Source organism: Dermochelys coriacea, chromosome 10 (genome assembly GCF_009764565.3).
Source record: "Dermochelys coriacea isolate rDerCor1 chromosome 10, rDerCor1.pri.v4, whole genome shotgun sequence".
NCBI classification, from domain to species: domain Eukaryota; kingdom Metazoa; phylum Chordata; order Testudines; family Dermochelyidae; genus Dermochelys; species Dermochelys coriacea.
Genome location: NC_050077.1, coordinates 19,928,353 through 20,216,710, shown reverse-complemented (window position 1 = coordinate 20,216,710; position 288,358 = coordinate 19,928,353). Strand labels below are relative to the sequence as shown.

The following is a 288,358-nucleotide window of genomic DNA, read 5'->3' as shown; positions in this document are numbered from 1 at the left end:
CGTATCTGCTTATTTTCAGGCTTGTTCTAGCCTTCCTCCTGCCTTGGCCCACTCCAGGAATCCTGATTTTGACCCTTGATTCTGGCATGTGGCTTCTGACTCCAGCTCTGACCCTTGGTGCCAATTCCTGAGTTCTGCCTTTCCTTTGGCCTCTGACTCTGGTTCTAAGCCCTGGCTCTGATTCTTGGCTACTGACTCCTGCTCCAGTCACTTGGCATGACCACCCACAGCTCAGTCTCTGACACTTAATAAACCCTCAAGTATTTGCAGAGATGTGGCTTATCCTGTGCTATTCCTTTTCTTTCCTGATTTTTCTTCTAGCCCTCTATTAAACTAAAATGATACATTATACAGTAAATATCCCAATAAACAGGTCAATGCACAGTATTCATAAATTATTATGGATCACTTGATGATTACCTGTTCTGTTCATTCCCTCTGGGGCAGCTGGCATTGGCCACTGTCAGAAGAAAAGATACTGGGCTAGATGAACTTTTGGTCTGACCCAGTATGGCTGTTCTTATTACTGATCTGCTTCAAATCCATCATAGACAGTAACTTTGATATATTGGCATAGAATACCCAGCTGATTAGATCCAAGTGGCAAGCACTAAAAAACCTTTCATATTCTGAACAGAATGTTGTAAACAGTTGGACTCTTCAATTTCCATGTAATAAAAATCTGTGCTGTATTGTAGAGTAAGTGTTTATGTAAGTGCAAGAAAGAAGACCCCCTAAATCAGGAGTGAAAATTCATCTTGAACAGTAAAGAATCTGTCAGATGAAAATATACTGAGCTGGGAAAAGGACAAGATAAATAAGAAATTGCAGAAAATGTATAGGCAATTTGATCTGGGCAATAATATAGCAGTTATAATAATTGTAAAGCCAGTGACACTAGCAAAAGGACTGCTGGAGATGTACTTACAGCCACCACATACATCAGGGACATGGCAATATTTTATAGGTATAAGGCCATTTTCTGCCTTTGATGTATAATTTCCATTGACTGATGTAAGTTCTACCTATACATCACAGGGAACGTATTGGGACCCAGGCTTTTAAAATGGAGATTTACTGAGATCCAGATTGGAATGCCAGGTGAGAAAGTTGCTTGCCTTGCAACAGTTCCCTCAGGATAAAGCTGACTTTAAAGAATGGCATTTCTCTAGAGAAGATGGTGTCCAATGGCTCATTAACCTCATACTAAAAACTGTGTTACCATACAACTATATTAGACAATATTTATCTGAGCAACATTTTGAAATGGGACATGTTCCTGTGGTAGGTGCAGTGGCGAGGAAGTCCTCTCTGAGAGCTAGATTATGATATGGACTATATGCTTGTCCCAGGGAATAAGAAACCCTCTCATATCCTGCTGAAGGCTATTTGAACCATGGGTCTGGGAGACACTGGGTGCATAAGAGTAAGCAGGGGTTCTTACCTGCCAAATTCTTCCCTAGAACAGGTAGATGGGGAGTCGTAGCAAATGAGAAGAACCACGTCTCCACTCCTTACTTGCCAGTCAGGGTCACTGAGATAATGTGGGGTAGAAGGGTGAAGACAGTAATTTACTACTGGCCTATACAGTGTAAATTACCAACCTCCAATCCCTAGGAGCAAGCAGGGAGCATAAGTGTAACAAGGCCTCCTAGGGCTGCTCCTGGTGCTGGTGCCTGAAGTCAGAGTCTAGTCCTCAGTCACAAACAATTACAAGGCAATAAAGTGCACAAACCCAACCTGCAGTTGTCTATCAATACTGATGAAATCCACTACAGGATGATTTAGACTACACAATACTATCAGCAGCTTCTTAGTCACAAGCAAATGAATGCAACTCTTGGGATCTCTGAAACCAAAAGCAGTTCTTCATATTCAAGCTATCCATCCCCAATCATTTAAATGCCAAAACAATGCTGGGCAAGATGTGGTGCAAGGTGAAGATTTGTTCAGCCTATATGCTTCATATTAAACAAATTTTTTTTGGTCAGATATACACTATGGAGAAACAAAATACAGGAAGGATTCTCACTTTGCTTTTAAATACCAACACTACTAAGACACTGAAGGCAGTTTTTCCTGGTAATAATGGTGAACAGGAGACTCAGTGACATGAAAAATAAGTTGTTACATCTTTTCTAAAAGAAAGAAAGAAAGAAAGAAAAATGCTGATCTATTATGGTGGATATAGTAGAACAAATTAGGTAGCTTGGTTTCAGATTGGCATATAAAGTGGCCTGCATGAAGTTGCTTTCACACCTCATCTAAAGATCTAAACCATCTAAACCTGTGAAAAGTCCTGCTATTAGAGCATCTGACAACTACTAACCCTAGCAACAATTAATAGTTTCCAATAAGAGAATTGGTTTGATCAAGAAATAACAGTATGAGTCAGGTAATATCCCAGATACAGTCTTGCAGTTGACTTCAAAGGCACAAGATTGAGCCCTATAATTGGAATGTCAAAAAGTGTCCTTCTCTGAAGGTTTTTCGAACAAACCAACAAACCTTAGAGTTGCTGTAAGGTAATTCTCATTAATGGACACATTTCTGTGAATCCTTGTGCTGTCTGCAGATTTTCAACCACACAAAAAATCTGTGAATTTTTGACTTGACAGTAAGGCAAGCAGGTGTGAGGTTGTTAGTTGACTGATTACAAAAGGACTTAGTCACAGAATTTTCCTATATTTTGAACAGATGATTGGAGTAATGTTAAATTCAAGGTTGGTGATTGTGGCTCATTAAGCATTTGTTGCAATGGGGGCCCCAAACTGTTCTCTGATGTGTAAATACATGTATGTTAGCTTCTGTATTGCTGTGTGATTAACTTGTTGAGGAAATATTGTCTCTAAATAAAGACTGCATTGTCAGATGTACCCATTTGGGTGGATGTCAAGGGTACTTAGAGATACAGATCAAAGGCACTATATAAATAGGTAGCATTATAAAAAAAATAATGATTGTAATGGCAGCAAAATGACATAGAAATTATAACTAGAGTACTACAAAACAGCACCAAATCAGATACAGTCTTACAACTGATTCTTATTACAGATAATTAGCTACCATATTGCCCTTTAGTAATGAATCAGCTACTGGTATAGGCAAACACTCTCAGATCCAGATGGAGTAAAATGCAAGGAAACAAAGCATATTATTTTGAAGTGGGTGGATTGTCTTTCCATCTTCTAGATGGTTTCATTTGACAGGATGAATACTTTGATTCTCTACAGATGAGAGAGAATCTTGGAACCACTGCATTGCAATATAATATAATGTCTGGCTATGCAGAGTGCCACATGTAAGGACTAGATACTCAGCTGGTATACACTTCAGTGGAATGGTGCTCATTTTATCCCAGATGAAAATCTGGCCCCAAAATCCTGTGTAAAGTCTGCCCCCCTTCTGAGAAGCCATTAGGTAAGACATTTGGGGATTCTTCGAGACCTGAACTTCTTCCGTTTCCTGCGCAGAAGAGGCCATCTGGGACAAAACTCAATTTTTCATCATTGTTGACTTTAATCATAGACAGGGCCTCATCTACTTATCAATGCTGGATTTTGTCTCAGAATTCACCTTATACTGCAGAAGAGTGCTCCAGATGTTAAACTTTCATTTAAAAAATTATAACCCTAGCCCTTGTCATTGTAAATAAAACTTCCTAAATGTGACTCAACAGAGGATGATTCAGTGAAATCTGCCTGAGTCTGCAGATAGCACAAAACAATAGCTCTGACAGGTATGACTGCTCCATTCACTTCAGTTGGGTGCTAGCTCTGAAGACTAATGGTTACATTTTAATTATTAACTTTTTTATTAATGATAAAAAATATTGTTAATAGTGTAATTATTTTCTTACATTTTATCAGAATGTAAATTTACTATACTTGTAACTTATATTGCCTCAACTCTGCTTTTACGTCAACATTGCTAACTGTTTTGCAAATGATCATTTTGGCAGACATGTCCAACTAATGTTATCACGTTGTCCGAAACCACCTCCCAAGACTTCTTGGATGCTCAAGCCCCAACTATCCCCTACACAGTTACCAAAACCTCCAGCTTCACCCAGCGGACAACTTCTACAATGTTCGTTAGGTATTATCAGTACAAAAATCAGAGGAACACTGAACATTTAGGGGTAGTGTAAAATGAACTGAATTTAATAATAAAATAAAGAATGGTTGTTGGCCTGATTGTATTCCTGTACATATTTAATTTAATTTAAAATATCCAGTGTGTCAGTTTAGAGTTCTACAAGAACAAGGGGCCTTCCACCAAATTTAGGTGTCTAACTTGCTACCAAATACACAGGGCCTTGATCAATTGACAAGACTGAGGGAACAGTTAGTGAGAGATTAGCTCATTGTTAAGGATGTCAATACAAAATGGAATTAAGTCTTTTTTCCACAGAAATGCTGAAGGTTCTCAGACTAGGAATATCTTTTTCATGTAGAAAGAGTATAATGCTGAGGAGCAGCATAATTATATACTTAGGAAATTGGAACTGTTAAAAATTGACAAAATATTGAGCCAGGATTAATTACATCTCCGAATTTTCTCAGGGGAATAAACAAAACAAAGGAAAGAATTTGACAGATTTTTTGGGAGACAGTAAAAAGTCAAACAAGATCTTTAGATGCACCTTACTTTTATGGACATATCTTGACATTGATCTTTACATAGGGGACAATAGCAGGATATTGTCCATAATATATAAAGCTGGAGAAATTATTTAACTATTTAACTGAGTCAGCAAAGCACTTAAGCACATGCTAAAAACTCATCCCTAATCGGCAATCGAGGCCTATATCTCTCCAAGTAGAACTGGTTGAACCTTAGAAAGGCAAAAGTAGGGTCCATTTCAAATTAAATTTTTATACTAGTCTTATTTGTCACCTAGAATATTGCAATGGTCTGTATACCTAATGTATACCAGATACAAGGCAGTAAAAAATCTCATTTTGAACACTAGGCATGGAGATGCATCTTCTTATGTCAGCCTGGATAGAATGTGACCCATTGTGCACAATTCTAGTCACAACCATATAGAAAAGATATTCCAAGACAAGAGAAGTCAAATGAGTTAATATTTTACACTTTGAATCTGTCCTTGGTATTTCAGGAGAGATCTCACTGAGGATACTGCATATAGAATCCAGGAACAGAAGGAAATGGAGTGCTGCCAACAGGCCTTTTGCAATGGTAAATAATGCAAAAATAAAAGGGCAAGGATTGAAGATAAGGAAGAGAAACTATATTATAAGCAACTCAAAAATAATCTCTTTATATGAGAAATTGTTAAATATGGAGCAAAGAGGGCACTGTTTTTTGGAAAAGCATGCAAGCAATTGCACACATGGGTTAGCTTTATAATCTCTGCTGATCTAATTTTAAAATTTGGTCATGTTGTGGCTTGTAAGCTAGGCACTATTTTAAAGTGGAAATCTAAGGGCTTGTGCAGACTGCAAGTCTAACTGCCAGTTTTATGTTTGGAGTATGAATTACACAACATAGTGCTATAACTGTGCTGTCCCACCCTATTCAACAAACAGACAATTCTGTTTGAACATGGTTGCTTCTAACTGACAAGCAAGCATTTATGGTTTGGGAGGAGGTAATATGGCAAGTGTGGACTAGTTTCTAATGTTTTTTGTCAGTGAAGCCTCTTGATCACACTTATAATGAAACTCTGCTTTTGATTTAATTCTTTGAAGTTACGTACATGTGCTTATTAAATGTTGGATGATCAGAGCACTTAAAAAAATTGAAATAAATACATAAAAATAAATTATAATGGACTCCCAGCTGTGCAGAGCATAAGTGGGCTCTGCTGTGCTATTATTAAAAAACAAGTAGGACTATTTATTTTGTATTAAATAAGCAAAGTGACACCTTATTAGCTGATATTGAATGTTGATGCCAAACAAGATAGAGAGGCAGATCAAATATTGAATGAGAGAAAGAGGCTGAATAGGTCAGAACTAGTCATATTATTCGCACACTTTTTTCTCCAAATGAAGAATTAGTATTTAGTTCAACAAAATATCAAAACACTGTATTCTAAACTTGCTGTGTTTAGCATACAATAAATATTTGTTCAATTTGTCTATTCAAAGTGCATATGCTTTTCTCAGTTGCTAATTGCATTGTTAATATATCCCAGATTCCCTAATTTCCACTTTGATTACATAAGAAGTAGTTTACACTAACACTATGTAATTGCAGCTATTATTTTGACACACACTAGGGAAAAATATTTTTTATTCCCTTCAATTGCAACATAGTGATATTTACTCGGCATCCGAGAGCTATAACAGCACTATTTCAAATGATTCTAAATACCACTAGGAGATCATTTATCAAACTTAATTTGTTTCTTACTGATAGCAAAAGTAAGCTTAAATATGTGATAATTCCTTGTGATCATCCCGGGAATGTCTGCATTTCTCTGTGCAGGTCTAAAGATTGTAGGATTTCTGATCACTTGAATTATGAGATGCTGGATGTAATACATAGATGAAAGGGTCATTCTTGACCACCAGTCAAGCCTTTTCAAACTGTAAGTAGCTTCTGCAGCAGGACCAGGGACTTGAGAGAGCATATTTAAAGAGTACATGATGCCTTGCTCTGTTTGTGTGGCTCTGGGCGTGTTCTCTTGGCTCTTCCTAACTTCACCCTTTGTTGGTACAACTTCGGTTGCAGCCCAGGCCAGTGATTCCAGAATGTCATCACAAGTGGGAGAAAGAAGAGGTGTTTTAGCAGCCAGAAAAATCTTTCGTTTCACACTGGAGGCTGAATAACCTTATATTCTCCCCAGTATTCGACATACCAAAGCTTTGGAAGCTAAATGGCTTTGGGAACTTCAGTGCATATAATAGCAGTGCAACATGTTAGCTCTTTGCTCCACTACCAACTCCCTGTGTATTGTACTAGCAGCTTTACAGGCTATGATGTGTTTCTATTGCTGTGCTCTACTGGATAGAATGGCAGAACTAGTCATGTATGTGTAATCAAATGGATGACCTGTAGAGCTCTCATGCATTTCTAAGTAGCTAGCCTATAACCCTGATATAACCGTAAATAGCTGGCCTATTGAGCCCTGATACCACCCTGAATGCTTTATCAGAGCGCTACAATTGATAGAGATTCTCCAATAGTTTGTGTGCAGAGGCTGTCTTTCTGGTACAGAAGACTTTGAGCTCTCTCCCTATTGTTGACCATAAAGTACATGTGGCCACCCTGTATAACGATTGCAGTGCTGTCAGTAAACATGCAGTATATAAGGTTAGATACAGCCCCCAGCCCTGTTCCAGAGGAAAAGCTAGAGAAACATGTCCTATTTTGGTAATTTAAACTTTAACAGCAGAGACAGCTGCTGTTCTATCTTTAGCGTAAAGGAAGAGGTTTTGGTGACAATCAATAACCAGGAAGGGAGAAGATGCCCTGGGGCAGGAACGGAGGCTGAAATAGTTGCAAATCTTCCCTAAACTAATGACTTGAAATGAACTATAGATTTCTTCAAGGCAGAGGAATGGTTTGATAAGATATGTTTGTATGTGCCTAGCGCAATGGGGCCCTTGGCTTGATTGGGACTCTAGGTGCTACTGTAGTACAGAAAACATAATAACTAGTAGCAGGTAACATAACTTTACTTGTAAAGTAAACATCTGTATTGGATAATGGTTAAGATTGTAATAATAATTTTTGTAAATAGACATTTCTTTGCAACATTTCCCAGAGATAATCATGAAAGTGGGATAGGCCACTAAGCTGATGGTGGGGAATTTGGGTCTGATCCAAAGTCCATTGACTTTGAAGTCATTGACTTCAATGGGCTTTGGTTCAGGCCCTTTGTGTACTGATGCTATTCCTTGGAAAAACCTTGCCACCCCATTTAAGATCACATTAACACTGTGCACCTCAGGGACATCAGAAATAAAACATAATGCAGCTATTTGTAGTGTATTTAGCTATTATTCAGATTTCTTTGGTAATTCTAGCATAATACATTGCATAAATAAAGCTGTACTGATGCACCAAATTACATCATCTTTAGTCCTCTCAATGACAAATTTCTGCAGCAGCCTGGATTGGGAGTGAGTATTTGGGTGTCTTTCTTGCCAACATAGGCTAATTATTAGCCATTCCATTTTGCCACCCTATATGTTAAGTCCTAAAAATACCATAGCAGGAGAAAACTGAATGCATTTTCACAGAACAGAACAAGGTACAATATCTGGCTAGATGGCTATATTTGGTTCATGTTTCCAGGTGGCAAGTTAGTAAGCAATTAAATGAATCACCTGATCCTCTTTACATGTGTTTGTTATCCAGAGTATTATTTTGTACAATACCAATTAATTTTCCTGTATAATGTAGCTATTTTGGTTTTCACCAAGCATGTTGATTTTTAAGCTGCACCATCTGGTTCTCTTCTCATCTGCATTACCCTGTGTCTCCTGCTTGCTTCTGCTCTGGCTCATCAATATAACTGATCTTGAAAGTCCTGGCTTTAGTACATGAATCAGTCTTCAGAATATACTTGAAACCATATGTTCCATAAGCATTTAGGAAACTTTAGTAGCAAGTGTTGTTTTAAGTGTTTTACTGAATTATTGCGGGAGCTTGCAAAAGTGTTGATTTGCATTTGAAATGGAAACTCCAGACATTTATAAAAAGGAAAGATGCATTCCGATGAAGTGAGCTGTAGCTCATGAAAGCTTATGCTCAAATAAATTTGTTAGTCTCTAAGGTGCCACAAGTACTCCTTTTCTTTTTGCGAATACAGACTAACACGGCTGCTCCTCTGAAACCAGACATTTATGAAATTTTAACGAGGATTATCTTTTTATTATGGGATGGCTCAGGGATTGGAATAGGACATGAACCCTTACACCTCATATTGGTCAGTTTAAATCCAGTCCAGGTCAGTAGCAACCTAAAATCATTGCCATCTGAAGGACAAAAACTAGGTAGTCTGAGTGAAACAAGTTGGTTTTCTTGATCCCTTATGTAGTGGAGAAGTGTAGTCTATATTAGAGGAGCCACCATTAAAACTGGCATCAGTTGGCATCCTCTTTTGAGAGTCTCAGAGAGTGTGTTTATTGAATGAGCGTGGAGACTAAACTGAAGGTGGTGGATCCGCCAAATCAGAAGTGAAACAAAGTGGCAGATAGCGTGGCAGTCATGGTTCTGTTGATAAAGGTAGGATATGGTCTCCAAAGCTATCTGTCTGGCTCTTTTATCATCAGCAAATTCACAAGCAAGAGAAATTTGAAGGATGAAGAGGAAGAATGATGCTCTTAGAGAGACAGTATAGTCTCACAAGATATGGTACTGGACCTGTTACTGGTTCTACCAGTGATCTGCTGCATGGTCATAGGCAGGTCACTTCACTTCTGTGTGCCTCTTTTTCCCCTTCCAATCTTTGTCTTTCGAGTCTATGCTGGAAGTTGTTTGGGGCAGTTGTTTGTCTCTTACTATGTGTTTGTACAGCTCCTAGCACGATGGAGCTCTGACTGCAGGCCTCTAGGTACTATTGTATAGTAATAATAGCAACAATTTTGTGCTTGTGGCATAAGAGCAGGTGCCACAATATTAGGTTTTTGCATAGACCTTGTGACCTTGTTCCTGTGTGACCTTGGAGACATCAGTTTCTCTGTGCCTCAGTTTCCCGTGAAGATGTGGATAACAATTCCCTCATTATGCGGCGGTGAGAGGCTAAATCAATTCATGTTTGTAGAACACAGTGGGCTTCTCTGATGAACAATGCTGTAACAGTGTAATGTACTGAAATTATTCCCCATTTTGTCACTTTTTTCTTACAAATGTGCCTGAAAATGCCTATTATTTCAATTATACATTCTTCCATTTCTCATTCCATTACTTCAAGATTTTTCCAAAGTTTTATTTGCACGTTGAAAGACTTTGTATTGACTAAAAGTACACTTTCTTTTCTGTTGCTTTTCATTGCAGGTTGCTCATGTTCCTTTTAGGGCTGTTAAACTGGGGATGAAATGTCTTCATTAACTTAATATGCAGTTTTATTATACAGGTCTGCATTTAGATTGAAGCAAAATATGTGTAAATTGCTTTGGCTTTACCCTGAATTCCCTCTCATTATATGTAATATCTTGATGGTTTTATTTCTACATAGGAATTATTTTAATGTTAATGCCTCTTTGTTCATACAGAATTAATATTTCACTTCTTTCTTCTCCACTGACAATTATTCTGATGATTGCAGATAAGGCAAAATATTCTAGTGCTGTCATTTGCTATGACTAATCTCGGTGTTGTCTTCACTATTGCTCTATGGATCTTGGCTCATTACCAAAGGCTGAGCTTTGATTTCTCTAATAATATACGCTAAAAAGTAGTTGACTAACACACATGCACAATTGCAGTATCAACTCACATTTGCTTTAAATAGAAAGGAATGTTTCTCCTTCATGTTATGAAGATAGAGTTTTTTTGTGTGTGTTGCAGTCTGCCTAACCAGAGCCTTATGTATGAGGTTTGTTCATAATTCTAAGGGAATTAAATCAGAACAGTGTATGTATAGCTCACCAATGGGTCATATTAAGAGCTTTCCTCAGAGACTTAACATGTTGCTTTTTTTTTATAGCATTTTGCACTTAAGGAGCTCAGGGTGTTTTATAAACCTCACAACACTCTGTCAGGTAAAGTCATTAATATAGTCCTCCTTATTAAAAGTGGGGAAACTCAAACACAGATAAGTTGTTGACTTGCCCAAGTTTGTAGAAACAGAGTGAGGAACAGGATACAGAAATTTTGACTCCCAGTCCTGTGATCTCACCACTGGATCATGTTTCCCTGTGAGCTGCTAGTGGTTGTTCTACTGCCTCAGGATCTGCAGGACACATTGTGCTCTGACCATGCCCTTTCTAGTCCCTCCTGCTGCTGGCATGGCTTTAGAGTGCCCACGATTCTGGCATGGGGAAGGGCTGGAGTAGGTAGCATACTGTATGCTTTGTTGCCTTTACACCTAAGGATTCTCTTACATGAAGGAGTTTCCTGCTGCTCTGTTAAAGCAGTTCTCACAGTCACATTTGTTAAGAAGTTATGTTTGGAAAGCTGGAGATTCTGGGAAAATAATGTAGTGTCCTAAATTGCATAGCAATGAATATGGATTGCCTTATTTACATAAACTCACCACTATCAAATCCTTCAGTCTTCTGCTCTTCCCCTCTGTCACACCAATCATTTCCACTCTGGAGTTGTCCCTTATTCCCCTCCACCAATATGGCCCCCCCTCCTATCTCTCATATTCCCCACCTTCAGGTTTTCTCCCATCCCACTTCCCTAGCTCTGGTTTCAGAGTAGCAGCCGTGTTAGTCTGTATCCACAAAAAGAGAAGGAGTACTTGTGGCACCTTAGAGACTAACGAATTTATTTGAGCATAAGCTGTCGTGAGCTACAGCTCACTTCATCAGATGCATGCAGTGCAAAATACAGTGGAGAGATTTATATACACAGAGAACATGAAACAATGGGTGTTAACATACACACTGTAACATCTGTAACTGTAACTCGTTCACCTGCACATCTACCAATATGATATATGCCATCATGTGCCAGCAATACCCCTCTGCCATGTACATTGGCCAAACTGGACAGTCTCTACGTAAAACAAGAAATGGACAGAAATCAGACATCAAGAATGATAACATTCAAAAACCAGTCGGAGAACACTGCAATCTCTTTGGTCACTCGATTACAGGCCTAAAAGTGACAATTCTTCAACAAAAAAACCTTCAAAAACAGACTCTAATGAGAGACTGCTGAATTGGAATTAATTTGCAAATTGGATACAATTAACTTAGGCTTGAATAAAGATTGGGAGTGGATTTGTCATTACACAAAGTAAAACTATTTCCCCATGTTTATTCCCCCGCCCCCCAGCACTGTTCCTCAGACGTTCTTGTCAACTGCTGGAAATGGCCCACCTTGATTATCACTACAAAAGGTTTTTTCCCCCCTGCTCTCCTGCTGGTAATAGCTCCCCACTGTATTTTCCACTGCATGCATCCGATGAAGTGAGCTGTAGCTCATGAAAGCTTATGCTCAAATAAATTTGTTAGTCTCTAAGGTGCCACAAGTACTCCTTTTCTTTTTCTCTATCTCTGTCTCTCCTATTCAAATTTCCCAATTGCCCTCTGTCTGTATTTCTTCACTCCCATTCCTTCCTCTAGCTCTAGCTCCCCACAGAGCCCCCCACAAATGAACCCCCCCTTTCTCCTTTGAGCATGCTTACAACATGATCACCACTTTAGAGATATGACTAGAGCAGTGTGTTAAAGGCTGTAGGGCAGGGTCTGGGTTATGCATTGTTATGCAATAGAATACCAATTGAAATTGATTAAATGTTTTTGGATGTTTTTCTACATTTTCAGATAAATCAATTTCAATTACAACACAGAATGCAACGTGTACAGTGCTCACTTTATATTATTTTTGATTACAAATATTTGCACTGTAAAAATGATAAACAAAAGAAATAGTATTTTTCAGTTCACCCCATACAAGTATTGGAGTGCAATCTCTTTATCATCAAAGTGCAAGTTACAAAGGTAGATTTTTTTGTTACATAACTGCACTCAAAAACAAACCATTGCAAAACTTTAGAGCCTACAAGTCCACTCAGTCCTACTTCTTGTTCAGTCAATCGCGAAGACAAACAAGTTTGTTTATATTTACGGGAGATAATGCTGCCCACTTCTTACTTACAGTGTTACCAGAAAGTGAGAACAGGTATTCACATGGCACTGTTGTAGCTGGCATCGCAAGATATTTATGTACCAGATGCGCTAAAGATTCATATGCCTCTTCATGCTTCGGCCATTGTTCCAGAGGACATACTTCCATGCTGATGACACTTCTTAAAAAAAATAATGCATTAATTAAATTTGTGACTGAACTCCTTGGGGAAGAATTGTATGTCTCCAACTCTGTTTTACTTGCATTCTGCCATAAATTTCATGTTCTAGCAGTCTCGGATGATGACCCAAGCACATATTCATTTTAAGAACACTTTAACTGCAACTTTGACCAAATGCAAAGAAGATACCAATGTGAAATTTTTAAGATCACTACAATACTCGACCCAAGATTTAAGGATCGGAAGTGCCTTCCAAAATCTGAGAGGGACAAAGTGTGGAGCAAGACTCTGATGCGGAAACTACAGAACCCAAACCACCAAAAAAGAAAATCAACCTTCTTCTGGTGGCATCTGACTCAGATGGTGTAAATGAACATGTGTTAGTTCACACTGTTTTGGATGGTTACCAAGCAGAACCCATCATCAGCATGAACACATGTCCTCTGGAATTTTGGTTGAAGCATCAAGGGACATATAAATCTTTAGCACATCTGGCACGTAAATATCTTCCGATGCTGGCTACAACAGTGCCATGCAAATGCCTGTTCTCACTTTCAGGTGACATTGTAAACAAGAAGCAGGCAGCATTATCTTCTGCAAATGTAAACAAACTTGTTTGTCTTAGCGATTGGCTGAACAAGAAGTAGGAATGAGTGGACTTGTAGGCTAAAGTTTTACATTGTTTTATTTTTGAATGCAGGTTTTTTTTTTACATAATTCTACATTTGTAAGTTCAACTTTCATGATAAAGAGATTGCACTACAGAACTTGTATTAGGTGAGTTGAAAAATACTATTTCTTTTGTTTTTTACAGTGCAAATATTTGTAATAAAAATAAATATAAAGTGAGCACTGTACACTTTGTATTCTGTGTTGTCATTGAAATAAATATATTTGAAAATGTAGAAAACATCCACAAATATTTAAATAAATGGTATTCTATTATTGTTTAATAGCACGATTAATCACGATTAATTTTTTTAATCACTTGACAGCCCTAGTTATAAGGTAAAATTTAAGTGTTTGCTCTGAAACTGTAAACCACCACAGTCAGGAGAGAAGCATTACCAAGCGTGAAATTTGTTTGCCACAGCAAGGGTTATTTCCTGCCAAACAAAAGAAGGTCCAAAGATACCAGACGAACCATTGTGGAACATCAGAGGACAAAAAATTTTTTTGATTGCTCCCCCACACCCATGAAGAAGAGATGTGCATGGGGATTCATCCCATTAGCTTGAACTCTGGGGGAAGGAAATAAAAATCCCTTACAGGAAGAAACTGCATCTCTAAGCTGCTTGGACTTGGAGAGGGCAAGATTTCTAAGCATAAGCAAGGGATCCCCAGCTGTTTAGCCTGTTTTAGTTGTAGAGGACATATAGATCTTGCATATTACAGCAGCTTCTGTTACCTTTTTGAACTTAAGACTAACTCATTTGTATGTATATGTTTACCTGCTTTAACTTTGTAAATAACTTTCTTATATATTTTTCTTAGTTAATACATCTTTATTTGATTTATTATAGGATTGGCTACAAGTGTTGTATTTGGTGTAGGATCTAAGGTGCAATTGACCTGGCGTAAATGAGTGGTCCTTTGGGACTGGGAGTAACCTGAATATTGTTGTGATTTTTTGGTGTAAGGGACCATCTATCACAAAGGCAAACATGCCTGGGTGGCACGATAGACTGAAGTACCCCAGGAGACTGTCTGTGATTCCATGTTAAGGCTCTTAACTAGTGTTTGAGGAGCTCACACCTGATATTTGGTTGGTGAAATCTAAATATAGAACTCACAACTAATTTGGGGCTTGTGCCCTGCTTCTCAACAGTCTGCTGTGAGGTCAGTACTCACACTCCTGAGCTACTCCAGTCAGCTTGGCATGAATGTCTTTCTAAAGGAGATGATGTAGTTCAACGGGCTTGATACAGGTGAAATTTTTTGGTTTGTGATATGCAGTAGGTCAGACAGATTTTCACAATAGTTCCTTTTGGCCTTAAAATCTATGAGCTTATAAGGGGCACTAAAAAAATGGGGAAACTTAACAGGTTGGCACAATGCAAAGGGAACAAGAAGCCAAAGGTCTGACCCAAAATGTCTACTGGGCACACTGCTTTTTTTAATACTCACTTCCAGAATTGCTGAGATCACAGTGGGGTAGTTGGGCTGGGTCATAGCAAATACTGGGATAGTTATAGGTAGATATAAATAGTAGGTAAGAAGAAAATTACAATTCTTAAAGTAGAACATAACATTCACTTCCATTTACATGCTCTTGAAATCTGTTTTTAAAACCTTCTGTATTATTTGCACATTTGGCAGATTTATTGGCTTTAACTCTTTGTAGAATCAGGATGATTTCCTGCATCCTGTTTAAAGCATTTAGGAAATAAATTTGCATCAAAGCTATTTTTGATCCAGCCAGTTAAAATAACTCTGTAGTAATGGAATGCTACAAAAAGCAAAATGATGATTACTGATTCTTTGACCTAGCAATGAAATGTGGTTTTACAAAGAGCAAATATAGAGCCCTAAGCAGTTCTGGTGTAAGTTTGCCTGTTAAAGGATTCTGGTTAGTAAAAGCAAAAATTATAATTTGTTGGGTGACTCACAAGGCAAAAATAACCCAGCCAGTGCCAATGAACATGTTGGCCAGCTTAAAAGATTTTTAAAGTACAGTAATGATCCTTTGCCACACTTTCCATATTTTTTTTTAATAATAGGAATGCAATCCATTTTTCTTGTTTAAATCACCAGTGTTTCTGTTTCTTCCAAGACTTCTTTAGATTGATTACTGCTGTAACTTCCACTGGATACTATATGCAACTCTGCCCATTGGTCTTGTGGTAGCACAAAGTGGTACATATATTGGATTGAAGTTCAGAACTTTAGATTGGTCCCTTGATCCCAGATAGGCCAGGGCTGGAAAGGCTTTGCATTAGGCACTAAGGCCAGAATTTCCAGAAAGGTTGGATTTCAGCTCTCATTTAGGCACCAAAATAAGTGATTAGATTTTCAGAAAAGCTTTTTGGAAAATCTGGCCACAAGTTTCACAATGGAGAAACTTATAATGGAGAAGCATATAAATCATAGAAATAGGTCTTTTCCAGCTCCTATTAGGACATCTAGATCACACCCCTGCCTATGGAAGAGATTCTAACAATGTTCTAACTGAAAAAATCTTCACTTTGCAGAGGAAGCAAGTCATGTTCATAGTCTGCTCCCTTTCCTTTAGCCTGCCACCCATTAGAACTGCAAAGCTCCAGCCCCAGGGACCTTCATCAGAAGGACTTCTGTGGTGTCCGGGCGAAGCACGTTATAGAGGGATGATTCCCTCATGCACGTTTTTTGACCTGTTTTGCTGCCCTTTGCAGTATGTAGCAGAGGGAAGGATGGGTCTAAGTGTTTCTCCTTCACTTTGAATATCTGCATATCCGATTATTTTTACCCAGATGGATAACTGTTTTCTAAGATGAATCCCATTTTGTTGCCTCATGTCCAGATTTCTCACATCTCAAAATTCCTACGTATTATTTCTGTTATTTGTAAGGCCTCCATTTAATAGTATATATACTTTTCATTAATGTTCTGCGTACTCCACTGGTCACTAATAATAATATTCAGTCAGATGGGACCTAATACTGATACCACCTAGAAACCTCTCCTAAATGAAATACATCACCATCATCATCTATAATTTTATCCTTATTTAGGCCCTTTGTTTGTTTCCAGTCCATGAGACAGATTCAAGTCAATTTGGATTAATGTTGATAATAAGATTTTTAAATTCCAAATATATTGTATAACATTCCTTCACCTATCAGTTTTGTAGTTTTATTTAAAAAGCTATCAACTTTTGTTCTTTATAAATCGGTGCTTCTTTTGCTCATGGTTCTATTATCTTCTAGCCATTTAGTGATTTTACTTTCTTTTCATATTTGCTCCATTGTTTTACTAGGAACTGAAATTGCCAGTCTGTAGTTGCCAGGGTAACTCTTCTTTCCTTTTTTGAAGATTGATTCCATATTTGCTTTTTTTCAGTCCTCTGGTACTTTTCAATTCTCCTCGACTTTCCAAGAATAGGTATTGGTAAGTTAGCCAATACGGGAGCCATGTTGATTGGGGGTATTCTAAGGAAAACCACACCTAGATGTCTTCCTCTGTGTTAATAATAATGTCTATTTTTTATATAGCACTTTCCATCATTAGATCTCAAAGCACTTCACAATCTTCTTAATATATTTATCCTCACAACACCCTTGTGAGACAGGAAAGTATTTTTCCCCAATTTAACAAATGGGGAATGGAGAGGCCAAGTGACTTGCCCAAGGTCTCACAAGGCGGCTATGGCAAAACAGGGAATTGAACCCTTGTCCCAGGTCAGTGCCCTAACCACTAGATGCTCACTGTAATATGAGACCTTAAGAGCAGTTGGGTAGAGTAAAAAGGAAAACATAAGGAGATTGATGGTGCTTGAAGAGGGATAAAGCAACAGAGGGGACTGTAGCTTTATTCATATTCTAAGTCTTCTGTGTACAAAGTTATGTTCAGCTGCCTGGGTCTGGTGTTTATGGTGGTACTTTCATAATTTGTTTCCTTGTAATTGGTAGAGCTGCATTCTCCTAATTCAGATATGCAGCTAATGCTACAATTTCATTTTTTGTGTCCTGTACATGTGTTCAAATGTAGCTAGTGAGTTTGGGTGTCTCAGTTTTTGTTATTTAATCGGAGACTAAAGGGGCTTAATTTTCAGAGGCCAACTGCTCAGCACTGCCTGAAAACCAAGCCTCTTTAAGGTGCTTCCCAAAAACTGAAGCACCCCAAAATCATTAGTCACGTTTTAAAATATTGGCCAAGATAAATAAATGTGATAAAACATCAGCATAAGGTTTCCTGGAGGTCAGAGTCCTCCTTCCCAAACCAACTCTCTGTAGACTGATAGTACCTACTTCTACCAATAGCGAAGAGAGAACATGTCAATTACACAAAAATAATAATAAAAGGGGCCTGCCTGATCCTGCCACTTGCTGAACACTTCCTACAAAGTACTGTGTATCCTCCACTCCACCTGATTTCAATGGAAATCATGATTACTAGCATTTCACAAGAAGCATTCTGTGCTTCACAGGATTAGACCCTTAGCCTCTTATACACACTCTTTAGCACAATGTTCTCTTTAGCCTCTTCTCTGATGGGCCCTTTTCTCTGGGCTGTCCTTTTAACTGCCTGAACCATTTAAATAAATGGAGTACCAGGAAGAATCATAGGAATTAGAGATGAAAAATTCTTATTACTTCATTTTGTCCATATCTCTTCCAATGCAGGATTGTTCACAAGAGTGAATTTTTGTAGCTGGTAAGTTTTGTAGCAGTTTATATTGCTATATTTTAAAAGTCTGTAGTGATATAAAATAAGGCACAGCAGCTCTGACGGTACACTGGGTTACTGTAGGTTAGGCTTTCTTATGAGCACATGTCAAATTGTATTAGACATTTACGGGAATCCTTTTATTTTTAAATGATTCAAATAATTGAAACTACCCAGCAAAACAAGAAAGATCCAGTCTACCTAGCATCCAGCTAGTATGCTACCCACATTAATTACACCATGGCCTGGCACCTCTGTGATTAAGTTGTGCTAAGATTAGTTAGACCAGCCTCATTCATTTCCTGTCTTCCTTCACACACATAGATCAACTTGACATCATCTCAATGGCTGAAACAACAATGATGCCTGAGGAAATCGAATTGGAGATGGCAAAGATCCAGAGGCTTCGGGAAGTCTTAGTCAGAAGAGAATCAGAGCTCAGGTTTATGTAAGTACCAATTCTTCTGGGAAAATGCTAAGCAAAACTAATCAAAATAGGAGTTTAGGTTTTTTTTATCCATTTGACACTTAAAAAAAATGAAGAGTGCCCATTTTAGCTGAACATTTGCAAAATGCCACTGGGAAATGACTTTTGTAGTTGCAAAGGAAGTTAAAAAATTTTATTCAACATGTTTTACAGAATTTACAAAGAGGATCTATTGCTTACAAAGGGAAAATTGGCACAATGCTTTTGGCAGATCATGTTTTCACACCAGAGCTCATTCTGGTGTGAAATTCTACTCAAGTCTCATTGAAGTTAATGGAATCTGCACATGAACACACGAGGGAAGAATTTAGCACTACTCATATAGGGCCAGATACTCTGCTGGTGTAAATTAGTGATTACATTGCATTATGTTAGTGAATTTCAGTCCAGAGCAAATGTACAGCCATAGCTTACAACCTTTTAGAAATAATAGTTTGCTGACAGAGTCTTTGGAGTGATACTGCTAAAATAAACAAGAACAAGATTGGTTTTGTCACACCTGCTTCTAGGTAATCAAGTAAATACTTGGCTATCAGCTTCTATATAGATAGAGTCAGGTCAGGCAAAAGCCTTGCCAGGAACACCTGTATCTCCCTTGACATTTTCTATATCAAACAGTGCAAAGAGATTGAAATAAATTATCCTACTGAAAGAGTACAACAGTAGCTGGCTGTCTCTCATACTTTCCTACATTCTTTCTCTTCACTTGATCTATTGTTTCCTCATTTCCAGCTTGCCTTTTTCATTTCCCCAGTGCTCATCCTCATAGCTGTTCTCAATGCTCCTTTTCTCCTGTCAGGTGGCAGAGTCAGCAGATTAACATGGAGGAGCTGACAGTCAGACTGTTGAAAAGGGAACTTTGCCAAAACTGGCACCATCTACAGTGCTTTCCCAGTGTTCTCCATAATATGGATACACTCTGCTTAATACGGAGGAGCATGGAGCAGCTGTCCACCTGCTGAAGTAGGACAGCTTCTCTGAGCACATACAACCTGTGCTGCTCTTCATTGACTTTGGGATGCAATTCAAAATGTGGATGACGATTGATAACTTTTAAAGGCCTGAATGGTCTGGGATCTGCCTGTCTTGCAGGCTGCCCCTTGCTCTATTTCCCCCTACAGCAGATAAAAGCATCTAGAATACTCTTGCTATTGGTTCACAAGGTGAGACTCTAAGGCTGGCTACAGTGACTTCTCTCCGACAAGGGCCTCTAGCATTGGAAATTGCTTCCCTTCATAGTCCCTAAGAGCCCAATATCAGTGAACTGCTGTGACAAAGACTAGTAGACATGCTGCAACATGTGTCTATTTGGTTTATTTCTTCTGATTTTTACAAATCTTCTATTTTATTCCTGAAAATGAGAGAAATATTGCCAATGTTTCCAAAGCCAGATCAGCAGGGGTTCTTTACTGCCACTCATTATAGATAGCTCATGTAAGTTGTGGTGGGTTTTATTTTTATAACTCAAACCCTGCTCCCCCTGAAGCTAATGATACAACTTCCATTAACTTCAGTGGGTCCAGGGCTAAGCATTTTACAGCTGCTCAAGCCATACATGCTTTATAAATGAATCTATAAAAATAAAATAAAAGGTAGATACTGTCATTTATGGATGAGTTTATTACTTTCAGTTGTTTCCTGAAAGTAAAGGAATTGTTGATGTCCTGAGACCAATGTTCTGATATTTAAGGCATTTCAGTAGCTGCATTCTCTTGCCAGGACTTGGGTCTCTTTTGAAAGATTTGTATAGTCAGCTGTATGGCCTGAACATGGTGAAGGGCTGAATTGGTTCTGCCAGAGTTTGAACATGTGATCACTGAGAAACTATCTATGCCATGTCTAGTGCTCAGTCTACTACGTCTTCTCCAGCTTGGATGAGAACTTCAGTCTCTTATTAGTTCTGCTGCTGCTTTAGATTTTCAGTTAATGGCATGATCAAAGCAAGCCAAAGAGTATATGGTGATGGAACCCAGAGCGTGGAAGTGTGGAGGGAGTGGGACAGAGTTTAGTAAGTGTGATTGTATTCCTTATAATTAACCAAGATGCTAAAAGACTTTCTGGTATTGGAATATTGGCCCCTTTTTGAATTCATACGAGAGTGAAAACAAAATGATGCAGTTATTCCAGATCAACTAACTGATCTAGCCACAAGCAGACTGGTTATTTTTTTCCTGTTACTTCTTCCTTTAAGCATGACTTTCCTTCCCACTCTGTGATATTGCTCTTTTGTGTCCTGCAATGCCAACCAAGTCAATGAAGTCTCACATTTACTATGTATTACTGCCTCTGCTTAAGAAAAAAGAAAATAAATTAACTGGAACATAAGTGGGGCTGACTCAGACTCTGAATATGCTCTAAACCATTAGCACAGTGGTGGTGCCACTTCCCACCTTATAACCTTTAGCTTAGTCCTCTCACCTGGGATGCTGGAGACCTGGGTTCAATTTCCCCCTCTGTCAGAGGGTGAAGAAGGATTTGAACAGGGGCTCCCATTCTTAGGGGAGTGCGTTAATCACTAAGATATGGGATAATGTGATGTCCAGTGTCCTCCTCTCTTGTTTAGTCTCTCCTAAATTTGGATAAATAATTAAAGCTTCATTAGGCCAGAGAGACTAAGACTGAGAATATCTTAGTGGTTAGGGCACATATGTGGGAGGTGGGGAACCCAGCATCCAGTCTCCCTGCTCCAATGACTAATTATTTATACAAAGTGGAACAACTTCAACAGGAGAGATTAAGGGAGCCCCAAATCTGAATATCCCAGAACTCAGTGGTTAGAGCACTCACCTGACAGGAGTGGGAGACCCCTGTTCAAATCCCTTCTCTCCCTGGCTGAACTGGGGTCTCCCACAACCCAGGTAAGTGTTCTAACGAGGGGGCTAAAAGGTATAAGATGGCTCCTCCTCCAGCCAGACTTTGAACAGGTCCTGATCCAGTACGTGGTGTGACGGGGCAAGGCCAGATGGCTATAGAAAAGTAGTCTTATTGGGATCCGGGAAGTGGGCGGGCGAAGCCCGTCCACTGCTAAAGGATCCCCCCCAGCCTAAAAGGGGGACCCACAGGACCTAGATACCCAAAAAATTCCGGGGGACAACTAATGAAATAACAGGGACAGGAGTGCGGTCAAAGGGTCAAACAAAGGGAACCGGACAGGGCACCAAGCAGAGAACCCCGGACAGCACCCACTGCTCCTCAAAGGCGTCAAGGGAGTCAGAGGACGCTGCCCAGAGGAACTCTGCCTGGATACGTGAACGGACCGAGGATAGGAAATAGGCCCCACAGTCACAGGAGACTCCATCGGCCAACCTCCTCACTCTGGTTTTATAGATGGCCATTTTAGCTAGGGCCAGGAGGAGGTTGACCAGGAGATCCCGTGACTTTGTGGGGCCACGGATAGGGAGTGCATAAACGAGAAGGTGAGGGGAGAAGTGCAACCAAAAACGTAATAAAATATTGGTGAGGAGCCGAAATAGGGGCTGGATTCTGGCACACTCCAAGTATACATGTGCCAGGGTATCCCTCACGCCGCAAAAGGGGCAGGTGTTTAGGATTGAAGTGAACCGCGCCAAGTACACGCCTGTGCTCACGGCTCCGTGAAGGAGCCACCAACTGACATCCCCGGCGGGCCTTGGGACTAAGGTGGAATATAGGCTGGCCCACCGGGGCTTCTCACCCTCCAAAGGTGGCAGGAGGTCCCGCCATTTTGTATCGGGGCGGGACACGAGGGTGAGGGCGTGAAGGGTGTGGAGCACAAGCGTGTATAGATATTTTCTTGGCGCGGTTTGAAAGCAGACTGGCTGCATCTCATGCAGCCGGCTTCTAGTGAAGGGGTCGGTTGGGTCCACGGGGCAGGGGTCCAATTAAAAGGTTCAGCGGGCCTGGGGTAATGGGTGGGCGGGGCGTGCCCTCGTGCAGGACCCGGTCGAGATGAACCCGAGCAGCGGGCGGCAAAACAGCCTTCACCTCCTGAAATATGCGCCGGGGAGTACAAGATCTGGAAAGCCCCATGTGCTGAGCGAGCGTCAGGGGATCCAGCCAGTCTCCCCGGTCATAGTCCAGGAGGTCTCCGACTCTTGTGACCTCCGCCAGGATCAACCTCTGGCGCACCGAGCGGGACTCCGCCACCTGCACATGGAGCTGGGGGTTGTGTAGCAGGGGCTCCGCGAGGAGATCTGCCCCCTCGGTGGCCGCCACGGATCTGGTCGTTGAAAAGAGTTTCCAGGTCCAGAGGAGTTCCTGGTAGAAGACCAGCAGCCTGGAGAGGTCTTGCGGAAGACCTCTCGGATGGAGATAAAGGAGCTGCTGGTCATATCGGAGCCCTCGGAAGCGGCGCAAGAAGGTGTGCGCCAGTATGCTCCACGCCGGACTATCTGCACCATAAAGGAGCCTCTGCAGGGTCTGGAGGTGGAAGACATGGACCTGAGTAAGCAGACATTTTAGGCCCTGCCCTCTCTCCTCCAGAGGTAGATGAAGAACCCCTGCAGGGACCCAGTGCAGTCCTGACCAAAAGAACTCCAGAATCGATGTCCGGAGGTTGGCCAGGAAACCCGGGGCTGGGACCAGGGTGTTGAGCCGGTACCAGAGCATGGATAGGACTAGTTGATTAAGCACTAGCGCTCTCCCTCGAAGGGAGAGGCACCAGAGTAGTCCTGTCCATTTCCAGAGCCGCTCTTTCACCCCGCCCTCTAAATTCTGCCAGTTCTCCGGCGGAGAGGGATGCGTGGCAGAAAGGTAAATGCCGAGATAGAGCAGCGGACCCGTGCTCCACCGGATGGCCTGAAGCGCGGGTGGGAGGGAGCTCGCTTGCCGCCAGTCCCCTACCACCAAGCCAGAGCTCTTGATCCAGTTGACCCGCACGGAGGAGGCTGCCGAATAGATGGCCTGGCAAGCCTCCACCCGCACCAAGTCGCCCGGGTCCTGGACCACGAGGAGCACATCATCAGCGTATGCCGACAGGACCAGCCGCAGCTCCGGCTCCCGCAGCACCAACCCTGTCAACCTCCTGCGGAGGAGACAGAGAAAGGGCTCGATCGCCAGAGCGTACAGCTGGCCCGAGAGGAGGCACCCCTGCCGTACTCCTCGCCCGAAGCTGAACGGTTCGGTCAGGGTCCAGTTGAGCCTGACCAAACACTCTGCGGAGGCGTACAGCACCTGGAGAAAAAACTCACAAACCTGGGTCCGAAGCCAAACGCTTGCAGAGTGCTCAGGAGATACCCATGATCCACTTGTTGAACGCCTTCTCCTGATCTAAGGACAGGAGGGCGAACGACAGAGCATCCCTACACCCAAGTTCCAATAGGTCCCGGACCAGATATAGGTTGTCGAAGATGCTGTGGCCCGGGACAGTGTAGGTCTGGTCTGGGTGGACCACATCCGTCAGCACGGACCCTAGCCGCAGCGAGATGGCTTTTGCCATGACTTTGTAGTCCGTGCTGAGGAGCGAGATGGGACGCCAATTTCGTAAATCACGGAGGTCCCCCTTCTTCGGCAATAAGGCCAGCACGGTTCGCCTGCACGAAGAGGGAGGACCCCGCTCTGCAAAGATTCAGCCCAGACGGTGACTAGGTCTGGGCCGAGGACGTCCCAGAACACGCGGTAGAACTCCACGGTCAGCCCGTCCATGCCCAGAGATTTATTGGTGGGCGTGCGACGGAGGGCTTCCGAGAACTCGGCCAGAGTGAGAGGCAGCTCTAGCCGGTCTCGGTCGCCTGTGCTGACTGTTGGGAGCTCCTCCCAGAGCACTCTGCAAGCGTTAGGATCGGTCGGATCCAGGGACAAAAGGCTTGCGTAGAAGGCTCTCGCCCTCCCGCACATCTCCACCGGATCCGTGAGGGGGGTGCCATCTTCTGCCAGTACGCAGATGACATGTTTCTTAGCCCCCCTCTTTCTCTCCACGGCTTAGAAGAAGCGGGAGCCGTGATCCATCTCCTGAAGGAGATGGATGCGGGATCGAACAAAGGCACCCCGGGCCCGATGGTCCTCGAGGGTCCGGAGCTCCTCCCGCTTCTCCCAGCACGCTCCGCAGAGGGGTGGATCCTCGGGGCTGGCGGCCAGATGCCTCTCCAGCTCTAAGACCTCCCGTTCCAACTGCTCTATCACCGCATCCCTCCGTCGGCTGGCTCCCCGGGTGTAGTCACAGCAGAAGAGCCGGGCACACACCTTCCCTAGGTCCCACCACCGCCGCGCCGAGGGAAAGGCATGCCGCTGCCCTCGCCAGGCCAGCCAGAAGTCCCGGAAGGACGTCACGAAGCCCGCATCCTCCAGCAAGCTGTTGTTAAAATGCCAATAGGCTGGCCCCGGCCTCTCCGCGCAGAGGGAGGCTGTCACGTTGGCTATATGATGGTCAGAAAAAGGGGCCGGCCGGATGCTTGAGGAGTGGGCTCGTGAAAGATGAAAGAGTGATAAATAAATGCGGTCCAACCGGGAGTGGCGCGACCGATGGGCCTCCACCCGGACAAAGGTGAACGTGGAAGTGTCATCCGGGTGGTGGTTGCGCCAGACGTCCACCAGGGAGTGGTGTTCGACTATCTCCTGGAGGACGGCGACGGCGGCCGGGCTCTGCTCGGTCCCCGAGTGGTCCCGCTCCTCGAGGGTGATGTTAAAGTCCCCTCCCAGGACCAGGCACTCATGAGGATCAAAGGTGCCGAGGAATGCGGACGCCTGCTGATAGAATTGAAGCCGCTCCAGGCTCGCTGCTGGGGCATAGATGTTGATGAGGTTGACTACGAGCCCCTCCATGTGGACCTGGAGGTGCAGCAGGTGGCCCAGCTCAGCCTCGGCAACCCCCAGCACCTCGGGCCGTAGGTCGGGGGAGAACAGGGTCGCCACTCCAGCCGTACGAACTGTGAGATGACTAAAGTAGACCCTGTCCCCCCAATCCAGCCGCCAGCTGTCTTCGGCAGTCGGATCTGTATGGGTCTCCTGCAGGAAAACCACAGAGTACCTCCCCTCCCGAAGGAAGGAGAGCACCTGGGACCTGTGAAGACCCATCCTACAGCCGCGGGTGTTCAATGTTGTGATGGTAAAAGGTGCCATGAGGAGGGCTGAGGGGATCCTCAACGGCAGGGACGCTCGCGGCTCCCGGCAGGGACGCTCGCGGCTCCCGACGGGCCGCGCAGCAGTTAGTGACCCACCCCGTAGGTGAATAAGGAGTCACGGAAGAGGCGGACCTGCTGGTAGGCCGCGGTGCCCTGCCTCCCGGTCCTTTTACCCTCCCCCATGAGGGCTCTTGCGGCCCGGAGGATTTGATTAAAGTCCCCCCATCGCTGGAGAGCAAGCTGTACTTTGTTGCGGGAGCCACGGACGTCTTCTAAGAACTCCCGCAACTCCTCTCACAGCGCATGGGGGGCTGGGGTTACAGTCTGGTTATTCCCCGACGGGGCCCTTGGTACAGCCCCGTGGCCCACCGAGACGGGCAGACAGGGTGCGGACCCCCGACGGGGCTCCTGATGGGTTGAGCTGAATGTTGGGGCGATGGGGGCGGCAGAGGGAGGATAGCAGCCCCTGGTGAGTCGGGACGGGTAAACACAAAGGCCGCTCCCTGGGAGTCATCTGTTGGAAAAGAGAAGGAGACAGCCCCAGGGGTGGCAATAACATTTCGGGAGGTGGATGGGATAGGGGTAGGGGCAGGGTTAGAGGTGAGAGTCTGGGCGGGGAGAGGGCTCTCAGTGATGCCGGGCGCAAGCTCTATGCTGGATTTGGCAGCCACGGCATCAGTAGGTGGACTCTCTTCTGTAGGACCCTCTCCTGGGACGGAGGTCGAATGCTCCTCGCCAACGAGGGGTGCCCCTGGTGGCTCAGGTCCCGGCTGCATGGCACTGGCCGTCACCTCAACAGGCTCGGCGGCTCTCAGCGGGGTGCCCTCTGCAGCCGGTTTGATGGAGGAGTCCAGGGGCTCTTCGGAGGTGGGAGCAGAAGCAACGGTTAGGGGGAGGGAACATGGGGAAAGGGGGGCTGGAGTGAAGTTGCCCAGATCGAGGCCCGCTGGCATAGGGTCGTCCTCCCCCTGGGTAACCAGGGTCAGACCCAGGGCCTCGATCTCCTCGTATATGGAGGGGAAATCCTTTTCCGCCACCCCGGGATGCTCCCCATTGGCACCTGACGCGATGATTGCTTCGGGGCACACTGGAATTTCAGATGGCGCCTTGGGGGTCTTGGAGGGGAGGGACTCCCGTGGAGGGGAGATACTGCCTTCCAGTACTGCCACGTCAACCCAGCCGGCTCTGGTGGATGGAACACACCCTTGGGTAGAGCGGAAGGCTCGGCTTCGGTGCCCCCCTTCCTGGTCTTCAGGGGGGCCTCCGCGTCAGCTGGAAGAAGCGGAGCTCGAGCCTTCCGCTTGCCCCACTTCCCCTGGACTAAGGCCCAGCCCTCTATGGCATCATCCGGGGGCTGCTTAGCGGGGGTTGTGTCAGGGGGCAGAGGCGATGGCTCAGGGACTCGAGGGGATAATGGTGGGGCAGCACAAGGGAGGGAAGATTCCCCTTGGGGCGGGCCCTCTCCCATGCCCGACGGTGTCCCTGCTGCACCCTCCTCCACAGGCCCCGCCAGATTGCAAGCAGCCAGGGCGGGGCTCTCCCGCTCGTTTGGGCATAGTTGGGGAGGTGCCCCTTGGGCCTGAGCGGGAGCAATGGTGGACTGGGAAGGAGGAGGGGTGGTTTCAGGCGCCGGGCAGCAGGGGCGCCAGCGATGACGGGGCCAGTGCCCTGCCGGGGCTCGGGGTTCCCGGATGCCCCTCCTTGCCGGGCCAAGGGGCAGTTCCTCCGGACGTGCCCCATCGCCCGGCAGAGGTAGCACCGGGCCTCCCCCGTGGAGTAATGCACCCGGTAACGGGCCCCTTGGTAGGGGACTAGGAAGGACCCCTCCAGCACCTCTCAGTCACGCGCCGCTGGCGGCAGTTGAAGCTGCACTTGCCATCGGAACGAGAGGACGTGACGGAGGGCAGGGTCTTTGCAGCCCAACGGGAGAGGGCTGATGACAGAGATGGGCTTCCCCAAGGAAGAGAGGGTGGGTAACAGGGCGGCATTGGGGAGAAAGGGAGGGACGAGGTCAGGACCAGGTGGACACCCAGGTCCTATAGCGGCTCTAAAGGAACAAACACGCCCCCTACTGCCAGGCCCTTCTCCATCGTCTCCTGGGCAGCGGCCTCCGATGTTAAGAAGAAGACGACCTTGCCGTACATTTTGGAGGCCGCCACAATGGCCGTGGGCCCCACCACCCTTGCCAATGCCCACACATAGGTCTCCACATGGGGTGAGGTGGGCACCAGGAGGCAATGGACGCCGTGCTTCCTGGTCATGGTGGGAAAGGGGCCCCGGCCGCTATAGATGGTAGAAGAGGCAGTGGGCAGGAGAGATGACGTAGCAGCGGGGGGGGGGGGGCTGCCGCCACCTGGGCCTACGCCTTGGGGGCCGGGGGAGGGACACCCGCAGAGCTGGTGGAGGGAACAGCGGGGAGGGATGCCCCAGCCTGTGGTGGGGCCTGGTCATTGGGGGCAGCCCCTGCCATGGAAGGCCTGGTCTTTTTAGCGGGGCCCTTCCCGGTGGCTGGGGGGGCTCCCCCCAAATCTGAGGGGGTGAGAGACGTGGCAGCAGTGGAGGTCACCCCAGTACCCGTCGCTGCTGGTGCCCCAGCAGGGGCGATGGCAGATGGTTCGGCAGCGGAGGTAGAAGCTTGGGGGGGTGACGGAGGGGCAGGCGGGGGAGGGGCAGCTCGGGCTGCTGGAGGGACCCCACCCGTCTCATCCCCCGCCATCATGAGCAAGGAGAGAAGGGAAGACACCAGAAGGAGGAGGGGAGAGGGGAAGCAGGTCGACCACTCCTCCCCGCTAGGCTGCAGGCAGGGGAGGAGGGCGCCAAAAGGGGTGGGCTGGATGGGGGAAAATCAGGGGTTAGGGGTCAGTCACCAACACAAGGTGGAATTCCGGCTCCTCTTGGTGCACTAGGGGAGGGGGGGATACAACAACATTTGGGGTGCAGTGAAAAGGGTTGAAACTAAAATGGGGAGTTGCACAAGTGCATGGGAGTGGGCATGGGCACACGGAGCAAGAGGCTAAGCGGTCTGGAGGTAGAACAGGGAAACCAAGGGGCTAGCTTCAGAGGCTGGGGCAGGGCAAACAAACAAAGGCTGCAGAAGGAAATGGGCGGGGCAGGCAAACAAACTGAAGCTAGTAAGGGGGGCTGGGGCAAAAGGGGGGGCAAAGCTACAAGTGGCAAATGGGGCAGGTAGTAAAGGGCAAAGCTGGGGGTAGGCAGTCCGGGGGGGGCATATGCACCCACGTGCATTTGCACAAGTCTTTTTAGGCTGGCTGCTGCTTCTGGCCCAAAGGGTGGAAATAGGGCATGGCAAGCCAAGCAAGCAGCTGAGTCCAGAGGCAGGAGCTGAGGCAGATGGTATACAGCCAGTGGGGGTGGTGGAGGGGGCAGCAGTGGTGGTAGTAGTGGTGGGGGTGGGGGGGGACAGATAGATGGATCGGGGGGCAGCTCCACGCCACACCTCCTGTGTCTCTACAAACACAGTCAAAACCCCCACCACAAGAGCACAGTTTGAAATTACTCAGTCTTAGGTCCCCTCCACGGTGGTCTGTAGAGTCTATAGGTGCTGCCCCACTGGCAGATGATCCTCTTCTTCTCCTCCTCGGGCTTCAGCAGCTCCAGGCAGCGGCCTCTGCAGCAGCAGCAGCTCCAGGAGCTCCAGGTGGTGGTCCAGGCAGGCAGAATGGACCCCTCTCAGGTGGTGGTGCTGGTGGTGGTGGTGTCCACAACAGCAGTGGCTGGGGTCCCTCACTCCTCCTCTCTGGGGAGTGGGCTAGCAGCCCCCCCCCGGGGCTGCAGTTGCAGCAGTAGCAGCACCCAAGTGTGAGGGGTCCAGCAACCAGGTAGCAGAGAAGGGGGGGTGGGTGTCTGGCCCAGGCAGGGGAGCAGCTGGAGCAGCAGGTAGAGTGTAGGGCCTAGCAGTAGCAGGAGTAGCAGCTTCCCACCTTCCTCCAAGCTAGACGGCTATGGGAGAGCAGTCTTATTGGGATCCGGGAAGTGGGCGGGCGAAGCCCGTCCACTGCTAAAGGGTCCCCCCCAGCCTAAAAGGGGGACCCACAGGACCTAGATACCCAAAAAATTCCGGGGGACAACTAATAAAATAACAGGGACAGGAGTGCGGTCAAAGGGTCAAAAGAAGGGAACCGGACGGGGACACCGAGCAGAGAACCCCGGACAGAGCCCACTGCTCCTCAAAGGCGTCAAGGGAGTCAGAGGACGCCGCCCAGAGGAACTCTGCCCGGATACGTGAACGGACCGAGGATCGGAAATAGGCCCCACAGTCACAGGAGACTCCATCGGCCAACCTCCTCACTCTGGTTTTGTAGATGGCCATTTTAGCTAGGGCCAGGAGGAGGTTGACCAGGAGATCCCGGGACTTTGTGGGGCCACGGATAGGGAGTGCATAAATGAGAAGGTGAGGGGAGAAGTGCAACCAAAACGTAATAAGATATTGGTGAGGAGCCGGAATAGGGGCTGCAGCCTGGCACACTCCAGGTAGACATGTGCCAGGGTATCCCTCACGCCGCAAAGGGGCAGGTGTCTGGGATTGTGGTGAACCGCGCCAAGTAAACGCCCGTGCTCACGGCTCCGTGAAGGAGCCGCCAACTGACATCCCCGGCGGGCTTTGGGACTAAGATGGAATATAGGCTGCCCCACCGGGGCTCTGCACCCTCCAAAGGTGGCAGGAGGTCCCGCCATTTTGTATCGGGGCGGGACACAAGGGTGCGGGCGTGAAGGGTGTGGAGCACGAGCGTGTAGAGATGTTTTCTTGGCGCGGTTTGAAAACAGACCGGCTGCATCTCGTGCAGCCGGCTTCTAGTGAAGGGGTGAAGGGATCGGTTGGGTCCACGGGGGAGGGGTCCAATTAAAAGGTCCGGCGGGCCTGGGGTAGTGGGTGGGCGGGGCGTGCCCTCGTGCAGGACCCGGTCGAGATAAACCCGAGCAGCGGGCGGCAAAGCGGCCTTCACCTCCTGAAGTATGCATCGGGGAGTACAAGGTCTGGAAAGCCCCATGCGCTGAGCGAAGGTTAGGGGATCCAGCCAGTCTCCCCGGTCATAGTCCAGGAGGTCTCCGACTCTTGTGACCTCTGCCAGGATCAACCTCTGGCGCACCGAGCGGGACTCCGCCACCTGCACACGGAGCTGGGGGTTGTGTAGCAGGGGCTCCGCGAGGAGATCTGCCCCCTCGGTGGCCGCCACGGACTTGCTCGTTGTAAAGAGTTTCCAGGTCCGGAGGAGGTCCTGGTAGAAGACCGGCAGCCCGGAGAGGTCTCGCGGAAGACCTCTCGGATGGAGATAAAGGAGCTGCTGGTCGTATCGGAGCCCTCGGAAGCGGCGCAGGAAGGCGTGCGCCAGTATGCTCCACGCCGGACTATCTGCACCATAAAGGAGCCTCTGCAGGGTCTGGAGGCGGAAGACATGGACCTGAGTAAGCAGACATTTGAGGCCCTGCCCTCCCTCCTCCACAGGTAGATGGAGAACCCCTGCAGGGACCCAGTGCAGTCCTGACCAAAAGAACTCCAGAATCGATGTCCGCAGGTTGGTCAGGAAAGCCGGGGCCGGGACCAGGGTGTTGAGCCGGTACCAAAGCATGGACAGGACTAGTTGATTAAGCACTAACGCTCTGCCTCGAAGGGAGAGGCACCGGAGCAGTCCTGTCCATTTCCGGAGCCGCTCTATCACCCCGCCCTCTAAATTCTGCCAGTTCTCCGGCGGAGAGGGATGCGTGGCAGAAAGGTAAACGCCCAGATAGAGCAGCGGACCCGTGCTCCACCGGATGGCTTGAAGCGCGGGTGGGCGGGGGCTCGCCTGCCGCCAGTCCCCTACCACCAAGCCAGAGCTCTTGACCCAGTTGACCCGCGCAGAGGAGGCTGCTGAATAGATGGCCTGGCAAGCCTCCACTCGCACCAAGTCGCCCGGGTCCTGGACCATGAGGAGCACGTCATCAGCATACGCCGACAGGACCAGCCGCAGCTCCGGCTCCCTCAGCACCAACCCTGTCAACCTCCTTCGGAGGAGACAGACGAAGGGCTCGATCGCCAGAGCGCACAGCTGGCCTGAGAGGGGGCACCCCTGCCGTACTCCTCGCCCGAAGCTGACCGGTTCGGTCAGGGTCCAGTTGAGTCTTACCAGACACTCTGCGGAAGCGTACAGCACCCGGAGAAAGTTCACAAATCTGGGTCCGAAGCCAAATGCTTGCAGAGTGTTCAGGAGATACCCGTGATCCATCCTGTCGAACGCCTTCTCCTGATCTAAGGACAGGAGGGCGAACGACAGACCATCCCTACACCCAAGTTCCAATAGGTCCCGGACCAGATATAGGTTGTCGAAGATACTGCGGCCCGGGACGGTGTAGGTCTGGTCTGGGTGGACCACGTCCGCCAGCACGGACCCTAGCCTCAGGGAGATGGCTTTTGCCATGATTTTGTAGTCCGTGCTGAGGAGCGAGACGGGACGCCAATTTCGTAAATCGCGGAGGTCCCCCTTCTTCGGCAATAAGGCCAGCACGGCTCGCCTGCACGAAAGAGGGAGGACCCCGCTCTGCAAAGACTCGGCCCAGACGGTGACTAGGTCTGGGCCCAGGACGTCCCAGAACACGCGGTAGAACTCCACGGTCAGCCCGTCCATGCCCGGAGATTTATTGGTGGGCATGCGACGGAGGGCTTCCGAGAACTCGGCCAGAGTGAGAGGCAGCTCTAGCCGGTCTCGGTCGCCCAACTGACCGTCGGGAGCTCCTCCCACAGCACTCTGCAAGCGTTAGGATCGGTCGGCTCCAGGGGAGAAAAGGCTTGCGTAGAAGGCTCTCGCCCTCCCGCACATCTCCACCGGATCCGTGAGGGGGGTGCCATCCTCTGCCAGTAGGCAGATGATATGTTTCTTAGCCCCCCTCTTTTTCTCCAGGGCGTAGAAGAAGCGGGAGCCGCGATCCATCTCCCGAAGGAGACAGATGCGGGATTGAACAAAGGCACACCGGGCCCGATGGTCCTCGAGGGTCCGGAGCTCCTCCCGCTTCTCCCAGCATGCTCCGCAGAGGGGTGGATCCTCGGGGCTGGCGGCCAGATGCCTCTCCAGCTCTAAGACCTCCGGTTCCAACTGCCCTATCACCACATCCCTCCGTCGGCTGGCGCCCCGGGTGTAGTCTCGGTAGAAGAGCCGGGCACGCACCTTCCCTCGGTCCCACCACCGCCGCGCCAAGGGAAAGGCACACCGCTGCCCTTGCCAGGCCAGCCAGAACTCCCGGAAGGACGCCACGAAGCCCGCATCCTCCAGCAAGCTGTTGTTAAAATGCCAATAGGCTGGCCCCGGCCTCTTGGCGCAGAGGGAGGCTGTCACGGTGGCTATATGATGGTCAGAAAATGGGGCGGCCGGATGCTGGAGGAGTGGGCTCGTGTAAGATGAAAGCGTGATAAATAAATGCGGTCCAACCGGGAGTGGCGCGACCGATGGGCCTCCACCCGGACAAAGGTGAACGTGGAAGTGTCATCCGGGTGGTGGTCGCGCCAGACGTCCACCAGGGAGTGGTGTTCGACTATCTCCTGGAGGACGGCGCACGGCGGCCGGGCTCTGCTCGGTTCCCCGAGCGGGTCTCGCTCCTCGAGGGTGATGTTAAAGTCCCCTCCCAGGACCAGGCACTCATGAGGATCCAAGGTGCCGAGGAATGCGGATGCCTGCTGATAGAATTGCAGCCGCTCCAGGCTCGCTGCTGGGGCATAGATGTTGACTGAGGTTGACTACGAGCCCTCCATGTGGACCTGGAGGTGCAGCAAGGTGACCCAGCACAGCCTCGGCGACCCCCAGCACCTCGGGCCGTAGGTCGGGGGAGAACAGGGTCGCCACTCCACCCGTATGAACTGTGAGATGGCTAAAGTAGACCCTGTCCCCCCAATCCAGCCGCCAGCTGTCTTCGGCGGTCGGATCCGTATGGGTCTCCTGCAGGAAAACCACAGAGTACCTCCCCTCTCGAAGGAAGGAGAGCACCTGGGACCTGCGGAGACCCATCTTACAGCCACGGGTGTTCAATGTTGCGATGGTAAAGGGTGCCATGAGGAGGGGCTGGGGGGGATCCTCGCTGGCAGGGATGCTCGTGGCTCCCGGCGGGCCGCGTAGCAGTCCGTGACCCACCCCGTAGGTGAGTAAGGAGTCACGGAAGTGGCGGACCCGCTGGTAGGCCGCGGCGCCCTGTCTCCCGGTCCTTTTCCCCTCCCCCATGAGGGCCCTTGCGGCCCGGAGGATTTGATTAAAGTCCCCCCATCGCTGGAGGGCAAGCTGGACTTTGTTGCGGGAGCCACGGACGTCTTCTAGGAACTCCCGCAACTCCTCTCGCAGCGCATGGGGGGCTGGGGTTATGGTCTGGTTGCTTCCCGATGGGGGCCCTTGGTACAGCCCCCTGGCCCAGCGGGACGGGCAGACAGGGTGCGGACCCCCGACGGGGCTCTTGATGGGTTGACCTGAATGCTGGGGCGATAGGGGGCGGCGGAGGGAGGATAGCAGCCCCTGGTGGGTCGGGACGGGGAAACACAAAGGCCATTCCCTGGGAGTCATCTGTTGGAAAGGGGAAGGAGACTGTCCCAGGGGTGGCAATAATATCTCGGGAGGTGGGCGGGAGAAGGGCAGGGGCAGGGGTAGAGGTGAGAGTCTGGGTCGAGAGAGGGCTCTCACCGATGCCGGGCGCAAGCTGTCTGGTGGATTTGGCAGCCACGGCATCAGGAGGTGGACTTTCTTCTGTAGGGTCCTCTCCCGGAAAGGAGGTCGAATGTTCCTCACCAGCGAGGGATGCCCCTGGTGGCTCAGGTTCCAGCCGCGTGGCACTGGCCGTCGCCTCAACTGGCTCGGTGGCTCTCAGCAGGGTGCCTTCTGCAGCCGGGTTGATGGAGGAGTCCAGGGGCTCCTCGGAGGTGGGAGCAGAAGCAACGGTTAGGGGGAAGGAGTATGGGGAAAGGGGGGCTGGAAAGAAGTCGCCCAGATCGAGGCCCGCTGGCATAGGATCGTCCTCCCCCTGGGTGACCGGGGTCAGACCCAGGGCCTCGATCTCCTCATATATAGAGGGGAAATTATTTTCCGCTACCCCAGGATTCTCCCCGCCGGCACCTGACGCGATGATTACTTTGGGGCACACTGGGATTTCAGATGGTGCCTCGGGGGTTCTTGGAGGGGAGGGACTCCCGTGGAGGGGAGATACCGTCTTCCAGTGCTGCCACGTTTTCCCCAGCCGGCTCTGGTGGATGGAACACACCCGTGGGTACAGCGGAAGGCTCGGCATCGGTGCCCCCCTTCCTGGTCTTCCGGGGGGCCTCCGCGTCAGATGGAAGAGCGGAGCTCGAGCCTTCCGCTTGCCCCAGCTTCCCCTGGACTAGGCCCAGCCCTCCATGGCATCATCCGGGGGCTGGCTAGCAGGGGTTGTGTCAGGGGGCAGAGGCGATGGCTCAGGGACTCGAGGGGATAATGGTGGGGCAGCACAAGGGAGGGAAGATTCCCCTTGGGGCGGGCCCTCTCCCATGCCCGACGGTGTCCCTGCTGCACCCTCCTCCACAGGCCCCGCCAGATTGCAAGCAGCCAGGGCGGGGCTCTCCCGCTCGTTTGGGCATAGTTGGGGAGGTGCCCCTTGGGCCTGAGCGGGAGCAATGGTGGACTGGGAAGGAGGAGGGGTGGTTTCAGGCGCCGGGCAGCAGGGGCGCCAGCGATGACGGGGCCAGTGCCCTGCCGGGGCTCGGGGTTCCCGGATGCCCTCCTTGCCGGGCCAAGGGGGCAGTTCCTCCGGACGTGCCCCATCGCCCGGCAGAGGTAGCACCGGGCCTCCCCCGTGGAGTAATGCACCCGGTAACGGGCCCCTTGGTAGGGGACTAGGAAGGACCCCTCCAGCACCTCTCAGTCACGCGCCGCTGGCGGCAGTTGAAGCTGCACTTGCCATCGGAACGAGAGGACGTGACGGAGGGCAGGGTCTTTGCAGCCCAACGGGAGAGGGCTGATGACAGAGATGGGCTTCCCCAAGGAAGAGAGGGTGGGTAACAGGGCGGCATTGGGGAGAAAGGGAGGGACGAGGTCAGGACCAGGTGGACACCCAGGTCCTATAGCGGCTCTAAGGAACAAACACGCCCCCTACTGCCAGGCCCTTCTCCACCGTCTCCTGGGCAGCGGCCTCCGATGTTAAGAAGAAGACGACCTTGCCGTACATTTTGGAGGCCGCCACAATGGCCGTGGGCCCCACCACCCTTGCCAATGCCCACACATAGGTCTCCACATGGGGTGAGGTGGGCACCAGGAGGCAATGGACGCCGTGCTTCCTGGTCATGGTGGGAAAGGGGCCCCGGCCGCTATAGATGGTAGAAGAGGCAGTGGGCAGGAGAGATGACGTAGCAGCGGGGGGGGGGGGGGCTGCCGCCACCTGGGCCTACGCCTTGGGGGCCGGGGGAGGGACACCCGCAGAGCTGGTGGAGGGAACAGCGGGGAGGGAGGCCCCAGCCTGTGGTGGGGCCTGGTCATTGGGGGCAGCCCCTGCCATGGAAGGCCTGGTCTTTTTAGCGGGGCCCTTCCCGGTGGCTGGGGGGGCTCCCCCCAAATCTGAGGGGGTGAGAGACGTGGCAGCAGTGGAGGTCACCCCAGTACCCGTCGCTGCTGGTGCCCCAGCAGGGGCGATGGCAGATGGTTCGGCAGCGGAGGTAGAAGCTTGGGGGGGTGACGGAGGGGCAGGCGGGGGAGGGGCAGCTCGGGCTGCTGGAGGGACCCCACCCGTCTCATCCCCCGCCATCATGAGCAAGGAGAGAAGGGAAGACACCAGAAGGAGGAGGGGAGAGGGGAAGCAGGTCGACCACTCCTCCCCGCTAGGCTGCAGGCAGGGGAGGAGGGCGCCAAAAGGGGTGGGCTGGATGGGGGAAAATCAGGGGTTAGGGGTCAGTCACCAACACAAGGTGGAATTCCGGCTCCTCTTGGTGCACTAGGGGAGGGGGGGATACAACAACATTTGGGGTGCAGTGAAAAGGGTTGAAACTAAAATGGGGAGTTGCACAAGTGCATGGGAGTGGGCATGGGCACACGGAGCAAGAGGCTAAGCGGTCTGGAGGTAGAACAGGGAAACCAAGGGGCTAGCTTCAGAGGCTGGGGCAGGGCAAACAAACAAAGGCTGCAGAAGGAAATGGGCGGGGCAGGCAAACAAACTGAAGCTAGTAAGGGGGGCTGGGGCAAAAGGGGGGGCAAAGCTACAAGTGGCAAATGGGGCAGGTAGTAAAGGGCAAAGCTGGGGGTAGGCAGTCCGGGGGGGCATATGCACCCACGTGCATTTGCACAAGTCTTTTTAGGCTGGCTGCTGCTTCTGGCCCAAAGGGTGGAAATAGGGCATGGCAAGCCAAGCAAGCAGCTGAGTCCAGAGGCAGGAGCTGAGGCAGATGGTATACAGCCAGTGGGGGTGGTGGAGGGGGCAGCAGTGGTGGTAGTAGTGGTGGGGGTTGGGGGGGACAGATAGATGGATCGGGGGGCAGCTCCACGCCACACCTCCTGTGTCTCTACAAACACAGTCAAAACCCCCACCACAAGAGCACAGTTTGAAATTACTCAGTCTTAGGTCCCCTCCACGGTGGTCTGTAGAGTCTATAGGTGCTGCCCCACTGGCAGATGATCCTCTTCTTCTCCTCCTCGGGCTTCAGCAGCTCCAGGCAGCGGCCTCTGCAGCAGCAGCAGCTCCAGGAGCTCCAGGTGGTGGTCCAGGCAGGCAGAATGGACCCCTCTCAGGTGGTGGTGCTGGTGGTGGTGGTGTCCACAACAGCAGTGGCTGGGGTCCCTCACTCCTCCTCTCTGGGGAGTGGGCTAGCAGCCCCCCCCCGGGGCTGCAGTTGCAGCAGTAGCAGCACCCAAGTGTGAGGGGTCCAGCAACCAGGTAGCAGAGAAGGGGGGGTGGGTGTCTGGCCCAGGCAGGGGAGCAGCTGGAGCAGCAGGTAGAGTGTAGGGCCTAGCAGTAGCAGGAGTAGCAGCTTCCCACCTTCCTCCAAGCTAGACGGCTATGGGAGAGCAGTGGGAGGGAGAGAGAGATTCGCTCCAGGCTAAACAAATCCCTTGGACCAGGTTAAGTGAAATGGAAGCTGCTCCAGGTCAATTAAGACACCTGGGGCCAATTAAGAACTTTCCAGAAGGCAGGGAGAAGGCTAGGTTGATTGGGACACCTGAAGCCAATCAGGGGCTGGCTGAAACTAGTTAAAAGCTTCCCAGTCAGTCAGTCAGGTGGGGGTGCATGTCAGGAGCTGTGGGAGGAAGTTGCGCTGTTGGAGAGGCTGAGTAGTACACACCATATCAGGCACAAGGAAGGAGGCCCTGAGGGAAGGGTGAAGTGGCGCTTAAGGAAGTGAGGGCTGCTGTGGGGGAAGTAGCCTAGGGAATTGTACATGTCATGTTTCTAAAAGGTCAGCTACCATAGCTGATACTATTAGGGTCCCTGGGCTGGAGCCCGGAGTAGAGGGTGGGCCCGGGCTCCCCCCACCACCACCTTTGCCCCCTCATTAATCACTGAGACTGGGAGACAACAGAGACTGTGCAAGGAAGGATAACTTCTCCTCACCTCCCTCGCTGGCTTATGATGAAAATGGCTCAGTAGACTGTGACCCTTGTCTCTAGAGAAAGAAGGGTTACATGGAGGGTCACAGTGAGGCTCTGAGGCTAGCGAAATCCGCCAGGAAACGCGGGACCCACGGAGGCAAGGACAGAGCTTTGTCACAGTGGCCTCTGAGCACACTTACCAGATTGGGCCCTGCATGCAAGTGAGGTGGATGAATTCCTATCTTCCCCCACTTCGCGGGTCACTCTGGGGCTTAGGCAGAAGACAAGTATTCAGACGCATAGAGTAAGGCAGCAGAAATTTAGGTGCCAGGGAGCTTTAATTGCACAAACTTAGGCACTGAGTGTGTTTAGGGACCTTCAGGGTTAGGCAGTGGTTGAGAGAGTTTTGTGGGTCACAGGGGAGACTAAAATTGTGACTTAGGTGCCTAAGTACCTTTGTGGATCTGTGCCATGATGCCTAAAGTTAGGCATCTAAATAATTGGCCTGATTTTCAGCCCTATAGCTCCGACTGAAGTCAATAAGAGTTATGAGTCCTGCGTTGCTCTAAAAAGAACATTCAGACCACTTTGACGTGTTTAAATAATGATTTAACTAACTTCAGGCGCCAAAGTTTTAAAGTGCAGTTTTAAGTGTTTTGCTCAAGGTCACAGGGGAAGTCAGTGTCAAAGTCAGATTGAGGACTCAAATTCCTGTCCCCAAATCCTGTGCTCAGATCATTCCATTCTCCAAGAACCATTAAAGATAAGGGCAACCATGGACTGAATTTTAACCTTTAGGGCTTCTGCAATTTACAAGTAGGATTTTCAAAAGCACTCACTATAAGTCTAACTCTATAATATCTTTTCAAAGCCAATTGTAAAATTCCCATTTATTTCAAGGGACAGAGTGAGGTCATTGCTGGGTGATTTTGAAAATCCCAACTATACTTTTACAACTGTGATCTAAACCACCCATTTTCAGCAGTTTGTTTTGTTTTCATTTAACTACAGAATAGCATCCTCAGTTCTCTGAGAGGAACCTAGGGAGTTGGAACAACTTTATAGATTCTATTTTATTGTGATTTCAAAGTTCATATATCACAAATAGAAAAGGAGTACTTGTGGCACCTTAGAGACTAACAAATTTATTAGAGCATAAGCTTTCGTGAGCTACAGCTCATTTCATCGGATGCATTTCCGATGAAGTGAGCTGTAGCTCACGAAAGCTTATGCTCCAATAAATTTGTTAGTCTCTAAGGTGCCACCAGTACTCCTTTTCTTTTTGCGAATACAGACTAACACGGCTGCTACTCTGAAACCTGTGATATCACAAATAGTAATGGAAAGAAAAAGTCATAAAATGTACTGCTAGGTATCTATTAAGTAACAAACTAAATGAAAATGTCATTGCAGGTAACATTTTTACTGCAGAGAGTATATATATTTAGATGATTCAGATTAATTTTTCTTCCTTTAATTCAAAAATCTATAACAGGCCACTGTTTTCTGAAAGAATTACTTTTGCCAGATGCATCAATTTTACCACTATTGCATCACTACAGTTAGAAAGGTCTCTCCCTCTTTTAAACTTAGTTTAATTAGATAATTAAATACCAGGGACTATCATTTACACAGTTAAATGTAATTAGACACATTTTGTAATTTTGTTTTTAAAAAGCATCTTTAATGCTTTTATAATTTGATCCAAAGCTTTCAGAACCAGACTCCTGAGAGAATCAGCAGCAAATACGTTTAATCATAGAACGTTGACTTGGCTCTTGGCAAGCTTATGGTCACTGGAGATGAAGCAAATTAAAAGAGGCTTTTCCATTTCAGTATATAAAGCTTCTAAAATAAAACCCATCCCCAGAAACGTGCTGCTCAGTCCCATTCCACTTCACCAAAGGCTGCAAAAATGGACAGTTCCCAGTGGAATAATGGGGTTGGAGCAATTGTCTGCATTGGTTTTCTGTTAAAGTTCATCAGGTGTTATTCCAGGAATTTCCCCATTGCCTGATGGTCTCTGCCCACAAGCAGGGCAACAAATCTTAAGTGAAATTCATCTTTGCCTGTTGGGTAGATCTGGCTGATGGAGTTTCATAGGATATTGGGCCACATCTCCCATCAGATTGTCAGGGTTTAAAAAACAGTTAGTTCCACATGTAGGGTTATAATTGCACGTGTTCTTGAATCCTTGGGACACTGAGGACATCACACATGTGGCATGTCCCTTACTGCCATGGTACCTGCCTGTCTGCATTACTTACCCTGTCCTAATCTAATTCCCACCAGGAGCTCTGCTTCCATCTCCATTCTCATCCCCTCCCTGAAGCACATGAACCACCATCCTCTTTCTCAGCTAATCCATCAGGCATCAAAATGATTTTAGGGAGATGAGAGCTACAGGCTTCCTGCTCGCCTTTCAGCACCACCAGCACTGCCTCCCAGCTATTCCATGCTGCCAGCAATTCCTCATCCTGACCCCCAGTTTGAGAACCCCCTGCCCTAGTGTGCCTGTGGATCTGATGGAAGGATTTTAGCCTAGCTACTTATAACAAAAAACTACCCTTTGATGATGTATTTTAGGAGTTTTTAATCTCACTGCTTTTTCTACTCATATTGCAGTGTGAATAAAAATAGAGGACCAGATCCCCAGTTGGTGTAAATCAGAGTAGCTCCAGCTCCAATGAAGTCAGTGAAGGGGTACAGATTTACAGCAGATGAGAACCTAACCCATAGATTTCTAACTGAAATGATACAACTTTTCCTTGGGAGGTTACATTCTAACAAGCTCAGCAAAGGGTTAATGGAGCGATGATAATAAAATTCACTTATACTGGAGGCTTGAAATGGCTTAAGAATAATACAGTGCATTGCCTTTGATAGTCACAACCTTTACTGCAGCACATATTTTATCCAATGAAATATGTGCTGGCATGAACAAAGGACATTTAGTGAAGAGAATTTCTCCAGGTTAACGTAGTTTCTAGTAAAAAACAAACAAACAAAAAACAAAAAACCCACCAACCTAGTGAGGTCTGGCTGGGAAATTAGCATTTCCCAACTCTCTTGTCTGTGTATAAACCAGCAAGAGATTATCCACTGGTATGTGATTTCATGGATAATGAAATATTCCTTCAGGCAGTTCCTGTTTATGATCTATGCATCATCCATTTCCTACTTTGCATTTTCTCTTTTCCCCTCCACACAGCATGAGGTGCAGTTGAAAGAGACTATCCTGCCTTTATTATGGTTTAGAGACTGCTCTGCTTGCCTGGAAAGTTAAGGTGTATGAATCCAATAACTCTAGTTATTACAGTTGGTGCTGAAGTGCACCATGCTGAATATAAATTCTAGATTCTTCCCCACCTTGAACAAAATGACATGAATTACTAATGAATCTTGTAGGAAAACCTTCACTAAGGATAAAATGAAATGTGTTGCTTCTGTGTCACTAGGCAAATGCCAGCATGTTACATTACAGCATTCAGATTGTTAACACTCCAGTATTTAAATAGGACCTTTACTGAACAGGTCACCACCACTAGGAGCTTTGTAAAAGTCATCCCGATGAGGGGGCATGAGGAGGACAGTCTAGGCGGCTGATGAGATAAAAGCCATACACTTCATCATCATCATCATCCTCCTCCTCATTTTTTAAGGCTAAATTTTAAAGCACTTGATGGCGACTGAATATCTGACTTAAACTGTATTCAGCACTACACTTTAACTTCCCTGAAAGGGTATGTATGTGTTCTATATTAGATGTATATCCAAGTTGCAAAGTTCAGGTGAAGTCAGACCCCTCTCTAATACGTAGCATAGACATCTTCAAAGGGTTCTATTTTTCTGTGTACCATGTTAGGATTATGTCTGAAGAACAAATAGTTTCACACTAAGAGCAATTTTTTTTTCCAATCTTTTAAATTTGACATTTTGATGAAATTTTGGATTGAAAAAAAAAATGAGAACAATTTCAATGAAACTGAAGTAAATTTCCTGCCCATTTTTTTGACCAGTCATAGAACTGGTTGAAATTTTTGAATTTAAAAAAAATAGGATTGGACAGGATGCCTCTGAGAGCATTTGCTTTGTTAGTCTACCACCTCAGTGAATCTAGAACATCCTGAGGCATGGTGACAAACTTTTGAAAACTGTCCTGGTTTGATGTGTAGATTCAAGATGTCCAATGCTGCCTGCATCTCATTCTGAGAATAGCAAAGGGAGCTACATAACTGGTCGCTGCCATCAAACCCACGAGACCCAGTAAGACTATTACCTTCCAGGATGGGCAGTCTCAAATTTGCAAAACCACTTGCTCTATTTTTAGTAACCTGTCTTCTGAAAGAAAATCTTTCCCTGCTTCTGAGTCCAGTAAAGAACCTATAAAAAGGAATTCTCTGAGGTGGCCAGATAGTTGATTTTTTTTTTTTGACACTGAGTTGCAGACCCAGATCTGAAAAGATCAAGATTGTAAACATGTGGGGAGTAACACAACCTCATGTGAAATAGCTTTAAGCAACCAATAATCCAAATATGGATAAACTACCTTGTTTTCTAAGATGTGTTGCTACTACAGAAAGGCAATTTGAAAAGGCCTTTTGTGCAATTGACAGGCTGAACAGGTGCACCTTGTACTGGAAACGGTGCCCACCACCATGAAATGCAGGTATTTTCAATACTGTGTGAAATAGAGATATGAAAATAAAATGTCCTTTAAATCAAGAGTGGTGAACCAATCCACAGTTGAAAGCAAGGAAATTATGGAGGCCAGGGTTAACATAGAAAGCCAGAACTTCTAGATATACCTGTTCAATTTTCCTAAATCTAAAATTGGATGAAGACTCGCATCTTTTTTCTGTGTCAGGCAGTGTGGGAGATGGAGACTATCAAATGTTCTAAGGAAGAATTTGTCAATGGAAGATATCAGAATTTGGCAGAACAAAGCTACCCCACGGGTCATGAGAAACGAAGAAACGAAGTAAACAAGATTATACAGGTTGGGAATTTGGCTACACTACAAAGCTAATAGCATGAGAAGCAACTTCTAGTTTCCAGCACAGCAGAATAATGAAACACTAAGATAAGAACATTGGATAATGAATTGTAAAAAGGATAAACAACTATCGTACATATATGACTGTATAATCAGAAATAAAATGCTTTTACCAGCAACTGTCTCAGTAGTGCTGCAAGCCAGCCTGCTAACAGCGACAAGGCAGTACCTTGAAAAGATTTTTGGGTACCACCTTGACAGCTCCTTTCTGTATAATATTGTAAGAAGGTTCCTTGAAAGGGGAAGGATAGGGAGAATTAAGAGGGGGCAGTTTTTCAAACTGACTGCCACAGCCCTTCTCTATAATCTCTAGTACCCATAAGTCCAAGGTTATTTGTTGATGAATTGGGCTAGCTTGTCCCAAATAAAAGAAGGGACGGATCCTGGCTGATTGGTCTGTGACTCTTGATCCTCACATCAAATCTGGTGTTCACAGAAGATGAAGAAGGGAGAGAAGGTTTTTTCATCTTAGGTCTCTGACAGATGCTTTTTATGCTGGGTCTGGAGTGAAGACTGAGATTGCTGATTACTCTGATTTGAAGAAAAATAAGTAGACAACTGAGGGCAATATTGCCCTGGTATTGAAAAGGAGTAGAAAGTCCCCTTCTGAGTGAGGGAATAGATATCCCTAGACCAAGCAATGGATCTAGTTTTCTTGAAATTTTTCCAACGGTTCATCAGTCTTATTGTTGCAAAGATCATCTCCTTTGAAAGGGAGATCTTTCTCCTTGATTCTAGTGTCCAGGGTCAAGGAAGAGGAATGGAGAGGAGATTGTCTCCGCAAGGTAACTGGATGCCAGTGCTCTGGTGGAAGAGTCTGAAGCATCAAATGATTTTCTGATAGCATGCTTTACCATATGCTGCTGTTCTATCAAAATAGCATTAGCCAGTCTTCTTTTATCTCCTGGCAAACCTTGGACAAATGAGCCATCCTTTCCCATAAGTGGAATTGATAACAGGCCATCATTGACTAGTGATTAGCCACTCCAATTCCCAGAGAAGAGGACAAGAAAACTTTTCTTACAAGTGTCACTTGTTCTCTACTCTCTATCAGCAGGAGTAGTGAGTTTGACTAGACCTAAACCTGTACTGGCAGCAGCCACCATTAGTGAATTTGCCCAGGCTGTGAATGAAAGAGCCATTCATGTAGACTCTAGTACTGTTTGTTTTCTTGGAAATAGGTTGACAGGTAGCAGGAATTGACCAAAACAGTCTTGGCAGACTGCAACATCCTGTTCATGGAGGTAGTCACAAGAATGTCAAGTACTGGATGGGAGACTTCCTCCAGAGCCACCAAAGACAAATTTAATGTGGGTACCATGCAATCAACAAGGTCATGCAGTTGCAAAGCATTCTCAAAACAAGAAGCAAAAGTTACACCCACATGCTCATCAGGGAACAAATGGGAATGAAAGTTAGTATCCATTTGTTCCTAGTCCAAAAGAGGAGGCGTCTCCTCATCCTCTCTTCAGAAAGTGTATCAGGTACAATCAACTGAGTTACAGATGGATCTGGAGGAACTGGATCTGAAGAGTGTTGAGCCACTGGATCTTTATTGGAAGACACTACACCTCTCCATGTATAAAGGAGGATGATCCAAAAGTTGTTGTGGTGGAACCCAACAGGGCCATGACAGCGGTGGAAGTTGTGGTGGAACTCAGACCAGGGCTGACAGTTTCTTCAGTAGCTGGGATCTGGAAATATCCTTTTGTTTCTCTTATAAGTGTAAGGGAAGAATCAGATTTCTTGATTCTTCCTCTAACCTCCTCCAAAGACAACCTCAGATCCGTTATGGATCCACTGGAGACAGTGATGGAACTGTAGAGTGAAAAGAAATAAAGGATGAAAAATATCTTTCTGAAGATCCCATAGGTGTCTCAGCACACCTGGAAGCAGCGAACAGTGGCTCTAAGACACCTTTCCACTTGCTCATTCCTGGATCAGGAATAAACCACAGGAAGTATAATCATGAAAAATCCGATGCTAACTCATTATTGACAAAATCTGAAAAGTATTTTTGTACAAAGAAACCAGTCTGCAGTTGAATTTTTTCATTCTGAAGCTAGAAAAGGCAGCAATAATTACTTTTACATACACATGTAAAACTAGACAAGCCATTTACAAACTCAAACTTTGCTTCCCTACAAAGGAAAAAAGGACACTAAACTATCTAAACTGCTACATGGCACAAGGAGCCACAACAGTAGTTCCCTTAATCCACCCAACAATATTGTTAATCTTTCCAGCTATACTCTTAGCCCAGCAGAAGTCTGTCCTGTCTTGGGGCCTCTCCTTTTGTCCCTCCAGACCCACAAACATGATACAGTTCTGTGGTGACCTAGAATTGTACTTTTGACATCTCTGACTCAAAGAATATTTCCAAACACACCTCTGAACATACTAACCCACAGAATCCTTCCTACCAACACTACAAAAAGGATTCTGCGTGGACTCCTGAAGATCGAAACAGACAGACTGGACTTCTACACAGATTGCTTCTGCCGACATGCATGGGCTGAAATTGTGAAAAAGCAGCATCATTTGCCCCATAACCTCAGCCGTGCTGAACACAATGGCATCAACAGCCTCAGGAACAATTCTGACATCATAAATCAAAAAGGCTGACAAAGGAGATGCTGTTGTCATCATGAATAAGTTGGAATATGAACAAGAGGCTGCTAGGCAGCTCTCTAACTCCATATTCCACAGGCCATTATACTCTGATCCTGAGGATTACCAAAAGAAACTACACCATCTGCTCAAGAAACTCCCTGAAAAAGCACAAGAACAAATCCGCAGACACACCCCTAGAGCCCCACGTAGGGGTATTCTATGTGCTACTCAAGATCCATAAACCTGAGAATCCTGGATGCCCCATCATCTCAGGCATTGGCACCCTGCCAGCAGGACTGTCTGGTAATGTGGACTCTCTCCTCAGGCCCTTTGCTAACAGCACTCCTAGCTATCTTCGAGACACCACTGACTTTTGAGGAAACTACAATCCATCGGTGATCTTCCTGAAAACACCATCCTGGCCACTATGGATGTAGAAGTCCTCTACACCAACATTCCACACAAAGATAGACTACAAGCCATTAGGAACAGTATCCCCGATAATGTCATGGAAAACCTGGTGGCTGACCTTTGACTTTGTCTTCACCCACAACTATTTCACATTTGGGGACAATAAATACCTTCAAGTCAGCGGCACTGCTTTGGGTACCTGCATGGCCCCACAGTATGCCAACATTTTTATGTCTGACAACGCTTCCTTAGCTCTTGTCCCCTAACGCCCCAACTACTTGCGCTACATTGATGACATCTTCATCATCTGGAACCATGGAAAAGAAGCCCTTGTGGAATTCCATCATGATTTCAATAATTTCCATCCCACCATCAACCTTAGCCTAGACCAATCCACACAAGCGGTCCATTTTCTGGACACTACTGCTAATAAGTGACGGTCATATAAAAACCACCACCCTATACCGGAAACCTACTGACGGCTATACTTACCTACATGCCTTCAGCTTCCATCAAGGACACACCACACGATCCATTGTCTACAGCCAAGCTCTACGATATAACCGCATTTGCTCCAACCCCTCAGACAGAGACAAACACCTACAAGATCTCCATCAAGCATTCTTAAAACTACAGTACCCACCTGCTGAAGTGAAGAAACAGATTGACAGAGCCAGAAGAGTACCCAGAAGTCACCTACTACAGGACAGGCCCAACAAAGAAAATAACAGAACGCCACTAGCTGTCACCTTCAGCCCCCAACTAAAACCTCTTCAGTGCATCACAGATTTACAACCTATCCTGAAAGATGATCCCTCACTCTCCCAGATCTTGGGAGACAGACCAGTCCTCGCTTACAGACAGCCCTCCCAACCTGAAGTAAATAATCTCAGCAGCCACACAACACTACCCAGGAACCTATCCTTGCAACAAAGCCTGATGCCAACTCTGTCCACATATTTATTCAAGTGACACCATCATAGGACCTAATCACCTGCACATCTACTAATGTGATAATGCTATCATGTGCCCTCTGCCATGTACATTGGCCAAACCAGACAGTCTCTATGCAAAAGAATAAATGGACACAAATCTGACATCTTGAATCATAACATTCAAAAACTGGTAGGAGAACACTTCAACCTCTCTGGCCACTCACTAAAAGATTTAAGGGTGGCAATTTTGCAACAGAAAAGCTTCAAAAACAGACTCCAACGAGAAATTGCTGAGCTTGAATTAATATGCAAACTAGATACCATTAACTTGGGTTTGAACAGAGACTGGGAGTGGCTGGGCCATTACACATATTGAGTCTATTTCCACCATGTACAGTATCCTCACACCTTGTCAACTGTCTAAATGGGCCATCTTGATCATCACTACAAAAGTTATTTTTGCCTGCTGATAATAGCTCATCTTAACTACTTAGCCTCTCACAGTTTGTATGGCAACTTCCAACTTGTCTATCTTCTTACTGTATGTTCCATTCTATGCATTCAATAAAGTGGGCTGTTGCCCACGAAAGCTTATGCTCTTATAAATTTGTTAGTCTCTAAGGTGCCACAAGTACTCCTGTTCTTTATACACATGAAGTTTATTTTAAAATTTTAATTTGCTCACTATCAAATGCCTATTTTTTCTATTTCTTCTGGCTCATTGAATATGACTATTGGATGGCAAAGTGCCATGTACAGCAACATGCAGATCCCCAAGCTTTACACTGGGTAAGGGGCTTGAGGAAGGAAGAAGAGTCAGAATACATAAGAGGCATCAACCAGAGATATGGTAACAGTTTATTGACTATGTTTTGCTAAGCAGAATAAGGGCCAGGCAACTGATGCAGGATGACCTCTGATTATTATGCTAATTATAGCAAATTACCAATTCCTCCCTATTTGTTTTTTATACTCATCTGTTGTCTCTCATCCTACAATTAGACTGTAAACTCCCTCAGGCAGGGACTGTTTATTAAATGTGTATACAGGACTTAGCACAATGGGGCCCTGATATCTGATGAGGGCATCTAAACAGTAGCACTATGCAAATAATAAATAATATGACTAATAGCAAGAGAATTTATTTTGTACAGATTAGCACAATAGCTATTGCCTATGTTTTCCGATCATGGGTGTTTTCTCATACAGGGTAAATAATAATCTTCCATCTTTTATAATATTATAATCAGAGCCATGTTACTTACCAAGAGTTTCTTAAATGTTATGTCAGATCACAGACACCTGCAGCAGCACAGGAGCCAGCAAACAGAGCTGTAAACAGGGGAGTTTGTAAGGGGATTTTGGGGGGGAAGACTAAGAGCCAGGCAAAGGAACAGACAGGCTAGTGAAGGGTCTGTGGGATGGTCTGGCAGTGTTTGGTGCTCATTGGGGGTTTGTTTTGCTGTGGGTGGTGGTGTTTTGGTTTGATTTGTGTTTCCCCAGATTAACAGGACTTAGGGGAGAAGGCGATAGACACAGAGGCAGCAGTGGTAGTGACCCAAGTAGTGGAAGACACAATGAAGATGACTGGATGTAGAAGCTGTGGCATGTACATGATCCTGGAGGGGGTACCTGAAAAGAGTTTCAGCTGCATGAAGTGCTGCCTGATAGAGCTGATGGAAGAGAAGATCTGAGGACTGGAGATTCAGGTAGAAACTCTGGTCCAGTTTAAAAGGGTTTCAAGCAGATGATGGAGCAAAGACATGAGGAGGCTGAAGAGAAAAAGCTCAGGCTTGCAGATGGAAGCAGGACGTATCAAGGGAGACTATGCCAGGCTGCGGAAGACGCTTAAGTAAATTGAGGCTCAGGTGATCTTCAGTGGGATTCTGCCTGTTCCTAGAGAAGGGCAACAAAGGTGTGATAAGATTATGATTCTCAACAGATGGCTCAGGTACTGGGGCTATAAGGAGGCCTTTGGGATGTATGGCCACTGGGAAGCATTCTCTGTGGATGGACTTCACCTGAGTAAGGAGGGAAATAGACTTCTAGGATGGAGAATGGCATAACTGATCAAGAGAACTTTAACCTAAGAATCTGCGGGAGATGTCCAGGTAATCTCCATGCCAGATTTTAACATTGAGATAGAAAAAAAGGATACAGCCATGAGTAGGAGAATGGACCTAAGGAGGAAGGGTAGCCTACATACCAGTCTAACAGGCGATACTGGCAGTAGAATGTCTGTGCCTAATTGGGTAAAGAATGTGAGCAAGGCCAAACAGCAAAAATTAAGATGTTTGTATACTAATGCAAGGAGCCTAGGTAACAAAATGGAGGAATCAGAGTAGCAGCCGTGTTAGTCTGTATTCACAAAAAGAAAAAGGAGTACTTGTGGCACCTTAGAAACTAACATTTATTTGAGCATAAGCTTTCGTGAGCTACAGCTCACTTTATCGGATGCATTCAGTGGAAAATATAGTGGGGAGATTTTTCACACACACACACACACACACACACACACACAGTAAGGAGAGCGATCACTTAAGATGAGCTATTACCAGCAGAAGGGGGGGGGGGGGGAGGAGGAAAACCTTTTATGGTGATAATCAAGGTGAGCCATTTCCAGCAGTTGACAAGAATGTCTGAGGAACAGTGGGGGGGTGGTGTGGAGGGAAGAAACAACATGGGGAAATAATTTTATTTTGGGTAATGAACCCATCCACTCCCAGTCTCTATTCAAGCCTAAGTTAATTGTATCCAGTTTGCAAATTAATTCCAATTCAGCAGTCTCTCGTTGAAGTCTGTTTTTGAAGCTTTTTTTGTTGAAGGATAGCCACTCTCAGGTCTGTAATCGAGTGACCGGAGAGATTGAATATTATAATTCTTGACATCTGATTTGTGTCCATTTATTCATTTACGTAGAGACTGTCCAGTTTGACCAAGGCACATGATACCCACCTGCTGAAATTAAGAAACAGATTGACAGAGCCAGAAGAGTACCCAGAAGTCACCTACTACAGGATAGGCCCAACAAAGAAAATAACAGAATGCCACTAGCCATCACCTTCAGCTCCCAACTAAAGCCTCTCCAACTCATCATCAAGGATCTACAACCTATCCTGAAGGATGACCCATCACTCACAGATCTTGGGAGACAAGCCAGTCCTTGCTTACAGACAGCCCCCCCAACGTGAAGCTAATACTCACCAGCAACCACACACCACACAACGGAACCACTAACCCAGGAACCTATCCTTGCAACAAAGCCCATTGCTAACTCTGCCCACATATCTATTCAGGGGACACCATCAAAAGGTCTAATCACATCAGCCCACTATCAGAGGCTTGTTCACCTGCGCATCTACTAATGATATTATGCCATCATGTGCCAGCAATGCCCCTCTGCCATGTACATTGGCCAAACTGGACAGTCTCTACATAAATGAATAAATGGACACAAATCAGATGTCAAGAATTATAATATTCAAAAACCAGTCGGAGAACATTTCAATCTCTTTGGTCACTCGATCACAGACCTATGAGTGGCTATCCTTCAACAAAAAAAGCTTCAAAAACAGACTCCAATGAGAGACTGCTGAATTGGAATTAATTTGCAAACTGGATACAATTAACTTAGGCTTGAATAGAGACTGGGAGTGGATGGGTCATTACACAAAATAAAATTTCCCCATGTTATTTCTCCCTCCCACCCCGTTCTTCAGACGTTCTTGTTAACTGCTGGAAATGGCCCACCTTGATCATCACCATAAAAGGTTTTCCTCCTCCCCCCCACCCTGCTGGTAATAGCTCATCTTAAGTGATCACTTTCCTTACAGTGTGTATGATAAAACCCATTGTTTCATGGTGGGTGGGTGTGTGTGTGTGTGTGTGTGTGTGTGTGTGTGTGTGAGAAAAAAGTCTCCCCACTGCATTTTCCACCGAATGCATCCAATGAAGTGAGCTATAGCTCACAAAAGCTTATGCTCAAATAAAATGGAGAAACTAGAGCTACTGGTGCAGGAAGTGAAACGAGATATTATAGGGATAACAGAAACATGGTGGAATAGTAGTCATGACTGGAGTATGGGTATTGAAGGATATGTGCTGTTTAGGAAAGACAGAAATAAAGGCAAAGGTGGTGGAGTAGCATTGTATATCAATGAGGAAGATGTAAAAAGAAATAAGAAGCGATGCAATGGATAAGACAGAGTCCATCTGGGCAAAAATTACATTGGGGAAGAAAACTAGTAGAGCCTCCCCTACGATAGTGCTTGGGGTGTGCTATAGACCACCGGGATCTAATTTGGATATGGATAGAGTCCTTTTTAATGTTTTTAATAAAGTAAATACTAATGGAAACTGCGTGATCATGGGAGACTTTAACTTCCCAGATATAGACTGGAGGACCAGTGCTAGTAATAATAATAGGGCTCAGATTTTCCTAGATGCGATAGCTGATGGATTCCTTCATCAAGTAGTTGCTGAACCGACTAGAGGGGATGCCATTTTAGATTTGGTTTTGGTGAGTAGTGAGTACCTCATAGAAGAAATGGTGGTAGGCGACAACCTTGGTTTGAGCGATCATGAGCTAATTCAGTTTAAACTAAATGGAAGGGTAAACAAAAAGATCTGTGACTAGGGTTTTTGATTTCAAAAGGGCTGACTTCAAAAATTAAGGAAATTAGTTAGGGAAGTGGATTGGACTGAAGAATTTGTGGATCTAAAGGCGGAGGAGGCCTGGAATTACTTCAAGTCAAAGTTGCAGAAACTATCAGAAGCCTGCATCCCAAGAAAGGGGAAAAAATTCATAGGCAGGGGTTGTAGACCAAGCTGGATGAGCAAGCATCTTAGAGAGGTGATTAAGAAAAAGCAGAAAGCCTACAAGGAGTGGAAGATGGGAGGGATTAGCAAGGAAAGCTACCTTATTGAGGCCAGAACGTGTAGGAATTAAGTGAGAAAGGCCAAAAGCCATGTAGAGTTGGACCTTGCAAAGGGAATTAAAACCAGTAGGAAGAGGTTCTATAGCCATATAAATAAGAAGAAAACAAAGAAAGAAGAAGTGGGACCACTAAACACTGAGGATGGAGTGGAGGTTAAGAATAATCTAGGCATGGCCCAATATCTAAACAAATACTTTGCCTCAGTCTTTAATGAGGAGTTTAGGGATAATGGTAGGATGACAAATGGGAAGGAGAATATGGTGGTAGATATTGTCACATCTGAGGTAGAAGCCAAACTTGAACAGCTTAATGGGACTAAATCAGGGGGCCCAGATAATCTTCATCCAAGAATATTAACGGAACTGGCATATGAAATTGCAAGCCCATTAGCAAAAAATTTGAATGAATCCGTAAACTCAGGGCTTGTACCGTATGACTGGAGAATTGCTAACTTTTTCCTTTCTTAAAAATAGGAACAATAAGTGATCCAGGTAGTTACAGGCCTGTTAGTTTGACATCTGTAGTATGCAAGGTCTTGGAAAAAATTTTGAAGGAGAAAGTAGTTAAGGACATTGAGGTCAATGGTAATTGGGACAAAAATACAACATGGTTTTACAAAAGGTAAATAGTGTCAGACCAACCCGATCTCCTTCTTTGAAGTGGTAACAGATTTTTTAGACAAAGGAAACAGTGGATCTAATTTACCTCAATTTCAGTAAGGTATTTGATATGGTTCCACCTGGGGAATTGTTAGCTAAATTGGAAAAGATGAGGATCAATATGAAAATTGAAAGGTAGATAAGGAACTGGTTAAAGGAGAGACTACAGTGGGTCACACTGAAAGGTGACCTGTCAGGCTGGAAGGAGTTCCTCAGGGATTGGTTTTGTGACCAATCTTATTTAATCTTTTTATTACTGATCTTGGCCCAAAAAGTAGGAATGTGCTAATAAAAGTTTGTGGATGACACAAAGCTGGGAGGTATTGCCAATACAGAGAAGGACCGAGATATCATACAAGAAGATCTGGATGACCTTATAAACTGGAGTAATAGTAATAGGATGAAATTTAATAGTGCAAGGTCATGCATTTAGGGATTAACAATAGTGTGTAATAAACTGGGGACACATCACTTGGAAGTAACAGAGGAGGAGAAGGACCTCTGAGTATTGGTTGATCACAGGATGATTATAAGCCACCAATGTGATATGGGGGTGAAAAAAGCTAATGCGGTCTTGGGATGCACCAGGCGAGGTATTTCCAGTAGAGATAAGGAGGTGTTAGTACCGTTATACAAGGCACTGGTGAGACTTCATCTGGAATATTGTGTACAGTTCTAATCTCCAGTTTGAATTAATCTTTCTTAAACATTGGAACAGGTATAGAGAAGGGCTACTAGGATGATCCGAGGAATGGAAAACCTGTCTTATGAAAGGAGACTCAAAGAGCTTGGCTTGTTTAGCTCAACCAAAAGAAGGCTGAGGGGGAGATATGATTGCTCTCTATAAATATATCAGAGGGATAAATACCATGGAGGGAGAGGAATTATTTAAGCTCAGTACCAATGAGGACACAAGAACAAATGGATATAAACTGGCCATCCGGAATTTGAGACTTGAAATTAGACAAAGCTTTCTAGCCATCAGAGGAGTGAAGTTCTGGAACAGGCTTCCCAGGGAAGCAAAAGACATATCTGGCTTCAAGACCAAGCTTGATAAGTTTAGGGAAGCCTAATATTGGCAATTAATTGATCTTCAACTATTAGCGGTAGATATGGCCAATGGCCTGTGATGGTATGTTAGATGGGGTGGGATCTGAGTTACGAAAGAGAATTCTTTCCTGGGTGGCTGGCTGGTGAATCTTGCCCACATGCTCAAGGTTTAGCTGATCGCCATATTTGGGGTCGGGAAGGAATTTTCCTCCAGGGCAGATTGGCAGATGCCCTGGGGGGTTTTCCACCTTCCTCTGTAGCTTGGGGCATGGGACACTTGCTGGAGGATTCTCTGCACCTCAAAGTCTTTAAACCACAATTTGAGGACTTCAGTAGCTCAGACATAGGTTAGAGGTTTGTTACAGGAGTGGATGGGTGAGATTCTGTGGCCTGCGTTGTGCAGGTCAGACTAGACTATCATAATGGTCCCTTCTGACCTTAAAGTCTATGATTCTTTCTAAAGGAAGATTCTCTCTCTCTTCACAGAAGTCTAGAGTGAGGTGTATTATTTTTTATAAATATCATATGCATCTCAGATTACCAGCTTGATATTATCCTGCTGGACTGCATATCTAATTTGCATATGTTGTTACCCACACATGCACACAGACACCTGCTGCATCTACAAAACCCTGCATTTGTGTGGTTATGTGGCACCCATTTTTTGCAGTGACACACATTGATTCCACATTGGAAAATTTGGCTTCCAAAGGACTCAGTAAGGGGGAAATGAAAATTAAAATGATTAAGCAAGAAAAAGACTCCTTTTCTGTGAGTCTGCAGGACCCTTCTCCTGAAAGAGATGAAAGTCTTCCAAAGGGAGGGCAGCATCACAGTTTGAAAAACACAGGTGCAAACCAGCATATTTCTGTTGCTTTCTCTTCCATTTCATACACTAACAAGAAGGTAAATATCTCTTTCTAAGTTAGTGCTGGCCTGGTATTTCACTAGAATCTTATTTGGTCTGGTTTTCTGACAGCTCAGAATTCAGGTTCTAGCCTCAGCTCCTGAATTAGCTCTTGTTCCTACTGTCAAGCACTGATTTCCTGCTGGTCTCTTGAATTTATGGAGAAAAGACTTGAATTAAATGGATTTTTTACCTCTACACAGCCCCGATCAGAATTGCACTATTATTAATGATTATTTACAGAGTGCCATAAATATACTGTGGCAAAATACCTTGTTTGCCTCAGTAGGCTCAGTCCTTTTTAGCCTTGGAGACTGCAATTTGGGGCAAGGCTACTCCTCTCCTCAGTCAGTCCCTTGTGCATGTTTTCCTTCTCTTCTGGGGAACGACTGCAGCCTCCCTGGGAAGGTTTGGTATCTTGCTACAAACAGCTTCCCAGCTCCTCTCACTCCTCCCTTCCTTGCACCCAGGGGAGGGTTTAAAAAGGTCCCCAAGTAGTTGGAGTCAGCTGAACCTAATTGGTTCCCTAGCAACCCCTTTTCCAGCTGAACCTTATTGCTCCTGTGATTATCTCTCTTCAGTGGATAGGGAGGGGCCTTTTAATCCCCTGGAACTAATTACTACCCCCCTTTTGTAGCTGTTTGTCCTGGGTTTACGACAATACATAGAGCTTTACACAATATACAGTCTAATGCAGACAAGCCAAACATGCAAGCCACTTGTTACACTACTAGATGGATTCATGCCTCAGTTGATGGTTAGTCTCGGGGAAGCATGTTAACACCAACAGTTGCCTCAATAGGTTATGGGAGTTGTTGATTTTTTGGGAAGCACAGAAATCAATGGATTAATCAAAATAAAACATGTTAGAATTACCAGGAAGTATCTAAAATGTTTATGGCCCATCACAAGATTTGGATTGGGTTTGATTTTGATAAATAGCCAAAAATATGGATGTTCTTCCAAGCTTATCTAATCCCCCTGAACTCCCACTTCCCACAACTTTGTGATCCTCCCTCCCCAGTTCCCACATATTGTTTCTATCCCATAAGATCCCATGGCTCTCCCTCATTCCATCCCTAGTTCCCACAAAGCACTATCCATGTAACAAGAGTTAGCTTTTCTCTATCTGGTGGCAGGCCTTCTAATAGATGATGAGTCTCCTCTTCTATTCAGACAGACCACTCCTCCCAATATATCAGTATAATCTAGAGATCAACTGGTTGGCCCACTCCCCAACCCTGACATAGCAGGACCCAGAAATTCCAATACTGGGTCCCAGCGAGCATTAGGAGAACTGTTACTGTTACCGGAATGTGGGGAGGGGGTGCTCTATTAATGTGTACAGATAAATGGAGAAAGGAACAGTTCCTTGGATTGAGTAAAAATGAACAGGGCCCAATTCTCATGTATGTGAAAGCAGTGGTTTTCAATCTGTGGTCCACAGACTATCTGAGATTTTCAAAGGGGTCCGCACCTCCATTCAAAAAATTTTATCGGTCTGAAAATAAAAAAAGGTTGAAAACTACTACTCTAAAGCCTCTATAAATTATTCAGTTTGCGCACTGAATTTGTGATATGGTTATTATGAACTTATGGAATAGGAAGGGGAGCATTGCCTACTGGCTAGATCAAAGGACTGGGAATCAGAAGCTCTGGATTTTATCTCTGACTTGCCACTGCCTTGTTTCATCTCTTTGGGACAAAATTTAAGCCAAATTTTTAAAAACTGACCTTTAATTTTGGATGCTTCTGTTTTTGGGAACCAAACTGTAGACACCTTGGGAATCATCTTCAGAAGTATAGCAGACTTGCAGGTCCAGTTGAAGTCAATAGGAATACTCACAGATGAAAATGTTTACAGGATTAGGAGCTTATAATATATGATGCAGATACAATATTTTTGACAACAGAGTCATCCTCTTGCATAATTGATCTTCATATATGCCAATATTTAATAGCTTTAATATTCCTGTGTCATGGTATTTCAAGTACAGTGCACTGCTTCTGCTCACAAACACACAACAGATTTTAAAAAATGTTTTTTAAAAGGAAATAATTATAGGAAATAAGGAAATAATTCTATTCAACTTCCAAGAGGGTAATTGATTGAGATAGTACATTGGTAAATACAAAAATCATAAAATGGAGTCATTATTCTGTTTTGTTTTTTCATTACTAAATTAAATCTAAATTAAGAACCGTGACTTTGACAAAAGATCATCTGCAGCTGCTGGTACAAAATGATTGTTTAAATATATGGAGGGGTGAAAACAAATGGAGTAAAGTGCATCCATTGTTTGCAACAATATGAAGAGTAAGGAAGAATTATTATAATCAGTGTGCATAACAATTCTGGAAAGGAAATAGTATTGACAGGCCAATGCAAAATAGCACAGCTTCTTTATCAGATGTGTTTAATTAGATTTTACCATTGGATATAGCATTGACATAAATTAGTGGTTATCATTTGATGGATGATGCATTAATAGTTGGTTTCCTACAGGGGAAAAAAAGGGTTTTCATCAGTCTATAGATGTTCAGCATTTTATTTTTTTCTCCTTAAAAGAAAAACTGGTATTTCATAACTAAATGAAGGTTCAGTTGATAACTGGGACCCTGCACTCCTTCAATGGATGGATGATGCAGCATGAATACTTTACAAATGCATTATGATGAGTTATCACTGAAAAAGCAGTCAGCCAACTCCAGACCCTTCACAAAAGGATATTTTGTGATTTCATTCATCATTTGTGACTGCGTCTGTCAGTTTTTGATGTTATCCCAAACAACAGAGATTTTATCTGTTAATGGATGATAAATCCCATAACTGGCTTCTAAAGAAACCATCAACAGATAATTAAATGATTGAAGAGGTATTCATATAGTAGCGAAGGCTGATTAACTTTTCATTGAAATGATATCCATTCTACCAGGAAAGAAAAACCAGGTTCCTGAGATATTACTTTCTGTGCAGAGACAAAAGTATTAATTATCTGACAAAACTGATGGTCTGCGAAATTATTGATAAGAACTAAGGGTTCATCCAAAGTCCGCTGAAATCAATAGAGCTTTGCCACTGAAATCAGTGGTTTTAGGATTAGACCCATAGACAATAGCAACAGGCTGGTGAATTTCCTAAAAAAGTAAGAAAGGACCCCAAACTTGCTTGTAATCCCTGTGCCAGATTCTCAGCTGCTGTAAACTGGCATAGCTCCATTTGGAATATGGGTAAGACCAATGGCCCATCTAATCAAGTATCTTGTCTCTAATTGTGGCTAGTACAGGTTGCTTCAGATGAAGGCAGAATAAATGTTGTAGTAGGGAGTTATGGAATAACTTGCCAATAAGGAATGTATGTTCCTGGTTTCCATTAATTAAAGGTTGCCCTGAAGCATGGTTAATTGGTTATCCCTTATCTCTAGATATTCTTATTATCCAGATAAATGTTGAGTCCTTTCGTAATTCTTGCTATGCTTCTGGTTTCAATGATATCATATGGCAATGAGTTCCATAGGCTAATCATGTGCTATGTAAAAATGCATATCTTTATTACCAGTTTAAAATTTGTCACCTTTCAGTTTCATTGAAAGTTATCTTGTTTTTGTATTATGTAAAAGGGTGAGCAGAAGTTCCTAGTCTATCTTCTCTATGCAATTGAACTCAATGGAGCTATATCGATTTAAACACAGCTGAGAATCTGGCTTTCTGAATTGCACAGTACCCACCCCAGTCTCAAACAACGGGTGTTAGAGCATCCATTTTTGTTTTTTATTATCCTATGTTGTGGAAATTAAAAAGAAAAACACTGGTTCTGATTTAACAAACGAAACTGTAAAGCAAAACAAAAAAACCCTTATATTTCAAAAGATAAACTCTCATACTGAGCCCTGTGGATTAAGAAACAACCAGGAGACAAACTGTACACAAAAGTTAATGATTAACCAATCTAAGATCAATGACTTCTTCTTCTTTCCTTTGGTGCAAACATCTGAGCACATAGTTCTTTCTTTAACCTTTTTGTTTAATCATTTCCATATAATCCTCCTGAATCAAGGTTTAGTGCACAAATTAACCAACCATTAAGTATCATGCAGTACGTGGTAGATTTGGTCACCAATCAGTTCCTTATATTCAAAAGTAATGGAGGTTCAACATAAAACAACACAGAAGCTCCCAGATTATTTTTCTGGGCTGTTGCAAAAATCCACCCATAGTTTTTAAATTGAACTCCTTCACAAATCAATGCCTCTGTTTTTGATTTCTCACTGTTAATGCTCTGATGCTGTATGGAATCTGAGTGTTACTTTATGATATTGTTGATACCAGAATTATAAAATTTGACCAGATATGCCAATTAAGGTATCTGTGAAAATGTTATGATTTGCCAAGTATGATTATCTTGTTTATATGTTTGTGTCATCTTTGCATTGTGACTTATAGATACGCATGGTATATCTGTATTTCAAAATTTGTGCTGTGTTTCTGGGTGATACCCCCAGACAGATTGGCATTTGCACTGCATAGCCTGTTCAATGGCCCATCAAGGGTCATCAACTGTACAATGAGAATCCATTGAAAGGAGCCAGGGGATATACTTATGAGTCAGCAAGGCATGTAGGGGCATGCTGGTGGACAGAGAACTCTAAGGCTTTTCCGTGCCATGTGCTGTGAAGCTTGTGTTTGGGACACAGGAAGTACAAGCCACATGACAAAAGGAATATAAAAGACAGCTGCATCATCTCCATTTTGTTTTAGTTCATTCCTACTTCTTACCTCTGGAGTAACTTTTCTACAAACTGAAGCTCTGAACAAAGGACTGAATGACCCATCCAAGCTGTGGATGCGTTCCAGAGAGACTTTCAAGCCAGCAAACTCACCAGTGCTGTTAAGCACCTGATATATGGACTTTGAAGTCTCTGAATGTATCTGAGTGTTTTATCATTTAACTCCCTTCTTGTTCTTTTTTCTTTTACAATAAACCTTTAGTTTTAGTTACTAAAGGATTGGCTGGCAGCATGGTATTTTGGGTAAGATCCAAACTAAATTGACCTGGCAACATGGCTGGCTCTTTCAGGTCAGAAGAATATTTTTGTATAGTGAGCAGCATTTTTAAATAACTTCTCACTGTACTGGACCTATGTGCTGATTGGGAACCAGAGAATTGGAATGCAATAAAGAGGGCTGTGAGATTTGTTTTTTGGCTTCTTGATAACTAGTGTGCACAGTTCATGACTGGCTGGTGAGTTTAACCTCAGTGTTAATCACCAGTTTTTGGGAGAACCTGCTCTCCTTTTTGCAGCCTGCCCTGAGCTTGGCATTTTCAGTGAGGGCTACCTCAGGTATCCCGGTCACAATTTGAAGATGATTCACATGATTTGAAGATTAATCAGATAAATAAAGTTTGGGGCATTTGGATCTAAGGTTTAGGAGTAAACAGACTAATTTTGCTACTTTTGCCACCACTTGGTGCCTTAGGAACACAAAATTTTTCTTATAATGTACAGAAAAGCCACCTTAATAAAGTGTTACTGCCAGGAATATCCCTGATCCTGATTCCATTGAATCATAGAATTGTAGAAATGTAGTGCTGAAGAGACCTTGAGAGGTTATTTAGTCCATCCCCTTGTGCTGAGTAGGACTCAGGACTTGTCTGGACAAACAGCATACAGCAACCTGGAGTGTAAATCTACAGCGTACTAGAGTTTTACGCACTAAGTGGCTCTATGGATCCTGCTATCATGCACTAAAAGTTCTCTAGTGAACACCAATCTACTCTAATTTCAAAGTGGAGTAGATCAAAGCACAATAGGGTACTTTTAGTGTGGAGTGGCAGCATTCACATGGACAGCCAGTGTGCAGAACACTAGTGCACTGTAGATTTAAACCCCAGCTTGCCGTGCACTGTTTGCCTGGAGAAGCCCTCAAGTATACTTAGAACATCCCTGACAGATGTTTATCTAATCTTGTCTTAAAAACCTCCAGTGACAGGGATTCCAAAACCTCCCTTGGTAACTTATTCCAGTACTTAATGAGCCTTGTAGTTAGAAATTTTTTTCCTAATATCGAATCTAAATCTCCCTTGCTGCATATTAAGTTGATCACTTCTTGTCCTACCATCAGTGGACAGTGAGAATACCTGATCACCATCCTCTTTATAACAACTCTAACTTGAAGACTCTGATCAGGGCCCTACTCAGTCTTCTTTCTCAAGACTAAATATGCCCAGTTTTTTAACCCTTCCTCAGAGGTCATGTTTTCTAAATCTTTCATTTTTGTTGCTCTTTCCTGGACTCTCTCCAATTTGTCTACATCTTTCTTAAAGTATGTTGTTCAAAACTGAACACCATACTCCATCTGAGGCCTCACCAGTGCCAAGCAGAGTGGAACAATTACCTCTGGTGTCGTATATAAGACATTTCTATGAATACACCCCAGAATGATATTTGCCTTTGTTTATAATTGTATCACATTGTTCTCTCATGTTCAATCTGTGATCAGCTATAACCCCTAGATCCTTATCTGTGTACTACTTGCCAGTTTTCCCCATTTTGTATTTGTACATTTGAATTTTCTTTCCTCAGTACTTTGCACTTGTATTTACTGAATTTCATCCTGTAGATTTCAGACCAATTCTTCAATTTATCAAGGTCCTTTTGAATTCTAAACCTGTCCTCCAAATTGCTTTCAACCCCTCCCAGTTTGGTGTCATCTGTAAATTTTATAAGCATACTCTCCACTCCATTATCCAAGTCATTAATGAAATATTGAATAATACTGGACCCTGTCTGACAACGAACCATTGATAAGTACTCTTTGAGTACAGTTTTTCACCCAGTTTTGTACTCACTTTACAGTAATTTCATCTAAACCAAATTCCCCTAGTTTGCTTATGAGAATGTTTTACGGGACTGTGTCTAAAGTCTTATTAAAATCAAGATATATCACAACTACTGCTTCCCATCCACTAGGCCAGTAACCCTGTCCAAGAAGAAAATTAGAATGGTTTGGCAATATTTGTTCTTGTCAAATCTATGTCAGCTGTTACTTATTACCCTATGATCCTCTAGGTGCTTACAAATTGGCTGTTTAATAATTTGTTCCAGTATCTTTCCAGATATCAAAGTTAGATTTGACTGGTTAATAATTCCCTGAGTCCTCTTTGTTCCCATTTTCAAAGATAGGTGCTATGCTTGCTCTTTTCCAGTCCTCTGGAACTCACCTGTTTTCCATGAGTTCTCAAAAATAATTGCTAGTGGTTCTGAGATTGCTCTAGCTACTTCTGTAAGTACCCTAGTGTGAATTTCACCACTCCCTGCTGACTTGAATACATCTTACTTATCAAAATATTCTTTAACCCATTCTTTCCCTATTTTGGCTCATGTTCCTTCCCCCTTGTTAATATTAATTGTGTTATGCATCGGATCTCAATTAATCTTTTTAGTGAAGTATGAAGCCAAATAGGCATTAAACACCTCAGTAGGGTTGCCAACTTTCTACTTGCACAAAACCGAACACCCCTCCCCTGCTCCTCTCTGAGGCCCAGCACACTCCATCCCCCTCCCCTTTCTCTGTTGCTCACTCTCTCCCACTCTCACTCACTCGCTCATTTTCACCGGGCTGGCTCAGGGGGTTGGGGTGTGGGAGGGGGTGAGGGCTCTGGCTGGGGGTGCGGGTTCCAGGATGGGGCCAGAAATGAGAAGTTCAGGGTGAGGAAGCAGATGAGGGCTCCGGCTGGGGGTGTGGGCTCTGGGTGGGACCAGGGATGAGGGATTTGGGGTGCAAGAGGGGGCTCTGGGCTGGGGCAAGGGGTTGGTGTGTGGGAAGGGCTCTGGGCTGGGGGGTGCAGGTTCTAGGATGGGGCCAGAAATGAGAGCTTCAGGATGTGGGAGGGGGCTCCGGGCTGGGGCAGGGGATTGGGGTGTGTGGGGGGATGAGGGCTCCGAATGGGGGTGCAGGCTCTGGTGTGGGACCACGGATGAGGGATTTGGGGTGCAAGAGGAGGCTGCAGCTGGAGTGAGGGTATGCCACTGCTTCTGGGAGCCATGTGGAGCCACAGCAGACAGCCTTAGCCCCGCTGCGCCACCAACCAGACTTTTAATGGCCACCACCAGGGTCCCTTTTTGACTGGGCATTCCGGTTGAAAACCAGAGGCCTGGCAACCCTTCACCTCAGCCCTCTTGGTGTTGTCTGCTCTTATTAGCTCTCCTTCCCTGCTAAGTAGTGGGCCTACATCTGCCTTCATCTTTCTCTTGCTCTAGTGTAATTATAGTACCACTTCTTATTTCCTTCAATGTCTCTTGCTAGATATAATTCATTTTGTGCCTTAGTCTTTCTGATTTTTCTCTAAATGCATGTGCTATTCTGAAGTTGGCGGTAAAACTCCATGCCAGTCCTCAGAAAAGATTTCAGCCCAAGATAACAGAAATGCCACAGAGGACACAATTCAGGCAGCTTCAGTGGTGCTGAATTTATACTAGTTTGAATTTGTCTGAAATATATTAAATATGAAATGCAATGGCTGGGCTTTTCAAATACCCCTGCCTTCACGTCTGTCAAACATCTGTGATAATTGAATTACAATACTATTTCAAAGTACCAGTACAGTACTTTTCCCCCCAGGCTTCTTCAGGATTAGACAGTGCTTTTAACTAGAAGAGATAACCCCACTTGCTTTAATACTTGAAGTTAATCATAGGACTTTTGATTTGGAATCTGACCAGCCAGGCAGGGCTAGTCAGCAATCTGTTACATTAATTGCAGGCTCTGTGTGTTCCTGTCTGAGCGTCACCAGGTGTCAAGCTGAATAACAACATGATAAACACACACCATAATGACTCAGATAACATGTACTATATTCTCCTCTATTAAATGTTTTTTGGGAATTCATGGTTTTATAATTAGAAACTTCAGAACTCCAAGAGGGAATCTGTAATGTACTGACAGGGACAAAATTAAATAAAATAGGTCAGTCATATAACCTTTCCATATCAATACAAGAATCTCAATTAGCCTCAAGATTTAGTTAGAGATTTCATTCCCCAAAAATCTTTATTCAAGAAATCCCATTCCATGTTCCCTGTGTCTACTAATTGGCCTTAAATATAGACAACGCTAAGCTCTGCAATTCTCCTAGGCCAACCCTACCTCTCCCTCCATTCCTACTGATAGATGGGGAGAAATCATGCCACCAATCTCCCCATCATCAAAGATTTTGCAGCCAGACTGCTCCCCACTACTTCTGTGTGGATTTTTACTCCTAAATGTCCAGGTAGTTCTGCTATACTCCCTTTTTATTTCAATTATATGCTTCCTTTAGATCCCAGAAGTCTCCCTCACCAATGTCCCCTCTCTGAACTAGTGTTCAACTAATCACTTCTACTAATGATGTTTAGGGGCAAGACTACTATAAGCTCTTTCAGTAGATCCTCTGCTGATGCTAGTGTAATAATATCAGCTTATGGGTCTGCATCATCATCCATGGTGGGTTCTTCCATCTTCTAAGACTCTTATTGCAATGAGCAACTTTACTTCCCAGATAAGAATATGCCCCAGCAGAACTACAGAATGAAATAGCTGGCAAAACCAGTAAAAGGGCTGCTAAAGAGAGTGGACCCACAAAACCATCAAGTTGAAAATGTGGGTTTGCTTTTGATCTGCAAAAATGAATTCAAAAGGGCTTCAAGCAACATGAACCAATAAAGAGAGAATAAGAGAAGCTTAAGCACACTGCTACGGAGGCTCCAAGGAGACAATAGATCTATTTGGTAGCCTTCAAAGTCAGTCAATAAAATTAGCAGACACTTTCTAGATACGTTGAACTGCTAAACTTATGCCTAAATCATCGAAGAAAGTACCTGAAGGTTACTTATACAGTTCTGTTATTAACAGAAGGAAAATAAACAGGGAAGTCAGGGTTTCTGGCCACACAGAGCTTTTATGTGATAGTTTGATAAATGAGAGATAAAGTGGGTGAGGTAATATTTTTTATTGAACCAACTTCTGTTGATGAGAGAGACAAGTTTTTGAGCTACACAGAGCTCTTACTCAGATCTCGGAAAGATATTTAAAGTGTCACAGCTAAATAAAGATCAAACAGATGCCTTACCCAGACCTGAGAAACAGCTCCATGTAGCTCGAAAGCTTTTCTCTCTCACCAATAGAAGTTGGTCTAGTAAAAAATATTACCACACCCACCTTGCCTCTCCAATATCCTGAGACTGACAACAGGTCTACAATAACACTGCATAAATGCTTTGGGCCAGATTCTCAGCTGGTGCAAATCAGCTTAGCATTATTAAAGTTGGTGGAGTTATGTTGATTCATGCAAGCTGACAATATGGCTCTTCGATGTGTGGCTTTTAGTGTGAAACTGGCAGTTCAGTGTGTCTAGAGAATCCTGCTTACTTTTACTAATTTGCTTCTGTGATAATGAAAACATAGCACCACACGAAAGCTGGGTGTGATTACTGCAACTAGGATTGGGAAAGCCAAGTTGGGTACACCAAGAAACTCTTTTCCCCACCCCTCAACTCCACTCAAACTTGAACCAAAACTTTGCTGCAAACTGAAAGAGCTCAGTTAACTCTGCTTCCCTATTTCCCAATTTGCTGCATCCTTGAATTCTCAGAACCTAGCAAGGCCTGAGAGCAGAAATGGCCAAAGAAGCTGTTTTCATGGTAGAAAGAAGCAATGGAAATTACACAAGAAATCCTGTTCCTGCGGTTTCCCTGCCTGGTAATGCAGGTGGACAATTCAGATAACCATTGAATGAAAAAATGAATTAATATTGTGATAGCACTTTCTGACTGAGAATCAGAAAGCACTTTGCAAACATTAATTAATGTTTCAGAGTAGCAGCCGTGTTAGTCTGTATTCGCAAAAAAAGAAAAGGAGTACTTGTGGCACCTTAGAGACTAACAAATTTATTTGAGCATAAGCTTTCGTGAGCTACAGCTCACTTCATCCGATGCCACAAGTACTCCTTTTCTTTTTTTTATTAATTAATGTAGTTCTGTGAGTTAGGGACATATTATTATCCCCTTTTTTCAGATGAGGAAATTGTGGAACAGAGGTGGTAAGTGATTTGCCCAAGATCACATAGGAAGGCTGTGGCAGGCTGCGAATAAAACTCAGATTTGTGCCTTAACTACAAGATCTTCTTTTTTCTTAAACAATGGCTTGGTAGGGTGAAGTTTGTCACCAAGCCACTGAAATGGAACCTAATTCTGACTCTTAAGCACTACTTGGCAACATAACCACCGTTGCTCAGCAATGCTATTACCTGAAACTCTGAGATCCAAAACTTCTTAATATTTATTCCAATCTTTAAACAGTTTGCTCTTCACCCACCATTAATTATAATTAAAACTCTTTAGGACATTTTTCCCTTTAGATGATCATTACAGTTAAGGAAACAGTGGGAAACACAGAATCTGCTCAAGCTTTTATCATCTCCCCTCACCACCCAATGGAGCACAGTTCTGTATAACAGCTGGATCTTAAACTATAAGCACAGGCCTTTCTTACTCCTCTGGGAGAAACCTCACAAAAGGACTGTCAAATAATATTCAACTGTTCAACTAATGCTAAAGTAGAAAAAAATTTCAAGTACAGAATAAGCATGAATAATTTTTAAAGCTCTTTTAAGTTTTTTACAATCTTTTTGTTATCAGGAAAGTCCTCAGGCAGAATTCTACTCTCACATTTGCACAGTGGGTCTTAACTCCAGGATTCTGCACTTCCAGTAGCAGTGCTGCACAAGTATAGAGGCAGAACAAAGGAATCAAGATCTAGAATTGGATCAGGGAATAGAACTATGCTCTTCCTTGGCATAATATATTTAAAGTCAAAACATGAAAAATATTTCTTCTCTATTTCTTGTATTTCTTTACTCTTTTTTTAAAAATCATCTCTGACATCTATCTTCACCTTACACTGAGAACTGGTTAAACATGATTAAATGGAATTTCCCTTGTGGTCACTGCTTTCTGTCACTCAAGCACTGTGGAGAGCAGTGATGACTCAGGCTGTATATCAAACCAGTGGGAACTACTGCATTATGGCTCAGAGCATTCTTCTCCTAGTAAATGGATCATGGTAGGATGTATCAGTGGGCTGTGTCACTAGACCAGCTTATTGCAGGGCTCTTTAAAGCTGTAACATGTTTATAAAGTTATTTGTTCACATTTTTATTCATTATGTGCCATTTTATAGTCATGGGCAAAGATTGTCTGGTTTTAGCTTTTGAAGATATATTTTAAAATCACAAGAATGTTGATAATTCTTGCTATGCAGAATGCTATCTCTGACCATGTACAGGATTTATTGAAAGAAGCCATTAAATAACAGAAGAGGAATTATAAAAAGAGTGTCAGAAGTGCTTTAAAGTACATGCCCAGATTCATCCCTGGGGTAGCTCCACTGAAGTTACTTCAGGAATGAATTCCAAAGAGAAACACTTTATCATGCGTGTAACTCACATAGATAGCATTGCTGTGCCTAGAGCCTGTGCAGATATTTAAAGCTCAGCTCTTACAGAAACCAGACAAACTGTAATAGCTCTTCAGTTTACTGATGTCTTTACTGCAATGTATGGTGCACCAAAACTGAATGGTGCTTTAGGGGGACTGGATATCAGCCTGCAGATCAGGCTTCTTAGATAAGCTAAACAAAAACTTATATGTCTTTTCCTGTTCATCTGCCTTGTGACCTTGTGGATTTATTTGTAGGGCAATGTTACTTTTATACAAAAGCTGTAGTAATAATTAGGAGAATTAGAATGTCCTCTCAGCTGTCATGAGTGGAGGGAACTCTGCTCTGCAGAGCTGTTGGGGTGCAAAAAGGGACAATGCTTCCTCTCCTGTGTAGATTCCCCCCTCTCTGGTACACTGCAGATATTCTTCTTTCTGTCTTAGGTGTTTCGATCATTGCTGTATCCTAGCATTGACACACTGGAGCTGCATGAAGTTTATGGTACACTAGGTTTGGAGGTGGGGACCGGTCTCTCTTTTTCTCTTTCTCATTATGCCTTGCTGACTGTGTGGATTTTGAATGAGAAATCCATTGGGAGTTGGTGCTTTTGAAGCAGCATTAATTCCCACTGGGTTTTCCCTTTGGTGCTACTGCAGAGCTTGCAGTGGGGCTCTTTCCATGCAACTAGGCTGTTGGGAGAACAAGTGGAGAGAGACCAGAGCAGCTGCACATATTGAAAGGCCCTCCATGTGGTTGGCATTCCCTTCTCTTCCCAGGGGCCTGTGGGGTTGGGAGGTTGCACCCCCCAGTCTCTTCTGTAGGGCTTCTAACAGTTCCCCCCTTTGAGGGGACAATGACCTGATCCTGGCTCAGGATAAACTGATTTAGCCCTGGGGCTTCATGTTATCCTGCTTACTACACAGAGTCTGTCAGCTCTGTATTTACATCCAAACTTGTGAGTTCCCACATCCGTTTATTACACCATGTGTCTGAGGACTTAGCTCAGAGTTTACAAACAGGCACCCTGGATCTTCTTTAGCCATCTGAATACATTGGGCAGATTTTTGCTAGGCAGTATGTGGAGTAGATGAGTCACAAAGGTTGTTTCATACCGAAGAGAGGAAAGATATTAGAAGGAGCTTAGAAAGTCAGTGCAGATGGTAGGTTTAGCTTTTATCAGTCACCAAAACCCACCAGCTTGAGGAGCTGTGGCTCTGGAAAGGTCAAATTGCTCATGACATTTCAAATTCAGATGGTAACAGGGCTATTTCTGCCATGGAGAGTTATTTACTTATCTCTAAGGATCTATGAGGCAGGAATGACAAAATTCATGAATCAACAGAGATATGCTGGGAATATGTTATGTGAAGAAAGCAGGATCTGAACTGGTGGGGGGCCTTTGGCAGCCAAAGCTGTATGGGCGGCCCTAGGAGGCAGAAGTTGCAGAAGTGGTGATGGGGGCCATAACCTTCCCTCTATGGCTGGGGAAAGTACAAGAGGCCAGCACTGCCACTAAACTGAGCGATGCTGGCCAGAGAGGAGGTGTGGCCAGTAAGACCTGGGGATTAATTGATGGAGCACATCTTAGCAGGTTCTAACAACATTTGAAATCCCTTGAAAGAAACCATGAGGGTGAACAGCAATTAATATCACCCTCTGGGACTCCATTTTGGAGTGGAGGGGGTCAGACTGGCACAATGCAGAGTTGTGACCAGCGCCTCTCTGGCCCAGGTTTTCCAAATTGGGACCAGTTTATATGGTGGAAGAAGAATTTTTAAAAGAAAATATTATGGGCCAGATCCTCAGCTGGTATAAATTGACTGCACTGGAACTACACCACTTTACACCGGCTGAGGATCTGGCCTATAGACACGAGCCTGGAGGATGTGTTGCTTCCTGGCTGAGGTGCACAGGGGCATTTGGAACCGATGGGGAAAAAAGGAAGGAGGTCATAATGAAGATTATCCCACTGACACCATCTGCGAGGACAGAAACCAGAACTGAAAGGAATAGCCATTGCTCCCTTCTTACATAAGCAAAGGAGCAGGCAAGATGGAGATAAGCAAAGCAGCAATCAATATGTGATTAAGATCTTGCTTGTGACAGAAATGCCTACTTTCCCACTACTCACTTAATTCTATAGTTTGATTTTATTATCCTTTGCTCTCTCCCTGTCTGCTTTTCATATGAGCCCTCTACAGTTCTGGGCCTTCTATCACAAAGTCCCCTTGTAATTCCCTGTGCTATAATATCCTCTGTCACATTCAGAAGCCTTGACTAATAGGAATTGTGCAAAATGTAATAATAAGGATGGAGTGCATGGCAGAGATTCAGCAGAAATACAGCTGACTTGGAGAATCAACTCCTGGAACTGAAGTATGTGAAACAGGGAGTCTGTAGGTGGGTGCAGACAGAGCTAGCAACACTGATCTGGGAAAGGCACCTGAGCAGAACAGTGTATCTTAAAGGTTAACTTTTATATTCATTTTCTTCTTTGAAATGTGATTTGGAAACAGCAGCCCCAGAAACAGCCCTCAGCTGCAGTACATGAGCATAAGCACAATTCTGCTAATGAAGCTAAATCCGAATGTTAATCTAAAATGTAGTATTTTCTGGGAAGACTGCTAGATCACGATTGCTAGATCATCAACATTTGCATTGTGTTACTGCTTCTACTATGATTATGAACGCCTCCCTCTGAGGTGCTGTCAACCTAGGGTGACCAGATGTCCCGATTTTATAGGGACAGCCCCGATTTCGGGGGGCTTTTTCTTATATAGGCACCTATTTTCCCCTACACCGGATTTTTAACACTTGCCCTCTGGTCACTCTATATCAACTTCAATGGGAGCTGAGAATGCTCAGCACCTCACAGGATTGGGTCTTAGTTATGATGCATTATTCTCTACCTATTGTACTTATATGGCCTCCATTACTATACTATCTGAGCACCTCACAATCTTTATCTTCACACCACAAACACTATTATCCGCATTTTAACAGATAGGGAACTCTGGCACAGAGAGATCTTCCCAACATCACAGAAGAAGTCAATGGGAAAACAAAAAATTGAACAATGAGTTCAAGTCCTAAGTCCCAGGCTAGTAGTCTAACCACTGAACCAGTCTCTCTTTGATACTTGCACTCTCCCTTTTACCTAGTAATGCTAGCTGAACTGTAGCAATTGGGGATTGCCCTGCTTATTGCTGTAGCCCTTGACACAGTTCTACTGCTGATTTATTAAATATGCAGGTGCCCATTTTCAGAGGTAGGGTGAGCTGCAGAAAAGGAAAAAGCAGCTAATTTGACAATAAAAATATATAGATTAGATCTGCATGGTACAAAAAGCACTGATAGGAGAGGTCACCTGGTAGGGCATTATAATGGAGGTTATTTGTTCTGCAACACTGTTGAAAGGTGTCTGTGACTGATGGCAGTTTGGTACATAGGCTAAATATCCATACCTCAAGCAGATGCATGAATCCCCAAGCAAAGGGCTGCAGTACATGTTTCACAGGTGGTTTATCTGGACCTAAAAATACATGTAACAAATATGTATATTCCTGATGTGCTTTTTCTGTTTCTGCAGGATGGATGACATCCAGCTGTGCAAGGACATCATGAACCTTAAACAGGAGCTGCAGAATTTAGTAGCAATTCCAGGTAATTTCTATGCCAACCTGACAAAGTTCTTTGAAAAACAGAAACCCTTCTATGGGCCAGATACCTACAACTCCAAGCCAGGCACAATCCCTCTCACTGTCATTTCCATCCCTCTCCATATGTTTCCTGTACTTTGCTCTCTTTTCTAATGTCCTTAGTTTCTCTCAGGTTTTGTTTGGTCTTCCTTCTGCTCTCTGTTTTTCTGAAATTCTTTGCTGTATTTCATCTGTTCCTTCTGATGGCCAGGACTGTAAATATCACTCCAACAAGCTGCATTATTCCAAGATTCTTTCAGTCCCTTGAAAACCTTATGAGAACCACTGTTGACACACTATGTTGACATATTATGTGAGGGAGAGTGTGCTGAAAAATGGAAAATGTTGATAGATATGAACACCTGGGTGTGGTCTGATGAGAAATTAAACCTTGGGTATGGGTTTTTGTGTGTTTCCTAGAGATACTAATTAATTGTTGCTCCCTATAAGCCAAGCTATAACCTAAGAAAACAGCTGAAAGTATGGGGCTTTCCAGAGAGGGCTGAGGAAAAGGTCTAGTCCACGTTTACCTGAATCTTTAAGGGCCTGATCCTAAATTCTCAACAACGTCATTGCTCCAAGCATGTGTAGAATCCTCCTTAGGCGCAGTCCTGGAGTTCTTACTCAGTAAAAACTCCCACTGGAATCAATTGATAACTTTGTTTTAGTAAGGACTTAACTGGTTGGCCTCCTTGTTATTTTAGCTCAGCTACTCCTCCTGTTACTTTGCAAAATACTGAGCCACCATCTTATTCCAGAAAAGGAACCTAGGGCTTGACCCTACAAGCAATTACTTCTGTGATAAGCCCTCGGTATGCTCTGTTGACTCCAGTGTGTCTGTGACCAAAAGCAGAATTTGGCCTGTTCCCACTGATTTTACTGTAAACCCCATCTTATCAAATACATGCCAACCCTTCAATTCCTCACTGGATCCTGACTATACATTCTGTAAATCTGCAAAAAGAAAAGGAGTATTTGTGGCACCTTAGAGACTAACAAATTTATTTGAGCATAAGCTTTTGTGAGCTACACTTATGAAGTGAGCTGTACCTCATGAAAGCTTTTGTTCAAATAAATTTGTTAGTCTCTAAGGTACCACAAATACTCCTTTTCTTTTTGCGGATACAGACTAACACGGCTGCTACTCTGTATTCTGTGAATCTGTTAGTCAACGTAGTGTTGCTCAGCAGCTGAGAGTGGGGGTGGGGAGTATGTTATTTTTACCACCTTTTCAACAACCTTTATTCATTCTCTAATAAACTTTTTTTAAAGGATTGTGCAATTGCTGACATAAGCATGAGTGCAAAATCAATGCCACACTCACACAGAGCCAAAGAACCTGAAATACTCTTTGCCTATTCCTAGTCACTGATCTTTTACTTCACAATGAAATCTTTGCAGTGTTTACCTCTCTCTCCCCATGAATCTACTGTAGGCAGAGGTGATCTGGTTGCTGAGGGGGATGGCAAAGGCCAGAAAATGAGATTAGTTCCACTGCAGTACATGGGAACTATTAGAAGGGTGCGGGTTTACCAGAACATGGCTACTCTTCTTTTAATAAAGTAATGAAATGGCCTTGTATCATTCAGATGAACATAATTTTGTCTGGGGCAGAACTTTGGCGAAGAAGTTATAATTAGATATGAAATCTTCCTTGAGTCTTTCACAAGGAACAATACAGCCCACCTAGAATGGCTTAAATAAATATTAACAACCTCAGGGGGAGCTGAATCTCATGTTTGCATTTTCATTCAATCTTAAATAAAAACATAGTAATGATAATTAGGATTGTGTCCAGTGGATACTAGAACTCAATGAAGCAAACCGTTCCTATAATGACATGAGATATTTTAATAAGAATAATGTGTGCGTTGACTGAGATGTTTTCTTTACCATAGCAATTTGTCCTGTTAACCCCATGCTGTACTATTAATGCAGCAGATTTGCTTTCCCTTGGCAGGCTCTGGGATAAGGCATCAATGTATTCATGACCCTGTGAACACTGGATATAGATTCCACAGTAAGGTTCCCTAAGTAAGTTCTGCAGCATAGTGTAATGCCATGTTCCTGTGTGGGTCATCAGTAGAGGGGACTGAACATAAGACTTCTGCATCTAAATATATGAGTGTCTACTGCCAACACTAAAAGACTAATCTTTGTCAGCCAAGATTGTAGCAGGCTTCCATATGTGCACTAGACACCACTAGAAGGAGACCGAGTGCCACACTGAGTGAGGGCAGGTTACAACAGCCTTGTTGAATTCAGCAATGAGCTGGAAACTCTGAGGAAGGGTGAAATGCCTAGAAACACATTAAGAAAATTAGCCTTTTAATTTTTTAATCAAATTATATGCAACAGTATAAAATTGATACTGCAGTCAGAATAGTTTTAAATCAGCCTTGCACTCACTTTGTACAGGTGGAAATGACTTGGCAAGGTGCAAGGTCACAGAGAATCAGGGTTGAGAGGAAAAATCTTGCCCCCTTGTGTGCCTGCTGAAAGTGGAGTTGTCTGGAACTCAGTAGCCCATCTTGATTTACAGAGCATAATTGTAATCCTGAATGGGGGGTTCTGGCAGCACAAAATCTCCCCTAAGTGGAGAGAGAGGTTTCCTCCCCCTTTGAACTCAATCTCTTGGTCCCTTAGTGTCGGGGATATTTTGGAGTAGGAAAGGTGTGGCTGGCACACACACTGCAACTATCCTTGCTGATGTAATGCACACTGGTGGGGTGGTGGAGGTGTTACACAAGAGCTCTACTTAGAATACGATTGAGGTTGCTCTAAGTTTTATTAGACTGAAATGGTTCCCTGACTGTCCCCAGGATCATATGTGTGAGGGGAAGGAGAGGTAGCAGAAAGTCATTGTTGCCAAGTACATCCCCAGTCTGCCAAGCACTACTGTGGTACACCTGGGATTTTGGCCACTCAGGCAATGCTTATATGAGAGGTGGAGGAAGAGAAAGGTTTGCAGTGCCAGCAAAAAACAATTTTTTAAAATTGAGCTGGTTTGCTGAGGGACACACTTTAAACACTGTCTTACGAAAGCTGCTGCTCCCATTTTAAGCACCTAGGGCCTAAGCATAAGTTATTAAAAACTCTTAAATAGACTTCCAGAAAAACACTGATTCACAATTGTTGCTTATTTGTACAAACCTGCCTCATACAAGCCAATAAGTACAACAATGCCAGAAGTATGTACAGGGCCTATAGTACCTTTCGTCCTTATATTTTTCCACCTATCACTGTGAGAAAAACTTCACAGCTAGCAAACAAGGTAAAAGAAGAAAAAACCTTGCCAGAAATGAAACAGCAGGTCAGTCATAAAATAGGAAGCTGATCATATCTACATTTTCCGCTTTCGAGCCCGAGAGACAAATAGCAGCATTTCTCAGTGGGATAAGAAACTTTCCACATTTCATGTTTCTTCTTCTTTTTCTTCTTGACATTATCTCAGCTACTTTTGCGCCAAACAATTCCTCCAATTTTTTGCTAACACATGTATGGGATGAATAGTACCCAATGGAGAATAATTCAAGCAGAGCTTATTTTAAGGTAACCTTTGCAAAGGATTGTGAATGCTGCATGGATAACAAATAAGAATGACCTATTCTTACTTGTGTTCCTGTAGCCAAACCTCTCATTTAAAGTTCTGTTTACTTATACTTAGGATTACGTTTTCCTAGAAACACCCTCCCACAGCTTAAATTACAAAATATTAATTAAGTAAAGTTTAATAAACAGTAGTTCTTTCTTAGACCTTAGCACACTGTGAACAATGTACCACTCAGCAATCCTTTCTCAGAGTCATATTTGCATATTTATCTATTCAGCATTTATTTCCAGCAGTGCCAGCTGTTGGCAAATTCACTACAGAATATTTGAGTATTAAGAGCAGGCAATGGGATTAATAAATATAGGACTGTTGGCCTTTGCACAGAACTAAATGCTAGCGCTGGGATTTTCCCAGCCTAGAGAAACATGGACTAAAGCAATTGTCATGCTTTTCATGTATATTTTGACTGTGCTGTGTATGGGCCAGCTCCTGCTCCCATTGGTTTCTATGGACATAGTTGCATTGACTTAAATGGGAACAGGAGCAGGCTTTTAGTAAAAGGAGATAGCTGAATAAGGACTGTAGGACCCAGCCCTAACACTCAATCTGCATTTACTTGTCAGCAGATCCCCAAAAGGGTGGGGTGGGGGGGACAATCTGCATGTGAGCTTGCCCCCCACAGCCCTCTCCCCTTTCACATCTGGCCTTCCATAAGTGGATCCATGTGTTCTGATCCCACTGATGGCTCTTCACCTGGAGATAGAGAAGATGGTGGTGTTGTAACAACCGAAGCATAGCAGGCCTGCTCTAGTGATGAGTCCAAGTGACGAAAATGGATGGAAGCTTATGAATGGTTCAGTCATCTGTATTAACAAATGGTGATGAAAAAAGGTAACAAAAGTCCAACTGCGACTGTTACATAAGATTGTTTATAAAAAAATTAGTAAAAGTGAAAAACAGAAAGACTAAGTTAGTCTAACCAAAAGGCCTTTACTGATATAATTCAAAGACTGTGTTGAGACCATATCTGGTAAACAAGAAAAGTGTTGTATTGGAAGTTAATGGACTTTATGTGATATTTCAGAAGTTAGGTCTGATGGTGAACAAATAATGAGAGGATGGACTATTCTGCCCATTAACTCCCTTTTCAGAGCTCTTAAAAAGAGACTTTTGGGGCTGAGGACATGTGAACTGGCAGGAAATTCCTGGAGGAGGGAAAAGGCCTATAGGTCTCCATCTCACTCCCCTCCAGGGACTTGGTCTTTCACCTGTGGCCCCAGAAGGTTACCACATCATCTTCAAGTCCAGACCTTGGCATTTCCTCAGGGTCACATGGTCATCACCACTCCATAAACCAGAGACATGTGAGATCCTGATTATTTCCCCTTCACTTATGTGTTCCCCTTTCTTCCCCACTCTTTTCCGCCTATCTTCTCACTCTCTTGGCTTTCCATCTGATTTGATCTTGAGGTCAATTGTAGCACATGGCACCAGCATAATCAGATGAGACGCCCATCCAGCTCTAGCCAGCTCTGCCCAGCCTGAGATAGACCAGTAGGAGAGGGGCCAAGTCAACCAGATGACACCCCAGACTAGGAAATAAGATAGAGCTCAGAGCAGTGCTGTTGTGGCAGACTTGCCAGTCCAAAGCATCTGTCTGTGACTGACCTGCTGCTGGGAATTCTCCATCAACAAAAGCTGTATTTTCTCCACCTTTACTGTCCTGTTTCTTCTTCCCCTCCTGTCTGTTGGTCAAAAGCAGGAAAAATGACCATCCTTAACAATGCTGTTTAATGTTGGACACTGACAGAGTCAACACTGCTGACTCTTCGGGCCCATTTATTCCAAACTGATGTAACAGTGGCGTAGTGGCGGCTGCTCTGTACCTTCCATGATGGGAGAAGGAGGCTCATTGCAGCATGGTCCAGCAGTCGTCAGTTTTAAATATCCTCTCTTATTTCTGCTGCACATGTTAAGATTAAGCATTCATTGACATTATGCCCAAGTATTCCGCCATCCCATGCCCATTTTAGGTAACAATGAGGAATCTTTGAAGCACTGACAGAATTTGATGATAACATGCACACTTAATTTTTTGAGTAAAAAATATTATTTTCATAAAAAAATAAAAATACTTCTCGTGAAAAACCAAGTAGCCTTGTTGTGCATTACAAATTGTTTATTTCCTCTTTCACTGGCAAACCGTAATTTACAGTTCTCCAAGGAATAATGATTTTCCAGGCTCAGATTTACAGAATTTCATTATCTCTGAAAACCAACTTTCAAAATGCCTGTACCCCATTTTTTAAAGATGTGGATTTATTGCAGAAATTTCCAATGGGAAATGCAGCTGGAGCCCTTAGGCAAATCATTAAGCTGTAATAAACAACTCTTTTCAAATGTCTGGATTTTTTAGAAGTATTAGGAGCTCTTATTAATTTGGTCAATGAACAAGATATATTGAATGCATCACACTGTAGATGTATCCCAGGGACTTTCGATGTTTCTCTAAGCTCAGTTCCACAACTCCACGACTGAAAACAAAAATTCTTGATTTAATGTGAAGCTTTGTTTTCTGCTCATAAAAACTTTGAATTCTTTAAGGAAATATATTGGCTAGAATTAGCTTCTAGCTTTCCCATCACTGTTCCACTTGCTCAGTTTTAGCCTTAGGGAGTTTTGTCTTAACTATATTTGTTTTATACCTTTGAACTCTCTCTCTCCTAAGCCCTCATATTTACAAGAATTTTAGCATGTGACAGCCAAATCTATCCTTCAACAGAAACCATCATTTTCAGACAATCTAGTCATGATAAATTGGCTCTGTTTTTGTCTGATTAATTAGGACAATATTGATTACACTGACTTTGAAATTTGGGTAAAAAACAGTTTTATTTAGCTCCACTATAATGGAATAATTCTAGTGCCTGACTTTTATAAGAATTGATGTTTTGCTGCTGCTGTGTGTACCAAATTACAATGGGAGAGGCAGAGATGTCACATAGGTTGCTCCATCTTATCTGAGGCCTGATCACATTCCCATATTAAGTGAATGGGAGTTTTGCCATTATTCTAATAGAACTGTGCCCTTACTGAAAAATGATCTTCTTAAGGAGATTAGGAAAATAAACTCTAAATGGTGCCATGGATGGATTTCTAGATTGAAAATTTAGCAAAGGTTTTGAACTAATGAATGTTTTATTATAAATATCACAGTACAGCTATTGTGCTAGGCACTGTGCAAACATGCATCAAGAGACGGTCCCTGCCTTGAAGGGCTTACAATTTACATAGAAAAGACAAGTGGCAGGGGAAATAGAGATACAGTGGCTTGAGCTGGTCATGAATTTTCTATTGGAATGATTTTCCAACAGAAAATGGCCTTTTTGTAAGACTGAAATTTTTCATTTTGCCAAAAGATTTCAATTTTGCAGAAAATTTTATTTTCCATTAGGAAAATTGAAATGATGGCTCCTCATCTGTCCACCTGGAAGCTCTTGTCAATTTCACTTTCTGCCTCAGGAAAAGGCCCGGTGGAGAGCCTGGGAGCTCAGCCTCTGGCAGCTGTCTTGAAGGCTCTTGTCAATTTCTCTTTCTGCCTGCAGGGGGAAAGTGAAGTTACTAAGAGCCTTTCAGGGAGGTACCCAAAAAATTCCCCTGTAATTGTCCCCAAACGATATTTTTCTGGAAATCCCTTCCCATGAAAATTTTGCACTTGTAATTTTTCGTCCTGATTTGGGAAACATGGAAAAACATGTTTTTTAAAACATGAAGATTTTCACAGAGGGGGATTTCTGTTTTCTGGCGAGTCATAACAATGACTTATCTAACACCACATTGCAGCTCAGTGGCAGTGCTGGTAGCAGAACTCATACCTCCTGATACCCAATCCAGTGTCCTAGTGGCAGGACAGCTGATGAGCTGTGGCTGGAATAGGTGCTGGAGCAGGAGCAAGCACAGACCAAAGCCAGTCAGAAACAAGAGCAATCTGGAGCGGAAGCAGTCTGTCAGTATAAACAGGTAGCAGGGAGCATCCCCAACAAGGTAGCATCATTGGACTGCAGTGCCTTGCTTTCATTAGGAACCTATATACCTGCCTTGGGGTCACCTTTCTAGATCCTGGCTTATGGATTGGCTGGCCTTTAAGACTTGCCAATTATTATCTCAAATGAACACAAGAACATAATTTACTGATTAACTTTGTATATTTGCACTGAAAAAAATGTTTACCTTTCTTACTATATGCATTCACTCCTGACCCTCTCTGTAAAGAGTGGATTGTTTTTGCATTGGGTTTCAGGAGAAGCAAGGAAGAATTTTTACCAAATAATAAAATGTTGCAAATATTATGGCCTGGAAAACTATGACCCTGAATCATGCCCTGCTCTCACCTACTGTAAATCTGGACAAAGGCCATTGACTTTCTTTGATCAAGTGTTGTTAGAAATCTGAGTACGTAACCCTTGTCTTATTCTTTCTGTTTTTTATCAGAAAAAGAAAAAACAAAAATGCAGAAACAAAGAGAGGATGAATTGATTCAGAAGATCCATAAACTGGTGCAAAAAAGAGATTTTCTTGTAGATGATGCAGAAGTGGAGAGATTAAGGTAAGGACTGAAAGTGCCTGAATTTGTTTCAGAGACTTGGCAAGCCCATCACTGTAGTTAATTCACCTTCCTGAGAGGCAGAAGCAGAAGAATTCTTCCATCGACCTAGTGCTGTCTACACTGAGGGTTAGGTTGACTTAACTATGTTGCTCAGAAGTGTGGGTTTTCACACCCCTGGATGATGTAGCTGTGTTGACTTAACTTTTGAGTGTAGACCTGGCCTTAGATGGGGGAAGTAAACTTGGAAGAAAATTCTAACAAAAAATGATTTTCAAACATGTATAAATTGGCCTTTGCACATACATAGTGCTCATGTTATCATCATCAATTATTTATATTATTGTAATGCACAGAAGCTCCAACCAAAATTGACAAGTTATAAACATGGTAATAACAGTTTGAGACCCAAGGAGCTTAAAGTCTAAGTAGATCAGACAGGCAACGGGTGGGAAGGAAAAGAGAGGGGAAGAGATTTGCCCAAAATCAAACAGGAGATCAGCAGCTGAGCTGAGAATAGAGCCCTGACTCCTAGGCCTGGTTTAAGCTGAAAAGCTACATTGCTCAGGGTATGAAAAATCCATGCCTCCAAGTGACATAGTTAAGTCGACCCAACCCCTAGTGTAGACAGTGCTAAATCAACCTAGCTACTGCCTCTCAGGGAGGTGGATTACCTATGTCAACAGGAGAGTCTAGATAGTGTCTTCTCTGAAGCGCAATAGGAGTGCAGCTGCAGCTGTGCAACTGAAGCATTTCAACTGCTGATAAGCCCTTAGTTCTGTGTATGAAGCATAAAGCATCATTTGTAACCAGAGAATATAAAGGCCTCAAAAAAGCCATTCTGCTAGACTACTGAAAATACACACAATACAGTTGGAAATGCATTAGTGCTCTCTATTGCTCACTTGCAACCTTTATTGGTACTTCTACTTTAATGTATCTGTAGCTAATGAATCTGTTTTTCTACACTAAACTGAAATAATTCTTAATCAATATGTACTTTAATATCAAAAAAATGGAACAACAAAAATTCCATGAATGCTAAAGATTAGCAAAGCGACGTTAATTTCCTGAGGGCCTGATCCTGCCATCCTCACACAACCACAACACTAGTTGACTTCAATGAGAGTTCTGACAGCATGAGACAATAAAATCAAAATCTTCACTTAGATAGGCTTTTAAACAGAGAGCATTATAGCACATCATAATGTTCCTTTGCTATTTTTTCTAGAAGGAGCCTGGTTTAGTGGTTAGAAGATGGGAACTGGGATTATGGACCATTGGGTTTGGTTTTTAGTTTTGACACTGATTCGCTGTGTGATCTTATCAAGCCATTTAACTTCTTTATGCCTTGGTTTTCCTATTGGCATAGGCCCTGATTCATCAAAGCCTGTGCTTAACTGAAGTGCTTTGCTGAATGAGGGGCATAGTGGGACTAATACTTGCCTGTCTCTCAAGGTTAAGTAGTGAGCACTAGAATAAAATCCCAGCCACATTGAAGACAATGGGAGTTTTGCCACTGACTTCAATAGGGCCAGGATTTCTCTCTCAATTCATTAAGTTTCTAATGAGCTTTGAGATCTTTAGATGAAAAGTGCTAAATAAGTGCAAAGAAGCATTACTACTATTAATAAGATTCTTATGGCTCTTGCCTTAACTAAGAGAAACAGCCCCTTGTGTAATGTAGAAATCTCTGCTTTTTCTTCTACAACCTTTTTTTTTTCCCCCTCTTTTTGCACCAACAGAGAACAAGAGGAAGACAAGGAGATGGCTGAATTCCTTCGGATCAAGTTAAAACCCTTAGACAAAGTAACACGATCTCCTGCCAGTGAGTTTAACATTTAAAAACAAATGGGAAAGAAAAAAAATCTTTGAAAAACTCTGGCAAGGAAGGGGATAGATTTTCAAAGGTACAGAGGCAGCTAGACACCCAACTCCCACTGAAAGTCAATGAGAGGTGGGCTCTTGCTCCCACTTGTGTCTCTGAAAATCTCCCCAAAAATGCTTAGACCAAAATGGACTAATATAAAAATATAAAATCCCCCCCACCCAAAAAAAAAAAACCCAACAACACAAAATGCCAGCTTCTGTTTCTAGCCATTTTGGATGAGATTTTGAAAACCAACTAGCGAACTTGGATTTCCAATTCTCATCAACATTAAATCCAAATGTGCTAGGTGGCTTTGCAAATCTCAGTTTTAAACTGTTGCATATTTTAGTAATGTGTATGTGTGTGATCTTCCACAGCCTGTAGTTTGTGTCCTTACTTACCTCTCTTGATAGCAAAAAGAGCGTGTTTTTCAATCATGTTAGTTCAATCAATTTAGCTTAACATGATTTTAAAAAATCTGGTTAAAATGCAGATTAATGTGCTTGAATACATTTTATCTGGCTGCGTTTCCACCTACAAGGAGTCTAGAATTTTAACTACAGGGAGCACGATTTCCTGTGTGATAGTGACAGTAGTCTATATCTTAATGATGGTTAACTTGGCTTTTCAGTCACGTAAAGCCAACTTGCTTGAGCTAACACAATTGAAAGATCCACCCTTTTGTCTATCAAGGCAGGAACTACGAAGGTTGGCAGGTATCTTGAAAGGCTTATAGTAGTGTAGTAGGGATATGGGTGTAATATGCTACAGGTTTCTAGACAGGACTTTGGAACAACCAAAGAAGGGACTGTTATCAGAGAAGTCTTCCTGGGCTTTACGTAAAGCCCAGTGCATGCTGGAGCAGGATGTTCCGAGTTTAGAACCCAGTCCTACTTCCATTCAGGTCAATTGCAAAACTGGAGCACATCAGTGGATTAGTCCAAGGATAGATGAGTGAAGCCCTTTCCAGATTTACTTACCCCTTTGTTAAGAAACTCCCTAAAGCTGCATTTGTCTCATGTACTTCCCGGGATTAAACTTGTTTAATCTAACCCTGCTCTTTACTCTTACTACAGAGACAAGGTGGGTGCGGTAATATCTTTTATTGGACCAGCTTCTGTTGGCGAAAGAGACAAGCTTTCAAGCTACACAGGGCTCTTCGTCTGAACCTGATGAAGAGCCCTGTGTATCTTGAATGCTTGTCTCCTTCACCAACAGAAGTTGGTCCAATAAAAGATATTACCTCACCCACCTTGTCTCTACATGGATACAACACTGCAAACTTTAGTCTTACTGTCCGGTGTACACTACCTTTACCACCATATATCTGCTTATCTAGGGTATGTTTGCCTTTTGTTATATTTCCAGAGATGTATGTTAGTTTATCTTCTGCCATAAGCAATGGCTGATTTTCCTATTCTGCAGTAGTTGTCTTTACTCTCTTCATGATTTTCTGACAAGATTCTGACATATACTTGGAGAGTGACCATGACTTTAAACTTATCATATGGTTCTTTTAAGAAGGTGTGGATTACAACCCACATGTGTTAATGCTATTTGTTTTTTTCCCCCACACCTGGTTTCTATATTTGTAGCTGTCCAAAGTATATACATTTTCCCTACACTTGGATAGGTTTTGTTTCCCTACCTGCTGTCCATTAAATCCCTATAGGAAAAACACTTTTAATATGTTCTTAACTTTAAACCTATTCAAGTTCCATTGACTTAAATGCACATGCTTAAGTGCTTTGCTGAATTAAGGCCTTATTCAGTAGAATTATGTCAAAAGGGTGAACCTCCAATTTTTCCAGATAGCTGCATTCTTACTCTCTTAGATAAACTCAACCAGGGACCCATCAGTTCTATAGTTCATGTTTGTTTTAATCTTTACTTTCAATTAGGAAGAAAAGGTCCCCAAATCTTAACAGAGAGATGTCTGCAAAGGCCAACTGCCCACTATATCATGCTATACAGCATTTTTATCTTATTTTCATCAATAGGAAAAGATTATTTCTCTTTATTAATTGGATATTATGTAAAGAGGAACTGGAGTAAACTGTGAAGGTTTTGACTGTCTGAGTGTCTGACAAACCATATAAGTTGGGAACCATCATTGCCTATATAAACCACATAGGCAAGATATGAATGAGAGATTTAATTACTGAGAAGTCTGGCTATTTTAAAATGTACCATAGTTTCAATGGGAATACAATAAATCAGGTGATTTATTACAGCCAGCCACTGATGCTCTTCCTGAGTCCAACAAAAGGAAAGTGCTGTATATGAACATTCCAAATCCACAGACTCTCCCACTAGCCCAAGATTTATCCCTTCTCAGCATCCTGGCTTATTATACATTGGGAGATATAGAGGATAACATTGATCGATATTGTGACATTCAGGTCCATACAGAGAATTCAAAATACCATGATATTTATGGTAGTCAGTACATAGGTCTGATACATATCCACAGTACATGGGTCTGATACAAGAAGCTGACTTTGTGTGGAAGGGGACTGGCAATGGAATATAAAGCCTTTTTGCCTTTAGAGTTAATTTGAATTTGGCACAGGCAGTTAGTGGCTGAAAGCTAGTCCCATCTGATGACCATTTGTTGGACAAAGCAAAATGAGGTTCTCCACAAAACTTGTACTGGGCATCACAAAACCACTAGCACAACTGGTACCAAACTCATAACAAAGGTATCAGTCTCTGCGGGCTGAATGGATCAGGGAACTTAGTCAGTGGAGTTATACTCATTTACATCCACTGAGGAGTTGACCCTCCCACACTAATCTGTCTGGGGACCAAGGCACTTGGACAGAGCAGTGAGGGGAACTTACAGTAGGGTAATAAGTGGGCTGCAGCAGTGTAACAGAACACTTCAGTCTCCAGGGCTGCCAGATAGTATCCACTGATTCCTTGGACTCCTTCTCAGAGTAGTGGGTGTTGTCTGTGGTTCCCTGCTTGGTTTCCCTTTCTTGTTTCCCTTTCCTTGTTCCTACCTTCATTTTAACATATGTACCCTAAATCCCCCCTTTTCAGTTTGATGTCTGGATTCTCTCTCACCTAGTAGTGATGTCTGCTCTCTCACCTAAGTGCAGGCCTTCTGTTCCTTTGGTGGGTTCAGTCATCACATAGGCTGGTATCTTTCAACATCACTAAGAACATTGTTCAAAGAATGTAAAATAAACTCTGTCTAGAAGGTAGGCCTAGGTGTTACTGCAGGATACTGTGTACTGAAAGCAGAAGGAAATAGTTTGGTCTAACTCTAGGTTTTAATGGTGTCCTGTTCTGAATGTCACAGGTACCCCAGCAGAAAAGAAGGCAGAACCTCCTCCAAGCAAGCCTACCGTTGCCAAAGCAGGAATAGCTATTATTAAAGATTGTTGTGGGGCCACGCAATGCAACATCATGTAGCTCCAGTCTCTCTACCAAGTCTATCTGTCTTTTTTTCAAATGCTTTCATTGGATAAAACTGTAAGGTGAAGGGATTTTAAAGCATCCTGACAGTCGAATCAAGAAATACTGTAAACATTACAGTAATGTACTGAATGTACCAATGGTGAATCCTTCACTTTTGCATGGATCACTCAATGCGCATGCTTAAAATAAAGGAATATATATAGCAGCTGTCCAATGACCAGAACAGATAGGTAAAAATAGCTGAAAAGACAAATACAACTCTGGCAAAAGTGAATTAGAAAAGTGTATATTTTACCAAATAATGTTTAAAATAGCAGTTTTAAAAATTCAGCACTTTGTAGGATTTGTTATACACCTTTTTCCCTTGGCAAATTTCATTCAAACACATGCCACCGTCTGAATATAAAAATGTCCTGTCTTGGCTATTTTTCAAAATGAAACCTTAGAGTAGTGATACTGTATATAAGTGCAACCGATAGATGAAGCAAATTTAGTACTACCATTGTTGCACAAAATATTTATTGAACTAGTACGACATTTGACTACTTTGCTATTTAGTTTCATTTTCAATTCTTCACAGGGAACAGATAACAACAAAGATCCTGCTCATTGGCTTGTATTTTATTATGGCATTTCAGTGCCCCTGTGGTCAAATGTCCTTTGTCACTTTTAAATAACCCAATTCAAATAGAGATTACCTGTCCATTTGGATATTGGTTTCTGCTAAATTCGTAGCAGGCACAACTATAGTTTTTGGTGTAAATTCAAACACTGCATCATTTATTGGCTTGCAAGCCCTCCACCTTGCAGAGATGCAATAATACTGAGAGTGCAGCCAACTATTAAAACCACAACTAAATGTACTATGAGATTATGTATCACAGGCTAAATAGGTTGTTGTCCAGAAGGGGAGAAAAACATGAAGGCAGCAGGATCATTTAAACTTATGAAGCAGGGTGCTGAAAAGGGCGATTACTCAGATTCTTAATGGTCATGGGAAACATTAGCTGTCAAGTATTATAAAAAGACAATACATCCCCAAATTCTGTCTTCAAGATTAAAAATAATAAACATAAAAGGTGAAGTTTTCGGTACTAAAAATATAGCAGTACCTAAAAAAGTGGTTTTGAAACAAGGGAAAAACAATTAGGTCTGATACATCTATGTTTCACATTTCAATTGGTATGCAGATGAAACACATGTAAAATATAGTTGTCCCTTTACTAGCTGTCGGTAAGATGGTGCATCTGTGTGACTAGTATATCATATGTTTCGGTGAATGTTGTGATGGGTGTAAGTAGTTAAATGAAGATGTTCTGATGTGAAAACATTGTGCTTTAAAAAAAAAAAAAAAGATGGTGGAACGTGCCTAAAAGAAAAAAGTTTTTCAAGCTGAACAACCATTTCTTAATGCTGGATAAGCAGAACACTACATATAAACCCACAGGAAATAATAGTTACAGCAGGGGAAGCCAATAACAATATCAGCAAGTTATGTAACTAAAGGTTAAACATTTCTGAAAGAGTTGAAGCAGTGTCTAGTTCAGATTCAGGGATTAAACATTCAAAGTAGTATATATCATTATACAAAAACCAAACTGCCTGAGCTGTATTGATCCAATATGTAGCATTTGCATCTCTAAACAACCTGTTTCGCTGTCACAGACTCCTTTTAAGAACCATACTACAAGAAGAATAAAGAGCAGCAGAGGAGCTGGCATAAGAAACAAAGAACATATGTTACTGCAAAATGTTCCTTAGGGATCAGAAATAAGGGAGAAGAAAATATTAAAGTTTTCCTCAAGACACCAGCAGCACTTTAATATTTAATCAAAGTACTATATGGATGTGCATGTGTGCTGACATATAGCTTCACATTCACCTCTGGTGCTGTCAGAATTTGGTGTACCCAGATTTGGGTCAGGCTGGTTGCAGGGTCAGTATAAAATGTGCATCAAAGCAGGGAATTGTTTATAATCTGAATAAACTTTAAGGAAAATGCACAAGAAAAAAAAATCAACCAGATTGTGGACAATCAAATAACCCCCCTGAAGTTTCTGATACCTTCTCATTGCTTTGGACCAGTCCGTTATTCTCTATCACATGTAATGTCTTAACAGAAATATTGGATGGTTGTATATTATTAACAGGAGTGTGGAAGGATGTAGGTAGTGTTAGGAGTGGGACTTCCTCAGGAAGTGTCAATTTTAAGGTCTGAAAGAGGAATTAGATATTTAATACACCTCTTTGTGTATACTGGTGAATCAGGAAAGCTGGGTGTCCTGAATAATAGACTAATCACAAGGCTGCAGCTGATAGAGGGAGAGCGATGACTTTGAGATGGGGGGGTTAGTAGGAGTATTTAGACTTTCTGGTAGATGACTGGCCTTGGTCAAGACAGGAGAGACTGCTCAGGATTCACATCTAGGAAGGTCAGATTCTCTTGAGGGATGGGGAGAAATCAGCAGGATTTATAGATTCATAGATACTAAGGTCAGAAGGGACCATTCTGATCATCTAGTCCGACCTCCTGCACAGCGCAGGCCACAGAATCTCACCCACCCACTCCTATGAAAAACCCCACCCATGTCTGAGCCACTGAAGTCCCCAAATCATGGTTCAAAGACTTCAAGGAGCAGAGAAGCCTCCCTCAAGTCAACCACGCCCCATGCTACAGAGGAAGGCGAAAAACCTCCAGGGCCTTTCCAATCTGCCCTGGAGGAAAATTCCTTCCTGACCCCAAACATGGCAACCAGCCAAATTCTGAGCATATGGGCAAGATCCACCAGCCAGACACCCAGGAAAGAACCCTCTATAGCAACCCAGATCCCATCCATCCAATATCCCATCTCAGGGGATCTGGCCTATTTACCCTGAATATTTAAAGATCAATTACTTACCAAAATCCCATTATCCCATCATACCATCTCCTCCATAAACTTATCGAGTAGAATCTTAAAACCAGATAGATCTTTTGCCCCCACTGCTTCCCTTGGAAGGTTATTCCAAAACTTCACTCCTCTGATGGTTAAAAACCTTCGTCTGATTTCAAGTCTAAACTTCCTGGTGGCCAGTTTATACCCATTTGTTCTTGTGTCCACATTGGTGCTGAGCTTAAATAATTCCTCTCCCTCTCCTATATTTATCCCTCTGATATTTATAGAGAGCAATCATATCTCCCCTCAACCTTCTTTTACTTAGGCTAAACAAGCCAAGCTCCTTAAGTCTCCTTTCATAAGACAAGTTTTCCATTCCTCGGATCATCCTAGTAGCCCTTCTCTGTACCTGCTCCAGTTTGAATTCATCCTTTTTAAACATGAGAGACCAGAACTGCACACAGTATTCTAGGTGAGGTCTCACCAGTGCCTTGTATAACGGTACTAAAACCTCCTTATCCCTACTGGAAATGCCTCTCCTGATGCATCCCAAAACCGCATTAGCTTTTTTCACAGCCATATCACATTGGAAGCTCATAGTCATCCTATGATCAACCAATACTCCAAGGTCCTTCTCCTCTTCCGTTACTTCTAATTGATGCGTCCCCAACTTATAACTAAAATTCTTGTTATTAAACCCTAAATGCATAACCTTACACTTCTCACTATTAAATTTCATCCTATTACTATTACTCCAGTTTACAAGGTCATCCAGATCCTTCTGTATAATATCCCGATCCTTCTCTGAATTGGCAATACCTCCCAGCTTTGTATCATCTGCAAACTTTATTAGCACACTCCCACTTATTTTCCAGATGGACAGCAAATTCAATTAAAAGAGAGCCCCAAAACAGAACTTTGTGTGATTGGGCATTCATGATTGGAGTACATCTCCACAGTACAGTGGAAGTAGAACACCTTATCACAAATTAAAAAGAACAAGCACAGTGAAGAGAGCTAAGCATCTATGAACATGGTTGTAATCAGGCATTTGCAATTGGTGTCTTGAGGGAACAGAACTAAAGTATCAGTAATTAAAGTGATCCTTTCATTTTCAGAATTTACAGATCAGATCAGGTGGAAGGTCTGGTTTATCAGTGAAGTCTTAGTTTTATCTACTTTTTTATCACTTGGGTTGTGTAAGGCATAGAAGGTGAGTGACTTGTCCAGTGTTAATCAGTGGTTCATTTAGAAGTAGAATCAAGGATCCTGAGGGCTACAAGTCTTGCAATGAATTACTAGACTGTGCATAGTCAGATTTTCCACAGCCAACTCTGCTCCCCCCTAAAGTCAGTGGAGACTTCACCTTTGGACTCCAATCCAAGCAGACTTGGCACTGGATGCTTCTGCAAATACCACCCATTTTCTTTGAAAACTGGACTCATGCATATATATACACACACACATACACACACACACACACACACGTGTATATATTTCAAGTGAGGGTTCATAGCCATTTAGCTCCTCAAAGTTAGTAAGAGTCATGTGGCTAAAACCCATCACAGAATATCTTGGAAATGTACTTCTTTCCATGACTGCAGCTTTTTAAAAGATACTTAACTGAAATTTTCAAAAGCGATTAATGATTTTAGATGCCTCAGTTTTGGGGGGCCCAACTTGAGACATTTAACAGAGCCTGATTGGTTGGTAATTACTGAAAATCACGCCACTTAAGGTGTGCATCCAAAATCACTAGTCACTTCTGAAAACCATGGCCATTTACTACCATTTGTATCAAGTTAAATACCAATGCATCAGAAAATCATAGACGTTCGAGAGAGAAAAGACATGTTAGAACATCAAGTCTATATGTCAAGGGAAAATTGCTCCCTACAGCTACACTAAGTTACATTTTGTGAAGGATTTCACAGTCCCCAAACCCCCCTGAAAATGATGAAACTCTACAGCAAAGTAGAGATAAATGTGTTTCCAAATAAACTAAGATGTAGTGTTATCTAAAACATTTGTTACTTTTCTTCAAGCTACCAAGAGCAATGAGTTGTGAACTAGAGTAGGATGTACATGTCTTGTGCACAATCTCCTTCCAGAAAAGTTAGGTTAGCTTTGTGCAAAAAAAGAATAATTTTATAAATTCATATAGTTTGTGAAAGAAATCTGAAGGGCTCTATTCCAATGAAAAAATGCACAATCTCCCACAGATTACCCTCCATAGAAATAGAACTCAGTAAAAAGGAGCCACTTCCATGACTTTTCCCCTCAACTGATCACTGCAGAAGTATACTTTGCCATGTCCCAGAAAGATGCAGAAACCAAGAGACAATTCCCAGCCCTGTGTTTAACCTCAGTCATTTGCAAGATGAGGTGGAGAAGGGGACAAGGGAGGTAAAGCCCTCGGTGTCCAGTGGTATCATGCCAAGATTTATTTTTTATACAGTATATGACATTTGCCCAACAGCAAATCATTGGCTCTTCTTGAATCAGAAATAAAAGCCCTCCCTGGCCAGGATGGTTTAACAGCAGCCATGGGAAGAGGTAAAGTCCATCAGAGGCTGCAACACACTATACTGTCTACACTGGCTGGTGTTTTCAGGGAAGTACTTTACCAGTTCTACCTGCAGTCCAGTGCTGTGTGTTCTCATGATCTAGGTATATAGTGGTCCTAAAATGACATACCATGGTGGACCACAGATAACATATGGGGAAGGAGGGATGATGATGAGATCAAGCGGTATTGTTAAGAGGATCCTGCTTCCTCTACTATATTATCATCACCACCGTTTTTCCGACTGTAGGAATCACAGCAAAATGGTATGTGCTAATGAATTAAGAGTTTAGTTTATTTTACTTCCACGTTTGGAGTAATAGTGTTCCAGAGTTTGTTATCTTACAATAACTGATGTTATTATCAGATTAATTAAACTCATCTTAACTGAATTTATAGGAACAGGAGATCAGAAAGATGCAAAGATAAAGAGAGAGACATTTTTTCCCAAAATTATAATGAACCAATTCAATCCAATTCCAGAGAAACTCCTCCTACACAACTCTCCTTGTAGGCTGGAAGTGACAATAATATACTAAACCTATATACTAAACATATATTGGATATGTATGACACATATTAAATAGATTACACCATCCAAATGCTCTCCTTGGCTAATCCTACTAGGAGAACAAGACATTGTTAACTAGTAGCTACTGGTAACAGACACAGTTAATCCTTTCATAGGTGTCACCCTTAACAAAAGGGTATTAAATTTTTACACATGAATACTTTTAGACCATCATCCAAACCCACCCAATTACATCCTGAACATCAGTGTACGAAAAAGAGAAAAGTTATGGAATGGCTGTATCTTTTTGTGGTAAATGGAGCCCTATGTATTTTATTTGGTTGATGCTCATAAGTTTATATAAGATTGTCAAGATTTGTTCACACTTCATATTTTCCCAAATGGGCTTAAAAGCCTTTCTGCAATCAGTTAAATAGACAGAGTCAGTGAGATGGTTCTTTCCTCTGACCTATTTTCCCAATATGTTATCTGGTTTGACTCTGAGCCTTGCTGCTTGGAGCCAAATAAACAAATAAATAAATTTAACATTGTTTTGAATTAATAAGTGAACAACTGGGTTACTTGATAGGTTGAATTGAACTGAAAGGTGCTTTTTTCCCCTACAAATACATCTGTTTGTTTTGTACTAATTGCAGCTTTGTGTCCTGACTCTGCAACTGACCTGTGTGTGATATTCAATGGGAGTTTCATGTGTAGAGCAGCTACAGAATTAGGCATTAGGGAAGTGAGGCCCCAAAGGGAATGACTGTTTTTTAGCTACTCATTCTTTACTCTGTAATGGGTAATGTGGAATCATAACTCTAGATCCAAACACCTTGAGTTCTAGTGGAATTTAGATTAACCTCTGAAGTTCACAGATGGCTCTTTCCTGTATAGTTGGCCAAACCAAAACCCTGAATCAACAGCTCCTGAAATTTGAAGAAGTTAGCTTCTTAACCAGAATTCACTTCTGGGCCTCTTCTTTACAACAGACAGGGCTGAATCAAATCTCTGGATCTGAACACACCCAGATATCAGGGAAATTTAGATCTGGATTCCAACTATGTGGTTTAGACCCAACCCCAAAATTAGACTAACCAGAGAATGATTATTTATCACAGGTTAGAAATGTGTAACTTCTAAAAATGTCACAAACTTTGTTTAAGGGAAATATGGAGGTGAGTGTGTAAGTGTTGGGGTGTTTTGATATCCAATTAATGTGTATTTCTAAGCAGGACTCTAGTGAGTCTTACATCAAAACATGAATCCACATTACTGTTACTTATTAAGTAACAAAAATGAACAAACTGGACAATCTGTAGTCATCAGTAAGGAATATTCAGAGAAGTGTGAACAAACCAATTGTTCTATGTAATGTTGTCCACCTTCTGTAATGTACATGTCTCTCTCTATATCTAAATTACAGGTGAATTTTTTCTTGGTGCTCCTGCCTATGAAATAAATATTTGTCTGTGCTTGCAAGTCAGCTCTAACCTTTATATGACAACAAGAATGTTGTTATAAAAACAATTATGAACACAACAAGCTCTAAGTCATCTGTGAACAGTTCCTCATCTTTACCAACAACCAGCACATGCCTCGGGGTGATCAGTGATCATTTCCCATCTGTACATTGTGCACAAGCTGTCTTGTAGCTTACTTCCTTTGTCAGAAATCCCAGCTCAGCATTTGCACACAAACAATTTTGTGGATTTAAGGAACTCTGCTCCCACAAAATCTAATCCTGGTTCAGGAGCCTTTAATTGAAAGGAGATTGATCACTACATGAAACCAGGTACTTAAACAAGAAAGTATGCTTTATTGAGTCGGAGAGAGCACTATGGTGGCTAGCAAGGCACACTGTGTCAATCAAGCAATCCAAGAGCTGAATATACACCTGCTTCTTAAAAACATGGGGCCAGATTCTCAGCTGTTGTAAACTGACTGAGTTCCATTGACTTCAAAGAACTTACCCCAGTTTAACAGGAGCTGAAGATCTGGTTCTATGTTTTTAAAAGGAGACACTTGGACCTCAATGGACCTATGCCAACCTATAACATCTGAGATCTAGCCCATGTTTTCCTTGTGAATCATGCAGAGTCAGGAAATAAATAGGGGTGCTTTTGTCAGGTTTCACCCCAACAGTGAGGAAGGCTGCTGGAACATTGACTATTTTGGGAAAAAGAGATCTGGGCAAAACATTTATAATGAATGATTTGATTAATTTTACTTCCTCTTCTCTTTAAAAATTGCCTGCAAACAGATTGCTGCTTTCTCAAATGTATTCATTATGGCCAAATAATTCCTGGTCTGCAGGTTGTTCATGAGTTTGTTGTGAGAATATTGTGTGTTTGTTTTACAGTTGCACCAAGACCATAGCCTGCTCTAGACACTGTACAAACAGAGAGAAAGAGTCCCTGCCCCAAAGTGCTTAAAATCTAAATAGAGAAGATAGACAAAGCATGGGAGGTGAAACAGAAGCACAGAAAGGGGAAGTGACTTGCCCAGGCTCATTGACAGGAATAGAACCCAGGTCTCCTGCCTCCTAGTATACTGCTCGCTCCACTGTACCATGGTACTTCACCTCAAAGAATCACATTGTTTTTATTAGACATAAAATCTTTTGTAGGTTTCTCTTCCCTGATTGAACGAGAATTAGGTTTGCAGTATGAATTAATGTTCATGATTGCAAATTAAAACTATGCTCTCCATAAATATTGTGCAATAATCACTTACTGCTCACTTAATATTTGCTATTTCCATGAGGTTTCCTGCCTGTTTGCTAGAATATTCATGGAAAGTGCAGGGCATGAACACAACATGGAATAATTTAAAAATCCAAATAAATAGTCCCAGAATATCCTTTTTAGCAGCATTCACCCAGCTCTAGGTTAACCTAGATCTGCCACAGCAGTGAAGTTGCTGAGCTTTCCCAGTAATCAGAACTCCAACCTCTCAGACAGGGACTAAACATTCCAGCCCTCCTTTCATTCTCATTGAGCACTGCCACAATAAAACACTTAATTTCTCAGTCTGGCCTCATGATCGATTTGGAGAAGTAACTCTCAAATTAATTTAAAATATTTTACTATGAAGAGGACAATTAGGAGGGTGTTAGTTGGGTGTCCTCTCGGAAACTAAGTTCAAAGTGCATTTGGTCTGAAGTGGAAATGAGATACAATGCTTCAAAAGTCTGAAACAGACATTGCTGACCTAGATGTATCACCAAGCTTGTCATGTCCAGCAGTTATTGTTCAAGTGTGGCTCAGAACTGCAAGGTAATGATAGAGGCATTTGGGGACACCTACACAGCAGCTACCTGCAGCGATGAGCTGCCAAAATCTTAACAACCGGTTCCCTATAAAAAGTTCTGATTTAAGGGATGTGCCCCAGTATGTATTTTTTGTACCAACAGGGTTATCATATGTCCATATTTTCCCAAGAATTTAAAAATTTAAATTTTAAAATTTAAAAATTCCTCCCGGATGGCGATTTAAGAATCAAAAAGCCTGACCTGTCTGGGAAAATACGGATGTATGTTAACCCTGCCTAAAGTTCTTTTTTAAAAAGATGGGCCTGAACTAGAAATGAGCTCCGTTTCACATGGTGGGTCCCCGCCACTCCCTGGGGGTGTGCTAGGGTGATCAGATGTCCCGATTTTATAGAGGCAGTCCCGGTTTTGGGGTCTTTTTCTTATATAGGCTCCTATTACCCCCCACCCCCGTCCCGATTTTTCACACTTGCTGTCTGGTCACCCTAGGGTGTGCATATGTGTGGGTCCCAGCTGCTCCCTGCCCCCCTCATTGAAGCAGGTGTGCAGGGTTACTGGCCTGGGAACTGCAGGGCACCAGTGGACGTGGGGCCAGCTGCAGATGGGGGGGGTAGGGCTATCTGGAGGCAGGGGGTGGGGAGCTGGCTGGAGACAGGAGGGTGTGGGGTTGGCTGGAGGCAAGGGGTGCGGGGCTGGCTGCGGGCAAGGCAGGGGGTGGGGAGCTGGCTGGAGACAGGAGGTGAGGGGTTGGCTGGAGGCAAGGGGGTGTGGGGCTGGCTGGAGACAGGGCAGGGGCTGACTGGAGGTAGGGGCAGGGCGGGGGTGTGGCTGGGGCTGGTGAGGGCAGGGGGTGCGGGGGTGGCTGAAGACAGGGGCTGGCTGTGGGCACTCACGGGGAGCACCAGGGCAGCAGCGGGAGCCCCAGGGCCAGGGAAGCAGCAGCAGCAGCAACAGGGCTTGTGCCCAGGGCAGCACACACGGCTCCCGCAGTGCTGTGCAGCACCCCTGGCGGCCGGAGGAGGAATTACATCACTTCCCGGCTGGAGCCTATCGAAGCCTCAGCATCCCCTGCAGGGAAGTGGGTTAACAACCGGTTCTAAAACTGCTTCAAAATTTAACAACCAGTTCACGCGAACCGGCTCCAGCTCACCACTGGCTACCTGTGCTGGAGCAAACTTTGTAGAGTCTTTCTCTAACTTTGCTGTGACATGTACAGGTACCACTGAGGGCTAATATAAATCAGTCAGATAGGCTCATGAAACAGGGATCCCTTACCAGAAGCCCCAAAAGTACTTTGATCACCCTGGAAAGCCTCAAAGAAACACACGCACATTGGTTGTATTCACTTTGTATAATATCTTCTCTTTAAAGGCCTGTCTACAATGAGGACAGCACTGGTAGTTTGTTGGCAGAGGTAGTTTTATAACTGTTGCCTAGCCAGGCATAGCTGTTTAGAAGATGGTAAAGCAACATGCTTCTGCCAGTCTAAAGCATAAAAGCATGGGTATTCCCCTTCAATGGTCAGGCAAATCATACTTAAAACAGTTATCCTAGGGGGAGAGTTTAAAACGATGTTTAAGATCAGTTTCACTAATGTAATCTTGCCACTAAAGTAGGCAGTGCGAGTGCCTTGAATTGCTTTGTGCCATTATTAATGACATTTGTGTTCATTACCAGTACAGAACCACATAATCCCAACAGTTTTCCACCATTGGGCAAATCCTGGCCCCACCTCCGAGGCTGCTCCCAGCCACCAGAACTAGTGCAACTCCTCTGCATGAGGGCCAGGATGGAGGGAACTTGGACAATAGGGTCCCATACCCACGTGTGCTATGGAGCTGTGCTCACTCAGCAGAAACTTCATCCACCCTATGCTGAAGGTTTGGTGTGTATTTGTTTTTTAAATGGGTACTTTTTAATGGCTAATCTGTAACTATGTGGATGCATATGCCAACCCCTTCCCGATGTGGAGACTACTGCACTGTCCTGTGGCTGGACTGCTGCTCTGCCGCCTCGGGGAAGAGAATGTTGTCAGCTCTTAGGGAACTCCCCTGCACAAGGCTCTGATCCAAACAGAAAGACCCAAATTCTGCTCTCAGCAGCTCAAGACTGGAGTAAACCCATTGAAGTCAATTGAATTCACCTATAAAACTGGTGTGAGGGGAGAACTGGGCTCAAAGTGCGTATATGCAGCCTTGAAGACAACTCCAGGGAGACTCTGGTACTATCATTTCTATTACTTTCACCATTATTTCTTTTTCAGCTTTACTATTTGTGTTTGAGTTTTCTTGCTAGTGGGAGTTTTCTACAGGCACAATGCATTGGTTTGCTATACTTTGGTTTAACTAGCTAAGTTAAGCCACAGAGATGCCTTTGATGCTAGATGCTTATATAGTTTACTATCCGTAGAAATGGAAGAAACATGGAGTTGGAGGTTGCACACTAGTTGAGTCTGTGAACCTTATTTCTGCATAATTTTAACTCATTTCCTTCAAAGGGTGATTCACTTAAAAAAGAAAACAAGAAATGTTTTTCTAGCTAAAAAGGAAACGTATATTATGTATTATGGATAGAAGATCCCAGACACCTAAAGTAGATGGCAAAAGTGGGTGACCTACATAATGCACATGCGTACTCCCCCTGTATCATTCCTGCTGTCATTTCGACCCCACTCCCTTTACCACCTAGTTTTTCTATCTGATTTATTTATTCCTGCCTCTTTCCTTCTCTGTTCACTTCTTCCCCTTATCTCATCATCTGGGGTTGGGTCATGTGCCATCTTCATCTGTCCAAGGTCCACCTGCTTACCATCTTCTTTGATGCAATCTATCCATTGCTTCCTCAGGGTTTCTTTTCTACCACCCTCTGCTGTTATAGGAATGAAGAGAACCTGGTGAAAATAATGTGTGTGTCCAAAGCAGTGAAGTCATGCTTCCTGGATTTTGTCAGCCACAACATGAACTTTAACTTCCATCTTAATACCTTAATTTAGAAATCTGTCTCTTTGTGTAACTCCTTTTATAGAGCAAAAACATCTTATCTCAAACACCTGCTGACATTGAACCTGCCATCTCTTTACCACCTATGCTTTTGCACCATTGTTCTACACAGTTGGGCTTTCCGTTTCAGTGGCATATGCTTGTCAGACAACACTCGAGATATTATTCCACACTCTTACAGCATTTCCCAGTTTGGACTATATCTCACATTTAAGCTCACCATCTTCCGTAACCCAACCACCAAGGTTCTTAAACTTGTCAGCCTGGTTTAGCTGTACTCTATTAACCTCTATATATCTAATTTCCTTGTGGCACCTTTACTGACACACTCAGTCTCAGTCATGCTCATTTCATCCCAGGCATACTTAGCTGGTCATAGCACTGGTTTACTATTTCCTCTAGGACTTCTTTTGAGGAAGCCGTTATTGCTATGTTATCTGCATCATTAATCTGCGGTCTCTCACCTTTTCCCATTGGGATCTTCCTGTTGACATAGTCCATCAATATAATAAACAGCAGAGGACTGAGGGCTGGCCCCAGATGCAGTCCAACTTTCACTTCAAAAGGACTTGTCATTCTAAAACCATGTTCAGGTGATTGTTTTAGGTGATCTATATAATGCATTCACCATAGTTATTAAATCAGACACTCCATATTTCCTCAACATTGATACGAGCATCCTTCTCTCCACTTCATTATATGCTTTTTCTAAGTCTATTAAAGCTATCCTGTTAGTACTTTAGCCAATTCTCTGTCACTTGCCAAATTACAAGTCTACTAAACAGAAAGTGAACCCAATAATTACCAAGAGTGGAGTTTTCAAGACAACTTGTGTGTGAGTGACTTTAAATTAGACAAAGCCAATTTGCTCATCTTAATTATGGTATCAGGTTTATTTAAATTTCTTTACCACCACATACATTTTGACCTAGACTACTTGCTCGTGTCCCTTTAAGAATTTAGAAACAAAAATGCCAATCCTAGTCCAATATCAGCAGGTAAACAAAGCTGCCTTTATAAAATACTATAAATATAGAAGAAATATGCCCCACAAAATTAGACATAGTGGTTTGACTGGGGAGTTCTGGCCATGTGAGGAAAATAAAAGAGCTCATACTGCCAAGTATAAAAAGTAAGACTGTGGCTATAACATTATTTCCTATGGATAGCACATGACACCGCTAAATGATGAAGGTGCACAGTCCACTATGAACTTACTTATATTAAATAAAAGCAGGAACATTGGGAGATTATATATTGGATGCAAGTTGGTTCAGTATATTACAGCTCCCACAGGAATTCCAAAAAAGAACGTTCCTTCTGAAGCATAAGACAGCAACATCTACATCAGCGCAACCAAAGTGACAACGCTTGTTTTAGCAGAAACAGCAGACCAAGTTTTATTGTAATTTACAAATGCTCATTTTAAATCTCAACATATTAACAGAATGAAAGAGCTCATTTGAAGGGGCTGTGAAAATGATGGCAGTTTACTTGAGGTAAATTTCATACACATGGGGGTTTTTGTGTATATTTAATCCTTTATTGATTGTTAATGTATGCATGTGCAGACAAAGACCGTGATGGGCACGTTTAACAAGTCAACAAAAATGTATGTTGGCTGCAGAAGTCAATTTTTGGTCACAATCTTTATCCATTTCAATCTGTAGCCCTAATATGTTAATAAATAAACTATTAGTTGTGCTTCGATAGCATTTTCCATGCAAAGATTGCAAATAGCTACAGGTCTGATTCCAGGGCTGGATTACCCAATAGTCAGACTAAGCACGTGCTTAGGGCACCAGCAAAGTAGGGGGCACCAAAAAAAAAAAAGATTTTTTTTTTAAATTTGATATTTTAAAAAAAGCATCGAAGTAGTCATCATGGGAAAAATCAGAACCTTGTTAGACTTCCTTACACTCCACTACACACTCTTCCCCCATTTTTCTGTTCTCTTTTTATTACTTATCCCAACCTAAACCAGGGGGGGGCGTCCTACTAACGTAGATCAAAATAATGCGAGGAAATCAGATCCTGTCATGTATTGTGGCTCAGTTTGACCCATTTTTAGCAGGCGATATCTCAAAATATGGGAATGCTGGCAAAGGTAACCCATCATACTTATCCAAGACAATATGTGATGAACTCATTGGTCTAATGAGTGGCAAAGTTCATTCAGCTATCGTGGATGAAATAAGTACTGCTGGGTACTTCAGTTTATCTGTTGACTCTACACCTGATCTTTCACAAATTGCTCAATTGGATATTGTATTAAGATATGTGTCTCCCACAGATGGAAAACCAGTTGAACGATTTATAACATTCCTCAATTTGAAAAGCCACACTGGTGAAGAAATGGCAAATCACGTCCTGCATTATCTGTGCCAAGTTTGCAAAACAGATTTCTCAAAGTGTCAATCTTATGACAACGCTGGCAACATGTCAGGGTGTTATCAAGGAATGCAGAAGAAGCTTTTAGAACAGAACAAATATGCCATATTCATACCATGGGCTGCACACTCTCTCAATCTTGTTGGCTGCAGTGCTGTTGATTGTTGTCCGGTGGCAGTAAGTTTTTTCTCAACAGTCCAGTTACTTTATACATTTTTCTCTGCCTCAACACACCGATGGGTAGTTCTTAAAACATATTTGGGCAATGATCGTGTGTTGAAATCTCTTTCTAATACTCGCTGGAAGGCACATGCAGTGGCAACAAGTGCAATTCTGGAGTCTTATTCAAAGATTGTGGATGCATTAGAAAGTATAGCTGAAGACAAATCACAAAAGGGAGAAACTATATGAGAGGCAGAAAACATTGCAAACAAGATGCAAGAACTAGAGTTTGTATTCATGTTGACCATGTGGAATGAAATTTTACAAAATTTTATCACACAAGTCAAGCTCTCCAAGAAAAAGAATTGGATTTGAAAACATGTGCAGACCTCTATCAATCATTAGCAGACCACTTACACACTTTGAGGAATGATTTCAAAAGATTTGAAGAGATATCAAAAGATATCTTGCCTGATACTAACTACAAAGAAGCCCAGTCCCGCAAGCAAATCAGCAAAAAACAAGCAAATGATAGCAGTACAATAGAAACAGCATTGAATCCTGGAGACAAATTTCACATATCTATTTACTACGTTATAATTGATACACTTGAAGCTCATATGAAGAGAAGAGGTGAAGTCTACAAAGAAGCATCAAGTAGATTTTCTTTTCTAAATGATATGGACTTATCTGACTAACAATATTCACAAAAGTTAGTTGACTCAATCCCTGTTGACTTGAACATGAATCTCTGTGAAGAAGTACGGCAGTTCCACTGTTATGTGTGTGCAAAGTTTAATGAAACAGGAAAAATGAAATTCAGTCACATTGATCTTCATGACACAATCCTGAAAGACAGAATACAATGTGTATTTCCAAATGTAGAGATTGCACTACGTATTTTTCTAACATTGATAATTACTAACTGCTCTGCAGAACACTCTTTTTCTCAACTGAAAAGAATAAAAAACCCTCAGAGAACAACAGTGCGTCAGGACAGACTTGATTCACTTTCCCTATTGCGTATGGAAGTGGACACACTTCATCGAGTCAGCTTCGATGAATTTATCCAGAATTTTGCAATCAGAAAATCTAGAAAGAAGCTATTTTAATTTCAGCACACATGTAATTTTTTTGTCATTTCGAAAAATAAAATTTTATTTTACTTTCTAGTATTGTTTTTATTTTTAATTACATATGGGGGGGCTCCATAATCTTTTCAGTGCTTAGGGCCTCTGAAGGTCTTAATCCAGCCCTGCCTGATTCTACAAAAGTCAAAGGATATGCAATCTACAGTGATGATCTACCAGAACACACACACACACAATGCACGGGGAAACTGATGAATCAGTTGCCATCTGCATGAAGCACTTTACACATGGAGCTGGAAACTTTGTATATTAGTCCCATCAGTTCTCTTTTCCAGTCATCTTAGTCTGCAAACAACTTTGTGCTGAAGCATTTCTGTGCTTAGTCACATACTGCCCAATGGGGGAGAGTGTGAGAAAGTCTGCACTATGTGAATCTGTGAGATGTGTGGCAAAACCTAATTAAATAATTGCTGTCTTGTGGGAGGGGGTTCATTTTAGGGCTTTGGCTTCCTAGCTAAATTTAGCTTTAGCTAATTGAGGAGCAGCTTGCAAAACCTCAAGACAGCAGAGAGATGATTGTAGCTAATCCCAAATTCATTGTGAGTTAAAGACCTCATTCTACCTACATTGAAGACAAAACATTATGAATTCTTTTCTCTCTTTTTGCAGAAAACAGATCTCCTGACTGGATTCCTTTTTTGTATGCCATTTTAGTCCAAAAAGGCTGATTTGAAATTTCTATGCCTATAACATAGCATATGCTAATACTCTTTGAGAGCTATATGAACAGTCTGAAATGCCTCTGACTTTGTATTGTTCTAACCCCTGTGATACTGAACAAGGGACTAGTTCAATGTGGCATCATCAAAACAGATGACATATGCATCAAATGGCCACAAGAATACTGTGTGCAGATCTGGAAGCCCCATATCAAAAAATATATTTTTGAATTGGAAAAGGTACAGAGAAGAGCAGCTAAAATGATTAAGGATACGGAACAGTTTACCTCTGGAGGAGAGATTAAAAAGACTGGGGGATTTGATAGAGGTCTATAAAATCTTGACTGGTGTGGAGAAAGTGAAAAAGGAAATGTTATTTACTCCTTCACATAACACAAAAACTAGGGATCACCCAATGAAATTAAATAGGCAGCAGGTTTAAAACAACAAAAAAAAGGAAGTACTTCTTCACACAACGCACAGTCAAGCTGTGGAACTCTTTGCCAGGGGATGTTGTGAAGGCCAAAACCATAACTAGGTACATCTTCTTGCCAATAAAAAATTGTTCCCAAGAGCACATTTTCTAATGGTTTTGCCTAGTTGTATGATTTCCAAGTGATGGATCTTCAAAAGCCTAAGACCTCATTTTCAGGAAGTTTTTTTCTGATATTTAGCTTAATATTCCCTCTCACCTTAATTTTTACTACCCCTAATAAAACTGCCACATACCACACTGAAAACTTCCCTGTTCTTATTTGTAGATTTTTGTCCTCCCTTTAGTTATCTTAGCCCATGATTAGGGCTAAGCAAATATTTAACTTTTTGGTTTGGTGACCATACTGATTCCTTCCCTCTCCCCCAAAAAAACCAAACACCCCATTTGGTTTCAAACTGAAACAGAATTTTTTTGTTTTTCTAGATGAAATTAAAAATTGGGAAAAATTGTTTTGGGTTGAATTAAATGTTTTGCTAAACCTGAAATTGAGGGTTTTTTGTTTTGTTTTGTTGTATTACGTTTTCAGGTATTTTTATCTTTTAAAAATTTTGTAAACAAATCTGGCTAAATTTCTAAACAAAACATTATTTTGAAACAAAGTTGAAATGTTTCATTCTGAAAATGTTAAAAACAAATCATTTCTTCTTTTTAAATTTTTCTTCATTATTTTATTTGGCCAACATTATTTGCCCTGAAACTGCATTTTTTTAGCAAACATAGTATTCCAATGTACAATTTCACCCACCTCTACCCACAATACAGAAATAGATTTCTTCAATGTTTACTCATAAATCAATCTGACTAGCTTCCTGGGTTATTTTGTTGCTCTTCTCTGAATCCCTTCAGTTTATTAACAGGTACATTTTATCTCTATTTTACAGATAGGAACTAGATGCAGATATATTAAGCCACTTTCCCAAAGCCTATAGCAGTCAAATAACACAATAGAAGTCTTTAGCAGTGAGAAATATTGCACAAGTCTTGTGACTTCTAGCCCTAATGCTTAATTCTTGAAGTCCAGTATCCTAATCCTCACTTGGAGATCCTGGCCTAACTCACTCCTGGTCCTCTGTTTGAGATTAATATAAATTAAAGGTTCCTGTTAGTGCACTGCTACCACACTGAACTCCCACCAACATAAAATGACCTCTATGAAACACAATTGGTACAGCATATCTCCTACGTCAAACTTTTACAGCTTACCACTACTTTTAGCCAAGCCTACCAGAAGACTCAAGGAAGGCGAAGCACACCAGCAAGTTCTATTCTTTGCTCAAAGGGTAGAATCAAAGCTCTTCAAGAGATACAATGCAAAGTCCTAACATTATAACCTTAACATTCTTTTAGTGGCAATGAACAAACCACATCAAGAAAAGGGAAGGAAAAACTTTTTTGCCTGGAACTGCAATGGGTGCTTCTGACCCCAATGAAACTATCTAACCCCCAACGCCCAATGGGGAGCATCTGACACTGGCAGCCCTTAAACTGACCAGTCATAAGACAGATGCTGCTCTCACAAACCACCCATGCCAGTGGGTGATCCTCCAGAGAGGTGGCCTGAGTGGCTCGTCCAATAAATCAAAGTGTGCAACATTACTATAATACAATAGCATTTATAGTAAAGGAAACTGGCAATACATACACTTGGCACTATAGATACTGGTAAGACATCAGTCAAGAGCCACCCAAGTTCTAAAGCATTTCTCTCTACGGTACTTATATATCCGTATCACATTAACAACCGTGGTACATATGAAAAACCAACCATAAAATGATGAAAATGCATCTTCAGTCTTTCTGCCAGGTACTCTCAGCAGCAGAAGGACCAGGTTCCATTTTGTAGGGGTTCCTTCTGAAGAGTTAACACTGGCTCAGACCCCCACCCTGAAACCTGGGAAACTATATATACACACACCACCCTAGCCTAGGCACCCTTTATGGGCAATACTCCCCCATTCACAAGCACTGCGTCCAGGGGTTTAAAACAAAGAGAATGTACTGGGGGGCAGGGGCGTGTGTGGGGACAATAGCATAAACTTGGGAAAGCCAACAATTAATAAATTAACAGTGTCTATTAGATACGACTCCCCTGCCCAGGGCGTCCTAACAACAGTCCCAACCTCAATCTCCCTCTTGCAGTGGTGGGAGGCTAATGCATGCTAGATACTTCCCTCCTCCCCAGCTCCCCACTCACAGTTCACTGTCCAGGGCTACAGAAGTCCAAGGATTCTGGCAGGTCCAAGGATTTGGCAGCTGACTAGGATGCTCCAGAGGCTCCACCACCTAACCCGACTGAAGCGATATCAGCTTTGATTGCTGGGTAGGGAGGCCTGCAGCGGAGTCCCTCAGGTAGGCTGCTGCTCTCTGCAGATTCAGTCCAAGTCACCTCAGTGTTGTCACTGGTCTGAGTGCCGCCTCAGCTCAGCCCAGCCGCTTGCCTCAAATTCACTTCAGCTCAGCCCAGCCCGTTGCCTCAAATCTGCTTCAGCTCAGCCCATCGCCTCAGATCCACCATCAGCTCAGTCTGCTACCTCCAAGCTATCCACTGTCTTGAAGCTGCCTCTGTGCCAAGCCTTTAGCAAGGGATCAGAAGTAGAAAGGATTCGTAAAAAAGTCCTTGCCACCAAAAAGGCACTCTCCCAGCACAAGGCAGGAGCCCCTTTTCCTATTTCCCGCTCTCTCCTGGTAGCCCTGTCCAGGATTTTACCCAACTATATCTACCTGCAGTGGTAGCCAGGGAGACCCCTCACCCCAGGGACCTTTGGTGTAGTTCTCGTCCTGTCATTTCCAGTTGACAACAGCATTTATTGCCCCTCAAAGTCAAACACTTAGCTGTCCCTTAATCAAAATTCTCCTAACTGTCCCATAAGGCCTACCCCATGTGGTTATTTCCCCATGCCAACCAACAGATGCCAGCAGAAAGCGCCCTCCCCTCTGGAGCCTCGGTCCACATGGAGTTCTCAAGCAGCTCTAGGCCGCTCTTCTCCCTATTCACCAACAGGTGTCAATAGTGACCTCTCTACTGTCTAGGGCAGGAGTGGCCAACCTGAGCCTGAGAAGGAGACAGAATTTACCAATGTACATTGCCAAAGAGCCACAATAATACGTCAGCAGCCCCTCATCCGCTCTCCAGCCCCCAGCACCTCCTGCCTGCCAACAGCCCCCAACAATCAGCACCTAGTCCCCCCAGGCCCCACCCACTGCAATCATAGAATCATAGAATATCAGGGTTGGAAGGGACCTCAGGAGGTCATCTAGTCCAACCCCCTGCTCAAAGCAGGACCAATCCCCAATTTTTGCCCCAATCCCTAAATGGCCCCCTCCAGGATTGAACTCACAACCCTGGGTTTAGCAGGCCAATGCTCAAATCCTTGAGCTATGCTGTTTCACTTGCGCAGGAAGCTGGGGAGGGGGGGGGGCGGAGGAGCGTGGGTATTGCAGGCTCAGGGGAAGGGCAGGGCCTTGGGAGAAGGGGTGGAGTGGGGGGCAGGGCTTGAGGCAGAGCATGGGGTTGAGCAGTGAGCAACCCCAGCACATTGGAAAGTTAGCATCTATAACTTCAGCCCCAGAATCAGTGCCTAAGTAAGGAGCCGCATATTAACCTCTGAAGAGCCGCATTTGGCTCCAGAGCCACAGGTTGGACACCCTGGTCTAGGGCTTCAGGACACAGGGCTCACAGAGCATTAAATGATGCTCCAGTATTTGTCTAGGAATAATTAAAAGATTACTGTGAGAAAATATTAAGCTCAGGAATGACTGTGTGCAGATTTGTCAGTGTTTTAGGCAACAAGTCAAGTGCACTGTTCTATGTATTCATAAATACTGACCCTATGGTATGTTGGAAACTTTTTAATATGTGCAAATGACATTATCAAGTCAATCTGAGACCAGTTTTGAATAAAATCACCTGAATAAGAGGGTGAAGCCTGAACTCTGATTGTAAGGAGAGTTTTCAAGAGCATAAAGGGGAGTTAAGCACCTAGCTTGCCTTAAAAAAAAATTTCCCCCACACCCCCTCTCCGGAAGGACCTTTATAATCTAAGGGAAGAGTTGCTGGCAAGCACCAAAATAAATAAATAAATAAATAAATAAATAAAAAACCACCCACAAAACCCACACAGGACTATGCAAAGTATATTACAAATTCCACACACATGATTTAGGTTAAAATTTGTCTTATGAATTTAGCTCTGTGACTAACTTCAGGAGATAAGAAATCATTTGACCAGACCATGAGCATACAGTGTACAGAATTATCACCTACAGACTGATTATCAATCAAGTGGCAGTGACACCACCACATATAATTAAAAATGCATCCAAATCTTTTTTATGTGTTGCCATGGAGTATCCAAAATTATGTTTTGGTTAGTGTTGAGGGCAATATTTGGCCAGGCAAAGTGAAGTCTAACCCTCAACTTTATGGTATTTCTCTGCTTATCTATAATGCAATAACTTTTGAACACCATATCCAATCAATTCCAAAATGTCAAGGAATGTTCTAGGCATCAATGGACACAACCCTATTATTTTTTGTACAACTCTGAACACCAGATGCGCCCAAATCAGAGGAATATTATGGCTCCCTGACTTTCTGATGCTTCCAGAAGAGGAATCTCTCTGCCCTGCTGCTTACATGAAAGGCAGCAGCTTAACTTGTCATGGGGGAAATTTCTGTGACCTGGAATCTAGCAGAAAGAAGGACTTACAGGCAGGAACCAGGGACTTAGGGGAAGAAGGCAAAAAAAGAATAGGGGGTGGAGAGGGAGGAGATGAGGAACAGCAGAAACCAGAGGGATGGGAAAGTAGTGGTGGAGAAAGTAGCATGCTGAGAGGACAGTGGAGCTAGAAAAAGTAGGGAGCTGGGGAGAACATGGGAGCAATAGTGGTGGTAGAAGCATGACCCTGGGGGAAAGGCAGGGTGCTAATGCTAAGGGGAGCAGGAACCCAGGGAGCACATGGACTTAGTGATGAGGGGAAGCAGGGAGTAGAGGGGCTGAGGGGTGATGAAGAAAGCAAGGATGGTCTGGGGGAGGGGAGATAGGTAAGGGAAAGCAAGTACCCAGGTGGGAAAATGAAGACTGGGAGAGGGAATACAGAGACCCTTGCAAGAGGGACAGGAGGGAGTTGCAGGGGGGGGACCCTTGAATAAAGTGGCATGGGAGAGTCAGACAGGGATCTTGTGAGGGGAGGAAATGGAGGAATGCAATGAGCCCTTGGTGTGCATAATGCACTCAGCCTACAGAAGCAATGAAAGCATTAAACCCCTCCAGAGGGAGAAATTTCATGATCAGCTGTGTATTGTATATTGAGCATAAGATACTTACTTTCAGGTGTACATTTGTGATTTTTCATCCCGCTGTGCTTTGGTGTTCTTCATTTAGAAACCAGTTTTCACTCCCAAATTCTTCCCCAATACCTCTTTGCATTTTTACCCTTCCCCACAAATAATAGTCAAACCAGAACAAAAAGTTAAATGAAACCAAAGACTAAAACCTACTCCATATTACATCTTACACTCTTGTAAGATGTTGTCAAGGTTTCTTCCCCACTCTGAACTCTAGGGTACAGATGTGGGGACCTGCATGGAAAACCTCCTAAGCTTACTTTTACCAGCTTAGGTTAAAACTTCCCCAAGGTACAAACTATTTTTCCTTTTGCCCTTGGACTTCCACTGCCACCACCAAACGTCTGGGTTTATTTTTGAGAAAGCGTTGTTTGGAAATGTCTTTCCCCCCAAAATCCTCCTCAAAACCTTGCACTCCCCTTCCTGGGGAAGACTTGATAAAAATCCTCACCAATTTGCATAGGTGGCCACAGACCCAAACCCTTGGATCTTAAGAACAATGAAAAAAAGCATTCAATTTCTTACAAGAAGAATTTTAATATAAGAAAAGGTAAAAAGAATCACCTCTGTAAAATCAGAATGGTAAATACCTTACAGGGTAATTAGATTCAAAACATAGAGAATCCCTCTAGGCAAAAACCTTAAGTTACAAGAAAGACACAAAGACAAGAATATTCATTCTATTCAGCACAGTCTAATTTCTCAGCCATTTAAAGAAATCATAATCTAACACATATCTAGCTAGATTACTTACTAAATTCTAAGACTCCATTCCTGTTCTGTCCCCAGCAAAAGCATCACACAGACAGACAGACAGACCCTTTGTTTCTCCCTCCCTCCAGCTTTGAAAGTATCTTGTCTCCTCATTGGTCATTGTGGTCAGGTGCCAGCGAGGTTATCCTAGCTTCTTAACCCTTTACAGGTGAAAGGGTTTTTTCCTCTGGCCAGGAGGGATTTTAAAGGTGTTTACCCTTCCCTTTATATTTATGACAGATGTAAAGCAGGTAAACCTAGCAATTTATATTTCTCAAACACTTCCAATGGCTGCTTCTTAATTATTACATTTATAGCCTGCTGATTTATACAAATAGAGATTCTATGAAAAGACTTATTTAGCAAGAAATAAGAGGGTGACAAGGGGAAAATGAAACAAGGGAAGTGGTTAAAACAAGATAATGTAAAACTGAAAAATCAACACTTGTTTGCTGAAGTTAAGTTACATGTTAAGCTGTAAAAAGAAAAGGAGTACTTGTGGCACCTTAGAGACTAACAAATTTATTTGAGCGTAAGCTTTCGTGGGCTAAAACCCACTTCATCAGATGCATGCAGTGGAAAATACAGTAGGAAGACACACACACACACACACACACACACACAGAGAACATGAAAAAAATGGGTGTTGCCATATCCACTATAACAAGAGTGATCAGTTAAGGTGACTATTATCAGCAAGAGAAAAAAAATAACCGTTTGTAGTGATAATCAGGATGGCCCATTTCCAATGGTTGACCAGTCATGAGTAGCAGTAGAGGGAAAAAATAAGCATAGGGAAATAGTTTAACTTTGTGTAATGACCCTCCATCCTAGTCTTTATTCAAGCCTAATTTAATGGTGTCCAGTTTGCAAATTAATTCCATTTCAGCAGTATCTTGGAGTCTGTTTTCGAAGTTTTGTTGTTGTAGTATTGCCACTTTTAGGTCTGTAATCGAGTGACCAGGGAGATTGAAGTGTTCTCCGACTGGTTTTTGAATGTTATAATTCTTGACCTCTCGTGTGTGTCCATTTATTCTTTTACGTAGAGACTGTCTCGTTTGGCCAATATACATGGCAGAGAGGCATTGCTGGAACATATCACATTGGTAGATGTGCAGGTGAATGAGCCTCTGATAGTGTGACTGATGTGATTAGGTCCTATGATGATGTCCCCTGGATAGATATATGGACACAGTTGGCAACGGGCTTTGTTGCAAGGATTGGTTCCTGGGTTAGTGTTTTTGTTGTGGGGTTGCTGCTGGGTATTTGCTTCAGGTTGGGGGGCTGTCTGTAAGCAAGGACAGGCCTGTCTCCCAAGATCTGTGAGAGTGGGGGAGATCATCCTTCAGGATAGGTTGTAGATCCTTGATGATGCACTGGAGAGGTTTTAGTTGGGGGCTGAAGATGATGGCTAGTGGCATTCTGTTATTGTCTTTGTTGGGCCTGTCCTGTAGTAGGTGACTTCTGGGTACTCTTCTGGCTCTGTCAATCTGATTCTTCACTTCAGCAGGTGGGTATTGTAGTTGTAAGAATGCTCGATAGAGATCGTGTAGGTGTTTGTCTCTATCTGAGGGGTTGGAGCAAATGCGGTTTTATCTTGGAGCTTGGCTGTAGACAATGGATTGTGTGGTGGGCTCTGAGAGGCAGTTCGGATGTGGGAGGGGGCTCAGGGTTAGGAGGCAGGGTACAAGAGGTGGTGAGGGGGTGCAGTCTCTGGAAGGGGCTCAGAGGGTTGTGATGTGGGAGGGTGTGAGTGGTGTGGGCTCTGGCTGGGCAGCGCTTACGTTTGTCGGCTCCCGATCAGTGGCGCTGCGGGGCTAAGGCAGGCTCCCTGTCTACCCTGGCCCCACACTGCTCCCAGAAGCAGCCGGCATGTCTGGCCCCTGGAGCGGGAGGGAAGGGGGCTCCGCACACTGCCCCTGCCTGCAGGCACCACTCCTGCCGCTCCCACTGACTGCAGTTTCTGGCCAATGGGAGCTGTGGAGTTGGCGCTCAGGGTGGGGGCAGCATGCAGAGCCCCCTGCCTCCCCCACCCCCGGGCAGAAGGATGTGCCAGCCACTTCTGGGAGCTGCGTGGAGCCTGGGCAGGTAGGGAGCCTGCCTTAGCGCTGCCAGACGTTTAGCAGCCTAAAATCTCCCGGTTTGGCTTCAGTAGCGTCCAGGAGATAGAGCCTGATTCCAGGAGACTCCTGGCAAAATTGGGAGGGTTGGCAACCCTAAAAAAAGAGGGGATGTGATTGTAATTATGGAACAGAGGTTGCAGTTTTCATTAAACTACAACAGCACTTTTACAGAATCCTCTTGCTTCTATCCACCTTCATTTCTCCCCCATTTAAGAGCAATAATTTATGGCATTCATCTTGTATACAGTACCCAGGTAAACAAGTTCTCTATTAATCTTGAATTAAATAGCTGCAACTAAAATTGCTCACTTTATTATTTAAAGTAGTGCTTATTCATTCAGGACATATGAAGCAGCCTTTGTGCCAATAGCATATAAACATTTGAGGAGGTTTCTTTAAAAGAAACATATGTTTTTAAAAATCTAGACTAGTAAAATTTCAGGACTTCTGGTATGTTCATACAGCTCTTCAAAAACTGCAGAGGGAATATATTTATATCTAAATTGGAATTTTAAAGAATTCCATGGGAAGATTTGTTGTTGGTTTTAATCTGGGTTTTTACAAAACAAATGTTTTACTGCTTTACTTTGCCGGGATGACTGAACTTAGTGTGAGTGGGGGGGGAAAGGTAATAAACAAGAATTCTACGATATTTGTCTGTTCTTAGGTAAATAAGGCAAGAGTTATATGCTTGCTTGAAAATTTTATTGACACAACTGTTTGGTCCCAACACACAAAACAGCACTTGAGTCACAAAAGAAAGTGTCTAACAAAATAGACAGCTATGAAAAACATTTTTTTTCCTCCTCCCACCTCGAGAAGATATAGTGCATGTAAGCTGAGGGTGACACTTTTTTTTTTTTAAACAGACATGAATCTAAATTAGTACAATTAATTTGTAAATTAAAGAATTTCATGGTCCTAATTGTTTTGGATCTGCAAGTCACTTCATTCAATTAACCCTTTGGATAAAAAAATATATTGCAATTCAATTGGCTATTTTGTTACTCTACGAACACAACTTCCCCAAAATTTCTTCTATTACATTCAAACAACAATTTAATCAGAATTACACATGAATCAAAAAAATATATATATATATATGCTGACCTCCATAAATGGTATAACCACCACATTCACATAAACATAGTACAGAGTTGTACCTCAATTTTTCCTTTATAGCATCAATCATTTGGTTTACTTAGCACTTTGGATGACTTGTAATTGCATCTCATGAAAATATACTTTTACAATTTTTTTGCACACACTACTGAAACAAAGATCTAAATGATCACTGTTAACCTTACAAAATCTATGTAAGGTTATAGCAGATGTTATTACATTTAACTCATGAAATTATTAAAAGCATTCTAAAAAAATTTACATTCTGTTTTTGCTTTCTATAACACTATGTCTGTAGAGGTTTAATAAGGACTCAAACACTGTGCCATAATGCTCAGAAAAACTTCCAAGTGTTTCCCTGTATTCATAATGGCTATAGAGTTTAGTATTGGTAATACTTGGCTATATTTAAAAGATTTTTTAACAAAATCTGACTTGTAAAATTCTGTCTATAGCCATTATTTCGTGGCATTTTCAACTGCTGGCTATGAAATCTGAGCCCACTTTCCATCACTCTTGTACATTACAAAATATAATCCATCTAAAAAAGAAACCATTCAACCAGTGGAAAACCTTAGGTATACATTCTTTCAGTTTTACAGGAAATTTAGTCTGCCTGGCAAATACAACCCATTGTAAATGCCAAGTTTACCCAAAATGGGTATAAAGCCTCACTCACAGGACATTTCAGCCAACTAGAAATAAGGTTATTCCCACTGATTTACCTTCCTTCCAAAGGCTGGCCTTTCCAAAAGCCAACACAAAATACCACAAAAAACTGAAAATAGCTTCCAACACTAGAAGTAAATATTAGAATAAAAACAGACACAGTTAAAAGACAAATGTGACGAAGAGTAAGCTTCCCATTTACCATGCTTAAAAAATAGAAAACAAGGTTAAGCAGAATAACCTTGGCATTTCCACATACAGCTAGAACCTTCCTTAGAAGTGGAAATAGCATCAATACCTTCCATCTTATAGCACTTTACATCACCTGCTCTATGATCCATAATTTATGCATTAAATGCATATTTTAGAAATATTGGAATCTTCCTAGTAACCTCATTTCCAGACACAATGGAGTGTCTTCATTTTACTTTAAACTCATGACACCAAGACAATCTTTTTTCCTTAACCCAATCCACATCAAACTGGAACTAAACATAAAAGGGAAGCTTAAAACATCCTCAACTTCCTAGAAAGCTCCTCAACGGAACTGAAAGTTTCACAAAACATTTAAAACAAATTTTGCAATAAATCCACATAATCTTCTACAGACATCTTTACATGAAAGGAATTACAATGCAATTACAAATCACCAGAAGTTGCACATAACACAAGCTTCCCCTTAGTACAATCAAAAACCCACCACACTTTGTCATTCCAATCCAGTAACGGTTAAAATTCCTCAACAGGCTTTTAAAGACAGATCATGCATTTTATTAATACTGTCTGAAACAATTAGTAAGCAACAGCCTATAGAATATATTATGCTACATGTAGGATTACACCACTGATGAGGCTTAAAGAAAATAAAATCCATTCCACTTTAGCTGAGATTATATTTTGCTGTAACTGAACACCATTGGTTTATTGGGGAGGGGAGTGGTAAAACTTGGTAAGAATAATTTAATGAATACTGGAAGTTTTTTCAAAATAATAAAAATAGTTTTCCCTGCTGATAGCTGTGTTCAGTGTAAAAAGAACAAAATCTTCACAGAATACATCTAAATACAAATTAAGTGACTTCTAGGCCGTCTCATTAAAATACGTAAGGGCTACCAAATAGCTATATTTTTGTGCAGAGTCCAATAGTATTTGTCTTTCACACCAGAAGAAACTTTAAAGCTTGGTTACAGATGCAAGTGAAAAGTTTGCTGCCAATTTCACTTTATTTTTGTGTTGCTTTTTGGCTGGGCTGTCCATTGCTTCCTTGCTTAGCTGAGTTTCAGAAGATTGATAGGGAGGCACTGAAGAATTCTCTGTGGCACTAGATACCACAGGGCCACAGCTCAAGTTTCCTTTTGCTACTGTGGTAACAATTCTGTTTTTTTCTTCTTCTGTTAGAATCATCATCTCTAAAATAAATAAAACAGCTAAATTATATACAAATATTTTACTTTCAAAACCAGATTCTTTTACGGCTATGCAGGAAAATCATTTGATAAGAGTTCTCTCTGTGCGGAAGTGTTACTAGCAGATTTAAGAACCACAGCACTCTGGTTCAGTTCTCATCTCTGCCGTTAATTTGACATTTGGTTTTAACACTAAATATTTGTCTGGGTTTATCTATCTGCAAAATTGGTCTAATTCACAAACCACAATAAGCATCTCAAATACTTCATGTGAAGTACTGTAAAATTTCTGTTAAAGGGCTGCTGCAGGTTGCTAAACTATTGCCATGTGCCACTGTAATGATTTTAATGGAGGAGGAAGTGATTCATGTAAATACTGCATTTACCCTCACAAGAGCACTGTAGATTAATTGTTTGTAAAGCACTGAGAGCTTCAGATGGAACACCTCCATATAAAGTGCAATATATTGGAAGCAAATCCACAAAAAGTCAGTGGATCATGATCAGCCATTTGTTTGATGTTTCATTTTCAAATTTTAAAAAAAAGTTATCAGTAAAGTCTGATCAGTACCATGTAGGCTAGGCCTGCACTTCGGGTGGGGTGTAGAGTACAGGCACTATGTGTAAAGCTACATGTAACAGTGAAAGGCTCCAGCAGGGAAAGGCTCTGGCAGTAGGGAGGCAATGGGACACCACACTGCTAAAAGCAGCAGTGTAGATGTGGGAGAGAGCCACGTAGAATATATAACCTGAGGATTCAGGCACACAGGGTACTCTACTTGCCTAACCTGTCTCTCACCACCTACATTGCTATTTATACTTATTCTAGCTGGGCATGCAGTGTCCGTACTCTACATGCCACTGTAAATGTTTACCTGGCTTCCAGATACCTGCCTATGGCTATTAACTCTTACCAGAGAGAGGTGGAGTGCGTTCCTCAAACTGAATGAGGTCTGCAGACTCAAGAATGACTGGATCAGGTCTCAGTTGTGGGGAAGGTAGGCAGGAAGGAACTGGTTCACACAAGAGGTCAACAGGTGATGTATTTGTGAGGCAAAGGAGTTCTTGTTCAGTTTGATTAGAAACTGCAAAAATTAAACGATCTTTCAAAATATCACCAATTTTAAATATCTAAACGCCATAATAAATATATTAATAGTTGGTAAATGCCAAGTCTGCAGCCAAAATGCTCTAAGGGGATTTATAGACTAAACCCACAGTGAAATTTGTTTGACCCAAGTCTGACACACCCCACGCCCCTGTAACATGACCTGACGTTTGCCAAGCTTGGACCCTGAGAAAAAGGCAAGGGAGTAAGTTCCAGAGGAAGAAAACTTTAAGCAAGAAAGTCAGCTGCCACACTCAGACACTATTTCCATGTAGAAATACCAAGCTCCTATCAACCATTGCAGGAGGACATGTTCTCTTAAAGAACTGATCCCTAACCAGGTAAGATCTTAAAGAACATATTTAATTGCATATTGAATGAGGCCTGGTCTACATGTAAAAGTTGGATGTAGCTATGTCAATCTATCATAGGTGTGAAAAAATCCACACCCCTGACCAACAGAGCGATGCTGACCTAACCCCCAGTGTAGGCATAGCTATGTTGTCAGAAGAATGCTTCCACTGTAGCTCAAGGAGGTAGAGAACCCCTTCCATCAGTGGATAAACCCCTTGCATCAGGGTAGGCTGTGTCTACACTACAGGGTTATATACCAGCATAGCTATGGCAACGTAGCTATGCCAGCATTGTCTCTGTAGTGTAGACATACCCTGAATCGGTAGTGAGTTCAAGACATATTATCCTACTCCTCACAGAAATAATCTTAGTGTATTCCTTCCAACATCAACTAAAGCGTCTGTCTCAAGGGCCATTCCATTACAGTAATCTAGCATGGAGGTGACAAAGGAATTGGTAACCATGGCAAGGTCTGTGCAACAAGGCACAGGCTCCTGGCTACCTGCAGCTGGAAAAAGACTACACCAGCAAAACTAGTACTGCTATTAGCAGATGTAGCAGCAGCAAGGGAGAGCTAACGCTGCAAATCATATGCAAAGAAGGCAGTACTACAGCTGCGCGTCAAGGTACAGACAATCCTGTGCTCGTGGAATTCCCCAGTGGGCCACTGTCATTTACATTTAATCTCACTTTAGCTTGTCTTCAACTTCCATTGAGACAAAGGGAATTAAGGGAACTCATCTGAAAAAGATTTTCAGTAACTTGGAAGATCAAACCTCAGGTGCGCACAGAAACAGGCTCCTCCTCACGAAGAGGAATGTACGTATAAGACCTTCGTGAAAGAAGTCTGATAGCTTTAAACTCCATACATCACAGAAGCTTACTTCAATAACTAAGTCACACAGCTCTTTCCCCATGCTTCTTTGCTTTCTGTGTATTTCTCCGCAGACTGAACCACTTTATTATACACATTAAGTTTGCATTACCATCACTAGGTGTTCCTAGTTTTAATTCCATTGACGCAGTGGATCCTAGAATCTCCATAATGTGTCCATTATTGTCAGCAAGTTGATTTCCATGATCATCCACATGATCAGCAGGGGAAAAACTGGGTGAGCTAAAACGAGCTTCAAAAAAAAAAAAAAAAAAAAAGGCAAGTTCATTGGTTTCTAATCACTTCTAAAAAGATACTTGTAAACTTCAGTGTGATAGTTGATTTATGAAGTTCAATTGGCTTACTTACTTTTCATGTCATTCTTTAGTACTACAATTCTCTTATGCCCATGTCCTTTGATCCAGACCACCTATTTAAAAGACAAAAGTACAATCTAACCAGAGTGCGCACACTAATCTCAACACCGAATCCATATTACTCCCCACTTCTCACACACTATGACAACATTTCTAAAGGAATGTAAGCTAACCCACCAGACTATTCACATTAGATTGCTCAATTAAAATTCTTGTCTTGATAAATAAAGAGAGAAGCTAAACAGCATAACCGGATGTCTGACGCTCATGCATTTTTCAGCCCCATATTTTCAGAACAGATTGGAGAGCTGTTATTGTAAATTGCTCTCAAAAAAGATTAATTTACTTGAAAAGCTTATAACCAAAGATAATAGGCTGACATCTGAGATTCCACACTAGAATTCAAGTATGTGGCATTCCCATGGCTTTTAGATTAGTAGTAAGGGTTCAAAGTTACATGGCTACTGGGACATTAGGAGGTAAACCTAGCACAATAAATATGCAACTCAGCAACTGCAATACATTGTTTCTCTTTAGCAACTATAGGAACAGTCAATTCTCACTTGGTGGATGCTAGCAACATTTTTGCTCCATAAAGGAGTGGGGGGTTTTATGGAGTTTTTTGCTGCATTTTTATTTACATATGCATTTGGTTCAAACAATGAATACACTGAGTGAATATGACTCTCTGTTGACAAGTCCAGTTCAGCATAATTGAGATTGTTAAAATATGTAAAGTCTAGTATGAATTTCCTTGCAACTATAGCAGCAGATCATAGAGTATGAAGCAGAATTTCAGTTGCATGATGTATTTAAATTAAATGCTCTAAGAAACTGTTATTGAAGATATTCAGGAATCTTAAATTAATTTAAGATTATGATGCAATAATAACGTTCGTCAGACCTGTGGTATTGCTCCCAGGAGCTCTTCTAGACTATTATATCCATATATTTTGGGCTGCAACGCTTCTCCTGTATATTTGCTATATGCTGTTGGGAACTCATGAAGGAAGATCTGCTGGTAGTGGTAGGTGTGAAGCAAGGATCTCACATTCTTTGCAAACAAATACAGATTTGTAAGTTTCACATATTCTTCCGCCACATCATTGGTAAAAACCTGCACAAAAGCAAAGAAATGTCACCATACAAACTTATGCTTCTGTTAGTCACAGTAATATCCTTTGAAAGTACAAGGAAGTACCATATACTGTACCACAACTAAAGCCAAATAAACTGAATAAGTTTTAAATATGGTTCTAAAAACCAAATCAGCTTTCCTAGTAGCTTCCATACCTCAACCAAGTAAGGCAGACTCTTCAGGAGTTCAGATAAGGTCATAAATCCATATTCACATGGATTAAGGGGCGCACTGTGGATAGTTTCATAATGCCTTTTAAGCTCGTCAACAGAAAGAAAGGTGGTTTCATCCCAAGACATCATCAACACCAGCAGTTGTGCAGTCAGAGTACGTAGAGACTTTCTATTTATCAGCTGAATCTGTTTACCAGATTCTGTGTCAGCAGCCTGAAGAATTTTGATGTTAAAAAACAGAAGAAAAATGAATGAGTCTGGGTTCTATAAAATGGGTATTGTTTGTATCCAAAAAGGCCTAACAAACATTTTTCAGTAGATAATCTAAACTGTAAAAGAAAAAAGCTTTCTACATGGAAATATTTTGACCTTAGAAATAATTCTGCTGCAGCAGTTTTATAGTCTCTGGTGCCCCATAAGACAAAGCAGTTTACAGGTCTGTTTATTTTCTTTCAGTCATAAAAAGTCAAAGCACCCATTCTCTCGGCAAAACACAAAAGGAATTTCAAAGGGAGGGGGAAACCCAATGATTCCCATTGCAATGAAATAAGGTAAAAATATAAATTAAACATGCAATCTTGATATTTTAAAACAGTTTAGACAGGGAATTTAATGTCTTTGGTTCTACAAACACATGAAATCTAAGCTTTTTTTTTTTTTTTAAATAAAGTCCACACTAAAAACAGTTTACCTTCACAACGTGGCAAAGTTTTTGCATTAAAGCTAGAACTGAGCTGACATCGTAGTCATGAAGGCGCAATGTGTAACCAAATGTTTTACTATATTCTGTAAGTAAATCAGTCATCATAAGGCAGTTGTCTTTCTGAGATCGCAGCAGTTTAACTAACTGGGCTGCTAGAGCTTTGACCCGTTCCACCTCTGTCAGCGTCAGAATTTTTTCCTCTCCACATTCTAATACCTTAAGTGGGGGGGGAAAAATGAAGTTACACTTTGTTAATGAAGTTACTTACCTAAGCTGACTGGAAAACCCAGTTTGCAACTAGCATTCAGTAAAGGGTATTTATATAACTATTTTACATAACGATTCAGCTACTTTACACAAGACATCTACATGAAAGCAAGCAGAGTTAACAAACATTCCTCAAGAGAGACAATCAAATAAACCTCACTTAAGCTATAGAATTTAGTCTGCTTTTATTGTCTAAGCTAAGTCAAATAGAGAAAGTAAATAAAGTTTATTGTGAACTAGATTTTTAAAATTCAGTTTCAATAATTCAAGGTTAACAACAAAGGGCTTTTTTTAAGTCTTTAACCTGATAGTTTGCTTTAAACAAACAAAAAAATTCTATGGTCTATGAAAAATAGTAAATATAACTAACCAACCAAGTATAATCATGAAAGGCTAGAAGTGCAAGCGGATACACAATTCACAACTCCTACTGAAGTTAACTACCTAGAAATAGCTCGATGATAGTAAGACTAGTCTATTCAGTTGAGAGCTAAAAAAATGCTTAAATATACCTTAGAATTTCTAGAACTTACTTGCAAGACATCTGGTATGGCTTCAAAAAGTTCAAGTAGTTTGGTAAACCCATAATAAGCAAGTTTGCACTGACGGCCAAAGTGGTGGTGGTAAGAAGGAATAAATTTATTAAAGGGCATTCGGAAATGGGGTTGATGACGCAGCAAGTCAACTACCTCCTTAGAGAATTGCTTTGTTCTTTCAATTTCTTCCTGGGTACGTTCTAAAAGTGAAAGACATTAAAATGAAGTGAACAGCCACAGAATAGTTAGTTTACAAGGCAAGAAAGGGTATATAAAGAAAATACAGGGCATCAACATTAGCATATTTTTACCTTTGTATCAGCCACAAAAATTATTTTTTTGTTGGAAGAACTTGCCAATACAGCAGAAAGTCTCTGCCATGCTTACATATTTACTTTGTAAAATAATCAATCATGTGGCAATCACTGTACAGTATTTACTAAGCAAGTTTTCTTGTCTCATACTCCAACAATTTCTTTCCCTCTAGCCATCCTGCACAAAGTTTAAACTACACTCAATATTACTTAGCAAAATGAATACAAAATAGAACATTAATAACATTCAATTTATTCCATTACAGAAATTTTGCTTTTTAAATGGCTAGGATTATATACAACTACCTTTTAGTCATGGGAGTATGATAATATAATGGCATAATTTGGCAACAAGAACAGAAAAAAATCGTCAAAGGAGAGGAGAGGAACATCTTAATTATCCATTTGGATTTGCTTTATCCAATTAGCTAATTTGAAGTTATGTGAGAACACAAAATATACTGGCAATAGTGAAGGCAGAATGTGATTTTTATAAATTAATAAACTAAAATTTTTACAGATCAAAATGATGGTATTGCCATACCTCTTTTGGGGATACAAATTATCATTTCATTGTCTTGCTGACACAAACAGATTGTTGTATCTGGAATTTCTGATATTATATCTGCCAACTCACACACTCCATATTCAGTAACATCCCAATCTTTAGAGAAACACCTGAACAGTTTAAGAAGAAATTTGTAAAGCAATTTCAGAGTGTTGATGTATTTTACACAGGACAATTAAATGTGAAAGTTAGCAATTTGCACAAACAAAAAAATATAAATTTAATTAGTTATCAAGACAGAACCCACACCTCAATGAAACTAAAGGTATTTTCACACTGCCAGTGACATAAGCACTTAAGAACCCATAAACCCAGGAGACATTTGTAAATCAAGTGCACAAAATCAAATATTCCTATTGACTTCAGAATTAAGAGTCATATACACTGGTGCTTCAGATGTATGTGGAATAAAGAGTGAAGTTATGTATACCAACTACTGGGTGCCTCAGACTGACTTACATGATAAAAATGAGAATTTAACAAACATTACTTCACTAATCCAGAATTTTATATAGTAGCTTTGGAGTTAAAAACAAAAAAACAAACCTTCCACAAGACAAACTAAAACAAGCAAACATGGCATATTTTCTTGTACTGCAAGAAGGCAGCAATTACCATATATAAAACTTCATGTACTACAGTCTCCGGAAGGCATGTGCCAGCTGCTACCTCCTGACTTCACACTATGGAAAGTAATGTACTGAGATTGATTTAAAAAAGATTCTGCTAATCTAAGAATATCAGAGAGATGGAATGTTACTGGCAATGTGAAGACAGCACTAATTCCTCCTTGGATTTTTGCCCATTATTACTCCCCCAATCAATCAGATTCCCTTGCTAGAGCTACTAAATTAGACTGGTTTGAAAAATGCTCAGGGCAACCCCCCTTTTCCCCCTCCTCTTTCCCCCCCCCCCCATGGTTGAAAGAAGACATTCTCCTTTTCCACAAAAAGAACCCCCCCACAAAATAGGACATACTTTCTCAAGCTAGTTTGCATTACAAATATGCCACACACTGGTGAATAAATCTAACGATTTAAGCGCATGCCTTAAGGAATAAGTTAACAAGATATGGTACCCCAATTTGAAGTAGCAGAATTTTAAGACAGTTGAAAAATTAAGTGCTAAAGTAATGCTGCACTGCATTCCAGAAAGTTCCTATAGTAATAATGGACTATTTTCAATCATTTCTAAAATCTGATAAATTCCACCTTCTGATAATCTAACATCACAATGAAAAGGCAACAATGTAGTATCATGTGTCTGTATTAGAATTCTGAGTGCCAACCCCTCTTACACTACACTTTTAAAGAAAAGCAGGTGCAAATGTGGACAGCAGATGTCTTGATATTTGGTAAAAAGACAAAAACAACTTACCAGTGATAAGCCTGTAAGAATTCCTTCACAATAACTTGTTTACTGGCCTGGGATTTGAGAAGTTTCAATAAGTCCTGAGTGAAACGTTTTACTTGGGCCCTATATGTTAGGGTTAACAAGCGTTTAGAGCCCATACCAAGAATCTAGAACATAAACAACAATAAATCTCTTATCAGCATAAAAGTCAAGCAGTGATTTCTCAGCACTGATCACTTGTGACCTCCTGCCACCCCTCACAGTAAATAATGTTATGAGCTATTTAGGTAAAAAGAGGAACAGACTGTGGTAAGAAATATCAAGTGCATGACTATGAAAGGCTCTCTTTCCATATACTTCTTCCATAACAAATCATGGATCATTAGGAAAGCACAACGAACGCTTCCTCCAAGAGAACTGACATACCTCCTGTATGGGTGATTTAGCGGAGGTCGTTGTAAAATCCACAATACTATACTTCCTCTAAGACCAGCTAATGTTAACAAACAAACATACTGCACTAAAAAGCTACATGTTTCCAAAAGACTGCATAGGATTCCCTGATCACTCAAAGTCAGTCTTACTTCATAAAAATCAGGACTACTCAGTTTCAGACAGTCCCAACTAGTAATACTGATGCTCTGCTCTGTCTAAATGCAGGTCAGAGTATTATCCAAATAGCCAGCTAACCAAGACGGCTAAAGAGAACACCACAAGCATGAAGACAAAAAAAAGACTTCAAAATTAACTAAATAGCCTCAAGTTTGAGCTCCTTGAGTGTACCATCATATATTTAGCTTAGTAAAAAGAAGGTTTAGCAGTGACTTGATCACAGTTTACAAGTACCTACATGAATAACAAATATTTGATAATATGCTCTTCAATCTAGCTGACAAAGGTATAACACGATGCAATGGCTAGAAGTTGGAACTATAGAAATTCAGCCTGGAAATAAAGCTAAGTTTTTAAACGTGAGGGTAATTAACCTTTGGAAAAATTTAACAAAGCTCTCCATCAGAGGCAATTTTTAAATCAAGGTTGATTATTTTTCTAAAAATAGATTCTAGGAATTATTTTGGGGAAGTTCTGTGGCTTCCGTTATACAAGAGGTCAGATTAGATGATCATAATGGTCCCTTATGGCCTTGGAATCTGTGAAAGTTAGATCTAAAAGAACTTTACATATATTTATAAGATCTGAAAACACAATAATAGCGGTCATGGATATAATCTCAAAAATAAATGAACTGGTAAACAATTGAATCCTAGGTACAGCCATCTCCTTTGTAGAAATTCACAAGGTAGTTGAAAAAATACACTCTGTGCCAACCACTGACACACTCATGAACTCAGCTGATTCAAGCTGTGACTGTATGTGTAAATAAAATAAAGAACGTGCCATTGAACTCACTTGTAATACATGCGGCACTGCTTCCAGTAACTCCATTAACTTGGAATACCCATAGTCAGACACACGACACTGCTTTGCAAAATGATGATGATATGTTGGGATGAATTTACTGACAGGTATGATACAAGAAGGTTGGCTTTTAAGTAGATCTATCACTTCTCTACTGAACTGAATAAGCTGTGGGTTACCTATGGGGCTCTTTGAACGCAAAAGCCAAGGATCTAGAAGGAGAAAATTTTTTTTAGAATGAGGTGTTCATTTCAGACAGACAGACATGTTACTAAGAGTTTATTAATACTATTCCTCCACAAATGAGGGAATATCTAAATAATTTTAGAAATGTTAATATACACTGAAAACTCAACTTAAATACTCAAATTTTCTGTTAAAACCTTTGATAAGAGATCAATTTACTGTATGCAACTAATATGAGCACCTTTTTATTCAACAGAACTTTTCTTTAAGACAGACTTTAAAAAAAACAGACTTTTTAAAAAAAAGTTATGGAGACTGAATAAAAAAGGGTATTAATGCTAAATAATTTAACTACTATTAAAAATAAAAACCACAACGAAACTGAGTCTGCCCTTTACTGCTGGCTACCCAGTTGCAGATAAAAAGCCAGATAAAAAGCGATATCTACCTGTAGTTGGAGGGGGTGGTTTGTTGTGTATCCACTTAACAACTTTAATGCTGTTTTGGGCAGTGGCAATATTAACTCCAGGAACACAGGTGATGAGATGCTCCAAGGGAACACCTCCCTGGCCTTCCTGCACCATTTCTAGATCACTGAACTCTGACATATAACAATCAGGAAAGCTTTAAAAAAAAAGAGTTAAGAACAGAAAAATTATAATTACTAAAATAGTATGAACAACATACCATAACCAAAGAACTTTTTAGACATCCTATTAACAAAATTTTTCTGTGAATATTTCATAACCAAGACACAACTTAGATTTTGTATGCCGTTAAAAAAAGAAACCAATTAAAAAAACAAAACCAAAACATCTTATTGGAAACATTCTTTTAATCCACAATAAAAGCAGTCTTTATTCAACGGCTCCCAGAATTTTTGATAAATGAAGCTGAAGTATCCAAAACTCCGTTACCTGAGAGAAACAGCACTTCAGCGTGTTCATAAAAGTTTAATTAAAAAAAAGAGGAGATCTATTCATACATTGAAAGAAATACAGTTAAGCTTGTTTACCTTAGTAAAGGCACAGTGCCCTCATGGGTCTGCAGCAGACTGTGCACTTGCGGTGCAAATGTCTTCAAAGACAAAATCACAAAAGGAATTTTGTAGGAATCTGGATCAAATTCATGTTCACTGTAATGAAGAGAGAAGTACTTAACTATGTTTACATCATGCTCAAACTGAAAAAAAGCGTGTATAGGTACAAAACTGGTGCTAGTTGGAGAGAAGGTTGAGAAAAAGCTAGAGCATGGGGGTTTTCATACTTTTTACAGTATAAACTAGGTTAGTCTCATGGACTACCTCCCCTCCCGTTCACAAAATATTTATATGTCAACTACAGCAATTGCTTAAATGGAGAAGTAACATTAGATACTCCTGGGGGGATTTTGCTCCACTGCGTATGTGAGAATTCATGTCCACTGCAGATTTTTTTTTTTTTTTTTTTAAACTATGCAGAAAATACATTCTGCCGGTGAGGTGCTGCAGTTGCGCCTTTCCCCCCCCCCCCACCAGAGGCTGCTGTGATACCAGAACAGAGGGCAGCTGGCTCACCTGCATAGTGAGCAGCTGATGGGGGGGAGGAGAGGCTGCATTCCTCTCAGCCCCTTGACCTTGGGGCCAGGTGAGGAGGCACAGGATATGTGGGGGGGGGAGTGACAGAACAGACAGCAGGGAACATGGGATTGCTGGGGAGTCTCACAGACTGGGTTTCAGAAGGGCTAGCGGGTGGGGAGAGATAGACTAGGGCAGGGGCTCAATGGGAGTGAGGGTGCAGGGACAAATGGAGACCGGGCAGATGTGCCTGACTGAATGGGAGAGGCTAGGGATTAGCCAGGGTCTGCATGGGAGAGGCTCCCGAACTCCCTAACAATTCCCCTCCTTTGCCCCCAAAACCCAAACTAAAAAAATCCACCCTGTTCTATACTTCTCCCACCCACACCCAACAACCCTCCAGATTCACTCCCAGGCTTCTTCCCAGCAATTACTTCCCTCTCTTCTCTCAGCTCTTCTATTACCCCTGACTCCCCCAAGCCTTTGTTCTGCTGTGCAGGAAATACATTTCTGTATTGTAGTTTAAACGAATTATTACTCAGTTATGTATTAATTTGCCTAGTCAGGAATCTATTTGTCAAAAAAACATTTCCATTTTTTGTCATCTGTATTGTCACAGACATACTTGTTGACAGGTATTTTGAAATAAATTACCAACATAAATGAAACTGATGTGATTATATTGCATTATCTTGCCAATTGACAAATAAAATATGCAGAATTTTGCCAATTTCCAAATACTGTATGTAGCTTTTTAACATTTTTTGGCACAGAATTCACCCAGGAGTAATTAGGAAAACATTTCATATACTTTTACTGAAGCTGTTGTACTGTGACTTAGCAGCTGGATACGAGGAGAGCCAACACCATGTAACCAGTCAGCTATCTGCACACTATCAGCGAGTGCTCTGTTACCAACTTTGGTTGTTGACAACTAATCCTATAAATTGCACAATTTGTCACTGAAATTTGCTCAAAGTTTAACTTTGAGATAACAGTGAAGTTTTCAGGTCACGATGGGCTGCCAACTGATTAAAGATATCTAGAGAGTAAATTAAGTGGAATTATCAAAGACTTCACAATTATAGTCACAGTGAAAAATTAAGCAATTCTTCTTCACCGCTAACAAAAAAAATTCCCCTCTAACCAACAATGGGTTTGAGGTGTGCATTTCAATCTCAACGTAACAAGCATATTTTATCTTCAGTAATTAGGCTGCAATGCATAAACACCACATCCTCAAACAGATGATACCACTAAACCATGATATTAACTTTGATTTGAAGATGGATTTTGTGCCATCTCTGCTCTTTTGTTGATCAGGCCTTAGGATCAGATACTTCAGCTTTTAATATGCAACAGTGATTAAAACTGCTATAAAAGATATACATCTCAAAAGATGGTTCATTTTTTTTTTTTTAAAAAGGTACAACTTTAGTATAAGGACAAATCAATTTGATAAGCCATCTTTTCTCTGTTTAACACCCCCCGCCCAAACCTATTTCATACGCAGCCTACCTAAAGTCTTTATTCAGACAATGCTGCTTACAAATGGGCTCATGATATTCCAGTTCTTCAAATATTATAGGACTACAATTTGCTGATGAGCCATCGTGAGACTGTGATGATCCTAAAGGACTCTGTCGGGCTTGGCTGCTGGGTAAGAGACACACCAAACGTCCATTTCCTTGGTCACGGATTGCCACAGTATCCGTTAATTTATACAGGTCTGATGCGATTAACTTGTGTCCAAATCTAAAATGAAAAGATTTAAGTGTACTTTATTCATAAAAATAAACATTCAACATAAAAAACTAAACAAATGTTCAGTAACAGAATGCAATAATGAACCACAGTGTAAGAAATAATTCAAAAGTAGATTACAAGCTACTCAAAATTAACCAATAGGCTAATTTAAATCATGAGTTTCCATCTTAGAAGAAGCCAAACTAAAGAGATTTTAAAAAACTAGTTATGAGAGCCCAGTTAAAAATATTTCTGCAATATACTGTGTATGCAGAGGCTGATACAGGAGCAAAAAGTTATTTACTGTACAAGAATTGTGAATTTCTGAAAAGAGTAATTTAAAACAAATGCAATTTAAAACCTACTTTTTTTCATATATTTCTGTGAACTTGAATATAGGCAGACAACAAGCAGGAGCATCCTGAAGAATGGACATTGTTTCTGAGCTGCAAATATAATTTTGTAGTGTTAGGAAAGTTTAAGATATTTATTTATATTTAAATTATCTATGTAATCTCTAGTAGCATTCAAATATTCAGTTTCTTCACTTACAGACATAGGGAATTCTTTCATTACTAAATTACATCACGTAATTCTAATAAAGTCAATAGTATTAAAATGGTATAAGTAAGAGGATGCCTTTAGTTTAAACCCCTCACATGTAAAAATGAATATTGAACACTAGGACTCTTCAATCTACTATGATCTCAAATCAAGAAAAAGTATTTAAGTGAGCAGAACCCACTGGCATTCTTGACAGCTGAAAATGATGGAACACAACTTAAAGGCAGGAATTAGGATGCACTTAAATTACATCTGTGAATAATACTTTTGGACATTAGGTATAAGGAGGCTGTGGTACAAATTCTGTTATATCCAGGCAACACCATGGAGGTCAATGCACTTCAGAGAAGGATATAACCACAAGTATTAGACTCCTGCCCTCTAATTCCATCATCAAGGAGACTTTTCTAAAGGAAAAGGAGTACTTATAGATTCACAGAAACTAAGGTCAGAAGGGACCATTCTGATCATCTAGTCCGACCTCCTGCACAATGCAGGCCACAGAATCTCACTCACCCACTCCTATGAAAAAACCTCACCTATGTCTAGCTACTGATGTCCTCAAATCGTGGTTTAAAGACTTCAAGGAGCAGAGCACCTCCCTCAAGTGACCCGTGCCCCACTGGTAACCTCCCTCCAGCCTGACAGTTCGCCTTTCAGTAGGACCCGTTGTAGTCTCCCCTTTAGCCAATTCCTTATCCTTATGGCACCTTAGAGACTAACAAATTTATTTGAGCATGAGCTTTCGTGAGCTACAGCTCACTTCATCTGAATGCATCCGATGAAGTGAGCTGTGGCTCATGAAAGCTCATGCTCAAATAAATTTGTTAGTCTCTAAGGTGCCACAAGTACTCCGTTTCTTTTTGCGAATACAGACTAACACGGCTGTTACTCTGAAACTTTTCTAAAGGAGTTATTGAAAATCTTGCATATAAGGTAAGCAGCAAATATTTATGCAAAGTAATACTAAGTCTACATCATTAAAAGTTATCAATTTGGATTAAATCTTCATAATATTAAGAGATGGTTTGGCCAGGAAGAAACTAAGAATAGGACAATGCAATAATGAGAATTAATAAAATGGTCAACTATATGTGATAACAAAAACTAGTTTGCTAAAAAAATCAACCCTCTCCCCAAAAATTTCAAGGATTAATGAACACCATTTTTCCTCAAACCAAGCTTTTTTTGTGCGACAAAATAAATATTTTTCCTTCCAATGATTTCTTTCAGCATAAAAAGTATATGATGCAATATTGAAGTAGTATACTTCCTCTCCTATTAGGATCCTATCACCCTTCTAGGTCTATAATCTTCCATAAATAAAATGAAGGGCTGTATCTTAAAAAGAGCAAAGACACAAAAAACCCACAACAAAACCATATTTAGGTGTTTGTTTCTTAGACATGTGAACTTAGTCACACAATAAAATGCGGTGAAAGGGAGTACTCTCCTCATACAACTTTTCCTTGGAGAAAAAAAAAAAAGTTTCTGGCATCTTTATTCTTTGCAAAAGAAAAGGAGTACTTGTGGCACCTTAGAGACTAACAAATTTATTTGCGCATAAGCTTTCGTGAGCTACAGCCACAAGTACTCCTTTTCTTTTGCGAATACAGACTATCACGGCTGCTACTCTGAAACCTGTCCTTATTCTTTGCAGTAAATCTGAGTTGTATACAAGTATAAAATCTAGGTTTACTGATGGTCAAAAAAGTTAAATGACTGAAAAGGATTTGTGAGATTTAATGTCAATTGCCTACACTAACTGAATAAGCATATCCTAAAGTTTCTGAATACCATTTACTTTAGAAGTGAACATAATTAACTTTTCTCTGTGACTTGGGTGATAAAGGTGCAGCTAAGGAAGTGATCCCAGGAGAAGGATGCTTCTACATGAAGATCTGGTACCTTCAGACTTTATTTGGAGTTTCTAGACTGCTTAAATGTAGGTAGTGTTGACCCAAATAATACAATAAGACAGACTTTTTTCATCTTATCTAAATGTTACATCTGCTAATGAACTTTAATCAGCTGGCACAAGCTATATTTTGCTTATATTGTTTCCAGTTTTCTTTCACTTAGTATTTTTAGTTTGACAGCTACAGGAACAATCCTTAGCCAGGAGACATCATCTAACAGTGGTCTAGGCTGCTTTTTACCTAAGCTGAGACAGAGATTTATTAGCAGCTCCTGTAGCTAGGGAGACCTGAATCCTTTTGCTGCCAATTTTGTATCTGTGAAGGTTGTTGACAGCACTGATTGCTTCTTGTAGATTTTCCATTTGAACTATAGCCTTCAACTGATAATCCGTATGAGGACTGAGCTCCACGCTCTTTACCTGAAAGAAAAAAAATGAACATACAAATTCATCACAAAAGATTAACCTGAGTCAATTGTCATCTTTAGATATAGAAAAGTATACTTGAGAAGTGTCAAATTATTTTATGTTACTACCATAAAGTCTACGCATAGTTTCTTTTAAAGATGTTATTAAGGGGAAGTCACAGAAATGGTCTCTCCCTGAAGTTTTATTTTCTAGAATTGACAGTGAAGTAACATCTACCTTTTGTTTCGAGTCATTTTTATAGCGATTCAAAATTTCACCTCAATATTTAGACTGTATATTTTAAATTTTGAAGCGGACATGACGAACCGAAGTTTTCAGGGGTTTTTTATTTATTTCATTTATTTATTTAAATTAATGCTTTGAGCTATCTAAAACACATGGGATAGCTCAAAGTATTAATTTAACTCTTCCAGTGACCCTGGATGTACATTTTCAAAATTCTGTTCTCCCAACGAAGCAAAAACATGAGTTCCATTTAGAGTTTTACATACAAAGCGTTTAGTGCACAGACCTATAAAACTATACACAAAAGAAATGGCTAAGTTAAGATATATTATGGCATGGTAACAAGAAATACCTTAAAATATTGGCACTCCGAACTTGGTATCATTAGATAGCTGTAGTCTGTACCTCAAAAGTAGGGCACACAGGCTTGAGGAACCGGTAAACAGAACTCAAAGGGATTTTATCCTTTACCTTGCCATATCTAGAGAAGATTTCTTGCAGAATTTGCTGCAGGTCCTTTCTGGACAATCTGTAGTCTACATTGCTGATCTGAATATCTGCACCATTTGCAAAAGGATCGGGACAGTCTGTACCACTGGTGTGATTTACCATATTAAAGGCAAGTGGAGATGATCTGTTTGAGAGGTTTGGAGACATACTCCTAATTAAAATAAAGACATTTTAGTATTATTCAATAAATATGACAATTATACAATTGTCTCTCTGTTGATATATGTATGTTAAAAGTGCAAATAAAAAAATTCTAAGCATGGGTTAAGTAAATAAATTTGCAAATCTCAATACATTTTGGTTTTGGTACATATCCATTTAGTTTACATGGCTAAACACAGACGCTGAAAACTTGCTTTTTTCCTTTAAGGGAAAAAGGATTAAAATCTCAAAGACATTCCTGGAAAAACTCTACAATCTGTCTCAAGACTGATCAACATGGACAGCATAAGGTTTGAGGTTGGATACAAATTTTTGTCCATAAAATGTATTTTCTACTGTGTGTTGAGTGAGTCATACTTGTTCAGACAATCTAGAAGCAGCGAAGGACCAGAGTTTCAAAGATATTTAGGTGTCTGTGGCACCTAAATCCCACTAGGCACCTAAATACTTCTGCAAGTTTAGGCCCCAAATGTTTAAGAAATTGAATGCTTCTGAAATACTGTGAATTCTGCCACACCTCCCCCCCAAGGAGATAAGGATTACAGGGAACAGATGATTCTGTTTACCAGCAAAATAAGTTTAATTAAAAAGGTAGTCTGTCCTGTCTTGTTTTTAAATTCAGTCCTGTTAGCTGCTACCACAGTGTTACCAGATGAGCATCCTTATCTAAGGTTGAGCAATGCCACAATGTAAATCTGCTGTATTTCAGTCCACATACAAATATATGAAACTGTTTACTTATACATTGGAAATAGCCTAACACCAACCCCAGACTCCATCTCCCAGATAGGAGATGATGCTACATCATACAGATACTTACCGGGATGACCAACAGCTCTGAGACATAAGCAGAGGACTGAGCTGTCTTGATGCTGTCAGTTTACTGAAAGCAGATGGGTAGCTGACCTGGAATACAACTGCATCTTTATCTTTTTTCTCTATAGGAGAGTTGGTAGAGCTTCTAGAAGCGGGCATGTCTTTTCTATTAAAAAAATAATAATCATAATTGAATAGCTCAATTTTACTATATGAATGAACTTTAAAAACATAATTTTTTTCCTTAACATACTTCTGACTGCATTTATAGGTCAATTCTCCTATTCCTGTGTTTTTGGTTGCCAAGCACACAAGATTTGCTGCATTAGAGTTTTGTGTGTGAGTCTCTCTTAACTGGTCTTGCTGGTTTTCAATTTTTATGATGGTCTTTGATTCAAGGCGGCACAGCTCCTTAAAATGAGTAAAACACAAAGGTAAATCAGCCACTAAAAAGTTACTATTCCTTTTCTTCATAAATCTTCCATCTTTATTAAATGTAAAATAAAATTAAACTCCAAGGCATGACTTTCTAGAAGCAGCCAGGGTGCATTATGTTTTTTAGAAATAATGCTAGGAAGAACAGTATATTGAGGTACAGATTTTCACTGCAATTTGTATTAAGTTCTGTGCACACTTAATTTTTCAAAAATAGCAAAGGCTCGTTCTCTTTCAAAGTATACCTAAAAACACATATAGAGAACAAGAACCAGATTTGGATCCCTGGTTAGTAAAAGTTGTTGGCACTCAGATATGGATGCGAGGAGAAGGCAGAAAGTGAAACTCTATACTCCTTTTGAGAAAGCACCACCCATCTTCCCTCCACTGATTAAAGTCATGCTAGCACAGGGAGGTAAAGATAAAAGGAGGGGAATGGGACAAATCTGGAAACATGAGCAAGAACACAGCAGGACAGAGAAGAATGGTGGTACCTGTAATGTTTTAACATTTGTGGGTTTTGTAGCAGATCCATGCATCTGCAATCCCTTTCCCACAGTGGTTTTGGCATTGGAAGACTGATCATTTGAATCTTTGCTGAGGAGGCACAGTTTTGGGTTCTTGTTCACTTTTTTTGGAGACTTCACCTTTTCAGCTCCAACACAGTTTGAATTTTTTGTTTCATTGAGTTCCTTGTTTTTGGGGGTAAAAGACACAATAATCCTGTTGCCAAACACATCTTCATTTTCCATTCGCTTTTGAGCACGTTCAGCACTTTCTTGGTTTGAAAAGCGGAGAATTGCACTGCTACCAGAAATGCTCAGCACCTTCCCTCCACAGTTATCTGATAAACGCCTGAGTCTGTTGCTGACACTTTTGCTGTCTCTGTTCGTTGGCAGGTTGTAAACATATAACAGTGTATGGCATGACTGTTGGGGAAAAAAACAAAACAGATTTTATTTGGTTAAGCAGGTCATGTAAGGACTTTGTCATGCAAGAACTGAAATATTTAATAAACCAAGATCTAAAATATCAGATACTACTTTTTAGGTTATTTTCTACTGTTCCAAAATTCAATCATGGAAGTAACACGACCAAAGAGAAAGGATTAGTTATTCAAGATTTAACTCAGGTGGGAGATCCAGGTTCAGGAAGTCTCAAGCCTTCAACTCCCATATAACTGAAGGATAGGAGAAGCAGCAGCTATTAAGACTCATACTGGTTGATTAGTACAGTACCAATCACGGCCCTGGAACAGTGGTTCTCATTCTTTGTGTTTGCAACCCAAAAATTGGTGAAAAGTCTCATGACCCATCATAACCTAGAGGCATTTCTGGATGCACAGGATTATGGAATTTGCATCATGGAAAGAAACAATGGAAGGGTTTGGGTGCTGCAGAACAAGGTAGTGTACCAGGGCACAGATACCATGGCTGGAGGAGTACTGGCTACCAGGTGGGTGGTTTTGCTTCTTTTCTCTGCCGTTCTGCCCACTCTGAAGCCTGTGGAGTCAGCTCCACAGGTACTGGGTTTGTGGATAGGAGGGGAGCAGTAGCAGCAGGAGGCATTCCCTCCCTGCCCTGCTCTCACTGGGTCCTAGCAGCCAAGTGATTTTTGACCCCCTTTCCAAACTGCCAGCTGTGAACCAGTAAGTACCCAATCACAATCCACCCGAGGATCACACTATGGGTTGAGCAACATTGCCTCAGAGGAGTCTATACTGTAGTGTACACTTGCCACAAGAGAACCCCCAGGACATGGTGTTACAGGTATTCTTTCCCTGTGCTGACTTCACCCAGCATTGGCCCCAATACGATCAGCCAGCTCTTTTTTATCTGGCCTGCTGGGCACCAATAGGTCTCTGCCTGCTCCTGGCCCTTCTAGGTACCGGAGGACCAACTCTCACTAGTTCCGCATGCAGCTGATCATGGGAAGCCTCTCTAGACAACCACTGCAACTCTGAACTTGCAGCTCTTGCCTTCCAGCAGGGCACCTTCTTATGGTTGGGTGTGCCAAGACAGTGGGGCCTCTGGCGGAGGTCAGCGAATGCCTGGTACACCCCATCACAGAATAGCAGTCATCCCATTAGCTGGAGCATTCAGAAAATTATGGGTACTGCAATGATAGGAAGAGGAGAGAACGGAAGAAATAGCAATCACAGAATTGAGAAACAGGTATAAAAAAGTTGAGAAATACAGAGGGATGTTTTGGAATGAAATTGGGAATTGCTGCTTCAATACCACAAGATTACCAATAGTGATAAAATCCTACTCAAGAAGTGCAAATATGCAAAACTAAGAAAATAATTGCTTTCCCACCCATTCTTGGATGATAGCTTCACCCTTATTAAGATCTGAGTGACTCAGGAAACAGATATTTTTATGTATGTAGCTACATTTAGAAACTTATGAAAGAGCTGGTGTTTAAACTGGGGTGGAAACAGTCCAAAACTGCACAGCTCCTTCCATGCCAAGTCATCTAATGAGTTCAGCCTCCACTGCCATCAGCCTTATTACAAATTCACTATACCTAGCCCAGCAGATTGAGGATGAGGCCAACAGGTTGCTCACTGAACATGTTACAAATAAAGAGGTGGGTGGATAATAAAAACAAGACATCTATCATTGCTTTCTAGATCAGTACTCCTTTCCAGCAGGAATACTTTAAAATTAATTTTAACTCCTTCATGAGTGTTTCATAACCCTTCCAAGTGAGACTGTAAGGATGAAACTGCATTGCAAAAGGGCTAATTTGGAAGGGAAAGAAGAGAGGGGAGAATTCTCAAAGGAAGAGCCATCCAGCCTAACTTGAAAGAATTTTCACCAAATATACCAGCCATGATGTGAATCTAGATCATCAGCTTTCCTGATGTTAAAGAGATTCTTTAATTTATATGAAATCTTCCCTTAAAGGGGCCTTTTCTTTAAGATGGTGACATCACATTCACGAGGTAGAAAAATCAAGGCAGTCTAGAGTAAATAAGTTGTTACGGCACATTTCTTATCTTTTGTTTATATCACAAAAACACAGAAATACCATCTTAAAATACAAGTGCATTCCGACACTGCTTGCTTTTAGCACTGAAAGAGAAACAGTGTTTAAGTTTAACAAACTTATACAAAATGCACATTTCATTAGGTAAACAATGAGAATTTTAACTGGATTGCTATTTTTTCTGCTTTATTATTTCATTTTAATGAATCTTAAGCTTTAGATAAGTCATTAATAAAAATAGATATTGGTCATTTAACGATTAGGGATTAGTGCTCAGGTGTTCAGTTGAAATTAAGACTAATTCCAAAAAGTTACAGCCTTATGAGAAATAGCAGTTTTGCTGAGAAGTGTCCTGATATTCACTTACTTCTCACACAATCAGGGAAATAAAGGTCAATATATACTTCATATTTTTTACAATGTATGCAACAAAAAAAAGTCAGTCACTTACTGGCATTTTCAATGGTAACCTTGGTGGCAAGTCTGAAATAAATTCTTCAAATCTGATAAGCTCATGAGCATGATGCAAGAGTGCTTCAGAAGCTTGGTTCTTATGTACCAAGATTATCTGGAAACCATGCCGGTGTCTCAGGTCACTGAGTTCCAAAGCAAAGTTTACATCAGCTGAAACAGAGACCCCGCCCCCCCACGCAAATATTAGTGGTTAAAAAGACTACTTTAAAAAGCTCTGTCACCAAAACATCAACAAAAACACCTCCAGGGAGAGAATAGCAATGGCAAACATTCATGGCAGATATTTAATCAGCAGTTAGTATTTAAGAAATTTAGGAATCAAGGTTTTATTTTAAAATAGTAGCATTTAAAAATTTAATCAGGAGGAGTTAAACTAGTACTGTATGTTTCTGTAACATTTTTTTTTTTTGCTTAAAATGGAATATTATAGCCTTAAGGGAAACCCAATGCAGTACATATCATACAGTTCATTAAATAATTGTGACTGTAAATTTAAGTGTGTATATTATATTATTCTCCTGTAATAGTGAAGCATTCAACATATCTGCATTCATTATGCTCAAAGTTTAGAGAGTTTTCATAGAGACAAATACTCAATATAATAAAATTTATCTGAAGTTGGCACTTAAGCCTCCTACTGGCTGACACCATTATTATTAAGAGCAGTCTATGATAGTCAATGTGATGTGGCAAATAAGTTTCCATCCTGGTTTAACAGAAGTACTAAACAGTAATATTCATCTTCTCATAGTTAAGGTTTACTGTTATATGAGCATCACTGGAACTCATCATGAATTCTCACTTGAGCACTTTGCTTAAAACAACTTGGGGGAAAGAACACTCGGTATAATGTCTGAAAGTTTGACTGGAAATTCTCAACAAGATTCTGTTCCCTACACCTTGCATAAAACCTTTCATTGTGTTCTTTCAATGTGATTAATATTCTTACTTGATACAAGGACCACAGTAGCAGGTGCAGTGTGTGTATCAGCAAACCTTCTAAGACTCTGTCTGAGCTTGTCATCAGCTGCATTCTTTGCTGTGGCATTGATGTGTGCAACAGTCACCTGCAGAATTAAAGGAAGATGCCTTAAGGAAAGAACTGAATGTGAAGACTGTATTAACTGGTAACAAATCTGACAGGTTTTTTTAAAAACACATAATAGGGATTAGCCACTGAAAAAATTGCATAGTTCCATGTATTTTAAGCAGTTAATGCACATTGTATAGGTAATGATATAGAGTATACAGTATACAAAAGATATGAACTAGAACAAAGGTTTCCTGGGAGAGAGAGAGAGAGAGAGAGAGAGAAAGAGGAAAAAAAAGAGTTAGAGAAGTTATAAGAACTTCAGAGCGGCTAAAAAATTCCTAAGAGATTCCAGTTGAAATAAGCAGACCTAACTAATTTACCTTGGCGCATCTAACTCTGCCCTTAAAGAGAAGAAAGAAGGTACATGCACTTAAATATATAACTGAGGAAATTATAATACAGCAAACAAAACTGTTTTACTACAGATATATAAATTAATTTATTCAGAACAAACCATAGTTCAGTACTGCATCTATATTTTATTGAGCTACAGTAAGAGGGGTGTTTATGAAGAGGGGAACACTTTACACCTTGCTTTGAATACCTGAAATTAAAAATTGTAAAATAGTTATGCATGGGAATTATTGATAAATGATTGTGTGCAGCTTTGTTATTTTCAACTTATTTATCTGAAGAGAAAACATACACCAATTGCTAAACTATCAGCATTGCAGTGAACAAAAACAACTTGTCAGAAGGACTGATGGATATACATTTTTGTAAACACAACAGCAACTGATAAGTGTCAGCCTTCCTGAATATATAGAGCCAATAATCAAAAAAGGAGAATTGAACTACTGTTCTCATAAAAACCAAAAGACAGATACAATAAAAACCAAAAAACACTTACCTATTTTTGATCATTTTAACAAAGTATAAGTCTACCTCTGAAATGGGGCTTCCCCCTTTTTTTTCCCCCCAACACAACATACATAAGGGACTCGCATTAAAAGAAAACAGACATTTAGTCGGTTTAAGTGTCTACTCAGTATGTTCCAAGATGAGTGGACAAGATTTACTGAAACTGAATGCTAAAATGCAACTGAAGTGTGAAATATTTAAACTTCAGCATATTGCATTAGTGATCAAAACTTTTGCTAGGTAAACCAAGTTAATACTGAAGATTGTTTAGTATTCATAAGGTAAGCCTTGAAGAGTTAACATTTCAGGCAAACTGGTAACTGATAAAGGGAACTGATCCTTGGAAATAACCCAGAACTTGAGGGCTAAAGGGGCCCTGTGTGTGCGTGCGTACAGACACTGGGGTGTCCATGGTGTCCCACCGATCACCTCACCCTGGGTGGTTGCCCACCCGTAAGACCAGCCTTGCCCCTGCAAACGGACAACCCCCTGCCCCCATACCATGCGACTCTCACGTCTGCTGGCAGTGTTGCCACCTTCCGAGGTGGGGGCACAGCCAGCAGCTGCAGCTCTCCAGCTCTGAAGACAGCACAGAAGTAAGTGGGGCAATGCCATGACCACCCCACCCACCGCCATTATAGCCAGATTTCATGGTCTGTGATGCATTTTTCACAGCCATGAATTTGACAGGGTCTTAATTATAACCCATTCCCTCCACTTAAACTCAATGACAGAAGTCTGGCACGCCCTATCACATCATCTAACCCAATCAAAGCAAGCTAGTTGCCAGTCGAAACACAGATAATTTTTGAATGCCCAAACATTACAAAGTAGTAAAGATGGTGATTGTGTATACTAATTCAGAGAAAAACTTACAAAAGTATTAATGTTTAAAAAACTAAATCGAAGACATTAGAATGCCACATAATTTTAAAGGAAAGCTTCTTAAAAAGTGTTTGAAAGTGTGGAAATGTGGAGTAAAGGAGTCCCAAACAACACTAACTGTGTTCCAATGTCCCTTCCACCCAGTGCACCCTCCATTTAGGAAAGGTTCATATCAGCGACAAGTTTCAGTTGACCTGTCATCTCAGTTGGTGATTTAGCTGCAAATTCTGTGAACTGTGCTAGAAATGTTTCTTAAATTACCAAATGAAACAAAGATTCTCCCAAAAACAAAAAGTTAGAGAAGATTGTTCCACAGGTAATTAAGTGCATCTTAAAATAGAACAACAACAAAAACACACACAACACATTTGAGGAGGTAGCTATCAGGTCTATTTTTTCTTAAGAAAATTAATGCATATATAAATTCAGCTAAAATTGTAACTTCTATCTTCCCCAGTGAAACTGTTTTAATTAAAAAAAAAAAAAAAAGACTTGCTTCTGTTCATTTAAGATGATCTGCATTATTTTTTATACAGAATGCCTTGAGCGAATAGATTACAACATTTTCATACCTGGCAGTTGTTCAGCTCCTGAATAACTTCTTTATTTTCTTTACTAATGTCACATACACAGATGAATTCTGCCTCCCTGTGACCTTTAAAAAACTTTTCACGAATTCGTTGTACAACTGCTACAGCTGAACGGCCAGTGGGAACAGAACAGTTTTCAATATCCCAAAAGACTCCAATTGGGGGCAAGTTCTCCAGCACCTGGCCTGTTATTGCAACTTCTGGAGACCCTGTAGAAATTAAAAAAAACAGCCTTTACGTTAAATTGGGAAATGCTGAGACTATATGACACTTTACTAATTATAAGCATAAAGGACATACATATAAAAGATGGGACGTTTCAGATGTTAAAGAACTACAGGCATGGGAAGACAATCATGAAGAAATACAGGTAGGAAACTGATCACATCTGAACACCTCCACGGTTGTAGTTCTCTGATATGTAAGGATTCTTCTTCATTTAAAAAAAAAAAAAAAAAAAAGACATTTGGGGTATGTCTACATAGCAAAAAAACCCTATAGCAGTAACTCTCAGCCAAGGAACCAAGAACCAAAGAACTACGCAGTAAACGCCAGGTTCTCCTTTAGGCAAACAAAATAAACTGAAGAACAGATGTGAAGCTTGGAATTTGCTATGGAGTAGGAGGGACAAAGACAAGTTTCTGCTCTTACAGAATGGCCACAGGAAAAGCTGAATCATGTTTACATACATTCCCTAACCTACAATAAGCAGAAATCAAAGACAATGGATGATAAATTAAAGGGACTCTGTACAGATGGTCAGCGACTGGAATGTCCAAAGAAGTGAACACAGAACTGACAAAAAAGAATAAGTGCCAGATAACATGCAATCATCATCTTTTCTGGCGGACTTTTAGTTATGATGTCTGATGAATTATTCTTCCACGGATTTGTCAGAAATCATATCTTGGAAAAACCATAAAACTGGATAAAAAGCCTAAAATGCCTACAGCTGTTTGTTTCCCAAGCTGAAATGACACAGCTTCTCACAAACTGAGCACAAATAGACAAGAACTGAGAGTTGGATTGTCAGCTTGCCACTCAGCACTCCTATTGGTAACCAAAAGGCTTGGGGAAATCCATGCTACAGAGACTATACTGGCATAGCTATGTTGCTGTAGCTATGCTAGCATAACCCTGTACCAGAGACCCAGCCTACACCGAGGGAAGGGGGTTTTCTGTTAGCACAGGAGGAACATCACTTCCCTGAATGATGAAGCACTCTTCTGTTAACATAATAGCATTTACACTGGGGGTTTGGCCCGTTTAGTCACATCAGTCAGGGCATTTTTATTTTTTCATACCCCTGAACAATGAAGCTATGTTGACATTAGTTTTCGGTGTAGGCCAGGCCTAAGTGTCTCAAGTCTGTAAGGGAAGACAACAGCATTACCAGAATAAGATGTGTCATAACACCTAAATTGCAAACTATCAAATTGAGCTGGAGAACATATTTAGCATACCACTGTACAAATATCATTAATCATTTTATACAATTGTCAATAGCCTTTTAAAAATTTGCACTATAACAATATAGTAACTATACCAGAAGCACAAATATTAAAATTTTACAAAAATATATGAGTATTTCAAGTATTAAAGAGGTATCATCAACGTGGTACATAGTCCATTTTGGAAAAGTAGGTTAAGGTAAGTTTCTGGTATCACAGCTAATTTAAATACACTCCAATGTTTCACAATTAAGTTTTCCTTAAAAAGGGAAAAAACAAACAAACCACAAACCCAACCCCCGCCCCCATGTTTTCTTTCCTTATACTGCTATGCAAATGATTCACACAAACAATATGGAAAACTAACTATACAGTAGAAACAGTGAATACACAGAACTGTCAAATGAACAAAAATTATTTTTTCCATTTAGTCTTTCATAAGAAATATCTTCAGAGAGATATGCAGTTTTTAAGACGATAACCTTTTAACTTTCAACAGTATTTTAAGAAGTGCATCCATTAAATCAAATAAATGTGGCTTACCATATTTTTGTGGTGATTTGCCCAGGCTACTTGCCAGTAATAAACTTGTCTCTTTTCCTGTTCCTTTGGTTCCGCAGCCATTACACATTGGGATAGATATGGGTGCAGTCTGCGTACTGGGAGGGGGAATATTTGGCCAGATTTTAGCAGCATCAATTAAGCTATTTCTGGTTGGCTGTTGGAACAATTTTTTTCAAAACACCAATTAGTTTAATGTACAATATTATGCATTAATTTAAGCTAGAACATTTTGTGTTATTTTTACTCTTCATGTCAATGACAAAACAACCTTCCAGTGGACTGGGAGTATAGATGTTAATCTGGAAACTAATCTATAGTAATATTAACTGATTGAATGAAGTGTGCTCAACTCACAGACTTTCTTCCCTTATGTATTCAGACCTAACTTTCAAAAAGCGACTAGTGATTTTGAGTGCCCTTCTCAACATATTAAAGGGGCACTCTTTTCAGAAAGTGCAAATCACTTACCCTCTGGCAAAAAAACAACCACCAAAATGCCCAGGCGCCTTTAAAAAATTTCAAATTGAGCATACAAACATGGAGGCACCCAAAAATCACTCATCACTTTTTAAAATCTTAGTCTCATTGTTTAGTTCTGTGAAGTGATTTTCTATGTACAGTTTTACATTAAAAACAGACCAAACCTGAAACCCCAATTTACATTTTAAATAATGCCTGGCATTACAAGATGTAGAATACATTTAACTATACTTCACTTCTCATCTTTTGTTGAAATTCAAACTGATTTTAAATTTGAAGGTAGTTAAATTAAGTGTACTAAATTGGTACTGTAGCATAAAAATAAATTATAGATGAGAAAGGCTGATCTTAATGCTCAAAAAAAAGCTTTCCCAACTCATGAGATGGATCTATCTTGATCAGTTGTTCATGCTGCATACAGATTATCTGCCATGTAATCCTTCATAGAATCACTACTAATGGAATGTTTTATCTGGAGCTGTCAGAACAGGTGAGCAGCTCCTTTCAGAATTAGAAAAGATTCTATTAAATTAATAAAGAATCTCGGATACATTTAAATAGTGTGATAACCTGCTTTATCTTCCTGAAATTGAATGCTACCTCCATGAATCTCCCACCTTTAGATTAAGAGCAGGCTTCTGATACCATGGCCCTTCAACTACGTATTAACATCAACTAGATAATTCAAGCTATAGACCACCATAATTGGGAGACAAAATAGTTAACATTCATTATTTAACCATTTACAACATATAGCACTCTAAGAAGAAATGTTAAATGTACAAACCTTGCTTAAACATTCATTACAGTAGTGAGAGCCCTTTAAACAGACCGAAGGTGCCACATTTAGGTGCAAAGAGTTGGTGCATACACGTGATGTTAGCTCCGACTGTGTAATATGCTCCTCCAAGTGCCCTGTAGCCCCACTTGTAAATTCGGAACAGGGAAAATAGCCAGAAGATGTGCAACTCTGAAGGGCTGGAAATTGATGCAGTTTGTGCACACTACCATGACAGGACTGGAAATGGAGTTTTCCACAACATGGCAGATGTTGACAGGAAGATACATTATTTTCTATGCACATGCTGGGGAAGTCACTTGCAATGCCTGACAAACTGCTTCTAGCTGGAGCATTCTTGAGTGAAGATGCAGACTGATAAGCAAACTCTGACCCTACTTGACAAGTAATTGTCCCAGTGCTTTGAGAGTCTAATATTGTGCCAGGACGAATCAAGCTACCACCACCACCACCACCACAATGCATCTTAGGAGTACAAGAGGAGTCAGATCCATGAGCGCAGCAGCTTACTTTGGGGCTAGGTGAAAGCTGTATTTGCTGTTGCTGAAGAGAATGAACATCAGGAAGTGGTACTGCTGGAAAGAGTTTAGAGCCAGCATGAAGAGGAGATAAAGCATCCTTCAATTCCACAACAACTTTCTTGTTCTCCATGTAATCTTTCTGGAAAAAATAAAGCCATATAATTACATTTGGGGGCATCTCTCATGTATGAGCTAGTCGTTTATAGTAAAAAAAAAAAAAAATACACACACACACACACACACACACACACACAAAGAGTTACAATTTTGACAGTGACAAAAGCCAGGAAATTGTAACAATCAAGAGGACCGTCATTCCACCAGCTGCACGTGACGAAATCCATACAACTCATATATAAATTGTATGCACAAAACTAATGGGATGAATGTTCTATAGTTTTGATATTTCCCCAAAATCTTGGAAATAAAAAGATAGTGGCTGAGGTCAGCTACTATGTTGGAGGTGGAGAAGGAAGTTAAGACAATTATTACAGATATTCTGAAATTGCAAAGAAAGCAGGGAAGTAATGTTATAGTGATATACAACCACTTCTGTAATGGTAAATTCTAGCTGACTGGACAGTAGAGATAACAAAAAAATTGATAAAGATAACAGGAACATATAGAATTTACTTAGGCTTTGGATCAAGTCCCTCTGAAAAGACTATTAAAGAAGACTGGTAGCCATGAGGTGAAAGATGAATACCTTAAAAGGACAAAAAACAGATAGAAGACAAAGTATGAACGCAAACATAAGACAAAGCAGCAATTTTCAACATACAGATGTTGAATGCCCCTGGTATTAATAAGACTGACGTTTGATATATTAATATTAATATTATGGAGGCTGGGTGATGAACAGTAGTTCTGAACCCGAAGATACTATAGCAAGATGCATTATAAAGGACAGACACACAGCGTAAGAACTGCTGACATCACATGTTTAGATTAGCCAAGACTGGATAAAGTAAGGAGCTCTACAAGAGATTATCAAAATTAGTAGCCATTGGTTCCGAGAAGCCATTGGTTCCCATAATACAAGAGCAAGATTAAAAAAAAAAAAAGACAAAATGTAATATCGATAAAGGGGAATACACTTGCATGCAACATATATTGTGGAACTCACTACTAAACTATTCAGGCAAATATCTTGGTAATATTTGTAAAGGATTAGTTTCTAAAATCTAAACGGAGCGTGAGGAATTTCTCCCTCCCCCCCTCAGAGCCCTAGATGATTTGTAACCAGGGTACTCAAGTCTGCCCCTTTCATGTGATGCCACCTCTCTTGCAAACAAACAGCCATTTCCATAAGGTGTCATCAACCCTCGAACTTACTCTCCCATCTTGGTCTGACAAAGACCAAATTTGTTGGAAGTTCAGGACCAGGCTCATCTATTTCCCCCATGTTTTACTGACAGGTAGATTGAACATCTATATGGTGGCTGGATAATTGCTGTTATTTTAGGGGGTTAGACATTTATAAGATCATCTTGCAGTTATAGAAATTAATATAAAAACTTAAGACCATCTTTATGATTCAGGGCATAAGTCCAGGTTTCAGAGTAGCATAAGTCGATAACCTGTGGAAGTCGGGAAGAACCCCCACACACAGTAAAATATGCACAATTTGGTGTACTCCTCTGTTCCAATGTATCAGTTATGTTCTTAGTATACCAAAGAATTACCGGTTTTGCACTGAAAGGCGAAGTCTGTTCAGTGGTAGAAAAGCAATTAGAGAATTTCCAGAGCCATGGTTTAGCATCATTATCTTGTCGTTGAACCCATCCAAATGATCTACTGCAGAGATTCTCCGTTCTGTTTCCTTCCATCATACAGCCATACAGAATAGTTCAACATTCTTTTATCCCTCCTTTCTTTCATTCTTCCCACCTGTTAAAGTTGTGCATATTTTAAATATTAATACTTTAAAACATAAAAGACAGCCATGCTTTTGTCTTGATTATGAACTGCGAAGTTGAAAAGTCAGTAGATCTGCACTATTTGCATTCAACTTAATAAAATGGTTTGAACCCAGTAGACTTATTTCTACAATACGAGTTATTATTGTAGCTTACTCCTGTATCTTAAAATGGGAACCCGAAGCACTGGTAAGTGAATGAAAATGTTGCTTATGTTCATGGTGGCTTCTGTAAATACACAAAACCATTTAAGCAATGGATATCTAGCAACACTCTGTGAACAACAGATATTGCTACTAGAGCCCTGTGCAGGACTATTTTTTAATCCCACTCCCATCCCACAATACACACTCCCGCACTGTTTCTTGCATTTTCATCTGGCTCCCACCCATAAAATATCTTAGATCCCGCAAATCCCACAAGAGAGACAGATTCCCCCATGCTACTTAACAAAAAGAAAAAAGGGTTGGTTACTATATATTGTGGTAAAACTGTTTCTGAATTCCGTGTGTATATACACACAGAATTATATATACATGGAATTCAGAAACAGTTTTTAACCACTAAAAGAATAAAAAAAAATCTTGCTTAAACCATGTAAAAATATACTTTAACTCCTGTTATAATAGACATCAAATCCCTTTTTATCCCTCGCTTAAATTTAAGTATGAAAACCTTTATTTAAAAAGGAAAAACTTGTTTTACACTGCTGAAATTCTATTTATGACAAACTAACAGGAGATTTAGTGTTTGCCTGCAAATTAGTGCAGTCTGGATTTTTTTTTTGGCCTATCCAATTCTGCCCACAACAAAGTACATTTTACCCACTGCCACTATTATGGCATCCCAGTCCCACTGCAGGGCTCTAATTGCTATGTCCGCAATCCAGGAGTTAGAGTTTCGTGACAGAAAGTCCAACGGGAGAGCACAAAGAGTGAGTGCAATGTAATGAAAAAAATGGAGGAATACAAACCATACAATTTAAGTACTCAGGATTTATAGAGCTTTACCTAATGAAATCTTTTACTAATCCTCAGCACACACTGAGGTTTGTGAACCTTACTGCTGTTTCAGAGTCACAAAGACGCTAAACAACTTGTCCAACACAGCAAATTATTAGAAGAGCTAATAATTAGAAATGCAGACTTCCTGACTTCACAGCCATATATTCTATTCAACAGAGACCACGCTGCCTCTGCTCTTTAGTTACATTTTTGAAACTTTAGCCCTGAATAGGAGAACTGGCCTTTACTCCATGTTAAAACTATCTAGATTTGACAATAAAACTATATGAACGCTACTCCGTACTGCACTTTGCTATTTGTCCTCTTCAAAATCAGATCACGTTTATTAAATCTTGAAACCTTGGCCGGTTTCTTTTAAGAGGGCATTCGATTTAAAAAACAATTTTAAAAATGAACGCATTGGTCCCTTATTATAACATGCAAACTTATTAAAATAAAAGGATTTTAAAAGTCTGATTTCTTTTAAACTCTTTTGTGTTTACTTTGCCTTCCCCCCGTTTCGCGTTATTTAAAAGGGATTCTCGAGGCAGTTTCTCTTCTGGGCTCACGCCCTTAGTTCACACGCTACAGGGGAAGGCTTACATCCAAACGAAAGCCTGGTTTAATTTGAGCGCGTCTCGAGGCGCAACCCAGAAAAGCCGCCGAGGGTTTGTCTGGGAAATGGGCTCCCGCTGAGCCCCGCCCGGGCACATGGCCAGGCGACAAAGGATGAAAACACACGTTCAAAGCCGCGTGGGGAATCGCCTAAGGGAAAAGGGATCGCAGCTCGGGGGCGCACACAGGGCAGCAGGATATAGAGGCTCAGGAAGCGAGCGCACAGAGCAACCCCCACCGAGAGAGGACCCCCCAGCCCCACGGCACGCCGGGGACCGACTCCCGGCCCAGGGCAGCACCAAGACCGTATCCCGCCCGAGAAAGGGTCAGAGCCTCCCGACCCCGACCCCCCCCCCCACGACGCCAAGCAGGGCCGGGCTCGGTTAGCAGGGGGCCGCAACCGGAGACACGAGAAGCCGCCGGTGCTCAGCCCGCTCCTAGCCCAGGAGTGCGCCCCACTCTCCCGCGGGGCTTTCCCCGGGCTCCCTTTGAGGCCTTACTCCGCACCCGGGGTCTCTCCCGCCACCCGGAGCGGGCCCGGCGTCCCGGCCCGCCTGCGCGACTCCCCCCTCCGTCACCTGGGCCGCTCTCGCCGCCGCCGCCTCTCTCTCTCTCTCTCTCTTCACATCCCGGCTCCCCCGGCCCCTCACACCCCCTTTGTTTTGCTCCCCCCTCCTCTCCGCAGCTTCCGCCCCCAAGCGCAACACCCAGTGCCGGAAATGAACTCACTGTCGTAAACTAACTGCCGCGGCCGAAACACTCCCCCTCCCCTTCGAGGCTAGAGCTGGGGGAGCCGGAGGGAGACATTTAATCCCCCTCCCAGGATCAGGGCTTGCGTCTCTCATCAGTCTCACAACTGCGTCACGACAAAAAGGGGGAGACTGAGCCCCGTTGGCAATTCTACTAGACACTAACAGGGGCCCTACGAGGGGGAACAGATCCAAATGCATCCGATGAAGTGAGCTGTAGCTCACGAAAGCTTATGCTCTAATAAATTTGTTAGTCTCTAAGGTGCCACCAGTACTCCTTTTCTTTCTCCTTACAGTGTGTATGATAAACCCATTGTTTCATGTTCTCTGTGTGTGTGTATATAAATCTCTCCTCTGTTTTTTCCACCAAATGCATCCGATGAAGTGAGCTGTAGCTCACGAAAGCTTATGCTCTAATACATTTGTTAGTCTCTAAGGTGCCACAAGTCCTCCTTTTCTTTTTGCGAATACAGACTAACACGGCTGCTACTCTGAAACCGATTCTTATAGGGACAGTCAGGCTGTTTGGGGCTTTGTCTTTTATAGGCCCCTTTTACCCTCCCTCCCGTCCTGATTTTTCACACTTGCTATCTAGTCACCTTAGTCTCTACACCGGGGGTTGGCTTGTGGGGGAGTACCTGGAACAGGCCTCGAAGCAGGGGTACTTGGTAGTTCTGCACCCTTACACCCCGTCGTACTCTACCCCCGCAGGGCGGGAAATGCTCAGGAGGCACCTGGTGTCAGTCAAGCCAGGATGCAGCTCCAGTTAATTCACATTCCTATTGTAGTTTTCATGACACAGTAGTCAAGGAAAGGACACCAGAAAATAATTGTAATTAGGGAGCAGTAAATGTGCAAGGCATTTTACAAGACGGCTACACCACAGTAATCCCTGTCTTGGAGCAGTTACAAGGGAACGAAGGTCTTGTCTACACTAGGGAGTAGCCTTCATTCAACTGTTGGTTGCCAACAGTTGGTGTAACTGTACTGATGTATAAAAGGCTTTAGATATAGAAAAAAAACACAGGGACTGGAAGGTCAGGATAGTGCTGGAGAGATCAGCCTGGGAAAGATTCATGGGAAACACATGTTTTAATGATGGCTTAGTAGTGGACAAGAAGTGGGAGGATATTCCTACACTGCAGGAAAGGAGCAATTAGTACAGTGTTCAACTGAACTATTACACATCCACCGTACCAGTGTTTCTGGCATGGCTCCATCAGTTCCTTTTAGAATTTATGCTTTCCTTAAAAAAAAAAAAAAGTCCTAAGATCTCATGGTTGCAAAGAATGCATTGCAAGTGACAGTTTGAGTCATAAATGGTTTTGAATAATAAAATTCCAAGCCCCCTTTCATTTCAATAGGGTGTAAACTCTGAAACTTAATGGTAATAGTTTAAATATCAACACTGCTAATTAATTTGCTGCTTGCTGTTCAACTGTTGGATTGTGGGAGGAGTTTGAGTAGAGCATCAACACCTTATGCCACCTGCCCCAAGGAAGGGTCAAAGCCTTCCTCTCCAGTCCCTACGGCCAGGACCCTGCACTTCTACCCCCACCCCCATCTTTACTCCATCCTAATTTGACCTCTGAGAGGGAAAATTAGGGTTTATCTACACACAGTTTTCACTGGTTTAACTAAATCACTATTTAAAAAAATATTTAAAAGGTGCAATCACCTACTGTAAGTGCAGTTACATTGATAGAAAAGTGTTTATATTGATCTTAGCGTTTTTATATTGAGATGGCTACGCTCACACTTAAAGACTGAAATGCCACTTGTTTTTCAATTGTAGCAGTTAAATAAAAAACCCTTAATGTTACAATATCATGACTTTCTCTTCCCAAGATGATCAGTCCTGAAGAATATGGAACATCAGTTTTCCCTCAGATGGCTTGTGAACCCAAAAGACAAGGCTTCTCAGCCTTACCCTAGATTCTTATGTTTTACAAATCTTGCTTGTTTCACTTTACAGCACTTTCCTTCAAGGTCTTCAGTAAATCAGACATACCTTGAGTCATGCAACTCTGTTCAGTCAAGTTGGATTTAGGTCACCATTAGGGTGTGTCAATTTGGAAAAGTCCCACTTAATCCAAACATTAAAAAAATATTTGGTATTTTCTATGTCACAGAGACTGTTGGTCTTTGGCCCTCTAAAGAATATATATAAAAATCTGGAAAGTTAAGACCACTTTTGAGGAAGTTGGTATGGTCTTATCTGGGTAAAATGGATTAAGAAGATACTATGTCACCAGTTTACGGGAAATTCAATGTAAAAATATCTAGCAGGTAAACCCTAGCACAACAAAACCAATATTCATTCATTAGCAAAATAAAAATAAACTCAGTCTTATAGATTTCATCATCTCCACTTCTCTGCTAATTGAAAAACAGACACATTTTTATAGCCTTCTTACAAACAAGGCAATTACAATAACCTTTATTATTATTTATTATTTGTATTGAAGTAGTACTTAGGAGCCCCAGTCTTTGATCCAGGACCCCATTGTGCTATTTTGGAACTGGACTATAGCTCCATTAGCTTATCTTCTGAAATCTAAATCTTGTTACAGAAAAGCTACTGTAAAACTCATCAAAATGTGAGGCATTTAAGACATACATTTTTTTTATTTTAAGGTGTGAATAATCATACAAGCTATTCTTACAATCTTAAAATTAGTGCACAAATGGTAACTAATTAATATTAAAATAATCAGCAGGATATTGGGACATTGGTCCCTATCTTGCAGACATGTATGTAGGTGCTTAACTAGCTGAAGTTAAGCATATGTGTTTGCAGGATCAGGATGATTGTCAGGTGGTGTTTAGCCTGTATTCTTAACCGGTCCAAAACAACAAACATTTTTTAATAATTTAAGGGCAGAATTAAGGGGCACTGTCAACTTAAGTTTTTTAAAATCCATTAATTTTAGAAACTCCCAGTGCTGGTATAACATCCTTTAATAGTTTGTCCAGAAATTAAAAATAATAATAATAATTGTTGGGAGATTTTTTTCTCCAGACTGTCGATGTTGATAAAGCTCATCGTACAGGTGAAACAGACAAACTGATTATATACTATAAAATCCTTTCAAATGCATGAAGTAAGCAAACAGAAAAAAACAGAAGGCCAGATCTTGAACTGGTGTATATGGGAGATGCTCTGTTCATGTCAAAATAACAGCACCCATTTACACCTGCTGAGGATCTGATTCCAAAATTATTTTGCTAACTTCTCTCAGTTATAGTTATCTTAGTTGTTGAATGTTCCATTAATATTTGAATCATCTACAGTAACACAAACTGCCACCTGAATTACATTAGTGGCCTGGTCCTCCAAAGACTCTAAGTATGTGTACAATCCCATTAGAATTGTAATAACTCAAGTGTTTAAGTCTTTGTAGGATTGGGCCCTAAGGACTCAGACCCATATCCTCAAAGGTTTTTAGGTACCTATCTATCATTGTAATCAATGGAATTAGAGCCTGAACTTGAATTTTTGAAATCAACGGGACTAAGATGAAGTCCTCAGTCTTCTGCTTAGATATGTGGGTGCCCATCAACAGGCATCTTGTTAAACTGGCGGCTGGATGTGCACAATAATTAATAATAAAATACTCAGTGATGTATGTCCACATATATGTGGGCTGGATACCCTCCAAAGTAGTAATTTGTGGTTTTGTTTTGAGTCTTTCAGGAAGCAAATATCAGACACACCTACTGAGCAGGTATTTGTGTGCATTATAGTATGGGCACACACCTATGGTATTTGAGCAACACTGACTATGTCTTATCCCTATTAATAATTAATAAGCAAAAAGAACTGGATCCAAATTCCACAAAAGTCAAATCATAGAGTACTACTGAGTTCATTAGGCTTTTGGATCAGGCTTACTACTGGTGAACATTCTTGTCCTTCCCAGCATCTTGGAGACACAAAAACATTATACTGGTGTGCCCACATCATTCATAGGTTCTGTTTAGTCTTACTGTGGTTTTTGTGGAGACATGTCCCAAATGGGGAGATCATAAATGAGATGTAAGTAAATGCTGCTTTCTAATGTCTCACAGAGGGCCTAATCCTAATACATGTTAACTTCAGCGGGAGCAGTACTGCACACAGAATCTTATCCCATGGTAAGCAAAAAATGGATTGAGTGGGTATCTTGAATGTATAAATTTTGCACTTTAATGGCATTTAAAATAGCTAAGGTTACATACTGAGATACCTTTCTGAAAATTTAGACCTTGGAGTTAAAACTCACAAGTCAGCCCAAAGGTGACTTTTTTTTTTTTAAAGAAAAACAAAACACCACATCCTGAGGAATTTTTTTTTAAAGTTATGGGAGTGTGGAAAAAAATACACCGTTTATAAAATTATAACTGAGGCGATTGCAGAGGCGATTTAAGCTCCACTCACACTCCAGATCTTACAAAATAATGCGAGTGGTTAACTTTTGTCAGTAAAAAAATTAATCACATATATTTGTGTTTGCAGAATTAGCGTCCCTGTCTTTTTACACCTTCGGTGAAGCCCCAAGCACACTTATGGATGTTATAAAATAAGTAACACACACATAAAAACGTAGCTAATAATAAAGGGAGGAGCTTTGCATTGCAGCTTGCTCAGTACATCAAGTCTTCATAGCTCCACCGTATCTTGCCTTGCTAAAGGGTGGAGGTCTGCTTGAGATCCCTCGGGCGGTCCTGCACCATGCGCTGAGCTCAGAGCCCTGTCCCACTGACACCTTCGCCCGCCGGCCCGGCTGCAACTGAAAAGTTAAAAAAACAAAACAAAAAAATACAACCTCCATTCGAAAGACAAAGTTTCTAAACGTTCCAAAAGCAGCATTCTGCCGAAGCTGATTGGAGGAGCCTCTTCAGGCCACGTGACCCTGCAGCCAATAGGGTGTTGGGCAGAGGTTGGTTGTAATGGTTCGGATGGGGGCACAAAGAGCTGGGCAGGGTAAGAGCTTGGGTTCGTACTAGTCCCGGTTGGCGGCTATAGGAGGGTGGCAGAAGGTGCCTGTGGCTGGAGCTGGTTGCTTTTTCCTGCGGAAGTGGTGAGCATTCAGGGCTTTGCTGGGTCTCTGGAAAGTTTTGGGGGAGGACAAACCCCTAGGATCCTCCTCTCCCATCTCCCCTTGTGGCTGCCACAGCTGTGTGGGGACGGGGTAGAGCAGGGAGGGTTTCCACGTGGCAGTGTGAGGGCTGCATCCTATTGTGAGGACAGGGGAAGCAACAGCCCTCTGTGCCCCCTCGCTACACTGTGTCCACATCCTGCTTGCATCGCTCTCTTCCTTTCTCCTTCTCTGAGGCTGCTGGGAGCATAGGCTCGGGTAAGCCCACTGGGACAAGAAAAAGACCCTGTACTTTCTCCATCGCTCCCACCCTTAATTGCCGCCCTGAATCTTAGATTCTTTCTGGAACTGGACTTTTATGTTTTGTCGAGATTTGGAAGTGTCCGGAGTAGTTTATTTCCCTTTCGGTGTTTGATCTGGCAATAGAATCAGAAGCCCCTACTGCTGTGAGAACAGCCTCTCGGGCTGGGTCCAGGAAGCATCAAGGAACAAATAGGTATTTCAGGAGACAATGTGCCTGATCTGCTGAGTTTCCTTAAGAAAGTTTGAGATTCAAAAGCAGGATTTGGATAAGTACCTGAACTCTTGAATAGGTTTTTTTTTTTAATTTAAATTAAGCCCTTTTTGCGGAGAGACTCCCATGCAATGATAACCTTCTTAGACTGGCCTATGAATATACTATTAATTGTGACCTTCTCTTTGGGATGAGCTCTTTCTCTTTATTTCCTTTTGTGGCATTTAAACAAAGGGAAATAGTCTCTAAGGTGCCACAAGTACTCCTTTTCTTTTTAGTCCCTGATGTGACATGAAGTCCAGCCTGGGAAGCTGCTTGAAGTTTTTGTAGAGGATGTGAAAACCTCTTTTCTATGAGACAAAAGAACCTCTTTTCTGATGGTTAGAGGAAGGCTCCCCCATATGAACTTAGTTCTCCCCTTGCCCTGATTATGGAACAAATTACTTGTCCAAACAGAATTTATGGCTTCTATAAAAGTTTGGCCCATGAGAGTTCTGCTTTACTTTTACCTTTTCAGAGGGTCCTTCTCTTGTTCTCCTCTCTGGGGGGATTGGGGGACATGGAACTGCTCTGAATGTTGTGGTAAACAACATTGCTGACATTGTTAACTAAATTAAATAGATCCTTTAAAATATATTTAAGTCCCAGAGCTGTTTTGGAATGGCTTCTACAATCTTATATTAGAATCCAGCATAGAGTTCTCCTGAGTTTGATTAGCTCTGATTCTGATTACAGTATTTCAATCCCCATTCTAAAATTACTTTGAAGATGGTCTATGTCATGGTGATACGAACTAGTGTTTTGCAGTACTGTTGTCACTTCCTGGAACGAAACATGTAAACATAATTTTTCTCACTGCAGAAGTTCCTCTCATACCACCAGAAAACTTTAGTTCCTGTATGATACAGATATTTTGTAATGTCTGTGACCAGCTGTGCTGCTTACAAGCAGGAAGTATGGCCAAATCTTTCCTTCTGGTTTCTACGTGTACGAAAACAAATGAGGTGTAGCCAAACTGTGTGCATTAGATAAAGTTATAACCTTCTGTTTTTGATGGCAATAATAATTTGTGAGCAAAACGCTGGTAAAACCCTCTTCTGAACAAAACTACAAAATTGTGTAATGTATAATTCTGTGTGCTTTAATTGTGTAATGGTGGCCTGCCCCCATTGAACAACCCCATACAATTAGCCCTGCCTGCCACACTTGGTATGGGGTTTAATCAGTAGAACCATCTGGGTATGGAAGAAGTGATTGAGAGCATCAGGAAGCTATCAGTGACAGAGAAGAGATGCTCAGGGACAGAGACTGCTGGGAGTGAATAAGTTGTAGCAGGGAACCCTGATTAAGGGAAGGCCTGGGAGACCCCAGTGGAGGAGTGTTGCAGAACCAGGGAAGGCTTTGTTTGGTATAGAGTATCAGGGAGTAGCCGTGTTAGTCTGTATCCACAAAAACAACAATGAGTCAACTAAATCTGTTATACTTTTAGGTGCCACTAGTCCTTGTTTTTATTTGGTAGTTTGATTTGAGGGCAGCTGAGACAGTGCACCTGCATAGCCCCCTCTGACCGTGAGGGGGCACTTGGGAGGCAGCTGCCTATTCACATGTGGCAAACACAAACTATTTTTGTTATCATTGAAAATAAAACGGAAGTTTCGTGGAAACATTTTGATTGGTCTGAAGTCTCATTAAATCTTGTTTTTGACAACCTAATTTTTGGACCAAATTTGATAGTTTTCTTTTAACTAAACTTTTCCCTTTGCATTTTAGGGTGTCTTGAAAATCTCATCCTAAATATCTCTGGCACCTGACGTGCGGCCTATGTTTGGATAGGGCCTTGTGTGAAATGGCTAGTAATAAGACATGGGGGGCGGGGGGATGTATTAATGTTTAATTGCAGTTCTTGACTCACTGCAGGCACGAGGCATGCACCTGAGGCATGGAACAGTAGAAAAACAATTCATGTCATGTCATGTTATCTTGTGGTAACAAATGTGGGGCCTCAAATTTTTCATACATGTACTTGCTGTCTCTACATTAGTTTGCAATTAGCTTACGGTAGGTATTACTTAGGGATAGATATAATATAACAAAATGTGTTCCAGTCATGTATGGTCCCAGAGGGATGCCTGGGGAGTGTATCTTACGGCTGGTCTATATGGGAAAATTTACTGGCAGAACTATGCTGGTATAATTGTACTGCTACAGTTATACCATATAATTCCCTGAAATAAGTATGCACACAGGAATTATATGGGTATAACTGTAGTACTATAATTTATACCAAAATAGGTCTGCTAGTAAATTTCCCTATGTAGACAAGTCCTTAGAAATCTAAAAAGAAATTCCCCTTTTCCCCTGGCCCCAAAATACATGTCAACATGTAAGGGGGCAAACAGGCTTTAGAGAAAATCCAGCCCTGATGAAAGCACATGCAACTCCCATTGAGCCAGTAAGAGTTATGCTTGCAAATTGCAGGGCTTTTGGCTCCATGTCTTTGTGGATATGAGGAAGAGGAGTCCAGAAGACCCTATTCCTAAAGACCCACCCCACTCTCCATCATGTCTAATTTTGTTCGCTGTCTGAATACAGCTTCCATTGGGCCCATTAGTGCAACTCGTGAATCAGCCATGGGAATTGCTGTCCTGGAATTCATGAGGATCAGTACATATTAATGTTGAACTCTGTCTTATGTTAGTGCTGGGCTGACCCCGAGATAGGATCTTTCCAAAGTACATAGCCCAGACTGGCTGGAACGGCAGTCTAAGCATATACCAGGTTCCTGGAGGAAGTGTGGAATGACCATTCTGACAAAGATTATGGTCTTTGGAAAAAAGAAAGTTCAGAGGTCCTATGCAATCCTATGTAATTGCTCATGGGTACCTATCTTCTTTCCTGGCCAACCCAAACTGGAGAGAGGTTAGGTATTGAATCTCTCTCCTCTTTTTGCCTATTCTTTTCCTGAATGTTCCAAGTCTAAAAAGCTTCTTTTGTTTCTGAAACTTGTCTATTTTTAATAGTATTTGAGACTGGGGAAGGAATGATTTGTGTGTATTAAAAGTAGTTGGTATCCTTTCCTTTCCAAAGATCACACTGAATTGTAGTTGATGACTTTCTGAAGCTCAGTGCATAATTGGTGTTTCCTTGTCATATGCATAGTTTAATTTCCAGAAAGACAAACTCTCTAGAAAAGGACGTTGAGAATATTTCAAGTTTCATGCCTATATCACATCCTCTTTACAGTGTCCACTCTGAATCCTGTACCACTGGGCTTGTTCCACATGTAAAAGCTTTCCTGTGCATCTGAGGTACTTTTATACAGCCCACAGTCTTTTATAGAACTTAATATATGAGATCTGTTGTTACAGGCCAAGCTCTGCAAGTGGAATCAGATTTCATATTTACCAAACCCAACCGAGGCCTTCTCTAGACTAGCATTTAAAGATGTGATGTCAGCTTGTGTTAGCTGATATGTGCTAACTAATGTGTTTGTAATCTAATCTAGACAAGGCATGTCATTTTTAACATATGCTAAACTGGGCAAGCTAGGCTGAGTTTAGCAGTACCCTAAAGTATACCATTCCTTTGTCTTGACTAGAATTTTAAGAGGATATTAATTATATCAAGCTAGGTGACTGTATATAACATCACACTTCTAAGCCTTAGGCTAGACAAGATCTGTAAGTGAGCCTGGAGAGGACGTTGCAATTGTATTAAAATGAAACATTTTCAAAACACACCCTTTTTTGCAATCAAGACTGGGTCTTGGTGGTGGAGGATTCAACCCTTTTGTTTTTCAAACACCAAACTTTTGGAAGTTTTATCTATAATCTGGTAGGAAAGTGCACACACTACAATGTAAATTTGAAGGGGCTCTGCTGGGTCATTTTCACGTTAGCCAAAATTTTTAGTGGGGAAAAAAACTGACCAACAGGAGAGAAGTCTCTATTGAAATATTTTTAAGCCTCCGTTTTCCAGTTGGTGTAGAGTTACTCTAAATTGCAGCAGAGGCTGGGGCCAGAATTAGGGAGGTGTGAAGGTCTAGCTACTTACTATCTGTCTAGCTACTTACTATGCCTCATTGCTGTAGTAGCTGATCATCACACAAATGTCAATGGGTTTATCCTTTCAATACCGTGTGAGGTAGGCATGTATTATCCCTGATGGCGATGGAGACATTGAGGGATTAACTGATTTGCCCAAGGTCACATAAGAAATCTGTGGCAGAATTGGGAATAATAGTGATAATAAAACAACCGATTTCCTGAGTCCTGGTCAGGTACACTTACTGCAAGACCATCCTTCCTTCCCATAAAACCACCTTTGCTTTTCCCACATCTTTTTACACCTTGGGAACCTGACCCAGATCACTCTGCAGATGGCTCCAGCACATCGCCAAGATATGTGGTTTCTGTGTGCCAAACCCTGTCACTTCCCTGAGAGGTGGGAGATGGACAAGGGTGCAACCTTTGCCCCAGCTGTCAATGGAATTTGGAAAGTTGCTGTTCTGAGTGTGTGGAAAACACCCACCGAAGGGATGATGTGGTCTGTTGTCTTTTCTGGTGGGTTGAGCACAGTACTGGGGGTTGGCCACTCCTGATTTCTAATCTGAGTGACACATCTGGTCTGTGGCCTAAGTGGCTTTCCTTCTCCCTTTCTGATTCCCCATCTGTAAAATGGGGCTAATACTTATCCACCTCCCAAGTGTGGTGTGAGGATTAATTAATATTCGTGCAGAGCGCTGAGCATGTGAAATGCTTATTAAAATTAAAGGCACTTTCAACTTGTTAAAAATAAAGTGAGAATCTTAATTGTATATGGTCTAGCTTCACATTACTAGACATGAATATAATTTGGAGCGAGTCAGTACTTCCCACCCATCCCATTCTTAGCTTTTTCCATACATTTCCATAAATATATCCACAATTGGAAGTCCTGAGACTTCTTCAGGAAATGTCACTAGGTCAAGTGTGTTGGTCTTGTTTGTTTGCAGAAGGGTGTAAACCTCCTGTTTTACTGGCATTTTTTTTTCCTCTGGTCCCTTTAAACAAACCAAACTCCTATGAGTTTATACATTTTCAGGTTTTCCTCACTTCCCCCAGCCGCCACCGCCCTTCCGTCACCCTGGGTATTTAAAGGAAAGGTTTTCGGAAGTGTCTAATTCCCTTTGAGTGTCAAGTGGGGACTTAAGCCGTGAATTTTAAAGGTACTCATGTGGTGGTCCACTCAACGTTGTAAGGCCTAAGTGATTTAGGCAGCCAAGTCCCATTTTCAAAAGTGACCTAGGCTCTTAGGGTCCTAAGTCCCATTGATTTTCAGTGAGTCTCTGGCTTCTAATTGTCCAAGTCACTTTTGAAAATGGGACTTAGGCCTGCCAATGCCAAACAAAGCAATGCCTAAAATACCTTTACAAATTTGAGGCTTAGATGCTTTTGAAACTGTTGCATAAAGATTTTAACAAATGGTGGGGCAAGCCAAGAAGTGGTATCTGTGTGTGCCTCGGATGTCAGGGAGCGTGAAAGCTTAGATTGTCTTTGATATTACTTTTAGCTGACGGGAGAAGGGGAAGGTGAAATGGGGCTACTGAGTTATTGTATTTCACCTGGTTAATAATTTGTGAATATAGGATTTCTTTAATCATATAATCCTGTATTCAAGCATTTCTTGCTCACCAAAAACTCCAGTGGAAATTGGAAGTGAAATGCAGGATCAGGCTCTACTAATGTGTGACTGGAAAAATCTTCAAATGGTCATTGATGGCTTTGAATGTGTTTGCTCTTTCTCTTTTTAAGCTTGCCACATAGAGACGTACTGGCTTATTAATAAAAAGATCTAAAGTTGAGACTTCAAAACTTGGAGTTGGCTTACTGACTCTGTGTCTCCCATTGACAGTTTAGGGTTCCAGTATTTCTGCTGCCTGCCTTTGTAAATGAAGAGCCAGACTCCACCTTTATTTACAGTTTTCAATCTGTGGAGGATGCTGTTAGGTTTATAATGTCGGCCTCTGTGTAATCCTTGCCTTGCCCAGCATTGCACAGAGCAGACTTCTAGAGGCCTTAATTGTGACCTTTCTCCACTCTGAGGCTTGGTCTACGCTGCCAATTTATGTCCGTATAACTACATCGCTCAGGGGTGTGTGGAAAATCCAACCTAATCTCCGGAGTAGAAGGGCTATGTCGACTGGAGGTCTTCTCCCGTTGACGTAGCTACTGCCTCCCGGGGAGGTGGAGTACCTACGCAGATGGGAGAAGCTTTTCTGTCTGCATAGGTAGCGTCTTCAGCTGCGCCTCTCTAGTGTTTAGTGCTCCGTAAGTGTAGACAAGCCCTGTGACTAACACACACAAAACCATTTCTACTTTAAAGCATTTATTATGGTGCATCACAGGCTTCAGGGTGATAGCTGTTCTATTGCATTCCATTTCTATTTTGAACTTTATAGAGTCTTAGAGTTTAGACAGATACTTTTTAAATTTTATCTTTTAAATGACTTCGATCTGTATGCTCCTAAATCACATAGGCACTTTTGAAACCTTTACCAAAGGAAATCATTATCCCCAGATCCTTTGTATGTTTCAGTAAAATTGCTGCGTATTTTCAGGGGAAACTGCCATGTCTCTGGAGTTGCTAAAGTCAAATTTAGTTGTATTTTCTTTTAGATCAGAGCATTTGGTTTCTTGCTCACATGGCCTTTCTGCATTTCTCAGGGATTCCCTCATTCTCTCACTAGGCAGCATGTGTTCTGGGGTGTCTCCCTCCTCAGCTGCTTTCTGTACCTATTGCTTATGCTGGGAATGTCTATTAATGTTCTGTTGAACAGTAAGTACCATATAGTCGGGTAGAGAGTGGAAGACGCTGGGTAATCTGGTGGGGGTACCAACCTTCAATAGATTCAGAGAAACTTGAGAGAGAAAATCCCTATTAAATGATCTAGTTCTCCCTCTGGCATGATGCGTATTTGGCAGTGCTCTGTCCATTCTGGTTTTAAATTTCATAGAATCATAGACTTTAAGGTCAGAAGGGACCATTATGATCGTCTAGTCTGACCTCCTGCACAACGCAGGCCACAGAATCTCACCCACCCACTCCTGTAACAAACCTCTAATGTATGTCTGAGCTACTGAAGTCCTCAAATCGTGGTTTAAAGGCTTTGAGGTGCAGAGAATCCTCCAGTAAGTGACCCATACCCCACGCTGCAGAGGAAGGTGAAACCCCCCCAGGGCCTCTGCCAATCTGCGCTGGAGGAAAATTCCTTCCCGACCCCAAATATGGCTATCAGCTAAACCCTGAGCATGTCTCCAAAAATTAGGCTGCTTCTACTATGCCTGGGGGATAATTCCACAGGAAGAAGCAATGGGATAATGCAGTAACAGGAAGATGCTAACTCCTAAATTTGCAACTTCTTAATTTTCAGGAAAACATGAAACAAGAATTCTAGACTTCTAGGGATTTTATCATGGAAGATTTGGAAGGAAATCACTTCAATTCAGTGGAAGAAGAAGCCAGCTACTGGAAAGAACTGGCTATGAAATATAAACAATGGTAAAGGCAATGAATTTATGTCCATGATTTGGCTTCCTAGTAGGCTATAGATCCTGTAATTCATTGTAGGAACTTCTAGTGGGATGATGAAATCTGTAGAAGAGCCTGAGGTTACAGTCCTCCAGGAAAATTAATAGATTCTAGGGCTGTCAAGCGATTTTAAAAAAAATTAATTGCACCATTAATCTCACTGTTAATAATAGAATACCATTTATTCAAGTATTTCTGGATGTTTTCTACATTTTCAAATATATTGATTTCAATTACAACACAGAATACAAAGTGTACAGTGCTCACTTTATATTTTGATTACAAGTATTTGCACTGTAAAAAACAACAAAAAAGTATTTTTCAATTCACTTCATACAAGTACTACAGTGCAACCTCTTTACCATGAAAGTTGAAATTACAAATGTAGAATTATGTACACAAAACCCTGCATTCAAAAATAAGAAAATCTAAAATTTTAGAGCCTGCAAGTCCACTCAGTCCTACTTCTTGTTTGTCTGAGCAACTGGCTGAAAAAGTTTGTTTCCGTTTGCAGGAGATAATGCTGCCTGCTTCTTGTTTACAATGTCACCTGAAAGTGAGAACAGATGTTCTCATGACACTGTTGTAGCCGGTGTTGCAAGATATTTACGTGCCAGATGCACTAAATATTCATATGTCCCTTCATGCTTCAACCACCATTCCAGACGACATGCGTCCATGCTGATGGCAGGTTCCGTTCAATAACGATCCAAAGCAGAACGGACCGATGCATGTTCATTTTCATCATCCGAGTCAGATGCCACCAGCAGAAGGTTGATTTTCTTTTTTGGTGGTTCGGGTTCTGTAATTTCCACATTGGAGTGTTGTTCTTTTAAGACTGCTGAAATCATGCTCCACCCCTCATCCCTCTCAGATTTTGGAAGGCATTTCAGATTCTGAAACCTTGGGTTGAATGCTGTAGCTATCTTTAGAAATGTCACATTGATACCTTCTCTGCGTTTTGTCAAATCTGCAGTGAAAGTGTTCTTAAAACAAACAACATGTGCTGGGTCATCATACGAGACTTCATGAAATATATGGCAGAATGCAAGTAAAACAGAGCAGGGGACATACAATTTTCCCCCAAGGAGTTCAGTCACAAATTTAATTCCTTTTTTTTTTTTTTTTTTTTTTTTTTTTTTTTTTAAATAAACAAACGTTATTAGCATGGAAGCATGTCCTCTGGAATGGTGGCTGAAGCATGAAGGGACATACGGATGTTTAGCATATCTGGCATGTAAATACCTTGCAATTCTAGCTTCAAAAGCGCCATGCAAATGCCTGATCTCGTTTTCTGGTGACATTGTAAATAAGAAGAAGGCAGCATTATCTCCTATAAAGGTAAAGAACTTGTTTGTCTTAGCGATTGGCTGAACAAGAAGTAGGACTGAGTGGACTTGTAGGCTCTGAAGTTTTTTACATTGTTTTGTTTTTGAGTGCAGTTATGTAACAAAAAAAATCTACATTTGTAAGTTGCACTTTCACAACAAAGAGATTGCGCTGACAGTACTTGTATGAGGTGAACTGAAAAATATTATTTCTTTTATCATTTTTACAGTGCAAATATTTGTAATAAAAATATACACTGTGATTTCAATTACAACACAGAATACGATATATGAAAATGTAGAAAAACATCCAAAATATTTAATAAATTTCAATTGGTATTCTATTATTTAACAGTGCGATTAAAACTATGATTAATCACAGTTAATAGTCTGAGTTAATCACGTGAGTTAACTGCGATTAATTGACAGCCCTAATAGATTCTAAGGCCAGAAGGGACGACTGTGGCTATGTAATCTGACTTTGTGTAGAGGAAGCCTGCTGGGACAATATACCTAGATGCCTGCCATATGCAGCATTCCAAAAGTGAGATTAAAATAATCTTTCAGAAATATATTTCAGTCAGGAATATGTTGGCTAAGTAGGGATGGTTTAGCACCATCCATAGAGGGAGTGAACTCCAAGCAGAGGTAGAGAGTCTTCTCTACATTTCTTTCCAGCTCAAACTGTGTCAGAGTAAATGGAATTTTTCATGACTCGGTATGTCAAATTGCTAATTTTTAAGATTTGCAAATCAGATGGCTCGATCCTGCTGTCAGTGGATCCCTCCTGGGATCAGGCTTTGAGATGGCATGTTGATACTTAATACTCATATCTATTCTTAATCATTGTAGCAATATTTGAATGAACTCTGAAGACAGGCTTGTTTGCATTCTATCTCTTATATCAAACTTCAGCAAATGAGTTTTCACCCAAGTGAATATTTAATATAAATAGATTAAATTTGCAGATAAATGAGCATGACTGAGGATATGGTGCATAAAGGTAGGTGGATCCTATTGTTATCCTGGACTCTGTTAACGTAAAGATGGACTGTGGTGTTTGTAATCCACTGTTTCAGGACAGATTGCTGCGAGAGTGTAGGTGAACAAATATGATTTAACTATAGAAAGGCATTTTCATACAATCATTTAATCCTTTCTGAACACGTATAGGTGACAGGCAGGCATAGATCCTTCAGTTGTATTAGAGGAGCATTTTATTTTGTCACACGTTTATACTAAGGTGAGCGGAATTTCCTTGTTTTATTAAAATGAACCCAACTAATTCTCTGGCTGGAATTGTGCTTCCAGTGCAGAAAATACACAGGAGGAACTGCGTGAGTTCCAAGAAGGGAGCCGAGAATATGAAGCAGAATTGGAGACCCAGCTGCAACAAACGGAATTCAGAAATCGTGACCTTCTGTCGGAAAACAATCGCCTTCGAATGGAACTGGAGTCAATTAAGGTAAAGGAACAGCAGAGAAATGGCAGTGTGTGCAGATGATCAGGAAAATGTGGAGCTGCAGCATTAGAAATGTGGTGGTTATAAAGATGTTTATCAACAAATTGCAACAATAGTTTGCTTTGATAATAAGAAAATATCAATATATTGCCCCATTCTTAGGTCTGAATACTGCAGTTAATATTACAAGCCATCTGTTTGCTGAGACACTGGATGTATTTTAGGATGGATTTCAGATGGGAGAACCCTTACGTTTGTAATAGAATTCATCCTCATTTGTTGCCCTATTTCCCCCCCCCCCTTCTTTTGTTGTACAATGCAAGTACACAGGCTCATATAATAGACCAAAGCAATAAAAATATAATTCTCTTGCCACAGAGGGCAGGACAAGGGGCAATGGGTTCGAACTACAGCATAGCAGATTTAGATTAAATCTTGGGAGATACTTCCTAACTGTATGGAACAATGGAATTGACTGCCAAGGGAGGTGTGGAAGCTCCTTCAGTAGAGGTTTTCAAAAGGAGGCTGGATAGTTATCTGTCTTGGATGGTTTAGACACAACAAATCCTGCATCTTGGCAGGGGGTGAGACTAAATGAGCTTTGTGGTCCCTTCTAACCCTATGATTCTGTGATCTTGTCAAAGTCTGAGAGAAGGAAAGTCAGTTGGGCTGAGCTGCTGCACTTGAATGGTGGATTAAGTCTGTTTTAAAAAGTAGTCGTTGTGACTCATGTCTAATGTCTAAATGTCAGTTGGTACCTGATGTCTAAATAGGAGGCAGCATGATCCAGTGAGAGTTGGGAGACTTGTTTTCTATTCCTGGCTCTGAAAATGTCTCTAAATTACTTCTCCCAGTGGTGTGTAACCTCTCTGCATGTGGTTTCCCCATCTGTGAAGTGGGATAATGAATTTACAAATTAAGATCTCTAAGGAAAAAATGCAAAGTATTTTATTTAGTAGGGAATATAATTAGCTTTTTTTACAAGAATATCTTGGGAGATAGTAAGGATGGGACATAAGATGGTGATGCCATTGGGCTATAATGCTGCAGGATAAAAAGAAGTTAGTCTGGTTCAGCTTCCAAGAAGGACAAGATGCTGAAGATAATCCTTTACAAAAAGAAACAACCCCCCAAAAATACCTCTTCCTCTCCACAATTGAGAGCTTTAACTTCATTAAATTCATTTAAACTTGACAAAAGTTTGTCACCAAAATTTAACTCCTTTTCAAAAATAATCTTGTTGGCATTTTGTAGTTAATCTGCAAATCATTTTAAACATCAGTTGTCTAAAAAATGAAGTAAAACGCCTAGCATTTTCCAAGGGCCTGTTTAATATTTGTGGAGACAGAGATTAATTTAATTAGATCTACTTTACCCAGTTTGATCCAGTACTGAGTTAACAGGAGTCAAGTATAATTGTTGAAGCCCCTGGGTTTTGCTGTATGTGTTGCTTACACAAGTACAGTAACTAGGTAAGAAACATCAAAAGGGGATACTAAAGAATTCTAGTCCACTTTTAAGATACTGTTTTTCTCAACTTTATGGGAGTTTTGTTTATTTCGGCCCAGAACAAATCCAGACATTGCTGCTATTACAACGTGTGGTTTAAAACAAAACAATCCCATATAAACACCCTTACAATACTAGTTGTGTAACCTCTTGTATGGAATGTTGGCCTAGTTTGTCACACAAGCCACATAAACCCATTCAAGCTGACAGGTTTGGGAAAGAGGAGGAAAAATATCTCCGCAAAAATAAAACTTCCAATCAATTCCCATGAGGGAAAAATAAATTCTCTCTCCACCATGGGGAGAAGATGAGAAGCAATATTACCAGGGCAGTTTGGGATAGAAATAATAAAAATTGACTCAAAAGTGGAGAATAAACATACTGCATTAGGGGAAACAAAATTATTGTTCTCCACTGCAAAGAACTTGATTAAAATGTATTCTGTGTGACACAAACACTTTAACAATTGGCTTATTCATGCAGACTGAAAATGACAGTAGGAGCCTGCAAGTGAAGGAACAGTGTCTCCATTGATGAGCAAATCAGCTGACTGTTTATTACAATTAGCTAAAAACAAAGGCCCAGACTTATCCATTCCATCTTTTGTTTGAGTCAGTTCAAGAGAGAAGCTTTGAACTCATGAGGCTGTTGAGCAGCATTGTTAACTGGGTTACTTCAAGGACCCGCATCTACATTTAGGTCAAAAATACAAAGTTTGCCAGACCCATGCGGTTCATGGCTTTGAGCTTCCCAGGCTGCTCTCTGTCCTTCCTCCGCCTCTCTCCGAAATACAGTTCACACTATTTGGAAACAATGCTTCAGAGGATTTGTTTAGTGAATCTTCTGTGACTAGCTATAGGTCTGGTGGGCAACCTGCAGCCCGCGGGCTGTACACTGCTCGTCAGGTTAATCTGCTGGCGGGCTGCGTGCGGCCCGCAGGCAGCAGGTTGCCCACCACTGCTATAGGTAATTGGGCTATGTGTTTGGTGACTTTTAAGTTAGACTGGTAATTATCCAAGAAATTCAAAATGAGGGAGCAAAAGTGTTAACACTTTTGATGCTATAATCAATACAGAATTTCTTGAATTCAGAAAAGGTATTTCCCCAGCTTCATTGTCTCTGTACCACTTAATATACACCTTGAAATAACGCTCTTTAAACACGTGAAAAATAGGCTACAGACCTTGCTTTTTCTCATCTTGTTAATTCCAGTGTGTGGATTTGTTTTCAGTGACTTTAGTTTGTTGCGCTTAGCTCCTGCAGTTATAAATGCTTTAGGTATGTTAATAGATGGTAATCTTGGAACCATAGAAAAAGTAATTGGCATGTTAAAGTGATCCAGTGCCAACGTTTTGGTGCGTAAATTATTGCAATACAGCTAGATTGTGTCTCTGCCCTAAAGGGATACTGACATCCTCTTTAAAAAATGTTCTTTTAGTAACATAGGCAATAATCCCAGATGCATACATCTGAAAGAATTTTAAGACTCTAAATCCCTGCATTGGGATCTGCTAATGTAAAACCCTGAGCCTTTGAAGAGTGTTGCAGAAACTGAAAGGACTCTACAGGATATGTGATAACAAGCCCTGATTAGACACTGGGATCTAATAGAATATTTGCCACTTATGCTCCTAATATACTACAGTTGAACCTCAGAGCTACAAAAACCAGAGTTATGAACTGACCAGTCAACCATTCGCCTCAATCAGGCAGCCGCAGGGACAAAAAAAAAATCCCAAAGCAAATACAGAACAGTAAAGATTTTATAAGGTAAAGAAACTGTTTCTGTGCTTTTTTTTTTTTTTTTTCATTTAAATGAAGATGATTAAAAGCAGCATTTTTCTTCTGCATAGTTTCAAAGCTGTATTAAGTTTACAACTGAACATTGAGTTTTGAAAGAACAACCATAACGGTTTGTTCAGAGTTACGAACCACCTCCATTCCTGAGGTATTCATAAGTCTGAGGTTCTACTGTACTACCCTGTTGCTCCGTTTGGACAGTTTCACTTTTTGTTTATAGTCAGTTTACTAGGTCTTGTGTTGCAAAGGTCCCAGTATATCCTTGGGCACCATAAAAATAATACTCAGCATTTTTACAGCACTTCATGTTCAAAGTAATCTATACACATACTAATGCTCCTTACCCTGGGAGGCAGGTAAGTACTTCTCTCTTTTTACAGTATGGGGTGGGTGGGAATGAAGCACATAAATTATGTGATTTGCTCAAGGCCTTGTATAACAGCATCACAGCTAGGGTATTAACTCAGGATTATCTGACCTCCATTCCTGTTCTTAGAGCACTAAAGCATGTACTACGAAAGATCTAGGTCCGCTGCACAGGTCTGTTGTGGCTGTTGATCATGAAACGGGTCTTGAAGTTGTTGATGGGTTGGGTCTGTGTTTCCACCTGCATGGACTTAAAGCAGAGGGACTAGTATTTTTCCTCCCAGTTGTCTCCAAGGCACTCTTCTTTCCTCCCTCCTGGAGTCTAGGCTCTCTTGTGATGTGCTGTCCTGCTGAAGCTCACTGATCATGCTCTGCCTGGTCCTGGGTAGAAAAAGGGAATGCACTTTGTCTGGTACATACATGTGCCTCAAACAGAGCTGGGAGCTCATCTGTGAGCATATGAGATGGTGTTGTCTTGTGCCTCTCCCACAGAGAGAACCACTGAAAATCCCAACTCGCTACAGAAGATAGAACTGCTTCCTCCCCACGAAGGGCAGGAATGGGGGAGGAGAAAGAAAGAGAGAACTAGTGTAAGCACTCATGAGAGTAGGGAGCAGTCTGTGATGGAGGTGAGTGAGGCTAGATCTCCTAGATCCATCGACCTGTAGGGAGCGAGGAAGAGAGATCCTGCCCTTCCACCCAGCAGCCAAGAAGATAGCTCCTGGGATCAGCTTGCGGAGGTCTGGTTTGATGGAAAGAGGCTAGTGTCTGTCCTTATTGGTTTTAACCCATGTGAAAGGTGGTAGTTCTAAAATGGCTTACCAGGACCTCCTCCTTTCTGACTGGGAAAGGCTGAGTAAGTACAGCGGAGCAGAAAGGAAGTGGCTGTGCGGTGCTAAATCCCTGATGTGGTGTTTGGTCTATCTTTGGTTAGGAAAAAATTGAAATGCAACATTCAGAAGGCTACCAGCAGATCTCTGCACTAGAAGATGACCTGGCACAGACGGCAGCTATTAAAGATCAACTACAGAAGTACATTCGAGAACTCGAGCAAGCAAATGATGACTTGGAAAGAGCAAAAAGGTAATGCTGATGCTCTTAACTCTTCCCTACCCAGCTCTTTCTCTCTTTTGTGAAGCTAGCAGAATTGAGCATGTCCACTGTGGTACTTGTCTGCTCTTGCTACAGGTGTTGAGCTACTTCCTTCCTATAAGTGGGTGAGTGGAATGTGAGGCTAGTTTATTTCTTGCAAACTTAAAATTAAAACATTGGAGCTTCTCACACCAGAAATACAGCAGTTTCTTTGCATCTGAGTTGGTGCTTTAGATGCGCTAGGAACCTAATGACTTCTTTGACATCCTTTTTCTACACACAGAGCCACTATAATGTCTCTGGAGGACTTCGAACAGCGTTTGAACCAGGCTATTGAAAGAAATGCCTTTCTGGAGAGTGAGCTAGATGAGAAGGAGAACCTCCTGGAATCAGTGCAGCGATTGAAAGATGAAGCCAGAGGTCAACTAACTGATTTATATACACCCCTGTCCTCCCGCCTTCCAAAGTTTTCATTAAATCCGCCCCTTGAATATAGTGTTGAGATAATAAGAGAGAGACCATCGAAATACTGTCGATGGAAGCTTCGCTCTCCTTGATGGTGTGGAATAGAGATCCTGTCTGGGCACTTATCTTGGATAGTAGTCACATGCTGCTCTCCTCCCTGCCTAGGGAGAGCGGGACGGGTGGTACTGTAGCTTCTGGCATGTTTCTGCAAATCAGAGGCATACTTTGAAAACATTGTAGAATTCAGTGTTTTGTCAGTTGGGCTTTTAACTACGTTGGGTGCATTTTCTAAATATTCTTTTGACTTGTAAAAACTCCCAAGGAAATTGTAGCCTTGTCCACCCTGCTCCTCTGAAGTACTGCTGTCATTCTAGAACAGACCATGCAGGCAGAGACGTATCCCAGAATGCTCTCTTCTCTGTCGTTGCCTCTGTACTTTAAAACAATAAGAAAAGCTGACCGACTTGGGGGGATGTGTTCTGTGGTCTGACTGCCCGCTTTATTGTGAGCTGACAGGACATGAATTTTAACAAATGCAACAGAGATATTGTCCACTCCAGTCGTGAGAGTGGAGCCAGTAAGGAGAATAAAGGAACCGTGGAGTATGGAGGGACAGTGTGTAACACAGACACCATGAGTGAGTGCTGATTCCCCTCCAGAGCTGCAATAGTTAGTTTCCTGATTGCTGTCTCTGGCAGTAGGACCAGAAGAAAGGAAGGATGGCTTTGTAGGTAAAGACCTGGGCAAGGAATTGGGTTCTATTTCCAGCTCTGTCACAGACCTCACATGGCCTTGGGCATGTCACTTCACCTCTCTGTGCCTCAGTAACCCATCTGTAAAGCAGGGGTACTAAACTCCACATTTTACATGGATGTAGGGAGGATAAGTTCATTCACATTTGTGTAGTGTTCTGTTAGGAAATTGAGCACCATAGAAAAACCTACAACTAGATAACAATAATGGGAGGGAGGGCCCTGTGTTTGTTTTGGGGAGGAGGTGGTTTGGATGGGAGGGACCACAAGCTTGAGGGTGTTTTGAGTTACACTGTCCCAACAAAACTTAGTTTGCTGATCTCCCATTCTGGAACCTGGGATTTTGAACCAGTTATAAGTGGCTAGTGCCAAGGTTCGTGGGGTGTACATGTTCTTTAGAAGCTGAATAATTTCTTTTTTCAGCTCTGGCTGGTGAAACACTCTGGGGTTATCAGTTATCATTGACAAAGCAAAAACACTTCTTGCACCTTGTAGCTTCAGGTTGGGACATGTATCCAAATACTTTGTACCTTTTCCTTCTCCTTTAGACTTAAGGCAAGAACTTGCAGTGCAGCAGAAACAGGAGAAACCCAAAACACCGATACAAAGTACACTGGAGGCAGAAAGAACGGACACAGCCGTGCAAGCGACCTTATCTGTGCCTTCAACTCCTGCAGTTCATAGGGGACCCAATGTCAGTATAAGCACCCCAGGAACGTTTAGAAGAGGTAAGTGACTGGCATTTGCTAACATAAGGCTAATGCACAATACCAATGTGCATTGAGTAATTTTTCGGTCTAGAGTCACTGTTCCTGGTACATGTTGAATTTCTATCAAACTACTGACTACAGAAGAAGCTGAGAAATGTGGAACTGAACATGACAGGTATTGAAGTATTTAACACATCGAAGTACAGTAATCTATTTTGAATACCTGTCATGGATTCAGTATGAATGTCTAAGTAGATTTATAGCTAGTGCATTATAAATGCAGTGCATTTATAACCAGTTGTATTAAAATATGAGCTTAAAAAACAAAACAAAACAAAACACCTTCCGGGGCAAGATAGTTCACTAGGTTATAATTTGCAGTCATTAACCATCCCAGAATCTGGATGAGTTTGGTAGAAAGGAGATTGGAGGTCTCAACATAATGTTTCACACCAGACACGCTCATTTGAATTAGCCAGTTAGAGATGGAGGTTGCTACTTTTAGAGATGTTTCATTCTGGAACAACGGGAGACTTGTCTGTTCCAAATTATAAAGTATGGGCTCTCTCCAATGGTACTACTTGCTCATTTTTATGAGCACTAAAAATTTAAATATTCCACCTGCCCAGACTCGTTAAATTGAGTAAAAAGGAATAGAAATTCGGTTTAGGGAACTTCACTGTATTTTGTGTGTGTGTGCATACACTATGAGTGTTTTCTTGTGATAGTTTCTGACACTAATAATTTAGTGTTACAGTTCTAGTAAGTGGTTAATAAAGTTTGTGTATATCCTGACTGTGGTACTCTTAGCCTAAAATCCTGTGTTCCAGCTGGAAGCACTTGATACGCGATAGTATGTTCACATAAAAAAGAGATGATCCAGGAATTCTTGCAACACAGGCAATAAAGCCTTGGGTCATGTGAACTTTTCTGGATGACATGTCTTTCTTTCTCTCTTTGGTTCCATTGCAAGTTATAGAGACAGACTAGAACACTTCTCATGAAATCTAAAGGCTTAAAAGCTGCTTTCAAAACCAGTGAAAATTAAAGTCCAGCATCTTTTCAGTGCAACTTGTCGTGTCGGAAAGATACATTGATTTATATTTCTAATGGGAAAGAAGAAAATTGCAGCTCAGCTAAAAAGGGAGGAGAGAAGATTGGTATTCACCATTTACAATCTCTCTCTTTAGCGCTGGTGGGGAAAGCTAAGGTTTTGCTAAGTTTTCTCATATATAATGAGTAAAATATCCCTTTTATTAACCCTTCCTGTCTCTCAAAGGTTTTGAGGATAGTTACAGCAGGACTCCTCTCACACCAGCTGCCAGGATATCGGCGCTAAACATTGTGGGAGACTTACTACGGAAAGTAGGGGTAAGAAGGATTTAGTCATTAGCTAAAGCTATGCAGAAAGGGGATGGGTGGCTATGTTTGTACTATGAGAATGAAAACCAGCATTAACCCTTTGTACTGCTGAATGAGTTAAACTATAGAGATGAACTCAGACCAAAACTTGGATCCAAACAGACTCTAATTCTGCATGAAAGAGATTTGAAAATTGTGAACTTTATTTTGTAGCTCAGGCCTCTGTGTAGCTAGAATGTACTTCAACAAGGGCCAATCGTTGTCTCTCCTGTGGCTTTTGCTGCACTCAGTGTGCCAGCCAATGGAGCCTTTTCTCCCATCTGAAAGAGCATCGAGAGGGGGAGGGAAAAGCAGAGCAGGGCAGTGTGAATGAGTGCGATGCTCGGGGAATATACTGCATTCTCTTCAAGTTGACCAGAAATGCTGCCCAGGAAGAATTCTGGCCAAATGCTCCTTTGATGTGCCTGATGGTGTCTGAGGCAGAATCTAGCTTGTTGGTGATGACTGCTCTATGTGTTCAGGAGACCCCAGGCATGCCATATAGTGGGTGGGTGGGTATTGGCTTTGGGGAAAAGGTTTGAAAGAACATTTAGCTTCATAAAGAAGTGATGCTTATAAAAGCAGCCTAGTTATAAAAGGTGTGTTAACCTCTGGAGAAGTCGAGGCTCTTGTTTAACTAAACAGAATGCTCCGTTGCTCCTCCCTCCTTAACATAAGAGCTAACTCCTTTACCTCTCTCCTCCCCTCCCACGCCTCCCAAAATACAAAATAATTTTGCCATTTAATGAGACAGTTAAGGGCCTGATCCTGAAGCCAGAGGAACTTGTGTATCAGCAGTACCTCTTTCTTCAAATTCAGAGCTCATGTATGGATTTGGGACTAGTAGCTAAAAGCTTCTTCTGTCGGAGTCCTCGTAAATTATTAGAAAATTCTTCCATGGGCCTTGTGCTGGAGGAGAGAATGTTGTTTAACTCTCAAATAAACTGTTTGCTTTAGGCTCTGGAATCCAAACTTGCATCTTGTCGAAACTTTGTGTATGACCAGTCTCCAAGCAGACCCGCCATGTCCTCATCCATGTATCTGAACAAAAGCAGAGATGGCCTTGAAAAACGATTGAGCAGTTCCCACATGCCTTTGAGCGATAACGGGTAAGTGCTGATCAGCTGCAGTTTCTTAACACTGATCCTGTGGTTTGGTTATACACAGATCTTGATGCTCTAAAGTGAGTGTGAAGTCTGGGGCTGAAAGCTGGGGTGGGTGGTAAGGTACAGAGTGGCTGGGGAATTGGGCTAAGAAGAGTATAATTCTATCAAAAGCCTCCTGTTCTCTGTTTCCTATGGGCCATCTTCTGACACTTGCAAACTGCTCATGTCCAGTCAGATATCCTTGCTGGTTGAGCTTCCTATAAATGGTCCATCTTCCTGATATGCCTCACGCTTTTTGCTGGGTACTTTTGTAAAGCAGTGGTCTGATCTGGCGGAAGTAAACTGCTCACATGAGGAGGAGGCAGGGAGCTAGCTGAGACATTGTGTTCTGATCAGTCCTGTCTTGAGTGGCTGGAAAATGCCCTTTCTCTGTTCACCTTCTGGTAGACCTCCCAGTCCCTTATAAAATTGGGGCCATTACATCTGATGTTAACCTGGATACTTCATTCTCAAAAGGGATGAACTACTTCAGGATCCTTTTTGCATTGCACTTTAGCATAATGGAAAAGAAGATACTAAACAGGGCATGGACTAACCAACTACAACAGGCTAATGTATATTTCCTTTAAAAGCACATTGTCCTATATTGTGTATCACGTGATCGCTGACCATTCAAACTAGCTAGTTGAAGGCTTTAAGTGTAATGGAAACAGTTACTCTAAAATTTCCTGTTTGAATATAAGGGTAAAAAATTCAGAAATGACTTGGCCATTTAGGGTCCTGGGAAGCTGTCGCAATTCTGAAAACTTTACCCCAAGTTTTAAATTTTTAACACTATCTGCTGAAATGTGCTATACCAGAGCTTAGTTTGGGGCTCTGTTTGAAAAACATATTTAATTTATAGAGCGTATGTAAAACACTTTCAGCATAAATGTATGATCCAGTGTTTTATTTTGGGCTCTGGTGAGTGGGATGTTGACAGCCAGGGGTCAGTTAAAGATTTGTATGCTCAATATCCTTGTCAAAGGATGGCCCAGGAGCCTAGTGATGTATGGGGAGCCTGCTTCCTTGTCATTACTTATGCTCTCTTATTATGGGAGGATAGAATAATAAAAGTTCTGCTTTTGCATCACCAAGGCTCTTTCCTGGGCTGCAACTGCCTAGACCTGTTTTGTCTAATTCAATTACATTCTAAGTCTGGAACCTTGTAAATTTTTGTCTGAACACTTTGTAATCAGCTTTTTGTAAATAATCAACAGGGGTGTTTCCAGTTGCAGCTTAGTGCCTGTCTAAACACGACCCAGGATCTAGTCTACGTTCTTTTCTTCGTGAATCAGATGCATGCAGTATCCATTCCAACTTGCACATAAAATGCTAAACCAAAATATAAAAATGCTCCTTCTGGAGAAGGAGTTGGATAACTCCAGATTGATTGATTGTATTCACTCGGAACCAGCCCCCTAGTGCTGGAATTCTGGTAATTCTCATTGCCCTATTACCAAAAGCAGTAGAACTTAAGGAGAGTTTCTGATGCGGAGACATTACTGTGAAAGGAAGAGCAGAATCTTCATGAGCTCTTGTAGATTTTTCCTTATTGGGTTTTATAAATGTGTTTGCATATCAGTATGTGTAAACAATATTCCTACTGATGTAATGTTGAAAAGAGTATTTTAACACCAGCAAGCATAATACACTTCACACCAGTGGGCAGGAGAGAGCTCCATTTGTTTTAGCCCCATTTTACAGATGGGGAAACTGAAGCACAGAAGTTAAGTGACTTACCAAGTTAGTGTCAGAACTGCCATTTGGATTTGAGACTTACTATTTGTCTGTTAGTTCCTTGTGCTGTTTGATGCTGAGTGATGCATTTTACTACATAGCAGTGACCTAACAGACTGCAAAAACTGAACATGCATGTACAGTGAATGCAATACACTGCATTGCAATCAGGCTGTTGTTTGTATTTACAGGTTAGGGAAGCGCTTGGAGTTTGGAACACGGCCTTCAAATATTCCTGCACCAGTGGCACATTCCCCACAGGGTGTAGTCAAGATGTTACTCTGAGAAGATCCTGAGATGACGAGGCCATGATGGTTTAGGGTGTTTTTTGTTTTTTTTTAAACCCTTGTCTTTTAAACAAGCAGTCACAGTAGTTAATTTGAATACAGGTGGATGAGAACTACACAGAGCAATTGGCAACCGTCCCCTGCAATCTCAGCCTTTTCCACAAGACTGAGTTGTGTGGTGCTGTGACAAAGTAGTGCTGCTGGTCAGTCTAATACTGTGAATCACTTTCCTACATCAGCTGCTGTAAATAGCTTCTTGAAAGCTGCTTCTGTAAAACTGCTTCTGTAAAACATAAGTCAAAACTAATGATCTGTTATATAATGTAGAGACAGTATTCCTCCCCATAAATACTGAATTATTTTCTGTAGCACAACTACTGTTTTAGCAAGAGAGTTATGGTGTTGTAACTTTCTAGTGTAGTGTGCTGCATGCATCAGTGGCTTAAATTAGAGAAATGTTTGTCTCCATCTACATTTTAGTTCCTTGGCAAGTTTTTTTTTTTTTTTTTTTTTAACCAAAATCAATGCAACTGCAAGTCTAAAATAAAGCCGTGTGGGGAAATTAATTCGTTGTCAGAATCCCGTTATATACAATCTGCATTACAGGTGGTAAGATGGTATTGGTGAGAGCGACTTGCCATTAAGATTTCCTAATGGTTAAAGAAGGAAAAAATGCCTTGATTGCAAATATTGAAGAGACTCCCAACTATGTAGTAATGCAGAAAAGAGATATTTGCACCGATGTAACAAACCCATGTCTTCTGCAGTTACTACATGACGGCAGGACATAGCAAGATATACAACACTGATCTATTGAGAGGGTTAATCTCAGTTGATGGGTTGGGGCTTTTTGTTTTCTGAACCTACACTTGATGATGTGCCCTGTGTGTTTAATGTGAGAACATACCCCTTCTAGTTGCTAGTGATATTAACTTAGAAATCAGGTTGTAACCCCAGAAATTCTTAATGCTGGCCAAGGCTAGTAGAATAATGAACTCTTAAAATGGGTTTTTGTCTAACAAAATAATGCTGCAAGTTTAAGTGGGGTAGGTTCACTAACAGTAATAATACCATGTTATAGAAATGTGAATTTGCAAAATCTATTTTTGCACAACAAATGAATACATAATGACTTCTTTTTCTTAATATTCAGCTCTGCGTATACAGATACTATTGTATAGTAAGCAACCACATCTTAATCTCACTCTTTGTAAATCTAAATTGTCTGGTTTAATCAGTGAACAGAATAAATCTTATTCTGAATATTAGTCTGTGGACAATATTATCTGATCTGTGAATTCGTTGCCAATTGCATTTACAGTTTACCTACATATATTGGGCTAACCAGTTTCTCAGTTGTGTTCCTGCAAAAGGGAGCTTAAACAAGGCCACAATCAGCAGATCTAGTGGAAAAATGATTTAAAAAAATGTTCATGTTCTCTGCCCTAAGTGGGGTTGGTCCTTCTGCCCATACCTCTAGGAGTGGCTGCCCAAGGAGAGATCTGTGTATTGTACTAATATGGCACCCCCATTACTGTAGTAGCTGAGGGACAGATATAGGAATTTAAAGATGCAGATAAGCACTTTTGAAAACCCCAGTAGGTGCCTATCCACATATTTAGGAGACTAAATATCTTTAAAAATCTGTCCCTGACGGCCTCCGTCTTTAATGTATTTATCCTCAATGCCCTTATGAGGTCAGGCAGTACTATAATCCCTATTTTACAAATGGGGGACTGAAGCAGAGAGAGGCAAAGGACATTGTTTACACTTGAAAATTTTCCAAAATATCTATTTTGGAATAGCTCCCTGTGTGGACACTCTTATTCTGGAATAACTGTCCCCAGGGGGTCTTATATTGAATACAGTATTCTGGAATAATTACTCTGGTAAATTTCCAAGTGCAGATAAACCCTCTGACCTGCCCAGTGTCACACAGAATGTGTAGAACAAGGGCTTGAACCCAGGACTTCCAAATGCTAGGATAGTGCCCTAACTACCGGACCATCCTTCATCGCTCATGCCTTTCTCTGAAGCACATTTTGCATGTTAGTACACTCTCACTCTCTCTCTCTTCCCCTCCCCCACGCCATGGGCCTGAAGACTTCCTGAAACCTTCAGCATCCAGTGTGCTGCTGCCACTCCACATCTCTGTGCTTAGGACCAGTCTCATCTCAGCAGTTCAAGCCTGACTGCCTCAATCTTCCTTCTTCCCGCATGCTGGGTCACCAGCCATATGAGCTGCGAAGCCAAACTTGGAAGCATGTTTACAGAATTAGGGTTGGACTGTAATAAATGGCTGAGCAGAGAAATCAGCCAAGCATCAATTCAGTGTTAACTCTTTAAAATCTCCCTCTCTTGTAGAATCTCTCAGCCTAATGGACCCAGCTGGGTTCTCATTTAATCAGTTTGGTCTTTTTATAAACAGAATGTGGCTGCCCTCTGAATTCCTTGGACTCACTGCTGCTGGCTGAAATGGGACTTGGGTTAACTTTTTTTTTTTTTTTTTTTTTTTTTAAAGTTACTGATCTGAATGCATGTTCACAGCCTTGGAATCTACACCCAAGTTATTTCCTGGCCTTCAGGGCTTGCTCTTAAGGATCATCTGTCCTAAAATCTAAAGTGTTTAACTGTCTGCTCTCACTTAAATGTGTCACATTAACTTGCCTTGCTGTGTGTGCGCTCCTGCTGGACTGCTAGCACACCCTCCCAGCTGCTGGAAGTACCAGTGTGTCTGTGGGGTTTCTGTGGTGCCTGTCCAATGGTTCCTGGCACTTCCCTGAATGGGGGGTTGCAGTCCAGCTGGAGCACTGCAGCCAGTGCTAAACAGCTTCAAGCTAGTACCTGAATGTGCAGAATTAGCATGGTATTGATCATTGTATTAAATACCTCTTCTAAAAGGCTTCAAAGTTGCACTAGAGGTATTGAGTATGACTGCTAGTCTCTGAGAAGGATACATAAAGGAAAACTTCAACAGTCATGTGTAGCCTAAAAGAAAAGTCCTCGTGGAGTTGTTTAGCAATGAACAGTATATGATAAAGCAGTGGTTCTCAAACTTTTTTTTTCGCGGACCATTTGAAAATTGCTGAGGGTCTCAGACCACTTAATGATCTTTCCAAATGTTGTTCATGCCGTTAGCTAACTATTGTAAAGCGCTTTGGATAAAAGCGCTCTATAAAAAAAAAAAACTTTAATAATGTTTTTTTGTTCTACAAAAAACCGCACACGACTCATATTTTAATATCTGTAGTCTTACCTTTCTAATTCGATGGATGTGCCCTCTCTCCCCCGCCACAGCAGCCCCTGAGCTGGGGCTTGGAAGGAGCGGGGGGTGTCTCTCCCTCTCTTCCCCTGCCACAGCAGCCCCCGAGCTGGGGCTGGGAAGGAGCGGGGGGTGTCTCTCCCTCTCTTCCCCCGCCACAGCAGCCCCCGAGCTGGGGCTGGGAAGGAGCGGGGGGTGTCTCTCCCTCTCTTCCCCCACCATGGCAGCCCCCGAGCTGGGGCTGGGAAGGAGAGCCGTCTCTCCCCAGCAGCTGCAGCCCTGGAGCTGGGGAAAGTCGCCTCTTTCTCTGGCTGCCGCAGCCCTGCAAGTCTCAAACTCCCCTGCCCCCTCTTCTCACCCCACTGCCCTCCCACTTACCCCCTATTCCTCCCAAGGCCACACCTCACCTTACATGTGCTTCTTCTCCAGGGTTCAGGCACCTAATTAGTGGAGCCATGCCCACGCAGCTCCACTCATTAGGTGGGTGGCCCTTCATTCTCTTGTGTGCGGCCACCCAGGTGTGCACCTTATAGGGAACTATCCACGGACCACCTGAGTGGAACTCGCGGACCACCGGTCCACGGACCACCCTTTGAGAACCTCTTTGCTAAGGAATATAAAGAACTAAATGTTGAATTTTTCATACAAAATCACTTTTTTCAAAAAGGTATGTGAATACTAACAAGGTCAACAGCAGCTTAAGTTCCTGCTCAGTATATCAGATTGCACCCAACTGATACCTAAAGAGAATACTTTAATGTAACGATTTATAACCTATCAGTGTTTGTGTCTGAAGTGCGTATAAAACAATACCAGTTTGACTTCATTTGAACAAATGGTACTTTATTTTTGAAAAGTGATTGAAGAAGGCACTTCCATTCTGTGACCAGTGCATCAGGGTGTAGCATCCAGGAAAAGAAAATGCCTATACTGTATTAATTGAATAGGAAGACGAAAGGAAGGGTCGGCTGGATTAGGAAAGGATTAGCTGGCCAATGGCTCTCTGTAACATAACTGCACGTATACTCCGTCCATTGGGATTTAAGTTGACACTCTCTCTCTCTCGAATTTGCATTTCTGACTGAGTTCTCAAGGTGAATTACTCATTGTAAACCTTTTCAAAATACCTTTCTTAATAAAATAAATTTCTGCGACACCTAAAACTTCCATTTATACATTGGAGAGAAGGCAGCTGTGCGCTTATCATTGCCATCAGAGTGGGTGGGTGTGGCATTGGAACTAAGTTGATTTATGCAGTGCTAAATATTGCATTCTCTTCCGCCTTGCTGCAGTGTACTTTGCGAGCGTGTTATCTATTCACTGGCTTTCGTTCCATTGAAATCTCCATCTCTTGCATCAGCTTCCTCTTCTGAACCTTCTGCTGCATTTTCAATTATTCTTCTGCCTCCAGATCTACGGGAGGGGGCAAAAGATGCCGGCTCATTTCCCCTCCTGCAGTAAGAAAACAGGCTTTAGTTTGTTTAAACTCTTTACCAATTAAGACTGTACTAAGTGTACAAAGCCCAGTAATTGCATCGATGGGATTGAAGATCGTAAATGCAAAGTAGTCAGGGAAGTTATGGCTTCAAGGCAACTTCCTGTAGCCCTTGTTGGTACTTTGTATTGGTGTCTATGGCTGGGTGGGGCTTTTGAGACTGTGTAACATGGGACTGTAACTGGATTTCTGACTTTGTTCATGCAAAATCGCAGCCCCCGGTGTAGCTATTGCACTTGTTTGTTTTGAAAAGCTCAGTCCAAACAGAGAGACTAAATCACTCATTTTGCACATAAAGGTGTGGTGTTGCGTGTATGTGAAGGAGGGGAGTGGAAATGCAAGTACTTGGATCTAGCAGCAGTCAGGACTGCATCCCTGCTGCCAGGGGAAGATTCAGAGGGATTGCCCTGGACTTCTGAACAGAGCATGAATATACCCTTCCAAGTAGTGACTGTTGAAGGCCTTTAGTGGGTTGGAACTGTAATATTACAGCTGCTTTTCTGCAGTAGTCACACCTCCCACCACAGAGGTGCACAAGTGTTGTATCTTTTTCTATCGTAGCGAATGAAGAGCTGCCCTCTGCTTGCTTAGTAGGTAGGGAGAGGAAATTGATTTGTGTAGAACAGTGAAGCTCCCCGCTCCCTGCATGCACATCCTTAAGGACTCTACCATTGTGAACAGGAGTGGAGTGTCACTCATTCAGCACTGAGCAATGCACTCCTTCCTCCCCAGGGACTACATCCATGCCTCTCATGAAATTAATGGGATGTGTGTTTCACAGAGAAGCTCATTGAATGCACTTTCTTCCAGTTTGCCCCTTTCCCCCGCCCCCCAAAATCTCACCGACACAGACCAAGCATGGAGAATTTCCCCCACATCCTAGTTCCATTATGGGGCTAGAGTATAAGAGGTGGGGGGGAGGGGAGAGAGAGGAGAAGAAGTGAGGTACTACAAGTGGCAGCTTAGAAGTAAAAACAGCTTCTCAGCCATAGGGTTGTTACTTCAACATGACAGTAAAATTGCTAGTAAAATGATGGCTGCTATCACTTTCCCATTGTTAAGCAAACCTTCTGTAAAGGCTTGAGAGCTCAGATATTGGCAAGAAAATTCATGATCACTGAACAATGTGCAAAGATTACTAATGTGAGGCTAACCATCCAACTATCATTTTGGGGTATAGCAATCATGCCTAAATACTTAAGGTTTCTTTTGTCCTAGCAAAAGTCTAAGTCAGTTTCACTTATATTGAAGCCACTAATCAAGCCCAAAATTAAATCTACCATAATGGGTAAGCATGTGAGAATGTTAGCTGAATTCTAAAGTTGTTAGAAGGGTACAAAAAGCCTATTATGTCCATTGTGACACTCTGTGGTATCTAGGCTGCTCAGTATGTCGCTACCCTTAAATTAAGCTTTCATTTTGATGTCCGCTCTCTCTGCTACAGCAAGCAATTAACTAGCCACTAAAACCTAGTTTGAAAACTAGTTAGTTATCCTGTCACTGATAACATGCAACGTAAAACAAAGGAGGGCATCCATTTCTGTTCTGTTACACACTTGGCAAGCAGCTGTCTCTCCTGTACAATTTGTCTCGATCTGCAACATTTAAGATTCACTACTACCGTTTAAGATATCAAAGGTGCTAAAGTGCTGGTCTTGTAAATGTCCAATGAATGCACTGAGTTGGGGGGGAGGGGGAAAGCCATAGGCTCTTTAGTAGATGCAACTCATTGAAGTCAATGTAAATATAGTAGTCTGAGGTTGTATCAGTGTGACAGGCGAATTTGGGGTGGGAGAATAATAATGGGGCTGGACTGAAGGGGGCAGAGCCCAACCCAGACTTGCAATGAAACCTCTGCCTAGATTAAATAATGCAAACTACACATACACTAACACACTATAGACCAAGCCCTAGTTTACATATATAAATTGCAATAATGGAATTGAAGTCCAAGTTGTTAAATTGGTGCAAACCCCTATGTAGTGCTTATTTCAGTTTAGCTTAAATCATGCTTCTTAAACTAACTTGGATATAAACCAGATTTATATTTATTTAAGAATGTCCACAGTCTTCTGTGCTGGTTTACCTAAAATCAATGTTAATCACGCCACTAGATAAACTGGTGCAGCTTTGCATGTGGACAAAGGGCAAAAGGGAAATTGTTATGCCAGAGGTAAAGCTCCCCCATGTCTACTGCAAGCTGAAAACTCCTTGCAAAGCACTTTGTTTTGTTTGTATTTCACTTTCCATTTAATCGAGCTTTGAACAAGCACTACTACACCTCAACCACTAACTGTATAGCCCTGCACTAATCACTTGCAAATATGTTAAATTGACTTAAAGGCAGTTGCTAGGACAAAATGTCATCTTTAAATATTTGTGTAATAAGAACAAAGCCCCATATTTGTAAAAAGAGAAGATCCACAAATATTACAGAATGCTATTTGCTTAGCATCACTTCTGCAGGTGTAAAGTAAGATGCTATTTAGCTTCAAGCATCAAAGCAATACGATTTCAATAGGGTATTTCCATGCGTTAAATAGCAGTGACTTCATCCTATCTCAGAACATGTAGGCATGCCTCATAATATATACAAATAGCTGCCCTATACGTATGTATAGTAGCTATATGTATAGTAGCTATTCAATACAGGCATATATTGATGTGCTTTGGAGGGCAGGAGCTTATCCTCAATCTATGATTAGATTGCTTTGTTTGTATGGCAAACTTCATGCAAATAATTTTTTTCCAAAGCACATGTAAGATTAGATATTTTTACCGATTGATTACATTAAAGAATTCACCATATGAAATGTGCATTGATAGTACTGTGAAATTCTAACATGCTGCAACATCTCTGTTCATATCCAGGTGCCTTTAATGTTTTCAGCTGTTTTAATTAATCAAAGCTATATTTTGTTTGCAAAACTTCCATGTTTAATGGGGACTTTAAAAAGTGCAAGGAAGACTATTTTCATGCAGAAATTTAAAGAAGAGCAACTAGTATGTCTTCTGTCAGCAGAGCTTATGAGAAAAGTGAGAATGCAATGTTTGCAAATCCATGTCATAACACAACCTAGCTGTAAGAAAGATGAATAACTGACAAACAGCTGATGGAAAAGAGTTACTGTAATATTTGTCTCCTTTGATACAACAAATTGATGACAAGATATCCAAGCCTTCACAGTTTGCAGAAATCTCACATAAAAATTACTTGAGCAAAAGGAAAATGGAAATTTGTGCACCACAAGCTAGCTGCAAAGTTGAAGGCATGATACCTGCTTAGTCACTGCGAAGGTTCCTGTGTCCCTCTGAAACAGAGATAGAGAGTCCCGAGCAGTTATGCTAAGCACATGGTCATAATCACTTTCAGGTAAGTTACTTTCAAATAATTAAACAAAGTACATAATAGCATATTATTGAAAACCCTGGTGAGTAGAAGTGAGCCTTGGACTGCATTATGAAAATGTACTACCCATACATCTAGCCGTCACTTGGACAATAGCTGGAAGGATTTGATTCGGCAGATAGTTTAATTTTTTATTAAAGAGCATGAACTTTACACAGGAAGATTTTGTAGGGGCAGCTGTTTCTCCTTTAACCAATTGGTCTCTTTGTTCATGCCACTGGTATCACAGGCTCAACAGCTGTATTAAAGCTTAGGAGTGTTAAAAGAGCTGCATGACTACTGTATTATTTGGCTTGTTATATTTAATGAGAAAATGGAAGTGGCTAGTTTGACACTTTTCTCAGTTACACAGTGAAGCTGAAACCCTACTGGTCAATGTATGAAATAGGGAGGCAACTTGGGCAAGTGTCACAGGGTGCACGTGCTTTGCCTTGCCCTGGTTTACACTACAAACTTGCATTGGTATAACAATGTCACTCAGGGGGGTGGAAAAATCCACCCTCCTGAGCGACTCAGTTATACCAACCTAACTCCTGGCATAGACAAATTAAGTTAGTAAGATAAATTAAGCCCTAGCTACCACCTCGGGGAGGTAGAGTACCTACGCCGATGGGAGACGCTCTCCTGTTGGCATAGATGGTGTCTTCACTAAGCGCTATAGCATCAAAACTGCATGCTGCAGCGTTGTAAGTGTTGACAAGCCCTTTGACTCCCTACAGAACTTCAAGTCTCTGAACTTCAGGGGTATCACTTTAGTCATCTCTCCAGTGTGAGTGGGGTGAGGAGGGACAGGTAACTAGCTGTAAGAATGCTAACTAGTACGGCACATAATAAATATCATGGCAGGCAGGTCCATCAATGGCTACTAGCCAAGATGATCAGGGATGCAACTCCATGGTCTGGGTATCCCTAAACCTGACTGCAAGGAGCTGTCCGGGACTGAACAACAGGGGACAGATCACTTGATAAATTGTCCTGTTCTGTTCATTACATCTGAAACAGCTGGCACTGGCCCCTGGTAGGAAGACAGGATATTGGGTTAGATGGACCACTGGTCTCACCCAGAATGGCCATTCTTATATGTTCTTAATATCACCCTCAAGGGTCTCAACTCCAGCATAAGATTTTCAAAAAGTCACTGTTGGCCTAACTCAGCTCCTATTCAAGCCAATAGAAGTTTTATCATTAACTTCAATGGGAGCAGAGGTAGTTGAGTGCTGAATGCTTTTGAAACATCTCATTCCTGAAGGGTGAATCCCTGGCCCTATTGAAGTCAAGAAGAGTGTTGCCATTGATTTTGACGGGGTCATAACTTCATCCTTTGACCCATGAGTAGCATTTTTATGATGTTAATTGGACGGATGTGGGGAACCCATAACTCCCCAGCATGAATAGGGTGTTTCTTCTTTCCTCAAATTCTGCCATAGTTTAGAATTCTAAATCTCTCATTAGTAGACAGAAAATAGCTAGTAAAAAACAAAGCCACCCTACCTGAGTTTGCTCTTCAGTGAAGCCACCTCCCGGCCCATGGCCTCGTTACTTTCAGCTGCTTCGTCCAACTCTCTCTGCAGTTTCCTGCGGTTTGCATTGATGCGCTGGGCTTCTTCCTCAGCCTCTTCCAGCTGCCTTTTCAGTTGTTTTACTCGGGTGGCGCTCTTATCAGCCTGAGCGAGAAGTAAGAGGGATGCTTAGAGTTTCCTTTAAAGAGATCAGAACGTTTTACGTTCCTCCATCTGCACCCCTTTATTCACGGTGATGTACTTTCCTGACTCTCTACACTTGCAAGCAGCTGCTGTGGCCGCTATTGTGACATTCCAGTAAGATTAGCTTTGCTCTTTTGAACTGCGTTTATTTGATATGTCTCGACTGAAATTAACACTTTAGGATCTGAGACGAAGAGTGGTCTCTGTCACAAGCCCTGTGTAAAGTTCAGCTGGCTACAGGAGGCCAGTTGGGACAGGCACCTGAACCCAGGAAGTTCTGACCCAGTGCCCAGTCAGGCTGTTCTAGCTGGCTGGTTGGCCAGGACCAGTGCCTTGGCAGTTGGTCATTGCCTTGGTATGGAGAATAGAGAATCTTGCTGTCAAGCATGAGTCTAGTTAAGGACTTCACAGGGGGAAAAGCTGTTTTCTCTTCCACTGGCAAATGGCCTGTGTGGCAGCCCCTGTGGGGTCCTGCTGACTGACATTCACAGTGAGGCACAACACAGTGTAAAATGCCAGAGTTGCCCTGACTCTTTGGGAGACACTCGTCTCTAAGGTGCCACAAGTACTCCTTTTCTTCTTACTACACCAACAGTCTCTTTAATCAAAGTACAGAGTTCCTCCCCCTAGGCCCAGCAACCAGAGGCCCTGTCAGGCTGAGGTCTAGGCAGTGTGTTGCTCTCTCTGAGCCTAAACCTTTCCTTTAAAAGGCCTGCTCCAGAATGAGGCCCAGCTATCTTCCCCGCCTTCTTGGGCTCTTTTGAGGCAGAGCAGATGTGACCCTAAAAACCTCTCAATGCCAACTGGAAAAGGGTTGATTGTTCTATAACAGCAACTCCTATCAGGCCTGACAAACTTGCTACACTTAGCACACAGTTTTCATAGTATTTATCTATAAAGAATGTCATTGAGATCTTAAATGAAAGCCAGGATAACACTGGTCATTAATATCATTGTGAAATGTATGTAAGGAATCTATGTATATACTGGAAAATATTTTTTAAGTCTGAATCCAGGCAGGTTAACAAACAGGTTTTTCCAAGACAAAGGATGTAGATTCACCCATCTGCCTTGGTTCACATGTACATTAAGCATTGTAAGCCAACACAATGGAAACCCCCCTTTGCATTCAAAGTCAATAGGAGGATGTAAAGTCACCATGAACTCTGCATGTCATGGAATAAAGCCAGGAGGAGGGGTGGGGGGAGAGGCATCCTGACTCTGGGGACCAACAATGAATGTGGGAGGATATAAGAATGCAAAAGGACATTTCTTTATCCTTCACTAAGGAATCAAAAAGGGCAGTGCTTTTTGCATTCCTGAAAGAAATCACAGCCAGGGTGATTGGAGATTCTCTCACCTAAGGCAAACAACTTTAGACCAGGGTTTAGCCTGCTAAAGAGGAGTTTGGACTCTAGGAAGAATTATACTTTTTGTTTTATATGTACCCATTTATGTCTCCATTATTATCTTAAGTAGCTTTTAAATCTTTGATAATAAACTTATGCTTGCTTTCATGATAAGTACATCTCAGAGTTGTGAGGTTATTAGGAGCGGATCCTCACTTGAATCCAACAAGCTAGTGTATATGCTGTCCCTCTGGAGATAGCAAACCTGGTAGGACTTGGGTTGGCATGTGCCTAGCACTAGCCTGCATAAAGGTCTGGAGGCTAGGAAGGCCATGCTTGTGTGGCCAGAGGCAGCTGGTGTCAGGGAGCACAGACTCTACTTCATGCTAGAGGCAGGTAGTGGTGAGGTGCCTCACAAGCCTGGGTACTCACAGCAGCCCCTTCCTCCCCTGCTGGATCCCCATCACAGGGTGCATTACCTGGTCCTTGTATTGTTCCGCTTGCTTTCTTTCATCTTCAACCTGCAGCAAGGCCTCTTTCAGCTTCTTGTCCTTCTGACGCAATGTCTTGGCTGTGGTTTGCTTCTCTCTGCAAATGACAGCATGACACTTACTGATCTGGAAAACGAGAATTCTTAGGAGCACAGGGCTTGTGAAAAGAAGCATGAATGATCCTCGTATTAAAAGCCTTCCTCAGAATAATGCTATTGACTTTTGTAAAAACTGAAGGAAGCAGCAGCTTCTCCCATGGGTCAACTCATTATACACCTGTCCTGTGTGTGTTCCTAGATGTGAGAGCCGGGAGCATTTGCCTGCCCTGTTTCTTTGTATAGCCATCTGCCACATTTCTAATGGTTGGCTTTTTTTTTCTTTGTTTTGCTTTTTTGGGTTTTTTGTTTGTTTGTTTGTTTGTTTTTTACTAGTTTTCTGCTTACAGCAAAACCCTGCTTCTTTAATCAGAAAGTGAATAAAAATGGGGAACTGCAAGAGTGTTTTTGGGGGAAAGGACAGAACGCTTTCCCTCCTCCCCAGGTGACAGGTGTGGAGCAAGTGCTCAGCACAGCTCTACTCCAGCTCATAGCTTACTAGGTCTTCTCCATGCAGGATTATGGTCCAGCAGATCTATGCATTCTATGGAGCCACTGGCCTATTCACAATCCACTCCCCTCTCTCCATGTATTCCTACTGCACAGCTTGGCTTCATAGCATGTGAGAGACGCAGTGTTGGCTCATTTTACCTGTCCCTGCTCATGCATCATTTCCACTGTGATTTAGGCCTCCTGCTGCCATGGAATGGAATCATTTACCACCTCACCTGTGCAGGCTTTAGCCATTTAAATGGGCTAGAAGAGAGAGTTAAGACAGACAGCAGCATGGCTTCTTATCAAAGGCAATTGACAATGTGCTGGGTATTCTCAAATATTTACTTTGAATAGTCTACAGTTCTCAGAATCACACTAGTGTCAGAAGAAAAGGAGTACTTGTGGCACCTTAGAGACTAACAAATTTATTAGAGCACGAAAGCTTATGCTCTAATAAATTTGTTAGTCTCTAGGGTGCCACAAGTACTCCTTTTCTTTTTGCGAATACAGACTAACACGGCTACTACTCTGAAACTAGTGTCAGAGATAACAGTTGGAGTGAGAGAACTAGAGGCTCTGGCCTGATGCAGACACCAACAGCACCCCCAACCTGCAACAAGCAAATGCAGCTGAGAGTCCAAAGTGACGACTGTGCAAACTCACACCACTGACCACAATCCTGGACAGTTTGGCAGTTAGTTGGCTATGCTGCACTGGAGGTGCAAGAAGGATGGCAATTACTGTATGTGCACATGAGGCCTGAAATGATGCCCAGTTGCATCAGCATGTGTAAAGGGCCAAGTCCAGCCCCCAGCCAGAATAAATGGTCTGGTCCTGGTTGTATTGAGACAGAAGGAATCTTTCCCTTTGTCCTCAAATTTCAAAACTCTGTTCTGTCCCCCTGCTTAAGTGTTACCCTCAGTTGATAGTAGCCTGGGGAGAGAGGGGAGGAGGTAAATAGAACCAGACAGCCATGTACCCTAGCAGGCAGAGAACTCCTTTGAGGCCGAGTACCATGCTAACTAGACAACTTTGCAGAACTTACTATCCTGCCAGTGGAGTCAGTATCTGGCCCAAAACAACAAGACTATAGTGCTAATGAACTGGTCCTACAGCCAGTATAGAATGTAAAGGAGGGTAAACCAATAGGTTTCTACAGAAACTATTCTGAAAACCCAGAGAATAAGATGCTTCATCTAGGCTTTTTGGCAAGCCTGTACAATTCTACAGCAGGGAAACTGTTTTCTATTAAATTCTAGAAGACTTTTCAATAATAAATTCTTCCCAAAGCTGGTCTTATGCAAGGTTTTGATAAGAACCAATCATTTTCCAAAGAAACACTGCTCATGTGTGTGAGACTCTTTACCAAACCTTAGTGCCACTAATAGCATCCTGGAAAACCTTTTAGTTTTTTTGGTATTCATATATTAAAACACGGGTAGTCAATAGGTGGAGCGTTGGCCAAACCCAGACTGCCAGACACTTTTGAACAGATAGTGAAAGCTTTTTATTTACTTATTACCATTATTATTGTTGTTTTTGTATTATTTTCTCTGAAGTCTGGACTTTGACTATACCTTGACCAAGAAATTTGGACCTTGACAAAAATAATTGATTACTGTATTAAAATTAAATAAAAGGATGGCTTTGTCAGTGAGGGTTGAGTTGTAGCGTCCAAGTACCTGGATTCCTGTTCCACTTGGTCCTCAAGCTGTGAAATTTTGGCCTCCAGAGAAGCAATTGTAGCCTTAAACTTGGACTTCACAGCTCCTTCCATTTCCTGCAGTTTACTCTTCAGCTCTTTGTTCTGCCTCTCCATTTGCTGCCGAGCGCTTTCATTCTTCTGTGCTGTGGTGCGCTCTGTTACCAACTCGTTATTCAGCTGCTCTGACTGAAATATTTAGGGAGAGCACTTTAAAATCTACAGCTGTTACCTTAGACTTGGGAAAAGGGAGTTAGAGCAATTTAATATAAAGCATGAAGTCTCTTTCTGGATGCTCTCTGAAGGTGTGTCCAAAAACAAACTCACACCTGGATGGGTACAGACAGACACAGACATGCATTAATAATACACATGTACACCTTACACCCCTCTTACTTATAGATACACTCGAATGGACTGTACCTGCTGTACTGCTTTCCTGAAGCGATCACTCATTCCCTCCATATTGCTTTGTTCCTCTTCTAGCTCTTCCTCCAGTTGGGAGATTCTAGCTTCCAGACGACGTTTCTCATCCTGGAGGCTAGTCCTGTAAATTTAAATTTGTAAAGCATGTAGTTTTTGGTTTTGAGCAGTTGACCATGTCTTGCAACACACTGGAAGGTGCTGAAGACTCATGGAGAACCTGCAAGTATTCTTGAAATGAATCTTGTGCTGCCATCTTATTTATGTTACTAGAGACCTCACTTGCTCCTCCCTGCTGGCCTTCATATCTATGAGTAACTTATCAGTAGTCCCATTGATTTTAATGAAATTAGCCACATATTTGTAGCTAAGCATATGTGTATGCGTTGGCAAGGTTGGAGCTACAGATCACTTTTCAGGACAGAAACATTGGCTACTGAGAGGTATTTAGCAAGGCTTTGATACACTTGAAAATAATTACCAACTCTTACCTCCCAGAAGCAGCACTTGCAAGTTCTTCAGCCAGTTCCTCTTTCTCCAGATCAGCCTGTTTGCGGGCCCTTTCTGCAGCAGCCAGATCCTAGAGGAAACAAACAGCTAGTGTATTAAAGAAATGAAGAGGGTTAAACAAAGTTCAGTCCAACCATTTAGTCCTATGGGGTGAGAGACTGATCAGCCATGATGTCTTTTTAAACCCAACCTCTGTCAGATGTTTCTGTCACCAGAATATTAATTTATGATTCTATAGTCATAGACTAATGGAACAAAAATATGCATTATCCAACCCGTCAGCAATTTGTGTTTTATTGTGCTTCCAGATACAAGGATTGTATCCATTTAAAATATGATGAAAGATGTCAGGAGTACAAAATTATTGAAAAAGTCATAGGGATTGTAACAGACAGTACATTTTCTTTTCCATCCAGTGAAAAATATCTTCTTATAGGCTAATGGTTTTAAAGGAAGCTCTTGGTACTCAGCATCTCTAAGCACTGTGGCCCATTTAAATGGAAGTCATGTGCCTAAATATCTTTGAGGATCTGAGCCTTGGTTTTTATTGAGGTCCACAGAACCTGTTACAAGAGATTCTGACTGTAGCTTTCCCTGCACCACAGCAAATATCACTTTTTTTTTTTTTAATGATTTGGTTCTCTCAAGTACAACTCTGTTTTGTTACCAAAGATCTTGTGCAGTCTTTATTCTAGTACTCTCTAAGATTCACACTTTACCTCTTGCAGCTGCATAAGTTCTGCTTCCAGGTTCTTGGCTTTTTTCTCATTTTCTCTAGCTGTAGCAAATATTTCTTCTCTTGAGGCACGGGCATCATCAAGCTCTCGTTGGAAGTCCTTCATCTGACCCTGGTTTCAGATGGTTAAAAAGAAAAGGATGGATTTGTATTTGTCTGTGTTTATCACAGTTTTGTTGAAAAGAAAATTGAACAAAACAAATACTAATTTCCATGTAATTACAAAACTGTCCATGTGGACCCTTCTGTCACGCACTAACAGTTCCATAATGCACTCTGATCTACTCTGCTCTGAAACAGGACTGGGAACTTTTAGTACACAGTTACAGCATCCACCCAGATAGTTAGTATGCTGCAGGCTATCGTGCTGTAGATTTATACTCCAGCTTGCTGCACACTAACTCACCATCTAGACAATCCCTTAGTGTGTTTAAGAGTTGTCTTGTCAAATCCCAGTTCTGCCCTCGATCACTGATCTTTTATATACAGCGTCTTTGAAAACTGGCTACTATTCATGCAGGTGCAAATAGCTGGTTTTTCAGAAATAGCTGGTTTTTCAGAAATACACAGTGCTACGTCCATGTAGTGGAGAGCCAATTTTGTGTCCTATCAATACATCTGGCCTTTTTTGCTTCACCTCTTTGATGGAACCCTTAGGTTTTCCACAGAGATGCCAATAGCACATCAGTGCTGATCAATTAGTTGTGGCGTCTCTGTCCACTGCAAAACTTGATATTTTTCACTCTCTAAGCCAGCTATCTCAAAGTCACTCAAATTACATTAACTAAGCATTTTGGTTCTGGGGTCTTGGTTCAAACCCCTCTCTAACGTTATATCTGTTATATCTATCTAGCATCGAGGTCACAAATGACATCTAATTTCCACTTGCTGTTATACAAGTCACATCAATGACCCAACAGAAAACTATTCAGTCTCAGGAGCCACAAACCTGTAGTTTACGAAGTTGCTTAATGGCTTCTTCCCGAGCCTTGTTAGCAGAGTCAGCCTGACCTTCCAGATTCTTAATGTCAACTTCTAATTTCTTTTTAGCTGCAGTTGCCAGGCCACGTTGCTTACGCTCATCTTCCAGTTCTGTTTCATACTCATGGAGCTAACGAATAGCAAAGAAGATTTTGTTTAGGATTACTAGTACACTTTAGCACCCTTAGACACACTTTACTTACACCTGACTTGTGTATACTATGCTGTTCTAGGGGCTTGCCGACAGGTAATAATAGCTCCAGTAGTTTTACAATACCACTGACTGCTGAAATAAATCCTCGTTTGGCTCAAATACTGGAGTTCGGGGTGGTAAAAGACCAAAGTTTGATTCTGTCCTGAGGGATACATATGCAGTACAGTTGATGAATGGAATATTTGTGTTTGTAGTCACAATATCACCTCTACCAACAGGTTCGGCATTGTTTATTTTCCCTTCCAGAATTTTTGGATCAGTTCATTGTCATTAATGATTCATCCAGGGAAGCCAGGTATTATATTTGGGACCTATCTTTTACTACTTACACTGAAAGCCTGGGGAGCATTTTAGCCATTATGTCAGAGTTCGTAAGTCAGGTGATTTACACTAAATGGAATCTCACTGTTAAATCACTGTCTTCTACAGTCAAATTCCTTACACTGAAATAGCCACGAGCCATAACACTGCTATAACTGCAGCTTATTTTTTAAGCAAAGCAAAATGGTCTATATAATTTTTATTCAGCCAAGCAGAAGGAAGAAGAATGTTTGGTTCTTATTATCCTGAAGCACTTACTAATAATGGCATGAGCCAGGGGATTTGCAGTTACTTTGAGTAAGCATTTACAGTGTCACCGATAACGAATTATACCTGTTTAAGCAGCTGTCTCCTCTTCTCCTCATTCTGTTCATCTCGAGCTTGCAAGTCTCTTTCAAACTGTCCTTTTAGGGCCTGCATGTTAACCTCCAATCTAAGCTTGGCATCTTCAGTAGCCTGTAGCTCATCCTCCAGCTCTTCTAATTGTGTCTTCATCTCCTCCACTTGTTGTTCCAGGGCACGTTTGGACTTCTCCAAATCATGGACCTTTCATGCAATGAGAAATCAATAAAATGTTTTTATTGATTGTAATCAATCTAAAAATACATGTAATGTAATGTGATCATTCTATAGCATGGAAAAAATTGGAATATATGAATTGTGGAGAGAGGATGGATTAAGTTTCAAGAGCACACACAAAAAAGTGGCAAACTAGCATTTTTGTATTCTTATAAATCTATTTTAAAAGGCAAAATTCAGCTTATTCATAAACCGAGACCCTGGATACTAAATGTTATCCTAGGATTCCTTTTTAGTCTAAACACCAACAATTGTGAAAATAAACCCTTAGTGGTAGTGATGTGATCATGCCACTAGAATAAGAGATAGGAAGAAATATCCCCTTTCAAATCAAGTTAGCAGGGTTCCTTTTAATTTTTATTTCCTTCTGAAGCTCTTAGCTCAAAGACTTAGACACCTGTTAGAGCCATCACACTGCTTTGGATCCTGTCACAACTGAACTCTACCAAGTCAGCTGTGGAGATTTCTTTTAGTCACAGCGGTAGCTGCTGGCAAAATCAAATCCAATTAATAAATTCAGTTTTGTGAACTGTACAACTTGGAAGCTGCTTACGGGGTTACCAAATACAGCTCTACTTTAACTTTGTCTTCTCTCAGAAATGAGGCAAATAATCCTCTTCAAGATCAATAACTTGCTGTTGATCAAGACTAAAGAAGACTTGTAAGTATAATTCATTGCTGAGTCTCTGATAGGACTGGATGCAGATGGAATTGCTCATGGAATTCTGCATAAAACTTCTGACACTGTTGAATGGATTTTATACTGTGAAGAACTTTCCACACTGAAAATGTAGATCTTTGTGTTGTTAACTATTAATTTAAGTGATTATCCCTGAAATAGTTATATGGGATATATATTGTGAGACTTACATTCTTGCCTACATCATCCTTGGAGCTAACTAGATCTTCCATTTCCACTTTCAACAATTTGTTGGTTCTCTCCAGTTCTTCTTTGGCTTCCAAAGCTTCCTCAAGAGCCCGGGCCAAGGACAAAGCTTTTGTTTCTTTTTCTCTAGCTTCAGCTTCTGCTCTGTCCCTTTCGTCTGCATATTTGGAAGAGATGTTTTTCTCTTCAGCTAGCATCTATAAACCAATAATATAAAAATGCTCAGTTTGAGCACAGTAATCTCATTAATACAGAAAGCCATTAAGTGTAGGGTTTTCTATTGCATTAGTTTTGTCAATTACTAATGACTACAGAGAAAGGTCCCTGTACATGCAGATACAAAATTAATCGTGGCATAAATAATGCAACCTTAATCTTTTTCTATAACTATGTTAATTCCCACTCAACAACTTACTCTCTGCACCCATGACTCCCAGCAGAGTTAGGTTATAACGTGAAGGGAGTTGACCATAAGCTCATACCTGATCAAACTTCTTCTGCTTTTTCTCCAGGTTGGAGACCAGCTGGCGTTGGTTGTCCAAGTCCACTATCAGATCATCCAGCTCCTGCTGGAGTCTGTTCTTGGTTTTTTCCAGTTTGTCATAAGACGCAGCTTTTTCCTCAAACTGCTGCGTGAGCCCTTCAATTTCCTTCTGGAGCTTCTTCTTGCCTTCTTCCATACTCTCTATTGTGCTGGTATATTCCTGGAGCTTCTTCTTCGAGTCAGAAAGCTGAAATTTGAATTCAAGTAATGAAACAAGTCTGCATAGCAGAGGCACTCTAAGTCTGCACAACAGTGGGCTGCACCTGACATAGTGCAAGGAACACACAGGCGTGCACCTAACTCACTCAATATGAGGCTGATGGCAGTCACTCATCTTTAACATCATGAGGCAGCCTACAGAGGCTATATGCCCATTGCACCAGACTCCATCATGAGGCGAGTGATCTTGCACCCAGGTATCGCCAGTAGTCCTGTGGTCACACTCTCCTCTGCATTAAAGAGGGTGGTTACTGGCTGTCCTGTAGAATTCCACAGGCTACGAGTTGGCCTACAGGTCATATACTTGGTGCTTCTGGCCTAGTAACAATAGTTCACTGGCTAAGATGTATAGGGATAACTAGAGATCTGAAATCTATGGACCTATTGTAAAGACTCAGCACCAGAGCTAATGTTCTAACTGTGCCACTGTACCTGTATTGTCAGTGTCGAAATATGCCGCTCTAGGTTTTGTTTTGCTTCTACTTCTTCCTCCAACTGCTCTTGCAGGCTGTTGTTTTCCTCCTCCATCTGGCGAAGCTTGGTAGTTACATTCAGTTTCTGCCGAGTTTCCTCCTGAAGCAGCTCCTAAAGAGATCATCATAATAGAACATGGTCATTTTTTGTTCTTTTTCATTATGTTTTATACAGGTTATCCCAGTGAGAAGCCTACCTGTGTATCCTGTAACTGAGCTCCCAAGCTTGCAACATCCTTAGTGAGTTTGATTGTCTTGGTTTCTGCTTCACTGAGCAAACTGGTAACATTTTCCACTTCAACCTAAAGAAAAATCACATTGAATGTTTTCAGTCATTTTGTATAGCTTCAATGTCATCTACCCCAGCTATGTTTGAGATGGGTCCACGCTGGACTCCTGAATCGCAGTTTGTATTTGAATGCCAGGACCAGAACCACTTCCAGAATCCAAGAAGAGGCCTGTTTTCCAGTTCAGATGTAATTCAAATCGGCAAAAATCATGTCAGAATGGTGGATATTGCCAAAGTTTTGCTAAGAGAATTTGTGAGATTTCAGTGCTGTGGAACCAATCCACAGCAGGTAGGCTTATGTTTGCGGTGGAGGTTTCTTGGAATTCGGTCACAGGCAACTTTATTGAACCTTCCTTTGTCCAGTACTGCTGTAGAACAGCTCCATGCAAAGGGTGCCTTACTTTTGTGCCCCACTGCCTCTGTCACGCTCCCTACTTGAGTTGAGAGATCTATACCCAATGGAATGCAACTTGTTATGAAGAAATTGATTTGGAAAAGTTGGTTTTCAAATGCAAATACAAAATAAAACTGTATTCTATTTCCACAAGTTTTTACTATATAACATGCTAAGAAGCCTTTTTTTGCTGCATTTGTGAGTTAACAGTTGTTGGGAATAGGCATTTAGTTAGAAATGAGTAATGGTTTGTACTAGCACCACCATTGTGTGGGACCCAGAATAAGTCAGTCTCTCTATATTCAGTTGTCCCACTGAGCCTCTCAGGTCACCGAAGAAGGTATTTCTTACCTGTAACTTATGGACTTTTTCACTGAGTTCCACCCGGACGCGCTCTCCATCGGTGTATTTGGATTGTAGCTCCTGAAGTTGCACTTCCAGCTTCTTTTTTTTGTACTCCACCTCTTGTTTGGCCTGATTTAGTGACCTGATTTCAGTACTCAGGTCAGCATTTTCTTTCTCTAGTGTCTGCTTGGTCTTGTCCAAGTTTACTTTGGCCTGAATGCATAGGGCAAAGAAAAATACGTTGTGTAAAAGAAATCCCCAACGTCTAATAGATAAACCCATTTTCAGGGTAGTGGTTTCAGTTTACCCGTTTAAATTGCTCCAGCTGTTCTGTTAGCTCTTCCACAGCCTGACTATGCTTTTGCCTCATCTCCTGGACCTGGGCTTCATGAGTCCGAGTTTCCTCGTCCAGAGCTCTCTTCAGCACTGTGACCTCCTGTTCCCTCTTTGCTCTGGAAAGCAATACACACACGAATGGAACAGCTAGCAGACAATCTAATCGCAAAGGAAACTGTGCTATTGTACAGCTGTATGATAATAAATAATGGCAGCAGCAGCAGAACTTTATAGTAGCACTTTAGAACTATTAGTTAATTAAGTGACTTGTCCAATCCTATGTAGGGCAACACTGTCAGAGCCTGAATAAGAATCCAAGAGTTCCTTGCACTGGGGTTTGTGCATGTTGTTCCCTCCAGATGTGCAGATCTTTACATATCACTAGATACGTATTATGCAATATTTTACTGAAATAGTGCTTTCTGATTTTGTCTTTTATCGTGATTTTTGGCTACATTTCTTTTTCTACCATATGCTAGGTCTTTATACCTGAGTTCTTGCTGTGTAGCTGTGCTATCCAAGGTATCTTCAAGTTCTGTTTTCAGGGCCTCCAGCTCTTCACCCAGATCTCTCTTTTGTTTTTCTGCTTTGTTTCTTGCTGCTCTCTCAGAATCCAAGTCTTCCTGGAGATCAGAGATGTGACCTTCCAGCTCACGGATTTTTTTGAGGGCATTATTCTTCTGAGCAATTTCATCTTCAAGCCTGGACAAAAAAAGTATGATGTAAATATAAAAAAAAATTCAAGTGTGTTGAGCTGTTGGGAGCTGGTGGTATGATTTCAATCCAAATAACCTAAATGAATCCATTGTTTTTTAATTTTAATTTTACTAGGAAATGTAATTAATCCACACCAGATAATAGATAAGATAACACAACATCTTATGTTAGTATAGCTTAAACTGTGTATTTAAGGGTAAGGTTTTCTGAGTGACCTAACTCTTAGTCTTTTAGAAATCCATAGGAGCTTTACTATTGACCTCGGTATGAACAGAATTAGGCCAACTCCAAGAGTTTTTGAAAATCCCATCCTAAATATATGTTTGAATGTATGTGCTAGGTTCAGCTTTTAACTCATTGTGCAGACAGTCCTAACCAGCATGGAGAGAGAATGACAGAAGTAGATGTGGTGTCCTCATCTCTTGGATGACACAGACAATTGGGAAGATCACTCATATTGCAGAGTAAGACTTTCTCAACTGTTTGACATGTAAGAAACTGGGTCCCCAATGCACGGAAGAGATATGGAAGGGAGGGGAGGGGAGGCTTGGGAAAATGATTGTTGCACCTGTATGGAGAGACGGTATCCCAAAGGATATTGAAGTGTGGAAGGATCTTACTGCTCAGTAGGGGCTTGGTGGCCAGTGACATTTCAAGCCCTGATTTCTCATGGTCTGAGGATCCTGCTTCTATTTAAGTCTATGGGAAACCCTCCCCTCCCTCCCCCATTTATTTGAATGATTCAGGGTCGGGGCAGACCTGTAGTAATTTTCCATGTATTTTGTCTATAACCTGCACTTCAAAGTGCAGAGATCAGATTCAGAGCTGAACTTTCCCAAAGTGTGGGCAGGGATTGGTGTGTGCATGTCCAGATCTGGACTTTCAACTCAGGCCCTTCCGTCAGTAGGAGTTGGATACCTAGCAAGAGCGGCCTGCAGCTCTTCCTCCTTTTTGGCCAGCTGCATCTTTAGTTCAGCAATCTGCGCTTGTAGGTCTGCAATCTGCTCATGCAGATCACTAGCTTCTCCCTCCAGCTTCCTCTTTGTTTTCTCCAATTCTTGTCTGCTCTTCTCTTCTTTCTTCAGACGCACTGGAAAAGTAAGGATTCTTGTCAGGGTAATGAGTCAGCCCAAGGAATTCTCAAAATGATCCTGAACATAGGAACATATACATGGAAAACCAATGAGGTCACTGTACTTCTCCATTTGCTTATACATGGAATTACAAGTCAATTTTCTTTTGTGGTGAAGGGCTAGTGACTTGCAACTAGCACACGAACTTTACTTTCTGTCCATCCATAAATTATGAGCTCTCTGCTCCCCAGTATTCTGAAGCACTACTTTTTGCCATATTTTCTTTGTGCTGACTTTGTAACAAAATAGAGACCCCTGTTTCGCTTATGCATTGTTCCCATCCCATAGCTTTTGTAGGTTGGGTTCATTCTCCAAGAAACACAAATGAAATTGTTCATTTATTTTACCTTTGTCTGACTTGGATTTTAAAAAAATGATTTGTAATAAATGAAAGCCTGAGTTTCTCATAAATACTGTAATACATAGTTCTAACTGGCCCCAGAATATTGAATCTGGCAAATACCATTTGAAATTAAAAGTGAAAAACAAACATACAAAACAATTAAAATTACATTTGTGCCTACTTGGAAGGAGCCCACAAAGACTGTCCATTAAAAATAAATTTTACTTGGTAATTACTACAGAATTTCTTGTTCCGGAATTTCAGAAAACCTAGATGGTAAATGTATTGTCTCTATTTTTTAAAGGAGTCTTTTAAAAATACAAGTCAAATAAGCAATTGATATAAAACCACCTTTGGTTTACAATACCTTCCAGTTCTGAAATCATTGATTCATGTTTGTTTTTCAGCTTTGTAAGGTTTTTGGCTTTTTCTTCTTCTTCTGCAAGATTTGTTGTTAAATCACTTATTCTCTCTTCAAGGAGTTTTCTTTCCTTAAGAAAAAGAAGTTTCCATTTACAGATAGAACATATATTATTCATGCTTATGAAATGCCAATGTACACACTAAAAAATAAATCAGGTCTTTTTAAATGCCACATTTCCTGACAGTGTCATGTAGCACTTTGATTATAGTGGAGATGGAAAGTGGTGGATGTTTTCTATGAGATGAACTAGACTATTAGATTCTTTATACCCACTCTATGCTAGTAAGCACTTGGGTGCCGATTTAGGAAAGTATTTTAACACATGCGTACTTCAAGTGCATTTCTGAATCATGGCCTTAGAGTTTATGGGTGAAATTCCTCCCATCCAGAGGACCAGCACAAGGCCTATGCATAATTAAAGCCATCAAAATAGGAGGTAAGTGGTGCCTGAAGTGCTGGCCCTCTGCATGAGGTGACCCTATATACTTAGCTTGATGCATAAGAAGTTATACCAATTATCCCAGATTGGGAGGAACACGCAGATATCCTTTAGCAAAGTTTATTGCTCAACTGTTTTTTATCTCTTAATATTCAGTTACTTTAGAAAGTAAGTTGTATGGACATCCATGGAGGTGGCATCAAGCATTATATAGCAGTAATACAGTTAAACAACAGTTAGATGATTATGTACAGTTTTACAAGTTAAAAGGAATTAGTGAGTTTTGTGCATAGGGGGAGCTGTCTGTTCTTTCTAGGAGCTAAAGGGAAATGTTTCCACTGATCTTGCTTAACTGCTATGGGGATTTTTGCTTGGAAATATTTTTTGCCATTAGAAGACTCAAAAAGCCAACAACATTTAGATTTTTAATAAGATTTAAAATTGTCTAGGATAAACATGACAACGTTATCACCAGCCCATTCCAGACACGAAGGGCTTATGGCCTGCTAGCTATGTGACTGTGAAGTGCTAAGTTATTGTTACCATTGTAGTTGAAGAGGAGATCTTTTCACCTTACATTGATTTTGCGCTAAGTAGAAAACTGGGCCCATCACACTGACCTTGGTCAGCTTGTTGTTCTGATCATCCATTACGAGAATGTCGTCTTCCATTTTCTTTATCTTGGCCTCTGCTGTTACTTTCTCAAGTTGTAGTTTTTGCCTTGCAGCTTCTTCTTCTTCCAGCTGGTCCTCAAGGTCCTTTTTGGTGGGGGAAAAAAGCCTTCAGAAACATGAACTCTATGAATGTACTACAGGGCCTATTTCAGGCCTGCCCAAACAGATATGAGCATATTAAAAGCTTTTCTAGTTTTAAGAAATGAGTGACCCATAAGGAGGAAGGAAAGATTTAGTAATCTAGCTATTTAGAAAAGAAACTCTTTAAATATTTTAAATTGGGATAGGGGATAAATTCTGTATACTATAAAGAATTACATGGAGGGGAAAACAGCAGAAAAGCCTTCCTACTACTGTGTAGCACAGGGATTCTCCAACTGGGGGTTGTGACCCCTCAGGGGGCCGCAAGGTTATTACATGGGGGGTCACAAGCTGTCAGCCTCCCCCCAAAACCCCCCTCCGCCTCCAGCATTTACAATAGTGTTAAATGTAAAAAAGGTTTTTTAATTTATAAGAGGGGGTTCCACTAAGAGGCTTGCTGTGTGAAGGGGGTCACCAATACAAATGTTTGAGAACCACTGGTGTAGCAGATACATATTCCATAAAGTACTATATAGCAGCTACTTTCATATGATCAGTAGTTGCCAATTTTTTCAGCAAGGTGCAATTGCATGACCTGTACATAGGTTACAGTACCAGCATTTGTTGTTGCAACTTTTTCTTCTCTGTTTGCAATTGATGACTGCGATCCTCCTCCTCTTCAATCCTGGCCTCCATTTCATGCAGGATCTCCTCCAGCTCTTGCTTTTTAGCAGCTAGGCGGACTCTCATCTCTTCAGCTTCAGCGTATAGTTCGGTCTCGGCCTGAAGCTGTTCCTGAAGGAGATTCTTTTCTTCACATAGCTATGCAGATAAATGGATATGCATTTCAAACTTAGCTCACAAGTTACCCAGTGCTGCTTTCTTTAAGAAATATATGGACAAATTGGAGAGATTGTCCAGAGGAGAGCAACCAGAGTAATAAAAAGTTTAGAAAACCTGACCTATGAGGAAAGGTTAAAAAAAGTTTGTTTGTTCACTCTTGTTCACTTTTGAGAAAAGAAGATGAGTGGCAACGTGTTAAGTCAAATATGTTACGGGCTGTTATAAAGAGGACGATGACCTATTGTTCTCCATGTCCACCGAAGGTAGGACAAGAAGTAATCAGTTTAATTTGCAGCAAGAGATATTTAGATTAGATATTAGGAAAAGCTTTCTAATTATAAGGGTAGTTAAACTCTGGAATAGGTTTCCAAGGTAACTTGTGAAATCCTCATCATTGGAGCTTTTTAAGAACAGTTTAGAAAAATGCTTATCAGGGATGGTCTTCGTTTACTTGATCCTATCTCAGTGCAGGAGGCTGGACTAGATGATCTTGTAAGCTCCCCTCCAACCTTACATTTCTATGATTCCATGGTTCTCCTAGACTGCCACTAAATAGAGATTATTACACTGACAGGAGATCTTGAAGGCTCTTGAAGTGTGGCCGTGGACTGTAGAGTGCTTTGGTTCAGGTCCATTGGCATTAAGAGGATCAGAAGCGAAAGAGAATAGACCCTTTTGCTGGTATTTTGTAACACTTAATAAGCTTCTAAAAATAAAATAATTGATAAAGTTTCCAGTAGGGTCCACAACTGTATGTCACCTGATTATGTTTCAGCTCCAGTTCCTTCAATTCACTCTCTGCTTTTTGTTGTCTTTCCTTTGTTCTCTGTAGCTCCTCATCTTTGGCCTGCATTTCTTCCTCTTGGCGGGTGACTTGTAACAGTGGCTTCACCTGAAAAACCAAGTATGAATGTTCCTTTTCAACATTTATTTTAGTGAATGCAATATTTATCAAGGATGCCAGACTGACAGCCCTACGGACGAACTTTTCTATTATGAGGTAGTGGAGAAATAGAACACAGTCAGTTGCAGTGCAAGCTTCCTTACGCCACTGAGCTTCAGTAACGCTCATGAAAGGCCACTTCTCTGTTAAAAAGGCTATTTCATTTTTTGGGTCATGTCAATCCTTTGATTCTCTGGTGAGACTTATGAAGCGGGACAATTAGAACAAGATTTGAGGGGGAGTTGTGATGTAGGGCACCTCTTCACTAACTCATTTCAACTTCTGATATGAAATTAGAGATCTAAACATGCTAATTCTTCTTGTGTGAATCCTTTTCAGGGGCTTATTTTCATCATCTGAACAAAGACCGAATGACCCATACTTTTAATAACATTCCAGAAATATGCTCAAAACTTTTCTGACAATGAGCCTAATCTTAAACCCTCTGAAATTAATGTGACTCTTTTACTGATTACAACGGACTTTGGAGCAGGCCCTATAGATCAGTAAAAGTCCTTCCTCCTAACATGACTTAGAATTCTAGACAATCTCTTCATTTGGAAGGCTGAAGAGAAATTCACTGAATGACAATCACTTACTTTAGTGAACAGTCTCCACCATTGCCAGTTCCTTAGCTTCAGGTAAGCAGAACAGTTTCTCTGAATGACCTTCATTGCTGTTAACTGCTGCTGTCTCTTGGCAAAGGCCCTGTAATTAAATACAAAGCAACTTCCTTCAAATAATTTGAAAATAGTGAGCACAAGTTGTCCGCACAATACATTTCAAAAAAAGCAACACTGGTGAACGAATCTGTGTGAAAGTTTGGGATGTCTGGTGCAAACTCTCACTTTAAAAGTGTCTCATTATTTGTGGTACCCCTAGGAAAAGTGGTAATTTTGTCTGCCTTTTCAATATTTTATTCTGCTGTTTTTAGGATGGCTTAATTGTAGAGATGGGATCAAACCACAAAATCCAGATCCGAGTATGGATGTCTCCAGAATCCTGGGTATGCAGGCAGTCAGATCTAGGCTTTTTATTCAGGTCTTCACTCTTTAATCGTATCATATTTAAAATTGTTTGCTCAGACATCTGAGGGCTTTGATGGCAGGGCCCAAGGGAAGAACCTTTACTGTTAATATTTAAAAAATGGACTTTTACTTCTTAGAGTGCTTTCTTGGGTTCAAATTAATTGGACGTATGATCAGGTGACTCAAGTGCCCAGTGCTTCAGGTCCAGGTCTGTATCCATGGGGTTTAACACTTTGCAAATGGCATCAGCTTTATTATTTGTATTGTGGTAGCATCTAGCATTCCTAGTTATGGACCAGAACCCTGTTGTGCCAAGGGTCATACAAATACAGAACAAAAAAGACAGTACTTACAGTTTACAGTCTAAGTAGTTGAAGTTCATCTATTCTATGTAACTGATCTTATTAGATTCTTAGGGGGAAGGAGTATGTCGTCTTATATAATGTACTGCATCTGACACCTTTGCAGTACAGTGGCACCCAAAATGTCACAATAACCATAAACCTCATTTTTAAAAAAACGCCTCAATTTGCAATGCAGATAACTACACACCATGATATACACCGCCATAGACTTATTGTGTTTCTGACAATGCAGTCTTACTTTCTTGCCAGGTAGCCTCGACTCTGCGCTTGGAAAGCAATAATGACATCTGTGATTTTCAAGTCTCTTTCCTCTTCCAGATGAGCCAGAACACCAGTTCTGAAAAAGATTTTACTTTGTCCAATCCTGTACAAGTTGGGATCAAGTTCTAATGCTTTGATCTAGTGGGAGGGAAACAAGGATATTTTGTTGATACTGTCATTACAGTACAGTCTTAAGTACTTTTCATTGGAATGATTTTTACACTGTTAGCAGAAAAATTAACCATTTCCATGTAAAATGTATGTTCCTGACTTTATTAATTTTGGTTGAAAACACTCTGCTCACCATCAATATACAAGCCTGTTTCCCATCCATAAATCCTTTAGGAATAGCATTTGCGGCAAGAATTTCATATCTGTAAACGAAAATGGCATAGAAAAGGAAAACCGATTATTTAGCACAGCCGTGATCTTAGTTTCAGCACAGAGAATGTGTATTACAACACTCCAAATCATGTGGTACTATAGCAGTGTCCTACCGCTGGCGGAATTCCTGGAAGACAATTCTGTTAGGGAATCCTTGCCGACAGATACGAATCCCTTCCAAGACACCATTGCATCGTAACTGCTCCAGCACCAAATGGGCATCAAGTTTGCCAGCCTATGGAATAAAGATATTTTCAGTTTTAGCATATAAAATAAATGAGGAAGGAAGATAGGCGTTTGGAAAGTGTATTACTGGCATAGCAGTATAGTGGAAGATGTGAACTATGAGGAAAGGTTAAAAAAATTAGGCACGTTTAGTCTTGAGAAAAGAAGATTGAGGGGAGACCTGATACCAGTTTTCAGATATGCTAAGGGCTGTTATAAAGAGGATCGGGATCGGTTGTTCTCTGTGTCCCTGAAGGTAGGACTAGAAGTAATCGGCTATATCTGTAGCAAGGGAGATTTAGGTAAAACTTTCTAACTACAAGGATATTTAAGCTCTGGAATAGACTTCCAAGGGAGGTTGTAGAATCCCCATTATGGGAGGTTTTAAGAACAGGTTGGACAAACAGCTGTCAGGGATGGTCTAGGTTTACTTGGTCCTGCCTCAGCATAGGGGACTGGGCTTGATGACCTCTCAGGGTCTCTTCCAGCCCTACATTTCTATACTTCTATAATACTGTCATCTACAACAGTGTTTTCCAGGGAGTGGGTCATGATCTACCAGTGGGTCATGGGAAAGTTGTACATGGATTATGGGCCTGCTGTAGAGGCCTCAAGGGGGCAGGTTTGGAGACCAACCCTGCCCCACACTCACCCACAGTAGTGGCTCCTGTCCCAGGAGGCTGGGCCTGCACCTAGCTCCCTTGTCTGGTGTTGTGACCTGTTGTTGAAATCCAGTGCACCAGTTCACAGTGCCACTCACTCAAATTTGGCCTGGCTGCCCCCCTGTCATGATAGAGAGGTGGCCAGGCCAAATCTGAGTGGTTCTGTGACCCTGTGCACCAGGTTGCAATGCCACTTGCTCAAATGAGGTCTGGCTTTCCCTCTGTCATGACATTAGGGGCAGCTGGGCCAAACCTGAGTGCTGCTGTGATCCCTTGTGCCAGGTAACACCACTCAGTGCCAGGTCCAACACCATGGACAGGAGCTGCCATTGTGGGGTGAGTATGGGGTAGCTTCCTCTCCAACCCATCCCCACTCCTGGAGCCTCCCCTCCGCATGAGGCTGGGATAGGATTTCCTTAGTAAAAAGTCTAGGAATTAGTAGAGTCTACAGTATACTGTTAGAGTTACTAGAACATGACAAGAATAATGGGCTCTGTGCCAAGGTTTTGAAACCTGAGCATTTGAAACGTACCCTTTTTTCATGATTTGGAATGATACAACGGACAAAGTTTGGATTTGTATTCCTTAGGGTGGTCATCAGCTTGGTCAGTTGCTCCTTATAGAGTTGCCCAACGGTACGGAACATGCCCTTCTTGGTTTTTGAAGCACTAGGGAGTGAACTTTCAGTCATCTTTGCCATCTGGTCCAGCCCCACTATGCGGTCCACTGAAACAAAAAAGCAAGTGTGAATGGAATCTCTCAGACAGACCATTTTCAAAGTTCATTGTTTCTGGCATGATTGCACATATTAAAATCTAGTATAATCTAACCATATATTGTGGTACTATATAAAAGTTTAATAGCAATAGTCATGGATATAGAGAAGATTAAATATCTGGTAAGGTCTACTACTTCTATGTCAATGCTGAAAATACAACTTCTCAGGGACTGATGACTGAATACATTGCTGTTGAATGCATGGCGATTAATATAGAACGCTTAGCCCTTATGTATGGGCTACATTTACATTTAGTCTACAAACATTGTCTCCTCACAACACCCCTATATAGGTAGAATTATCTAGCAAGTTAGAACTGGGAAAACTCCCCACCACACCTCCTGATTCCCACCCCAGTGTTGCACACACTGTACCACACTCCCTTCTGGGTCATTTCCCCGATTATCTGAATGTTTGGGTATCCTCCAAGTCCTTTGGAAAAATTAGGGTTCTGCAGTTTATATTACACATATGTTTGTACAGCTCCTTGTGATTCTTTTAGATTAAAAGTGCTATGTAATAGAAGATCATACTCGCAGGAGCCAGTGAAATTACATCTCCTTAGCAATGCCCATGGGACACTCATTTGAGAGGTGGGAGTGAGATATGGATCGTACATGATCACTCTTCAGAAGTAACAATAGTATAAGCTGCTCAATGTTACATGTTCAATAACAGCTACATGCTGAATCTTCATTTTCATGGTCTTTTTGGATGACATTTTTAAGTAAGTAATTGATTTGATGGAGCTTAAGCCATAAACTCTGTCTCTGAGGAGTATAGTTTAAAGATTTAATAAGTTTAGGGAAAAGGAGTTTAATGCCCTGTACCTAACACTGATAAGGGACAGAAAGCAATCAGAATAGTTCCTAAAGGATCATTGTCAGCTCTTTACAGAACATTACAAGCTGAGAGTTCAGATTCATACCATCTTTCCAAAGATCTGCCACAAATTTGTCTGAAGACTGATTCAGCAGAGAAGTCACATTGTCATTTAGTGGATCCATGTTCTTCGTTAGCCAGGCACTTGCACTGTAGTCAACCTTTAGAAAATATCACTCATGTAAAAATCTGTTGTCAGTCAGGAATTTTGATAGTGAGGGCCCTGAACCTGACTGGGAACTTTGGGCACTACAACACTCCAAATAATAATAATAATAATGTGAAATGCCCTGTGTAGATAGGATTTGCTCACATGGATTAAGGTTGCCCGGCTCTTCAAGGTTAATGCACTCATATTTCAGGGCCCCAATCCTCCTGCCATATCCACATCAGTGGATCCCTACTATCTTTGTGAATTTGTTTGGCAAATCCAAAGTAGTGGCATTTTAAGAAACACTCAGCTTTGGGCTAACTCTGCTCAGCTTGAAATCAGTGGATTTCACCAGGGATGGACTTCAATGGGAGCAGAATTAGACCAGTTCTGAACGCTTTCTATATGTTACAGAATGAAAGCACTTTTTATTCCAGCAAACTACGTCACTCTCAGTACTTTGATTCTATTTCTTGGCAATCTGTCACATTTTGGCTGTATATTTCACTGTTTGGACATCAAAGAGGTACAAGTTTTATATAGTAAGAGAGCTTAGTCCTGTCCAATACCCTTCCTGCATAGTGGATTATGGAGAACTCAGTTTTGTCTTTGAGTTGTTTAGGCTTCTGGAACTTGGAATGACTGCCTTGTTCTTGACATAGTTTCTCTACGAAGGATGTATCTGTAGCTTTGGGGAACCAGCACTCTTCATCCAGGAGAGCCAGGACACCAGGCGGGTTGTTCTGCAACATAATCAGTAGACACATCAGTCATATGCAATGAAAGAAAACCACCTTCAATTTCCTCTAGGTTATTTATAATTATACTCTTAAACAATTGAGCCAAAAAGTCTAAGGTTCCCCAAGCTCTCTGTTGGACTGAGATATAAACATCCCTTATCCAACCTACACAATGTTGTCCCACAGAAAGACATGTAATCTTACTGGTCTTTCAATCAGCTCAATGCAAGGTTGTAGATCAAGGCCAAAGTCAATGAAATTCCATTCAATGCCCTCACGCTGATACTCCTCCTGCTCCAGTATGAACATTGTATGGTTGAAGAGCTGTTGAAGTTTCTCGTTTGTGTAATTGATACACAATTGTTCAAAGGAATTGACCTGAAAATGGGATGAAAGAACTGAATGATTATATTTAAAAATAAATGTACAAGAGAAATTTGAATAGTAAGATAACATTTTGTATCATCTAGTACTTTCATTAGCAATAATCGTTACATTATAAGGGAGTAGATTTTACTACCCTAACCTTTGCTTTACATGAAAATTTACATTAAACTCTTACACATTAGGTTAAACAGCTATAGTTAAGTTTGTTTTCTCAACTCAATGTAATTCTCAGTAGTTTTATGTAGGTGCCTCTTTATCACTGAAGTAATACGAGTTTATAATCCACTTACTGCATTCCTTAAATTTCTGAGTACCCAAGTTCTCAGTGCAGGATCAGGGTTTAAGACTTTTAGAAAAAGACAGATAATGAGACTAACTAAAACAAAAGAGTGAAATACACGAGTAAGAAGTTAAAATGTTCAGATCATCTTGTGCCAAAATAGCACATACCTCAAAAATCTCAAATCCAGCAATATCAAGGATCCCCAGGAAAGAAGCTCCTTGTCTTTTTGTTTTATCCAGAGCTTTGTTCACACGACTAAGAATCCAACGGAACAGACGTTCATATGTTGCTTTGGCTAAAGCCTCTACCGCAAAGTCTGCCTATTAAAGCAGGGCAGGGAAGAAGAAATGAAATGAAAGAACAAATCAAAATCAAACGTTATCTTCCATATAGAACAGTACATGGGGTGCAGGGGATAGGGTTGCCATTTCACCCCACACCGATTTTTAAAGAAGGTTAGCAGAGTAAGGAGATCACAAATTGATACCTGCTCTTTGGTCTGGGCTTTCTGAACAACGTCTCGTCCAACTTTGATCCGTGGTGTTAGAATTGCCCTTGTGAAATCGGTCACATTAATACCACTCAGGTGACACACTTTCTGTGCAGCTACAATAAAGAGAATAAAACTCTATTTCACACTGGATTTTCTCATGGTAGATCAATAAATGTTCAGGCTAGCAGTATGACTAGTGATGAACACATTATCCATCTATTCCATGAAAATATCTTCCTCATGCATATGCAAAAGAGACTCCACAAGTGTCATTCACAACACCAGCAGCATATGCATTGTTCAGCCACCTAGGAACTCAAGATCACCAGATACAATGCATGTTAATTTTGTTAATTTAAAGTGTAGAATCTCTTTTTCAATAGTTGCAGCATCAGTGAAAATCAACAGTGAAAATGAGAAGACTGGTTCAAATTACATTTACTTAACAGTCTGTCTTGGGGCATGTTTCCACACTGGCAGTGAAAGGATTAATAGGAGTCAGAGAGTAATTAGCACCCCTGGTTGCACCTGGAGGGTGGGTCAGGCCCAATTAAAGTCAAGACCCAGCAAGGGAGGAGCTGGGTGGTTAGTATAAAGAGAAGAAGCCCAGACTAGAAAGGAGATCAGGAGGGACACTTGAAAGACAGGAGAGTGGTGGAAGTTGCTATGATGATCCCAGAAAATGAGTAGGAATTGGACTTCTGGGGAGGAAACCCTGGAAGCTGTTGCTCATTACAAGAGCTGGAAGGAACACTGTAGAACCTAGAGAGAGTAAAAGGGGCCTGTAGATGGACCAAGGTAGAAAAATGTCTAGGGAGGCAGCAAGGGGTCTAAAGGAGCAGAACTTGACTGCTCACTACAGTGGTACTGAGCTGTAGAGGGAGGGCCTAGGTACCCCATCAGTGATTGGGGAAAGATGGTGTGAACCTCCCTCCCACACACATCCTTGAGGCAAGGGCTATGGAGAGCCTTGAGGCAAGGGGAGTGAAGACCCCAGGACCCAGAGTTGAGGGTCAGACACCTGATGTAAGGTCACTGGCAATTGTTTTGTGGGATTCTGTTACCCTGGAAAGGGTTGGACTGAATGTGACCTGGCTGGTGGGCTGAGTGGTGAGAAGAGGCAGAGCCTTGAAGGGCTGAAGCGGCTGTCAGCAAAGGGTACCAGATGAGGAGAGCCTGCTATGCTACCTTATGCCACACTATGAGGGTGTGCACAAGCAGTGAGTCCACCTTTGACACAGTCATTTTATTATGCTATTCATGGTTTTCAATCTAAATTTTGAAGAGATAAAATTATACCAGTGTCATCTGGCATAGAAGCTTGATCAGTATTTCTCTCCTTCTTGAAGATAATATTACCCAGCTGTAGGACACATGAAACAACCTTCAGCATAGCTGTAAAATAAATTAAAGAGTAAAATGTCAGGAATTCTATCAATAGAAATACGTATATAATCAAATATGTTCCCTACAAGAACTATTTTATAGTGTAGACCATATCTTTAGAGAGTGTCTCTTGTGGGTTTACCTCCCCTTCCATTTGTGATTATCAGGGCCATCTCCCCACCTTGGTGACTGCAAAGTGCCAGGAGCAACAAAAGCAATTGCTTACCTGGGGAAATCCTGTTAGGAAAGCAGGTGGTGTATCTGTAGCTCACTTTGAATACCATTTAGTAGCTAGAAATAAGAAGAGCAGCCAGCACCATGTCAGGTATTCATGACCACCACTTAGTGCTCTGAGGACTGTTGATGGTTCATGGACCATAGGTTGGGGACTACTGTGCTGTAGTATGTTATTTTATAGTAATTGTCTGTCTTTTGCTCTTAGAAGTATATTATTTGTTAACTTATCAGTTCTATTGAATTAAAGTTAAGCACGTGTATAAGTCTTGCAAGATTGGGGCCTAAGTATTTATTAAACAAAACATCTGACTAAAATGCAATTCTGAAAGTGTGTATTAACATAACACTGCATTGCCTTAGATGTTAAAATACATTGTCTTTCAGGGGTTAATTCTTTTTTGCTAGACTCCTAGACTTGTATAAGCAGAGAATGATGCTTCAGCAGGTTCATATTTTGGGAGTCCAGGCATGGGGGATTAAGGGATCAATACAAAGAATTACTATTGATGCCAGTGAAAGGTGCAGGCATCATCTCCTCCTGCATGCCTTGATGGGAGATGAGACCTGCCCCCTTTATTAAAATAGACACTTTTGAATCTAATCCTGAGAGGTGCTATGCTGAGTTTAGCACCCTCCGTTCCTAATGAAATCAGTGGGAGCTGATGGAGTTCACAGCACTCCACAGGCTCAGTTTTGATCAATGTGGTCAGTAATGAGATTTCCATTGTCCTGGCCACCAGGAGTCACTTCAGGTATGAAGACTAACACAACCCGGAGGTGGGGGAGAAGCATACATACAATGTCATGACAATTAAAACCACAAATTGACTATTAAGATGGTTCTTCTATGTCTGCATTGTGTACATTTTCAAGATAGTTTAGGTGGTTGTTCATTTCCCTATGCCCTGAACCTGCAGGTAATACTAGAATTAACTGCTCAAGGCAGGCCCAGTTCCTTCAAACTTAAGTAATATTTTGCAACTTTTTTTTGGTCATCATTGTTGGAAAGTGCCTAAAAAGTAGCGTTAAATGGTCATTAATAGTGAGCATGTGTGAAGTTCTGTCAGATAGGATGCTTAAAAGTCTGTCCTTTAATAGCCAGGTTTTACCTTTCAAGGCCCAATTTTTAAAATACTACTGGATGTTGACAATTGTATTGATGGTTTGGCATTCAAATGGGTTCAGAATGCATGTGATGTTCCCTCCCCAAGCTGTTCTCATGGGATTTGTCACTTCTGATATTGATGGAAAAAACCTTTGTAATTCATCACTTACAGAGACAGCAAAAAAGTGTAGAAATTTCAGCTGATCCACATTTAAGATGCATATGCACTATATCTCTGTGTGTTCTGTGCATTATATTTTAGAAATCTAATAGTTTTTCTCATTCTAATGTACATAGTAACTCTTATCTTATAACTTATTCCATTTTCAGTAATGGAACTCTTGCCAGTTAATCACATTCTGGGTGGGACTTTCAAGAAGTTCAGTTTGACCATTATTTCTGTGGGGACAGAATTAGACCAATGCTAAGTGGTTTTTGAAAACCTCCACACTAAAACAACATAGTGCTTACATAGCAATTTCTATTTTTGTCAATCTTTTCAAACATTAAATCAATTAGGCCTCCTTGCATAGCAAATCCAACATTCACCCCAGACATCCTGCTGCATCATCCTTCCCCCTTTCTTTTTGTATGAAAAGGTAGAGAGCTGAGGTGAGGCTGATAATGACTGTTTGCCAGGGTTCTAGTGGCCTCTCTGACTCCAAACCCATGGATCACCAGCCAGACTGACACACACAGGAGCTGTCTCCTAGTTTTTTAGGGGTTTTCCTCAAGCATTGGCAGCATGAGCAATTTAATCACCTTGCTGTTAGCTGCTGACCAGCACTTCTGTTATATCATCTCCTACAACGGGTTTCAGAGATTTTATGGGGAGTTAATGCTGTTCCAGTACCACTAACTAATTCTGCTTTGCATGCTATGTGGCCCACAATGGAGAGGAGAGCATGCCATGTAGTACAGCTGTCCTCCAACGTCGTCCCTTATCCATCTAATTATCTCCCTTGATCATACAGCGTTGAGTTCCTATGTTATTCTTGCAGATGGAAAAGAGGCAACTGTATGTCTGGGAAGATTTTCTCTATGGGAAAACCCTGGATCCATTTCCATAGAATTTGTGTGGTTTTATTCACCTCCTCAGCATGCAGTAGAAGGGAACATAGTGCCATTAGTTATTAGAGCACAAGCGCACTTTGGAGGGAGAGAGGTATTACCCCATTCGACAGATGGTGAATCTGAGATAGAAGCTGAATGACTTGCAGAGGGAGTCAAAGGTAGGTTTAGAACTCTGGGATTTCTGGTTCCTAGTCCAGTGAAAAGACCATGCATCTCCAGAGAGGCCTGGACTTGAGCCTTGAATAATAACTTCCTAATATGAAACTAGATGTTCATTTACATGCAGCTCACATAGTGGCACATCTTAAGAAGACTCCATTGCTGTAAAAGTGTGCACAGGGATTACAGCAATATTTCTTAGAGCTATAAGCTGATGCTTGTATTTGCTTTACTTGACCTAAAACTTGCTAGCAGTTCTTACCAAGCTGCTCCTCTTCATTAAAACCCATAATTGTCATGGCTTCCAAGGTCTCCTGGAACATCTCATCATCTTGCTGACCAGGAATAGGCACGTTGCCATTAGATAAAAAGGTATAGTTGTTGAAACTTTCCAGCAATAAATCCTCTATAAAAGGTGAAGAAAAAGTCTACTTAGAGAAAAGATAGATATACACACCTCCCATATGAGAAACCTGAATCCCATTGATTGTTCAGAGTATAAAGTTGTCTTAAGTTCTCAAATCTTTGGACCATAAGTCCATTCCCTTGATGCAAATCAGACAAAAAAAAATATCAGTGGTTTGACAACTGAGGATTTCCCTCGTGTCTGGAATTTTGGGTGGTGTAGAGTTACCATGACCTAATATTTCAAAACTTACGAGTGAGTTTGGGTGTCTCCACTCACTAGTAGCTTTTAAAAATGTATTCTCACAGCTGCCGGTGAAGTTGGAATGGCTATAGGAAAGAGGGCATTTGTCCTGGCAATTCCTGATAGCTGGAATGATCCTAAAAACCAGGCTTGTACTATATCCCTGAGCTGTGCACTTCCTGACCATCTGGGATCTGATCCATTGTTTCCATCAAACTTTTTCAAATTTAATGTTTTTCTAAAAAATCCCACATTTCTACTCATTTTAGAAGTAGGCCTTTTTAGACCTGGGGCTTTGCACCTGATCTATTAGTGAACCCTTCCTTATTTGTGCAGCAGTGACCTATGAACTGCAAACCACCAGTAATAGATGCACATAAATTGGGACATTTCTACAACTCTTAAGTAGAATTGTTTAGAATAGCCAAGGAACTCATTATTTATAGCAAGGATTGAATGAAATTACTGTTTAAGACATTAAGGTCAATTACGTAACTCAGCTCTTCACAACTGCTGCTCAGATAGTCACCTATCTTAAGCTGAACTTACTTTTCATTTGTTCCCCAGTGCCAGCGATCATATAGTAAAAGATATGAAATGTCCGCTCATCTCTAGCCTGGCGAATAGCACGAGACTTTTCAAGCAAATCTGGGTGTTATGTAGGTTAAAAAAAAAAAAAATCTTACTAGCATATTTCACTCCATGCATCCTAACACTGCCATTGCTTTAATACAACCAGTGGCACATATTGGATGTTAGCATGTCTAACATCCAACGGTCTGATTCTGCAATCACTGGCTACCATATACGATGCTTATTAATTATGTCAATTGAAATACTCACAAGAAGTGATACGAATGTTCGGTTGAATGGTCAGTACCATGAGTAGTCCCATTTTATATCTGATCAATGGCACCAAACATGGTAGCATTCATTACATGTAGGCCTACGTGTTTACAGAACCAGGCCTAATCTGAATAGTTTACATCATGCTGTGATGTCCTCCTTCCTCAAGAGTAACCCGTCCGGGAATCGGATCCTAGCATAAATCTTTCATCATCAACCAATGTTTTCGCACCTTTCCAGAAGTACTGCTTTCAAGGTTGGTGTAGGAGATATAAAAGTAAAAATAATAATAAACTATTTTGATGAATATCTAATCTGCTGAAATTATAGTAGGCAACACATACATATGGCACAGCATCTGCCAATGATGAATTGTGAAGAATAGTGCAGTAATGATTCTTTTAAGCCCTTGGTTCTACGCCAGGGTCTCCTGAAGGAACAGGATCAGACCTTTAGTTCAGGCTGGGGCAAACTTTAAAGCTTTTGGCTTATGAACATCTTCACTGCAATGAAAGTCCCCTATCCTAAGCCCCTAAATCGGCTGACACAGGTCAGCCACAGGTTTTTAACTACAGTTAGACATACCCTCAGTCTGCCATTTGAAATGGAGGAGAAGGGGAGGAAAAGGATGTGAAGACCAGGTACGGGACTCTGCAGAATCTGCACCAGAAAAGCTGTTTATAAATGTCCAGCATTTGGACATAGGTGGTGCACTCCAGTACCAGAAATATTGGCACGGAATAAATATTTTATGAGCCCCAAGGATAAGTCACGTCTTGCAAGACTGGGTTAGCAGTACAGATAGACAAGGTGACTCCAGAGGAATGGAAATCCTCCCATCAGTTTGGCAGGAGAAGTTTAACAAGGGGTGGGGAATTTTAGGTGATTCCAACACAGTCCTGCTGGACAGCACCTCTTGTCGGTTTAATCCTGATTCCTGCATCTTTCCTATTGTCACTTTGCTGAAGAAAAAGTAAATGTCTTATGTATTGGTATTGAGATAGCACCTAGGCACCCCAGTCATGGATTAGGACCTTGTTGTAGTAGACACTGTACAAAAGACAGTCTCCAACAGCATATTATCACTAGTGTTTTCTTCGAGTCCATCTATTTTAATACTTCATAGATATTAAGGTCAGAAGGGACCATTATGATCATCTAGTCTGACCTCCTGCACAATGCAGGCCACAGAATCTCACCCACCCACTCCTGCAATAAACCTCTCACCTATGTCTGAGCTATTGAAGTCCTCAAATCACAGTTTAAAGACTTCAAGGTGCAGAGAGTCCTCCAGCAAGTGACCCGTGCCCCATGCTACAGAGGAAGGCGAAAAACCCCCAGTGGCTCTTCCAATCTGCCCTGGAGGAAAATTCCTTCCTGACCCCAAATATGGCGATCAGCTGAACCCTGAGCATGTTGGCAAGATTCACCACCAGATGCCCAGGAAAGAATTCTCTGTAGTAACTCAGATCCTACCCCATCTAACATCCCCAACACAGGCCATTGGGCCTATTTACCATGAATATTTAAAGATCAATTAATTGCCAAAATCATGTTATCCCATCATACCATCTCCTCCATAAATTTATCGAGTTTAATCTAATCTTATATGAGATTCAATGTCTTAGTACCTAAGCATCTCGTACACAATGAATTTATCTGCACAGCCCCATGGAGAGGCAAGGAAGTATTAGCCCTCGTTTACAGATTGCGGGGGAGGGAAAACTAAGCCACAGGAGTTAAGTGACCTGCCCCAGTCGCACAGATACAGAGTTGAAACTGAACCCATACCTCCCAAGTTGGGTCTGAATCACAAGACTTATTACCATAACACAAGGTTTATTTGACTGAGACTCTGATAGTAAAGTATACTCTGATTGGGTGGGATGTTCTGTCAGTATTTTCTGAGACGCTGCGTGGGGGATAGTGTGCTCTGTCCAGATAGCTGAGAAAACAAACTGATTAGTCTGAACAGAAAATGTAAACATGAGTGAGACAAACTGCATAATTGGTACCAGCATAAATGGAGCTAATTCCCTCCCTGACCTTTGTTTATATCAGTCTTAGTGATATTTGCCTTTCTTAGGCATGCAAGGGAGTCTGTTTATGTTACTTCCTTTTGCTCCCTCTAGTTAGTTTCCCATGGAGCTCACTGAAAAGGATACAAGTTTCTATGTTTGCTCCAACGATGTAGCCGGTGACATCAAAATTAATGCGAATGAATTTACCCTGTCAACGAGAAGAGGACATGGCTTGGGCTCTTTCTGCGTTTTATAGCATATTTTAAGAGGCAGGTTACAACATTGTCTGCTCTGTAATAACAGGCCCAATTGCTACCCCCTGTAGCAAAACGCCCTGGAAGGAGGCTGAACGGAAGCAAGCCTCTGAGGTTCTCCTTGCAGAGATTTGCCTCTGTTTCATCTGGGTAGTGTGAAAAGGAAGGTCTGGCAGGCTGGGGGCCAGTTCACAAACCCCAGGGATCCTCCAAGTGGCCAGGGAATTTATAGTTCCACCTTGATTTCTGCAAGGCCAGGGGGGAGAGAGTGTGAATCTCTTCTTTCTCCTCAACACAGATCCCTGGAGCCATAGAAAGATATCTTCGGGTTGGAGGGACAGGCAAGGAAATACCATGGCAGTAGCTGATTCTTCAACACAAGAGGACCCTCCACATGCTGATCAGGGTACAGATATAACCACCACTATCTTGGCTGTCACTGGGAACTGAACCTGGTACCTCATGAGGTCAGGAGCATGAGCCACGCTAAAGGGCTAACAGAGAATTATATCCAAACAAGCTGAATATTAGTGACCATTAAAATTCTTACTACTTTTATTTACTTTAAAGTTATAACTAAGCTAATGGTAAAATGCTTTGGGCTTGAGTCGAGTTATTTTATAAGCCTTCCACTGTTGTAGCATTTCTACCTACTATTAAATTAGTGATTTTTGGTTGCAAATGTTTGGTTTTTAACATGTAAATTAATACTCTGAGATCTTGCATCCCCAACTCCTTAATTAAAAATCAGAACAAATTTGTTTTCTTTTAATATCTATTATCCATGAAAGAGTACACATGATCATGGCACTATCTTTACACAGAAGCATAATCTATTTTTAAAAAATAAATGAGACAATCCAAGCCAGTGAAGATCAGAGATTAAATTATTCAATATGAAAACTGGCCGAATGGGAAGGTTACTGAAAGGAAGTGGGCAGTTTTTGAGAATAAAATAAAGTCTATTTTAAGGCTCATGCACATTTGAGAAGAGTAGACTGATTTTTCCTTGGATTTTCACTCATTTTTATAATGTATTGTCACAGGTATTTATTGTGAAAGCCACTTTAGTATCTTATCTTAGTTTTATTATTGCAATACATTACTATCTTGAATAGTGTAGCCTGCTTATGAGTGTGTTATGTATCCCTCTCTGTGCCCAAACAACTTAAAATCCCTAGTCAGAGTCTTGGCTCTTTAACTCAAGCTTGTGCTTTTAGTTCTGCAAGTGCCGGGTTCAATCCCCAGTGTGTTGGTCAAGATGGCAGTCATCACACTATCACACACGCACACAAGGACGAAAGGTTGGGTTAATGCTGCTCCCACAGAAGTTACTACTTCATCAAGAGCAGACTTAGATAATGTTTGTTTAAAAAAACCCCAACCCCAGCCTGTATCATGTCAAGTTGAAACTGCATGATTTTTCCTTCTCTTCCTTACAGTCATTAATTCACACGTTAACACTCCTGCTAAATAAGTCATGCCAGAAGAAGAAGAAAACTGACCTTGTTGGCAAAATGTTCTGAAAGTGAATATTAAGCCAAATAGCTCTGGCAGAGCCCAAGCGCGTGTACCGCTAAATGTTGAGTAGACTATGACACAGCCAACTTTTAGTGTGTTTTGTTCTTTTCTAACATGCCAAAATAATGATTCAGGGAGAAATCCTAAATCCCCTCTTTAAAGGGAGTAATTACGGAGAATCTCTTCCAAAAAAAACCTCCCCCCAATGTTTGAGGATTTTTAGCCATCTGCACACTTTGTCATTATGGGGCATTCAGAGCATTTCTACTACTTACAAATCTGGAGGAGTTGTCGTTCTTCACAGTTTTGGCATTGCCAAAAGCTTCAAGAATCGGATTTGCCTGAAGAAGCTGCTTTTCCAGCTCACCCTAAAATTCATGCAGATGCAAGTTAACCTTGAATTAATCTGTTATTTTAAATGAAAACAGAAAATGCACATACCTGAGAAACTCAAGATGATTTAAGCCTAAGTGTATTTTTGCACTCCTTGTAAATTTATTTTTTTTCTCTAGTAATCTTTGTGTTTATATAATGGTGCACTGCAGTCTACTGCTGTTCTGTACACAAAGTAAATAAGACCCTTTTCCAGCATTGTTGCTTGTCTGCTTATCTTTTAGCATCTTTAGTGATTTGCCTTGATGAAAAGGGTCATTCTGTGTCCAATATGGATATTATTACTTTATTACCAGAAATATTTAGAACCTGCTGACTTTTTTCCAAGTTAGTGTACTGAGATCTCATGATAGAAAATGATGTAATTAGAAAAAAACTTGCTGAGAATTTTAATGTAATGCTGCACAAAGATATAAAGCAGATTACACCAAGTCTATTAATCACATTACATGCAGGGCTATTTAGGTTGAATATGGAAATGAATTACTTTATTTCAAAATATGACCATGAATTCCCATGCAAATTTACACACACAGTTATTGCTAATTTTGATTAGTAATTGTGAATTAAGCAAATCATGCAATGAAAGTAAATATGCACTTAATTCTACTTCTAGCACAATGATGCTAACAATTAGTAATTCTGCCTGAGGCGAGTTGCATCTGAATTCCTCCTCTTCATCTAGACTAGTCATTCATTGTCACATTCTAAATCCGTATTAACCTTTATTTCCAGGTGTCCTATTTTTATTTTTCTCCTGCTATGTGCAGCTCTTCATACAGTGCTCTGTATACCACTTCAAACATGGCTTTTAAAGCAAAAGCTTCTTGTAAAAGCTTAATATTTTTTTAACAATGTAAATTACTCTAACAGTTAATAAAGGCAACATTTGGACTGAGTCCAACGGGAATAACGTGGGAAACTACCACTTGCCATGAAACAGAAAAATGCACACTCTGTATACATCTCTGTTTATAAGGCCATCCCCGATGCAAGGCTAGCTCCCTCTCGTTTGAAACATCAATTTTGTGCGATTAGAAAATTGGCAACCCTAACACCCTAGCCCCACCCCTTCCCCAAGTCCCCTCCCTGGCTCACTGCATTCCGCCTTCCTTATTGGCTCACTCACCCCCTGCCCCAGTTCAGTGAAAGTATGCGGTGTGGGGTGGGGTGGGGTGAGGTCTCTAACAGGGGATATGAGCTCCTGGGTGGGGCCAGAAATAAGAGGTTCAGGGTGCAGGAGGGGGCTCTGAGCTGGGGCAGGGAGTTGGAAGGAAGGAGGGGGTGATGGTTTCGGCTGGGGGTGGAGGCTCTGGGATGGGCCTGGGGATGAGGGGTTTGGGATGCAAGAGGGGGCTCCAGGTTTGGGGAGGCTCGGGGCTGGGGCTGGGGCAGGGGGTCAGGGCACAGGCTTTCCTTGGGCAGCTCCCGGTCAGTGGCGCAGCAGAGCTAAGGCAGGCTCCCTGTCCCCCCAGCTCCCATTGGACACGGTTCCCCACCAATGGAAATGTGGAGCTGGTACTCAGGGAGTGGAAGGCGCGTGGAGTCCCATGACTCCCCCCCCGCCCCCCGCCTAGGAGTCAGACCTGCTGGTCACTTCCAGGGCACAGCACGGTGCCAGGACAGGTAGGGACTAGCCTGCCTTAGCCCTGCAGTACCACTGACTGGACTTCTAACGGCCCAGTCAGCAGTGCTGACTGGAGCCGCCAGGGTCCCGTTTCGACCAGGCATTCCAGTCAAAAACACGACACCTGGCAACCCTATCCAAACACCATCACTGACATTCATAGATGCCCTGCACTATGTGTGACAGGAAAGAGGCCTGACCATAGAAAAGGCAATAGTTCATTAACATCTTGCTAAACTCTTCTGTTTGGACATGGTTGGTGTATAGGTTTAGGAGTCCTGATTATTCAGCTAAGGGTCTCAACCAGGCTGAACTATGAAAATATGTAGCTAGTAGTTTGGAAGAAGAGGAATAGAAATTAGCTAATTTAAGAGCCCTAGAGGAAAAATAACTGTCTGGAAATAAAATCATGAGAGGTTCCTTGTGCAAGGCTGCTACCATGCTACACTGGGTTGGGCAATTCTTTCCAATTATACTCTGCCATTATAACAACCCCAGTTGTGCCAAGAGCAGGGTTTGATCCTAGGACCTTTTAGAGCAGTGGTTCTCAACCAGGGGTCTGGGGCCCCCTGGGGGGTGACAAGCAGGTTTCAGGGGGTCCAACAAGCAGAGCTGGCATTAGACTTGCTGGGGACTGGGGCAGAAAGCCAAAACCCCATCACATGGGACTGAAATCAAAGCCTAAGCAACTTAGCTTTGTGGGTCCCCCTGTGGCAGGGGGCCTCAGGGAATTGTCCTGCTTGCTACCCACTAATGTGTGCCCTGGCTTTTATATGCATAAAAACAGCTGCTGTGGCACTGGTGGGCCGTGGAGTTTTTATAGCATGTTGGGGCAGGATGGGAGGCTCAGAAAGAAAAAGGTTGAGAACCCATGTTCTAGAGCGCTGTAAGCATAGACCTCCACTGCTTGAGTTAAAGAAGCAACTTCAGTAATGGAGAGCTATAACAGAGTTTTGGATCAGCCACTAGAGTGGCACAAAGACCTATACTTTACAGTGTAAGCCGCACTTGGACAGTACAAATCATTGGTTATCTAATCATAGTTCCCAATTTGCAGCTAGTATAAGCAGGTGCATCTCCACTAACCTCAGTTGTCTACACTAGCAGTTAATTTAGTCCATCATAGATAGAAATTAGATGAGATTTCAAAGCAGCTTGTCAAATGAAATATTAAATACTAGCAACAGATAGTTTAACCTCTGATATATCCTCTAACATGATCCTCAATCTTAACCTAAATCTGAGTGGAAACTCACAAGCAACACTGCATCTCAAGAACCACACTAATAAAAGAGCAGAAGACACACTGAAACCCTTTTGTACTATTACTAATTATAGGAGCAAGTTGGGAAGCATGCAAAGTTTTGCAGACAGGCATAATTCTCCACGTTTGTAGGAAAATGCAGAATTATAAGCAATAACAAATGGAAAGCATGCAGAGTTACAAATCAATCACACACAGTGATGGATTGGGAATTATTTCACAACAGTCCTAAAAAGTTCAACCTGAAGCACAGAAAGTCTCTGGGTACTTTCATTCAGAAACCATATGGTCAAATTTCAGGCTGATTGGATCTTTCAGGATTGTGGGAAAATTCATTCAAATTGAAAATCTGGATACACACGCGCACACACACACAGAAAATGGTGCCATTTGAAAGACAACTCTCTGTGTCAGACTTCAACTTTTCCTGGAGTTTGACACAGTTAGGGTTGATACGTGTGAACATTGGTGCTATTGTTGCTTTTTGTCATGTGATACAAGAACTATATGTTCCAACAAAAATCTTAATTTTTTGGGTGCAACAATAGCATGCAGATCTACACTCAGTGCCTTTAACACGCATCGAACAGTCTAAGTTACTCACGTAAGCAAAAGATGGACCTTGCTGTAGTTGAATAATGTGGTATAAAACAAACATCAGTATTTCCATCACACATACATTTGTGGCTCTTTTGTTTTATTTTTCTACATAAAAATAACCAACAAACAGTTTCTCTATGCAAATTAAACTGGGGGAAACAAATGGGAACAATCTGTTATAGACATACCAAGAGTATAGCTACAGCTCATTTGAGAAGGAGTTGATTATAAAAGACCTGATCCAAACTCCATTTGAGACCAGCAAGAGTTTGTCCATGGACTTCGGATCAGGCATAAAATTAGTCCCTCAAGAGAAACCAAAGAATATTTTTTTCAGGATAAACTCCTAAGCCTCCTCTGGGGCATTTAATGCAGCCAGAGATTTTTAGGGTGAATATAAGTGCTGAGTCAGCAGCCCCAGACATGGAAGTCTATTTGCCCATAGAACAGAGAGCAGTTTGGGTTTTCCTCACCATTCTGCCTTGTCCTTGCTTGATAGGATTCACTTTCAGGGGTGAGAAGATAGATCAGTCAGGACCAGATCAGTCTCAGGGCCAGTTCAGTGCTTAGCCTTTGAGTCTTCCCAAAAGGGTATCAGTTAGCACCAGCTGTAGTGGCAAAGGGGCTAGCTGGCCATTAGGAATGGCCTTGAAACCATCCATTTGTTTCCTGTAGGCCACTGAACTCTTATACATTTAGGGCCTGATTTTTCAGAAGTGCTCCACCTCAGGAATACCAGGCCTTTATTCTCAGTTTCTTTTCAGTGAACATAATGCTAGTGAAAGGTGCCGGACTGAAGACCTGGACGCTGGAGTTCTCTATATGCCTGCATAATAGGTATAGGAACAGCAAGGGCAGCACAAGCTTCCCCATGCTTGTTGTGTCGTATTGGGATCCACTACTAAAGGATCCCCCCCCCAGCCTAAGAGGGGGGTCCACAGGACCTGGAAAGCCACCACGCTTGTTGTGTGCTGTGGATACTTATCTATCAAGGACTGGTAAGACTGTCTCATTCACATAGTCTAAACAGCCATCTAATGGTTCAACTTCCAATCACTCCAACCTGAGCTAGATTTTAACTAATGACCTGAAAAAGAAAAATGCTTCATATTCTATTACCAAGCCTCTGTCTGAGCCAGCCACTCCTGCATGTTGGGCCTAATGCTGCATTCCTGGTACATGGAAATCTCTTACTGAAGCAGGCCCATTATGTCTGTGATGGGGTGACTATCCCACATTCACCCTGTAGGGGTTTAATGCAGGCCAGATGGGCAATTAAAACAATAAGCAGCTGATTAAGTAGGTTCAGCTGGGCAGGAATAGGTGGGGCTTATAAAGCCCAGGAGCTGCTGGGGAAAGGTGGACAATCTGAGATGAGAGGGAGAAGATAGCACTCTCTTCCTGAGAAGAGGGAGGAGCCTGTTAGGAACTGGTAGGCCCAGGAAGAAAAGGGGAATCAGCAGTAGGAAGAAACCTAGGGTTATGGCAGTGAGGCTATGAAGAGAGAAGGCTCCGACTGCTGAGCTGAGGGAACCTAGGCTGGAACCTGGAAAAGATGACAGGTCTGGATTCCCTGACCATCCACTGGCTGAGGGGCACAGAGGCAGTGTGTGGTAAGACTGCCTAGGGCTGCTGAGGTGCTAAACCTCCCTGAAGTGGGGAATGTGGACATTAACATGGCTGGAGGGCTGAGCCATGGAGAGGACACTGGGGTTCCTGAGGCTGAGAGGAGCTGCAGGTGGACAGCAGTGATGGTGTGTAAACCACAGATGGCAGGGATCTCAGCATTGAGCTAATCCCCAGTATACCAGGAGGAGGTACCAGTCTGGTGGTGAGTGGTGTACCCTGTGACAATATCAAACTTGAATTGCCACAGCTTTTATCAATTTGATGTTGGATAAACTCTTCAAAAACCTAAAAATTGGATCAACCTCACTTCATCACACAGGTTTATGAAAAATTCCTCACCCTGTGTGAAGTAGGTAGGTAGGTTGGTTGACCTGTAGATGCAGCTAAATCAACAAGAATTCCTCCATTGAGCTAGCCTCTGCCTCTTGGGGTGGAGTAGATTCCCTACAGTGAGGGAAGAATCCTTCTGTTGCTGTTATGCTACAGAGATGTAGCTGAAATGCTGCAGCTGCGGTGCTGTAATGCTTGTAGGGTAGACCTAGCTCTTATCACACTGAAGATCACTAGGACATAGGCTCCCAAGTGCCTTCCTGCTTTTGATCTTGCTCAAATACTTTTCCCTAGTAGAGCTGAACAATGTTATTTCATGGCTTTTCTACTTTTTTTTTTTTAGTTGCCAAGAGGCAAAGGTAAAATAAGGAATGTAACTCCTTGTGAAGCTCATGCAGTCCATTCTAGACTGTAAATAGATGATATCCCCATGGAAAGCTATGAATACTCTCTTCCAGCTGACTACATTCTGACTTTGTGCCTAAAGGGATGCCAAACAAAGTTGTTGGGTTTTTTCCATGAACATGAAACTGATTGTGGACTCTTAATATGTCAACTATTTGGCAAGACATGGAAGTAGCAAACATTTTGATCACTTAATTGACTTGCTGTTAACATAGCTGGCTAAGTACAGTCCTGATGAACAACAAGTTAAACAAAAAAGTAAAGCAGCAAGCTATTGAATATGGAAGAGGTCACTTACAGTGATACTGGTGTCCTTCTTGCCCTTATGCGAGGAAGCAACAAAAGCCAGGTATTGAATGACCTTCTTGGTATTTTCTGTTTTACCTGCACCAGATTCACCTCTGGGGGAAGGGGATTTAAAAGAGAAACACAGATGACTCTTGGGTTCCCTCCATGATCTGATGATGTATGTAGGGCATGTAGTAAGAAATAGTAAGAGCATGAATACTATACTAATCAAATTCAGCATTCTACCCCAACCTGCCATCTCTTACATACCCCATATTCTACCTGAATTCAGCATGCCATGAATGCAGTCTGATGGCCATAGCTTTGTTCTTTTTGTATCTTGACTGGCTATTGGTCCATTTAAGGTTATTCAAAGATCTCATGCATGTTTGAGAGACTGTTCTTCTCACTCTGGGACTATTTAAGCATTTATAAAGGGAAGGAAATAAGTCTTCCAATGTTTTAAGGTGAATATAACTACAAAGTGGAAGGGAAGGTGGGGGACCCAACAGCAGTGGCAAGAATCATTTGCACTCCATAGTTTATTTTAATCCTAGAGCTAATTGCTCAACTTTTTTTAAAATCTCAGATAATATGGGAATGATCTGACTCCCCTTGAAGACAGTGGTGAAACTCCCATTGAGCTTGGATCATATAGAGGCCAGGATCTAGCCCAATAAGATTGTTGTGTGCAATGTTCACAGAGGGCTCCTTGATGTGGGGGAAACCCCAACTGGTGCAGTTCTAGATGGTAAAGCAACTGTGAATTGGTGCAGTGAGACTCTATTTCCACACTGACTGTCTCTCAATGGATTTCCAGATCAAGTTTGTTCTCCCCACCTCCCCCAACAACAGCAAAATCAGCCTGGGATCTGGAAGCCAAGCTGGGTTCTTCTGGACTCCCCAGGAATGACAGCTTTGCCGGCTAAATTTTTAATAAATCTCTATAGCCCTGTTTTCAATACAGCTAAACTGATACAAGTGAGGGGCACATCTGGCCCTGCAACTGAAATTTAGCTCACTTTAATGAGCATGTATGAGCCAGAAAAGAATCCAGCTCAATCTGCCCAGAGCTCTGCTGGGCTAACTGTCAAAAGCATCAAACGTTTATCCTTGTTTACTAAAGTAAACACACTTGACTCTGAAATCAGACTATTGGGAGCAGATCTGAGTGAGAGGGTATCATTTTTACATAGTCACTTTTCAGAGTTGAACTACACTGTGAGCCCAACTATTCCTTCCTTACACCTAATGTTGTTCTACCTTGCCTCTTCTAGATTCCTTTGGCCCCAGGTCTCATTTTAACAAAAGGTAGTCTACACAGCAATCCTGGAGTGCAATGGCAGATTGTGTAGACATATCTGAGCTAGTTTTAATCTAGCTAGCTTGGGTACTGCCAGTGAAGATGTGGTGGCATGGGCTTCAGTGTGGGCAAGCCTGCACAGAATCCTGGGTAATTACTTGGCTTCAGCACAGGCTAGCCACCCCATGCTACCACAGTCCATACTCCAGTACCTGTGTCAGTACTCCACTAGCTAGGTTAAAACTAATCTGGATGTATTTACATGAGCTGAGTCATACCCAGCGATTGCAGTCTAGACATAACCTAAGGTGTCCCTTTGCACACCCCTAGCCATTTGAAAGGGCCTTAAAGTGGGTACGAATATAATTTTAAACTCCCTTTAATGCCCCTTCACGCTACCAAACCAGCATCAAGGGATCTTAGGAGCCTGATTCTTATTTAGACCTTTTTTTTTTTTTTTTTTTTTTTTTTTTTTTTGCATCAAGTGGGTTTACAAAAGTGCATACAAACTCCCATTGACATTTAATCATGTCCTTTGAAGTTGGACCTATTTCACTGCATCAATTATGGTTCTTTTCCTAATTAGGAAATATAATTAATTCTGTATAATTCCCTCCTATGGTAGGTACTCCATGATAAGTGTTCTTGTTTGCAGAAGTTTAACAAGATTAATGGGCTCCTTTTCACAGGACTAGGTTAGTTTGCACAGTTTAGAAGACAGATCCCTCCTTGCATGGGCTTCAGAGTTGAAACATTTCCATGTTTTATTGATAAAAAATTAAGTGTCCTGGGAATGATTCCAAGCTAAGCACACCAATTTGAAGTCTTCTGCATACAGACTTTTCAAACAAATCTACCTTACAACTTTGCCTTTTGGAAAAATAAAAAACTTTCTTCTAACAAGCCCTGAGCTTTGAACTATTTCATTTAGGAAAGGTTATTTGCAGTTCATCACTACATGAACTGCATTTCCTCTCTCCCAGGGCAACAGTGCCCATCACTGGGCTTTCTCTTAAATCCTTGGGAGTATTACCATATATGGCATCATTTTACTTGTAATTATACTATGATACAGCAACTCTCAAGTAACTTAACATTTTGCTCTGTGCTGTCTCCTTAACCCTTTTTTCTTCCAAGCTGTCTTTTTCTTCCAACACCATTCTGTTTTCTGCACATCAATTGTGAGACTTATTTACTTTATTTTGAAGTGGACAATGAAAAGTTTAAATGTGCTCCTAAATGTCAAATGCTTTTGCATGCAATAAAAATAGGATCACAGCAGCTAGAAATGGAGTAAAGACCTATTAGATCAAGTCTGGTTATAAGAGACGCATCCTCTATCAAGAGACTGTATCTAACATGCTGCACCTGATCTTTGCTAAAAGACATGGAGACTGACAGGTTTGATGGGCTGCTATCCATTAAGCAAAATAGGTAACATCTGTAATCTGAAGGGAATATCATAGTTTCAAGGTTTACAGTTGATCCCACTGATTAAACATCACATATGTGTGAAAACTGATATCAAACTATGGAGGACTAAAATGGTTTGGCCCAGATTCACCCGTTCCCTCCACCCTCACCTCCCCAACCATCTAGGTTTTTGTAGAGTGCCTTCTGTTTTGCTTGTTCGACCTACTGAAATCTTGGTGGCCAGCATCTTGGATGGCGTCCTTCCTGGAACTACTGACCTGTAGCACAATTTAGCCAAGCACTGGTCCTGCTGACCTGTCATGATATAGTACCCCAAAGAATCATCTTCCAAAACAACTGGTTCAGGGATGCCAAAAATATACTCTATTACTGTGCCATGCTCTACAGTAGGTAAAGTAGTTGAAAGAAACTCTCTGGTACCATGTTTTCCTCCTAGCTCTCTCCCCTCCTGGGTCTCTCATCTTCACTCCCCTTCCCAGCACCTGGTCGCTATCTCCCCCATTATAGGTTTCCAGGTGGGGCTTTGTCTGACAAGCATCTTTCAGGGTTTTTGGATTGAACCCTATACAAGGTCTACTCCCCAGCAGGGCCCCTTACCTCCCAGAAGGTGCCTGGCCCCCTCTTGTGGTGATCTATAAATCTCAGCATGTATTTCTGGATTGGGAGATGGGATCCCATACTCCCACTTGTGAGCAAAGTCGGCCACTGCTCTTTGATCCTGGCTCTGAAGAACTAGACAGATGGTCATGTATCGGAGACATTCCAAAAGCATAAATCCCACTTCTCCATAATAGAGGCAGCACAATAATTATAACTGCAAAGGTAGAAACCTCCTCATAGTGGGCAGTAAAAACCAAACAACGCCTATCTCATGAGTCTGTGGACTACAAATGCAACATTTCATCTACCTACAATGCACATCTCCTACCCCACCTCCTTCCAATGAATTATTCTTGCCAAAGTAAAAACATATTGATGAGTTTAGAGGCCCTGTCCATGAAAAGCAACCATTCTTTTTTTGCTTAGTGGGGCTGAAATTTGCACCTTCTCTAAGCCACTCTTTACCATCCCTTGTCTGGTTAAGGACTCAATAAGGGAATAAAAGCATACTACTGGTTCTTAGCTGCATTCCAGCCCTTCTACACTAGTCCAACAGCCGGATTGCTTTGCACCCCCATGGCTGAGCATTACACTGAGCCTATACCTCGCTCTCAGAATCTAGCTGAACTGGTGTAACAGCTCTAAGCTCCTGGCATAGGGGTGAATGGGGATGTGGCTAGAGCTCTCTGTATTCTGGCCATGTGGAAAGCCTCTTGAAGTAAGAGCAATCCCAGGGGCTGCTCTAAATCACACTGGGGTTGCTTGGCATGCTCCACACTGAGGGTACATCTTCACTACCCACCAGCTCGGTGGGTAGTGATCAATCTATCACATCTCGTCGAGACATGTTAAATCGATCCCCAAATCAATGCCTGTACTCCACCTCGGCAGGAGGAGTAAGTGGAGTTGACAGGGGAGCTGCTGCAGTCGACTCACCGCCATGAGGATGGCCAGGTAATTCGAACCAAGATACTTTGACTTCCACTATGCGAATAGTATAGTGGAAATTGCATATCTTAGGTCAAACCCCACCCTAGTGTTGCCCAGGCTTGAGAATCTGAGAGGGATGAGGGTAATGTAAAGCTATTTTTACTCTATACTAGCAGTGACTCTGGAGAGGCTCAGAATTGGGCCCAGCGATCCTACCATGAAGTCTGCTCAGCATGCATGTATGCTTGAAAGAGTCCAAGCAGCCTCAATTCAGCAGAAAGCTCTATCCCCTGCTCTGGAGCTACACGAGGCATCTGTATGGGAGAGAAGCCAGGCAGAGGCGTTTGCCTGCACTAGCCGTTGAATTGGCTTTGATGCCTGGTGTATGTCTGTGGTGCCTCTGGGGCTGCTGCCCAGGAGATGGTAAAGAGAGCTCACAGCCCAGCCTCAGCCTTGCCAGCTCTTCTGGGAATTAGCTGCCATTTTCTAAACTAGATTGAAGAACAACAGCTTATAAAGCATAAAAAATTAAAGGAAACAAATTCATAAAATAGTAGATAGAATTGAAAAAGTAACATGGCTTGAATTCTCATGGGGATCATTCTAGTGGGCACCCAGTAGGTCTCTCAGTGGTTAAGAGCTCAACAATTTTTTTTTTTTAAGTCTTGTTTTCCCAGGCTCATAACATCTAAAACCTCCTTTTTTTTTTTTAACTGAATTTTTTCATGTTTTGCCTCTACTTGAAGGGTCTAAGTTTGTGTCTTAAGTTTGAGCAAACTCCCTTCAGCCAGTTGAGTTCTAAAACAGCAGGAGAAAGGAGAAAAATTCTAACCATACTCTTTAGTCAAAATGACTGACTGAACCTGATGCACTCAATTGCATATTGATGTTGGTCCTAGTGCTTAACTCCCATGGAAACCAGTCCCATTGAAATTAAAGGGAGTTAAGCACCTACTGGGATTTTCAAAAATGCCATGCCACCCATCTCTATCCTCCTAAATACCTTAAAAAATCTGGCCCATGGTCCTTACTGAGGACTAGTGCCTTTGTTTTTAGGTTGGAGAAAAACTATAAGGGATTGGGGAAACCACTTCTGAGCATGCTTATTAGGCAACCGCTATGAAATCCTACTCACTCTGTGACATCTGTGTACATTTGTCCCTTCCCATCCACTCTAACCAGTTAACTCAAACTGGAGCTGCTGTCCAGTAAAGATCTCTTTGAAACATGCACAGCAAAATCCCCTCCACCCCACCTCCAATTAAAAAAAAACAACCAGAAACAAACCCAACAACCCTTTAGCATCAGAAGCGGCTCATAGGTGTGAAAAATACACAATCTTTTTTAGTCCCAAGAATTTGCACTAAATTCTACAGATTCTAAACATTCATTTATAGATACATAGGACACTATGCTTTCTCAGTATAAAGTTACAACCATTGCAATGTAAACCTTTTAAACCCAGCCTTACACAAAACAATCTTTAGCCAGAAGTAGTAACAAGTAGGAACTCATCCTCTCTCCACCTAATGCCCCTAAATGAAGTGTGGGTACCAATTATGGTTTGAAACTATTTCCATAAGAACACTGTTAATTACAGGCCTGGCTTCAATTTAAAAACAAAAATTATGCAATAATCCTTCTTTTGGTTATACACACACACCCCTACAGGTGTATATAACTCCTCTGATATAGCATTGTTGTTGGAATTTTATTACCTTTATACTTCTTGAATTGTTGCACTTCAAAATGTGCAAATTTAAAAGTTGCTTTCACATATTTTTAGCCTTTAATATAGATTTCAATAAATAAAATTAAAATATAAAATTATCTGATCTACTTAATTTTAGCAGCCAGAAACATTAGTTAACAGTCTAGAAACTCCTCAGCACAGCAGTTCTTTTCAATAAGTTGACTTAAAAACTTTTTTTTTAAAGCTGTAAAAGCCAGAAGCATTTCCAAACAATCAATCTAGATCTACAACTAACTGATTTTAAAAAAAAAAAAAACCATCTGAGAGTGGACTAGAATAAGGAAGCCTGGTGATCCTGAAATAACTGAACTGAATGCAGTAAGGAATGGATGCAAAGAAGGTAGCAGTTCAAATTCAGAATAGATTCACTTGCAAGATTGATTTATTTGCTCCACAAACATTTTAGCTCATGAACAAAGTGAATTGGGAGGAAGTATAATTCAGGAGTGTGGAGGAAAGCTAGAGAATCCTTGATTGTGCTGTTTTATCAAAACAAAAAGCAGTTACTAAGAGCAAAATGCAAGCAACAGGAAGCAGCTGATGTGACTGCACAAGGATGTGCTCAAAGATTTGAGAGTGAAGTGTTAAGAAAGAGATGACAGTGAACAGAAGATTAGATACAAGTCGGCAGTATCCTAGAGCAGAGCTAAAAAGCAATTTGGGGCTGTATTCACAGAAGGCATTCACCACTAAGCAGGGAGGGAAGAGTCCTTTTCTATAAGATCCTTCAGGAGTCTGCACCTTAAATAGTGTGTAGCCCATTGTACCTCAGTACCAGAATGATGGATTTGAAGGAGTTCAGAGAACCGAAATGGTTTGGTTGTTGGACTGATGAGGAAAGTTTTAGAGCCCAACATGTAGAACTCAGTTAAAAATGTGTGGGAACATGACACTGTGTATCCATTTAAAAGCTGTAAATAGCAAAGATGGAGAAGTTATTTAGAGTAGTATGAAGGGATATTGCTAGCTGTGATGGGATGAATATGAGACCTAAATGATAGGCAAGAAAGAGAAGATTTTAGAAGCAGTGTTTTGGATGTCAGAGCCAGACCCAGCCCACCCTGTACCGGCAAGTACCTCCTTTCCCCTCCCCAGGATAACAGCAGCAGCCGGGGGCTCTGGCAGCGGCTTAAAGGGCCCTGGGCGGTAGCGGCAACCAGAGCCCTGGGCCCTTTAAATCGTCCCCAGAGCCTGCCGGAGCCCTGGGGAAGCGGCAGCAGTGCTCCGGGGACGATTTAAAGGGCCCAGGGCTCAGCTGCGGCTGCTGCCCCGAGCCCTTTAAATCTCCGCCCCAGCCCCACCGCTGCTACCCCTGGGCTCCAGCAGCGGGGCTCTGGCAGCAATTTAAAGGGCCTGGGGCTCCAGCCGCTGTTGCTAACGCACTAGTAGTTACAATTCTTCAAAAATATTTTAGCTTTCCTAGTGATTTTTGAACTAAATGCAGCTATCAGGAACTATGCCCTGCTTTTAAAGCAAAGGCAATGATCCTGCCAGCACACGAGAATTACTCTAAACATCTGGAAAATCAGTTGTAGAATGGTACAGAGAGCACACATCAATCTGTGAGAGCCAGTAAAGAATCCATTTCCTTTCCATTGGGTTGTGTGAAATCTAACAACTTGATCCAACTTTCAATCAGGATGAAGAAACATTAGATTTGCTGCACGTACAGGACATGTACTATGACTTTCAGAAATGGAAGCTTTAACAAAAAGGCATGGCTTAAGAGATTTCTCCCATAAAAATGCAGACCTTCAAGAGTTAAAACAGGAAGAGATGAGACACAAATGGAAAAATAAACCTAAAGCACAAGAATAGAAGGAGCAAGTACCCATCATAAATTTAGGCTCTGTTAAAGGGACAAGTCTTGTCCTGGGAAAATGAAGTAAATGGACAGTTTACAGAGCCTCATTAATATTCTAAGGGTTCTAGTTTTTTTTCTTTTTTTTTTTTTTTTAAAAGACATCCAGGGCCACGTTCTCAGCTGCTGTAAATCTGTGTTGCTCTACTGCAGTCTATGCCAGTTGAGGGTCTGGCCCATAATTTTAGTGTTTCTTAGACATAGCATAAAACTGTTCCAATGAGTAATTCTCCTCACCTTCCAGGGTCTGAGGCACTGTGGGTCAATACAGCTTTTTCTAAAACCAGGATCAAGGTACACAGTCATACGCTCAAGAGACCACACGTTGACTGAGTGACCTCCCACAGAGAGGGTTTGAGTATGACTTCACTGTATGATCTTGACTTCCCTCCAGCTCCTAATATAATCACCATCTTTTGCAGCTTTATGATCATTTTTATTTATGAACCATATCCCCATCCCCACTCCCACTGAGACTAACTGGGTGCTACCTAACAAACACAAAATCTAATGCAATAAAACCAACCAAAAACCTTCTCTTGCATTCAAGCAAATAAAGCCAATTGAGGGGCTGCACCCTGATAAAAGGGAGGAGGAGCAGGTCCCAGATATGGAATCAAATCTAAAACACCTGTGCTTAAGTCTTAACATGTTTTGTTAAACAGGGGCAAAGAAAAAGCAGAGGGGTTGCAGAGTGCAGTATGTTCCACACAGTAAGGCCCACCTTCCAACCAAGGCTCAACCATCAAATCTCTAAAAGCAGGTGCTACCTGAGTGCAGACACTCATCAGGCCAAGGCTCAAAGAGGAGGTTTGAGAACAGCCAAGGCTTAGACCAATTGGAGCTTTAAAAACTGTATCGGCTCCAAATCACGTTACTACTCTCTAGGAAGGCAATGTAAAGAATGCAGAGCAGCTATACTACGGTCAGAGTCACTGAGCCCACTGAATTAACATGCTGATGTATTCTGCATAGACTCCAAGCAACTGAGGAGCCCCTGCTACTAAAGTTACTGAGATCAAGCCTGAAGGACTTTTGCTGTTCTTGGGAGTTCTTTTCAGGACAGATCCAGTTATAGCCAACACCAGTAGGGGGCAAAAACAACAAAAAAAACCATGCATGCTACTCGCATAACTCTGTACTAACATCTGACTTGGGGCTTTCCATTAAGTTACCACGAGCGAAAAATGGAATGGACACTAGCAAATGTCCATGAGGCTTTGTGTTCCTAAGGGTTTCCTAAACACAGAATTTACCCACCTACGCTCCTCACAAGTCCTTCTGTAAGCTCTGAATTTTCTGAACTTCAGAAGGTCATTGAAATTTAGTCACATGCTTCCTCCTGCAAATACAACTGCTTTATAATTTGATCAATTTAAAAATATTAAACGCCTTTCACTGAAGGCAGGATCTGAAGCCCATGAATGATGAAGGGACTCTATCCACTGGCTTCAAGGGGCTTTGAGTCAGGCCCTGACCCAAGATAAACATCAGATTCTACTTACGTGCACAGAATGGACTGGTCTTCTCGATCTGTGAATAAAGAGAAAAATCCATTAATTAAACAAGAAAAGTTACACACTGACATAGCTATTTGCGTTGACAAAAAATTCTTTTGAACAAACAGGACCTGCCTGGACCTCCAAAATCTGACAATACGCAGTCAGTCAAAAATGTTGGGATCACATCTCGGGCAATATGTCCTAGTGTTAAACTAAGTGCCCCTAACACCAGGATTCTGTACAAAAAGAACAAAAGGTTAAATATTCAAACACCTTTTTAAAATGTAATTAGAGATGAACTGTAATGAGGAGTCCAATATGCACAGATGATACTATCTAGAGAGGATCATAGCGCTGGAAAAGAAGTTTGTATACACTTACCAATAAAAGCCTCCTAAGGGGACTAAGTGAATGACCCAATAGATAAGCCACTCAAAGTTAAAATGCTAGTAGATCAGTAGCTTTAGAAGCTGAAGCTCTGGCAGTATAGGAATTATAAAAGTTGGGAAGTGTAAATAGCCTCAGTAAAGTGTTCTTTCAGTTCTACTTCAGCTCTAGAGGAGACTTCTACCATGAGCGATGAGGACTGTGAGGGAGTGGAGAAGCAGCAGAATGAATGGTAAAGGCTCGGGGGAAGGGCCAGGAAAATATGCACGAGACTGAGGAGCATTAGGGAACAGAGAAGACCATAGAAGGGAGCATTGAACAAGGAGCACAGAAGAGAGTTAAGAGTGATTTTAGGAGTTGGAAGTAACGGTAGTGGTCTGGGCGAGGGCAGGAAGGGGACACTGAATTAAATTGAAAGGTATAAGAAAAAATGGCAAGGGTGTTTAGTAGGGCCAGAGGCAAATAGGGTAGTTGGAGAGGGCTTTACTCTCCAACAAACCCTGGAAATCACCTATCCAAAGTTAAATTCAAAAGAAACTGTGGCTAGGAGAAACCCCTAAGCAAAGTAAAAAAGAAAACCACCACAGAGGTGGTTATGTCCAGGGAACCACCACAGTAAGTGTGCTGTACAAACGTGAACTTCAGATTTCACAAATGCAAACTGAAGAACAAACCAGAAGTGATCCCAAAGAAATGCAGTCTAGCATTTCAACAGCTTATCTGGGAAAAAACTTATCTCAGCCTGATAAGGTAGCTAAGGAGTAATAAGATACAGTAGGAAGTGCTGAGTGCCCTAGCTCTCATCAATTCAATTGAAGTTGTGTTGTGCTGAATCCTCTCAAGATGTACTGATAAACTTACAGTTGGACCCTGATCCACCCTAATCAGAATACCAGAAACTCCCATTGTCTTCAGCTGAAGTTACTGGTACCCCAAGGGGAAAGAATCAAGGTCCAGGGCCTGTCTTTGTCATCTTTCAGTCTCCTACTCTTCTGCAACTGTTTGAAGATCGAACATCACATTTTAGCATTTTTTAGGATTCACATTTACAGTCACCTGCGTTCTAGGATAAACATTCTGCCAACTTGTGAATGGGCATCATGTCATTAAAACAAATGCCCATGAAGTCTATTGACCCAAATATGATTGTTGATATGTTTCCAGTCAGGAATATTAGAACAGCTATTCATTCTGACATTTAGAGCCCATAATTCAGGGGAGAGGTAATCATAAATATTCTCTGTGCTGAGTTACTTTTAAAAAACTGAAAAATAACGTATACGATCATGTTAGGCATGGTAACCATGAATCATGTCAGATGCTATTGCTAGTCATTGGTGGCAAGAGTAATTACACTGAGGGCTCAACTCCCACTAGTCTTTTCTGTGGTAGACCCCCAAGGAACAAGCCAACTTCCTTGACAGATTTCACATGAGCTCTGGCTGTTGATTCTGAGCAGAATCCTTAAATACACCTCAAATCCCAATTTTGCTAAGAAGTAGGACAAAGAATATTCATTGATCACTTTCCACCATGTAGAAGTACAGCTATGGTGTGCATATTTCTCTGCAGCGGAGTCCAACAGAATTGCCTATATTGCCCTCAACATACCCATAATGCTTACAGCTCTGCAGTCAGACAATGGCTTTGAACAAATCTCATTCTTCTGGGCTTCAGCTAGTTGCCTGTAGAGGTTGGGTAAGAATTTTTTCCCTGTGATACAGGTGTATTCTTTCCCCCTCCTCAACTCCCCCCTTTCCTTAGAAACATTTGAGATTGGCCACAGCTGCAGATAGGAACCCTGGGTAGGGCTGACTGGTTCTCTGAGGAGGTACAGAGACTTCTTTGTTACATGCCTGGTTGGTGGGTCTTGCTCACGTGCTCAGAATTAAACTGATTACCAGATGTGGGGTCATGAAGGAATTTTCCTCCAGGACAGATTGGCAGAGACTTTTTGGTCTTCCTCTGCAGCATGGGGCTTGAGTCACCCACTAGGACCAGCTGGACATCTCTCTCAGAATCAATTCCCTCGCATTTTCAGGGTCCTCGGACATTGCTGGCATCTTGGTATCTCTACCTGTAGCACACAACAGTTCAGTCTCTTGAGGACTGAAGTGCTCTAGTTTAAATGAAGTCATTGGGCTCAATTTAGGGGTAACCAGATGAAATATAATGGTCTGTGATATGCAAGAAGTCAGACACTAGATCATCTAAAGGTCCCTTCTGGTCTTAAGCTCTATGACTATTATTTTGTAGCACCCACTGGCTCTGCAGCTCCCACTGGCTGGGAACTGTGGCCAATGGGAGATGCGGGGACAGCACCTGTGGGAGGAGGCAGTGAGCAGAGCCACCTGCTGTGCCTCCATCTAGGAGCAGCTGGGACAGATTGCCACTTGTGGAGAGCCATCCGAGGTGAGTGGCCCCCAGATCTGGCACCCTGCACCCCAAGCCACCTCCAGCACCCAAACTCCCTCCCAAAGCCCATGCTCAGCACCCCCTCTCATGCCCCAATCCCCTGTCGGCCCCACACCAACCAGACTATAACCGGCATTTCAATGAAGATTGAAAATGCTGGTTTATAGAGCTTTCTGATCGGTGAAGTGACAGATAAAACAGCTTTTACTGTGTATATATAGTACTATTCCAATTGCCCACAAAGTCTCTGTATAGAGTTTAACATGTCATTGGTTTAGCACCAAGGTAGGCCCCTATAATCAATGGACACTTCCTAATAAACTTGGGGCCAAATCCTAAAGTCTTTTCCCAGTTTCAATTGATTCTGTATTCAGGCAAAACTCCCATTAAGGTCAATGGGAGTTTTGCCTAAGTAAAGGCTTCAGAATCTGACCTATAGAATTTACAGTAAAAATTTATAAGAGCCAGGTATGTTCACACTGAGTAGGACCTTTCTCTGTGAGTAGCCATTGATTTTAGGGGGAATGCTTGCAAAGTAACATACTGCTTAGCATGAGTTAGGATCTCTGAATCTGGTCATAAAACAGTAGCTTGCAGAAACAAAACATGATGATGAAATGCTGCAGTGCAATATAAAGCTATTTTAAAAATGAGCAATTGCTGAGACAAAATTAGTTCTTAATTCAGTTTCTCAAAATTGAGCGGTTTTCCTGCTAATCATAGATTTGTGCTTTAATGCAAGGAAGTTATTTGTCAGATTCTACATCACTTGTAAGATAAGCTGTCAAATAACAAAATTACAGGAAAAAGTGGATAGCAATTTTTAGATTCCTGGAGATGTAGCACTCAATATTTTTTAGAGACTTGTGACACTTTGATAGAATCATTTGACATAGCTAACAGAAACTGGCTTGTTTTAACTATGGGAAATCATGTTCTCATTTAGGAAGACAAATTATCATGCAATAAAAGTATATTTAGAGGACTGTGTACCTAGTGCATGAATCACTATCTTCAAGACTTCTTTAAACACTTCTTTAAACATTTTTTTTTATCCTGTGATGGGGTTCCCAGCATGTAACCTGAACAGTGGGACCGCTAAACCCTCTGTCCCACCAACGTTGGCTCTGTCTTGCACTGTGATTCTGTTGGCAAGCTACAAACCTCTGGCAGGTATTGTACACAGATATCCACAGTCAGAGACACACCCAACTTCTCCCAGCCATTCATGAATTAACAATAGAGAGGCTCCAGACAATTCTCCCCAGCCTTACACCCCAGAACTATACCATCTTGCTCTAGTCAAAATCCTGACCAGTGTAAATTCATTCAGTCCGCCCCTCCCTCGATTTGGGGAACCTTTGTAAACTGAGCCAAGGACTTCAGCCAAAACACACTGTTTTAGATGAAATATAAAACAGATGTATTGACACAGAAAGATAGATTTTAAGTGATTGCAAGTAGTAAGCATAGAGATTGAAGTTGATTACCTAAGAAATAAATGTAAATTTGCAGTCTGAGTTCTATAATCTAAACATGACTTGAATCAAGCAGCTTCTCACCCTGATAGATGGTAAAAACAGGTCACAGATCTTCAGTACACAGGCTCGAACTCCCCTCTAGCCCAGGACAACCCTCCCTAGTTCAAAGTCTTTGTTCTCCAGACATGTTTACAAGTGTTGAGTTGTGGGGGGAATGAAGCAAGTCATGATGTCACTTCCCCTCTTCTATAGTTTTTTTTTTTCCAGCTTTCTGGAAAGATCTATGCTTGTGACATGGGGGTCTTTCCCCATTGGTAAAGCATTCTCCATTGTCTATGTGCTCTCTCTGAGAAGTCTTCTGGGATGGTCATTGGGAAAGTGAATTCCCTTTAATAGGCCATCAGCACATCTGGCTACTCCATTTCTGTACCTGAAAGGTTGGTTGTGGGTGTCCCCACCTCACAACATATTTCAGTAACACACACATATAGCAAAAGTTTCTAATTTCACATACAATGATAGCACATACAATCCACTAGGGAATTAATGTTCAATAGATGAAGTTTTTCAAAATGATACCTCGCAAGGCATACTTTATACAAAACATATCAATTATATGACAGTGGTAAATATGTGGGTTCCAGGGTGTTGCTTTGAGGTACAGAGTGCTGCACATCCTCTTTAATTATGTATGCTTTGCTACTAGGTTACCAACACTGGGTGCTAATTCATACCATATCTAATTAATCAAAGCTTTCTCTACTAGATACATATTGTGACCGGGTCAGGCCAGATGGCTACAGGAGAGAGATAGAAGATAGATATATTAACCCCTGGTTAAGTAGGTCCCTCTTCCCTGGGTAAGGTAACAGGGAAGGTTCCAGAACAATCAGGAACTTTCTGGAAACAATTAAGGCAGTCAGGCTGATTAGAACACCTGCAGCCAATCAAGAAGCTGCTAGAATCAATTAAGGCAGGCTAATCAGGGCACCTGGGTTTAAAAAGGCTCTCATTCCAGTTTAGTGAGGGGTGCTTAAGGAGCTGGGAGTGAAAGGACATGCTGCTGGAGGACTGAGGAGTACAAGCGTTAACAGACATCAGGAGGAAGGTCCTGTGGTGAGGACAAAGAAGGTGTTGGGAGGAGGCTATGGGGAAGTAGCCCAGGGAATTGTAGCTGTCACACAGCTGTTCTAGAAGGCACTCTACACAGCTGCAGTCCACAGGGCCCTAGGATGAAACCTGTGGTAGAGGGTGGGCCCAGGTTCCCCCCAAACCTCCCAACTCCTGATCCAACACAGGAGGTTCCACTGGAGGGGAAGGTCTCTAGACTGTTCCCTGACCCACAAGCTGGATCAGCAGAGACTGTAGGGATTGTTCTTACTCTTTTTTTTCCCCCATGCTGGCCAGTGATGAGGTTATCAGATTGGATGGCAGATTTGAGGCATGAAAGTGGCCAAATTGGGGGCTACTGTGAATCTCTGAGGCAAGCATAATCCACCAATAAGCACAGGACCCACCAAGGTAGAGGAGGAACTTTATCACAATATATATAAAATGTGGCAAAATAGGGTGAATTTAGCCTCTTAAGTTTGCACGATTCTAAACCGACTTCCATATCACAAGTCTAGAAAAGGTTGTGGTTGATTCTACTTATCATAAAATGATATTAAGAGGCTGCTCCCATTCCTTCAATAGTGTAGGATCAGATCCTACAACAATAATGGTCCTTTTCTTCATTGAATACTCAGGCTGTAAGTAGCATACTTTAAAAGCTTTAGTTCGTACATTGGTACGAACTAAATAGATACATTTATTTTACTAAGAAGTTGGTTACTAGAAGGTAATATGAAAGGGTCCTCTCCAAATGCTTTTGACCAGGGGAGTAGGGAGCCATCTTCATTGGACTAAAACTTCTAAGTAGGGCTGAGTTGGACTTCTTTTAAATTGGAGATAGAATTTTTGCTAAAAATAGACTGTTGTGCATAAACCAAAGCATTTGGTATGTATTGATGATCGCATCATAAAGCCATAAATACCCTAAAGAAAACAGAACAGTAACTCCTAGATACAGAGCTTCCAATGGAATTTCTGAGCCCAGGGGACATGAGAAAATACTCTGATTTGATAAGGCAGCCCAAGATTTTCTAACCACTTCTCTTTTCTTATCCATTTCTGCTCTTGTTCTTCTCCCCATTTTCCCTTCTCTCTCAATCCTTTCAACTGCTAAACAGCAGCACTTAAATCTACCTTTTAGTGGTGCCCTGCTCTCAGTAAAGTCTGTGTCCCTCACTCACCATTGACCGTTCCCTCTGCTCTCTCGATACTATAATAATCATCGTTGATAACAGTAGTGTCTGAGGGCCACCAAGAGTGGGCCCCATTGTGCTAGAATAGCAGATTATCCCTTCCACAGAGAGCTTATGGTCTGAATAGACAAGATGGACACAGGCTGGAGGAAGGGGTAGAACACACCAGCTGAGTGAACAATGTGTGATGGCAGCAAACATCATGTTAGTTCCACAGTTATTTGGGTGGGTAGGTGGATGGGATTAGTTAGGAGGAGATAAGCTAAATATACATAGAAAGGAAGGGTGTATGGGGCAACAGAGAAGAAGGTGAAGAGGGTCAGGTAGGTGAAGAGACTATGAGGCAGAGGGTTGGAGCAAGCAGCTACTCAGCACAGGGCAGAGACAGTCCAGTCAAAACTATAGAAAGTTCTCAATGTCCAGAGGCCCTTGCTTTGGCTGCTTCTGCATCTGCTAGCCAAAGACTTTGGCTGGGTCCTCTCCATGGTTTTCCGCTAAGACTGCCTGTGAGTGGGGGAGCAGGGTGGGAGAGACACAACCTGGCTCCCAGTGTCCCCATAGTGTGTGTGGGGTCTCGCATCTGGGGGTGCAGCAGTCCCTGCTTTGACTGCTTCTGCATCTACCAGCTGGAGTCTGGCTGACCCAAACAGACTGTAACCTCTGGGTGTTCTTTTACTGCCCTGACGGACATCAGCAGAAATGTCCTGAGTTCCCACCTCTGCTCTGGGTGTAATTTATGAGTGAAGCAGAGACCATAGAGCAGCTCAGGCTTCTCAGAGGCATACCCCATAAGTTAACATTGGTGTGTATGTCACCACCTGAGTTGGAATGTTGTGAGAAGAGACTTATTGGCATTGAGGGGAACTTGCACAAGGCACCCATAGAATCCTGTTCACTCACGTGCACTGGCCCCCAGAATTTATCGCAATCTTCCCCTCTTCCCACCTGGCAGCCATACAAAGTCATTAGGCTTTCAGCTCCATCTCATTGACCCATGCATTCTCTGAATCCTGCTAATCCTCTTACTGACAAACTAATTGTGAACATGCATGAACAGAGGTTTCCAAAGGTACTTTACACCAATAGATGACACATCAGCTGTTCTAACAAATGGCAAAAGTTAAGGATGAATGAAATGAGAGAGCCCATCAAGAGCCATTTCCTTTGAATTAATGCTCAGACCCCAACATGTCTTGTCCTTCAAATAATGTCTCATTTAGTTTTTAGAATTATCCACTTTGGTTGCTATTTCTGCCGTGGATAGCAAGCAGGGCCATCCTTAAGCATACGCGGCTGCATCGGGCACCTGAAAATTTGGGACAGTACTTCATGCATCCGATGAAGTGGGCTGTAGCTCACGAAAGCTTATGCTCAAATAAATTTATTAGTCTCTAAGGTGCCACAAGTCCTCCTTTTCTTACTGGGTCTTAGTGTCCAGCCTCCTGCCTCTTCCTATCCCTGTTCTGACCCTTCCTGCAGGCTCCCACGACAACTGGCTGCTGTAGCCTGGTGAGTCTTCCTCCAGAGGGGATCTAGTAACTTAAAAGTGAAAAAGCCTTTCAGCCTGCCAGACTTATTAGCACAACAGTGAAACTGTTAAAGAGCCATTTAAGTGGTAATGAAGCCATTTAACAGGCATTTACCAACCCCCCAGGTATATACTATCAGTTTCTGAATTTACTGACAAAAACAGTGGTGCATTACTGTAATATTTACTCAGAACATGTTAGTCTACAGGACCTTGGTTTAAAATTTGCTTTAAAAATATTTAATTAGTGAGTTGGTGAAGATTATAAAATCACATCTCTAAAAATCCTTCCATAGATTTTTAGATGCACAATCATCTATAGCCTTAAATACTTAGATCTTCAGACATAATTTTTTAAATAAATCCTTCAAAAGACCACCCTTATCTAAAATACACATTTTAATTACTATAGTAAAAACAAACTTGCTTCCAAAGTTTTCCTGTCCTTTCTGTCCATCACTTTCTCCTTTCATCGCCTCTCCCCGCCTCCCAACCCCTTTCCACCGAACGCATCTGATGAAGTGAGCTGTAGCCCACGAAAGCTTATGCTCAAATACGTTTGTTAGTCTCTAAGGTGCCACAAGTACTCCTTTTCTTTTTTGCGAATACAGACTAACACGGCTGCTACTCTGAAACCTTAAAGGGACAACATCCGTTTCCTTCCAGATACCTGGACAAAGAGTTTCCTTTTCTTTACTTCTGACTATCTGATGAATTAGTTTTAAGAGAACCCTCCAGCAAAATCAGTACCTAGTAAGATATAAACTTCTTTGTTATGCCTAAAATCTTTGGAAACATATTTTTTAAAAAGAAAAGTACTTGTGGCACCTTACAGACGAACAAATTTATTTGAGCATAAGCTTTCGTGAGCTACAGCTCACTTCGGTGAAATTTCATAAACAGTCTATTGTTATGGAGATCATACAAAGTAAATTAGTGTTCCCTTTTTATAAAAACAATGAAAATTGTTATGAACATACGAAAAGTCTGTGACTGATTAATTTAAAATAACGTCTTTGTTTCAGTGAGTTAAATATGTAGTAATCTGGAATGATTACTTTATGAAGGTTTAAGAGTACATTTAAAATATAAAACCATCTTAGAAATACTAATTAAGAAAATGTAAAACAGAAGCCCGTTGCCAACTCTGTCCACATATCTATTCAGGGGATACCATCATAGGGCCTAATCACATCAGCCACACTATCAGAGGCTCGTTCACCTGCGCATCTACCAATGTGATATATGCCATCATGTGCCAGCAATGCCCCTCTGCCATGTACATTGGCCAAACTGGACAGTCTCTACGTAAAAGAATGAATGGACACAAATCAGACGTCAAGAATTATAACATTCAAAAACCAGTTGGAGAACACTTCAATCTCTCTGGTCACTCGATCACAGACCTAAGAGTGGCTATCCTTCAACAAAAAAGCTTCAAAAACAGACTCCAATGAGAGACTGCTGAATTGGAATTAATTTGCAAACTGGATACAATTAACTTAGGCTTGAATAGAGACTGGGAATGGATGAGTCATTACACAAAGTAAAACTATTTCCCCATGGTATTTCTCCCTCCCACCCCACCCCCCCACTGTCCTCTGATATTCTTGTTAACTGCTGGAATTAGCCTACCTGCTTGTCACCATGAAAGGTTTTCCTCCTTCCCCCCCCTGCTGTTGGTGATGGCTTATCTTAAGTGATCACTCTCCTTACAGTGTGTATGATAAACCCATTGTTTCATGTTCTCTGTGTGTGTGTATATAAATCTCTCCTCTGTTTTTTCCACCAAATGCATCCGATGAAGTGAGCTGTAGCTCACGAAAGCTTATGCTCTAATAAATTTGTTAGTCTCTAAGGTGCCACCGGTACTCCTTTTCTTTTTGCGAATACAGACTAACACGGCTGCTACTCTGAAACCTGTGGTGCTGCATCATGTATCCCATAATATTTAATGTTGTATTCAGCAAGACAGCTGCCTTGCCCTTACTACAAAGTTTTTGCAAATAAATCTCTGACAAACCTCAGGGCATATTTAAAAAAAAAACCAAAAAACAAAAATAACAACAACAACAACAAAAACCTGTGACTGACATTTTTTAATTCCCAAATTCAGTACTTTTAATTAAGTTCCTTCTGCATGTCTTCACCATCTGGCATGCAGTGGAAAACATGCTTCATTTTCTTTAGAAAGAAATGGCAGGAGAGTGGTTCCTTCTTCTCCCCCCCTCCCCTCCATATCATTTGCTTCATTTGGGTTCAGGGATTTGGCTGGAAGGGGATGAGCAGGGTGGGGGAGGGAAGAGGGCATGGAGACAGTGGGGAGAGGGCAGGGCCTGGGTGGAGAGGGGCGGGGCCTGGGGCAGAGCAGGGGTGGAGTATGGGAGGGGCCGCAGGTAGAAGAGGTGGGCTGGGGAGCTAGCCTCCCCAAGTGGCAGCTTCACCCATCGCCCATGACAGCAGGTAAGAGTGGGTCAGCTCCCGCGCACCCAGTGCGCACTGCAGTCTCCTTAGGTAGGGGCCGAATTCTGCTGCCTCATCCTCCCCTCCTCCCCCCCATGCTGCCATCGGGTATAGGGGCATAGGGCTGAAAAAATCCTAAAGTCAGCCCTGATAGCGAGAGTACTTATACATACATGTGCTTAATTTTACTCATGCAAGTAGTTTGACTTGAGGATACTACTCATGCAAGTACTTAAAATGTATATGTGTTTATAGGATCTAAAAAAAAAATCCAAAATATTTCTTCCAGGGCCCAATGTTCTTTTGGTTCATAGCTCTTTGTTCTTGGATTTGACATTAACTCAAATAATCTTGCTATAATCATCCTCAGTATTCCCTTCAGAATTTTGGAGACTTTATTTAAGTCTTGGTCTTCCCCCCCCCCAGCGAATACAAACCCAATTTTGTGCCCTAAAACAGAGGTCCCCAAACTGTGTGGTGTGCCCCCCTCAGGGGGCTCAGAGGAGTGTGTGTGTGTGTGTGTGTGTGTGTGCGTGCGCATGCGCATGCGCATGCAAACGCGCTGGGGCCTGGGCCAACCCCTATGGGGGCGAGGGGGGGAAGGGAGCACCACAGTGTCACCCAGCTCTGCTCCTGGCCCTGGCTCTTGGTCCTGGCTGCCGGCCCCACCCCCCAGTTGTGGCTCCAGTTTCAGCCCCTTTACCCCACCCACATCCGTCCTCGTCCCCCCGGAGCTGTGGCTCGGCTCTGTGGGGTGGGTGGGTGTGTATGTGTGCACAAAGACATGGATAAGGGGAGGGCACAAGGTAAAAAGTTTGGGGACTACTGCCCTAAAATCATCTCCATCCCTACCAGTCTTTCTGAAAACCCAAGTTGTTTTCTCTAGAAGCTATTGAGCTGTCTTATTGATATGCCTTCAGTCTGCTTGTAACTCTTGTGTGCCCCAAGGATCGCAATAGACCAGCTAGTTCTGCTTAATCACAAACATGATCTGATGGTTTTTCACAAGGAAGCAGCAAGTTGGCAGCTTTACCATAAAAGGAGAAAACTGACTGAAGCTGTGATCAGACATTGGCTTCTTTACATTTATACTGGCTACGCTGCCTAAAGGGGATGTGTCTGATGCAGTCCCATGAAAGTCACAGCAGAAAGATGGCTTTTCATCTGCAGCCCCCTTTCACCATTTTAACTTGAATGAATCTAATAAAAACTTTAAAGGTGCAGGTTCTCTCCCTCCCTCTTCCCCCACTTATTAACTAGTTTATTTTCTTTTGTTATTTTTAACCCAAGCTTTCCAAGCAATACAGTTTTTAAAATTGTTTATTTCATGGCTTTTTACATCAAAGAAACAATGTTCCGGAGTTGGCAGGAGGCTGTAATAGATTCTCTTTATCTTTGATTCTTATGGACAGAGCCTTCACATCCATATGCACGCTTTTTCCCAGTTGTTACTGCTACCCAAGCTGGCTTTGAACATCAGCATTGACCAATACTACTAAACTGACATCTGACTCCCTCTGTGTTTAAGTCCAATCGCCTTTTGGTGGGGGTGGGGAAGTGATAACCACACTTTTGTGATGTATGTAGCTATGTATCTGTAAGGCTGTTTTCTATGTTCCTCATCTTTAAGTGTAAGGTTAGCTTGATAGTTTGTCTGTAAGGACATTCAATATTACTTATTTCAGAGTAGCAGCCGTGTTAGTCTGTATTCGCAAAAAAGAAAAGGGGTACTTGTGGCACCTTTTACTTTATGTAATGACCCATCCACTCCCAGTCTCTATTTAAGCCTAAATTAATTGTATCCAGTTTGCAAATTAATTCCAATTCAGCAGTCTCTCCTTGGAGTCTGTTTTTGAAGTTTTTTTTTTTTTTTTTTGAAGGATAGCCACTCTCAGGTCTGTAATTGTGTGACCGGAGAGACTGAAGTGTTCTCCGACTGGTTTTTGAATGTTATAATTCTTGACGTCTGATTTGTGTCCATTTATTCTTTTACGTAGAGACTGTCCAGTTTGACCAATGTACATGGCAGAGGGGCACTTCTGGCACATGATGGAATATATCACATTGGTAGATGCGCAGGTGAACGAGCCTCTGATAGTGTGGCTGATGTGATTAGGTCCTATGATGGTATCCCCTGAATAGATATGTGGACAGAGTTGGCAACGGGCTTTGTTGCAAGGATAGGTTCCTGGGTTAGTGGTTCTGTTGTGTGGTTGCTGGTGAGTATTTGCTTCAGATTGGGGGGCTGTCTGTAAGCAAGGACTGGTCTGTCTCCCAGGATCTGTGAGAGTAATGGGTCGTCCTTCAGGATAGGTTGTAGATCCTTGATGATGTATTGGAGAGGTTTTAGTTGGGGGCTGAAGGTGATGGCTAGTGGCATTCTGTTATTTTCTTTGTTGGGCCTGTCCTGTAGTAAGTAACTCCTGGGTACTCTTCTGGCTCTGTCAATCTGTTTCTTCACTTCAGCAGGTGGGTACTGTAGTTGTAAGAATGCATGATAGAGATCTTGTAGGTGTTTGTCTCTGTCTGAGGGGTTGGAGCAATTGCGGTTATATCATAGAGCTTGGCTGTAGACAATGGATCATATGGTATGATCTGGATGAAAGCTAGAGGCATGTAGGTAGGAATAGCGGTCAGTAGGTTTCCGATATAGGGTGGTGTTTATGTGACCATCGCTTATTAGCACCGTAGTGTCCAGGAAATGGATCTCTTGTGTGGACTGGTCCAGGCTGAGGTTGATGGTGGGATGGAAGTTGTTGAAATCATGGTGGAATTCCTCAAGAATTAATTTGCAAACTGGATACAATTAACTTAGGCTTGAATAGAGACTGGGAGTGGATGGGTCATTACATAAAGTAAAACTATTTCCCCATGTTATTACTCCCCCCTCCCCTTACCCCACCCCCCACTGTTCCTCAGACATTCTTGTTAAGTGCTGGAAACGGCCCACCTTGATTATCACCACAAAAGGTTTTCTCCTTCCTGCTGGTAATAGCTCATCTTAAATGATCACTCTCCTTACAGTGTGTATGATAAAAACCCATTGTTTCATGCTCTGTGTGTGTATATAAATCTCCCCACTGTATTTTCCACTGAATGCATCCGATGAAGTGAGCTGTAGCTCACGAAAGCTTATGCTCAAATAAATTTGTTAGTCTCTAAGGTGCCACAAGTACTCCTTTTCTTATTGCCAGAAGAGAAGATCTTGTAAGACTGTTTTGCAAATTTGGGCAGAGTCTTAACAGCACAGTGCTTCAAGCACTTACTTGTGCTTAGGGGCAGTCAATGAGCACTTGATTCATAGTTCTGAATACTTTTCAAATTCACAAGACTTCTTCTGATATCAAATGGGCAATGAGAGAGACGGAAGGCATTTTGAAAGGCCCCATCAATGGCACAGATCTGGGCACTGTCCAGAGTTCTCTGCTTGGTGTCCCCGACAGGTTCCTTTCATTTAGCCCTGTGACCTCATTCCCGTTCCTGTTATCTCCTTAGTTGTCCCCCGTAATTATTTGGAATCCTGGACCTGTGGATCCTCCCCTTAGACTGGGGGGAGGTCCTTTAGCAGTGGGTGGTCTTCTGCCCACCCACTTCCTGGATACCAACAGGAATACTTACCCACCCAACCCCCCCCCAGTTCCACTTTTATCTGTGTAAATTTTGACTGTTCAACTATTAGCACACTGAACTGTGAAGTGAAGCAATGCTACAGAATCTGGCTTCCGGCCTGCTTTGTGTTCTATCCTGTCAGTACAGTACTTTAGTCACCTGAGTGTATTAGTTTTTCCTCTCCATTATAAAGAGCAAGACACTTGAATCTTTGATGCACTGCCATAAATTGCATTAACACTGACTAAGAGCTCACCAAAAGAGTATGGGGGTGCGAGGGGAAGGAAGAGAGGCTGAAGCAGATTGAGTGGATAATGCATTCAGCTCAAGAGGAGCATTTCTTTGTCTGAGGCTATGTCTACACTACATGGCTTTTAGCGACAGGGCTGTGTCGGTATAGCCGTGCCACTAAAAGTTATGCAGGGTAGCTGCTGTTTGTCAGCTCGCCTGCTGACAAAAAAACTTCCACCCCCAATGAGCAGCTCTCCTGCTGACAACGCACTGTTCACACTGGCACTTGTCCAGGCAAAACCTTTTGTCTTTTGGGCGGGTGGGGATTAAACACCTCTGAAAGACACAAGTTTTGTTGTTCAATTCACCGTGTAGACATAGCCTTAGACAGTAGTGGGTTTTTACCTGCAGTTCTAAACATGCTTGGGCAGAAGAGTATCCATCTGTGAGATGGCAGGATAAATAAGGGAGAGTGAAGCAAAGGTACCATCACCATTGGATGATAAACATTGTAGAAAATGTGTAAGTAGATTAGGAACCTCTTATCAGAATCACAACTCTTGCACACTGATACTGCTTCTCATTCAAAGATCTCTAACTCCTCTGTGATCATTAATGGATGGAACCACAACATGCCCTGTGAGATATTAAGTATTATTATACCCATTAAATTTATGAGGAAACAAGGGTGCTCAAAGATAGTGATTGGGCCCTAGTCACTCTGCCAGTGACAGATGGTGCTAGACTGATTAGTGAAGACTCCCAGTCCCCTACTCTCAGAGGAAGAGCTAATAGATAAGATTTTCAACATCACCTCTGGGATTTAGGTGCTCAACTCCCAGTGAAGTTATTGGGAATTGTGTGTCTATCTCCCAGTCAACATCTCCTTACGTTTTCCCCTCATTTGAATACACATTTGTGTGGGTGTTGGGCGGGTACCCAAATATTTAACCTCAATTTTCCTTGGCTATGTTTTTGAGCATCGGAACAACTCAAAAACTTATCTCAGACCTCATATTTGATGCCTAAATATGAACCAAACGAAGAGGGAGTGCCACTTAGCGAGGACCAAATGCATAATAGAAGAAGAGTTCTCTGCTTAGGTATTTGGATATGCTTTTTACTCCAGCAGCATTACAAACTCTTGGGGGCAGATCCTCAGCCAGTGATGTTGTCGTTGTCATTCTGTTATCTTCCATGGAGCTATGGCAATTTATACCAGCTGAGGGACTGCCCCCTTATGAAAGCAAAGTTCGTCAGCCAAGGATAAATGAGTGGATTGCCCTGGGCCATGCTGTCCTGAGGAGGAAATATTAAAGCACAGTTCTTTATAAACATAAAGATACTCCTGATTTTTAAAGGACAATATGTCTGTTGACTGAGCAAGATACTAAAACTTCACAAGGAAAATATGCAGGGAGTTAGTGCTGCAATGCATGCTTTTGCTAACATGATTTTCTGTTTACACTCCAGCTGTAAACATATTTGTTCAAACCCCATATTTGCCTGTTCGTGTCCATACACTTTATATATACATATTCTGTCGCTCACCCGCAACTCCCACCAAAATGCACTTTCATCACTCCAACTGGGGGTAAAGTCTGGTAGAACAAATGGAGATATTTTGAAGTTGGATTCAGATAGGTGTGCAAAGCACAAACAGACAAAAGCACAGTTTTTAAAGTATCAAAAGCAGTTGGGGCTCTCACTGAAACAGAGAATCCAAAATACCATTTACAAGTAAATACATAAAATAAGAAGTGTGTGTGGGGGGGTTGTCTTGGGCTTGTGACAAGATCTCATGGGACTGCTCCTCCCCTTGAATTGCTGCTGTGTAGGGTTTGAGTGTTACAGACAGTCAAAATACATCCAGTTAAAGACTCCTCTCCGGCTCCTCTCATGAACTCATCCCCCTTTTTTCTCCCTCCCACCCGTCCTCTTCCTCTCCGCTGTCAAGAAGGGTCACTTTCAAAGAAGTACATTAATCACATTGCCACAACAGCAGAGATCCCCTCAGAACTGGTGCCAGCAATAGGAGTCAAAAAAGGGCAGGGTCAACAAACAAGGAATTCTATTTGCCGTTTTAAAAAACCCACCACAACTCCTAAAACGCCATCCCTCAAACACAACAAGGTACACAGAAACAAACCAAAGCCCTCCAAAGTAAAATCTGTGAGACGAGCAGTTGTAATCTCTCAACCGCAAGTGAATTTTAGGAAGACTGAGGAGGGTGGGGAGGTAGCCAGGAAAAGCAAGAGTGAGGATGCTCTGTAAGCCCAGGGGCTATCTCACCAGCTCAGGAAAGAACCGAAGCAGGCCCAAATCTGTTTCAGGTCCTTGTCTCAGGGCACAGTTTTCTGGTTAAAAACTGATAAGTAACACCGAAACCAAAGTAATTCCCCTGCCCTACAAGGGCTGTAATCTCCAGAGGCTTTTCCCTTGCCCTTCTCTCCTGAAAAGAGGACACCACTTCCTTAAACCCCTGTTGGCTCATATGTCAGCCAGGTAGCCTTTAACCCTCTTCTTTCTGTTTCACCCTGTAACAAGCTTCCTATGGAGCAAAGGCACCATTCCTGTCAGGCGTTAATTTGTGGCTGGTGAAGTTTTGTTGTTTTTTTTTTTTTAATAATTTCAGGGGACAACTAATGAAATAACAGGGACAGGAGTGTGGTCAAAGGGTCAAACGAAGGGAACTGGACGGGGACACTGAGCAGAGAACCCTGGACAGCGCCCACTGCTCCTCAAAGGCGCCAAGGGAGTCAGAGGACGCCGCCCAGAGGAACTCTGCCCGGATACGTGAACAGACAGAGGATCAGAAATAGGCCCCACAGTCACCGAAGACTCCATTAGCCAACCTCCTCACTCTGGTTTTATAGATGGCCATTTTAGCTAGGGCCAGGAGGAGGCTGACCAGGAGATCCCATGACTTTGTGGGGCCATGGATAGGGAGTGCATATATAAGAAGGTGTGGGGAAAAGTGCAACCAAAACGTAATAAAATATTGGGTGAGGAGCCGGAATAGGGGCTGCAGCCTGGCACATGCCAGGTATGCGTGTGCCAGGGTTTCCCTCATGCCACAAAAGGGGCAGGTGTCTGGGATTGAGGTGAACCGCGCCAAGAACATGCTCATGCTCACGGCTCCGTGAAGGAGCCGCCAACTGACAGCCCCAGTGGGCCTCGGGACTAAGGTGGAATATAGGCTGGCCCACCGGGGCTCCTCACCCTCCAAAGGTGGCAGGAAGTCCCGCCATTTTGTATCGGGGCAGGACACGAGGGTGAGGGTGTGAAGGGTGTGGAGCACGAGCGTGTATAGATGTTTTCTTGGCGAGGTGATGGTGAAGTTGTGAGAGAGGCACTGATGCCTGGCCCTCATCCTTCTCACACACCTCTCCTCTTTCACCTCACTGCATAACCTGACTGAGTTTCTAGCTCTAGCCACTAGACAGCACTGCATCCGTAATGTCAAGGGGTAGTTCTGAAACCAGACAAATACAGTACGGACTGGATATGGCATCAATTTATACTGAGTGGGTTACTCTACCATGGTTATGCTATTCTGGAAAGAGACTTCCCCGATCTCATTAAGCTAGATTCCAGCATCTAACCCTTGTATGGTTATGCAATAAATTTGAGTGTAAGAGGATTTGATATGCATGTTTTATAAAAGTAACTGCTGCTATAATTAGGGGAGGGAGGCACATTGTCTGTTATCTTCTCTGTGCAGTATGGTGAAGTGTCAAAACTCCCTGCTTTGCATGTCAGACTGTGACCCTATCTTCCATTCCCACTCAGCTGGAAAAGCCAAAGTGGTTTCTAGATAAGAAAAGCAAATTGTGCATTCATCACATCAGCCACAAAACTAACAAAAGCTGATACAATATGGCAGCTACTTGATTGTCCAGGATTTAAATAGGATTATATATATTTCTACGCACACTGGCCAATGTCTGAAAGTGTAGATGTGTAAAGTTAGACACCTGAATCCATATTTAAGACTGAAGTAAGTGGCTTGATCTTCAGGAGTACTGAGCACTCACAGTTCCCACCGAAGTCAGAGGGAGCTGTGAGTGCTCATGTCTTCTGGGGGGAAAATAATAATAATAAAAAAAAACAGGCTACTTCCTAAATATGGATTCTGGGACCTCACTTTAGGCCCCCAGTATTTGAAACTGTTGGCCTATAGGCAGCAGATGTATTTCAACATTAATATCCAACTACATTAAAATACCCTGCTAGGTATTTAAAGTCAGCTGAAGTCTATTATTTATCTACAGTCAGTTAATATAGGCTGCAAGCAGAACCTAACATACTAATTATAACCTACATACCTTCTGGGTGTGGTGTTCTGTCCCATCTAGTAGCACCAAGACCACTTAGCGAGACAGAGATTAATGAAAAGGAGTACTTGTGGCACCTTAGAGACTAAAATTTATTTGAGCATAAGCTTTCGTGAGCTACAGCTCACTTAATCAGATGCATTCAGTGGAAAATATAGTGGGCCCATTGTATTTTCCACTGAATGCATCCGATGAAGTGAGCTGTAGCTCACGAAAGCTTATGCTCAAATAAATTTGTCAGTTTCTAAGGTGCCACAAGTACTCCTTTTCTTTTTGCGAATACAGACTAACACGGCTGCTACTCTGAAACCACTCTTTAAGAAAGATGTGAACAAATTTAAGAAAGAGGCCAGAAGAGAGCAACAAAAACAAAGATTTAGAAAATCTGATCTATGAGGAAAGTTTAAAAAAACAGGACTAGAAACTTAAAAGAAAAGAAGACGGAGGGGAGGAGCTGATAACAGTCGTCAAATATATTAAGGCAGCGGTCCCCAAACTTTTGAGGGTTGCATCCCCCCTTACTCCCACCCACACCCTGCTGCCCTCCTGGAGATGGGAGCGGGTCCATGTGGGGGGGGGGAGGGGCAAGGCTGGGGAGCCGGGAGAGGGGCTGGGGCTGGGGGCGGGAGCGGAGCTGCAGCCAGGCTGTGGTGGGAGCAGGCAGCCGGGCACGCAGCCAGATGTGGCTCCCCTCCCAGCCCTACCCCCAGCCTCGGCCCCAGGCCGAGAACAGAACCGCAGCCAGCAGTTGAGGCTGGAGGCGGAGCCAGAAGTGGAACTGCACCGAGGCTGGGGATGGGGACAGGTGCTGGGACAGGAGTCGGGGAGGGGGCCAGGCGTGGGAGTGGGCCCAGAGCAAATCTGGTAGTGGGGAGGGGATGGGTGGCGTTCCCTCCCTGCCCCTCCTGGGCCCTGCCACACACCCCTAGTTGTTCCTCCATGCCCTCTAAGGGGGCACAGCCCAGAGTTTGGGGACCTCTGTGTTAAAGACCGTTATAAGGAAGACAAGGATCAACTGTTCTAACTAAGGATAGTTAAGTACCGGAATAGACTTCCCAGAGAGGTTGTGGAATCCCCATAACTGGAGCTTTTTAAGAAGAGGCTAGACAAGCACCCATCGGGGATGGACTTGGTCCCACTTCAACATGTGTGGTATGAACTAGATGACCTCTTGAGGCCCCATCCAGTCCTTTATTTCTCTGAGTCTATGATAAAACAATGACAGCACGAGTGGGAGGAGGTATGTCACCTCGAAAGTCTCTTCCATATTACTTTTTGGGCCTGATCCTGTTCCCACTGCAGCACATTCTCTTTATCTTTAGAAGGCTGATAGCATTCTTGATGCCCAAGATAGGACCCCAGCTCCAAAATGTGAGAATGCAACCAAATGATAGTCATCAAGACGTCATTGGATTTCACTTGGCTTCACTTTACTGCAGCATGCACACAGTAACGCTGACCAGGAGTCAGCAAAACTTAGCGGCTAGTCTCCATGTACAAAGGGAGTTTTTTCCATGCCCGTATTTGCCAAAACTATTTGCTTGACTTTAAACCCTGCCCACATGCCTCCACTCAGACTGGTGAATCGATTGTTTTTCCTTTTTGAGTCACATAATGTTCATGGACTGCAATTCCTGCCAAAGAATTCCTCGGGAAGCTTTAGAAAGCCCATGTTACTTTTCTGTAATTGAAGAGAGCTATAAATCTTCTTGACTGTGCTCCTTTCCTAGATGGAATAAACTTTTATAACAATCATATTCTGCTGATGCTCAGGGATTTCTAAGTTTTATAAACATTGCTAAGCCAGGATATTTTCCAGCCTTACCTTGCAACATACTCCTGTATGCTGTATCTGCAATAGCATAGATATGGGGTGGCATCTCATGCCTCTTCTTCCCTTTGTACATATCAATAATCTTATCTGAATAGATGGGCAGGTATTTGTATGGGTTTACCACAACACAGAAGAGGCCTGAATATGTCTGCAAGGAAAACCGAATAGAGAAGAATAGTGTAACTCAGAATGTTTCAAGAAACATTGAGAAACATGAAGATCAATCATATTTAACACATTTTAATAAGTGAATCGCTTTCCTATACAGCCTTTTATACAACACGACGATGATATAGCCATAGAGAAATCAGAATGTATACCTGGGTGAAGTAAGAATTTTCAGTTACATATCCACCTAATCATCTCTAACAATAAGAGATAGCTACAAGAATGTTCAAATGTCAAGTTCTATAGAAACGTCATACTTTGCATACTGCGTGCCATAGTTCTTGACTGCAGTGACTTTGCTGGGGTTGCACAGGGTGAATGGGCAGAACTGGCCATCACCATTCTTAGTGCTTGCATGTACATGGAAATGCCTATGGATCTGTATATGAGCAATTTCAATGAGCTGAAAAACATTACAGTCTCTAAAAGAAAAGGAGTACTTGTGGCACCTTAGAGACTAACAAATTTATTAGAGCATAAGCTTTCGTGAGCTACAGCTCACTTCATCGGATGCATTTGGTGGAAAAAACAGAGGAGAGATTTATATACACACACACAGAGAACATGAAACAATGGGTTTATCATACACACTGTAAGGAGAGTGATCACTTAAGATAAGCCATCACCAACAGCAGGGGGGGGAAGGAGGAAAACCTTTCATGGTGACAAGCAGGTAGGCTAATTCCAGCAGTTAACAAGAATATCAGAGGAACAGTGGGGGGTGGGGTGGGAGGGAGAAATACCATGGGGAAATAGTTTTACTTTGTGTAATGACTCATCCATTCCCAGTCTCTATTCAAGCCTAAGTTAATTGTATCCAGTTTGCAAATTAATTCCAATTCAGCAGTCTCTCGTTGGAGTCTGTTTTTGAAGCTTTTTTGTTGAAGTATAGCCACTCTTAGCCATGTACATTGGCCAAACTGGACAGTCTCTACGTAAAAGAATGAATGGACACAAATCAGACGTCAAGAATTATAACATTCAAAAACCAGTTGGAGAACACTTCAATCTCTCTGGTCACTCGATCACAGACCTAAGAGCTATTTCCCCATGGTATTTCTCCCTCCCACCCCACCCCCCACTGTTCCTCTGATATTCTTGTTAACTGCTGGAATTAGCCTACCTGCTTGTCACCATGAAAGGTTTTCCTCCTTCCCCCCCTGCTGTTGGTGATGGCTTATCTTAAGTGATCACTCTCCTTACAGTGTGTATGATAAACCCATTGTTTCATGTTCTCTGTGTGTGTGAATATAAATCTCTCCTCTGTTTTTTCCACCAAATGCATCCGATGAAGTGAGCTGTAGCTCACGAAAGCTTATGCTCTAATAAATTTGTTAGTCTCTAAGGTGCCACAAGTACTCCTTTTCTTTTTGCGAATACAGACTAACACGGCTGCTACTCTGAAACCTGTGATTACAGTCTCTGTTTAACCAGATAGCAATGCGCTAAATTAAAATCTCAGGATAATTGGGAAAAAACTTGAAACTGACATTGATTTTTTTTTTAAAGTAGGATGGTATGTATAGAATGTAGAGCTGGATGAATATTGCAAAGGCTGTTTGCAAAAAAATTCATCCTAGTTCCAAATTGCTGCTTGGTCAGACCACATGAATGTCCTTATTACCTGCCTTTGGGGTTTTTGTTAACACAAGAGTTTAGAGAATGATTCTTCTTTACATGTGAATAAGGATATTTATGCAAACAAGAACATTGACTATGTGTTGTTCATCATTTGCTTTTCATTATGCTTTTATTTTAAAAGGTTTCAGCTATCCAATCAGTAGCAGAAACAATAGCCCAACGTAAGTGACTAATCACGTACCACAAATAATGAATAGCAGGTAGTCAAAGTGAACAGTTTGCAAGCACTTCAGGCTGAAATTTGTTTGCATGACTCTGTCTAGCTAGCAGATTTCAGTATCAGCTCTTGAACAATTCACAAATAAAGAACTATAAACCTGTCTGACCATTTATTCATAATCAACACTTCATGTTAGATTTAAAAAAGAAAATGAGAAGGAAAAATTGTTGTAGAATAGGAACTACAATCATTTACGAATTTAACATCTTCCAATTATTTTAATTTTTATTAAATAGATTAAATAGATAAATGGTATATTAAAAACTGTCCAATAATAATTCGAGTTATTTCACAGGAGACTGCTGCTATTTGATCTTTTCCTTCCTGGATCTAAAGAATATGTTTGAGTATAGGTCTAGCTGTACAGTAGCCATCACAAGAACCTCCAGAATGTGACCACGGAAAGGCATCTCTGCAGGCTTGTGTCCTTGAGCAGAGACTTAAAATATGGGCACAAGGATTTCCCTTTCTTGACTATACTAGGAAACAGTACAAGTTTTAAACACAGATTGAACACTGTATATGGTATTAGGCAAACACAGAAATAGCATCCATCAGTTTGCAGTGCTGATCAACAGGTTGGTTACTTGCACTGTGCAGGAGAACTCCTGTGGTCTAATTCTGGTTAGGTCAAAGGATCCCAGTGCTCACAGGTCTACTCCTTTGGAAACTCTACTGCTGCATTTGCATGTTCTTATGTGAGATATCAAGGAAAGTATGGTCAAGCTCTTCACTTCCTTCAAGGTCCCTACGCTAGAACTGGTAGGTCACTAGTTACTAACTCTTTGGCATTGAAGCCTTGAAGGGAAATCCCAACTCCAAACATTCTGAAATGATCCCGTATACTGGAAAGAAAGGAGAAGAGCTCAGAACTAAATGGATAGTGGGGTTTCTTTCAGACTGGGCAAATATTCAGTTAAAAAAAAAAATCTGTCTCAGACTCCTATAAACCAGTGTTGAAGGACTATATATGTCTAAAACAATTAGAAGTTTTAAATAACAGTTTAAGGTTACAAAGTGATTGAAAGATTGATTCCCTTAAGGCTTTTAAAAGCAAGGACAGCTGGGCAACTCTATCTTGCATACCTAACATCACTTCCTCCCCCCCAAAAAAGCATGTAGACTTCCCATTTAAGAACAGTTCTAGCTTAGGCTTCAATTCAGCTAGGTACTTAAGAATACACCTGACTTTGAGCATGTGACTCGTCCTACTGGAGTCAGTAGGGTAACTCATGTACTTTGAATTAGGCATGTGCTTAAGTAACTTGCTGAATCAGGGCCTTAAAGAGTAAGAAGTTGATGGTGAAGTGGTTATTTAGGCAGGGAGACAATATGAGCTACTGATCCATGCACAGGACTCCGGACTTCTAATCTGAGCTCTGACATAGGCTCTGTCTGATTTTGGGCAAATTACTTGAGATCTTCCTATCCCAGCTTGTGAAAGCTCAGATACAATCCCAGGTCAGCTACCTGGTGAGGATATTGAGAAAGAGAATTAGTGCATATGAAGCACTCTGTAGGCAGATTATCATAAAATCTTATCACAGGATTAAGAAATATTTCTGCATGGGTTAAATCAAACTGCCATCCCCACCGATACAGTCTGGCCGGACAGGGGGATTCAGAAGCTCAAGTCACCTACATGCCAGTCCACAGAGGGTCTGGAGCTGGCAGGCACAGCCCAGAAAATAGGTTGGTCCATCTAGGGATGGGGGCAGGACCATGGCACCCTGGATACGTGTTGATTCAGTGCATCTTCTGGGCAGCTTCCACTCATGGGACTCCTACCAACCATAGGCTGGTTAAAACGCCTCCTCTGACAAAGTGCAGATATTACTCCTGCCCCCGCCTCCCTAGGAGGTGAACGCCCCTCTGCCACAGTTGTCCTTGCAGACTCCTGGGACAGAAGTGAGCCTTTAAAATCTTATGTAAGCACTAAGAATGCAAACTTTGTGTGTGCACTTAGTGTTAGAAATATTCCTTCTGCTCTCTGTTAAAAACACATCATTTTCCTTTAAGTTCCAGGCAGCTGGGACATTATGGTTTTTCTCTAATCATCTGATCGAGATGCACTTACTGGAATTTGGGCAAACTACTTGCATCTCTCCTACTTCAAGCCTCAGAAAGACAAATACTAATCTGATACAGCCATGCCCTGGAAACTGAATCTGCTCACCTTGCAATGCCCTAACCTCATAGACAATGTGTAAAGACACAGCCCATAGGTTGTCTTTCCAATTTGAACACTGGGTCTGACCTTCACCGACATCAATCCCCCAGCCATGGAGTGAGAGCCAAACAGTAGAGTATACATCCTGGGCCAGGTCCACAACAGGTTAAATCGAGATAACTTCACTGACTACAAAGAAGCTATGCTGATTTACACCACCTGAGACTCCAGCCTCCACTATGTAGATCACAGTGGAATTTTACCCTAAAATTTTAACTGTAGTTGGAGAGTTGTGTTAATATGTCTTTTGTTATATGGTTCTAGGATAAAAACTATTTAAGGAAAGACACTATGAGATAATCTGGTTCTAGTCCAAATATATTTTTTCTATATTTTAATACTTACACCCAATTTTTGCCTTAAAATTCAGACAGTATGTTTCCCGGGATTCAAGTGACATTTAGTGTTAATGGAAAATTTTCCATCTAATCTACCTACACAAATGGCCTGCTCCTGCTGCCAGTAGAGTCAATGGAAGTTTTGTAACTTGTTGTTTGAAATATATATGAAATATTTTACGGATATTCACGTTTATCATCATCCTTTGATCTAGGATTGTGTAGGACTTGGTTGTTTAGAAGGCAGATTCTATTTTTTCTGAGCAACATGAAATATGATAGCAAGAGGAAGGACAATTTTTATCCTTAATTTTCCATGATGCTCTAAAATAGGCTTGGAGTTTTTCCAGAAAATAGCCACGTTAGGAGCGTCTGCTACAGTGAAAGCAGTAAAGGTTCTATCTTCTTCCAGTGCCTCAGCCTGCCCCATGGAAAACAGAAGCAAACCAGAACCATTTTCATTCAAGAAAACTGAGCACTGAGCACTCGTGCTTAGAGTTTGTGTCTGGGAAGTGCTCAAATTATCTTATTTAAGAAAATATGATGCCAGCAGGCAATAATAGCAAAGTCAACAGCATCGTTGGCTTAAATGCTAGTTCTGCATGGACAGATTGTTTTTCCTCTGATAATATCCCCATTTCACATACCTTTAGTAAGCACTAAAAAAAAGGACATATCTTAATCTTTTCCTCAAAGCTTATTTGCAAGGAGCTTTTATCACGCTTGACCAATTTTGTTGTTGAATGTATATTAAAAAGGCAATATAATGTAAATGGACAGAGCAGGTGATTTTAACTTTCTATTCAAGTTCTCCTTGTCTATAGCAAAATGAAGAGTCTACATTTCATTAGAGATGTTCTTCAGGGAAAAAAGATTTTTTAAAAACAATTTAGGTCAAATTCTCCTCTCAGTTATGTCGATGTGTTCCAAAGAAGTCAATGCATGCATTGCATGACTAAAAGTGAGGAGAGAATTCTTCAGATTAGTTAAGGAATGAATGAGAATGAAGCTAGGAGCTCTGTTTAAATGCGTCCCGCTTTTTCTGAACTATAAACAAGTTCACTAGTATTAAGCGCTTGAGTAAGGATGGGCAGTTTTGTATGTCACAGAACAGTAGATGGAAGCTACTGTTCCTCACTGCTGCAAGAAATAGTGAGCCATTGTACTGCAAATGATATTAATTAATTTGTGTGTTAAATTAACACCATCATATTGAAATCTAGTTAAATGAGAAAGTTTAAAGTAGTTTCAGATACTGTGCTTGCTCTTGTGTCCCCCTGTCAATTTTTTCTGATTTTTACAGTCACATTTTCCTGTTCATAAAAATGTTTTTCTCTCCTCTTTTGCTACATGTTAAGTCCGGTAACAAGGGAAACTGAGTAGCTATGTAAGAGAAAGTGGAACTGATTATTCACAAGTGCTGTCGAATGAGCAAAGTAAACACACAAAAAATGGATAAAATTTCCCCCTCTAGTTTCTTTCACTTACAGTTATGTTAGGTGCTGTTTGTAACAGCAGCAAAACATTTTGACAGAAGTGTGATTTCTAAATTGATGGTGTCCCTTCAATGATGCTTTAACAAACAGTTCAATATATTCCTCTCTCAGATTAGAATCTAATCATAACCTCAAATGCTGGAACTTGCAATAGTGAACTTCTTTCAGAGATCTTGATTTTGCTAGGTTTATTAAGCTCCCAAATGAAAGGCACCAGATTTTACACCTCTTAAAAGGGTTATCTGATGATTAATAAGTCTCTGTGTAGCACTGTTTAACTACCTAATTTTCTGCCTGATTTCCTACCTTCCAATTTAAGGATTTTCATGTTACTAATGAGAAAGTTTTAAAAGAAACAGTAAAATCTGTCAGATCAGCTCCATATTTCCATCCAATCACTGGTGACAAATATCACAGCAGCACAATTTACCCATCTTGGGGCGTTATACTGCTGCCCATCACCACAGTATCTGAGTGTCTCCCACATAAAATCGAGAGCAATAGTGAAGTCCCTACTGGATATCATGGAGTCTCTTGTTCTACAATTCAGTAGATGTAGTTATGATTAATTATAGGATTTGGTAATGATAAAATACATCTGTGCGGACTGGTGGATGGAAATATCTTGGCTGTACAAGTCCAATGCACGGGAACATCAAGAGAATTCCAAATTGTTTTGATCAGTAATTTGAACAAAAAAGGGAAACATTTTATACGAAGAATGGAATATACTGAACAGAATTATGGTCCTGATTTATCAGAGCACTTAAGCATACGAGTAGTTCTATTTGATTTCCAGTGGAACTATTTATGTGTTTAAATTTAAGCATGTGCTGAAATAACTAGCTGAACTGGAGCCTGTGTGCTGATTTATACCCTGGCAACCCCACTAACTTCAAAGGGAATATTACCTGAGCAAGGACTGCGGGGTTAGGCCTTATAGGTGGTGGTGGGTTTTTTTGGGGCGGGAGAGAAGTATGTCTGAAACACTTGACTTGGGAGCTGACTCATGCTTCCATTGAAGTCTATAAGAAAACCCCCCATTGATTTCAATAGGTACAAGATTGGGGCTCTGTTTGATTAGCAGGAGTGTTTTAAGCAAGACATGAGAAGTAATTCTTCTGCTCTACTCTGCACTGATTAGGCCTCAGCTGGAGTATTGTGTCCAGTTCTGGGTGCCATATTTCAGGAAAGATGTGGACAAATTGGAGAGAGTCCAGAGAAGAGCGACAAAAATGATTAAAGGTCTAGAAAATATGACCTGTGAGGGAAGATTGAAAAAATTGGGTTTGTTTAGTCTGGAAAAGAGAAGAGTGAGCGGGGACATGATAACAGTTTTCAAGTACGTAAAAGAATATTACAAGGAGAAGGGGAAAAATTGTTTTTCTTAACCTCTGAGGATAGGACAAGAAGTAATGGGCTTAAATTTCAGCAAGGGAGGTTTAGGTAGGACATTCGGAAACGTTACCTAACTGTCAAGGTAGTTAAGCACTGGAATAAATTGCCTAGAGAGGTTGTGGAATCTCCATCATTGGAGATTTTTAGAACAGGTTAGACAAACACCTGTCAGGAATGGTCTAGATAATACTTAGAATCATAGGACTGGAAGGGACCTTGAGACATCATCTAGTCCAGTCTCCTGCATTCATGGCAGGACTAAGTATTATAAGTCCTGCCATGAGTTCAGGGGACTGGAATAGATGACCTCTCAAGGTCCCTTCCAGTCCTATGATCCTATGATCAGTACTGGATTTACCATGGCACCGGGCCCACGGTCCAAAGGGGCCCCAGCCCACTCTTCTCCGCCCCACCCCATTCTCTCCCGCGGGGGCAGAAGCTTGGTATTGCCAGCTCCTGGGGCTCCTGCTGCAGCAGGGCAGGCTCTGCTGGCAGCCAAGCTCCTCCCCCTCCTCTTCCCCCAGCGTGCTGCGTTTCCGCCCCTTCCCCTCTCCCTGCCGCCAATCAGCTCTTTGCCGGCAGGAGGTAGGGGGAAGAGCGGAGCCTCAGCGAGCTTGCCGCTCCGGAGAGAGGGAGGAGAAGAGGAGGGGGCAGGGCCTTTGGGAAGGGGCTGGAATCGGGGTATACCCCCTCCAGCACCCTGCCATGAGCACCCCCACGATCCCAGCCCACACCTTCTGCCTGCCCTGACCCCTGCCCTGCCTCCTGCACCCCCACACATACCCAACCCCCATTCCACACCCCATGCCCTGACTCCTGCATCCTCCCACATCCCCAGCCCCATCCTGAGCACCAAACGGGAGCTTCTGCATTCCCCCCCCTCACCGCAATTCCCACCTACACACCTCACACCAAACAGGATCTGCCCCAGGTAAGCACTCCACACCCCAACCCTGAGCCCCATTCCTCACCCTAGCTCCTGACCAGACCCCGCACCCCAATGGTTTTTTACAATATTTGGAAAGATCATTAAGTGGTCCATCGAGGCCCTCCAAGATTTTCAAGTGGTCTGAGGAAAAATAAGTTAGACTACAAGAACAATCAAGGTACCTCACTTTATTTTCATTTACTTGCTATTACTTATAAGAGGAGGATGAAGAAAAAAAGAATGAAAAATGGGGGTGGGGGGGAATGAGAGAATGTTTTTTTTCCTTGGCTGGGTCCGAAGGAGGGGCCCCAAAAATGAAGCTGAGCACAGGGCTGGGAGGCCCCCAGGAGGCCCCACTGACGGTCACGTCACCTGGGATGGGGATACTGTGTCAGCTGATCCCCACAGTCTCTAACCTACCTGGGCAGTACAACAGACATGGCCCTGCCCACTAGCTCCTCTCCACTCCCTAGCCCACCCACCCCTTGCTTCCCACCGCTTAAGGCTTAGCCCTCTCACTTTTAAAAATGATTGCTTGCTCCTTCTCTCCCCCCCCCCCAGGCTTTTCTGGCACCCCTGTTGCCAGGTATCCAGTTTTAGACTGGGAACTCCAGTAGAAAATGGGACCTGGGTGTCTGGTTAGCAGTGTTGACTGGAAACTAAAAGTCCGGTTATAGGAGTAACCACATTAGCCTCTGCTCCTCCCACGCCGCACCCCAAAGGGCTGGAAGAGAACCTGTCAGATGAAGAGAATGGGCTAGAACCAGGTATGTATCCGCTCTATGTGGGCAGGGGCAGGGGTCCTGTTTAACCCTCTCCCCAGCCCTGCAGTTTGCTCATGGCCCCTCCCTTGCTCCAGAGACCAACCCTAGCTCCTGCCTCACTGTGCTTTTGCCCCCATCCCCTTTTACAATCATTCCCCAGGGGGTCCATAAATATGCTTAGTGCTGGGCCCACAAAAAGTTAATCTGGCCCTGCCTAGGATTCTATGATTATCTAAGGAAAACCTCCAAAGTCACCACTGTTCTTTCAGAATTAGCAAGTCTTTGGGCCTTCCCCTGAGCTAGTGTGCAAAAGAACTACAGAGGCTGTATCCTTAGTTACAATAGGAGAAGTCAAACAGGGGAAAATGTAGAATATACAAAAAAGTCAAATGGGAAAATGGATCAAATGCATTTTACATTGGAAAGCGTCAGGAGGAAAGGCATAATCTACACATGTCATTACTGTTCAGAAACACAGAACCTCTGTATTGACTAAAGTGTGTCAGTTTCATGACAGGACTCAGTCAACATATCAGTAGGTAACAGTGGTGAGCCTGAATTTACTTACATAAATTAGGCCTGAGAAATATCTTTCCCTTAGATTGTGCAGCACTGAAGCTTCATTGAGGCAAGTCAGCTCTGCCATGTCCTCCACTTTGGAGAATTTTGGAGGGTTCATCTTCTGGATGTCATCCTTGCTGAATGTAATTTTCTTTCCATTTTCTGCCAGCTCGACGACAACCTCATCTCCTTTCTCTTCCTTGATACTTGCTGCTTCAAATCCTTGCTTTTCTGAGGGGACCCATACCAATCTTTTAGCTGTCCAGTCTGCTTGGGCAAGTGGGCTGTTAAGGAAGTTTTTGTCTATAAAGAGGAACTTCTCATCATCACTTAGCTGAGTTTTTTGTGCCATTTTGACTCAAGAGTCCCCTGTTGAGAAAGTAAAAGCTTGTTTTAAAAGAAGGCAAATGTGAATTCTGAGTTCCAAACTAAACATGGTTAAATAGGGATTACACCGAAATTACATAGTACTATTGTTAGTGTCATTGACATCACCTAGTAGTTCTGAATCTGTCCATAAAAGATGTTTGGGCAGATTTTCATTAATTTATATTCGGCTGCCACCATCACTCAATAACCTTAATCCTGTCAGGGCAGAGTGGAGTTCACTAATATCCCTCTAAAACTGTTAATCAGGTGGTATTTACAAAATACTATTGACTCTTGCAGGAAATTGTTACTTATTAAAGTCTTATTGGGAAACTGTAAAATCTGACAAGAGCCTAGAAATGTTACAGAAATCTACTGCAATTTATAAATTCATATATACATAGGAAAGCTTGCAACAACATACATGGTTCTATTCTGGATCAGTTTGACTGAAAGATACATTGTAGATAGGAACCACTCATGTCATTGTAGTGCAACAGTGTTTGCCCTTGTGTACCTTTGTGCTTCTAGCACTAAGCATTCTCACTAGAAGGTCAGTGCCACTGGAGTTCACTCCTGCCAATCATTTGGTCCAATAAAGATACTACCTCACTCACCTTTTTCTAATATTTTTGGACCGTCATGGCTACAATACTGCATACAATCATCTATCTTAGCATTAGCATGGCCATTTTTAGGGTCTCTTCCAAAATTCATTGAAACCAATGGGAATTATTCCATTGACTTCAATAGTCTTTGGCTCAGGCCTTTACAGAGCAGTCTAAAATTAATCTTTCAGTCCCGGCAGTTCAGGAACTTCAGGTTCCTTAGCATTTAACCTATTTGCTAGGTCTATCCACTTCTGTTCCTTAAGGCTGTATAACTTAGTGTTGTGTGTGTTGGGTGGGAGTAGAGAGAGGGGAATGACTGTGCGGAGAGTGAGAAGCAGAGGGCCAGGCATGCAGTATGAGGCCATGTCTACACTACAAACTTTGGTTGATGCAAGTTACATCGGCATAAAGCCACCACAGTTGTTACATCACTTGTGTCCGTCAGATCTGGTTTCTTATGTTGACGCTGGGCATACTCACCAGGAGTGCTTGTGTCAGTGCACAGTGAGGTGCACAATGGGAAAGTATCCCAGTGTGCCACCCAACATCGTCCAGTGCATGGTCTTTTGGGAAGTTTTGGTAATGCAATGCAGGGGTGACTGGGAGCAAAGGGACAACTGTTTCCATCCCATGTCATCTATACCCCATAATTGTTGCACCTTTTTTTAAAAAAATCCCACAAACCCTTGCAGTCCACCATCTCTACAAAAGCTAGGAGCCTTCTCAGCTCTTTACTATTGTCATAAGCACTGTAAGCATAGGTGCACGATCGTCTGGTATTTACAGAGCTAGGAGAAGAATCAAAGCAATGAGAAACGTGATGATTTCTTGAAGAACAGACTGCTGTGGGACGCGGTAAGAACCAATTCAAGGTGGTTGTTGGTATTCACAGAGCAGCTGCAGATGATGGAGTGCAGCTTCTGGGCCCGATAAATGAGCCCTGAGTGGTGGAATTGCATCATGATACAGGCTTGGGATGATGAGCAGTGGCTGTAGAACTTTTAGTTGGACAAGGCCACATTCGTAGATCTCTGTGCTGAGTTTGCTCCAGCCCTCCAGTGCAGAGAGACCAAAATCGAGAGCTGCACTGACAGTGGAGAAGTGAGTGGTGACAGTGCTCTGGCAACTAGCAATGATGGATTGCTATCAGTCAGTGTGAAATTATTTTAGAGTTGGAAAATCCACTCGGGGGGCCATTGTCATGCAAGTGTGCAGGGCTGTTAATTGTCTCCGGCCATGCAGATCTGAGTCCCGGCAATATGCAGACTGTAGTTGATGGATTTGCAGCAATAAGGTTCCTGAAATGGGGTGGAATATATCCCTATTTTGGCACCAGGGTACCTTGCCACAAAGTACATCAACAGAAAGGGCTACTTTTCTATGGTTATGCAAGTATTGGTGGATCACCAGAAATAATTCACTGACATCAGTGTTGGCTGATCAAGGAAGTTGCATGATGCTCACATCTTTAAGAACACAGGACTATTCATAACGCTACAAGCAGGGACTTTCTTTCCCAACTAGCAGATTACCATTGGTGAGGTTGAAAAACCAATAATGATCCTGGGGAACCCGGCCTACCCCTTGTTCCCCTGGCTCATCTAGCCATATACCAGTCTCCTCGACAGTACCAAGGAAAGATTCAAGGAAAGCAGGTGCAAAATGACTGTTGAAGGCACTTTTTTCAGATTGAAGGGATGCTGGTGTTTACTCACAAGATTGGATCTGAATGAAAAAACATCCCAATGGGTATAGCTGCCTGCTGTGTACTGCATAACATCTGTAAAGCCAAGGGGGGAAAGTTGCTGCTGGGGTGGAGTGGCTGTCTGCTGAGTGTCATCAGTTAGACATAAGGACTAGTAGAAGAGCTCAACATGGAGCTATACAGCTCAGGGAGAATTTGAAAGAGCACTTTAACAGAGAGTCATGTAAGGCATTGTGGTACACTGTGCATTGCTGTTTTGGGGCCAGTTAGGAATTGTGTGGTGCTTGGTGTACATCTATTAATCTACCACTGTCAATGCACCTATTAATTTTACATTGCTTGCTGTATATTTTTGATTATTGCACTGTTCGTCACTTATCCTCTGAGTTGTGTCACACTGTACAGTAACAAGTGGGGGGCTTTCAGAATTGCTAGGCACCCTGCAGCACATGTTGTGAACTAATAAAGATGAACTATTTTCCAAATAATAGAATTTAATTCAGTAACAAAACCAGTGCAAAGAAAAATCTGTGCAACTGAAAAGCAAATACATTAAAAAAATAATAAATTAATGGAACAGAACTTTACAAGGGGAAAGACATTCATGTCCATTTTACCTACATATACAGCAACTGTGGCTTTCACAGGTCAGGGTATGGGAAGCTGTGGTTGTCTTAATGTCACCCAGGGTGGAGTGGTGGGGTAGGGATGGGACGCTAATGGCAGGTGAGTGGTAGGTGAGTAGGGAGGTGCTGTCCTGGGGTTCTCCATGAACCGCAAAGGGAGGTGAGCCTGGGATTGTTGAACCTGTAGGTCCACAAGAGTCTGCAGCACAGAGAAGCCCCATTATGTCCTGGTGCACTTCCCTCTCCTTTTCCTGGTAGGGCTCCTGGGCCTTTCTCCTGCCCACTCTTTCCTTCTCCAGGCTGTCTGCAGTGTTCCCCCCTCCAGATCCTTTGCTTATGGGCTGATGCAGCACTGATTTGCAGGATCTCATTCAACATGTCATCCAGAGTCATCTTTTCTCCTCCTTATCTGCCTCAGGGGTTTCGCGGATGTGGAGGGGTAATCCCTCATGTCCGCAATGGCAGCAGCTACAGATAGAAGACGCAGAGGTACCATTGTCGATATAGTCACAACGGAACACAAAAGTTAAGATTCAGAACTCACTTCCCTTGCTCCCCTAAAGTTTTAAGCAAAGATCTGCTTATTGACACTTTTGCTTTGGAATGCATGTGCATGGCTCCATTCACAGCACCAGGCATACTGAGTATGGCCAGCCAGGGGTGAGGGAAATGAGGAGGGATTTGCTCAGTTGCCTGAAACTATAAGTATAGGGCAATGGCACTGAATACTGGCACTATTTCCACAGGCAGTGGTGATTTTAGCTGACATCTCACTCCTGAGGGTGACAAAGGCACAGACAGCACAGTGGCTGCTGGTATCCTGAAGCTGTCCAGGCCCAGATGCAGCTAGCTTGTGTACTGTCAGGGTGCCAGCTGAAGTTATCGCTGACTGGAGTGGGAAAGTCTGCGGAGAAGAAATAAGGCTGCCATCCCTTCAGGAGAGGACTGCAGAGTACCTCCATGAAAGTTCTGCTGAGATCTCTGAGAAGAATTCCAGGGACACCCCTGTGCCCATAAACAAACCCCTTCTGTTGCCTAATTCTACAGGGGAATGAAAAGCAGGTGACAACACCACCTCTCTTTGTTGTAACATTACCTCTTCCGTCAGGAGTAAATTAATGATAGTCAGTAGCTGTGTCCTGTTAAGTTGAGGGTGCCATCTGTACATCATTGTAATGGGAAATACAATTACACTATTATCTGAGATACCTTTCCATGCATTGGGCTCGCCCATGCTCAACTGCTGGGACTGACTGGACTATGGTGGAGTCTAACAGGTCCTGGCTTGCAGCACGGCTGGACCCCCCTGGTCGCATGTCCCCCATCCTCTGCCTCTTCCTCCTCTACCTACTCCTCATTTTCGCTGTTCCCACCAAGGGCCTGTGACTTGGGCTCCTTGGAGGTATACATGGTGGTCTGTGGGGGTGGTGGTGGTGCAATTTCTGCCAAATATGGCATGCAGTTCTTTGTCAGTGGCAGGTCTGTGGGCTGGCACCAGATTGACTGTTCGCCTCTCCCCCGCCTTCTGGTATACCTGATCCAGTTCCTTTGCTTTCACATGGCACTGCTGCTGGTCCCTGTCATACCTCTTCTCCTGCATCCGCTGTTCAATCTGCTCATAGATGTTCACGTTTCTACTGATGGTCTGTAGTTGTGCTTGCACAGCCTCTTCTGCCCAAAAGCCAAGGAGATCCAATATCTCCTGTCTACCCCAAACTGGAGCGCGTGAGGAGCATGTAGCCAGCACGGTCAGCTGGGCAGTTGCACACAACAAAGGAGAGCAGCTGGGTGTCTTGCCAAGCTGGGCAATCAGGAAAAGGCATTTCAAAAATTTCCATGACTTTAAGGGGGAGGCTGTCTTCTGGTCTCTGTGACCCCTGAGCAGTGGAGTTCACAATTATGATCGGATCTTTTACTGTCAGGCATTGTGAGACAGCTGCTGTAGGACTGCTAGGGCCCATATAAGTAACACACTTGTGCCGCACTGATCTCAGTACATTGACCCTGGCTCAATGTCACTTGGGGAGGCGGTTATATTGTGTTGCTGTAAGAGGACACTTATGTTGGTGGGAGACAAATTTAAGTGTAGATATATGCAAACTAAGTCAACACAAGGTGGCTTATATTGACCTAACTTTGTAGTGTAGACCAGGTCTGAATTCCCTCTTTGTTGAAAATATTGATCAATATTAATCATTCTAAACCATGTAAAAATAGACCTAGATAATGGTGATGGGCACTACCCAAGAAATAATGAGAATATGGGGAGTCAGAGGAGGAAAATATATAAGCTAGGGACAATGCTTATTTAGGCCACTTGTCACTTTGAATTGTGAGCTCTCTGTGGATAATGAGGTCACAAAGTAAGGCTTAGCTTGACCTTTTCATAAACTGAACTAGGATGAAGGTATGAGTCAAGTACGTGCCCAAGGTCCATGCTGGGTTTCTACTACCAATATTGCTACCTGTGCTGCCTGAATTCAAGCTGGTTTAGATAGCCCAGCCATTCACAGCTTTTGCTGTGTAGACATACAGTCAGTGAGAAGGGCACCGAGACATTTAGAGGAAGGGATGTGGTAGTTATTGGGCATGCTCAGTAGCTGTCTCTGAAACAATGCAGAAGGTTTCCATTCAGGGCAAGCAGTCTCACAGGTATCACATATTCACCATCTGAGAACTGAGCCAATCAGAGCTCAGTGGGGAAAAGATTGAGGGATGTGGTGACACTCCTGGGGACTCAGTAGCTGAATAATGCAGGACTATGATCGCGTCTCCTGTGTTCCAGAGCCTGTGCCATTTTGAATCCAAATTCCTCATCTTGCTGGAAGCCAAGGAGACGCCAACTATTGACTCCAGGACAAGAATTGCTACTGGCCATGAGGCTGTTTAGATTACTTTGCTGAAGAGATTAAAGAGTTTGGAGCTGCCATTCTCCTCTGGCTCTGAGGAGCCTAGGTGATACATAGGCACTTCTGATGCCACACTGCAGTGACTGAGAAGTCATCTCTGTGAAAAGATTGGAGGGGAGTGTACATGTGTAGGTGCTAAGGTATTCCTTGCACTGAAACTTGTATAACAGCAACCAATTGGTGAAATCTGTATGAGAAAACCCAGTAGAGATACAACAAAATAGCTCTCTAGGAAAAGTTTTCATAAATATTCCTAATGCTGGTAGCAAATGTCTTTCTATATTAAATGTTATAGTATGAAATTGATTGCACTTTCTATGCAGTTTTATTATTTGTTAAAATCCTGAAAAGACTGAGCTCTTCCCTGTGCTTCTGCAGAGAAGTTGACTGAGATGCAGGAATAAGAGGAGTGTATTACCATCACACATAATACTGCTCCTCCTAATCAGTTATATTTGCTCAGTCAAGCAGGAAAATTGGTGAAGCGTTATAGGACTGATTTGGCTGAGAGACGCTTTTTAGGGGCAAGATCATTGTCATTTTCGAGTACTGTGTCCAAAATCATCTAGGGAAACTGAAAGCTTTGATGACATTAAAATGACATGATCATAGGTTTATCACTTTTATTTCTTTTTTGGAGGTTTTACACAAAAGATTGACAGAAGAATAATGTGTAATTAGTGTCTATAATTCAGATTTTCACTGCACCGCTTTAAAATGAGTAGCAAAAGCCTGCTCCAGCCCTGTTTCTTGTTCAATTCAGAGCTAACAGAGATGAGAGACAAATAAGATATCTTGTTATCTAAATATTTTCTGGGTGCATACTGAAGTGCCAATGTAATAATTAAATAATTAGCAAAAGAACAAAGTCCTAGACTGCATTCCAAAAAAGGATGGAAACGAACGATTGCCAAACACTACTTCAAACCATATTAATTCTATTGCACTCAGGGAAGAGCCAGATTAAGAAAAAGGTCAAGAGAAAAAAAGAAAAGAAAGTTAAGAGTTTAGCAGCAGATTCAGACTAACTCTGATATTCATGACTACTGAAGCCAGCTTAATTTACTCTTCCCATACTATTTAGATAGTGACAAATCATCTGTCCAAGGATAGATATGCACACAAGAAGTGGACAGAAAAAATGTAACAAGCCTGAACTTAGTCTTGGCACAGTAGGCCTCATCTAATGTGGTACTCAAAGAGGGCTGGTATAAGCAGGGATGCTGTACCAGCATCCTGTACCCAACTCTAATGGTGCTCAGATAAAGCAGCTGCAGTACAGTTCCTTTCCTCAGCTGAAAGTTGTAGCTGCTTTGCTTACCCCCAGCCAGCAGCTTCTTCCAGTACTCTGGTTGATGACCTGCCCAAAAGATCAGCAAGTGGCTGAGCTGGGGATGGCAAGCACAGATAGTTGTAAGCCGTCTCCCCTAGCCCACCACACTCACTCCAGAGCGGGGTGAAAAGGTGGCTGTTTGGTTTTCTTTCCTGCTCCAACAGGTCGGAAGAGAGGTCCCCAGTCAGGTTCCTTGCGGCTGCAGCAAGGAAGACAAGGAGGAGTTAAAGTGATGGTAGCAAAGGCACTAAAGCAGGGAAGAGAATATGTGACTGGTCAGGTTGCCTGGTTCTGCAGGAAGAAGAACTGGGGAAAGGGAGGCAGCAAATCTGAGGAGGAAAAGGCAGGGAGGAAAATGGGAGAAAGGGAAGAAAACAGAGCAGAGACAAAAGGCAGGCCTTTCCCTGGTGAGAATGAATTGAATATTCACAGCATCCAAACAAAAAGTCTGGAGCAAGTTCAAAGACCGGAGTGCTATGGACCACTACAGTCAACCAGTGAGACTACACACAGCTAACCAAAACAGTCCTCACCTGGAAGGAGATGAGAGTCACTGTGAACATACTTGCACAACAATTTTCTGTCTGGCAAAGCGGACACACACTTTAGTATCCAAGTGTCACATGGATCTCTGGGAGTAACATGAATATTACACCTTAAAGAAAGACTGGGTTTTTAGAGGAGCTGAAGGGGGTTGGATGAACAAGACTAACTGAAATTCAGTGGAAGTTGGGCACCTAACTTCTTTAGACTCCTTTGGAAATCTCAAACTCCACTAAATGACTTTCCTCTAAATGTCTTTGTTTTACTGCCACTAGCATTGTCAGAAGAATGAAAGATGGAAAATTCACCCACTACATCTTGGGACCAGCTGGACCCACAGAGGGGCATAACAGTTTTAGTCTATTTATTCACATTAGATTAAGAAGAAGTTCACATCTCCCTTCCTTACTGTGCCTAAAAACAAGTGTTGACAGAAGTCATAAGTGTTTTACATGCAGCACAGAATGATGCACAGAAAAAGAGGTCTATCCCACTGAACTATGTTCTCCTGTCTCTTCCGATACTTTTCATATGTGAGCTAATTGTTGCTATTGATTTTGGAAGAGTTTTGGCATGAAGTTAATGACTGCTTTGAGTTGTTACACAAGAGAGCCAAATTCCACTCTGCATGAGGCTCCCGCTGAAAAGTACCCAGAAGCTTCAGTCAATGCAGAATACATTGACTTCAATGGGAGGTGCATGTATGTATCCAAGAGTAGGATTTGGTCTATAGTCAGCAGCTCTTGTGTAAGGCAGCTCATGTTAAACTTTCTCGCTGCACCCTTTACGTGTCAAACTTATAGGAAGGTAGATTATGTATAAACAGGACTCAAATTAACCTACATTTTTCCCTCCTCAAAAGACATTTATTAATCCTCCCCCAGGTCCTCCAGGTGGTTTCTTTTCTTCCTCCCATTCATGACCCCTTGATCTCCCATCCGTGTAAGGCAACCCAGCCCACCCAACCCCATCAGCTGTGTGCTACCACTTGATTCTCCTATGAGACCCACTGCTCGTTTTAAGTACCCTATGACCCCAAGACTTGGCCCCATAGATCTTGCCTTAATCCATGGCTGCAATTGGGTGCTAAAACAAATCAAACTTTTATATTTTGTGATACAGCATAGCCAGAGGGCAGCAGGAGAGTGTTAGAAGGGAGCCTTATTCCCTGTAGAGGGAAGAAAGTTTGCTATAAATTAATTAAAGCACCTGAAGCCAATTAAAGCACCTGAAGCCAGTCACCTGATAAAAACTCCCTGCTCCAATCAGACAAGGGAAGGAGTTGAAGTAGAGTGGATTGATGTTGAAGTAGAGAGCAGTTTGGAGGGAAGCAGAGGAGAGTTTGGAGAAGTGCTGCAGTGGGCTAAGAAGACCAAGACCCTAGGTAAAGGGACACCTGGTTTGTGCAGAGGGAGGCCAGGAAGCCCCACAAGCTGAAGGGCAGAAGAGGGAAGTAGCCCAGGGGAAGGAATCGCTAGTTCAAGTGGTTTACTGCTATCCCTAGGGCCCCTGGGCTAGGACCGGGAATAGAGGGTGGGCCTGGGTCCCTCTCTCTCCATTCCCCTCTAGGACACTAGTGGTGCAGTTAATACCCCAGTTCAGGGGTGAGAAATGGTGCCCTGAACCCTCCCCAAGAAGAGAAAGCATGAGACCCATCAAAGTAGTGCCGGCAATTTGCCACAATTTGACATTGGTCTTGCCACTATACTATATGTACAATTATACATAGTGATAGTGTTAGAAATCCCCACATCAAACAGGAGGGAGAGCTGGGGCAATTGCCCAGGTTGTGATGGAATCTCCCCCATTCTGGCTGCTGCTCAATCAGTCCTGCTAGAGATGACATCGCTGTAGTTCACAAAATGTTTTTGAAGTGTGAATTTTTTGCCTTCGGAATGCACCTATCAGCAGTATAAAGGGGTGCAGAATATATATTTGTACATAAACACACGTGAACATGCACCCCTACATTCTCAGGAGAGGATACTCTTCCTTCTTTCTTCCCAACCCCGATCATTTCTCCATGGTCTTCATTGCCCTTCCACACTTCATTTCAAATGACGGAATTTGACCGCTGTGCTTTACAATAAATATACACAGTGTTTATTGTTCTTGGAGAAAAGTATAAACATTTCCAGGAAGTGCAATTAATTAAAACCTTGTTGATCAAGTGGTGTTGCCTCCCTGGTCCTGGCTAAGAGAGACTCTTTGTTTAAATGGGAAAGCAATTACTCCTCACCCCTCTTTTCTACAGCACATGCCTCCCAGTATAAAAGGCTTATCACAGGCTTAGGGGAAATATTTGTTAGATTAGTGGCTGCCCATCACCACTTGCACAATATGACTTCCACAAACAACTTCTGTCCTCATAAGGAGTATCGGAACAGAGAACACAGCCAGTAACCAGCTGTTTGGCCCAAATTCATAATTTCTTGTGCTATGATAACTCCTTAGAAAGATCTTTCTTATCTTTTTTTTTCCTGAAAGGGGAGCTGGGGAGTGGGGAAGTATTTTCACCCCCCAGGCCCTAAACAGATCCGAACATAAAGAATATTCTTAACAGGAATTCCATGGCTCTGAAGCTGCACTTAACAGCCCATGCCTGGCATCAATTAAAGCACTGGCACAGACGTAATAGTTTGTTGTTTTCTGACAGGATGAGGTTTAGGCGGCTATTATCGCACTCAGAATGCAGGTGACACTGATGTCAGTAAAATCAAACATGAGGTGCCATGCTGCTTTGTTGTCAACCCCCCAACATGTGAAATTCACTAGCCTCGATATATCCAATTTTTTGAAGCAATCAGCAGTAGTGTAGTAGGAGTGTGGGACTGGGAACCAGGAACTCCTGAATTCTAATATTGGCTCTCAGAGTTCTCCTATAAGACACAATCTCTGAATGTCCATTTCCCACCTGAACAAAGAGGATATTAATATGTATGTTAATTAGTTAAGTGTTAATTTATTAATAGCTTTAACTTCAACTTCTCTTGAGCTGGTTTTAAGCGCTAGTATTTTAACTGTTTCATATGGCTCTTTCTTCTAAACTCTCCATGTAATGAAATTGTCAGTACTGAAAAACTTAGCTTCTATTTTTCTTTTAATTACTTTGATTGCTTGGCAGACTTTCCAGTCTCTTATAATTCAAGTTATTACATAACACTGATTGTGTAACTGACAGCTAGTTAAAGATTTCAAAGAAATCAGAATGATTGCTTTATCTCAGGTTATGACATACATTATGAACTGGAGAAAAGAAGTTAATAGACCAGTTTCCTGCCAAATTTAACTCCACTGTCTGCAGAAGTGAATTTGCCTCAATGTACTCTGGAATATGGATGTTTGTTCACTAGAATATAAGCAGCATGTACTGAGCCATCTTTTAATTAGAGCAGTAAATGACAAGGTCTAGAGAAGCTGTCCCTAATTTCTTATAATATGAACAGGTTTAAAAGAAAAGCCAGTACATAGACAACTAACAAATCATAGTAATTTGTAAAGAGCTCTAGATCCAATGCATACATCCATGCATGATGCTACCATATATGGTCATGTTCTTCTCAATACTAACTGTTCCACAAAAATGTAATGATAACAAATTCAAAACAAATACCTTTTAGGGAATAACATGTCCATTGCAAATGTGATAATAAAAATCAATGTTTACATCCCAGCGAATACAGCCAGAGCAGTAACGTGCACTAAATTAAAACTACCACTCCATCCAGCTTTTAGCTTTCCAGTAGTTAATATTCCAGTTGTTCATACTTTTGGTTTCAGTGGTTGAGGTTTAAAAGTGATGTTGACTATTAGTAATTCAGAATATTGACTCTTTACAAAGTACATTCTTAGGAGCTGATAGCTAATGGAAACTTTTGAATAAGATACAATTTGATTTATTTTAAAAAAAAGTATGAACATTTTTTGCAATAAAAATATCGGTTACAAAATATCTAACAAAGAAATAACAAATCAGGTTTACTGACTTTTCTATCCAGGTTAGAAGGGTCATATTTTGATTAATTAAAAAAATGATAATATAAAAAGTCAGTGAGATTTTTTTTCTTCTGGGATACCAATGATGCTTTCTATACTGCCATCTACTGACTTTTTTCTTTATTCACATCACTTTTATTACAAATTTGAGTTTATTGCTTAGTTTCTTCCACTCAAGGAAAAAAAAAATCTTCAGACCTACGCATATAAACTTTACTAACAAGTGCACCTCACTAACAGTGAAGAAATCTGATATAGCCTTCTCTTTATTCTTAACATGCAAATCTACGTTGTTATTTCTGTAATAATAAAGGTGATGCTTTTCTTTCGTATTTTAAAAGGTATTTTTTGCTATGCAATTAAACAGAAAATTTGCAAAGCTAATTATATTTTAATCAGAAATACATTTACCAGTATATTGTAATCAACTAAATATTAAAACTAAGTTATTTTATATATTAGTATTGAAAACATATAAAGAAAACCTACTGCTAAACTACTACTGCATCTTTTACTAGAGCATCTTTACTGGATACATATTTAAAGTTAATTAGTTTGTACCTTTCATCGTCTGGAAAAGGTGCCATAGAACTGCAAAGTATTATTATATTACACACATCTACTGTGTATTTGTTTCTCTACATCTCTGTGTAAACAGATGCATCTATGGAGTGATATAAAACAAATTATGAATTTCTCACACCACTTGGCAATTTTGAGTTTACCATGATCTTTCAGTGAATTTTAAACTGAATGCACTGTTCGCAACATGCAGATCAGGTGTAAGACAATCAAGCATGTTTTGTAGGTCTGTCACAATACAGCTTAAGAAAGCAGCAAGTGTTTGTAACCTGAAAGTAATTCACAAATAAATTGCTTTTGCAAAGGTACACAATAACTTAGATTGCTAAAGTAACTATGTTAGAAACATCTGTTCACTACCAGCTCCCTCCCCCAGCAGGAGAGTCCTCAGTCACTGTAGTACTTACAGATATCCAAGTAGGGAAGCAGAGAGTGAATTGGAGAATCTGGAACCTGTACAGCTAACAACTGGAACAGTCCAAATCCTCTCTGTCTTTGCAGCCTCCCTATATAGAGGAGGAGAATCTGGTCAATGGGGAGGGGCCCTAGAAACCACCTCCTGCTGGAAAATCCTCAGTACCTGGGCTAAAAACGAGAGATTGTCAGTCAAGAACCTCGTTCCTGGAGGGGCCCAGTTCAGGGCTGGTGACTCTTCCCCCAAACCTTCCATTAGTATTAACAAACACAAAAATCCAAACATAATTATGTCCTGGGTGTTGCCCCTTATTTTCTGACCTCCAATTGCACCTTGTGCAATAACACTAGGAGGTGCCTGAAATTAACATGGTTGTTTCTTTTTGCCACTTCCCAGAATGGAACTGGTGTTTTGGACCAAGCAAATGAGACACTTTAACCCCTTCCTGCCTTACATAAACTATCTCCTCATGTATGCCTCCCAGATGGGGGTCCAGCAAGAGGGGAAAGCCAGATCAGGGGTAGCTGTAGTTGAGATCCCATTACAAAAGCCTGTCAGACTATAAGCCTGTTGATGTGGAGCTAAGATGGGTTCAGTATGAGTTGTTTGGGAGCAGGAGGTTATTTCCAACACAGCAGCGGTGTGGGGGTGGAGGTCTTTTTCTGTTGCCTTGTGTTTATGTAACATTTAGAGCCTGGGGCTGTTTTAAGCCTTGTCTGTCTCTGGGGCATAATAAGGTTATTTTTCCCAGCTCCCCGCCAATTTTGAAGAAGTTGGTTTTGCTTTTTGCAGCTCAGCCCAGTTCCTGAGAAAGTGTTGTAAATAACTTATCTATATAAAAATACTTCCCTCTGTCCATAAAAGGAAGAAGAGCACTGTTAAATGGCTTGGGCAATGATCCCTACGATGTAGTGGAAAGAACAGGAGGCAGGCACCAGTTGCTGGGGGAGTGGAGGACAAGGTGCTTGGAGCCAGCCTTGGGAGTGAATCTGGTCCTTGTCAACTCCTCTGAAACCTTCAGTCCTCAGCTGCACCCCTCCAACCCCAGTAGCAAACAGTTTTGTTCAGCAAGACCGGTGCATGGGAGACATCCCAAAAAGGGAAAGCTAGGATCCTCCAGGAATTCCCATCAGCATACCGGATATGAAATACTGAAGCTATCCGCACGCTGCAACAGACTAAATATGGTGCACAGATCTACCCAGAGAACCAGAACACAGTGCTGGCTGAAATGGCATTTATTGACTTCAAATAGTCCTCTCTGTCCCCTGAAATAACCCCCTCTCCCTTGGGAATGACAGCATCCTCCGTGAAAGGAAGCTGGGCTGTTCACCTTTCAAATCATTAGGACTAAAAATCAGTGTTTCTTAGTATGATGAATAAAGATTCATAGATTCAAAGGCCAGAAGGGACCATTTTGATCATCTAGTCTGACCTCCTGTATAACACAGGCCAGAGAACTCCCCCTAGGATAATTCCTTTTGAACTGGAGCATATCTTTAAAAAAAAAATAAAATCTAATTTTGATTTAAATATTGCCAGTCATGGAGAATCCACCACAACCCTTGGTAAATTGTTTCAATGGTTAATTACCCGCACTGTTAAAAGTATACACCTTATTTGCAGTCTGAATATAGCTTGAACTTATAACCATTGGATTGTGTTATACCTATCTTTGCTAGACTGAAGAGCCCACTAGCAAATATTTGTTCCCGATGTAGGTACTTACAGACTGTGATCAGACCCCTTAACCTTCTCTTTGTTAAACTAAATAGATTGAGCACCTTGAATCTATCCCTGTAAGACATGTTTCCTAACCCTTTAATCATTTATGTGGATCTTTTATGAACCCTCTCCAATTTTTCAACATCCTTTTTAAATTGTGAACACCAGAACTGGACACATTATTCCAGCAGTGTTTGGCTCCAGTGCCAAACACAGAGGTAAAATAATCTCTTTATTTCTATTTGAGATTCTTCTGTTTATGCATTCAAATATTGCACTAGCCCTTTTGGGCTACAGTGTTGCTCTAGTACAGGGGCGGGCAAACTTTTTGGCCTGAGGGCCACATAGGGTTTCCAAAATTGTATGGAAGGCCGGTTAGGGGAGGCTGTGTCTGTGCCTCCTATCCGACCCCCCCACTTCTCACCCCCTGATGGCTCCCCCAGGGACTCCAGCCCCATCCACCACCCCCTCCTCCCTGTCCCCGACCACTTCAGAACCTCCCACGCTTGACTGCCCCCTGCCGCCCCATCCAAGCCCCTCCTCTCATTCCTGACTGACCCCCCCGGGACCCTTGCCCCATCCAATCCCCCTGTTCCCCACAATCTGACTGCCCGACCCCTATCCACACCCCGATCACAGCCCCCAAACTCCCCTGCCCTCTATCCAACCCCCCCCGCTTCCTACCCCCTTACCGCGCTGCCTGGAGCACCCGGTGGATGGCGACACTACACCCGCGCCGCCCAGAGCACCGGGTCAGGCTGCGGCTCTGCAACTGTGCTGCCCAGCCGCTCAGTGTTGAGCTGGCAGCGTGGCTCACTGAGGCTGCAGGGGATGGGGGACAGCGGAGGAGGGGCTGGGGGCTAGCTTCCCGGGCCAGGAGCTGGGCTGTAATTTCCCACCTTTGCTCTAGTAACTCATGTTCAACTGATTATCCACCAGCATCCCCCAAATTTCTTTGAGTCATTTCTTCCCAGGATAAAGTTCCCCATCTTGTAAATATGGCCTCCATTCTTTGTTGCTAGAGGTACAGAATACATTTACACTGAGCTGTATTAAAAAGCATAATTTCCTGGTGCCTGGCTTCAGTATTTACTTTTGCCCCAATTTTTGTTTCACCTGTAAACTTTTCTAGTGATGATTTTATGTTCTTTTCCAGGTCATTGATAAAAATGTTAACTAGATGTTAACTGTTAAGAACCAGTCCCTGCGGAGTCCAGTAGAAACACACCTACTTCATGATAATTCTGCATGTAGTTATATTTTGCATCCTATCAGTTAGCCAGTTTTTAATCCATTCAGTGTGTGCTACGGTGATTTTGTATCATTTTAGTTTTTAATCCAACCATTGTGTGGTACAAGAGACTCGGACTGTTGCTTTGCACCTGACCTGCTGTTGGACCCTTAGCAAAGCTGGACAAATAATGGAGGGGGGGGGGGAAGAGTTATATGTGAATAACTTATTTGAAAAACAATCACAAAATTCATGGATGTCAGCAAATTATTGGACCAACTCTGGTCAGCTGGGAAAATTTGAACTTCCAGTGCAGGCAGGCAGGCTCTCCTGTTGTTTGCATCCTTTAGCTGCCGATGTAGGTCCAGATTCTACTCTGCCTTGCACCTTGAGTGATCATTTCCACCTGGGCAAAGTAAGAGCATAACCCCACCCAGGGCTGGCTCTAGGTTTTTTTGCTACCCCAAGTTCAGAGAGTGCAATTGCCCAAGCAAAAGAAAGAAAAAAAGGGTGGCCAGAATGCTGCCCCTGGAATTGTGCTGCGCAAGCATGTGCTTGCTGAGCTTGTCCTGACCCTACCAAAGTCAGAAAGGTAGCAATGTACACCCAGTTTACACAGATGTAAATGACTATGGCAAATCCTAAGGCAGAGGAAAATCAATCCCCCAATTAAAGAAAGCTAGGACCTCCTTGATAGTAAGTTATCTGCTAGGTAACTCACCCTCTATCTTGCAGTTCCTCTGATGCTTCTTAACTATTAAACAGAGAGGTAAAGAGAACCATGGGGCCCTCTGAAAAGTGTCACTGGATTATATAGCCTTCATCAAAATTACCTTAAAATGTTCCCTACAAATGTATAGAGCTATGTCTCAAATATATATTAATTTTAATAGCAGCTTAAAAAGGAGTGGAAATTGTTCCTCTGGTTTGGTGAACTGCTGCATGCACACACAGGTTGCAAGTTTAACAGAGTAAATGGTGGTGAGTGATGTATGATGTAATATTAAACTGAACTGGAAAGTTTACAAAAAGCTGGGGGGGGTATATATCAGAGTTACAATTGGAAGCCATGTGTGATAGGGATTGTCACAGAGGCCAAATTGCAAGCAAGCCATATACAAGATGAAATCTAAATAAGAAAATGTCAGTGGAATAGAATATGATCAGAGACTAACTGTCACCTGAATACTAGGGCATTTATGAAACAAATATTGAGGCAAAATTAGACTTCTACTTTTAAAGCAAGGGATGTTGATATCCAACTTGTCCTTTTACAATGTCTTTGTGGTTTAAAAAGATTTTTGTCACCCCAGAGGCCCCGAATGTAGGGTTTGCAAAAATATTTTCATACCTATTTTCTAGAAAAAGTTTAGCTCATTGAGGAGATTGGATTTAAATATCTGACTGCTGGGTTTTCAGACCAAATATCCTGCTTCTGCCTGAGGGGGGAAAAATTGGAAATTAGGTTCTAGAAATAAAAATGAAACTGACTAGTCTATTTTCCATTGTGCAACCTGAATGAAATGCAGAAAAGTAACAGTATAAATAATGAAACATCAACTAAAGGCTCTAATATGTTGTGATGGCTAAATTATTGGTGATTATACAGATTAGGAAACTTATTTTTTTAAAATGACAGTTTACCTGTCACTGAGTCTCTCTTTAATCTAACAGATTTTGGGGTAGGACAGTAGTTTGTTAGGACTGGATCCTGCCAGTTGCTAAACAGTCTGCCTCCAAACCAGCAAAACAGTTAAGTATGTGCATAGTGCTTTCTGTTGGATCAGAGTCAGAGTTCTCAATACTTTGCAGCATCAAGCCCTTATTGACCAATGCATGCAGACTGGCTGGGTCACACAGATCTAGTCTCTAAGCCACTCAGTGACCAGCTATTAATGGAAGAAGTTCTTTTAAAACATGAATACATGTTTCTAGGTTTTCTTTTTCAAAATGTTATCAGTGAGTGATAGTCACCCATCTGGCAAAGTGATTGTCTGGCTGCAGCTTGGAATAATGGGTGCTAAGGAAGGAACATGTAACTGAACTCGGGAAGTATGCTGGCATGGATAGGAAAATTCCGTGCAATTAAGAGAAGCTAATACCTCTGAAATTACATTGATGCTGTGGATCCCATTAATGTAGCTTCCTATGAATTTAAGGGACAGCAACGATTTGGATATAAATACGTTTTCCTCTTGTGTGTAAACTGTAAAGAACATTCCAGATCTGATAGCTGCATGAAAGTGCTACGGCTCCTTGTCACCTTAGTTTGTGATATCATGCTCTGCTAAGCGTATAGACCCAGAATTCATTCTCTCTCTCTCTAGCTAAAACAAGACAAAACAAAAACCCCTAGATCACTCTTGCACATAATATTCATATTTATAGCATCCTCTTCCAAATAATTTGAAATTGTGCATTTGCTGGTAGCTGGTACTTTTAAAATCAGTTACTTAGCTATTTACTTCTGTTTTTTATTTTCATTTTCTGATTTCTGTAGAAAGAACTTGGTCAGAAAATATCCCAAACCCATTATACTTCAAGATTAATGTTACACTAGAGTAAATATATTTAACTGCAATTTGTGAAATATGAGGTCACTTATATGATCTATTTTTTAGTGCATGGAGGGTTGGGGATTTTTTTAGGAATCTGTACCTTAAGGTTTGACTTTTCAAGTACTTAATAAGAAAGCTTAGTTTACCTAAGTATGTTTTTTTATGGAAAACTATGAAATAAACACGTACACTGTAGAGGGAGTTGAACCTTCCCCCCCCGCCCCAACCACATCAGAATGGGGAAATCCCTTATGCACAGCATCCCTCTAGGCCTGGATCTTGGTGGATGATCCATCTTTCATTATTATCAACTATTATGGTAAAATGCAAGTAGTAGGACTGGTGGCTGGGCTGGTCAATGTTCCAAGGCTGTGTTATACAAATAAACACCACTAAGAGTGTGTTTTAGCTTTGGTTGCTACAATAATAAACTCGTAATGTTCCAAAGAAAAACCAAGTTCCGTAAACGTAAAAAGATTAAAGTACATACAAATTGAGCATAAGGCGGGTAGCTGTGTTAATCTGTATCCACAAAAACGAGGAATCCGGTGGCACCTTAAAGACTAACAGATTTATTTGGGTATAAGCTTTCGTGGGTAAAGAATGCACTTCGTCAGATGCATGGAGTGAAATTACAGATACAGGCATAAATATCTGAAATTTCACTCCATGTATCTGAACAAGTGAGGTTTTTTACCCACAAAACCTTATGCCTAAATACAATTTAGTAAATACAAATTAAGGGTTGGATTCAAAACAAATGCTGTGGCAGCTACCACACCCCCAGCTCAGTATGGAACCTCAGCATATTATTGAAGTTGGCTCCATATTACTAAACTTTTGTAAGAAAATAACCCATCCATTTCTTTTGGTCCTAAATGAATTTCTGTCTTGAATCCAAATTTAAATCCCCATTCCACAATTTAGTGGAGTATATATCTTTAAAGTAGACCCCAATAGCCTTTCCTTTCCTGAATAGAGAGTACACAATTGTCTTTTGGTGAGGAACAGGCAAGTACCAGCTTCACTATCACCTCCATCCATGGGAGCAATATACATCTCCAATAAATTTCCATAAAAGTTAGTATGAACTCCCACTGGAGTCCCCAGGCAGCCAAGGGCAACTTCTGTAGAAGTTGTACTGGGGGGGATGAAAGGCTTCAGAGAAAAGTGCTTGTGTTGCATGGGAATTCTCCTTGTATTCCCATATAAACCATTGGGTCGGGGAAGGTCCTTCCTGCAGAGAACCTTAACTCCTCACTCCTGACAGGAAGACATGATTGGAATTCTTAGATGATGCTTGTGGACTAAACTGAACCTTGTGTGTATACAAGGGAGTAGAATTTGGGTCCGCTGGAGTTCAAACTCAGGCTTTTTAAGATAGAAGTGCAAGGAGCATGTGATAGGGTGTCCACAGCACACAGCAGTGAAAGGGGTTAATGGAGGCCAGATGGGCCAATTAATCTAGTAGAATGAAGACTGAGGGAAAGCCCTAATTAAAGAACAGGCTCATCTGTATAAGGCAGGAAACTGAGGGAGGGGCTGAGGAAGTATTCTGTACCAACTCCCTGCATGGAGTGAGTTGGGAGGCTGGCAAGCCGGGGTGGAAGCCAGATAGGGAGGAAACAGCAACAAAAGGTCAGACAGTACAGAGATCTTGGCTGCTTGTTCTAAGGTCCCTGGGCTAGAAGCGAGGGTGGGCCTGGGTTCCCTTACCAGCTACTTGGAAGCGGCAAGGGCATTGGGAGATGCCAGCCAGCAAGTCTAGAAGGACTCTGAATTCCTTGGAAAGAAAGGAGCTTTGTGATCTGGCTGGAGGGCCAAACCATGAAGAGGAGACTGCAATTCCTGTATTGAGAGGGGCTGCATGGCAAGACAGGATGGCGGAAGACATCACTGGAGGAGGAGTACAAGTTTGGCAGAGCTAATTCCCAGGATGGCCAACAGGGAGGTGCCTCTGTGGTCAGTGGACCCTGTGAGGATAATATAATTGATATGTTATAAAATCAGGGACATAGGGCATCTATTTTATTGACAATCCTCTCCTCTTTAAACCTGTAATTATCCTTCATGGCTGTGGTTTCACATTACAGGTCACATTATTATATCCTACTAAGTTCTTCTGAGTTCTGAAGGAACTCAAATATGAAATTGCAAAACTACTAACTGTGGTATGTAACCTATCACTTAAATCAGACTCTGTACCAGATGACTGGAGGATAGCTAATGTGATACCATTTTTTTTAAAAAAGACTCCAGAGGTGATCCTGTAATTACAGGCCAGTAAGCCTAACTTCAGTACCAGGCAAATTGATTGAAACTATAGTAAAGAACAGAATTATCAGAGGCATAGATGTACATGATTTGTTGGGGAAGAGTCGGCTTTTTTAAATGGAAATCATGCCTCATCCATCTATTAGAATTCCTAAAGGGGGGTCAACATATGTGCACAAGGGTGAACCAGTGGATATAGTTTACTTGGACTTTCAGAAGGTCTATGACAAGGTCCCTCACCAAAGGTTTTTAACCAAAGCAAGCAGTCATGGGAGAAGAGAGAAGGTCCTCTCATGGATCAGTAAATGGTTAAGACAGGAAACAAAGGCTAGAAATAAATCCTCCATTTTAGAATGGGAGAGGTAAAGAGAGGGTCCCACAAGGATGTGTACTGGGACCAGTGCTATTCAACACATTCATAAATTATCTGGGAAAAAAGGGTAAATAGTGAGGTGGCAAAGATTGTAGATGATACAAAATTACTGAAGACAGTTAAGTCCAAAGAGATCTCATGATCACCCATGAAAGTGAGTGACTAGGTAACAAAATGGTAGATGAAATTCAATGTTGATAAATGCCAAGTAATACACGTAAAAATGATGGTATCTAAATTAGCCGATACCACTCAAGAAAGATTTGGAGTCACTGTGGATAGTTCTCTAAAAGCATCTGCTGAAGGTGCAACACGAGTCAACAAAGCTAACAATGTTAGGAACCATTAAGAAAGGGATAGATAATAAGACAGTAAAGATCATAATGCCAGTACAGAAATCCATGGTACACCTACACCTTAAATACTGTGTGTAGTTTAGGTAGCGCCATCTCAAAAAAGATGTATTGGAATTGGAAAAGGTAGAGAGAAGGGCAACAAAAATGAAACAGCTTCCCAAATGAGGAGAGAGAATAAAGGCTGGGACTGTTCACTTTGGAAAAAAGATGACTATGGGGGGAGATATGATAATGTCTATAAAATCATGACTGGTGCAGAGAAAGTAAATAAGGAAATGTTCTTTACTTCTTCATATAACACAGAAACCAGGGATCACCCAATGAATTAATAGGCTGCAGGTTTGAAACAAACAAAAGGAAGTACTACTTCATACAACGCACAGTCAACTTGTGGCACTCCTTGCCAGGGGACATTGTGAAGGCCAAAAGTACAACTAGATTTAAAAAAGAATTAGGTAAATTCATGGAGGATAGGTCCATCGGTGGTTATTAGCCAAGATGGTCAGGGATCCAACTCACGCTCTGGGTGTCCCTACCCATTGACTGCCAGAAGCTGGGAGTGGACAACAGGGGACGGATCATACTGATTGCCTTTTCTATTCATTCCCTCTGAAGCACCTGGTATTGGCTACTGTTAGAAGACGAATACTGGGGTAAATATGGACGATTGGGCTGACCCAATATGGCCATTTTTAGTTCTAATCAAAAGAACACTAATATAAATGCCCAGGTTCTAATCAGGATCAAGGCACAATTTTGTTGGGAAGCTTACAAACACAAATGAGAAGACAGTCCTCTCCTTGAGAGCTTACTAAATCAAAAGTTACCTGTGCTGCCATTTTACCTTATCTCCCCTCTTCACACACACTTAGGGTATGTCCACACAGGAAGTGCTACAGTAGCACAGCTGCTGGCACAGACACTCCCTACAAAAACGGCAGAGGTTCCTCGTCACTGTAGTAAATCCACCTCTCTGTGAGGTAAGTATCTAGGTCAATGGAAAAATTCTTCCGTTGACCTAATGGTGTCTACACTGGAGCGTAGGTTGGCTTAATTACATTGCATAGGGTGTGGAAATTTTTCACAGCCCTCAGTGACATAGTCAAGCCAACCTAACTTTATAGCATAGGTCCACCTCAGGGTATGCCAAGATAAAGGAAAAAAAACGCAATAAGGATCCAAGTCTACAACCTTTACTCGGACAAACCTCCTATTGATGCCATGGGGAGTTTTATTTAAATACACTTATTAATTCTGTTAAATCAAACTTGAGGCCCACTTACACAGACACATGCCTTTCAAACTCAGTTACTTATGTTTGGAAATGTAAGTACCTGGGGAAAAAGAATGAACTTTCTGGGAACTGGTGGTTCACTATGTAGTTGTAGTTTTAACTTCCTCTAATTTTGATTCTTAAACTGCTTAGGAAAAAAAATAGACCTTACAGTTTGTGTTTCTCCCATTTGTGTGCTTGATACTAATTCCATACAATTTATAACTACTCGTGCTGGAAAAGACGACTTGACAATAGTTGTTCAATAGCATGAAGATAAATATAGTTGTGGCTTCCAGGGAAGTAAAAAAGTCAAATATTCCGTAAGGCATTTTAGTTCTGTTTTCATGGTTAATTTTCCACTGATTATCTGTAGGAAGTAGTGAGGCTGCCACTTATCAAATAATGCTTAAAATATTAAGTTTACACCCTTGCAAGTCAAATGCAGTATCAAGTCAAACAGAAAATGAAGTTAGCTTTTATTCACATATACAGTAACAGTAATTTCACAGGTGCAGAAAAAGTAGTGTAAAGTAATGACACTAAAGATTGAGTTAAATAGCGAGTGCTGGAATAGAATAAATACTCCTGAAAATTCTTATTTTTGTAGATGAAAACATTTTGGGCCCCTTCTTGCATAGCAGGAACAGGCCCTGAGCTAACTTTGCTCTTCCAGCAATAAATTATTGTGGGCCTCATCCTACAAAACTGATTTATGAATAGCCTTTACTCATTCAAGCAGTCCCACCAAAGCCAAAGGGACAACTTACGTAAGCAAGAACTATTCACGTGAATAAGGGTTTGCAGGATCCAGTCTTCATTGTTTAAATGAACAATAGACAAAAAACTGAATTGTCATCTGTTTACACCCCGTAAATTAGGGGATCTTCAATGCTAGTGCCAGCCATCCTCCCTGGTTCTAGAATTGAATCTGAAAATTAATAAAAGATGTAGTATAAGTATTTATGCATCTGCAGAGTCAGAGGAGACATTTCTATGTAAATTGCATTATCAACAAAATTTAGTAATCTGAACCTCAGTACACAGAACATTGTAAGACCGGACGAGGCTAGGAAGCTCACCCGTGTCAGTTTTTGTATTATCAGTTATGCACCATAAATTTATCTATACAGCTATAACTTTCTGAATAAGTATTAATAGAATGAGCTTTCCATCTTCTTACAGTTCTCGGACACACCTTCAACTCGTACATATTGAATGTACTGTATTTATATATTGTAACATACTGTAAATTACAGTATATAGCAGGACCCCCATCATGATGCATCATGCTCAAAAGTATACCAGAACACTCAAAGGACAACATGAAGAAGAACATTTCTAACATGAAAAATAAAGGTCTGCTCTTCCATTGTTTAACATACATGACTCATTAAGAGTTCTACTTATACAGAAAGGGAAAACAGATTCCAGAATGCCAAAATATTTGTTTTCTCAAGATGACTTATTTATTCTACTGGACTGATTTTGCTTCTTCATAGTAAGTTTTACTGAAGAATTAATCAGACACATCTGGTATCTTAAAACAATTGCTTTTTGTGGGCTTCTCAGCTGCGTTTTGCACATCAGCTTCTTCACAATACAAATAGGCTAAAGACTAAAGCTTCTTCTATGAAAAAGTTAAGATATTCTTCTACAGTTATCATTACTACATAAAGAGGTAGTAATGTCTAACAACTAATCCCCATCCTGTAATTGACTCTCCGCGTGGAGTCTCACTGAAATCAATGGGCTCTGCATAGGAGCTCTGGAGCAGAGTCAATTGCAAGATTGATGACTAAAGTTATAGTTGTTTAAACTAACCAGCACAACACTGAACGTAAACACTTAAGAGATAATACTGCATAGAAGAGAGTTAACTAAAAGAGAAACTAGTTACTTATTGAGAAGCCCAGCTTCTGTACTGAGTGTTGCTGCTTTAGCACCCTCTTGTGGCAGAAGAGAAACTAGCTGTCACTGCCTCCCATTTTGACACCCCTATATGAGAAATAAATCTATATATAAAAATACAGCCCGTATACAATGCTTTTTATCTGTAGATAATGTAAGAGAATAAAACATTTCAATCTTCAGCAGGATTTTCAAGATTTACAATTAAGGGGAAGTATCAAATCTCAACGAACACATAAGTGAAATAAAACATGGCAGAGTGGCTTATCCAAGGGAAAAAAATCATGGAGCAACTGTCCCTTTCACTCCCTTGTGCATAAAACGCTAAGGGGGAAAATACACTGTATCCAGTAGTAGGTGGGCAGAAAGGCCCAGATCCACAAGTGTTTAGGCCCCAACTTCCACTGATTTCAGTGAAAGTTAGGAGATTAAATACCGGTGTGGACCTGGCCAAAGTGGCTAGAAACAAACAGGAAAGTAAATACTGTGATAGTACAGTATAACATGGTACAATCAGTTATGGCCTGATCTAAAAATGACTGAAGTCAGGGGAAAAACTCCCACTGATCTCAATGGGCTTTGGATCAGGCCGTTAGAGGGAATTGGGTATTTAGGCCTACAGGCGTACATTAAACTTAAAGAAAGATGCCTGAACTAATGAGAACTTTCTACTGGAAATATTTTGATGATCATAACAAGTACAAGAAATGTCTTTGCATAAAAATATAGATTCATCTTTATGCACCCCCCAACCCTTTGAGAGTTTGGGATAAATTTTGCTCCTGCTTATTCCAGCATAAACTTGAAATAATTCAACTGATTTATAATAGTGTGACAAAGTGGAATTGGGGCCTTTTCCTCAGAAGCAAAATTGGAAAAAGGTTGTGGGTGACATTTTGGCACTGGGAGTTGGGATTTACCGATTCTCAATGCAAAATCAGTAACACCGGTAATGTTCAGCGTCAGCAAATACTGACTTCTAAAACTACAGGAAAAATTGCACAACTCTTTTCCTACTATCTACCAACCAGAATAACTCATCTGTCTCCTGTTAATGAGTTTCAATCATCTGTAACATTCTTAAAATTTTCATATGCAGTGAAAAACACGTAACTCGTGTGTTTCAGTTGTCGTGACTACCTGCAGCTATCACTGAAGACAATAGAAACTGCAGCATGCTCAGCAATATTAAGAACGTAAGAAAGGCCATACTGGGTCAGACCAAAAGTCTATCCAGCTCAGTATCGGGTCTACTGACATGGCCAATGCTAGGTTCACTCCCTCTGGGGCACCTAACAGGTAATGATCTAGTGATCTCTCTCCTGCCATCCATCTCCACCCACTGACAAACGGAGGATAGGCACACCATTCCTTACCCATCCTGGCTAATAGCCATTAATCGACTTAACCTCCATGAATTTATCTAGTTCTCTTCTAAACCCCGTTATAGTCCTAGCCTTCACAACCTCCTCAGGCAAGGAGTTCCACAGATTGACTGTGTGCTGAGTGAAGAAGAACTTCCTTTTATTTGTTTTAAACCTACTACCCATTAATTTCATTTTGTGGCCCCTTGTTCTTATATTATGGCAACAAGTAAATAATTTTCCTTATTCACTTTCTCCAT

At 42.0% G+C, this 288,358-nt stretch overlaps 5 protein-coding genes across 15 annotated transcripts in view; 2 read left to right on the top strand and 3 right to left on the bottom strand.

Moving 5' to 3' along the window:
- Positions 1–85,921, top strand: part of BMERB1 (bMERB domain containing 1) — a 99,090-nt gene extending 13,169 nt beyond the window's left edge. The window contains exons 1-6 of one of the 2 annotated variants that reach the window (XM_043494128.1): positions 5,132–5,205; positions 18,593–18,716; positions 70,939–71,012; positions 79,092–79,206; positions 80,949–81,031; positions 84,381–85,921. In XM_043494128.1, the coding sequence (XP_043350063.1) occupies positions 5,175–5,205; positions 18,593–18,716; positions 70,939–71,012; positions 79,092–79,206; positions 80,949–81,031; positions 84,381–84,493 (540 nt within the window). In that variant the 5' untranslated portion in view covers positions 5,132–5,174 and the 3' untranslated portion in view covers positions 84,494–85,921. Of the gene's footprint in view, positions 1–5,131; positions 5,206–18,592; positions 18,717–70,938; positions 71,013–79,091; positions 79,207–80,948; positions 81,032–84,380 lie in introns of those variants that run through there. The other variant, XM_038417891.2, reaches the window with a different exon arrangement.
- A 24,569-nt stretch (positions 85,922–110,490) lies between these two features.
- MARF1 (meiosis regulator and mRNA stability factor 1) lies at positions 110,491–145,841 on the bottom strand. 4 transcript variants are annotated; one of them, XM_043494127.1, is made up of 27 exons: positions 145,711–145,841; positions 143,129–143,333; positions 140,911–141,582; positions 139,623–139,797; positions 137,611–137,837; positions 135,149–135,266; positions 134,177–134,349; positions 131,226–131,660; positions 130,550–130,707; positions 130,301–130,462; positions 129,280–129,469; positions 128,396–128,574; positions 126,038–126,118; positions 125,445–125,681; positions 123,387–123,506; positions 122,820–122,995; positions 122,177–122,397; positions 120,791–120,933; positions 119,390–119,523; positions 118,529–118,731; positions 117,717–117,944; positions 117,008–117,238; positions 116,619–116,831; positions 115,707–115,767; positions 115,450–115,590; positions 113,916–114,086; positions 110,491–113,004 (listed from the first exon to the last, which is right to left on the bottom strand). In XM_043494127.1, the coding sequence occupies exons 2-27, from the start codon at positions 143,273–143,275 to the stop codon at positions 112,769–112,771; spliced, it is 5,232 nt and encodes a 1,743-aa protein (XP_043350062.1). In that variant the 5' UTR covers positions 143,276–143,333; positions 145,711–145,841; the 3' UTR covers positions 110,491–112,768. The 4 variants fall into 4 exon arrangements, with proteins under 4 accessions (XP_043350062.1, XP_038275308.1, XP_038275309.1 ...); XM_038419380.2 differs by having other exon boundaries at positions 145,560–145,720; XM_038419381.2 differs by lacking the exon at positions 145,711–145,841 and adding an exon at positions 145,560–145,708 and having other exon boundaries at positions 141,433–141,582.
- Positions 145,842–150,347: 4,506 nt separating this feature from the next.
- NDE1 (nudE neurodevelopment protein 1) lies at positions 150,348–174,219 on the top strand. Of its 2 annotated transcripts, none has more exons than XM_038420394.2 (9): positions 150,348–150,696; positions 158,737–158,864; positions 161,534–161,687; positions 166,294–166,442; positions 166,735–166,871; positions 168,217–168,396; positions 169,658–169,749; positions 170,737–170,888; positions 172,856–174,219. In XM_038420394.2, the coding sequence occupies exons 2-9, from the start codon at positions 158,779–158,781 to the stop codon at positions 172,947–172,949; spliced, it is 1,044 nt and encodes a 347-aa protein (XP_038276322.1). In that variant the 5' UTR covers positions 150,348–150,696; positions 158,737–158,778; the 3' UTR covers positions 172,950–174,219. The 2 variants fall into 2 exon arrangements, with proteins under 2 accessions (XP_038276322.1, XP_038276321.1); XM_038420393.1 differs by having other exon boundaries at positions 150,633–150,793.
- Positions 174,220–177,035: 2,816 nt separating this feature from the next.
- Positions 177,036–275,622, bottom strand: MYH11 (myosin heavy chain 11). 5 transcript variants are annotated; one of them, XM_038420489.2, is made up of 43 exons: positions 275,026–275,159; positions 261,952–262,313; positions 252,192–252,348; positions 231,613–231,640; positions 222,237–222,339; positions 219,579–219,599; positions 215,966–216,058; positions 214,060–214,123; positions 211,598–211,696; positions 210,662–210,805; positions 207,738–207,833; positions 206,433–206,551; positions 206,113–206,265; positions 205,480–205,653; positions 205,105–205,278; positions 204,431–204,545; positions 203,257–203,450; positions 201,951–202,072; positions 201,758–201,827; positions 201,431–201,591; positions 200,399–200,507; positions 199,617–199,748; positions 198,629–198,835; positions 197,879–198,016; positions 196,763–196,886; positions 195,838–196,009; positions 194,692–194,904; positions 194,174–194,318; positions 193,873–194,079; positions 193,036–193,140; positions 192,798–192,950; positions 192,085–192,333; positions 191,587–191,799; positions 190,471–190,683; positions 189,571–189,732; positions 188,605–188,733; positions 187,867–187,955; positions 187,376–187,499; positions 186,933–187,141; positions 184,649–184,757; positions 182,609–182,781; positions 180,987–181,019; positions 177,471–177,665 (listed from the first exon to the last, which is right to left on the bottom strand). In XM_038420489.2, the coding sequence occupies exons 2-42, from the start codon at positions 262,294–262,296 to the stop codon at positions 180,995–180,997; spliced, it is 5,832 nt and encodes a 1,943-aa protein (XP_038276417.1). In that variant the 5' UTR covers positions 262,297–262,313; positions 275,026–275,159; the 3' UTR covers positions 177,471–177,665; positions 180,987–180,994. The 5 variants fall into 5 exon arrangements, with proteins under 5 accessions (XP_043350054.1, XP_038276415.1, XP_038276416.1 ...); XM_043494119.1 differs by lacking the exons at positions 180,987–181,019; positions 219,579–219,599 and adding an exon at positions 275,488–275,622 and having other exon boundaries at positions 177,036–177,665; positions 275,026–275,124; XM_038420487.2 differs by lacking the exon at positions 180,987–181,019 and having other exon boundaries at positions 177,036–177,665.
- Positions 275,623–285,280: 9,658 nt separating this feature from the next.
- Positions 285,281–288,358, bottom strand: part of CEP20 (centrosomal protein 20) — a 14,587-nt gene continuing 11,509 nt past the window's right edge. For both annotated transcript variants that reach the window (XM_038420577.2, XM_043494124.1), the window contains one exon: positions 285,281–285,754. In XM_038420577.2, coding sequence (XP_038276505.1) covers positions 285,687–285,754 — 68 coding nt within the window. In that variant the 3' untranslated portion in view covers positions 285,281–285,686. The remainder of the gene's footprint in view (positions 285,755–288,358) is intronic.

Coding starts and splice junctions, on each gene's coding strand:
- MARF1 (XM_043494126.1), bottom strand. CDS start 143,275: ATGATGGAAGGAAACAGAACGGAGAATCTCTGCAGTAGATCATTTGGA. Junction 135,267..137,610: donor AGGAGCTGAACAACTGCCAG/GTATGAAAATGT, acceptor TTAATTCTGCAG/GTGACTGTTGCACACATCAA. Junction 116,832..117,007: donor GTCTGCCTTACTTGGTTGAG/GTATGGAAGCTA, acceptor GCTTTTGTGCAG/GTTTTTACCAATGATGTGGC.
- NDE1 (XM_038420394.2), top strand. CDS start 158,779: ATGGAAGATTTGGAAGGAAATCACTTCAATTCAGTGGAAGAAGAAGCC. Junction 168,397..169,657: donor CCCAGGAACGTTTAGAAGAG/GTAAGTGACTGG, acceptor TGTCTCTCAAAG/GTTTTGAGGATAGTTACAGC. Junction 169,750..170,736: donor ACTTACTACGGAAAGTAGGG/GTAAGAAGGATT, acceptor TGTTTGCTTTAG/GCTCTGGAATCCAAACTTGC.
- MYH11 (XM_038420487.2), bottom strand. CDS start 262,296: ATGGCACAAAAAACTCAGCTAAGTGATGATGAGAAGTTCCTCTTTATA. Junction 198,017..198,628: donor AGTTGCAACAACAAATGCTG/GTACTGTAACCT, acceptor CCCACCAAAAAG/GACCTTGAGGACCAGCTGGA. Junction 194,905..195,837: donor CTGCAGGCCGCTCTTGCTAG/GTATCCAACTCC, acceptor TTTTTTGTCCAG/GCTTGAAGATGAAATTGCTC.